General features: G+C 46.5%; 1 protein-coding gene across 4 annotated transcripts; it reads right to left on the reverse strand.

The window, feature by feature from the left end:
- Window positions 1-77,722: 77,722 nt before the first annotated feature.
- FAAP20 (FA core complex associated protein 20) lies at window positions 77,723-199,429 on the reverse strand. 4 transcript variants are annotated; one of them, XM_069610178.1, is made up of 4 exons: window positions 199,187-199,429; window positions 105,178-105,325; window positions 79,649-80,289; window positions 77,723-78,142 (listed from the first exon to the last, which is right to left on the reverse strand). In XM_069610178.1, the coding sequence occupies exons 1-4, from the start codon at window positions 199,315-199,317 to the stop codon at window positions 78,070-78,072; spliced, it is 993 nt and encodes a 330-aa protein (XP_069466279.1). In that variant the 5' UTR covers window positions 199,318-199,429; the 3' UTR covers window positions 77,723-78,069. The 4 variants fall into 4 exon arrangements, with proteins under 4 accessions (XP_069466279.1, XP_069466281.1, XP_069466280.1 ...); XM_069610180.1 differs by having other exon boundaries at window positions 105,022-105,325; window positions 199,187-199,342; XM_069610179.1 differs by lacking the exon at window positions 105,178-105,325 and having other exon boundaries at window positions 199,187-199,426.
- Between the last annotated feature and the right edge of the window lie 88,929 nt (window positions 199,430-288,358).

The raw sequence follows: 288,358 nt of genomic DNA on the forward strand, positions 1-288,358 counted from the left end.
GGTGCCAATGTCAAAAGTACTGTTGTTATTAAGAGATGTATGTTTTATACGAGACAAGGACAAGTTGATTGTGATATATAGTGATAATGTTGTTGACAAATTAACAGCCCACAAGCAATAGAGAGTGTGGGTTGCTTTTGCAGATAACGTGCAGGGAGCTGCACTACACATGACATGTTTTAAATGCACTGAAATAAGTGGTTATATTCTGGCAATGGTACAACAGAATGGAAAATCTGTGTGTGATAAGACAGCACAAAGATTTAGTGGGTTGCGGGTTCTTTTGAAAGATCGCACATTGCATTGGAGTGAGTTTGTGAAGCCAAACTACAAAGTCACCAGAAAGAAACATGATTTTACATGGGACATTGATCAGTTTAAACAGGCTAAAAGACGCTTTGCCGAATTACATCATACTGGGCCCCATGATGAAAACTGTTACTTTTGAACTGGAAATTGTTATCTAAAATGATGTTGCTGTGCAGAGCTTGTGGCTTGAAGATAACTTGCACTGTCTTGGGCGAGGTGCGCGAAAAAAAAAAACTGTTGGAGGAAGGCAGGAAATCAGAATGCCGCGCTCCTGTTCAATGAAATGGTGTTTACAGAAACTGGCAGATATGGGAGCTTTTCTGAGTTGCTGGAGCAGTGCAGAAAACAGTTAATCTGGGTGAACTGTCTGAAACGAGTGCCTTCCATTGAAGCCGCGCCAGCTTAAGAGTTATAGGTCTAAGAGCAAAGAGACAAGCTTGCTGCGTGTGTATGGCGCTGCCATGTGCACAGGAAAGATAAACAATGACATTCCTGCATTCCATCCCCTGTGAGAGACACCGTCAGTGTGAGCAAAGACTGAGGAGGGGGCGGGGTGCAAAGGCAGAATGCTGAAACAGAACTGAAGGCAATAATTGCTGTGAGTGAGAAGATGAAAAAGAGCGCAATCTACCTTACACATGATGATGTACGCATGCTTTCTGACACTGGCATGCAATAACAGAGCTGATCAGAAGCAAGGAATTCGCCCAGTATCAAATGGCAGACTGGGCGCATCATGCATCTTAACATTTGGGAAAACTGTGCATCTGTGAATGGGCTAAGAAAAGACAGCTGCCCATTTCAAGAGACATTGCTGTGCAAGCTGCATCCCAGTGCCCCATGTGATGTGGACTGAAGTAAAGCGCTGTGCACTGGAGAAGAAACCTCTAGGCGCTTTGAGAAGTGAAAATACACAGCTGGCAAAATGCAAGCTACATTGCCAGGGCTGGAGTAACTGATGAAGATATTATGGCGTTCCAGATGGCAGCAAAACTGCCAAAGGTAGCCGTTTTGCAAGAAACAACATGCAGAGAGGGGCTTTGGAGTATAACATGAACACTGCACATTAGCCATGATCCAGAAGCCTTACGGCTTAGTGCAAGAATGAATGATTTGTTGAAGCAACTAAAGGAACTAACTCAGACTATCGCTCTCAAAAGGGTGGCCCAAGAAATCAGCAGACACCCTTTGGGAAACTATTAAGTGGAAAATCAGAGGCTTGAAAGACACTAGCTGTATGGAGAAAAAGAAACAAAGCTGCTTGTGCAACTGCAGGCGGCATTGGACTAAAAGACTTTACCTATGGAAAATGGAGTGATGCCAGCAGGGCAACCTAAATCAAGATCATGAAACACTGGAAGCAAGTTGGCGCCTGGCGCCTGGCATTCGTGATCGCTTTGGTGACAAAGAAAAGCATTGATCCATTGAGACGTGCAACCTGGGTACTTATTATATGGTTATTGTAAAATCACAGATCAGTCTGAGGTACCATTGACCAACTATGATCGCATTGCACAAATGAGTTTGTGACTAGGCAGTTACACCCCGTATGGTTGAGTGCAAATAAGCCCCCAGTAACCTGTAGAAGGGTGACAAATAATTACAGTAGCAATGATATGATAAAGTGTGTAGTTCCTTGATGAGACTTCTGAAGGTGGGGGTGGTGTTGAGGGAAGGGGTGGACAACGCTGATATTGAAGTTTTGATGACATCCTAATGTGGATAACACTGATAGTGTACCTTTTGATGAAATCTTAACCTTTCTGTTTGTATTTTGCCTAGGCAAATAATCAAGAAAGTAGCGTGCCATGATTGGGGGGTAGACGTGTGCAATTGCCGGGTGACAGTGATCAGTCAAGCAGACGCATTCTCAGAGAAAGCGGGTCACTGCGAGATGATATGTGAACTTTGAACCTGTCCGGCACCGCACTCAATGCTACTAACGTACGTGAGGACATTTGTTCTACAACCTGCGAGAAGTGTCCAACAAAGTAATAACTTTTCCAGAACTGTCACGGTGCGGACTTGGCATATTGTCAAACATTTGATGCTGCATATTCAAATAATTGAGTAGACGGTTGTAATTACCTTATTAATATGTTTTGCCTTTCTTGTCTAAAGGACTGTGGACAATGGGTTGTGGACTGTGACATCATGCACCACAAACAGCTGTGTGAAACAGCACTTGAATGCCAACATGTTGAAACCTGGTTGTTAAATGCATTTTGAGATTAATGTGTGAACAAAAAAAATGAAATGTTTTGCTCTTCCTACTGAATTGCCTTAACCAGAGATGTTTTGCCTTTTCCAAAATGACTACATTGCATGTAGCCAGGAAAATGATTCATGAATTGTTGGGGCAGCAGGGTTGGGCGAGCAGGAGCATAATATATTTTGAGATAAAAGGAATGCGCACACCAAAGTTAGCTGTGCGTATGTTGAGGTCTTTGATTTGTAGTAATGCTGCCAAGTGTGTGAGCTCTAATTAGAGATGGTAGCATTTGAAACAGGATGGCTCTTTTCATGTGGTAACATTACATATACTTATATTCCAGCTAACATTTCTGGAGGTCCATGTGCTTTGACTCGATTAGGATTAATGATGTTTCCTTTACACTCAGTGATAACTCGAGGTAAAAGGTCAACCTTTGAATCTATGGGATTATCTCCTGACTATGATTCACATGTACATTGGGTATCAGAAGCTGAGGTTTTAGCATTAACCCTTTCCTTAGTAGGTGTTTGAGGTTTAGCTGCTGGGGGGTACAAATCTTTGATCAAATTAGCATGCTTAGTAGTAAAAGGACTCAATCATACTTCTCAAGCCTTAGAAGAGTTGTTCCTTGATAGTGAAGTTATTAGAAGAGCAACTTGGCAAAACAGGGCTGCCGTTGATTATCTATTGCTGAAGAATAATTTAGGTTGTAACGCAGTTGAAGGGATGTGTTGTTTCAATTTAAGTGACCATTCACGATCCATTGAAAGTCGTATTCGAGGTTTGAGAGATCTCATCTCTCAAGTATCCCAAGATCATACTGGAAATTGGTGGGATTGGTTATTTTCATGGGTTCCTGATATTGGAGGTACACTGCGGTATGCTTTTGCTTGTATTTGTATTATATTAGCTATCATAATAGCTTGTTGTTGTTGTATTCAATGTATTCCCAACTTGGTTCTAATATTCTGTCGGTTTCAAAGACTGCCTCCTTTGCCACTGGGCTATGGAAAGTAAATATCCAAGGGTGGATTGTGGTGTTTGAGCTAAAACATGGCGCTGGTGAGCAGTGCATTCTGGGGGCACTCAGAGCCATAATGGATATTTATCCATGACTCAGTGGAAAGCTGCACTTGCTTTGCGAAACAACTATTCGCTGATGGGTTTGGAATGCAGGCCTTCTCAGCCAAGGACACGGTGCTGGGAAAGCTAAGATCCGCACATGCCGGCTGCTACCCAATAACAAGGTTTGTTTTGGTTTGCTATGCCTGCGCCAAAGTTTTGAGATGAGTTATGGAGTTGTTTTCTGGGGCGCTTAGGAGAGGGAAGCGCTTTGCTCCTTGAGGTTACTGTCGGTTGACCCAGCTGGCAACCAACGGTCACCCATCAATGCGCAAGAGCATTGCCAGAAGGTTCGAGTAGTTGCCACCCCTTGTTGAGGAGGGCATATATGCGGAACCCCTCAATGGTCAGAAGGGATAAGCACAAAGACCTCAGTCGGAGGGGGGATGCTCCGGTCTGACATACCTGTGGGCTGTTGTGCTCTCGGCCTGGCTGTTATCGGGGTCTTTCAGCCGCTTCTGGCGAGATGAGGTTTTGTTAAGTTATGCCCACGGTGATGTATTCTTTCTTTGACTTCTTTATGTTTTCTGTGATCTATGTCCATGTTAGTTTTACGAGTTATTTCTATGTACCTGTAAGCTTTGAATAAATAGCTGTAAAGAGCAGATTATCTTCTAAAGCATGCATGGCTGTGAATTATTGTGTCTGTTTTTGGGTTGAAGTATTTGCTCTATAATTGCATTGGTGATTTATGGTAGTTCTGTGCACTTTTCAGAGGAGAGCAATACGTCTACCTGCGTTCAAAGTATTGGCTCTGCAACTGTACTGGTGATAAATTACTGTCCGTGCACTATTGGCGAGCAATACAATACCTTCCAAAAAGATTGATACCTTCCAAATTATCACCCAAATTCTTTGGTCCTTTTCAGGTACTTAAGGCCATCACGGTCTAGAATACATAATGTATTCCATGTCTCTCAGTTAAAAACTCATGTGCCAGACAGATTCCTTAGACAAGGAGTAGTCACTCCTTCTCCTATTGACACACCCGAAGGACCTGAATATGAGGTGTCGGCCATAGCTGATTCCAGGTATCCTAGGGGAACCTTACAGTATCTCCTCGAATGGATAGGATATGGACCTTCCGATAGAACCTGGGAACCAGCATCCGCGGTTCATGCTCCTACCTTGGTGGGCAGATTCCATAGGTTTCATCCTTGGAAACCTGGTCCTTCCACCCCACGGGGAGGGCATACTGTCAGAAGGACCCCTAGAAGCCTATGGAGTCAGTGGAAGATGCATCATCCTCGACATGTTCAGTGGAATCCAAGATGGTGCCTGCTCAACAACATTACCTCCAACTAGTATTGCAGGTCTAGTCTTCCATTCAATATGGAGGACACCAGATTCAACCCATTCATTCATACTTACTCACCAAAGATCAGACAGGTAACTGCGTTGCTACTCTTTCTCTACGCTTAGCATTGCTCCCTCCTTTATAGCATTATCCACTCGATCTTTGCTGATTTTTCCCTCCCATGTACTACGTCGGTCTCCCGACTACGTTCTTGTTGCCTCCCTTTCCTTCTCATCCCTTAGTCTGCCTTTTTCTTCTTAGGCTTTTGTTTTCTGCCGTTTTTACGGTTTACCTTCTTTCTCCTTTCCACCGTGTTGCTGCCTTCCTGCCTCATCAGCTTTCTGACAGAATTCTACGTCCGCTGCGCTCCTTTTTCTTCGGAGACTGCCTACCTGCGCCGCTCTCGGCTCCCTTTGCTTTCCGGCTCCTTGCCTTCCTGCACCGCTCTCGCGGCTCATTATTTTCCGGCGCCCGGTCTACCTGCGCCACGCTCAGTGCATCCCGGCGTTCTGCCTGCTTATCTTTTCCTTTTTTCTTTCCTGTTCATTCTACTTACCTTTCTGTGTTTTCATTCTTTACTTTTCCTTCTCTGCGAATTCCGCATTTGGAAATTACTCGCTGTTGGCTTCAGCTCCCGTGGAGTTCCATACATGTTACAAACCTACTTGCATTGGAATACCGATTCTCTACTGGAAATTCCGCAGACTGTTTCTTCGCATCATTGCTACAATCTGACCTTTGGATCACCTCTTCGTTGGACTTCCATACTTCAACAGATTCTGGGTTTTCTTCCCCACAAGGGTTTCCCAGGGGGTGGCCCCCTGGGTTGCACAGAGCCCAGTTTTCTGGCCTCTGGACTTCTGGGAGGGGGGACGCCCCTTACCTCCTCAGACCTAAGCTGTATAAACCGAAGACTCGTAAGTACCATCTTATTTGTAAGGCGAAAATTGTAAGAGAACCAGGATTTGAGATGTGCTGTGCTTTTGGCTTTCTTAGCTTTGAGTGGAGCTAGGCAGTTGATGGATGCACCTAGCAGAGAGTTGTAGATTCGAGAGGCTTTGTGGAGGGAGGGTAACATAACCCTGGACAAAGCGATTGAGGTTGCGAAGATCATGGAACACATGGAGACATGCATAAAGGAACTGGATGGGGACCGACCTCCATCGATACACGATAATGTGTATGCTCTGGAACGTATAGAAAAGTCAATGGGAACGAAGGAGGTGCCCAAATCAGTGGTGAAAAAGAAGAGTGACCAGAAGCCCAGGAAGGAAGACAGAACTTCAACAAGAAATGTTATCGCTGCAGGAGTGCTGATCGCCTTGCAAGTGATCAGGAGTGCTTTGCTTTTCACCTTGTGTGTCAATATTGTGGCAGGAAGGGGAACATTGCTAGATGCTGCAAGCATTGATCAGGTGGAGCTCGCGCGATTCATGAAGTAACGTTGTCACTGAGTGGACTAGGAGCAATATCGAGAGGTGAGGAGGAAGAAGTGAAGGTGGTCAATGCTGTTGGCTTGCATCCGAGACGGATGAAGCCACATTCCATGATCAGTGTGAATGGTGTTGGGGTCAAGATGCTAATTGACAGAGGGGCCGATTATACATTGTTGAGTGCAGACACACGCACGGAAGGTGAAGTTGGACTTCTGTGTTTTGCAGGAGAGCAATGTGGCTCTGCATGCAGATGAGGAAGCGCCAATAGACATTTTGGGAGAATTTGAGGCAACGTTGGGGTTTCATAATAGGACAGCAAAGGGGTGTGTCCAAGTCACCAGAAGAGAGGGGCGATTTGCTGTCATGGGATGCCCACGCAGGGGAACCCTGCCTGGGCATTCCATGACAGCAAATTCCCCCTCTACCTTGCCAATACCCTTATATGTCTCCGTTTGAGAGCCTGAGAAGAAGGAAACCCAATATTAGATTGTGCCCTGGCTGTTTGGATAGGGCAAGGTTGGTAAGAGTGGATGATGAGGAGAGTGGAAAGGAAAAGGGTTAGCGGCAAATGAGAAGTATGATTAATCGAATTGGGTGAAGGATGTTCCCATGGTGGCAGAGACTGAGTTTGGATAGGGAGTGGCGAAAGCTATATCGAGATTTTCTAGTGCCCTGGTGGTGAAGGAAGATTTGGGGAATGAGGTGAGGCTGGAGAATGAAAATGCGTGGAGTAAAGAGAGGGTTGCAAAGGTGCTAGTGGAACCGGGTAGAAGAATTTAATTTAAGGCTTTCTTATGGCAAATAAAATGATAAAAGGAAGGTGGTGTGCCACATCTTGCCAACATAAATGAACTGTACATATGTACAAGCATGGAGCAGCTAGAGAGAATGTAGTGAGCATGGAAGGATTCAACCTCGAGCATAGGTTGCTGGAACATGGAATGTTGGTATTTGAAAGAGGAGGGTGGAGAAGGGAGAGGGAGAGCTGTGGCTGCTGTAACATTTTATCTTTAATAAAACTGCATTTAAAACATGTATGTGTGCGGAGTGCAGCATGATAAATAGCCTCCACATTATATCTTTAAATAATCGTTCTCCACACTCCCTTGGCTAACTTAAGAGTTGTACTATATCTCCTCACCAAACTACTGAGATATACCAGTAGATAAGTACTCCCTTACGTCAGGGTCCTCGTAAGGCTACTGAATGTACACGTTGTTCCCTCTGCAAGGTTTACTGGTAGTGGAAAACACAGGCTCCCAATCTGTTAGGGCGAACCCAATGATCAGTCTCACATAGAACCTTTCAGCTCCGAGTTATTCTTCCCTGCTGTTACCGTTGTGTATTGTACACACTGTCTGGCCTCTTTCTGCAGGTAGAAATGTCAGCCTTCAGGCTCTCTAAACCCTTTGAAGGAGCTGGTAGTTGTCTGGGATGAAAAACTGGCAGTGTACTCCTGCACATATACTAACCCAATTCTTAGTTCATGATTTAACAACATTATCTGTTCAGTAGCAATTGTAAAACAATTCATAATGTGTGGTACAATTTATTGGCACTTATGGCCTATTGACAGTCATGCCAATATGTGTTTCAACTACTGTCTTCTTTAAAGCAATTTCATCAATAATGTACAAGTTTGTTTTGTGTTATATATTGCTCTACTGTACACACAAATAGTTGACAATTCAATTATCTAATATTGAAAGAGAGGCACATACTGCAGATGGATGTAGACCTTAAAGAATCCAGAGTTGAGAAATAAACTATTACACATACAAGAGCCCTAACACTGCGCACAGTTATGCCCCCGCTTCTTGATAACTATTTGCGTGTACAATAGAACAATCATTTAGCGTGAAAAAATACTGCTACATCCTGTCCCCTTTCCTCCATATTTAAGGGGTGTCCGTACTTGGGGATGGGACCAGAACTCTTTTAGCAAAGCATAAAAACACCTACTTTCCCTTTAAGGAAGGTTTGTGTTGCGCAGTAGGAGCTGCAGCGTTCCAGGAACATCTGTGGGTCTGCTTATGATGGGCAGAACAGGTTTCACAGCCTATGCTTCCTTTGGCAGGCATTATGTGGTAGCAGATTCTCACACACGCTGTTTGGAGTGCTTTATGCCCCGACCACAGATGAGTGGCCTGTACATTCTGTCACACATTTTCTCCCAGAGAACTACACAGGAGATTAGCTTGTTGGAGGGAAGGCTTCGCGGATCACCTCTGGGACACACCAAGCATTTAATTTCATCAATAGTCTCACGACATCAGGTACGTTTGGCAGCCCATTCAAGCGTGAGGGACGCAAGTCCTTCAGCAGCTAGCCATTGCATCATCGGGGTTCGCCTTGAGGTGCCACAAGGTTTTACCCATGTTTACACTGAGGGTCTGACACTGGTGCGCACTCCTGACTTCCAAGGATGTTACTGATGCATGTGCCGAGAGCTGCGTAGGGTCAGGGACCGGGTCTACTAGGCCCAAGGAAATGCCTCAGCTTTTGAAGTCTACCGAGTCCGAAAGGTCTAAGATTTTTTAGGGATCGCTCCAAGGGCTCCAGAAACATTACTGGGCATCACGCTGAGGGCCCCTACAGGCCTGTAAATCAATCTCTGTGCTGAGCAAGTCTCCTTGTGCCTCGATGCAAGTTCACAGCTCGGCTAAAAAAACTGACAAGGCTAGCACAACAACACACCAAGCTTCAGATTCGGGGCAGAAATCAATGGAGAAGCCAATTGCCTCAGAGAGGACTAAGGAACAACATCATAGCACCCACGAAATGGTGGGCAGAAGTAAAAAAAAAGAAAAAAGCCAAGAGAGCCATCTTGTTCTGTAGAAGCCATATCAGGAGAATCTTCACAGGAGTCGCACAACACTTTAGGCTCACATACGCATAAGATTCTGTTACCTTCAACTATCAGCAAGGGTAGATCCCCAGTCTCATCATGGCCAACATCTTCCCAATTCCCTCATCTTTTTTGGGGATTTGGGTGTCACGCTCGTCAGGCACCCTACATGGTACCCGGCCCACACATCAAGTTGTATGCCTTCCTCGTCGGCATCCTGGATTCTGACAGCATCGTCTTCATCGGAAGACAGATTTTTTTTTAAAGGTTCCAGTAAATTATGCATTCAGAACTCATGATAGGATACTTTAAGAGCCATATTAAGGAGGTCATTCTCCACTAAATTAGCTGGTTCAAGATGCCGCCTCCAGCGTTGACTCCTAGGGCTCTGAAGGTTTTACCTACGACTGTAGACATGGCTATAACTTCATCTGCCCCCATTTTGCCAATCAAACAGGATATATCCTCAGGTGCTTCACTGGTGCACTATATGTCTCTACCAGTATTTGAAGTTCCAAGAGGAGATACTGATGATGATGATGACAAAGAAGATAAAATCCCCTTTGTCGGCAAAGGAATTTCAGTCGCATTTGGGGAGACCAAGATTTCCTCAGTCTGCTGATACCAGAGGAGATTGTGACAAAACCTGGAGTTCTTTGAGGAGTTGTATCCCTAAAATAAAAATAATTTATTTATATAGTGCTTTTTTTAAATCTAAAGCACTTTGCATAGGACATATTTACATACACTATTAGTATTATAACCCAATCGAAATTGGTACTCACTTTATCGACCTTGGAAGGGTGAAAGTCTGCGTCGACCTTGCTGGGATTTGAACCTGCAGATCAAACACAGACTGAGAGCTTCACCCCCTGTGCCATCTTACTGGTTAAGGAAGATAGGACGGGGTTACCTATTCAAAAGGACGTGCTTGCTGAAGCACAAAAGCTGTGGAAGGCTCTGCAATGTACAATAGTGACTAGCAAGAAAATTGAAGCTAGATATCACCTTATACAAGCTGAAGCAACCATTCTAACTTACAATCCGCAAACCCAGTCCGCAGTGGCGACGGCTGCCACGCTTATTGCCAGGTCCTCAAAATCCACTTCTTTTGTGGGTAAATCTCCTCTTTCCAAAGAGGACAAGACACTGGAGGCCTATAGCAAGAACATATATTCACACTGGTTGTTACATTTGTGGCAAGCCAATGGAGATGCCCTTTTGACCAAGGTCAAGGAGTGTTTATGGCTGGACATTTCCAACAGTATCTCCCACTGGAGAGTGTGGCAGCTTTTAAAATCAGACTTGGCTGAGGCAAAACAAATAGCTCCGCTCCCAGTAGTGACTGCTAACCCGGCAGTAAAGTTGAGCAGTCTCCCCCACACAATCATGGGATTCATGGATAGATGAATATTCTCTCCCACCATGCTTGCAGGTACTTGTCAGACAGCCAATTCCACCCTCGTGCCATGGACCTTGTTTTGTTCTCTCTTCCAGGCGAATAGTGGAAACCCCCTGGTTGTAAGCTCCACAAGCTCCTTCTTTAACAACGAGTCTGTGGTTTATTGAGCTGAGCTCAAGCAGCCAATATCACCCTCAGTGGTCCATCTCTCAATGTAGTCAAGTGTTTCTCAAACATTGCCCAGTCTCTATCAACAAGGTTTACAGACTTACAGCACCTTCCTCCAGATAGTAGATTCCTGTCTAATAAAGTGACCTTGGAAGAGCACGTCTGCTGCTTCTGCATCTGTGGCACCTGCTGACTTTCCCCAGCCCTTTTTATGCTGATGGAGCAGTTGGAGTAGGCAATTTCTCTTGCAATTGGCTCTCCTAAGGCGACTTGCCTTTGGCAGTTGAATTAGTCAGGTCAGGTAAGTTTAATAATTGTATCCAATCCATCCAACAATTACTATGGGGTTTCTGTAATTAGTATTTACATAATTCAGCCTCATTGCCTTCCCTTGGAAGCATGCAAGTCTTTGTAGTTAACTGACGACATTGACGACATTGGCGCCATCTTGGAATAAGGCAATACGAGCGCTGTGGCTCAGTGACAGTTTGCAATTGCCAAAGGCTGCAGGTGAGGAAGTGAATCGTTTCCATCTCGCCACGAGGCAAGCGAGCGGTTCACTCTCTGCAGCTTTTCCCTTTCCCAACAAACGCTTGTACTGGAAGGTAAAAGTTCATTGTTCACGGGGCAGCTTCGGGGTCTGTTTGCTGCTCCACGGCCTTCCGAGAATTGTAATCTTTATCTGCACGATCGAGTGAAGTAACTAGGGAATCCGGCTTGACCCACCCTCCGAGGGCACTTCAGGTAGCATTCATGCTGCCCCAGTCCCCTGGAGTTCCGCTCCTTATTCAGGGATGACGAGTTGTTCCAACTCTCTACAGTAGTTAGTGATTCAAGCATACACCCCCACCCCTTTTTTTCAATTGTATTTGATTGAATTAAAGCTTGGGCTGAACCAATCCTTTACAACAACACCTATCAGAGTCAAGTTTTCATTACACTGAAAAAAGATAGGCAAAGCAACCAAAAAGCCACTTTTTGTTCAGGATGTCGACTTAAGAGCTCCCATTGGATCAATGCTCAGCCTATTAACAGCTATTAACCTTCCAACCTCTCGAGGCAGTTCACTTTATTGGAAAAACAACCAGTCACCTCTTAATCTTTTTGCATGCATACATTACATCAGTTCCCCCTCCTAACATTGATCTCGTATCTCGTCTAAATCCATGCCTCCCTGGGTCTACACCCATTAATCTACCTCACGTAGCTTCACAATCCCTTGTCTCCCCATCCCTTGGCCTCTCAGTCCTGGAATAGTCTAGAAGGGGAGCCATTCTGTATAACTGTATAAACATGTGAACGACACCCCAACAAAGTTGCTGTGCAGCTTTCCATTTCGTATATCTCATGTGCTTTTTGTAGCGATTCAGTTTTGGATGGGGGAAAGCGCCTTTTCCAAACGATCGTAAGACTAACCCATGCAGGTAGCAGCACATTTCTCGCCACTGCATAATCTTCTTCCTTTGTTTCCAACCCAAATACGATCAACAGGGGGGTCTGCTCCCTGCTCCCCGTCTGGATCCCGTAGTCCAACAAGACTCGCAAGGATTGAGAGGGAGTATCCGGCAATGAGAGGGCCATTGCTTTGTTTAAATTGATCCGAAAACCTGACAGCTCTCCATACTCTGTAATCGCCCCAATCAAGGATTGAACTGAGGTCTCTGGGTGTGTTACATATGCTAAAATGTCATCCACGAACACAGCAAGTTTGTATTCCCTTCCTAATTTCTGTAAGACCAGTATGTCCTTTTTCTCAAATAAACAGCCTCAGCCAAAGGTTCCAAAGTCAGAGCAAAGAGTAGTGAAGAAAGTGGGCACCCCTGTCTAGTACCACGTCTTAAAGTGAATACCGATGACGCCACCCCATTAACCAGCACTCTTGCCACTGTGTTTCTGTAAAGTGCTCGGGCCCATGCAATCCAACTCGAACCCAGGCCTGTCTTTTGCATGACAGTAGTTATAAAAGCCCACTCAACCCTGTCAAATACTTTCTCAGCATCAATTGAGATCAGGTTGGTGTCGGCATTGTTTCCGTTCACGCTAGCGATAAGATTTAAAGTTTTTCGTACATCTGCACCTTGACGTTCTTTTATATAACCAACCTGATCGTTATGGACGAGGGTGGGCAGGGCTGTACTAACGGGCTGATTCATGGAATAAATGTGCGCCGAAAAGGGGAGCGCAAGCGGGAAAATTGCAGCGCAAACGCGAAAATCGCAGCGCACGTGTGCCAAAGCCGCGTACATCGATCCATGGAATTAAGTGCGCATGTAAATCCTGGGATGTGGGCTAAAATCGTGGTTGGCGCACGCTGGCGCACACGTCATTAAATGGAGTGCGCTACGCGCACAGGGAAAGCGCACATAGCGCAGCGCACACAACAAAAGTGGGCGTAACATGGGGCGTAACACGCGGAATGGGGAACAACAAGCAAAAATGTGGTCGTTACGGGGGAAATACAGGAGGTAAATGCCTGCACGCCAACAACACGTATTCATGGATTCGAACAGGGGAAAGGCGTGCGCCAAAAAAGACACGCTTATCTGGAAACACGCACGCCAGCAGGAAGCAGGCGTAAGCGGGCCCGCGCAGCATAAAAGTGCACGCAAACAACAAACAAGCTCAGGTGCTGTGATGAATATACCGTTCCTCGCAGCAGTGGTCGCGGGACACCGCAGGAGTAGGAGGATAGCCGGGCTCTGCATTTTATTACCCAGGACCAGCCTTTTTGGGATGCATGATGGCCAGGTGTATGGGAGGTACAGGTTTCCACCACACATAATCCTAGAACTGGTCAGGGAGTGGGAGGATGACCTCACATCACCCACCTTGTGCTCCCAAGCACTGAGCTCCTTGGAAAAGGTGCTCAATGTACTGCACTTCTTGGCTACTGGGTCATTTCAGCGAACAAGTGCCATAGTGGGGGGTGTGTCACAGGCCACGCAGTCACGCTGCCTACACCAGTTGTTGGCCATCATGACTACACGCCCCTCAGTCCGCAGGCACGTATACATGCCCAGAACACCTGCATAAAGGCAGGCCGTGGTCCAGGACTTTTACGGGGTGGCACACTTCCCCAAAGTGCTAGGTGCCATTGATTGCACCCATGTGGCTCTACGTCCTCCCAGGGCCACTGGGCACATATATCAAAACCGCAAACACTGGCATTCAATCAATGTGCAGGTTGTATGTGATGCCAAGGGAATAATCACTTCAGTATATGCCAACTATCCAGGGTCAAGCCATGATGGTTTCATTTTCAGAATGTCACCCCTAAACCGGGACCTGGAAGCTGGCCGGCATGGCGACACATGGCTAATTGGTGAGTATAAATGCCTCTGCACATGCATGCATATCAGAAACAGAGAAAAGGGAAAACCCCACTAATGAGAACCATTATCACCTCCCCAGGGGACAGTGCCTACCCTCTGAGCACCTACATGATGACGCCAATTTGGAACCCCACCACACCACCCGAGGTAAGATACAACACAGCCCATATTGCAACCCTGGGCATAGTGGAGGGCACATTTGGAGTGCTCAAGTCACGCTTTCGCTTCCTGGACTGCTCTGGTGGGCAGCTGCTATACGCGCCCCCAGTAGTGTGCAGGATCATAGTGGCAGCATGTGTCCTGCACAACGTTGCAACACGCTGGGGCGTGCCGGTGGACATGGTGGTGCCCCCACATCCCCAACCACATGCACGGCCGCTGTACATGGGAGGTGAAGGGGCACGTGGTGAGGCAGCCCGTACCCAGCTTGTGGCAAATTACTTCACCTAAAATCACACCCCTGGGGAGTGCACACAGCCCTGGCACATACCAGCTGACAATCAATGATTTATTTATTTAATTTATTTATTTGCATTTGTTAAGCACACTTGCAGCCCATAAGGCATCGAGGTGCTGTTACAGAGGATATGCAGACTTAAGATTACAGAGAGGTGCCAGGAGGGCACTTAGTTACAGATTGGCAGGCATACATGCAGTGGATGATACAGATTCAAGTTAGACAAAGAGTCTTGTTTTGATAGCCTTACGAAAGGCTAGGTGGGACTCAATGAGTCTTAGGTGAGGTGGCAGAGCGTTCCAGTGCGTGGCTGCTTGGGTGGGGAAGCTGGAGCCACCAGCGCTCACTTTAGGTGTAGTAGGCGTGACAATTGAGTTGGCATAAAGGGATCTGAAAGGTCTCGTGGCCGTGTGCCTGGTAATTCTGTTAGTCAGGTAAGGAGGGGCAAGTTTGTGAAGGCATTTGTGGGTGAGAGCAAGAGTTTTAAAGACAATTCTCTCTTTGACAGGGAGCCAGTGTACTTGCCTTCTGATTTCGGAGATATGGTTTCTTCTTGCAGTGCCAGTGGCTGCCCTTAGTGCATTGTTTTGGGCTAGCTGCAGTTTGGCCAGGTTTTTGTTGGATGTCCCCACGAGAAGGGCATTACAGTAATCTAATCTTGATCCGATAATTGCCCTGGCAATCATGAGGCAACTTTGACGGGCCAAGAAGGGCCTGGCAGCGTTGAGGACTTTGGAGTAGTAGGCTGAGGAAGCAGCAATAGCATTGACCTGTCTATTCATCGACAGGTCGGAGTCAAGGTAGACTCCGAGTGTCTTAACATGGTTCGAGACCTTGATTGGAATGTTATCAATGGTCAAGGAGGCGTACTGATCTCCGAGGTTACCCAGAGTGAAGGGTAACCCAATGAGGAGGAGTTCGGTCTTTTCGCTATTGAGGCAAAGCCAATTCTCCGCCATCCAGGATTGGATGGTAGAGTAGATAGAGGTGAGGGCTTTGGAGTCTGCTAGGTAGTCGCCCGTGAGTGGGATAAGTACCTGCGTATCGTCCGCATAGTTGGTATATGAGATACCAACGGAGTCCAAGATGCTAAACAGGGGCCTAGTAAAGAGGTTGTAGAGTGTGGATGCAATGCAGGATCCCTGAGGGACACCGCAGGTGAGGAGGCTAGGGGTGGCGGCGGCAACTTCAGTAAAGACTTTCATGGCCCTTTCTTGGAGAAAGAAGGTGATCCACTGGCAGGCTTTAGGGGAGAAGATGGCTTGGGTGGCTAGATGGTGGCACAGGGTGTTGTGGTCAACCAAATCGAACACTGCGGATAGGTCCAGGAGCAGTAGGAGGGCAGGTTTGCCTGCATCTCCGAGATCATCCACTTGGTTCTTTAGGTCTAGGAGGGCCATATCAGTGCCATGTCGGGGGCGGAACCCAGATTGCCGCAGGCCGAGGAGACGGTTGTCCTCTAGGAACTTTTGGACTTGCAGGTAGGCTGCTTTGTCCAAAATTTTGACCAGGAATGGTACAGTCGTGATGGGCCTGTAGTTCCCCGGGACGGTTGGGTCGAGTGAGGGTTTCTTGAGGAGTGGGCGTACCCACGCTTCCTTGATTCCCGATGGGACATGGCCTGATTGGAAGGAGGAGTTGATAAAGGCAGTAAGGAAGGGGGCTAGGGTAGCGGCAGGGTCTTTGATGAGGCTGGCTGGGCAGGCATCACCTTTGCAATTAGAAGGTTTGATAGAGTTGAGCAGGGTGATGACCTCTTGCTCAGTGATGTCTTTGAATTCGAACATCGGGGATGATGTGGTCTTGATGGGTGGCTTGGCGTGCATGTTCGCTATAATGTGGGAGAGGGCTTTTTGGTGGTCACAAATTTTAGTTTGGAGGGTGTTGAGATTCTCTAGCATGGCAGATTGAATACTGTTACACCACTTGTCATCTTTGATGATGATGGCAAAAGGGACAGTCAACTGTCACAACCATACCAGCTTGAGATTGTTCACCTGGAAGTGTTACATTGTGTGCATCCCTACCTACTCAAAGACACCCAATGCTGTGTCACAAAAAGACACACATTGATGCAGCAGGAAAGATTACCCCTTGCAAAATACCACAACAAAATACTGCCATGTCACCCAACCCCTCCCCATCTCAGCTACCCAACACACCATGGCATGGCATGCAATGTGAAAGCAACTACATTAATGCACAACACATGACACAAGTGTCACAAAGTGCAAAGTTCCAAATGTAAACAGTCCACAGACAATATGCTCTCAGTAATCAATAAGAAACACCACACATGAACAAATACTTACCAGCAACACAATACATCAGTACAGGAAGAAAGCGTTGCAATATAAGACGGGAAAAAATCAAAGTAGTGCAAGTATCACAACCTGACCAAGGCAGCACATCGACCCCTTCCAACTGCAGAGTGTTGCTTCTCAGGCAAATGTGTCAGTGTACTGCATACAACATGAACTGCATCTGCAATGGAGACGGCCTTGTGAAGACATGAAGAACCTTCATGTAAATAAGGAGAAAGACATGGATGCACAAGAACACATCAATACACCATGCATTGTAGAATCCAACAATAATCCCCACTAAGGATGTACACACAGTTTTGACTACAGACTGCCCACACAACTCATGGGAGCCCAATGTCACTGTGTAAGTTACTGTCACTTGGTCACACCCTTTGCAAGCCCATGGAAAGGGGAAGCAGGAGGGGTGTGTGTGTCAGGAAACCAAGCATCTAACCCAAAGACAGGACAAGCCTGCATGTGCCCAGCTGGAATACACAGTGGATGCCACGGGACTAAACACAAAGCAACACACTGTTAAAAAAAAAATGTGAACAAAAAAAATAAAAATAAAAAATGGCCATGTGTGGACCAGGGGGATGGTGGGAGGCCACCCAGGAGGCACGAGGTACAGGGTGCATGCCAACACCCACATGCATGGATGTTGGAAAAGAAAATACCTCCATGGGCTCATGGCCTGCACGGCTACACTGCAGTGGGAGAACTGCCGTCGCTCTCTTCACCCTCTGCTGCTACATCAGGAGGTAGCAGTGATGTGGGAGGCAGCCCACGCAAAGCCCTGGTATGGTCCTCCATGGCAGCAAGCATGTGGGTCTGGAAGGTTTGGTTCTGCAGGATAATGGTATGGAGATCCCCATGCAGCATCTCACGGGTTGCCTGCATTTCTGAATGCATGGCTTCGCGTGATGCCCGGATCTCCGCACGGGTTGCCTGGAGCTCAGCTGAGAGTGAACGTGTGAGCTGCTCCACCTGCTGTTCTGACCTAAAATTCAGGAAAGCCTCAAGTTCACTCAGAGTATCTCTGAGGAACCTGTGTTCTAACCTCAGGGCTTCCCTGTGGGCCTGTGACTCTACAGATATGGCTTCGCGCAGAGCCTCCAGTCCACCCCTTCGGTCCCTGTTGGACGCCAACATGTCCTCCCTGTGTGAGTGGCAAATGGAGTCTGTTGGCTGCTGCTGGAGCTCCATCTGGCTTTCAGGGGGGAGAATGGAAGTGGCCACCCTATCCATTGCCTGAGCCATCATTTCACACAATGCTCCCTGTTGTGCTGCAATACTGTACATGGAGTTCTCCCACACTGTATTGCATGGTGGCGCACGGCCACCGCGTTGACGGGCACCACACCTGTTTGGGGCAAGGCGATCTGCACCTTGCTGTGATGGCACTGCCTGAGGCTGCAGGACTGCATTCCTCCTTTGATCTGCTGGCCCAGGAACAGGAGCAAACATTGTGGAGTGTGACCCTGCATCCGTAACCACCACAGGCGGACTTTCCAACACTGACATCTCATAGAGGGGTCTACCCCTGGTGCAGGTGGGTTGGACAGAACAGCATCCCTGCCAGAAACACTCACCTGCGATGGCACATATGTCTCACTGTCCGATTCAGCACCTGAATCATAGAGTTCTGCGGAGGTGTATCCAGAGACACCCGTGGACAGTAGGGTCTGCAGGAGGAATGGGTTTTCACCCACCACCACCCCACATCCTCCACTGGTGCCCGGTTGTGGCTGAGACCTGGGTCTGCACCCTCCTCTCCTCCTCAACAGCATCAAGTGCCTCATCACCTGCAAAAACATGACAGACAACAAATGGAAACAGGCATGAGCACCATAGCACACACATAGGCCTGACGAGACAGAGATCCAGTACATAAATCACACATGTCCCACATGAATATAACTCTGGCATGCATGCATGCACTGTCAATGAGTTGGAAGGGGAGGCAAAAAGCACACACTGAGGACTCCAAGATGGAAAAGCAACACATGTGCAGCATGCTGGATTGCACTGGCAGCACACATTAGCCTGTGAGTGGCATGTGCAATACACATACATGCCACATGCCATCACACAGATGTCACGTAGCATAGCCATGGTACATTTGACAACTACAGCCATATGTTGGTGAATGAGTACTGTCACCCATCCATGTGAGATGGACATAATGAGATGAAACATGAGAAATAGTGTGACAAAATATGCATGTGCCACACACTGCAACACATCCAGTGTTCAATTATACAGTGATGGCAGGCAGATGGATACATCAATGGTTGGTCACTTCAACATGATAGAAGACAACAGTCATGTTCTACATTCAAACAGGGCCCAAAAATGAATGTGAGCAGGCCATTACTCAATCAGCCTGAATGGGTAAATCATTCCCATAACAAGGTAATAAATGTGGGCCATTGTGGGGTATAATCTATGACAGAAGCATGTCACAAATGTGGTAGTAGGGCAAAAAATGCATCGTAAAAATGGCAAGGATTGAAACAATCAGGCTGAATGAACAGGAAAACATTATGAACAATATTGTTGGAAAATGACAGTTGAAGGGCGACTGCAGTAATCAGGTGCAAATTGGCTACTGTGGTCAGAAGGGATACTGTCATACCCAAACCCAAGTCCGGGGAATGGTTTGGAGGAAGCACATGGGTGACCCATACCAGTCATGACTACACACCCTCACCTGGCACTCAATCAGAACACACCACCCAAGCAACATACACATGGATTACACACACATGCATGGGCACTCACTGGACAATGCTTCAAGATCTGGCAGTTCTCTCATGCCTCGGATCTGTTCTTCTGTGACGAAGGTTCCAGCGACAGACTCATGTTCAGTGAGTTGGTCGTCCTCTGGTGGAGACCCACCGCCAGTCACCAGAGTAGAGGCATGATTGGAGGCCAGCTTGTTCTTTGCTTTGCGTTTCAGATCATTCCACCGCTTGTAGCAATCATCAGCTGTGTGCCTCACAAATCCAAGGGCAGTAATGTGGTCCGTGATGGTCTGCCAGTGGGCCCTACGTTGAGAAGGCGTAGTCTTGCACCCTGCAGTCACCACCATTTTGCGGCTATGTGCCAACACATAGGCCACAAGTGCATCTAGTTCGGCTTCATTAAAGCTAGGCTTCCTTGACGTGCCGGAGTGTGTAGCCGTGTCTGGGGTCCCAGCCTGTAGTGCAAGAGCACCCTTCTTCCCCTTGGAAGGTGGTGCGGATCCTGAGTGGCTTATGCCGCTCTGGTTGGTAGCGGCAGAAGGGCAGGTGGACTGGGTACTTGAAGTTTGCAAAGACACAATGACCAAAGGTCTCGGTGCAGGCATTGGCTGCAGGGTGAAGTTGGCCTGACCAACGTCGGTGTGATGGACTTGGACCGACACTGTCCCGGCTGGGAGACTCGGAGCTCGGGTGGATTGAGCTGCAGCTGCCCCTGCAGCCTCCTCACCCTGGCTATTCGGGGCAGCAGATGACATTGCTGCCCCAGATCCACGTGGCCTGGTGACAGCAACTTTCACAGCCCCACGTGGCATAGACTTGGTGACCTGGAAGTCAGCCTGGGAGTCATCCTGTGCCGGTTCAGTTGACAAAATGGGCCGGTTTAACAAGGGCTGAGCTGGGATGGTGTCAGCTACATTTCCCATAACCATTGGGGGGGGTGAGTATAGGTGACCCCGATTGGTCCTCCACACACTGGCCTCTTGGGGCACCCTGCACATTCTGGCCACGTCCCCTACTGCGGCCACCTTTGCCTCCCTTACTTCTTGGTCGCCTCCCAACCATGGCACTGATGTTGTGTGTATGGGAGTTGCAGTAAACAATTGTCCTGGGCAATTGGGGTGAAAGGGGTAGGGTACTAGATGGAATTCGTACCCTAGTGCTCTAGCAAGGCTGTCTGTGACCCTTGGGGGAATATGACGGGTCACGCAACGCACAGGCACCCCAAAAACAAAAGTAAATGTGCACGCAACCCCTGATAGACCACGTGTGTGGGAAAATGAACCCGCACTACGCTGTGGCACCCAGAAACACAAAAATAAGCGTACGCGTGTTACACGCTGTCCTACAATGAACTCTGAAAGGGGTACGCAACGCACAGGGGCAACCACAGTTGGTAAATATGTGCGCGACTCACCGTCTGCCCGGAATAAGAACGCGAAAAAGATGCACATGTGTGCGTTGGCAACACCCCCGCCAAAAGAAAAAATGAACGCAGTCTGAGGAAACAGGGAGTATGAACTGGAACCGCCAAGAAGTACAAGTATCACCCGCTCGCTCTCCACAAAAAGCACGTACAAGAAAATGGCATCCTACACGTACCTTTTAAGCCAGCCCACATGTGCAATGTCACTTAGGTGCCTACACGCTAAGGGCCTTTCCTCCAATCACACGCAGTGACACCCGGACGTGCACTTTTTTCACGTGTACAATAAACATGCACCCGTGTTGTGGGAAACGCCCGTGTGCGTAACATCACAGACAGGCTTAGGTCCTTTCCTCGATTTACACGCTGACGTGCACTTTTTTCACGTGCCAAATCACTCCGCCTCAAGTTGGCCACGCGACAACACACGGAAGATCACGTTCCTGCCCAAAAGGCCATTTTCCTGCCCCCCAGAGCTCCGAGCACGCTCCCACCTGCCATCTGCTGCTGCCTGCCTTCTGCCCACGTGCCCTGCTATTTGGTGCCTGCACGTCAGCCATCTGCAGGGGTGCAGTTGCTGTGACCACTCCTGCTGGAACAGAAGACTCCCGACTGGGATACCATCGCTCCACAGCCCAGCCCCAGGACCCAGTTGCCCACCCACACCTGCCTCTGGGGTTGCCATGTCGGACACAGCACCATCTGGCGCCACTGGCAACCCCCAGCCAGAGAGGCAGAGAGGCAGAGGGCTACCAGCTTCAGTGCCAGTGAAGTCGGTATCCTGGTGGAGCAAGTCCTGGAGCAGTATGATGCCCTCTTTGAAGTTCCCGCGTCGACAATGAAGGACGGAAGAGGATCTGGATGGACATCGTGACTGCCATCAACGAGGAGGGGTGGCAGTCCGTGACATTCTGCACATCTGGAAACGCTCGGATGACTTCAGGTCCAGGACCCTCAACAAGACCTGGCGCCTCTTGAAGGCAGCGGATGCCGAGGGGTGCCGGGTCCACCAAACTGACAACCAAATGAGGGTCCTGGAATGTATACGCCCAGCGCTCCACGTTAAGGTTCTTGAGAGGCAGACCCATCTGGAGTCGAGTGGTAAGTGTACAGGGTATTGATTTCACGCTGTGCGTGTTGTGGTGTGCCAGGAGTGTGCAGGTTGCACATATGTCTTTGTAGGGCCATTTATGGATGCGTATGTACAGGGACGTGTACCTGCCACATGTGATTCCTCTCATGTGTGAGACACATCAATGGTGTATGTGTTGGCAAGCATGATGGGCAAATGCATGTGTAGGTGCACACATGTAAAAGTTATATGTATGTACTGTGGCATGGTTGTGGTGTCACACATGGATGCTGGTTACTGCTGCATGTATCTGCACTATGAACATTTGTATGTATTTGACAAGTGTGCAACTGTGATGCAACATGGATGCATGTGACACTGACATGTAGTAGGCTGAATGCCAGATGTGACATGGATAGCGATGACATCACTGCGACAGGTGGTGGAGATGTACAGATGCATGTAAGTCTGGTGGCGTGTGTGCATGTGTTCTGCACTCCCCGTGTTGCATGTGACGTCAGGCTCACCTTCGGCTGCTCGTGCTGTTTGTGTATGGATGTGCTGCCTGGTGCAATATTCCTGTTGATTTGCTTATGTGTGTGAGTTGAAATGACATGTCTGAAGTTTGACACTGCCACTCATGTACAACTGTCATGTGTGTATCAGTCCATTGTACAGTGCCCTGATGCCTGTGTTCTATCTCTCCCTGTCTGCAGCGTCAACTGATGAAGAGGGCGGAGAGGGTGCTGTGGAGCAAAGCGGCAGGGATCGCACCGCCAGCCGGAGACGCAAGGCCCGGCTCAGGTTGTCATCTCGACGGGGAGTGAGGAGTCTGGCGCCGCATCCCAGGCTGCAGCTGCCGAGGGTAGGTCCAAGAGGCGCAGGTCAGAGGTGGACTCCTCGGCAGCAGAAGGGGCAGACCCGTTTTCAGGGAGGGGATGAGCGCACAACAACTGGCCTTCCTCTCCCTGTGGACGTGGCAATTCGGGACCGGGTTGAGCCTGTCCTGGCTGAGATAGCGTTGCGTCAATGGGACATGCGAGGTGACCTGCGGTGTTTTCGTGAAGACACTGCACGTCATCTTGGATGCCTCTTTGACAGCGTTGACCTTCTGGGACGGGTCACCAGTGCTGGATTCCTCTGTGTGCTGGACCTTCTTCCGACCCCCTCCTCACCTGAACCCCCTATGTGCCAGTCGCCCTCCATGCCATCTTCCCACCCATGTAACACCTGGGTACCCTGTGGAGCTGCCTCTGACCCAGTGGCGAGGCTGGTGGAGGACACATCCCTGCCACAGTCGGTAGTCGTACGTCCAGCAGGGATGGCCACCACAACAACTGCACCCCAGCCAGAGGAGGACGTGCAGGCAGCAAGAGCCAGGGCACAGGCACAGCAGCAGCAGCAACAAGGTGGGAGCTATGATGGTACGGGGCCATCAACATCCGAGGGGCAGGCATCGGCCAGAGGGCAGGAGGACCCAGGATTGGGAGTGTCTTCCGTGTGGCAGCGGTTGGGCCAGGCCATAGGTGTGGAGCGGCGGTGGGCGGAAGAGGCACGGCTCACAATGGTCAGGGCGGAGAACTCCATGGGGAGGGCGCTGAGGCGGGCCGAGTGCCTCGAGGCAATTCGCAGGGAGTTGGAGTTGAACATGGCATCGTCCCTGCGAACCCTCGGGGCCATGGAAGAGGGCTGCCTCCAGGACATAGAGCAGGAGTTCGATGATGCCCTGGCCCGGGAAATCAGAAAGTGAGCCGTCGGACTAGCCCACCACCATTGTATATAGTTTTTAGTGTTAGGTTTCATTTTCTTTTTGCTTTATTTTGGGGTGATTGGACTATGCCCCACACTTTTGTATGTAGTTATTTGTTAGGTAGTTTCTTTGATAGGTTTCATTTCTTTCGTTGTGCTCATGGACCCTTTGAAAATTTGTTGTACATAGTTGAACATTGGATTTTTGAGAACTTTTTTTTTGGAAATCACCATGGATCAATGGATTTTACATTTTACGTTTCCTTTGGATTTGCTTTGGTGGACGGAGAGTTTGGACGATTTTTCTTTTGGATTTCTTTGGATTGGTTCTATATTTCATTTTATTATTTTTTGGACATGCATTTCATTTCACGTTTGACATTTTCTTATGCTTTCATTTCATTACATTCATTTTGTTCATAATACATTTAGATATTTTACTTCCATGTGTGGGATTTGCTCATTGGATTCATGCATGTCAAAATTTGGGTTTACACATTTAATGCCACCCAGTGTGTGTGTTTGACAGACATGTGTTCATGTACATAGTTGACTTTTGGTTTGTGTCATGAGATAGGCATGTCAGTGTGGGGTGGATTGGGAAATTCATTGCGTCTCAAGACTGGGGTGGCGTGCTGTGGGATTTTGGTGGACATGAGGTCCATGATTGGGCATCTTTATGACGTGTTGGGGGGGGCATGAGTCAGGGCCTGCTGGCAGGTGCGCGTCAATGCTGGGGGGTGGGGGTACAGGGGGACATGAGTTGGGGCCTGCTGGCAGGTGCCCGTCAATGCTGGGTGGGTGGGGGTGCAGGGGGACATGAGTCGGGGCCTACTGGCAGGTGCCCGTCAATGCTGGGGGGGTGCGGGTGCAGAGGGACACGAGTTGGTCATCACTAGTGCAAGGTGACATGTGGACTGGCTGGGGGGCATGCCCATGGTGGATGGGCTGCCTGCGGGACATGACCAGGGGTGCAGGGTAGTCCCCTGTGGTGTGGGCTGCCTGCAGAGGCTATGGAGGGGATAGAGGGCACACCTGGGAGGACCCACACTGCCAATTCACGTGTGAAACACCCCGCGCACCCCACTGAATTTACGTACCCCGCTCTGCAAGTGAAATTGCGTGTGAAAGTACCTGCGCACCCCAGAAATACACGTGCCCCACTCGCCCAAGGCCTATCGCATGTGAGACTCCCTGCGTAGCCCACTGGATACACATACCCCGCACCCCCAGAATACTCGTTCCCTGCTCGCGCGATTGCAGTGTAGCAGCCCTGTTAGCTGGTCCAGGGTTAGCGCGGCCCTTTGCGCTGCATTGGGGATTTCAATGGTTTTTCCTTGTGCAAGGGGCGTTCTTGGGGGTGTAACTGGCACTGCGGGATGTCTATCGCGTGTGAGACTCCCCATGCACCCCACTGGATACACGTACCCCGCTCTGCAAGCAAAATCGCGTGTGAAAGTACCCGCGCACCCCTCAGAATACATGTACCCCGCTCTGCAAACGAAATCGCATGTGAAAGTACACGTGCACCCCTCAGAATACACGTACCCCGCTCTGCAAGTGAAATCGCATGTGAAAGTACCCACGCACCCCAGTAATACACGTGCCCCACTCGCCCAAGGCCTATCGCATGTGATACTCCCCGCGCACCCCACTGGATACACGTACCCCGCTTTGCAAGCGAAATTGCGTGTGAAAGTACCCGTGCACCCCTCAGAATACACGTTCCCCGCTCTGCAAGCGAAATTGAGTGTGAAAGTACCCACGCACCCCAGTAATACACGTGCCCCACTCGCCCAAGGCCTATCGCGTGTGAGACTCCCTGTGCAGCCCACTGGATACACATACCCCGGTCTGCAAGCGAAATCGCGTGTGAAAGTACCCGCGTACCCCCAGAATACTCGTTCCCTGCTCACGCGATTGTAGTGTAGCAGCCCTGTTAGCTGGTCCAGGGTTAGCGCAGCCCTTTGCGCTGCATTGGGGATTTCAATGGTTTTTCCTTGTGCAAGGGGCGTTCTTGGGGGTGTAACTGGCACTGCGGGATGTTCTCTGCGCCAGCTCTCAAAATGGCTTGCCAATTCCATGAATACGCAGTGCGCGAGAATGCTGTTTAGCGCACACGGCTGGCGCACACTGGCACACGCTCCCTCTCTGCGCTGCTCGCGTGCACTGCCTCTGCGCTGAAATCTATGAATTACCACGTAAGTCTCTCCACTAGCACACAGGCATACATCTTCGCATCTGCGTTTACAATGATATTGGGCGATTGGAGCCACATTCTGTTTTTATCTCTACTGTCTTTTGGGAGGACTATTATTCTAGCTTCTATAAACGTGTCTGGTGCTGCGCTCATGTCAAGGATGTTATTAAAGAGCTTTGTTAGGAAGGGAGCGAGCGCTACACTGTATACCATACAGAACGCTGAGGTAAAGCTATTTTGCCCCAGCGCCGACCCTGCCTTAAGCCTAGTTATGGCTGTAAGCACCTTGCCTATTTCTATGGAAGCATTTTGCAGTGGCTTTCCTCTCCGGTCAATGCACGTAGTGAATGTTTCTCTAAATATGTAGTTGCTGTTTGCATCGTGCGTCTGTTCAGTGGTGTAAAGCTTTGTGTAGAATCTGGCAAATTTTGGGAAATATCTGATGGGTTAGTCAGGGTGTCACCACCCTAATTTTTTATCTTATAGACCGTTCTGTCAGCCCTTTGACCTCTCAATCGTGTTGCCAGTAAGTATGGGCCTTGTCCCCTTTCTCATAAAATCTCATTTTTAAATAACAGAATTGAGCTAAAGCCCTCACCTCCTAAATATCATTACGTACATTCCTTAGTTCCTTGACCTCGGCTAACAAGTTTTCTTGTGAATCTTCACCCTCCAATAAGGTGGCTTCTCTTGCTTTGATTTTACACTTTGTCTGCTTCACGCAACCCTCTAACCCTCTTTTTCGCTGTACCCTCTGCGATTAGAACGCCCCGAAAGGTTACTTTGGCTGCCTCCCAGCTTGTATTGAGTGTGCCTTCCCCAGTCTCTGGAAGAAATCTTTATTTTCTGTAAGAAGCGCCTCTTTAAAGACTAAATCCTTATATAGAATATCATTGCAGATCCATCACTTATCGAGCGGTGTACGTGATTCCAGGTCTAACCGTAACCTGCACAAGTCATGATCTGACCAACCGACGATGTTTAGGCTTGCTTCTGTGGTTGCATTTTCCTGCTCTGCATCGATTAGAATGTAATCAATGCAGGAATATGTCTGGTATGGCAGTGAATGAAAGGCGAATGCCTTAGACCATGGATGTGTGGCCCTCCATGTATCCATTAGATAAAACTCTTGCAAGAGGTACATAAGATTCTCGTTGACACTGGTGGGGGATGCGCCCACCGTAAATGAGCCCCAGTCTAACATTGGATCCTGCACTATATTGAGATCTCCTCCACAAATGAGCACCCCCATTTCTGCATGTCTCTAGGAACGTGAAAACATTGCTGCAAAACGGAAGCTGCTGTTGGTTAGGTGCATACATCATGCATAGCATGACTGTAGTCAACCCTATTTTCCCATTTATTGCTACATATCGACCATCTGCACTTCTGTTTTTTTTTTTTTTTTGAAAGCTACAGTTTTAACATATAGAGAAAACTTTTGTTTCAAATGGTCACTTCGAAGATTGAGAAAAAACAAAACAACATCCCAAAGGTTCATCACAATTAGTTCAAGGTTCAAAGGTTCAGAAATTTCTTTGAGGTGATTCATTTTTGAATTTGCTAGAACTAAAGCTAGCACGATTCTTCATTCCTGAGTAGACTAAGGACGACAGAAGGAAGATACAAGGATAAAAAGCAGAATTCAAATGCAACATAAACAAGCTTTGTCTCAAACTGCCAACAGATCGGTTTCTGATCTATTAAAAGTCTAAGCACAAATGCTCTCAACAGATTCAAGTCAGAAAGTGACGAAGTCACACCACAAGCCCTCGTGGGGCATGCCTAACTTGCAAGCACAGTTAGCATGGAGACTGAAGCAATATATTTAAGTAATTTACAATGGCACATACGTGTTTAACGTTATTGCCACTGGAAATTAGTCGCCACCAAGCCTCCATATCTCCATCTAAAGGCGCAAATTGGCTCAGGTGCTTTGAGCGTAAATCGCAGGTGGCTGGACAATCAAGAATTAGATGTTTTAAGGTTTCAGTGGACCCTCGACAAAAACGGCATAAATTGTCCTTCAGCGAGGCATCCTTTCTTTGCCATAGAATTTCCTTTGTTCTCAAAATATTTAAACGAAATCTTAGGAATTGCTCGCGATAATGTCTCGAGTAGCAACGCAAAAGATAGGAAGATTGTACGTTTAATTTTTTGTGGTCAGGACTCAGCCATTTTGAAGAGGCCAATTTCTCGTGTGCTTCCAGGTTGATGGTCCATGCCCAGATATCAAATTTTCGTTTCGCATGTTGTGGTCGTTTGAACAGATCGTAATTGCCAATTTCCGCAACATCAGCCCAATGTTGGACTCTTGAACGCCAATGGTCTAGTAAGCAGGCCCTGGTGGAGTCGTCCTCACCTGAGAAGATACAGTAGGCCGCTGGTTTGCTGTTTTCTTTCATCTTTCGCATCAGTGCAATTGATTTCCAGATCATATGGCTATAAAGAGAGTTCAAGGACAGTTCATGTCTTAAAGTGATAACAGGGACACACTTCGGAAGGTTTAATGCACGTTTCCAGAAGCAAACTTCAAGCTGGTTCCAGGTGTTTTCATTCATGTGCCAGCTAGCTTCTGCACCAAAGGTCAGAATCGGTACCACCTTTTGTAGGTAGAACATTATGATCGGAGTTAGCGAAAATTTGCCGAAGTTTTTGTTTATTTTGGCCGCTTGAAGAGCCAGTCCTAGACATTTTACTTTCAGGGCGTCCACCCATGACTTTTCGCAGAGCGAATTATTGAACTGCACTCCAAGGTACCGTATTGAGTTTACTGATGACAAGCGCTGGCCACCGACCGCCCAGTTAAAGGCTTTATCTTTCTTGCTTCTCACATGGCCAATTGTCACGATTTTTGTTTTTTCAGTGTTTATTTGAAGCTCATTAGACGATAAGTAATCGTGCAGACAATGAAGTAGTCGCTGCAGTCCAACTTGTGTTCGATCCAGCAGCACCAGGTCATCAGCATAGGCGATGTATCGTACAGAAGTACTATGTAATTTCAGAGGGAAGCAGTGGGCTTGATCTAAGTGGGGCTGTAGATCTGCTAAAAATAATTTAAACAGATCAGCTGCCAATGGGCACCCTTGCTTTACACCTCTTGTTGTTGTGATTTTATCGGATAGTTCCCCAGCCTTATTTAGACGTACTCGAATTGAAGTATTAGAATGTAGGGCCATGATAGGATTGAGTATACCAGCTGGACATTTCCATCTTAATAATTTTAGCCACAGCAGATTACGATTTATACCATCAAAGGCTTGCTTCATATCAATGAAGGCCAGATGTAATTTGGTATTTGCTTTTAAGGCTTCTAATTTCAGGATGGTTAATATTGAGATGTTTACATCAACGCCAACGCCCTTTGAGAAACCAGTTTGACGGTCATCTAGAATGCCAACCTCACAAGCCCAGGTTGCCAATTTTGATCTCAGATTTGATCCGAAGATTTTACCGATCGAATCAAGTAGGGCGATCGGGCGATAGTTTTCAGGAGAATCCCAACGCCCCTTTTTGTGGATGGGAACAACAATTGCAGTTAACCAAGACTCAGGCAATGATTTATGTTTGGTGATATTCTTGAACAGACATTCAATGAAAGGCGCCCATTGCTGCATGTTTTTTTTTAGCATTACGTTACTGATCAAATCTGGGCCGGCTGCACGCAAGTTCTTTAGTAATTTAATAGGGTGGGTTATGTCTTCAAGCGACATTTCTGTGTTCCATGGCTCACCTTTGGACCTAGACTGTAGTTCCGGTTCAAAAGTTTGGCTGTTAAAAACTTTAGAGAAATGTTCGCACCAGACGTCAGCTGAAATGATGTTCTGTGTCGAATTCATGCTGTTTGCCTGGCCTATGTTTAAAATTTGCCATATATCGCGTGTGTTTTTTGTCAGCATATATTTCATCATTAATTCGACGCGGTCTTGCTCTATTATCATACGATTGGAAGTAACCCAATTTCTAAACAGCGTGCGTCTGTTTCTCACTTCCACTGATCATTTTTGCTTTGATATGTTTCTGTTTTTTTTTTTTAGACACCTCAAGTCTCTTCTTAGCTCTTGTTTTTTCTCATGCAAGAGCTTGCAGAATAGATGTTTATGACTTTTTTGTTGTGTTTTCGAACCATTAGGATCGGTTGTATGTATCGATAGAAGGGGTGTGTAATCTATCCCAATAGGCAATCTCATGAGCTTCTCAGTTAAGCAGCCAATCTGGTTAAGACTAATCCGCAGCCGATTTCCGCTCCTGTTTGTTTCGACGGGCAAGTTGTATAAATCTGTAGGAATGGCAGTTGACAAGAGACATTCAAGGTTTAATCGTCTATGGTTGCTATTGGACATGTGTTGGACATGCAGTGAGTTGATCTTTGGCTCAAACACTCTTGAAATCCAAAAATAATCGATGATACTATGTAGGTGCTCTCTATGCCAAGTTGGTTGTGCAGGATTATCACCTTTGACTGCACCATTAACCATTATACAATCACGTATTTTCATTGCCTTTGACCATTGTTGAGCTCTGACTCCAATCTGATCTTTGGGAATCAGATGGTAAGCTGATCCTTTGGAGCATATTTAAACCAGATGCAATTCAAGTCTCCGCAGCAAATAATTGTTAAATTGCTCTGTTTTAAAATTGCGTTATCCATTAGAGAGCATACAGCATCTATGAGTACCTTCGAGCTGATATTAGCCGCATTCCAGTAGCAGTTTATGATTAGAAGCGATGTCCTTATTAAGTCAGCATTGTCGCACATTGCGTGCATAAGTGTACCTTGAACAAAAGGATTGGGATTAAATGCTTCTGGTGTGGACCAATTTTGTGACAGGCGAACCATAGTTATAAGTCCTGCGCTTGGGCGCCCATGGGCATTTTTGATGGCTGGATTGATTAAGGTAGTAAAGCCATCTCTCAGGGGGGCCTCAGACAACCAAGTCTCCTGTAAACAGATGGCAAACACCTTTTCGATAGGAAATTCAAAGTCATTAAATAAGTGGCTAAACCCTCGAGTGTTCCAAGAGAGAATTGAATGAGGAGCCTCCGCTGTTGTCAATCATGGCTAAACTTGAGCATGTACTCTCGAACGGCTCACATAGTTCTTCTTTTGGAGCTTTATGTGGCCGTGGGTACCTACTGTAGTTAGATGCTTTCGGAAGTTTGCAACGTCTTCAACTTGTTTAGCGAGCAGTTGCTTGTCGGACTTCTTATCGGAATTATTTACGATGTCAGTCTCAGGTTCACTTGAAATTTCGAAGCCAAACATCAAGAGGTCGTCTGCAGCTTTCAATAGAGTATTACGAACTCCCCATGAAGCGATGTGTAACAGAACGGAATCAGAGCATTGCTCTGTTACATATTCAACTATTTGGATGTCCTCAGTGACAATCAGCCGCAGAGGAGGAATGTGTTTGAACAACCTTAGCACATTAGTCCGGTTCAAATTTAACTCGTTGTCATCACCCAGAATGTTTTGTAATCTCAATTTATGATTACTTTTTGATGTTTGCCGGGAACTTTTCTCAGCATCCTTGAAATTAGAAGTGAGCTGCAGTTTGCGCTGATTTAGCGTTAGTTTTGGGTTGAGACTGAGACTCGTTAGGGCAGAGTCGGCAGGCCCTCCTTCCGTCGCACACCGCCTTGAAGAGAGCTCAACATTTCGCCGATTGGATATAACACTCTTAGCCGGAAAAGACTTATGGCGTGAAGGCTGAGGCGAAGGCAAGCTTGCCTCGCCGCACAATTTAGACCTTTCGTCATCACCTGAGATCGAATAAGTTGACAAGTCACATAGGTCAATCGAAGGAGAATTAACTGATGCGGCAGAAGAACGGTCCTCCGAAATTATACGCCGCCGCTTCACTCCAAGTTTCAAGGAAGAGGGATGGCCAATGCGTTGTGTCTGTACATTTTCAGTGCAAGATTTCATGTTACGCTTAAATAGGCCTACTCTAGGTGGAGTGGATAAGTTCCTGATGAAGCTTTTGGTGGTTGAATGTATGCCTTGCTTTGGATTAGGGCATGATGTCATGGTTTTTCCCTTTCTCAAAGGGACTGTAGATTTTGCATTCTGCGTGCCAACATTCCTTTTTGGCACCACACCCAGATCACCTGTTTTGGCTGGACCTGAGAAAATGCCGAATGATGAAAATGGATTATTAAGTGGAGCTAATTGAAGCGCTGGAGGCTTTGAAGAGTCAATGTCCTTTAGAGGGGCTGCGTCAATAACTACAGATGACTCACTTTCTAGTAAAGGTTGACTTGCATCAAATGAAGGTTGTGGGATTACCTTTGCCAAGTCATTTGTGCTTGAATTTGCTGTACGTGCACTGGATATAGAAGTATTTGCTGCGTCTTTTGAGTCAGAGTTCTGTGAGTTTACAGCCAAAGAAGGAGGCATCAAATGAATATTCTTAGCCAATGAACAAGTGTGCTTACACACATTAGCTTTTCCGATTGTGGTAGGTGGTGATAGGCTATTGGCTATATCTGCAGTTAAATCCTTAAGATCTGTTAACAGGGTTTCATTCCTCTTTTGATTAGTTGAGATGACCTCGCTGATATGCGATTGCCAACAAACTCTCAAGCCTTCTTCAGCTTGCATTTGATCTTTTGAAAATGTGATGAAGTTATCAATTCTTTCAAGTTTTGACATTAGGTTCAATAGCATCGCTCCTTGATCGCGAATGGTTTCATTTATAGACTCATACAGTTTTACAAAAGGAATCATTGCTTGCGAGGAAGCAGCAAGCACGTTGTTGTGAATTTGAATTGCAGCGGCAACTGATAGACTGGATTTTGAGCTTGGAGTTTTGCAGGATTCATTGGCAAGGCTTGAGTCATGTGATAAGTCCTTGCTTGGAGTGTGGAGTGCAGGTAAAGACACAGGAGTCGTACTAGCACTCACTCTTTTTCTACTCAATTTCCCATCTAAACAGGTGCCCGCTTGTTGCGGTATATGAGATTTCTTTTGCTGACCCTTCTGAGGCGAAAACTGCGTCGACTGTCGTGCCAGAACTGAGAGTGCACTAATGTCAGGATCTAAGGGCTGACCACTCAGGTTCAGTGCTGGGATCCTCACTGTTAGACTGGGGGTGTCCTTCATCAGGGGAGCTTGCAGAGATGCATCGGAACTGTTGGTAGGAAAGGTTTTTGGAGGCACTTTAGGAGTCTGGCTTATATGAGGAGCATTGGGCCTCTCCGGGCACTCATATTGAGATGAGCGGGCAGAGCCAGAGCTGGCAGTGAATGAGTCTGCACAGTTAGAGTTTATCGAAATAATTGTGTCACGATGTGGATCTGGCTGTGGCATCCAGTGAATATTGGAGGCAGAAGCTTGTGAGAGCATTCTCGACTCTTGAGTTGAGTCGTCTTTTGCACGTGGACCTTCAAGGTGAAGAGCAGAATTCTGTGGACAGAGCGTGATGGAAGATGACGCTTCAATATCTTCTGCATGTTTTGTCGGAAGGATAACTTCGTTCGATTTCACAGCTCGAGACGGGGCAAGAAAAGGAGCAGTAGATGGTTGTTCCTGGACTAAAGTATCTGCACACATGATTTCCGCATCCGTTAAGTCGAAAGGGAAAAGGGGGATGTCGCAAGAAACAATTTGCATAGAGGGGAGTGCATCTTCCGGGCCTTCCTCCACAGGCGGGGCTGGATTTAAATTTGCGAGAGAGAGTTGCGGTGTTAGGCGTAATACCTTTTCTTGGATTGCATCACTGTGCGTATTACTCAGTGGGGTATCGGTAGTTGAGGGAATTGAATCACCGAGGACAGAGTCATGGTTTGCTGCAAGATGTACTTGAGCGGTTATATTGTGAGAAACAACAGGTGCAATTAGATCAACAACTTGCTTGCTTACCTTTGCACAAGTCTTAATTTTGCCTGGCATGGCAGTCCAGGGGTTCAACATTCGTCGCTGTTGTAATGTATGGAGTCTTGTCTGAGGGCCACGAGCCGGAGAGGGCGCCGCTACCTTTGGGATGTCGACCATGTTCCAGCGGCGTACCAGCGAACCAGCAAACAGCCAAACAGCTGCTGTAAAAATGCACTCGCCCTTCACACACGAGGGCTTAACGCCGCGAGGGCGCTTGGGTCTTGATTTTGTAGGTTTCCACCTGGAGGGGGCGGGGCTAGATCCACGCCGCACGCCGACTTGCTCCACGGCAACCAGGCAACCAGGAATGCAGAGCGTCGAGGAACAGCAGTGACTGGGAATTAGTCACGCAAACGCCAAACAGCCGCTGTAAAAATGCACTAGCCCTTCACACACGAGGGCTTAACGCCGCGAGGGCGCTTGGGTCTTGATTTTGTAGGTTTCCACCTGGAGGGGGCGGGGCTAGATCCACGCCGCACGCCGACTTGCTCCACGGCAACCAGGAATGCAGAGCGTCGAGGAACAGCAGTGACTGGGAATTAGTCACGCAAATGCCAAACAGCCGCTGTAAAAATGCACTCGCCCTTCACACACGAGGGCTTAACGCCGCGAGGGCGCTTGGGTCTTGATTTTGTAGGTTTCCACCTGGAGGGGGCGGGGCTAGATCCACGCCGCACGCCGACTTGCTCCACGGCAACCAGGCAACCAGGAATGCAGAGCGTCGAGGAACAGCAGTGACTGGGAATTAGTCACGCAAACGCCAAACAGCCGCTGTAAAAATGCACTCGCCCTTCACACACTTCTGTCAATTTGTGTGATCTCCAGACCCAATGATTCCAGATATAGTATTCCCACCCTTGCCTTCTTCGCGGAACCCGAGGCCCAGATGGCACCACCCAAGCTTGGGACGTATCTTTCCTTCGTTATGATGCCATCATAACGAAGGAAAGATATGTCCCACGTTTCCCAGTTGTTTAACACAGATTAGTACTAGACTTGTGTTCTTGGTCCAAGAATATTTGAATGCCAATCGACTTTGTTGGTCCACATATGATAATTGTGTTACATAAAAGTGCCTCTGATTTTTATATGTATAGATTTTGTGCTGTAGTGTGTTTGATTTTAGTTTTGTAATTATACACAATAAAGTAACTTTGTACAACATTTGTAATTTTTGAACAAGTCAATTTTTTCAAGACAGTTCGCTATTATCTACTTACTAACAGCGGGACCCTGCTAGACCAGTGATGCATCCAGTAGGAAAGATTAGATGCATCTTTCCTTCATTACGACGTCATGTGAATGGTTTCCCAAGCAGTAGGAAACATTAGATGCATCTTTCCTTCATTACGACGTCATGTGAATGGTTTCCCAGGCAGTAGGAAAGATTAGATGCATCTTTCCTTCATTACGACGTCATGTGAATGGTTTCCCAGGCAGTAGGAAACATTAGATGCATCTTTCCTTCATTACGACGTCATGTGAATGGTTTCCCAGGCAGTAGGAAAGATTAGATGCATCTTTCCTTCATTATGACGTCATGTGAATGGTTTCCCAGGCAGTAGGAAAGATTAGTCAACCCCACCCAACTCCTGGGTACACTGTTTTGATTGTCTCCACCCAGACTCCTCCATTTCAAAGCCCATTCTTCCGCATTTTTTAAATTTGGTTTCCTGGACAAACACCACCTCCAATCCCAACTGTTTAAATTATCTCAGAAGAATTGATCGCTTCTCTAGTGAGTTCAATCTCTTAACATTTAATGACCCAAACTAATTGTTGAGTTAGTCACAGCCATGGGATTACTGGTTTTTACTTTTTCCACAGACCTTTAAATGATCAGATAATGGGTTTGTATGCGCATCTTCATTCGTCCCCCTGCTGTATTTTCCTGTATGTTTCCCTGACCATCAATCAACTGCTTTAATCGTGCACCGTTCAGCCCACCCTATACATTCTCCCCCACCGCCGTGATTAAGGAAATGTTGTGTGCCATTTCCCCTCTGGTTAAAGATACCCTATGCACCTAGGGCCACATACAGGAGCCCTTTACCCCAATATGCAGATATGGTTCCTTAAAATGGGACTTTGCTCCATGTTTTAACCCCCAAACTTACACTCTTCAAACATATGAATTTTAACAACAATCTCTCCCCACATCCTCTTTCCCTTTACGCAAACAAAGCCAACTGGCACCATCCCTCCTTCATTCAAGGACACCTGCACAACTGGAACCTTCCCCCAGTGCAGTTTTCGTTGTTACAAAGTTTCAAAGCGCAGTAGCCGTGTTTACAGGGTGTTGAATCTGCAGAATTATTTGGACCCAAGGGGTCGACCTCTCCTGGGCTGGGGTTTGCCATTCTCTTCTGTCCTGTCCTGCATTTGGCATGCGACTCCAAGCTCTGCACTCTGATCTTCTGAAGTCAGGTGTTACCTTGGTTGCCTCCTGCCCCAATACAATTCTGTATTCTTCTCCTCGATGTTCAAAGTGCAGGGAGAAAGTGAACTCCCATCTATAGCGAATTACAGCCCTGTGGTTAATTAGCTGCAATCTTTCCAGTTCAACAAGGTGGTTGATGACAAATCTTGATAAATCCTAAAGCGTGACCCTGCCATACTACCCCCCCCAACCCCTGTCAAAAAACAAAGGTGCAACAGACCCAATCATCCAGAATTGGCACACTGGCTCCTGACAGGTTGGTGGGCGGGACACTGTGACATGATAGTCAGAGTGCTTTGCGTTTATGGCCGAATTACTTCAAGTCAACCTGCCACTTCACAGGTAGCTAGTACAGGGGCTTCAGTGCTGAGCTGATGTGATCCATACCCCCCAAAAAGAGCTTGCCTGTAAACGTTTGGATGATGTATTGTAGGCGTAGCATCATTTTAATGTGGAGCCTGTCATGAACCCTATCACAATAATTGACATGCTGTATAATTACTACCAAGGAGACCTTTTGTTTTTTGAGAGGGATGCAATTCCTAAATAATATCTGAAAAACGTATCATATTCATTGTGCACAGAGGATGAGTGGGTGACTTAGACTGAGTTGCCATTCTTAAAGGAATTATTGATGACCCCCCAAATGGGTGACAGCAATATTTCTTTTGTTATAAGTGTGCTTCAGTAAAAGACGTTTCACAAATATTAGTAAAATACGTACAATCCTTTAAAAATCATAAAACATTTTTCCTAAACCATTCTAAGACATTATCATGATTTCCACATATACATACAAATAAAAACTTTCGATCCGTGGTGTCACGAATCTGTCATATTAATTAAAATTAGCTGCAGTTACTCAAGAGTGTGATATACCTTTACTACTTCCCAAGTAAATTCGTGTGTCTTTTACGTCCTTAATCAACATCTCTACATTATACCAAACGTATGTCAGTGCAGCTGATAAAAATCATGGAAGAGCCCCCATACAATATACCCAACAGGCATCCTCCTCAATATTCTTAGCGTAACACACACATTTTGCATATCCCTTACAATAATATCCTTGGCGCACCAGGGCGAGCAGTCAATAAGTGGCTAATGGTTACTAACTCGAGATGGCATAACCTGCATTGCCTTCTCTCTCGGGATCCCATATCTCGCACCACTTGTAGCTAGAGCAGGTAACTGGCTCAATCGAAGGTGTATAATAAATCTACACAGATTAGAGTACGGGACCACGCTCAAATACCATTGTGTACCGTGCAGCACAAACACCTGCCTAGCACGTTGGCTGTACACGTTTTTAGACGACATATAGTCAGTGTTACATTGCCAATCCCATATATAAACTTTCCTCTTAAGATTTTTGATGATGTAAGCAGTGGTTGGTGCTTATGCCTGCAAAGACATTACAGAAATGGGAAAGACCATGTGCAAGTCAGGCTTGGTCCCACCCCAAAAGGGGCAGTCCAGCCCGAACTGCTAGGTCGCATCCCTTCTGCACGAGACCAGAACCATTTGCAGACATGTTTCGACCTCATTGGGACCAAGCCTGATTTGCATATGGTTTTTCCCCTTTCTGTAATTTCTTGGCATGCGAAGAATGATGGGGTCTGGAGGGTTGCCCAGAGCAATGCCAGACGTTAAGATTAAAAGAGGTGATGGCTGGAAGGTTTAGAATTAATTTGCTTTGGCAGCCTCAATGCCATGAAGAAAAATCTGTTTCAGATTTTACTCCTTGTGTCTCCTATGCGGCCAGTCGGATTTCTCAAGGCTTTTTTCCAAAAATTGGCAATGTCAGCAAGCCTGATTCCTATGGAGAGAGAATATTGGTATGATCTGAAGTAGGAAGTTGGAAAGGAGATGTGATTTAGTAGCTACTGGATGGCCGCCCAAATGATGGTTCTGGTCTACTAATTAAAACTTGGCCCCAGATAGCAACTGCCGGGTTCTGATGACAGGAGAACATGCAGTTAAAGACCCCCAATAAGATCTCACTGAAAGAATTTTTAGGCATTGTCCTTCCCTCCCTTTGAAAAATATGGCAGGACAATAGATACAGCTCAAAGCTTTCCTCGTGGTGATCCCCTGTGAGATAAATGTGGGCTTCTCCAATTCATGAGAAGGCTGCTGTTATGTTCTAAAGATAGCTGAATAGAGAGAGTTGAAAAGGTCGTCAGGAAAGAGCTTTACTGGTTACCAGTACAAGAAAGGATACAGTTTAAAAGGGGCCTACTGATGCACCACTCGTTATATGATAAGGCCCCGGAATATCTGAAAACATTGGTCATTCCATACACCCTGGCCAGAAATCTGCGATCATCCTCGCTTGTCCAGCTGCAGGGAATCAGAGTGAAGAGAGCCAGAGGGCTAGGTAGATCTTTCCGGGCAAATGCTCCCGCTTTTTGGAACTCTCTACCTCTGAAAATCAGAGCGACCGATAATCTGAGCCACTTAAAAAAACCGGAAAACATATCTTTTAAGCAACTTCCTCGGATGCCAGATCTTATCTCTTTTCGACCTCCATATTAGTAGGGTGCACAGGTGGTGCCTTATGCCCCGTGCGTATGTTGTCTCCTGTGTAATTGTTTGCACCCGATGCCCGCGGGCCTTGGGCGCATTATGAATAAATAAATAAATAAATAATAAACCAATATATTGACAGTTGAGCGGCCGTCAAATATTAATTTATTTAAAGGTGGAATATTCTATGTTGGGGTGTGGGGGGGCACTACAATCCAAAAGCATACATCAAGAAGGACTCTTTTCACATACTTCCTCACAGGTTACTCTGGTGCATAAACACCATGAAGCTCATGTTCTATGAGCACATAACGCAAATGAACGACATAAAAGCTTTGCGAGGCTTTTATGCCATTCATTTACATGACGGCTCATGTTCAATCATTTGTATGGCAGAGAGGAGGGGCGGAACAGAACTTGCATTTCCGCCGCCTCCCTTCCTCTCTGGCATACAAATGCTCCAGCATCTGCGCTGGCGTGGATTTTCATGCTGGTGCAGATGCTGCATATCCCCAGGCAGAGAGCCTGTACAATTAAACCCTCCCCCACCTCCCCGGCACGCAAGCATGTCAGGGAGGGTTTAATTGTATTTATGAACATTGCTGATCATGGAATGCTCATAGAGCATTTATTTGTAATTGTGAGCACCGTTGTGGCGTTCACAATCAAAAGTAAATGCTGCCTGGCCTCAGGGACGTCATTTAAGGGTCGCCAGGGTTCGCACTTGCTACCCCTGTGGTCTCCCTTGCTACCCCTGTGATCTCCCTTGCTATCCCTAAAAAAATATTGAATCTCCTGGGCTGTGGCCAATGCCATGTGGCTATTTGAGCTATCTGTCTTTCTGAAATTCCATACAGTAACAGCTAGACTCATTAAAGGTTTATTTCAGGCACACTTCGGGGGGGGTGAACCCCTGATTTAGTCTGTTCTTAAGCACCTCCCATTCACAATGCTGACAAAATCCTCCAAAAAGCATTTAGAGTAAAATAATCATCAATTTCGGCCTATGCATTTTGCTTTTCGCAAGTTGCAGTTATAGCATGTTTTTTTTTCTGTCAATACATGTGGTGAACCATTCCTGTATGAAATGTATATCATGTTATAGTGATATTGTTACCATATTCTTCACAGTGTACTTAGAAACAATGCTATGTGATGCCACTTCCCGTTTTGTCAAGGGGTAAAAAGTCGTGTTCCATCTCTTCCCATGATATCACTTCGGGTGGGGTCAAATTACATCACTTCCTATGATGTCATCAGAGGTCAAGGGTATTGTGATGTCACTTCCGCTACCCCTGGCATTTTGGTGAAAATACGTCCCTCCCTGGCCTTTTATTAACATGAGCTTCCCTGTGATATAAAGTATAGGCGTTTGGTGCAATACTTTTCATCACTCATGTAAAACAGTTCCTGTCCTTATCGTGTTGTTCTATATGATGATTTTGTGACTTTTGAATTCTTACCCAAACAGGTGTCTAACATTGGGATATATGTCCATTTACCTGAAGTTAATTGGTTATTTTAATATTTTGTTGTTGTTTTCATACATTAGTTATTGTTGGTTATGAAGGAATGCTACTAAAACGATATTAAAAAGTCAGGTGGAGGAGGGGGGAGAAAACAGGACTAATCACATGAGCCCAGTGAAACAAGGGCCACAAGGAGTCCATGTGGCCCAATTATTGCTGCATTACCACAAGCTGCGTGGATTAAAAAGGAAATCGTACGTTTTTTGAGGATGCAAGGACTGTGTTCTTAGACAGCGAGAGCGAACGAAGTGGGAAAAGGTGGAGTAGAAGGAGGTACAGCAAAAGGAGGAAAGGGACAGTCTGGCAAATGATGAGCAAAAAGCAGCAAGACAACATCACATGGAGCAAGAGGAAAGGGTGGAGTATGAGAGAGAGGAGGGCGAGTAAGCTTCAAGGACGGAAGAAGGTCATTTAGTATTGGTCGTTTAGAATAGGTATCTTGCACCTTGCACATAGTCTGCTATATCCCAACTTCTGGATGCAGCCAGAGAACACTAAGGGAGACAGCAAGCTCATGGGGGCTAGAAGCTAGAACATGGGGTTTGAAGTGAACTCTCTGGAAATTGTGAGCCTGTAATAGGCGCTTGTGATACAACATCTCCATTGGCTGGGGTGCCAGAGTAATGACTGCAGGCTGAAAGTCTACCCAAAACAAGTCAGAAGAAAAGCCTGCCCTCATACTCAACCAGGGAGGGCTGCGCATCATCCGAGGAGTGCCACTATGTCACCAGGAGTCTTAAAGCAGGGGGCATAAACCTTGTGGCTGTGCAAATAGACCTCTAGTTTTAATACAAAACTACTTTGTGGACTTTGCTAGAAAAGGAAACCTGGACCTATGATGTTTGGTCCTATTCAGATCGTGTGGTAAATTACTTTGTGATGGTTAAATAGTTAGGTATATATGTTAAGGGTTGTGGGGGGGGTAAGGGTGTGTGGGCGTCATAGAGGGTATAAGGGGATCCCCACATTCAAAGAAAACGCCACTAAGTAACTACCACCAAGTAAATCACCACACAGTGGTTTCCATTTCGATTAGTATGCCCTCAGTGTTTATTTGTAACCCCAAAGTACCCTTGCACGGTTGTGTTTAGATATGTTCCTGATATGTATTAGTTTCCTCTGAAAATACCCTTTAGAACTTCTTCCAACCCTGTACTTTACAAGAACAAAATAAGGTCAAACTGACACTCTGTGTCTCGAGTCCCCTGTTGATCCTTGCCACACAGTGGCAGGTTGCACAGTGATTTTGTGACTACCCCCTCGTTCGGCGGCGTACACGACCAGTAACAGCCCACCAGCACGTTGTGAGGGCTCAGAGCTGTTACCAGGGGTTATTTGCACTCTGGGTCTCCATCTAGGAAAGGGGGCCACGTGAAGGGGGTTTGGGTGATTGAGGATGGGGAAGTTGATAACTGTTTGCATTTGCATTGAAATGGGGACTGTTCATCCAATTCTAAAATGTAACCCACCAGAGTTGGTTGCTGACCTTAAATGTCTGTTGTGCATTGGTTGGATTGAGGTCGAAGTGAACAGTTAAATTGTCAACTATATTAACCAAGGCAGGTACGTAGGCATTGAATAGCAACGAGGATAAGGAAATCCCATGCAGGGTGCCACACTTAGCAAGAAATAACTTGCACAGCAAATTGCCCATTCCTATGTCGTGTGATCAATCATATGGGAAGGATTTGGCCCATTGAAGGTCTTGGTCATTGAGACCCTTGGTATTATGTTGCCTTTTGATAAGGACTCTGTAGTCAACTTTGTTGTAGGCTGCAAAAAAACCTGAAGGCAGTCCTGGACGACATGTCTATCCGTCTGGAATTTCCAATCCTTCCTCTCCTTACAGAGAAAAGGTGTTCAAACAGTTTAAGTACATGGGTTCCATGCCAGTGTGTGTGCCTAGCTATTCCAGTGTGTCAAATTTATCCTGCTGGCAATGAGTTGACTCCTCTTCCTGTAATAAAGCTGTTCCTGGTTTCTACAAAAACGAGTGCCTTCATTGTGTTGCCACTTTTCAGTGCAGCATGCGTGTTATTGCCAGATGGGGTTCCGGGGGGGAATCCAGTCCGTCGGCATACACAATGCACCCCCACGGGGGTCTTTTGACTCACTGGTCCAAAACCATGGCCCTGTCTGGGGTTTCCCCTCATGGCCTCCTGTCCTTTGGCCTGCCTCCCACTTCCACAGTTTTCTGGTGCCGTGACTCGGATACAGAATCTGGTCTAGGTCCTTGATCACCCAGATAGCACCTTAATATCTGCACCTTCTCGGAGTAAACTCACCCATGTTCTACGGCCTGCACTCCTCTCCTCTGTCCATTTTCCCTCTTTTGCAATCTGCAGACCAGTCTCGAGAAGAGGGATTCTTGCCCTGACAGCAGCCTGCTGTACCTGTGCATGGCTGTCGGACCAAGTAATAAGTTAAGAACTGGAGTATCAGTCACTTGCACTGACATTGCCAGCTTGTAGCTTGAGGGGAGGGGTCCTGGTCTCTAAGGGGGTGGAAACACTGATGGTAAGTCAGTGTACCCATCCAGTCAACCCAGGTCCCACTCCCACACAGACATGCCTCTATTTCGATGACTGGCTGGTACTACCCCCAAAGAAGGGCATTTCCATTCTTCCTGGAAGGACATAGATTCAGGATAAATTATCACTTCTTAGATTCCTGTACAATAGCTTCAATTCATTGAGCTCCTCTTAGATAGCTACCAGGGGCTGTCTTCCTTGCCAGAGATAAGCACTAGAAGATCCAACAACACCAGCAGGCTATTTAAGCTGCTACAGCAGCCCCAGTCAGATGGTTGCGACTACAAGGCAAGATGTCAGGATACACAGCCACTATTCTTTAAAATCTTGGTGAATCATTTGTTAATTTATTGCTTACAGTGCAAGACTAGCTTGAGAGCAAGGGAGCACTTTACAACAGGAGGGTGCCAGCTTTGATCTTGGCATGTTAACACTGTTGCTGGAGTGGGGATGGGATTTTTATTAGTCATGCAAGTATTGTTGAAAAAGCCACATAATTAGCATTTTGTGGAAATGGAAGTTGGTGGGAGTATTTTGAGCCTCTGCTGTGAGAAAGTTCCAGATGGTCTGGGCATAGCAGCAGACTGACTGCTTGCAAGCCTGCTCTTTACAGACTAGATAAGACTCCAACCGGTTACGATTCTTCTATAAGAGGCGCAAGAGCCTCCAGAGGTGTGGAATTTAGCCTCAAAATATGTAGCTGTTCCATTCGATACTGCTTTGTAGGTGATCCATGCAGTTTTGAATACGATCCTGGCAGTGAGGGGAACCAGTCAAGCTCATGAAGTTTCCGATTTTTGCTAACATCCAGAAATAAACAGCTAAAGACCCCCCCGAGGGTGTTAATTTCTTCCTCTGGGTAATCCGGAAAACACTGGTTTGTGAAGCTCTGTGTTGGAGTTCCATTGTTCTCCATTTCGGTGGTAGAACAAAGCCTATTGCAGGGGCAGCGTGCACATTAGAAGGCCAGCAGGGGGCATGACATTGTTGGTTGTCTGCATGTCTCTCTGGAAAGAGGGGCGCTGATGCACCTCCCTCCAATCAGGAACTGCAAAGGTCCACTTTGCCCACGAATCCTGTGCCCCATATAAGTGGCTGCAGCCCCACCTGGATTGTGCCGTCGTTTGTGCCCAGCCCTGCTTACTCAGACCAGCATTCCTCTAAGGTAAGTTCAGGCCATGGCGACCTGGTGCTGTAGCATGTGTATGGGAGGAAAGGTCTTTTAGGCCCCCTCCCCTCCATTCCTGCCCTCGCGTGCACGATGCTCGCCCCACGGCTGCCCATGCTCCTGTGGCCAGAGGTGCCGGACAGCCTCGGAAAGACACATACGGGTGCAACGTCCATAAGAGGGTTGAAGAGGGCCGATTACTGACTATTTTGTACTGAACCTCGACTCCATTTTGTATATACTAAAGCAGGCCACACAGCAAAGCCAGCCTGCAGCTCTCTGCTGCAGCCACGCACAGTTAGCTAGCTACTCCCCCTAGCTACTCCCCCAACCTACTCCCCTGTGGTGTCCCTGCAGCTGCCCTGTTCTCAGGGAAGACTGGACACGACTTGTTATAAACTAAACACTGTATCTCTCGCCTTCCTTCTTACCTCACTGCCCTGTGAATGACCTGGCTAGAGCCTATGCCTGGGAAAAACCATTAATCTCCATAAACATGCCTCCTTATTTGCAGTTGCTGCCCCAAAATATATATAACGTGTATAACCCACCAACCTCACCCCTTCTGATGTAGCAGATGCATGCCCCCCCGACTGTGTGCCACCCTGTTTCACCCACAACGCTAATCCCATCCAAGACCATAAATTCTTTCCTGTGTCAACGTGTAATGAAGCTGTCCCTATGATATGTAACAGAGTGATCAACAAATAGCCTATCTAAATTGATTACAATCAACGTGCTATTATGATCCACATGCGTGTGTTCTATGATACGGTTTACCTATCTTCCAGTACCAGATACGTTTGTAGATGTATTAGATGCTGGGCGACTCATGTGTTATGATATAAAATGTATGGTTCACATGCCTAATCCTTTTTCTTAGTACTGTGTATACTCGCAAAGGTGTTTAAATGTTCAGTGACTCATGTGTACAATATAAAAGGTGAAGCCGCAAGGCTAGTGTAAATAGAGCTAATTTGTAGCACGGTAACCACGATGTATGTGAAGACGCAACCCACAATATAATCAGAACTTGCTTATTACTTGTTGGAAATGAAGTGACAGTAAACAGGTCTTAACCCTATTCCAATGGTTTATGTATAATTCCACTAATTGAACTGGGCCAAACACGAGGAGCCACGGGGCCTTCTCTCCCCTCTCCAGCAGTGCCGCACACAAAGCACACTCAGCCCCCACCATTCTCCCCCTCATGATGGTACAATGGCCAAAGGCCCATGTCTCACTGATGCCTTAATGTAACAAATGTATTCTCTCACCCTTCCGATGAGCCCGCACAGAGTGTTCACCCCCATGCCCCCTGATACAAGGTGACTCCCATACCTGTTCCCCTCTCAGGGGCCCATGACAAATGTATGTGCGTATAACATGAGAAATATATGATTCTCCGCCCAACTGTCATGATGTCAATGGTTATATTTTATAAATGTCTTTTTATTACATGCTTTGAAGTAGTGTTTAGATTAGAGAGTTAGTATCCATCACCTTATCCGGAGTCACATAAACTTCACCTCACACTGACCAGTCCGGCTGAGGCACGTGATGTCCGCCAAGCAGCTAGCCAATCATCAAAAGGTGGCACCTATAAAAACCATACTGGACCTGCGGCGCATCTAATGAAATGTAATTTGTGTACCGTATGTGATATCATCTTTGATGCTGTAACCCTTTTAAAATTAATGTCAGGGTAACGTTGAGCAGAGCGCTCTCAGAGTTGCAGAGTTCTCTGCTTGCCCTAGTTTGGTTCTTAGACCAACTTTACCTTTAACTTCACCTGCACTTGGTCTTGGTCTCATTCCCTCCTGGGGTGTGTCCATTATTGAATCTCATTTGGGAGTTTGTATTGCATTTTGGGGGGTGGGGGGGACTGCTCACTTTCACATGCTATGCATAGATCAGTGGCAACTAGTTGCGTACGGTGGTGCAGATGGGGTGCCGCACAGATATGCATTCTGAGGCAGTATGCAGGCACACAGTCATTCAGTGCTAGAATCCAGTCATAATGGTCTGTCTTCCCTTGCTAGTAACTGCCTATTACATAGTTGTGCACGCTGTTCTCTCGTTGCCCACCTTGGACTTCCCAGTAGGAAGTACTACAGTTCGACCCTCTGTCTTCGCCTGGTTCTTAATGCTTGACCACTGGACTGGTGTACGGATTTGCTCCTGCCTTCCCCATAGGCTGTTTTTCTGATTATCTTGGACTCACCTGTCATGGGCTAAGACTGACCTAGATTGCCATTGGTTTTACATTTTGGTGTGCCAGGATCCCGTGTTCCACCACCTTTCTCTAGATTGCTCACATAACATTCACCGGCTAGCATTTCCCTGCAGGTGAGAGTCCATCTCTTACCCAGGACCTCTTGCATCTCCTTGCACTCGACCATACTTGGGCCCTCATTCTGCCTGGGAAAGCCCTTGCACCTTTTCACATGTTTATTCATCTTTGTTCCACCCTGGGTGGTTCTCCTGGTGTCTGTACTCCTTACTTCCACCGTGGTGTTTCCCCTGATAGTTCCAGGGAACTTATGGTTACGGAGGGAGGCAGGGGTGTCCATGTCTTACAATAGGCATTGACTTACCCCGTGTCCCCTATCTTTGCAGAAGTGAAGAGCGGCCTCGTCTGGCGTCCATCTTTTCCCCATTCTCCTCCTCGTCATCTGTCCCTTTCGGGCTCGGTTCTTCCGCCAGAAACGTTTCCCTGGCACACGTGTAATTCTGCTCTGTATTAGCACTAGGGAAAAAACGTTTTCTTTCAGGGCAAAATTCGCCCTTGAGTTATAATGGCACTAGAGCAAATATTGTCCTAGTGCAAAATTGCATTGAAAGAATATGTTGTTTGGACTAGGCCAGTGTTTGGCCCAGTGCTAATACCAAGATAGATTACACCTTCGCCAGGACACATTTCTGTAATCTGGGCCCTGATGCTGGTTTTATACAAAGGGAACAGAACCAGAAGGTCAGGCGGGAGCTTTAAAGTGATCAAATCAATGAACAAATTGACAGAAGAATAGTGAGTGAGGGGCGATTGTGAACAACGAAAAGGATATATGTATGCATGTAGATTTTCTGAATAGTGCTTAGTAGCATCTTCAGGCCATACCAAAGTGCTAGGGGGAAGGTGAAAAGGAGGGTGGAAGAGATATAGAGTTGGAGGTTACAGCAATGAAAAGCAGTCTATGCGTGTGATTTAGAAAGTTAGGAAGCGCAGGGAGAAGGGAACTAAATGGGGCATGCAGTTTTCTCTCCCTGCCCCCTACGGTGTCTGGTTTTAAGCCCCATCCTGTGCCATGACTGGTTCCCAAATGGAAATGTGAGCGGGGGCCACTGCCAAGTGTATGCCCAATATTATGGAGGGAAGGACTCTTCGTTTTGGGGCCGCCCCAGCACTCTGATTTTGTTTTCTTGCAATATTTAAATTGTTGTGTTTAAAAGGGGGGCACCTTTTACTTGCCAGCATAGTTATTGAAAATTCTCCTCGCTCTGATTATTTTTCCAGGTCGATTCATTTTTTTGAAAGGCAAATACTAATTTGTCTTGTGCACTTTCCTCTAAGGCAGGGGTCTGCAACATGCGGGTCTCCGATTGTTGTGGACTACAAATCCCAATAGTCAGTGCTGAGGGATCATGGGAGTCATAGTCCAAAACATCTAGTGAACCACAGGTTGCAGACCCCCTGTTCTAAGGGGAAAGGTAAATTGAACTACATTTGTATATTTCATTTTAACATGCGTCTACTTACTGAGGGACGTGAGGGAGCTGTACCCATCCAAGTCACACACATCATCACTGCTATAACACGATTGCCAAATCTGTCACCCGATACAAATGTAACCAGGTGGGCCATGAGGCTCATATGCAGGAACAACCATGTTAAGGCCATAGGACAGGTAGATGCAAGAATATATATGTATATATACATATATATTATACGTCGGCGATAGCCGCCCTATAGTTGAGGTGAGTTTGATGCACATAGGAACCCATCTAAATTCTATTGTTAATAACTTTTGATTTGAGTGCCCAATTTGACAGAAATTTCGTAAGTGATTAAAAGTCTGTGCACCCACCACTATAAAGATTCATTAAAAAAAAAATAAGAAAGTTATTAAGCATAAAAAAATATTTTTGCCAAAAGTGTGGTCTACTTCCCATTAATTTTCCCATAGACAAAAAAGGCACATTTTTGCCAAAGCACACAGCCCAAACAGCTGGGTGGATTTGGACTAGGTCTAAAACAACTTGGGCCCAAAGAGCTTCAAAATAGCGCTTTGCTTGGTTTGGGGTTATTCTGTGCAGTAGTTATTCAAATATTTGACGGAGAAGGGGGTGCCCCTTTCCCCCAAGAAAATAGAGATAGCTCCCATAGTGCATTGCAGGATCATGGTTTTCAGAAATGAAACCACCAGCTTGTTTTTGTCTCGATGTGAGAGATGTTTGTGGCTATAGCTGAGGATATGGGAAAATGAAATGCAGTAAAAAGCTATTTACAGGTCAAATAACATGGAAATGACATCAGGGTAAATGCTAGATGTGGGGGAAGGCTAGAGAGCACCAAGTAAAATTTTGAAGTTGAAGGGGTCTACGGACTGAGTTTGCAGCACGAAGCGTTCCGTACCCTCGGCTATAGTCGCAAATAGCCGACATCTGAAAGCAAACTACGTCACAGAATGAGTGTGTGTTGTGGGGGGAAGGGAGAGAGCAGGGCAGGTGAGGCCATAGGGGGAGTCGGGGGAGATGGCACAGATGAGGGGGACACTTGGTGAAGTTCTGGGGGAGCAGGAAAGCATTAAACCTTTATGCCTGTTTTGCCGATATTCGCAATTATATTCCAGGCTACAAAGAACTATGGATTAGCGTGGGTATGTGTAATTCAGTACCCACGGTTACATTTTTAAAAACATTTTGGGAATAGATATTTTTACAGCTAAACGCCATAGCCAGTGACTCGATTGCCATCCAGGACTCCCATCCATGCAGTAACCAGGACAGACTCTGCTTAGCTACGTAGTGAGGAAGGGCCAGCCTCCTCAGGCTTTGTTGCCAGATAAATGAGCCAAACTTAAAAGACCACTTAGAGGAATGGGCCAGCCCTTCCCTTGTTTTGAAGCTAAGCAGGGTCACCCCGCTTTGAAGCTAAGCAGGGTTAGTCCCTGTCACTACATTGATGGGCAACCAATGGGCATCTGAATTTTTTTTAAAACATTTCAAACTGTGCTACTGTCAGTCCTTGAAAGTTTTGCACTCAAGACAATCTTTTCACCTTTTGCTGAATTGCATTCTGGTATGTGTAGTCTCACCATGAAGATGGGGGGAGTTAATGCCACAAATGTGTACACTTTTGCCCCTAACATAGCTCTATAAGGATTTATATATTTCAGTTACACTATGGTAAGTGTACTTTTCAAGTTAGCTTTATAAAGCAGAGTATTGTTGAAAGCCAGACATGGGGGTGAGGATGGGAAATGATAAGAGGGGAAGTAAGTCATGAGTATTTGCCCACAATGTGGCAAAAGAGTTTGCAATCCTGGACACTGGTGCAGCTATTTTCTCTGGATTGTGGCTGCTTTTCAGGGCACCAGTAAAGGACACATCTGGGTGGACAGCGTAATTTATTTTCAGAGGGCGGATGTAACCACTTGTTTCTTTTTTTTTTTTTTTTAGATTGGTAAGCTTGCTCAAGTATTTGGATACCAGGATTTTACTTAGGTTGTCATGCTCCCAGTGCAGACACTTACCCACAAGACCACAAGCACTTGCTTCATATTGGGATTTCGTTTTCGATGGAATATTTCACTACAGATTATTGGGTTTAAAAGGTGAGCACCTTTTATACTTTGCCAGGATATTTATTGGAAGATCCTCTCCGGTTATTTTTCTGGTGCTCATTTAAAGTCCATTGCCATTTTGTCTTGCGCACTTTCTTCTAGAAGGTCAATGTAACTGGATTTGTATGATTCACTTTAAAATATATGGTCACTTACTGTGCGTATATTCATGGGTGCCAGCTTTTGATTTTTGCTATGGGTGTAGAAAGTATGTTGGTATATGTTCTTCTTGCAGCCAGTCATTTTTCCCCATTTCCGTGCTGCTCAAATGTGGTTAGTTGGGGTTGGTTGTGTGATGTATCAAACAGTCAACAAGAGACCGGCCATAAAACAAGGGGCTTGGAGCACGGGACAGGATATTTCAGCACGGGCAGTTAGGCGCATGCCGTTATGGCAAACTGTCGCCAGAGGTTCCGGTTTGGGCGCACCCAGTTAGATGCTGCCAGTTGGGCGCAGGGACCTCTCGGCACAGAGACGTTTTGGCGTTGGAGGTCGCAATTGGCACAGCATGAACCTGCAGGCACTTTGCATTTTGTACCTCTCTGCACAAAGATGTTTTGGCGCAAGAGGTCACAATTGGCGCAGCATGAACCTGCAAGCACTTCGCATTTTGTACCTCTCTGCACAAAGATGTTTTGGCACAAGAGGTCACAATTGGCGCAGGATGAACCTGCAGGCACTTTGCATTTTGTAATATGGATTAAACGTGAAAAACATTTACTGCAACATTATAAAACAAGTTTGGACATGTATTACACTGTCATTGCAGAATTGAACACGTACTAAACATGAAACATTTAATGCAACATAATAAAACAGAATGGAGCATTACACTGTCTCTGGGCAACATTATCAAACTGAAAAAACGAAATAAGAACACATTTATGCTGAACACTGCCTTCAACAACCCTGGCTTGCAAGAGTTCGAGACATAGCACTTAACCATTATGCTACAATGACATTATTGTTTGAATTCTCACAAGTTTCATACTTAGGCTACAATTTAATTTGTCCAATTTTAAAAGGTGAAGTATGAAATGTATGCACCTTGAAGCACAAGCCATTGTGGCATAGTGGTTGCATGCTGGTCCTTGAACTCTGGCAGACCAGATATCAAGACTTAAGTTTTTAAATGTAAAACAGCATATTTTGGAAAACACTCTGTATTCTGGACTATGTAGTCTTTCGGCATGGCTTTGATCCATGTGGTCTCCTTGGAAACGTTCACCCAATCACTGCAGGATTCTAAGAAGGTCTTTTGAGCTGCACTACCAATGCGTTAATAAAAGTTGCGCGTCTTCCATTGCACTTGAGCCAGCGCAGACAAGACCTTCTTTGCAGCTCAAGGGAGAGACTTGTCACACAGTTCCATTATTCCCTTAACATATTGCATTACTATTAGACTTTGAAAATGGCGGGGCAAGTAGACATCACTCCTCTGCAGCCCCTTATTCTCACTTTCCCAAGCTGAAAAAGAACTATTTACTCTCTTAACTGGTAACGTTCATTCGATGGGATGGTCCGACGATGCATTCCATATCTATGACAGTAATCACCACAGCTGTGCTGCTTCGGAAAATCTTTTGGTGTCTGCGTCCTGCGTCGATGACGTCGCTACGCTGTCCTCGAGGGCCTCCATTGAGCCGACGTCACCAGATGTTATAAGTAGGACGCAGGGCGCCCGTAGCCTCAGTTGTAGTTTTTTCCCCAGAACGTGTGGCACCAAACCACTTCCAGTATGACCACAGAAAGCCTTGCGTAAATGTAAACTGCAATCGCATAAGAAATTCTGTAGCGGGGCAGGTAGAGTGGGAACGATATGGAATACGTCATCGGACCATCCCATCGAAAGAACGTTAACGGGTAAGAGAGTAACTGGTTCTTCGAGGGGATTGGGTCCTCCCACATAGTCGATATCTATAACAGTCTCCCAAAGCAGTACCAACGCATGGAGGAGGGAAAAGAATTTAGAATATAGACATTTAGAATGCCCAATCAAATTGCAGAGTAAAGAACCGCCTTGCCAAAGGCCAGATCCTGCCCATGGATAGAATTGAGGGAGTAGTGACGTACAAAGTATGGACCGAAGCCCAAGTGGCTGCATCACAGATGTTACGAATAGGAACACCCCTCTGCAGGGCAGTAGAGGCAGCCATCCCCCTAGTATAATGGGGCCGTAAGCCTACCGGAGGGTCCTTACGCACCAAGCGGTAACATTAAAAAATTGGCAAGATAATCCATCTAGACAAAGTCTGCTTAATCACAGCTTGTCCCAAACGCCTTCCAGCGTAACCAATAAAGAGCTGATCGTCCACTCTGACCCGCGACATGCGAGAAATGTAGAAACTTAAAGCTCTGCTAGGATCCAACCTATGGAGCCTCTCCTCTTCCTTACCAGGATGTGGAGGAGGATAAAATAAGAATAACCTTCTGGCTCAAATGAAATTCCGACACCACCTTCGGAAGAAAGGAAGGACAAACTCTAAGGACAACCCTGTGCTTATGAAACACAGTGAAGGGTGGCTTAACTGAAAGCGCCTCCAACTCACTCTGCGAGCGGAAGTGACCGCAACTAAAAACACAGTTTTAAGGGTTAACATCCTGAAAGGACAAGAATGTAAAGGCTCAAACGGAGCACCCATAAGGAATTTCAGAACAAGGTTCAAATCCCAACCAGGCACCAGGAAAGGTGACGGCAGAAACACATAAGTAAGTTCTTTGAGAAACTGAGAAATGAACAGAATTTTGAAATAAGAACACTCCTCAGACGAGCGCTTAAACATAGACAGCACCGCCAACTAACCTTCAACTGTACCCACTTGCAGGCCAAAAAAAGCAAAAAAAAGACAGAACCACAGGAATGTCACATGAAAAAGGATCCACATTCTTAACCCTGCACCAGTCGCAGAACTTTCTCCAACGGCAACGGTACAGGGACTTTGTTGCCGGCCGTCTGGCTGAAAGCAACATCTCCATCACGTCTTCAGGGAGGTCCCAATCCTTATACCTCAACCTTTCAGAAACCAAGCGTGAAGGTTGAGGGATCTGACCTCTGGATGGAGAACCTGACCTCCATCCCGTGAGAGCAGGTCGTCTCGGTAGGGAAGACAACGTGGAGGGCAGATGGACAAGTCGAGAAGGTCCGGGTACCACGTCTTCCGAGCCCAAGCCGGAGCAATGAGGATCATCCAGGAACCGAACCTCCATAACCTCCGCAGCACTTGCGGGATGACGGGGACTGGAGGAAATGCGTACAACAGTGGGAAAGACCACTCCAACACAAACGTGTCTACTAAGACTCCTTTTGGAGGAATTCCCACGAGCAGAACCTTTCGCACTTCCGGTTGACACTGGAGGCGAAGATATCCACCTGAGGGGGGTCCACCAAAGGGCAAAGATCTCCAGGAGAATCTCCTGAGCCAGCTCCCACTCGTGAGAGATCACGCTCTGCCTGCTCAGAGTGTCCGCCGTCTCGTTTTCGTCTCCGGCCAGATGAACTGCCGAGATCGAAACTTCCTGCTGGATGGCCCAGAACCATAGCTGCATCAGCTCCCTGCACAGAGGAAGTGATCCTGCTCCCCCCTTTTGGTTGAGGTAGTGCATGACCACCGTGTTGTCCGTCAGAATCAGGAAATTCTTTCCTCGCACAGTCGGCAGAAAAGCCTTCAGGGCAAGCCTGACGGCCCTCAGCTCCAACAGATTGATATGGAGTCTGGACGGAGACCAACGACCGCTGACTGTCAACTCGTTGGCATGAGCTCCCCAACCCGTGAGGGATGTGTCCATCATGATCGTCACCTCCGGCCAGGGGAGCCAAAATGGAGCCCCCTTCATCAGATTGCCTTTGACAGCCCACCACAGAAGATCCTGGGCGACCGAGGGCGGCACCGAACGGGGTCGGACATCCTGCAGGAGGACTGTGACCACTGCATCTTGAGGGTCCACTGCATAGATCTCATCCGCAACCTGGCCTCCGGCACCAGAAGAATGCAGGATGCCATGAGGCCGAGCAACCTCAAGAACTAGAACGCCGGGAGACTCTGGGCGTGTTGAAACTTGTGCACCATCTGCTGAATGTGATGAGCCCTCACCTGGGGAGGAAAACACTGCCCCAGGGATGTGTCGAGCACTGCTTCGATGTACTGGAGCCGCTGGGTTGGCGTAAAATCGGACAGTTGAGGGAGAAGCCCAGCTTGTGAAGGGAGTGGCAGGTGACGGACAGATGATCAAGGACTTGCTCAGGAGAGCGCGCCCTGATCAACCAATCGTCCAGGTAGGGTTAGACTTGAATCCCCCCCTTCCTGAGATATGCTGCCACCACTACCATGAGCTTGGTGAAGACCCTCGGGCGGAGGTCAATCCGAACGGCAGGATCCGAAACTCAAAGTGCGAGTTGCCAACCGCGAACCTCAGTTATTTCTTGTGCTTCGGATGGACCGGCACATGAAAATAAGCGTCCTTGAGGTCGAGAGACACCAACCAGTTCTGAAGTTGAAGGGCCTGGAGGACTTGAGAAAGAGTAACCATCTTGAACTTGTCCTTCCTGAGGAGCTTGTTCAAACCGCGCAAGTCCATGATGGGTCTCAATCCCCCGTCTTTCTTAGAAATCAATAAATAAGGGGATTACTATCCCTTGTTCCTATCCGCTACAGGCACCAGTTCTATGGTGCCTGTCTCCAGCAGGGATTGAATTTCATCCGCAAGGAGCGGATCCGGACTCTTCAAAGAAAGATTCCCTGGTGGATTGTCGTGAGGCCTCTGCCGGAAAGGAAGACTGTAGCTGTGGGCTATGATCTCCAGAACCCACACATCTGAAGTAATGGCACGCCACTCTACAAGATGCTGCGCCAGCCTTCCCCCAACCGGCGAACCATGGGACATGGCCTCATGACTGAGCTGAAGCAGCAGTGCCTGAGGGCAAAGAGGCAACTGCCCGAGTGGCCTTGGCACCTCGAGTACCCTGTTTTCCACCTCTGGCACTCCTACGGTGGCCCCCTTTGACTTGCGGCACCTCTTGATTTACTAAAGGATGAGTAATATCGAAAGGAACCTCCCCTCCATTGCTGTCCCCTAGGATGAAAAGGCGGAGGTTGGCAAACTGCAGTGCTCAACGACTTCACTGCAGCTTTGGAGGTCTGCAACCTCTCAAGGCTCTCGTCAGCCTTGCTGCCAAAAAGATGTTCACCATCAAAGGGCATGTTGAGGAGCCAGGCCTGCACATCAGGAGCAAACCCCGACTTCCGCAACCATGCAAACCTGCGTATTACGGTGCTTGCCGCCATGGACCGGCTGACACAATCTGCCATGTCCAAACCCGACTGAACGGTTTCACACATGGCATCCTTGCCATCCTGTAAAATAGCAAGAAAACCATACCGTTCCTCCCCTTCGGGAATATGTTCAGCCGCCACGGAAATACAGTTCCGCAGAGTGTGCGTGAAACATGACCAGGCACACACTGAGTTGGCTGGCTGTAAAGCCACACCCCCTGAAGAAAATGCTTTCTTCGCCCAGCCATCAAAACGCTTGTCATCCCGATCAGGAGGGATGGTAGGGTACGACGCCTGCTTTGCTGGGGCCGTGGCTGCCTGCACCACCAAACTCTCTGGAGTGGGGTGCATGGTGAAGTAGCAGGGGTCACTACTGGCTGGACGGTATTTTCGCGGCAAAGACTTGCTCACTGCCGGAAGACTCTCCGGAGCAGTCCAAGCCGCAGCCACCCTTCTTTGCAACACCATATGGAAAGGCAGTACCGGGTCAGTTGGAGGACCTTGGTCGAGGATGTCTGTCAGATCATCCTGCAGAAAGTCCAGAGGTGGCGCAGACCACACCAAGTAGTGACCCTCGAAATAAGGCGCTGGTACGAGGACTCGGCATGGGTGCCAGGCTCAGGCGGACAGTACTCCACCTCCGGAGAGGTGTCCAGACCACTGGCGTCGTGTAGCAAATGATGCAGGTCTTCAATCTGGCTGTGACCAGACAAAATCTCGTCAGGCACCTCCTCAGGCACCAAATCCCCATCAGATCCCTCATCCCCCTCAGAAATATAATCCAGAGGTCGGAAAGAGGGCACAGAAAAAGGGACAAAGACATTCTTAGCCTTGGCCAGAGCCTTTCTGGGGGGTTCCACTGTGCCACGGGGTACCTCCGACAAAGCAGCCTCGAAAGGCGTCGACGGAATTGGTGTCGATGTTGAGCAAGGCGCCGACAACTTCAACGGCGTCGACACAGGCATCGAAGGCGGAGCCCCGAGCGTGTCCTTCGACAGCCTGGGCGCCGATGGTGTCACCGACTTCCTCGGAGGCGGAGCCTCGAGAGAGTGCCTCGACAACTTCGGCGCCGCAGGCGTTGAGGTCTTCCTCGAAGACTTCACAGGCTCACGCGGTCTCGAGGGCGTCGAGGACCGGGACCTGGAACGGGCATGTCTAGAGCGACCATCCTTGTCCGACTGGGACCTCGAAGGCTCCCGGTGGTCGCAACGACCACTTAAGCCCAAAGGCGGACGAGCGGTGTCTCTAGCATGGTCACGGCCGGCGTCCTTCGACGGCTTGGACGGTCCGGAGCCCTACGATTGAAAAATCACCATCATCTCCTTTCGGAAGGAATCCCATTCCTCAGGCGTGGAATGCTCGTTGGGACAAGCAACCCACTGACGGGCGGAGTCCTCAGAAGAGGACGGAAAAGGCGACCTGTGACAGCTCTTCCGTGAGTGCCTCGAAGAGGCAGAGGAATGGCGAGACCGACTCCCGGACCGAGACCCCCCAGACTCATGACAACGATGCGAAGAGTCGCCCCTCGAATGTCCAGTGGATCGCGACTTCTGGGGCTTGGCCACCTTGCCCACCGACAGCTGCTTCTTACGCTCCCGCAAGGCCTTCGATGTAAGCGACTGGCAGTCGACAGTCATCCGTATCGTGGTCCTCCCAGAGGCAAGCGTTATGCGTGTCCGTCAACGACATCTTGGACCCACACACCCGACACTTCTTAAAACCCAACCGCGGGGTGGAAGAAGCCGAAGACATCATTACCAAACACAAACGAACAGGTTCGAAGAACCGAAAGAAAAGGATTCAGTAGAACCAAGGCGCACTGAGATATCCGAAGTGAACACGTTCGCAGAAAAAACAGGACTGAGGCTACGGGCATCGTGCGTCCTACTTATAACATCCGGTGACGTCGGCTTGACTGAGGCCCTCGAGGACAGCGTATCGACGTCATCGACACAGGACGCCGAAACATTTTCTGAAGCAGCACAGCTGTGGCGATTACGGTCATAGATATGGAATACGTCGGAGGACCCAATCCTCTCGAAACATATTTACTTTTTTGCCCTCTCCTCCAATAACTTACAGATCCCCTACAGCCATTCAACCCAAACAAATACGAGAAGCAGGAGAAATCATGAATATAGCCAGGTTACATTTATTGTTATATGCATTGTTATATGCCACACGTCCCTGTTATTTATAAGATCATTCAGATTTCCTTTTTACTTTGCATTTTGGGACTTGCAGTACAGGAAACTCGATGGACAAAACAAAACTACAAGGCACAAAATGCAACAAAAAAAATGAAGAACTTGATGGGCATCTTACAAATTACATGGAGACACACACACCCTGACACTGAAAACTCACACTTGATGTGTCACAATGCTCACATACATACAAGGTGCACACGCTGTGCACACACCAACACTCGCCTTCATGGAGCAAATGCACACTACACGCACAAACACTTCACAATGTACACACACACATTGCACGCACACCCTCTCAGATGACACCCTCACACCACACATTCCTCCTTACACTGCACATATATTCAAAAAGAGGACTACACCGTCTCTGGGCAACATTATAAAAACAGAAAAAAAAACATTTATGCTGAAATCAGAGAACCCTGGCCTGAAGGAGTTTAATACGCAGCACTTAACCATTATGCTACAATGATGTTATTGTTTTGATTTTCACAAGTTTCACACCTAGCCTTTTATCATTGAACATATTAAATTGTCTGTCCTATGAATTACCAAGCCATTGTGGCCAGTGGTTGAATGCTAGGCCTTAAACTCTGGCAGACCAGGGTTCAAGGCTGTAGGTTTTATTTTTTTATTTAATTAAAAGAAAAGCCACACAAGTGGGAGGTGGCGAGGTTTGTTGCACTGCAGTCCTGTGATCTTATTTGGCATGAGGGCGTTTAGAGCTGGCTGCAATGTCAGCCACGTCTAAACATCCCTCGCAACAAAATAACAGTGCCAGAAAAGGGTGAACCAAAATTGGCACTACGGCGTAATGGCCACGCCAAATCAGCCACACCAAAATTATGGCACTGAAAAGGGGTATAGTGCTTGGAGCATGCTGCTTAACCAAAGTGTGTGCTCCATGGCAATAATTGAATCTTACTGTGCATTGCCTAAAGATATTGTGAGTTCTCAACGCCTGCAATCTGAAGGCCAGGGCTAGTGGTCTGGAAGTGTTTAAAAAAATAAAAAAATAAATAAGCAATTAAAAAAGCAATTGAATAATAAAACCCTTCAAATTCAAGGAAAACTTTAGTTCCAGGGACATAAAGGTGAGCAATACATTGTATACAAAGTATATTTGGCCATGCACACTGACCATGGGTGAAGGCCATGCGTAATGCCAGTTACTGTTGTAATGTAATTAGTGATGTGATCAGTGATGTCATCATTGCGGTCATAGGCTGCACAACAGGGGACGCGAAGGTAAGGTGGCTTTAGCTGAATTTCAGGGGTTTCATTGTGTTAAGTTCTCACCTTAACATCCCTGCAACCAAACTTTTTTCCTTGAAAACATATATATATATATATATATATATATATATACATACATACATACATACATACACACACACACACACGGTTTTAATGCTCTGCAAGCAGGGAAAACTATGTTTAGCCATGTAGATAGATATACTGGAACTCTTTATTACCTGCCAGTGTTAATGTGTTTTCCTTTGCAGAAAACAAAACTGGATTTGAGAATGTTGTCATCATCAAGCAATCAGAATAGTAGTCATTGGGGACTGATAGGCCAAACGCGAGACATTGGAATTCACCCAAGGTAAGTTTATATAGATTAGTATGTCTAGCCATGGTCACTTGGCCGAGCCCATGCCCTGCTTGCTGTGATATTATTTGTCATCTAATTTACTGCATGACAGCTTTTATCTAGCCACACAAGACGGTATCAAAATAGCTTACTTCAGTAGATTCCTGTGTCATCATCAGGAACCATTGTGTAGTTGGCTGGGGGTCAACTGAGTGAAGTTACCCTACCTTGTGATGTGATTGTTAGGATATCTTGGGGTGAAGGGGGGGCGGAAGAAGGGGAGAGTCAGATGGACATTTCTGGGAGCAGATGACAATGTAAGGATGTGGCATTAGGAATCCATACTTGGTCCAATTGAGTAATGGTGATGCGTGGGGGCACATGCTTATGTAGCCATCATTGAGCCATGTCTGCCCTTTGGCAAAGGATCGTTTAAAAAGACACTGCCTTTACCATGTGACATTATTTTGAGCGTTGGCTAGAATTCCCTGAATAGCTGCCCTTCCTCACCCATTGATGAAAGTGAAATTGATAGCTGGGGTTTAATGCTCTGGCGACAGGGAAAGTCTGTAGTCAGCCCAGTAGACTGGGACCGTTTACTGCCAGCCAGCGATGTTCTGTTAATGTCTTTTTTTTCCTTTGCAGCAATCAAATCAGATTTACCACTGCATTTGAGAAGGTTGCCATCAAGCAATCAGGATAGTAACTGGGACCGTTTACTGCCAGCCAGCGATGTTCTGTTAATGTCTTTTTTTTCCTTTGCAGCAATCAAATCTGATTTACCACTGCATTTGAGAAGGTTGCCATCAAGCAATCAGAATAGTACTCACTGGACTGAAGAAGCCAAACAGACAGCTGAATTCACCCTAGGTATGTTTACACATTAGTATGTCCAACCTTGTTCACTTGACCCAGCACGTGCCCCACTTGTTGTGTTATCTACATTATTGCATGGCAGCTCTTCTCTAGCCATAAAAGACAGGAGCAAAATTGCGTACTTTAGTGGATTCATGTCATCACTAGGTAACATTATTTAGTAAGCTGACTTTGAGCGATGTATTTTTTTTAATTCACAATTATTTATAGAAATCACAGGGAAATGGAAAGCAATGCACTTTTGGTACAAACATACTTACATAATTTAACAGAGCGGAGGACATAGCTCCTTGCCAATGGGGGGGGGGGAAAGAGTGTGACTTGAAGACCAGGCAGGGCAAGGTACTGGTACTGAATTTTAAGGACAAAGTTAGTTTCCGGTTTATTCAAAGTCTTCTTTTGTAATTGTTCCAAAAGGCTTCTCTGACTTTGAGCAATGCACCGCAAAATCAAGACCACTGAGGATTATGCGCGGGAACACAATGATTTTACAGTAGAAGAACACGATGGAAATGAATTGTTAATTTCCAAGGCTTTCAGAGTAACAATTTCATTAGTAAATGGAAAAACTTCAAGCCAAATTGCTGAGCATGTTTCTTCAAAGACCCACCTCAGGTTGAAATATTCCGTCAACATTTGAAAGGGGTCTGTGCCAAATGTCCACTATGGAGACACTGACTAGTTTTAAAACAAAACGTGATGAGGAAAATAAAGTGGCACATGAATTTGCACATGCCTTAGTGCAGGTTGCAACCAGCTTGCATCAGGCAGATGGCTCAATTGGTAATCTTTTCTGGCGATGGGCCCCAGCAGTCACAACATGGCCCAAATCCACTCAAATGTATGAGAAATACATAGCTGCGGTTTTTATGACAGACATTGGCCAAATCAGAGAGTTAGTACAAGGCAATGTAAAAATGTCAATCGCTGTCGATGAAACTCCCTGGATGCTGCATGGTGATCCAGCAGTGGCCGCTTCACTTTTTGTGACCCAAAAAGTGGATTGGTGCATCGTACTATCATGGCAGATTTAGAGGTGGTTGAAACTTGCATTGCAGGTTCAGTTGTGGCATTACTCCAGAAAGTCCTGAGCAAGTTTGGGAAGGATTGGAGTGATGTAGTGTGCTTTTGTAGTGATTCTCCAAGTAATATGAAAAAGTTATATGACGATCTTTCTAAGGGCAATGCCGATTTCAAGGCCTTCCCCAATGTGAGACCCTTGCCACTTACTTGATGGAGTTTTCAAAGCAGCTTTGAAGTCCTCAGATTTGATTAGAGCTGCAGTTGACTTTGTAGTCCATTCTGGTGCACCATTTAGATATGCAGGTGAACTGAAACGCAAATCCCAACATTTTGCTCTTTGTATGGCATGAAAGAAAAGGTGTAATCCATCGACCTTGGAAGGTTTGGAACCGATGGAAGTACACCTAACATGGATGCTGGAAACTTCGTGTAGCAGTCTATGCATTATCCAAGAGGGCCGCCAGCACGTATTTACGCACAACGCACCAGTGCTCCGATGCGTTGTATCTTAATACTCTCGTAGCTTTCCAGCACTGTGTTGCTGTATATTTCACTACCTGTTATTGCTTCCTATAGCTTTTCCTCTCTCTTCATTCATTATCTTTCACAGAGGTAAAGATACTATTTTTGGGTAGCTTATTTTTCTCCTAACGGTTTGATCCCTGTTAATCGCACTTTGAGGTTGTTCTTAACTCCTCAGTCCCTGTACTTTTCCTACCTGCTTACCTTGCTTATCTTTCTTTCTGACTTCCGTTTCATTTCTTTTCACTCCTTTTCTTTCGTCTGGAGTCTCTTATCTCTTGTTAAAGGCTTTCTAGTCTATTCATCAGTTTGTGGTATCGCTGCCTTGGCGTTCTTCTACCTTCCGACCAGTTTCCTGTTCTTCTATTGTGCCTCAGTACCTTCGGCATCACCGGCTCCTCGATCATCTTCACCGAAGAAGGAACGGGTCTCGATTCTACTCTTCTATCCAACCTGAAGAAGACCATTCACACAGGGTTTTTTCTGCCTATGGCTTTTTCCCTGGAACAGCGGGTTGGCTCCTGGGAGGCTCCTGGGATTTAGTTCCTATCCGGTCACGGTGGCATCTGGGGAGTCACCCCCGTACTTGCATCAAAGAAGGAGTAAAGAAATCAGAAAGTCACGAAAGAAAGAGAAGACGGAACTCCAAGAAGAATTCGACGGAGATTCAGGTGAGGAGGGAACCAGGGTTGCAAGTTTTGACAGTGTACAACGCCAAAAGACAAAGAAAATGGCTACTCCAGAACAGGTTCAAGAAATGTGTTACGCCATTCAAGCATTACGAGTTGATATGCAGAATTTACAGGATGAAAATCAAGCTCTTCGTCAGCAAGTAGCAACTCGAGATGAAGGAAGAGGTGAACTACCACCGATGCCCTTGTCCATTAACAAATATGATGGAGCTCCTAAGGGAATGAAGGAATTTCTCGACGCTTGTACCGTGTATTTCTCTTTCAGGAGGAGGAATTTTGAGTCTGGTAGATCACGTGTTGGATCCCTGATAGCTAACCTAACGGGTAGCGCATTGAAATGGGCAACACCTCTAGTTACCTCTGATGATCCTTCAGTAAATGATTACGACTTATTTGTTCGCAATTTCAAGACTAGGTTCGAAAGACTTGAGGTTCAGTATTCTACATACGAGGCCCTTATGGATGTAAAACAAGGGAACCAAGACGTACAGACATATATTTCTCATTTCCAAGGTTTGGAAAGCTTAGCAGGATGGCCAGACACTGCGCAACAGACCATATTTCGAAGAGGGTTGCACGAAGATATAAAGGATGAGTTGGCACGAGTCGAAAGGTCCGAGACGTTCTCCGATCTGGTTTCCTTGGTACTCCGGATAGATTTCAGGTTTCAGGAGAGACGCCAAGAGAAACGGAAGGGTTGAGGACTCCAATGGAACACCCAAGCTAGTGTACAATTTAAGGATCGTGTTTATACAGAGGAACCAATGCAGATTGGTGCAACCAGAGGACCCCTGTCTTCTAAGGAGAGAAGACGAAGGGGAGAACACAATTTGTGCATGTATTGTGGGTCTTCAGACCATCAGTTGAAGGACTGTACAGTGATTCCATCTCGGCGTTCGGGAAACGAGCAACCCCGAGTCTACGCAAGGCAGACTACGGGGAAGGTGGCACAAACCCTTGCAACACCACTAACACAGGAGAAGACAACCGACTGATGATATTTCAAGTACCATTGAACTCTACTAATGGAGTCTCGATTTCATTATTAGCCATGTTAGACTGCGGTGCTGCAGGGAACTTTATAGACTGCTCTTGGGCACAAGGCAAGGGTATTCTGCTCAGGCAGAAGAGGAAGCCCATCCCCGTGGAAGGTGTTGATGGACGACCCTTGTCGTCAGGACCTGTTACAATGGAAACAGTACCATTACAGATAACCATGAAGAATCATACCGAAGAGATAATCTTCGACACTATCAGGGCTGCTCATTTCCCAGTAATACTTGGCATTTCTTGGTTGAGACTTCACAACCCTTCGATTGACTGGAGTGCTAATCGACTGAGTTTTAACTCAGATTTCTGTGGAAGGAATTGCATCAAGGAGCAACGGGTTGAAGTCTCTGCATGCCCTATCAATCAGTCTACAGTTTCTATTTCTGCCATTCCCGTTCAGTATCAAGAATACAAAGAGGTTTTCGAAGATGTTGTTCCCAAACTCCTCCCACCTCACCGACCTGAAGACTGCAGGATAGACTTAAAAGAAGAAGTCTCACTACCTTTCGGTAGGATGTATCCGTTCTCCCAGCAGGAAAAGACGGTCTTGAAAGAATATCTCGAATCCAATCTTCAGAACGGTCTGATTCGGAAGTCAAGATCCTCCGGAGGTGCATCACTTTTCTTCGTTTCAAAGAAGGGAACAAAAGAATTACGTCCATGTATAGACTATCGAGAACTAAACCGAATTACTGTTCAGGATCGTTATCCCATGCCCTTGATAAGGGATATTCTTGAAGCTGTTAAGGACTCCAAGATCTTCACTAAGATCGATCTACGTGGGGCCTACCACCTACTCAGGATCCATGCAGGCGATGAATGGAAGACCGCGTTCTGAACACCGTTGGGGTTGTTCGAGTATTGCGTGATGCCGTTTGGATTAGTCAACGCCCCATCGGTGTTCCAGCGGTTCATCGACCACATTTTCGCTGTTATGCTAGGAACTTCCGTAGTAGTGTACTTAGATGACATTTTGATCTACTCTTCCACTCTAACTGAACATCGGACCCTGGTTAAGGAAGTACTGCATTTTGATCTACTCTTCCACTCTAACTGAACATCGGACCCTGGTTAAGGAAGTACTGCAGAGACTCAAGGACAATCGTCTGTACGCTAAGGTCGAGAAGTGTATATTTGAGGCTACCGAAGTACCTTACCTCGGCTTCATTTTATCCTCTAATGGAATACGGATGGATCCGGATAAGGTAAAGGCCATTCTCAGGTGGCCTGAACCATCTTCTCCTAAGGATATTCAAAGATTTCTTGGCCTGGCTAATGTCTACCGTCGATTCATTCCTCACTTCTCGGAGATGGTACTTCCTCTGACATGGCTTCTCAAGAAGGGAAGTGTTTTCGAATGGAATCCTTCTGCTCAATCAGCCTTTTCGGACCTCAAGAGACTATTTACCACAGCTCCGGTACTTATTCAACTGGATCAGTCAAAACCCTTTATAGTGGAAGCCAATGCTTCAGGCGGAGCCCTCCGAGCTGTATTGTTACAAGAAGATAATGAAGGAGTGGAACATCCCATCGCCTACTACTCACGAACTCTTACAGTCAGTGAACGAAACTATTCTGTACTTGAGCGAGAGCTTTTAGCGATGAGAAGAGCTTGCGAGGAGTGGAGACATTTATTACAAGGGGCCACACATCCATTTCTGATTCGCACTGACCACAGGAATCTGCGGGTTCTTCAGCAGATGGAATGCCGCAATTCCCGTCATGCGAGATGGGCATACTATTTCTCCAACTTTGATTTCCAGATTACATATATACCAGGCTCACAAAATGGAGTAGCTGACGCCCTTTCTAGAAGCTGGGTGGAAGATCAAGGTATGGAAGTTAAACCTACTGAGAAGGAAAGGATGTTGCCTACCACAAGATTTATAGCAGTGATCAACTGCTTTCTTCAGAAGGTTAGGAAGGAATACAGGACATGGACTAGACAGAACCTAATGTCTAAAGGTCTTCAAGAGAGAGATGGTTTATGGTTCCACAATTCGTCTCCATTTCTCCCTTCTTCACAACTTCAAGCCAAGGCGCTACATTTTTGTCATGATGTCCCATTAGCTGGTCATAGGGGACAAAAGGCCACCTACGAACTATTGGACAGAAACTTTTGGTGGCCTTCGATGAGAGCTGATGTTAAATCATATGTTAACTCCTGTTCGGTATGTGCTAGTGCAAAGGTTTCTAGACAGAGATCTTTAGGACTTCTCCAGCAAGCCGATTTACCTTCTCGACACTGGGAGAATCTATCTATGGACTTTATTGTAGATCTACCTCCTTCTCAGGGGAAGACAGCTATTATGGTTACGGTTGATTCTTTTTCCAAACAGGCTAATTTTTCCTCTTTAACAGGAGTGCCTTCCGCTTCTGAGACAGCTTCTGTGTTCTTACGAGACATAATAAGACTGCACGGATTTCCTCGAGTGATCATCTCGGACAGAGGAGTACAATTCACCTCTAAATTCTGGTCCATTCTGTGTAAGGAACTTGGTATCCAAAGAGCATGATCATCAGGATATCACCCTCAATCCAATGGACAAACAGAGAGACTAAATGCCACACTGGAGGAGTATCTGCGGTGTTTCTGTAACAAGGAACAAGACAATTGGGCATTATTGTTACCCATGGCAGAGTTCACGTATAACAACACGGTACATACAGCTATTGGAGTCCTTTTCAGTGTACCTATGGTTATCATCTGCATTTTCTACCCAGTACAGCAGGAAGTACCAAGGCTCCGGCTGTAGACGAGGCAGTGTTCAAAATACAACAGACCCATCAATTGGCTTTACAGACTCTAGAGAAGAGCAGAAGGAACTACAAGAGATTAGCCGATGCTAAGAGAAGACCCAATCCTCAATGGGGTCCTGGTTCTATGGTATGGCTATCCACCAGGTGGTACTTACCTCGCTGGACACGTATGGGCAAATTTTCTCCAAGATATATCGGTCCATACAAGATCGAGACTAAGATAAATCCTGTCGCCTACAAGTTGAAACTACCACCTCGATTCAAGAGAATACACCCAGTATTTCATACTTCCTTGCTAAAGGCTTATGTGGAAGATCCTTATCAGAGGAGTATTAAGAAGATGAGTGTAGTAGATCCCAAAGAAACCAAGGAGTACGAGGTGGACAGATTGGTTGATTCACGTTATAGACAGGGTGTCTTGCAGTACCTGGTACACTGGAAGGGGTATCCCAGATCAGAGAGAACCTGGGAGCCCAAAACCCATATAAGTGCTCCAAGACTTCTTCAGAAGTTTCACAGGTTGTTCCCGAGTAAACCAGGTGGTGTCCAACATCGAAGGGGGCATACTGTAATGAATCAACCTTGGAAGGTTTGGAACCGATGGACGTACATCTAACATGGATGCTGGAAAATTCGTGTAGCGGTCTACGCATTATCCAAGATGGCCGCCAGCACGTATTTACGCACAACGCACCACTGCTCCGATGCGTTGTATCTTAGTACTCTCGTACCTTTCCAGCGCTGTGTTGCTGTTTACTTCGCTACGTGTTATTGCTTCCTTTAGCTTTTCCTCTCTCTTCATTCATTATCTTTCACAGAGGTAAACGTACTATTTTTGGGTAGCCTATTTTTCTCTTAACGGTTTGATCCCTGTTAATCGCACTTTGAGGTTGTTCTCAACTCCTCAGTCCCTCTTCTTTTCCTACCTGCTTACCTTGCTTATCTTTCTTTCTGACTTCTGTTTCATTTCTTTTCACTCCTTTTCTGAAGCCTGGAGTCTCTTCTCTCTTGTTAAAGGCGTTCTAGTCTATTCATCAGTTCGTGGTATCGCTGCCTTGGCGTTCTTCTACCTTCCGACCAGTTTCCTGTGCTTCTATTGTGCCTCAGTACCTTCTGCACCACCGGCTCCTCGATCATCTTCACCGAAGAAGGAACGGGTCTCGATTCTACTCTTCTATCCAACCTGAAGACGACCATTCACACAGGGTTTTTTCTGCCTACGGTTTTTCCCCCTGGAACAGCGGGTTGGCTCCTGGGATTTGGTTCCTATCCGGTCACGGTGGCCTCTGGGGAGTAACGCCTGTACTTGCATCAAAGTAGGAGTAAAGAAATCAGAAAGTCACGAAAGAAAGAGAAGACGGAACTCTGAGAAGAATTAGACGGAGATTCAGGTGAGGAGGAGTTGGAAAAGGGAACCAGGGTTGCAAGTTTTGACAAAAGGTTATTCCAACTTTCTCCTTCAGCCGGTGGTTCTCTGTATTAGAAGCAGTGAACGCCATACTATTGATGTGGTGACCTTTTACTGATTTTCTCTTTAGTGATGATGCCTCAGGCAATGTGAGGATTGGAGGGCACATTGATAGTGAGGTGAAGAAAAGTATAGTCTACTTTGTTCTTAGATTTCTGCAAGAGAACACAATGGCTGTAGTTGATATATTAAAGAGGATGGAATTTGAACACACATTTACCAAGTGTGCAATGCAATTGATGTGGAGGTCAAAATTATTTGAAAGAAAGCTGGGTGACATTTTCAGTGTCTATGGCCCTGTAACATTTGCAATACTGGAATGCCTGCCGCTTGCAAACAAAGGACTGTTGAGGGAGAGTTTTCGGATACTCTACTCAAGAATGCATGAGACATGGCAAACAAGGTTGTGCAGAACCATCCCATCAGCCACCATGTCATTCGAAGTGAGTGAAGCCTCTTTGTGGCATGCTGTGCAAGTACTTGATCCCTTCCGTGAAAAAGAATTCAGTCCAGACTTTGAATATGCATTTAGCACCATTTTATTAACACAAAGACTGTGTGCACTCAGTTTAATGTCTATTTGGCTGAGCCTGTGCCTGAGAATCTGCGTCTCCAGGTACATGAGCATTGTGTGGGAAAGCACCAACAGTGGACAGATATCAGTTTGTGTGTTGGATATTTTGGCCTACCCCGTGTCAAGTGCCAACGTGGAAAGGCTTTTTTCAAATATCAGTCTCTATGGGAAGAAAAGAAAGGACAGGTATGGGCAGTGTGTCCCAGAAAAAGTATTGCATGATTAATTAAAATAATGTTGACTTATTGCAATGCTAGATATTACTGGATTAGCATGAAAGTATTTATAACATCTTGCGCTGAGAGCTATTACCCTACATATGCACGCAATGAAAGGATAACAACATTTCTGTGTTTACACTGAAACAAACAGTTATACACGGTTAGTTTAAAGGAGCACACAAGAAAACACTGATAAACACAGATTCCGAAAATGTTTGAAAACACTGGGTAAACACTCCAGGAAGTTAACAACAAATGGCCCCTAAAACAGGAACACCCCTGGAAGTGTAGGAGAGAGACAATCAAATTTGGGGGCGTCTGGAATGAAATGGGCTTTCTTGAGGGAGCTAAGTGCACAACTGGAAGCCAAGTAAGGTGGAAGTTGCCCCTGATGTGCAAGATCAGGAGGGCATGGACCATTGTGCAGAAACCACACAAGGATGAAGGATTTAATTTCCTCTTGCTGTATTTCTACAAAACATCACTAGACAGATGGCAACACTTAATACCAAACTCTCCGCCCTCACCCTGTGCCCCACAAAGGCCACTCCCGAACCCATTGCTTAAAACTACCGCAATCCCATCCTTCAACCCCACCTCGAGAGACTAATTCTTTGATCTACTATCCAGCAGCAGAACCTCCGGATCCCCCCCCTTGACGCCTGCCTTGCCTCTCATGAAAGAAATATTGTACTCGACTTGTTCAAGAGAACTAGCAAGATCCATACTAAATGACTCCCTCACCGCTGGGATCTTTCCCGAAGCATATCCTAGCCATCCCAGCCTCCAATTCAGCCAGGATTGAAGGGTCTGCCTTCTCAACTTTGGCTCTGACTCTGTGGAACTCACTCCCTCCACGTGTCTGACACACCTAAGACTACATGGCCTTTCCACAAAGCTCTATAAACGCTCCTCTTTCCGTAAACCGTGATTAGGTCCATGTAGGGCCAGTGAAACCCACCGAAATTATGATTCATGACTTCAACAACATTACACTGGAAAATACTACAGCCGACTGACAAATATCCATCCTGTCCTATAGCATCACTGCCTGAGTGTGACCACATCTGTCTGAGATATCTCCTTTCCAGCAACCAAATGTCCTCCCTAGATCGACCCTGCAACCCACCATAAACCACAACCAGAGACCCAAAAATGGGCTCCAAAGACTCAGTGCTGAGCCTATGAATAATGACCATCTGACTGAGGGAAACATAATTTACCACTGTCCTACCTGTGAATCTTCCTCAGTGACGCTACCGTGAAACCCGAGGGCAACCACTCCCAGCTCGTCCAGATCCAGAATGTAATCCAGGAACAATGGGCTCCTAACCTAAGAGTAAATCAGACAATCGCCTCTCCTACCCCTATGGTCACTCTTTACCTTAAAACACACAACAGAGCGCAGCTATACCCCTGATCTATTTCAGCCTAGCTGCACACATATGAACAATACTCCATGAGCACCTCGACATGCTGTTAGAACGCAGCTATACCCCACGAAGAAAATCAGTTTAGCTGCACGCAAACATCTTACACGGGCCTAATGCCACCAGAATGCAGTCTCGGAGACCAAAAACCTGACTGCACACATTCAACTTACCTCTCACTACCACCCCACCTAACATTAGGATGCAGCTAACATCAGGCAATCGCACTTGCTGCACTACTCCCTCGACTGACCTGGACTGCGGACCTCAAGGGCGTTCAACCCACAGGCGCTCTGAGATCAGACCAATCATATATAGGGCACTATATAAATGCTCAATAACAAGAATGTGGAGATCTGTAAGCACACAATGTGTGCCTTTTTAGCTATGTACTTCCTGAGGAAAAGGCTACTGGCCACAACAAAGCCAAGGGGTTTAGCAGAGTGACAGCTCTGGGGAGAATCTGTCAAGAAACAAGTCACCCAGCTGTTGTTTGAGGGGGGCTGTTGAGGACAAATTTGGTCTTGGTGGGATTCAGATTAAGGCAGGCATTGAACAACCATGTTTGGATAGTAGCCGTGCATCAAGGAAGCAAGCAATGTCTTGGGGCTACTGACGTTAAGGTGCAGCTGAGTGTTGCATCAGCGTGCGGATAAATGGCTATGTTTGGGTTGTTTAGGAGAGTTCCTAGGGTTCCATGTATTTATTGAAGATGATTGGGGAAAAGATGGCCGCTTGGGGGCTCCAACACATGATTGGGAGTCAGTTAGATCTAAATAAGCCTTTCTGTACAGCCTGGTGTGGTAACCAGTGATTACATAGTAGGAAAAAATAGAGACAAAGTGGTAAAAATAACAATACAAAAATTAAAAGGCTAAAAAACAGTGTCAAGATGGAAAAATATCTAAATTTTGACAATAATATATATTGCTGGTTTGGGTTTAAGTGGTGGAAAAATAGACTTCAGTTAAAAAAAAAAGTATGAAAGGGGTGGATGAAAAAGAGGAAAGAAAGGTATAAGTCGACCCCCATAAAGGGTATTGGCAGGCAAAAGTAGGCAGAAGGTAATTTGGTAAACGTGTAAACGACATTCAAAAAGCACAAAACCAGGATTGTAATCCTTAAAATGTCCACAAGATGGCAGTCACAGATTATAGAAACAGTAGATACATACATCTGCATGTAGATAATATGGGCGATGTAACAGGTATGTCATTTTTTAAATATATGTATTTAGATATTTTGTCTTTAATAAAATCACATATAACCACTGCTCTCTGCCAGATAGGTAGGATGCAAACCCCTCTAGGATGGTTCCAGAGAAGCCCATCCTGTCAGTGTGGCGGCTTAGGTGGTCGACTGTGCCAAAGGCATCTGAGAAGTCCAAGAGGGCTAGATGACATGAATCCCATGTCTGATTCACAGCCCATTGGCCACCAAATGGACGGTTGCATTCTTAGTACTTAATTACTGGTAATCGCAGAGGTGGCCACGCTGGTCGATTTTGAAAAGTAGTTTGGTCGCAACTACTTTCTTGATAAGCTTCCTGGTGAACAAGAGGCTTGTGATGGGTCCGTAGTTGGCTAGGTGCTCTGGGGTCAAGCAAGGTGTTTTTTCTTTTTTTTAAAGTGACCTGCCTCTAATGCCTCTGGGAACACACCTTGAGCCAGCATTCAAAATACTGAGTATTGCGTTCAGCGCTGGACCGGCGAGTTGTTTAATGAGGGAGGCTGGGAGGAAGTAATCCATGTAAGCGGTAGGTTTGCAGGAATCACGCATGTTTGCGCTCCTTAGGCGAGAAGGGGTTTTTTTGTCCAGGAGGGCAGTGCTCAGGGGGCAGGGAGCGGGATAGCAGGCTCCATCTGGTTTTGAGGCATTAATGAGACCTAATGAAGACGATATTGTGAAGCTGGCACCTCAGGGGCCGTTGTGGGCTTGGCACAGTGCTTCACTACTACGAATAAGGCTTTGCTCCTGTTAGAGGCTGCCTCAGTAGTCGAGATGTAGTAAGCCAACTTGCCTCGGATCATGTGTGCGTTGGGTGTGCAGGGATGAGATCCTCCGGTCTTAAGTCCTTGACACTCCACTTTTGAAGGAATCTAATTACGCGCTTATAGGTGGCGAGCTCGGTGCATACTAGGGTGAGGACGGCTCACCTTTTGCACCAGTAGGGTTTAGGGGTGAGTTTCGATCCACTAATTCTTTGGCAAGCCAATGTATACAGAAGTCTAGCGTCTGTACTTCTCCCCTGTATATGCCAAGGTCCAATCTGTCGCCAGTCTGTGGCGTCAATCAGGGAGAACAGAAAGTCATAGGTGCTTTGTTGGTTGGGACACACAGATGCTGAAGTCTCAAAGGGGGATATTATTAGACTATAGACCTTTGCTAAGTAGGGAAGGTCAGAGAGATCTTCAATGAAGTTACCACTCCCCTGAGGTGAACTGCAAATAAGGTGAAAGTCGCTTGAGGTGGGGAACCAGCGTGAGAGGGATTAGAAGAAACTGTGTGTGGGGATCTGGATTATCATGCAGGGCCAGTTGATCTTATAGGACTGCCACGCCACCTCCAGTTTTTCCCGTGCAGTCAGTATGTTGGATATTTTAGCAGTGGGTGTAGGATGACGTCAAAGGTTTAGGGGGAGGAGGTTGTAAAACAGGTTTCAGTAACAAAAAGAACATCGAGATTGTTGTTGGTTATGAGGTTAGCAATGGCAGCAGCATGTGCAACCGATGAGCAAGCGTTACACATAATGGGGCGGATGTGAATAGTAAGTAAGTCTTCTCTTCTACATTCGTCTCCCGAGTCACTGGTCACCTGCTTCAGAATTATGAGCAGCTATTACAAGAAATAATTATGCTCTACCCATGGTTCAACAATTGCATTGGTGGGGGAAGCACAGAAAACCTTCAGACGGGGCATTCCCTGGCAACAGTAAACCCAGTAGTCCTCATAAAAGAGGCCAGTTTGAAGGGGGAGGGGCCAACAGAACAAATAAGGGACACTGTTCAGGTAAGATGGTCCCACAGAGAGGACTGAAGCCTTGAAACACTTGTGTATAGGCGCGTTACAAATACCATATCATATCATATCATATCAAATTGGTGGACGCTCACGTCACTCTTCAGGGCCTTGGTTCACTTCCACAGCAAAGTATAGAACAAAAGGGTACTTGTCCATACAGACAATTGGGTGGAAAGGCACAGGCAGGACCTACAGAAAACCTACCATAGGTGATAGTGAACTCAGCAGACAGATGCAGTCAATTATAGGCATATCGGTGGGGTTCTGCCTATCCCAAACCACCTGTCAAATGATTTGTGGCAGATTGCCAAAAGGGTCCAGCTATGGCATCCCTCAAACAGGAGAGCACACTGTGTTCATCATTTCTGGCCCTCCTCCCTGGACCAGGAGTCCGATTGGTGGATGTTCTCTTTGGGCTACTCTTCACACTTCCCCCCCCCCCCACCCCTCCCTTTCCACTGGTGCTGTAGGTCCGCTGGAACATCTACAGAGAGGGAGTAAGCATAATGTTCATTTTCCAGTTGTGGTTTCCAATAGAAACGTTCCTGCTGTTGCTGAAGTTGGCGGTGCATCTTTCTTGGCATCTGCCAATCGACCTACCACCTCTGACATCTAGCGATCCGGAGGTCAACGCTGCACATATGACAGATTCAAAGTTCAATTAATGCGACTTCAAAAACAAACAAAAAAAGGATCTCAGAGGTAGCCAAGCAAATCCAAATGCCTCACTGGCCATCTAACCTACCAGCCTAAAACCAGTAGTTCTGAAGATGGTGAAAGGATCATGTTAGTTCCACCATTTCAGGAAAAAAATGGCAAACCTTGGATTTTCTGTCATGTGGTTTTAACGAAGGCCTTTCAATCTCAACCCATCGCATGAAGTGGCCAGCTAGTAAGGCACTTCAAACAATATCAACCGAAGCTGAGCAATTGGAGCCTTTTGTGACAGCTTCTCAAGGGCTTTTGTTTCAACGTCGTCCATCCAAACAACTTGTACCAACGCGGGATCTGTCTGTGTCCTTCTGGCTCTTCAATCAACGCCACTGTATCCCATCCTGGATGTAGACATGCATTAGATTTTGTAGAAGAATTTGTTCCTGGTAGCCATGGCCTCTGCCTGGCGCAACTAGGAGCCCACTTCATGACTGATCCCTACCTCTGCTTCCTTTGCAACAGGATAATACAAAAGTCGCCCAGATTTCATCTCCAAGATCTGTATGCAATTCTATTTCAGCCATGAGGTGGTTCTGAAAATGTTTCACCTAAATTTGTATTGTATTTATTAAGCTTATATAGCACCTTCACCAAAGCACCATACAGAATACAAACAGAACAAATGTTGAACTAATCGCAATGAACCAATTAGGAGAGAAAATATGTTCATAACACAGTGGAAAAAAAAAGGTAGTTCCAAGGTTTTGGAGCCAACAAGATCAACACAAGTAAAATTGGGCACAGGCTGGCCGCAGGACAGTTGAGGAAGTTTAGAATGAGACCTTTGGGAATGAGAACGAAAATGGAGCAAGATGAGGGAGGAAAGATACCTTTGACAACATTCTCCTAAACATCCTACCCCACAGGACTTGTTCACCTCCTTTCTCACTGACAGGCAACACTGTCTCCATATCCCCCATTGATCCAAACTCACCCCAGTCAAGTACGGGGTTCCCCAAGGATCCTGTCTGTCTCCCCCCTCCTCTTCAACTTTTATGCAGAATCCCTTGGACAGACGCTTAGTAAACAACGTCCATTCCACGAGTATGCAGATGACGTGCAAAATTACTTCCAAATCTCATCCACCGCCACAACCTCAGAAGTTGTTTCTCTACCACATCACCACCTGTATGGCAACCACTTCCTCCAACCCCAACCCCTACAAAACAGAATACCTCCTCATCTGCCCTCTCCAGCACAAACCGGACTTCATACTCTGGATCAAAAATCTTCAAGCGTACAACCCACACACATCCCTCTCCACACCTGTCAAATCTCTAGGCTTTACCATTGACCCTCACCCGACGATTACACATCACATGGCTACTGTCACAAAACATGCAAACTACAGCTACACCCCCTATGCAAGATAATACAAATCGCCCCACCCCACACACCCACAACTTCTGCACACAGTCCGAGCCCTAGTTCTATCCAATCTGATCCATGGAAATACTCTCACCAGCAGAACTGACACCCCCATGCAAGCCATACAGATCACAGCAGCAAGACCTATCCTGCACCTACCCAGCCACTCACACTTCAGCCTTTCCCTACTTGCTCATCAGGCCTCCTCTCATGTGGTCAGGGAAAGGCAGCTGCTACCTGATCCTGACCTTGGGGGTGGCATTATGTGGGAGGATCACATTGGAGGGGACTCATATCAGGGGGAGTTGGTGACCTGTTTACCTCCCGATTCCTATATTCTTGCTAAAGCATTGATGGCTTACTGTGAACAAATTGATGTTACCATAAAAACCAATATGGACTTCAGAACCCATAATGCCTGTGGTACTAGAATGAGGAAGAGGGACTCAGTTGATCAAGATTAAAAGTACCATTAAACATACTGAGTGGTCTAGTTGTTGTAGTGTGAAGTACACAAAATGAGTTACAGCTGAAAGAAGGAGTAGCAGACACAGTAGCAGAGGCGGCAGCAGCAGGTCTGAATGCGGGACGCACTGTGGAAGCGGGAGAAACACCAGCTGAAGTCAGTGTGGAAGAAGGCATGTGGCAGTGCAGAGAGAGCACATCTGCAAGCAGTATTGGGGAAAGCTCCGATGTGTTGGTGACTAGCTCCCAACATGCTGTGAACCTATCCGGTAAAGAAGCAGAAGCGCAGACCGCACACAGAGCTGTGAAAGCTCCACCGACAGACTGCGCTTAACACAGCAGTCATACCAGAGCGGGCAGCAGAGCAGCCAGACCCTAAAAGATCTGCCACAGTGGCAGCGAGCAAAACAAAGATGCAAGAGAAGACTGGTGAGTGGGCCCCGAGAGGCCAGGTGACCCTCGGGTGCCTCAAATAAGGCATTTAGCTGAAACTAATAATTGTGAACACCAAACAAGTGAAGCAAGACAAAGTCAGCAAGGGTGCAAACATCCTTATATGGGATACCAATTGGGGGACACCTGTAACCCGCATTGCCAACAGCCAAAGGGCTACAGAAGAAGAACAAAGAAACAAGGGTAGGCCGCCATTTTTTTAAGGATACCAACTTGGGGAGATCTGTAACCCACAATTGTAAAGAGTCAAGAGACTATAAAGAGAAGCAGTTGTTCAAACCTACTCACATAGGATACTGGTGTGGAGAATCTTGGAACAAGTAAACAAAATTATGGTTGGAGGAGTTTCATCCTAGCAGGTGAGTAAACCAGGAAAAGGACCAATAGTAGTTAGTCCTGGCAGGCAAGTATACCAGGAAAGAAGATGATGATTTGAAAGACTGTTTGTGGTAAAAGGTGTGTTGGGAAGAACTTGTTAAAGTTAACACATTTTGATGAACTGTTGCATTAATAAAAGTAGTTCCTGTGCCAGCCTGCCAAAAGTGTTTCCTTTGAAGAAGTGTGATATGCTAATAATTACTTAGCATTTTGAAGAGATCATTCACCTGGGTTTATGAACTTGTGTTTTGTGGGAGAGATTTACTTTTCAAGCAGAAAAGACTGCAGAAAAACTGTTTTGATTTATGACCAAGCATCTGGGAAAGAGACATTTATTTTGCTAAGTGGAAAGACACAGTTAATGGAAAAGACTTCATGTTACACTGAACAGAACATTAATGACTCTGGACTTTACTCAGGGTATTCCTGAATTGATCCAGGGGAAGGGAAGCCAACCCTGGCCACAAGGAGTACTCTCTATATTCATGGAGTTTCAATTGGTATATTGATTTGTTGAATTAAAGACAGCCATAAAACATTTCTTCTACAATGTTGTTGTGTGTATTAGTATGAGGGTCAGAGACTTTTTGGACGCTAGATCAATGTGTCTTTAGTTTTAGTTTGCTAGGCAAGGGCATCCTTCTTAGGTTAGGGAAAGATAGGCCTTCATCTCACCTTTTCTTTATTTAAAGAAATGGCAAATCTTGAGAAAACTATACCTTTGGGTCCGTCTCGCATTTCTGACCCCTCACAGTACTCTGCATTGTAAACAAAGCAATCCACCTCAAACCCCATGCTATGTCCACAACAAACAGAAACCCACACACACACTAGACAAGCTAGCCAACATCTGCTAGGCATACCACTCTGCAAAGAAACGTCCTACCACTCAACATTTGCACTGCACCCTCCATCAACACTTGCCGGAAAAGCCTAAAAATATAGGTCTTTCCACACACCTGATCCAGTCACCCCACTTTGCCAGCCATCACCATCTATCCCTTCTTCTCTGGTCCTGAAAAAAAGTAAATTTTGTTTCACCTCCTACCTTCTCAGCTTTTGAACCATGTAAGGCACTCTTCGTAAGGCCACCGCTGGACAAAAATGCAAATAAGATAAGGAGCAAGACCGTGGACACATTCAAATACAGTAAAGAGAAAGAGCAGTTAAGAATTGAAAGCAAGCAAATTTAGAGAAATCAGGGCATGAGACAGAATGTCACTAGGAGAAAGGCAAGTACCCAAATATCATAATTGTAAATAGACCGCAGTTGGGCCAGTTGATTGGGAGGAGGGTTGGGGGAAGTCCCAGAAAAAAAGCAGAACAATAGTCGAGGTGGGAGAAAATTAGGAATGTAGCAAGTAATTTAGTGGCATGGAATGAGAGAAAAGATTGCATTTCTTTTATATACTCCCTTTTGGGATTAGGGTAAAATTCTTAATTTTATAAAATTTTCTTGATTTTCTGTCTGGAAGGCGTGGGTCTTCATTAGTAAAGACTGATGAGACATGTGACCTAAGAGCAATGATGATTACCTAGTACAATCCGGCATTAACGATCAATTACTAATGTGGCCCATGGTGGTAAGCTCTGCTTTAGCTCTGCTTTAAACAATCAAATATCTCAAAAACTGATTCTTTATGGTATGTTTATTGACCACTCTTCCTTCTCCATATTTATGCAGAACAAGTCCTCCGTTCCATGCTCCAAATTAGGTATAATATAACCATTTCCCCCTTTTCAGATGCAAGAGCTTGTTTATCTTGAAGTATACATGATCTTTCAACGGTGGCACTGGTGTCAGTATTAATGAACAGTAAGACCCCGATATGACATGTCGGGGCTTACCCACTGAAACAGAACAGAACGATCTTTCCACTGAGTAGTCGTCTGCAGCCATTTCTATTTTTGACGGATTCAAACATTTAAGGCAAGCCAAGTTCAGTCAATGGCTTTTTGCATCTTCAGTCTAGAAAATTTACCACACAATGTCTTCAGTACTTTCAGACAAGCACTTAGCAAGATGACTATCAATGTCCAGTGGAGAGAACCTGCAAAAGAAGATACAGAAATGTTATCAGAGAACATGCATCGAAAAAATTAATTACAAAACTGATCAAGCTCATCAAGGATAGAACATGTCAATGATTATTATCTTAAGACTCCTCAACTACAGATTTAAAATGATGTAGCTGCTTCACAGCTTGTTAGCACAACCAGGGTCAGCCCCAGTAACACTAACCCTACAGTGGCTGGTGGTGGTGCAGTAAGTCAATTTTAAGAGTGTCCTAGAGGTTCTTTTTTAGTTTGGGCTATTAGGCGTTGCTTGCGCCCCTTATAAACCAAAACGATTTAATTAAAGTACAGACCAGGAGAAATGGCATACGAGGAGGGACACAGCCTGTAGGTGTTGTTTGATTATTTGCCCACCCATTTACTGACTATGCTAATCCCAATGGCCCTTCCCTGTCCAAAACCCCTCCTCATAGGATTTCTTTGAGCTGCTTAAATTAAGCCTAATCATCCAACTTTGCACTGAAAGTGCCTGCAAGTGATGTTTCAAGGCAGTATTCTTAGTTAATGGCTTAATTGGAGCGGTAAACCCGCTACTTGTGTAATCAAAATGTCTTCATCAGTTCTGCCTTCGGCCACTTGATTTATAAGAACTATGCATGTCCTTCATTGAGGTCCTATTAAAAACAAGCATTTTGGCTTCTCTATAAGTATTAGGCATTTGCAAGGCACTGCTAATGGGTGCCCGGTTTTAGCACCATTTTATAACGGCTACCATCAATGGCCAGTTAATACCACTACAGCAGTGCCTAGCAATTGTCTTTCTCATGCCTGTACAAAAGCCCAAACTGTTGGCATTGCCAATGCGTGTTGGATTATACACATGACTTCCCGAAAGGCATCTTAAGGGGATACAACCCAGTTGTATCTCATGGTTGATACATTAAGGATTAGGGTTTGGCAAATTACTTTTTCAATATAAGCTAACTCCATCATGTGGGAACTTTAGAGAAGTTGAAGCCCACCTGAAATGTATGAATGCCTGAATACATAGTCAATACCCAACAAAGTGAAAGAATCAACTATCTCTTCCCTTCAATTGACCCGCTGTGTTTTATCATTTGGGAGAATGTGCAGGCAAAGGTACTTCACAGATCTACATATGCAACGATTTTAAAAGGGAGTGGCCACTTTAATTCAGCAGCACGTTTTACAGATGTTTTTCCTTTCTCAAGTTCCCTTTTCTAACAAAATGATTTAAGACCCCCAAATATGAAAACGAACAACATAAATACGACCAGGAAGTGTATGTTTGCTGTGTTGTCTAGCCTTATGTAGTAATGACAATATAGGCAATAAGCAGAAAGTCCAAGAACTCAGATTATCTAGGAGGGCGTTTTAGGAGTACCTGAAGAAGTGGGTCAATTATCATAAGACCAGGAAAAGAAATATGCTCCTGAAGAGGTACCAAAGACCGAAAATGCTTCGATGTACAAAACATTCCACAACTCCCCACCACTGAAAGGATTATGAGAAAGACTCACTTTTGGTCAAACTGTAATAAACACATGGGACATGTCTGCAGAGGAGCCATTCCTTCATTAACCTTTTCAGTAGGTATATTAGGGACACAATGTGCGACTTCCACATATGAAATCTTTTCGTCGACAGCACTTGGATCATTTTGCTTTTCTCTGGATGTTTGTCCTTCAGTTTCATTCCTCTCACTTTGTGAGCTTGTTTTAAAGAGTCGTTCAAAACCGGCAGCTTTTCTTAGGTTTTGAGATGCTGCATGTTGCTGGGGACCGTGAACATCTGCAATATTCTTCACATTTCCCTTCTTCTGGGAGTTCAGTGTTGGGTTCTTGGATTTGGGATGCCTGGGCATTTCAGACTTTGCTTTCTTTGAAATTTTAAGAACATGTTCAGTGCTTTCTTCAGCTTTGTTGCCCGTTTGCCTGTGGATAGCTGGCTCGCTTCTTCCAGGTAACATGGCTACATGTTTGGGAGGCGGCACAATATTCTGTTGATCCGGTGGACTTGCAACCACCTGCTGTATGTCAGGGGCCAGCAATCCGAGGACGACTTCTTCTGGAGTAAAAGATGGAAATGGAGTCCACTCAAATTGTTTCGGTCCAACCTGAAAAACCTCAGTGTTTATGTCCTCCTTGTCATTTTCCGAACACTAGAAAACCAACAAAAAAAGTCAGTAGTAAGAAGGTGATTTAAGGTTGTAGCTTCACTAATATATATATATATATATATATATATCTTTGGCAGGAACCACACTACTGAGGAGCGAGAATGATATATGTTTGGTATCAAATAAGAGGGCTAGCTAAAATGGAGGCATGCTGTCTGAGAAGCTAGCAATACGATAGTTAATTCAGTGTAAGCTAAGTTGAATACAAAAGGTTTTTACGTTTAAGGTTGCATATATATATAAAGGGTTTTTTTGTAGTCCAAATGCTATAAATTAGAACACATCACCAATTGCTTCCTCCAAATCTGGAGAGAGAGAGAGAAATTTTGAGCTGCTTATGGAACTTCAGGTGGCCCAGCTGAAGTTTGAGAGGAGCAGGGATGCCATTGCAGAGGGATGCACCTGCAGAGGAAAGGGAGATCTACCCCCCTCTCACCTTGGAGACGGGTATAACTCTTAGAGAGTTGGAGGTAGCTGAGCGAAGTGCTCGAGAAGGAAGGTATTTTGTAAGAGAGCGTTGTATGTAGTGCGGGCCACAGAAAGCCTTATGGACAATGCAAAGGATCTTGAACCTGATCCTTGCAGCCAGCGGGAGCCAGTGTAGAGATTTGAGGGCCGGAGAGATACGGTCCCTGGGCTTGAGGCCAATTACAATACTGCAGTCCTGTTCGGGATTAGTTGCGGAGGGTAAAGGAAGGCAGATTGAGAAAAAGGCTAATGCAGTAGTTCAGCCTAGAGAGAACCAGGGCTCTGGAGACAGTGAGCTTCTGGGGGAAAGTGAGAAAAGGGAAGAGTAACTTTGAGGAGCTGCAGCTGGGTAGTGGGACTCCTAGGCGACATCCGAGATGTAAGGAGAGAAAGAGAGTGGAGTCGAAGATGACACCAAGGTTTTTTGGCCGCGAAGGTGGAGGGCACAAGGCGGGCGGCCAGAGTGTGAGAAGGAAAGCAGGGGCAGAGGTCCCAATGAGAAGGATCTCGGTCTTACTGGCATTATGGCAGAGATCGTTGGAGGCGCACCAATCCTGAATCATGGATAGACCGTCACGAATGAGCACGAGAGGAGGCTGAGGGGAGCCTGAAGGAAAGCCAAGTCATCCGTATAACACTGAAAGTTAGAGGAGCAGGTAGAGATCAGGTGGGTCAAATGGGCTAAGTAGAGGTTGAAAAACCTGGATGAGAGGATAGAGCCCTGGGGAACGCCACAGGTAGAGGGAGAGAGGTGGCAGAGAGACTGGACCAAGTTGGACCTGGTAGGGGCAGTTCAAGAGGCAGGTAGTCAGCCACTCCTGGGCCTGATGCATGTTGCCCAGGTTCTCACAGAATCGATTGATCAGGATAGCGTGGTTGACAATGTCGAAAGCAGAGGAAAGATCAAGGACGATGAGGACAGAAGGAATGCTAGAATCAACTTGAGAGCAGATCTTCACGGGTGTTCAGGAGAGAGGTTTCCATGCCTCTGGCGGATCTATAAGCAAGATTGATGGAGACCACCAACAGATTCAGTGTGGAGAGTAAGCTGGGAGATGGCCAGCTTTTCCTGGAGTTTGCCCAGGAAAGGGGTGATGGAGATTGGGCAATAGTTTGCCGGGCAGGTGGGATCAGCAGACGGCTTCTTGAGGTGGGGGTGCACAAGGGAGTGCTTAAGGGGAGAGGGGAAAGTTCCAGTGGCAAAAGAGTGATTACAGAAATCGGCCAAGGCTGGAGGGAGGGTGTCAATTTGGTCCTTGATGGTTCTGGAAGAGCAGGGTAGCACCTGTTTGGACAAAACTTTCACAGATTGGACTTGTCTAGAAACCTTGTCAGATGTTGCAGAGAGAAAGGAGGAGGAGAGGGAGAGATGGCCAAAGGGGGGCTGAGAGAGGAAGAGGAGATTGAGGACAGGATGCCCTGGGTTTTAGCAGTGAAGTGAGTGGCTAGAGCCATACAGAGGTCCTGGGAGGGATCAGGAGAGGTAGAGAGTGCAACAGGGTTAGCCAGTTCCTTGCAGATTTTAAAGTTTGGCTGTGTTGTTAGAGGCCGCACAGATGCAGGCTTGAATGCATGCCCTCATCTTGGACAAGACAGTGAGTCGGTATTGACTTTGGAACAGGCGGCAGGCCAGTTTGTCAGAAGATGCGCCTAAAGCCCTTCACTTTTTCTCAGCCACTCTGCACTTGCGTTTCAGGATGGTGAGGTCAGAATCATACCAAGAGTTTCACTTGGAGGTAGGCTTCAGCCGGATTCTCATGAAAGGCCAAGGACGTACAGGGTGTTGGAATTAGAAAGATGCCGATTACAATGGGCTGTGTCAGGGTGTGAGACAGCCGCAGGAGTAGGAGGAGCAGAGGCAAAGGCATCCATTGACACGCTTCAAGGGCAGAATGACCAAGGAGGAAGGTGGTAGTGCTGGGCGGGCCTTGCCTGAGGGACAGAGTTTCAGATGAGAGGAGAGTAGAAAAGGGTCAGTCCAAGAGAGGTGTGGTGAGAGCGGGATGTCTTGGGTGATGAACATCCAAAGTATGTCCTATAGCGGAGCAAACACAGACTTTTCACCATTAATTATCTCAAAGAGCACAGTCAGATGAATTAGGATTCCCAATATTAACATTGAACAGCATTCGGCAGAGGATTACTGAATCAAGTAAGCAAATATCAACCATCAAACAATACATTAAATGTCATATCGATCAGGCCTCCTTAAGCACCAAGCTTCAAAGAAAAAAAGCAAAACACATTTTCTGCACCCAATTGGCTAGATGCATTTCTCAAAGGGGTCTAAATGAGATTCTAAGAAAACAAATCTAAAGAGTAATAACACCAACAGCAGAATGTTTTAGCTCAGTTTCACCTCTGGTATTTGGTTATTTGGTTGCACCTTGATAACACACCCATTCAGGACCACATGAATATATACCGAAAAGGTTATCATTGGTGATAGAATAGCTGTTGCTACTATGGTACATTGCACATTCATGTATATTCTTATACAAAGTGTTCATATAATTCCCACAAAGGCTGGCTCTATCTGGCAAGCATAATTTCCTAAATGCTATTCTTTCAGCCTCAAGTTTGCAACAGAATTTTGACCTTGCTGGCCTCCTACATAGACACAGGAAGTTCACCAGATCCAACAATATCTTTAAATATCCTCACTAATTTAGTGGCCTAAGAATTTGAAAACTGCTTGAAGAAATCTAGATGGATGCTGTCTGAGCATCATTCAATTGTGTAGATCTCAGATGGCTGTTTACATTTCTCAGATTGCTGGTTACATTTTGTCTCTGGATACTAGGGAGTGCAGTCCCATCAGGTCCCCTTTGGGTATGTGTGGTTGATTGCTCCAAAGAAGGAGCCAAAATGAAATCAAGCCCTGCTCAGGGGTTTAATATATACATCTGTATAGAAAGCAGCAAACAGACTGTTAAATCAATCTGTATTAGTATGCATTTTAATGTCAAAACTCAGGATTTCACCTATCACTTTTAAACCCTGTTGACACTTAAAGAAGCATGAAAGGAGGCAAGATGGTTTATCCCGTTCAAAACGTTTTTGTTCACATTTAGCAAATATTTGTTCTACTTTACCGTTGAAAGCTCAGTTAGCTGAGTTTTTGCTTCACTTAATTTAGGAGGCAACGTTACAGACCCATTCTACTTATGGCGTTTCTCTAAATCTACCATCAAATAGAGGAGTTTGACATATTTAGGCCTACAGCATCTATATTTGTAACCCATTTGGATATGCATTACTCTCGTAAAACTGCTTTCATCGCATCCCAACTTTCCGCAGGAGTCACATCTGGGGTGTCATCATATAATTTCCAAACGTTCTCCATCACAAACTGCATAGAGTTCACAATATCTGGCTAGTTGCTAAATTCGACCTCTGCTGGGGAGGTGCAGGTAAAACATGCAAAAGTAGGATGATCATGGGGGAATAGGCCGACTGTGCAGAAATGAGAATCTTGTATTGTGCGATTCTATTAATGTTGCATTTGTGGGTGACCCAGAAGTCCAATCTCGAATATGATTTATGTGGATTGAAAAAGAGTGTTACCATGACGCTGCCGCCACACAAACCATGATATCGTCCTGATCCCTTAGGACAAAAGCAGACCGAGTGGGATTAAGAAGAAATGGAGGACACCCATCAATAGCAGGATTCAGAGTAACATTAAAATCATCACCCAATATAGTGAATCTACCAACGTATTGGGAACATATTAAAAATAAATGTGTATTCGTTTGGCCTACATTGCAGAAGTCCATATAGATATTATGAAGGGAATTAAACTTCCCCACGAATTGTGCCCCAAAGCAAGATACCTTGCTTTTGAATCTTGGAACATGGTCTAAAAAACCTGAACTAGTTTCGATTTTGATAGCAAGGCACACCTTGTTCCACTATTATTCACCAATGCGGATCTACGTGCCAATTTCCTCTACAATTTAGACTATTGCATCACATGCAAATGCATTTCTTGAAAAAAAACAATTTCAGTTTTTTCGTTCATGAAGAAGTTGTGAATTCTGTTTCCTAATGGGTCCATCCATGCCAAGTACATGGAGTATCATCAATCGAACAGTTGCCATATTGTGTCAGTATGTATTGTATCATAACATGAGACACTAGCGAGATCTGAACCATGGACTAATAGAAGTACAGTGCATAAAGGAAGATCCAACCTTCTAAGGCCTGCAATATGCCACATAAATGTAAACATCATTAATCTTATGAATACTGTTTGCTCTAGAAACCTTGAAGGTTTGTGTCATGCATTTTTAAAACCCACCATAACATTGAGGTAGTTTTCTAAACACACCCCAAATGCTTGAACCACAAGGTTATTAGACTACCATGATTGTTCCGATACATACGGTCTGTCAGGTACCTTGATCTGTTGACATTGCCATCTGCACGTTTGTTAGAGCCTGCAAAATTGTGCTTTAACTTTTTCATCTCATCAAGGATAGCCTGCAAGCATCTACAGGTTTTCTTTGGAATTGATTGTGTCTGAGGATCTCTAGTATACCTGTGATGTCCGTTGCCCCCCTCGAATAAGGGGAGCTAAGAGAGCATGTTAGAGTTGGGGGCTAGAGGAGTAAGGAACCTGTATGCCAGTCGGACCCAGATCAGGACAGAGCCGCATCAGGGGAGACTACGCAAGCCGAGCACATCAATTCAGGATAGAGACGCAAACTAACCAACCCTACTAACAATTTCCCTTTCTGCATACACCTCTCAAATTCCAAACCAAACACAACCAAAACCTACAGCAAAACAAACCGCACAAACTTCACTACGTCGCAACAACAAAACAAAAACACACATAGCCTTGCACAACAGTACACTACGACTACCGGCCGCAAACACCCCAGGCCCAGCCAACGGACCCACCGAGCTGAGGCCGCCAACAGCACATCACTCCTCTCTTGCACTTTTCCTGCTTCCTCCCACTAACTCAACCTCCTCTCCTCTTTCAGAGCTGCCAGAGCGCCAGGGGACCACTCCGGTGGTGATAGTGCGCGGTACAAATGTCCTTTAACATTAACCCTCCCCTTTGGTTTGCCTGTGATGTCCTTTGACCCCCCCAACCCTCCCCTCTGGTTGCCCGTGATGTCCGTCATGCCCCCCTCACATGCATGTATTGCCCGTTTTGCTTGATTTAGTCTATCCTGCTTTCCCTCCCTCCTTCAGTACTGCCCCCACCCCTACAGCCAACCACTGCAGGAGTTTGTCTTGATACATTATGGTTTTACCATCACTGTCTTGTTGCCATTGCTTGGATTTGACTTCTATGGACTCATTGACTCGTGGTGCTTCACCCCTCAATTCTCATGCTGGACTTCCCCTGCATCTCGTACTCATGGTGGTCCTGAATCATGTTGTGCCCATCTTCATGTTGAAACCTGGCTGCACTGCTGTTCTCTTGCAACATTATGTGTTATTACTGACTTCTGCAACTGTATTCGCTGTCCCCTCTTGCTTCTCCATTCTTCACTGTTTTAACTCTTTGTCTCTCCTCCTCGCCCTTTCTCTTCTCACTCACTCCTCCCCTCTCCACTTATTATTCTACGCACTTACCCTATCAGAATTGTCCTTGGACCTAGTATGATAGCAATAATGTTTGTCTGCTTTCCCCTCATTTTTTAACGGCCCCTCCACCCCCCTCCAGTAAAATCTGAAATGTCGTCAGGCCTACTACGATAGTCGCTTGTTTTGTCCCTCTCCTTCCTGCTCCTCCCCCCTCCCTCACCCTCACCGCTTGTAAATCTCATGATCTACAAGAAATGTCGTCAGGCCTAGTGCGGTGGTCACTTGTCTGTTGCCATTCCTTCCCACTCACCCCCTCCCTTATCTGTGTCTTAGCTCTTGGACTATCTGAAATGTCGCCAGGCCCAGTACTATAGTAATTTCACATGCTTACTGTTCATGGCCTGTAAGAATGTCATTGTATTTTCATTTGTTCCCTCCCTTGCCTTGAAGCGCTTTGAAACACATTGTGTTTTGGCGCTATATAAATAAACTATCATATCATATGTTCTCGGGTAAGATATTGTACAAGATATTCGAGGCACCACACATTACAAATATCGTATATGCTTGGATTAAGACAAGAAACAAGAAGTCATTATCCCCTAGGAGAAGAAATGCCTATAATGTCTCCATATGATCTCCTTCCTGAGAAGATGTAACACACAGTAGCAGCGGGGAAAGTTTTCAAGAATGTGGGTCTCAGGAAACACTGTGGTACAGCGATAACACAAGCAAAAGAAACAGAATGTTTGTTTTAAACTTTATTAAATACTGGCATTGACACATTGCGGGAAACATGTTCAGGAGGGGCGTTACAATTCACAGTTATAGCAAGATATATCTTTTGTAACTTTATACACAATGCATGGGGTGAAATTAGGAAATGAGAGGGGAGGGACGGGGCGGGAGAAGGGGGACACATCACAATGAGTCATACAGTTAGACTCGGTGCATTCTCAGTTCCTTCCTCCTCCTCTGCCACCAGTAAGTATGCCCTGAGGGGGGGCCCATAAGTCCTTGGGCCTAGACGTGGATTGGATCCCTCGTATATATTTCTCTTCACTTTCCTGTGTGTGGATTAGGTCAAGTAACCAACTTTTGTGAGTGGGGGGTTCTTTAGATTTCCATTTCCTAAGGATACTCCGTTTAGCCACAGCTCCCCCTACTGTGAATAGTCTGCGGGCTTTAACCGAAGCCTTGCTGATATCTCCCAGAAGGTATTTCAGCAGTGTGGGAGAAATGTTCATGTTTAATATGTCCTCCATGGTGTCTGCCACTTCTGTCCAGAATTGTTTAATTGGCGGGCATTCCCAGTACATATGGATGGCTGTTGCTGCTGTTGTGCTACATTTGGGGCATGTTTGTGGCTTGGTAGGGTCGAACTTGGAAATTTGTTTGGGTGTGATGTGTAGTTGGTTCAAAATCTTGAATTTAATAAGTCTGAAATTTGCACACAGGGATATGGTTTTTGTATGTTTGCAGTAATTTGTCCATTGTTGATCACCTATTTGAATGTTCAAGTATTTGAATGTTCAAGTCTCTTTCTCACTTGACTCATTTAGTTCTTGGATGGAGTGTTGGATTGAGCGATTCTGTATAGGTTTAACATGCTGCCTATAAAGCCATCCTCTGTCAGGATTTCTGCTAGAAATTTGTGGACTGGTGGTACGATAGGAAAGAACGGCCATTTCTTCTTGCAGGAGGCTTTTAATCTTTGATAATGTAGCATTGTAGTCAGGCTATTGCCTGCTCTGTTTTGGATCTGTGCCGCCATGAGAAATCGACCTTCCGGAAAGAGATTGCCAACTTTGGCTTGTTTTGTAGGGTCTCATAGTACTTGTATGGTGTGGTCTGTTGTTGGCTCAAGTCCTGGGTAGTGCCACAGGGGAAAGTGTGGCCAATATGGTATTTGACATCCCACTCTCTTGAGAATCTGTGCCCATGCTCTTACAGTGGATTCCATAGGATCAGCCAAGGTCTTTTCTCGTGGTACTTTAGCGAATATCATGCTTCGGAGGTCCAGCGGTGCTGCTGCAAACCTTTCTGCATGTATATGTGCAAATTGTACTGCGGTGTTTGTCCAATATTTTGTGAAGTGTGCTTGTGCCAAATAGTAATATAGTTGGAAGTCTGGGGCTGCCAGACCTCCCGTATCATAGTTCTCACACAGTTTGGACCAGCTTAGTCTGGGCTCCTTCCCTCCCCAAATAAAGCACGTGGCCAGATTTTGGAGTGTGTCGGAAAATCTCTTGCCAGGCCAGATCAGGATACCGTTAAAAAGGTACAGCGGTTTTGGGACTACCACCATTTTCAATAGTGATATACAACCGTACAGGGATAGTGGCAGTTTGGTCCAGGCGTTAAGCTTATGTTCAAGCTGTATTAGGTGTGGGGCATCATTATTTGCATATAGGGTTTGTCGGGTGCTATGATGATGCACAAATACCTTGCGGAAGTGGGGGACCAATGTAAATCATTCATTGTTGCGGTCTGGGTAGTGGACTCGGTCAGTGGAATTATTTCAGAGTTAGTTTGGTTAATTTTGTATCCGGAGTACTTGGTGAGTTTGGTAATGTCACGTAGCACCGGTGGCAGATGTGTGTCTGGGTTTCTGATGTACAGCATCGTATTGTCCGCGTAGAGGGAGATGAACTGTGGAGATCCCATAATATGGATCCCTCTCCAGACGTGGTTATGCCGTAAGTATGCTGCCATTCCCTTCCATTGTCAGAGCGAATATTAAACGGAGAGAGGGGGCAGCCTTGCCTGGTGCCTCTCTGTAATACGAAGCAGTGGACAAAGTTTGGTTGGTCCGTACTCTGGCGGAGGGGTTGCGTTCTAGCAGCTTTATGAAGCTGAGGAATCCTGGGCTAAACCCCATCTTTTCCAGTATTCCATTCATGTATTTCCACGAGATGGAGTCAAATGCCTTTTCCGCGTCTAAAGTGACTGCCACCGTTTGTGCCCGGTGGTGCTTTTGGGATGTGATGGCGAAGAAGCGCCTGAGGTTCAGGGCAGTGGAACGGCCAGGAATGAAGCCTGTTTGGTCCAGATGCACTAGTTTGGTCATGTATGGATTTAGTTTGGTTGTTATTGCTTTTGCAAAAATGTTTGCGTCGACGTTGGAGAGACAGCGGTCTATATGAGGATGGGGAGTGTGCAGGTTTATTGGGTTTTAGCAGCACGGCTATGATGGCTTCTCTCATTGTCGGTGGGAGCATTCCAGTTTCAAGGGCCTCCTCCCAAACCTCTAGGAGCCATGGGGCGAGTTAGTCTATGTACATTTTGTAGAGATCTGCGGGGAGGCCATCCGATCCCGGGGCTCTGCCCGCCCTGTGGTCCTTAATTGCTTCTTGTATGTCCTCTAGTGTTAGAGGTAGGTCTATCGTGCCGCTTTCTTCTCTGGAGAGTTTGGGGAGTTGGAAGGAGTCCAGATGTTTGTGGAGTTCTTCTGTTGTAACATGGTCAGCGTTTGAGTATAACCTGCTGTTGAAGTCTCGGAACACTGCGTTCCCCCTCACGTGGTCAACATGTACTGAACCTTGTTCATCCATTATACTGGTGATTTGCTTGTGTCCCTGCTCAGTCTTGATAAGGTTTGCTAGCATCTTGCCAGATGTATTGCCTTCACCGTATTTCCTGGCTTTGGTTGGTTGAGATATATACCAGACTGCTTATTCCGCTAGCGTCCTGAATTTGGTTCAGAGCATCAATCAGTCTGGATAATGTTACCGCCTCGGGGGTTTTGACGTATATCGTCTCTAATTCCTTGATGTGGGTTTCGATTTGGGTTAACTGAATGCGTATATCTTTCAAAGTGCCATGAATCTTGGATATCAGGTGTCCCCTGAGCCACACTTTAAAGGTTTCCCATACTATATGGCATGATTTCACTGAGTTTTGGTTGCGGTCGAAGAAGTCCTGTACATCGATCCGGAGTGGTTCGTGTACAGAGGTATCCCGTAGGAGGTCCGGAGGCATCCTCCATAGTTGACGTTCATGGTTGGACGATCCAATTTGGATTTCGAGTATTACTGGAGAGTGGTCCGAGTGTGTTCTGGGTAATATGGTGCATTCTTTCAGGTCGGGGATACGGTCTGTGGAGCAAAGCCAGTAGTTGGAGCAAAGCCAGTAGTTGATCCTAGAGCTTGATTCATGGACGTACGAGTGAAACGTATATTCTCTGGTGGTAGGATGAGATTCTCGCCAGGCATCTGCCAGTGGTAGGTCGGAAATAGCCTGTTTTATGGTGAGTGCTGCTTTGGAGTTTGTACGTTGGACCTGGGAAGTTCTGTCAAGTGCAGGATCTAGGATGGTGTTAAAGTCTCCTCCCCATATGATTGATGTGTTTTCTGCCAGGGTTATTAGATTTACGATCTGCTGGTAGAATTCAGGTGTGTCAATGTTTGGGCCGTAGGTATTTATGATTACTAGTTCCTGACCCTTCATTATGCTCCCGATAACTAATTTACTAAAGGCACTCCCTCCACTTGCAGGGCGGGTGGGAAAATTGATACATGCCTTTGAGAAAAACATAGCAGGGGTCCCCCCAGAAATTGGGGATATCAAAAGCCTCTTGGTATAGGCAGTGAGTGACCAAGCAGACGGTGTGTGGGTGAAGGCGGGGTTCCCGGCTGTGACAATGGGGAATGATCGACATGACGTGGCATCCTTTAATAACGTAAGAGCACAGGTGTGGGATGCACTGCGGCGGACCTTCCCCGACACGCCAGATTTGCACTCTGTAATGCAATGCACTATGGGTGATGAGGAGGAGGCTCTGCAGTTGCAGTTCATTCTTCGGATGCAGGATATGTGGCGTGCGGAGAGGGGTACAGCATGGGATCAATCCACCTCCCTGTTCTACTTCATTATCAAAAAAGGCCTCCCAAAAGGAGGTACAGAAGGCCCTCGATAAAATTGCTGGGATAGAAGCCAAAGGCTAGCCAGAAATTTAGAGTATCATAGTACACCACTCTAGAAGGATCAAAGAGAGAAAAAGAAATAGCACAAAGAAGATTAGCAGACGAGTACAGAGTACAGAGTACAGAGTACAGAGGAAGTTAGTAAAGGTCGCAGCGTTAGCTGCAGGCCCGCCCCACGAATGGCAGGCAGATTAAGGTGAGGGAGCGGTAGCATTAAAGGCCAGACTGGCATCTACATGGGCAGACAATGCCCAAGAGCAGTGGGAGGAGAGGAACAACACACCAGACCCCAGTGGCAGGGAAGGCCTGCAAGAGGAAGAGGTGAGTACAGAGGGCAGCGCGGAGGAGGGTACGGAGTGCAGGGACCGAGGGGAGGAGGGCAAGGTGCATGTTGGTCGTGCGGGAGGTGGGGCCACTTTGCTAGGGAATGTTGTACTCGTCCCATGGCCAATTATCTAAATAATCAGAGACACCAATATGGGCACCCACGCCAGGGGAGCCCCTATGGGTTGCATTTGGGGGGTATCCCCAGGACGAACAGAACGATAACAGGTACACAGTATCACCTAATGTACCCAGACAACCACTGCAAAATATACAGACACGTCTTACACACCAAAACCAAACGACACAAACTCACGCCAATCCCTTTGTTACCACTGCAAATGGTGCACCAGCCTCGTTCCGGGGAGCATGCCTGCTCGGCAACAATGCTTTCTCCTGCCCTGGAAATGACACTCACCCAGACTAGGACAGCCCACAGAGAGCCCTTGCGTGTCCAGTCCCATCAACTACCTTACGCCCAGACGAGGAACCGCTGGTGGGGGCATAGATAGGAAACAAGCAGTTCATCTTTATCGTGGACTCGGGGGGAGAGGGGCGGGAGGGGGGGCAGAGAAGACATGTCTATGTGAAGACAAGTTTCTGGTCTCTGGCAAAAATCTTGAAACGCAGGGATTCTCTGGTGCTGTGGTCACGGTTCCTTACACTAAAAATGTGGATGTCAAGATAGGGTCTAGGACAGTGAGAGCACCCATACTGTACCATGAAGACTCACCTGTAAACTTATCAGTAAGCTCAACATGACCATTGCATTCACAGAAAGGGGTGTGGTATGTTCTACACCCGGCATGTGCCCCCTAGGGGCGATGTTAATAATACAAACAATAGCCAATGAAACAATAGTGCAAGGAATTCCCACTAATGCAGATCTGTTCATATATGGCATACAGGTGTTGGCAAGAGTAGTGCCAGAAATAACACGAAAGAGAATACCTTCCGATATTGTTTTTCGCCCTGTAGCAACCCCTGACATACTACCTGGTACAGTGCTTTCACTAGACTTGCAGGGAGTGCAGGTGTCGGCAGAACATATTATGGCGATTGGACTGGACACGCACGGGTGTGAGTGGCGAACAGTGCTATGCATAGACCCAAATAAGGCTTTGCGCAAACTGACAGCTGTGGAATTGTTCACTGACAATGACCATGACGGAGAGATAATAATGGAAATATGCATGCCTTGTGACATAATGGTACAGAAGAGGCGAGTTACCAACCCCCTCATGGCTGCCGTCGATGCACCACCGTCATTCTGCAATACCGATTTACAGCAGGTGCGATCAAATTTAAGGACCACTAATCCCCATGATGTAGGGTTATTACAAGAATTGACCCCCATAAGAATAAAAATAAATCCGGGAGCAGTGTTACCTAGAGTACAACAGTACCCGTTATCGAGGGAAGCAGAACAGGGAATATGAGAAACAATACATGCACTACTGCAGCAAGGTATCATTGTACCCTCAACCTCCCCATGCAATACTGCAATTTATCCGATAAAAGAAAGTAAAGGGGGGGTCGTGGAGGATGGTGCAGGACCTGCACCCTCTTAATGATATTGTCCAGAAAGAGTTCCCTCTTGTCCTGAACCTGCCGTCCATCTTGTGCAGTGTCCCGGAAAAAGGCTACACACTTTACTGTGGTGGATTTGAAAAATGCCTCCTTCTCTGTACCCCTTGACTCACACTAGGTGGGGGGAGAAGGTACCAACATTGTAGATTGCCCCAGGGGTACTGTGAGAGTCTTAGCATCTTTAACAGAATACTGCAGGTAGACCTTTGCAACATTGGTGTGCAAAGCACAATAATTCAGTATGTGGATGATCTACTAATATGCAGTGAGGGAGAGGAGATGTGCAGGACGGATTCCGTCCACTTACCGTGTTGACCCACAAGGGATACAAGGTAAACAAAAACAAGCTCCAATATTGCCTCACAGAAGTATTATATCTAGGCCAATTGATCTCGAAAGATGGGAAAAGAATAATTCCTGATAGGGCTTCAACAGTTATAGTCACAGCAAGACCCCACACAGTGAAAGACATGTAAAAATTCCTCGGCATATGTAACTATTGCCGAGCATGGATATTGGATTACGCCGCCTATACAAGACCATTATTACAAGGGCTCAAAGAGGCACAGAACGAAAGCAAGACAATAACATGGACTCCCAGCTTTCACCACACTAAAAGATCTGATTTGCACGGCACCCGTTCTTGCAACACCAGATTATGATCGGGAATTCTACTTATTTTCACACTCAAATGGAACATTAATGACTGCTGTGCTGACACAGAAGACATCATTGGGACGCAAGCCACTAGCATACCACAGTGGCACTCTTGACTACGTGATGCAAGGGCACTTCGCTTGCGAACAAGCTCTTGCTGTAGCTCCCTTTGCTATTGAAAAAAGTTCCACCATCGTGATAGGATGTTCTGTCACCTCGTTTGTGGAACACTCCGTGTTCGCAATACTTGAACGATCAAAATCCACACTCGCAGCACAGAGAGCAACAGCATATGAGACAATAATCTAAAGCCCAAACATTCATGTCCTGCGTTGTAAAACAGTAAATCCAGCCACTTTCTTCACAGAACCATGTACAGTAGAAGACATGCAGAATCATGATTGTGCCACATGAGGGGGAAGGAGACGACTTTCCCAAAGCAAGTGAAAACGCTTTAGGTGGAGACGTGTATTTTGTAGATGGATCAGCTTCAATCTGTCCAGAAACAGGTGAAAAACATGTAGGAGCAGCAGTGGTCAGGTTGGAAGAGGGAGAATAAGGGATACTGGTACAAAAACGTTTGCCCATGCACTATTTAGCACAAGCTGCTGAGTTTGTAGCGCTAATAGAGGCACTCCATGCAGCTAAAGGTTGTGCCGTGCCGATTTACTCAGACTCAGAATATATAACCACTACGGTACATGCTGGGTTATCAAGGAGAAGGAGAAGGAGGTTCAGAAGAACAGATGGAGCCCCAGTACAAAACGCAGAACCTTTAAACAAACGAATAAAGGCGCTTGCAGAAACATCAGCAGTAGCATTAGGAAAATGCCAATCCCATACAAACAGTGACGAAATCTCACTAGGGAACGTGGCAGACACCGCAGCTAAAAAGGCAGCATACTTTTTTTTCTCGAAAACACTACCTACAGAATGCGTGCAGAAAAGTCAAATAGAGGAACCAAAAGAGGATGGGTACAATGCATTGTCAATAGCACAGGCGATAGAACTACGCAAAGAGCCCCACCAGAAGAACAGGATTCACGGTTAAAGAGACGTTGCACACAAATCGCCAGCAGACCTCTTTGGAGACAGAACGCAACAGGAAAAGCGGTAATGTCTGTCGAATTATTGCAATTAGCGTTTCAACAGTTACATTTCCCTGCGCACACAACAGAACAACACATAGCTGCAGATATTCAGGAGGATTGTTTTGTTCCAAACCTCCAAGAATACTTGACCAAAATGTCTATTGAATGGATAACGTGCCAAACATACAGTTCAGGAATGACTCTTCGCACATTGCGTGGAACATTACTGCGCCCCATTGGACCTTTCCGTGAACTACACATCGATTATGCAGACATGGGAGAAAGGTGCAATGGAGCACGATACGTGATAGTGGTGGTCTGTCCCTTTTTGCATTGGGTGGAGGCAAGACCTTGTACGCACCTAGACCCGAAATGCACAGCGAAAGCTTTGGTGAGAAGTGTTACCACGTTGGGGGATATGTGACGTCATTCGTTCCGACAACGGAACGCATTTTGTTAATGATCTATTCAAAGAAGTGACTGCATTATTAGGAATTAAACATAACATGTGTTTCGATTTATCACCCACAAGCTAACAAGGTTGTCGAGAGTCAACTGACTCCTTACGAGCAGATTGTAAAAATTGTGCCACACCCTCAAGAAAAAGTGGGTGTATTGCCTACCCTTGGCATTATTCCAACTCCGCACACAGTCTAGCAAAGAACACCACTTGTTGCTGCTCGAAATAGTGACAGGAAGACGCATGCAAATCCTCTTTCCCCAGTAAGGAGAATGTCAGATGCCCATAAGAAGGCAAGGATCCTAGGGGAAGAGTTCAAAGAATACGTCACACAGTTAACACAGGCATTAAGGAGCATTGCCAAGCAAATAGCCCCACCCTTCACACCGAATGAGGGGACAGACAACAACAGACAGTCATGCAACACAATTGATGCCAGGAGCTAGTATACGTTTGCAGTTTTGTCAGGGGATGGAATTCTCCAAGATTTCACAGGCCCTGATGAGGTAATATCGTGCAGCTTCAGCGGTGAAGGGCCTGAAGTATTGGATCCATCGGATGTTAGGCAAGCGCATGACAGTAGCACCACAAACAGTAGTGCCAGAGGAATGCTTAAGTGGCAATTCCCTAATTAAAGTAACACGACAGAAATAAACGAGTGCCACACATTAATATCAATCAGGGGTACTGTGCACTACTTTTTCATAAAATTATGGAAGAAAACTAAATGTCAAAATGAAAATGTACCATGTATAACTGCTCTCTCTCTCTTTCATAAAGTGCCTTAATGTATATGTAAAGTATAAAAACTGAATGTGTACTTAACCCACTTTTATTCCACTCTGTAGGGACGATAATGGCTGAGACGAGCCCTCTGAATACAGGGAGAAGAGTCAGAAAGCATTAAGGACAATGTTAGTGCCACTAGGGCTTATTCGTATAACTGCGGATTATATTTCGTAGCAATAGTATTTTCGATGATATTATTATGTTTGGGTTTCTACTGGAGTGTCTCTTTTATAATGGATAATATAAAAGAAGGGGGTAGGGGGGAAACTAATACAAGAAGGTACTAAGCTAATAAGGGATGGAGTAAAATTGATATGGGACCACAATGTTTCTGCAAATCTAACCACGTTATACAAAAACCGCACGATTACCCCTTTCCATCATGACTCTTCTTTAATTAATGCTAGTGACAATGTAATGTATATTTATGATAATGAACAACAGACACCACACATTCAATTACAGACAACCTTCAAACCTACCTCAACTGTTGAATTCAAGCACACCAAGCCCCATCCTATCACATCATCTACTCTTCCAATGGCGCAGTATCAGAAATATGATTATGAGGAACTGTTGAACAGAGGTATTTTTCCTATTTATTTGAAGAATGCTGTATATGCCCATAATGGCCTATGGGGGGAAAAAGAGAGGAGGAAAAGGGCCATACAACAACATAAGTAAGATGCTTTTCATGGTTTGGGATTAGATGCAATTGAAGACCTCCTCAGTCACCCAGAACAATCTAACAAGTGGTACTCCGATATGAGCACCACTGGCAAGCAGGCCACTAATGAGAGCTGCTAGGTTTGTTCGCCGATCGCTCACGCATCAGGAACACCGAACATGTTAGTTCCACAGGAAACCCCCATAGTGGAAGCCCAGTGTCTCCATCTTGCAATGTGTAGAATCCAAAGTACCGTCCAGGTACACACAGTAAAACCGCAGCTACAACCTCATGATGACAAAGTACGTAGGAAGAAACAACAAGGTGCAACATGTTTTAAGGAGCCATTTTTTTAAATAAAAGGAACTATGTTTACTGAAAGCAAATGGCACAATGCAACAGTGATGTGCAAGGCTGAAGCACTACGAGAGCAACCGGACGAGAGACTGAAATGGATGGAAGACACTTGTGCAGGAACATGGTCGAAACACATCGCAAAGCTCACTTGGATTATAGCTCTTGAGAAGCCAATAAAAATACAGCATGAACACACATTTGAACTTTGCTTTCATGGAGAAGGGAAGGTGGCCCTGGGATAAAACAAACATTGCAATAGAACACTTGTCATTCCTGATATGCGAAAAGGAACTGCTGCCTTGATGGACAATTATTGGGTATGCAGCAACCAGGCATATTTGCACCTCCCGCAATCATGGAGAGGCGATTGTGCTCTCGCACCGCTACATTCTGCCCTGATGGTGATCCGGGAAAGCCATGTTCAGGGGAAGAGGGTGCCCACCGGCCTGTCACCGGCACCCCAGTCAATGAAGGAAGAACCCCCCCAGTCTATAATGAACTAGCAGAAAACTAGCTGCAAGGTCAGGTATCGCGCAGAAAGAGAGCATCCAATTACATCTCTCGAAACTCTTCCGAACTCCTGGCGCAGATACCTGACCAATACAAACTCTTCAATTCAGCAGGGACATTTTTTACACCACTGATACCAAGCATCCAAGTTCGAGCAACTGCTAAATGGCTCCAGATAGTTAGATGGGAGCTGATGTAACGCTCACCTGGTATCCACGGGGATGCCACTCAGCCTGTCTGGACCTCGAACCCTTCGCCGGAATCTGTTTGGCTGGAGACTGGGCCTGAAACACAGCATTTCCGGATTTAAACTCCGTTGTCTCTGGATGCTTAACCCACTCTTCCCTCGGCGACCAAACCTTCCCCTATGTCCTCTTCTCACCTTGTTTTGTGGTGCTGTGTGCTCTCCGTCCTGCCCTTCGGTGCAGGGGTGCGTCGGTTGATGTGGGCGCTATGCAACCCATTTGCTTCCCTGGTGCGGGCCCAATTGGGTCTGACAAGGTAGGTTTGTTGATTCTTATTGAATTGTCCTTTTCTTAGCTCTTGCCCCCTTTATAACGTTCCTCTTCTCCCTTAGGTGTTGGCGAGGCCAGAGATGGTGTACTGCTGATTAAGGGAGCTGACCACTAAGCGGTGAGTGAAAGTGCGATGCGCTGCGCTGTTCGCTTTTTCTTGTCCTGATCAATGTCTGTCCCTCTGTCCACTACAGGCACTGCAATGTCCCAGCGTGGCTGCCGGCTGAGAGAATAAGGTGCGGTGAGCGATATGCGGCGCCTTCTTGTCCTTTACGTGCTAACCGTTTTTGTCTTTTCCCTTTGCAGGTTGATGGCGTGCTCCGGAGAAGAAGTTACCCCGAGCGGCCAGGTAAGCGTTTGACTCTTTTTGCTGTTTTTGACCGAACAGGGATACGAGTATGCTTCCTAATGTCTTTTCCTTTCGTTAGTTTCTTCCAGGATGCGGCGTGCCGAGATGGAGAAGACACCGCCGTAATGCTGCTCACAGAACTGGAGGAGCGATGGATGGAAGCAGGATACTCCCCAAGGTAAGCATTCAATTAACGCTGTTCTTGTTCTTGCAGGTGCACGGATGCGGGGGAAAAGGCGAAGGCCTACAGGAGACCGATTCGAACACGACGAGTGTCAAGCTGCAGGTGCAGAGTAACGCAAAGCGTGTTCCTCTGCCTGGGCGTGGTTTAAATAGCCTCCAGACATCCCAAGTATCCCTGGGTTGAACCACACCCAAAAAGCTAAACTGCATAGCTCAGTTCATAGAACTGTGTTATCTGGGGACAACCATATTGCCCACAGTACATTATAGTGTCCAATGCCAAGTTTTCCTCAGAGTTATGTATGAGCCTGGCGCCACAGGCGTCAGTCTGACTCCAAGTGGGTCTCAGATAAGACAGAGTGGTCCTTAAGGGCCATGTGGGTGATCGAGGCCTGGCTCCAGAATGTTGTCTCAGGGGGTTGGAGGCAGGGATCATGACAGCACTTGTCCGATCGAGGCCTAGAGGGCTCTCGATGGGGATCACGCTGTTTACTATGGCTCGAGGCCGTGCGAGCTTCCGGTCGAGACCGCTCCTTGCTGGCTTCCACAGAAGGCGCGGACAGAAACCTGCCCTGTTTCTCAAATATCTTAAGCATCGCCACATAGAAAGCTTCCCACTCCTCCGGTGTCGACTTTTTGGACGGGCAAGTCAACCTCTTAGGGTTGCCGCCTGTTCAAAAGTATGAGGTGTGCCACGTTTCACGAAGCAAACACATTTGCAGAAAAACAGAACTGAGGCCAACGGGTGCCGTGCGTGCTACTTATAACATCCAATGACGTCACCCTCGATGGAGGCCTCTGAAGGACATCGACTCAACGCCATCGATCGCACGGCGCACTCTGCCAAACAATTTCCAAAGCAGCCGAAGCTGGACATTACATGTCAAAGATGAGGAATATGTTGGAGGACACAATCCATTTGAAATGTCTTTAACCTAATGTTAGAAAAAGTGATCAAAAGTATCCGATCAACAAAAATGTTCTCCAAGGTACAGACCATTGGATCCAGAAGGTGGTCCGATTCTTAAACGGGATGGCAAAATGTCTCGTTAGCTAACAGTTACTTTGTGTCTTTACTGGACTCTGGATTTGTGTTCAGCCAAATATTTCTGTTGAAACGAAAAGTTCTGCAAATGTCTTTCTGTGAAAGGTATTGTATCTTTGCAGATTACCTGGTATACTCCCCTGCCAGGAATCTTTGTAAAATTTCAAATGCCTGGTTTACTTACCTGCCAGGACTTCTTCTGTGTTTCACAGCTCCTTGATGCCACTTCAGCATATACCACGTGGTGCTTGGTAGATCAGTCTATGGTAATATTTGCTTAAATGTACTTGCTCAAACCTCTCCCCCACATTGGCATCTGGGGTTTACTTTCATACTTTGCTTTGTCTGCATTCAAACATTCTTCTTATTGCATCTTGCGGTTGTACATTGCCTTGGCAGCATTCAAACAAACGTTGCCTAATATTTTCTGCATTAGCAATCTTGTATCATTCTATTACTTGTTGGTGTGCTTGTTGGAATGCCCTGGGGCCCCAAGCTTCTTTGGGCAGACTCACTGGTTTCTTCCAGCGTCTCTGATGCTGCTTGCACTTCTGCTTCTCTACCAGTCTTCCAGTTCGTAGTGTTAGGATGCTTCTCAGGCGTCCAGCACGGCTCCGATGTCACCGACCATGTTTCCCTCTGGGCGTAGGTGAAGACTGCTGTCCTGTTGAGCAGCCCGACCTCATAAGCTTCTGTGCTGCTCCCAGCGTCTCCACAGCCTTCCTTGCTCGCACGCACGCAGTGTCTCTCTCCCTGTTCCGGCGGCCTGCTCTGCCAGCTCTCTCGCGTTCAGGATCCTTAGTGTGGATGGCAATGTCTCCCTCTGCACTGCTTGCTGCACCCCTCTCCTCCTTAATGCAGTTGCCATTTTTAAAACGTCCTGCTCATTGCAGGTTTGGAAACACAACTAGTGCTCCCATTGTACTTTGAGCTCCTGTCACTTTGCATAAACTCCCTTGTTGTTCTCCTCGGCTCAGTACCAGAGTGGTTATGGGAGTTGAAGTCCATAACTTTATTTGGGCTTTTAACTCCTGGATGGTTTTTCTCATGGATTTCAGAAAAAGGCACATCAAGATCAAAGGAGGTTATGTGAGGGTGTTCGAGTGAAACGTGGGGGGCCTTACTAGAATGACAAAAGGCCATCAAGAACTCTGGTATCAGAGGGTCTTCCTCGTGGGGAAGGGGAACACAGACTCCTCCAATGATGTCATGACATCTCCCCCATAGCTGTCTCCTTCCATGTGATCTTCCCTTATATGACCGCCCCCAAGGTCAGGATCAGGTAGAGGCTGCCGTCCCAGCCATGTGGGAGGAGGTCAAAGCCAGGGAATCAGTGATGGCTCCATTGGATTCATCACAATATCCAAACAAGCAGCTGAGCATCTAGTGAAGAACAAATCGGGGAATACTAGTATTTTGTGGGGGTGCAACCAATAGTGTCAGGGAGATGGGAGTGGTTGTACCAAGAGTGTCCCGTTTGCGGCCAAAGCGGTAAAGAACAAGTTATACATCACATCTGAGGCATTAGCCACATCTATCTGGCCACAAGACCCCTCTCATAAATAAGTGAATCTCCAAAAACTCCATTATCCAGAATATCTGGCGGTGCACCATGTTGTAAGATTTTAAGCCATTTCCCAACCGTGCTCAAGTACTTGTAATTTAATATCCCAATGTGAGCACTAGAATGTGCTAGGAGCAGCATTCCAGGAATCACCATGTGCCACCGCCATTCCAGCATCAGATCTCTGGTGAGTCTGCTGGTGCAATGCAGGTTCTAATTTCCGGCAATACTCCAGACCATACTCCCATGGGCAAGAGCTTGACTTGACTGCACTTCAATCTGCAAATCGACACATTAGCTGCTCGTGACTGAGAAACTTCTAAGCCTGCAAAAACAGCCCCTAGGGTCCTCACCCTGGGCCCAGGGGTCAGCGCCAAGTGGAAAACTACATTGTTTTGAGTACTTGCTTTTTGAGAATAATGTTTTGTTATGTTAAGTCCACTTGTAAAGCGCGTGGTCACCCGTTGGGCATCATGGCGCTAGAGTGAGGAGAACTTAGCCAGTAGCCAGCAAGCCTAGAAAGGGAAGGTTTTGACAGCCTTTCTGAAGGCTAGGTAATTCGAAATTTTGATGGTCATTGAGAGTTTGTTCCACAACTCCGCAGCTGCCACAGAAAAGGCTCATCCTCCGATCCGGTCACATTTATTTATGGGGACCGCCATCATCTCAGCAGAGGCGGAGCACAATGACCATGGGGGGACATAGGGCGTGAATTTCGCTTGGAGGTACTCCGCCCCTTGGCCATGTAGAGCACGATGGACAATGCACAGTGCCTTGAAGTTAACTTGTTGAGTCACCGGGAGCCAATGAAGGGATTGAAGAACCAGGGATATATGGGCTGCATAAGGAGAGCCAGTGGCAACCCGGGCAGCCAGGTTTTGGAGACGTTGCAACCAGTGGATCACTCCCTTAGTCTGAGCTAAGTAAACAGAGTTACAATAATCCAGCCACGAGATCACCATAGCCACCACCACAAGGGGGCGTAGGGGTGCAATGATCATAGAAAGCACCTTCTTTAATGTTTTCAGTTGGAAATGACCGGCTTGGAACACAGATTTTACTTACTTGTCCATGGACAGGGAGGCTGGCAGTACTACCCCCAGGTTTTTAACCTTGTCCACCGGGATAGGGAGGGGGCCCAAAGAAGAAGGCCGGAAAGAAGACAACCAGAGTGAAGGGTCAGGAGGGCAACCTACCACCATCACCTCTGGCTTGTCTCCGTTCAATTTGAGCCAGTTATGGTCCATCCACTCTCCCACGCCCGCCAGGCACTGCAGGCGCAACGACTCCTCCGCCTGATTAAGATCTAAACGGATCAGGATCTGAGTGTTGTCCGCGGACTAGTAGCACCTGACGCCATGAGACACACAAGGGCCCAAATGTAGATGTTAAACAGAAACAGAGACAAGGAGGAGCCCTGCCGAACTCCACAGCTGAAGTGGCAGAAGAAAAGGGGGGCTTAGTGAGAGGCTGGGTATGGTCCGACAGGAAAGAGGTCAACCAGGTTAGTACCTGTCCAGATATTCCCATCTGGGCAAGGCGGGACAACAGGATGGAGTGGTCGAAAGTGTTGAAGAATAACCACAGCATTTCTTAGTAACCGAGGTAATGTATTGTTCTTTTGCAGCTACATCAGAGAACTACTAAAGACTTGTGCATTAAAGACTATTCACAAACAAGATTTGATAACTCTAGGCAGTGGCTTATGTCGGTAACACTATAAAGGAGGAACATGGTATGCATGAGTTAATGTGCATTTAAGGCTCTTATAAATGCATATTGGCAAATACCTGTTCTCTCACTATTAGTGCAAGATTTATTTTGTTAAACACCAGTTTTCATAATATGGTGTCTCTCAAGGAATCTAAACCAAACGCCTTTTGCGATTTACGAAACACCCCTTTACCTATCACCAACGTCTCATCCCCTCCCCATTGGCTGCCGAATAGTTACCTATACACTGAAAACAGGAACATGTGCCAACCAAGGTGGGAGGGTCGTGCTCTGGCGGCTCACGTAGTTAGGCTGCAGCTGTGCATACTGGCATCTGACATTCTCAGGGGTAGCCTCAGCATTAGAATCCTTGTCCCCACTCACCGATATCTGTATGAAGACCCACATACCTTAGGTGGTAAACACACACAAGTGCACTGCTCATATAATAAGCAAAATGAGGGCTTAGAGTTTGATACGAGAAAGAACCTGTTGGTAGGGTTACCTACTGTTGTATACAAAGAACTTCAAAAAGCAGCAATGAAGTAATCCAAATCACTTCATAGTCACATATCACCAACTTGAAGTCACTTTATATGTGGTGTAAATGGATGAACGTGATAAAAAATTATTTCCTGTTTGAGGGTAAAATATACCAATAGAGGCAAACCGGTATGGTGTGGGGGGCACTGGCCCACATTGTGGCTAAACTCCATGCAAACATGTTTGAGGAATCAAGTCACCTATGCCTCCAGTAACCCATGTCTAAAACCAACGGAATTATTGATAAGCTATATAGATGTTCTTTCAGAAGACACAGGAGAAGAAGCTAAGAAGTTCAGGACTATGAGTTAAAATTTGTTTTATTTGCCTAATTAACAAAATAATGGGATATCACAAGACAAAGCAGGAACACGCTCACTGATCACAATGCACTGTTGAGCTAGGACAGCCACAAACCATAAAATGTCTTACCTTTGGTCAATTTGTAAAATTTCACCAGATTATCAGCAGAAGACAGTTCAATAAGTAAGGGGCTTGGAAACTGGTGGCCACCCCAATAAAGTATTAAAAAGAGCTATGAAAAGGTGTAAAACAATTGAGAAGCCTTATTTGACCAATAACTCAAAGATATGGGGAGTACTAAATTTAGTCGTATTTTAATTCCGAAATTAGTCGATCTTAAGGTCAATTAAATATTTGTAAACAACTTGCACATCTTGAATTCTAAATATCCCACTGCTATTCGCCTATAAGAGAAGTCATAGCATTAGAAATACAATCTTTTGTAATAATGTAAAACTTTCTGATACAGGGTGACAACAAACTTTAAAACTGTAACAAGAGAGTTGGGACGGGGCGTGGGATCTTCCTTCTCATACGCATTTGGACTGGTGTAAAAAAAATGCTCTGAGAAAAAAGTTGAGGATGGATATCTGCATGGAAGCAGAAGACTCATAAATTGCAATACGAAGATATATATTTCGCTGATTTTAAGTTCACTTAAATGAAGATATGTTGGAGATAGAGCTAGAGCAGCCAAAACCAGAATAACGCAAACGTGTTAGGAACAAGATAATGACAGCAATGCTAGTGGAAGATTAATTAAATGAGACCATACAGCCGAAGACATTTGGTGGACAGTTCTATGAAAAGGTCTTGATGAAGAGCAGATATGATTCAACTTATTAAGCACAGAACTGAGATTTCTAACAGAGAATCGCACAGCACGACCCTGCAATTAAATTAAGGACACACTGAAAAGGAATAATCTTCGGGATATGCACATTTCTCAGACCTACAAGAATCAGCTCCTATTATGCAAGATGCATGGTAAAAGCAGAACAACATGATGGACTGTTCAATACATCAACAAAAAAAGAAAATCCCTTTTAACGACATCAAAAAGGATATGTTAGGATTACAATGAATTGCACGAATGCCTGGACAACAGAATTACCGCCTGCTCCAAAGAGTTAGGTCAAAACTCCAACTTCCATGAGTCGCAGGTAACAGAAGATCACTGTATCTAGGACCCATGATAAAGACAAGGGTTCTCAAACCCGTTCCCAAGCTGTTGAGCCAACCATTCCATTCATGCTCCCCTGGGCCGTACCTTTTCCGGAAATGGTGGTAAGTTGGGAATGGTTTCCCAGTTCGGGCTTTTCAGATCTAGGTATGCAGCATTCAGCACCTCCTTCCAAACCTTTTCAGATTCATTTAACCCTTCTCCCTCAAACCAGTAAGAGCTGGCGGTTAATCGTCTGAAATACAAAATTGTGAAGGTAGACCAACATTAACCGGATCGGCGCTCGAAATGCACAACTCATAATAAAAACTTTTTTCCTATTCAGATAGTTTCTAGTACTACAACCACCACATCTCATTAACATTCACAAAGCAAGAAATATATATGTATTTGTATTTATTATTATAGAACAGAATTAGCATTTTACTCAAAACTTACATAAGCAATCCACCAGGGAGTCGAACAATTTGCAGAGTGCTCTTCAATAATTGTTAGAGGTTAGTGAGCAGGGTGTGAACCAGGTAGATTGGGAGTTCTAGGGAGACGATATCTCAATGGGAACATAGAGTTCAGACATCAGAGATAGAGCACATTTACACAATATTTACTGTCATGTATTAGACCAGTTTGCTATCGGGTCTCAAAATTTGCACCCACGACTAGCAAGCTTTTATTGACTCTTGGCAGGTAAGAAATGGTGTGCTCTGTGTATTGATTGATTGATTGGGAAAGTGACTATTTTTTTTACGACTCACTAGTAGCTTGTAACGTGGACCCATGCGCTAGCTCAGATCACAGATACTGCCTGGATTCTACCACCGACTAATACAGGGATTGTAAAAAGTATTTGTTGAGCAGGAGGTAAAGCACATCTCCTCAGTGTCCAGCATCACCCAGAAAGCAGGAGCTACCACTGGGAAAGGAGGAGCTAGTACACAGCGAGTGGCAAATTTCACTACCAAATGAGATGCACACTATAACATTTTGCATGACTCGGTATGCTTTGAAAGTCTTGTACATGTGGCCTAATGCACATTACCAAATAGAGTTAAAGTCACATCGGTATGCTTGTATGACACCAGTTGGCCTGGGGAGCGAAAAGTAGCAGTTAGTGGTCAAGCTAAATAGGCACAAACAGGATCTAAATAGCTCCTGGCACCTTCAAACCCTGCACTACAATGTGCCTCGCAAGAATATCCATGTGCCTGCCCCATAAAATGGGATATTAGGTAGCATTGCTTGAAGTGTGCGATAGGAGTTAAGGAATAACATTTATATAATCCTTTAGTATACTTATGATTTGCTTTACTTCCGGATGGTTTTCTTTTTCTACTTCTGGTTACGACCAGGAATTGTTATATATATATATATTGTTCAGTAAAGTGGTGTGCATGATAATGGTCTCTTAGCGCCAATCAGAGATCTGATATGTTCTACGACCCGTAGTTTGCACATATAGCATCTTATAGCAGATCAAAGGACGCACTAGATCTGTACACAGAGGCCATGATGCGCAAATATTTGCTAAAACATTTCACCACACATGGGAACGGGCTTCCCGGTTACTGGTGTCCGAGTGTGTACTAAAGGGTTTTGAAAGGTAATCTAGTCCACAGAGCTCTCTTCTAAACACCTCTCGGTAACCCCAGTAGTGAAGGTATCGGGGTACCTAAGGGATACAGTTGCACCAGAGATTGTAGGTACTTACTGACCTCCACAAGCTTTTGTTAGTGTTTTAATTGCAGATGCAGAATCCAAAACTGAGAATAGGAGAGGCCCATTACTTTCCAAGGGCTGTTCTTTGTGTGCGTTCTGTGTGAAAATGTTGCCAGGAAAATGTAGTCATGTTTAAAAGTAGTCAGCAAAACGTAGGTATTATATTGACGTAATGTATCGTGTGAACATTTTCCCAGTAATACTGTCACCAGAAAAGGCAACATTTAAACACACAAAAGTAAAAAGTTGTAGCTCTAACAATTACCCAAACCGCTTTGTAAGACATGCAATCAGCAGCCCTTCAAAATCACCCTACCCTATCCATACCTCTTACCATAATTAACTACAACCCCTATTCTAGCCCTACTAATTAGGTCTTCCCCAATCCTAACCCTGCAGCGCACTAAAATATTATAGGTCTATGTGACTAGATAGAAAACACCACAAAATAATTAGAAAATTAACTAACCCTAGCTCAAACCCCATCACCAGCCCTCCCCTTCACAGCCTCGATAAACCTCATACCAACACAAAAACTTTTTCTAATGCTAACCTTTGCCTTACCGTAACTCTAACTCTTCTTACTGTACCCTAACCACTAGGTTTATCCTAAACCCAATGCTACTCCAGATTCACAAGCCTTCGCCTCCCCCAACCCCTTAATCTGTTAACTCTAGCCTTACTCTCGCCCATACCATAACACTTATTCTGACCATTAATCTACCCAAATCTCAAAGTCACCAGTCCTCCACAAACATCCTAACCCTTTCCCTAACAAACATCTTTACTCCAACCCCCAACCACTAGCCTTATCTAAACCAGTCAATCACAAGACCTTTACAACAGCCTGAACCCTCACTAAAAGCATTGCATTCTTAGTGTATTTTACCCTAATTCTAATCCAATGTTTACCTATTAGAATAAGCCTATCCCAACCCTAAAAGCCAATCACATGCACTACAAAACCTCCTAAACACCAGCAACGTTTCATTTTTTACTTTTTTAGCTGCATTATTGACTACTTGTTACTCGACTACTTTTTCATTGCAAACATTTTCACCACTATTTTTTCACTGACTAATTTTCTTTGGCATTATTTTAAATGCATACCTTTGTGCTGTGCAGACGTTTTCAGGAGCTCCTCCCTAGAATCTGCATTCCGCAAACCTAGATTCACAGTGCTTCCCCCGTGCTGATCACCACTGGGTCAGGCTTTGATCAAAAGACGAAATACTTTTTTAATAGGGAACTGGACAAAGCATCTCAGGGCTTTGCCAGTGACCCTAAGAAACACTTGTAACCTGTCCTGCAGAGTTGGCCCACCCACAGAAGTAGGAACCCCCAGCACTCGCACACCAGCAGCTCTCCTGAAGTGCTCGGTGTAATCCAGCTTGGAGTCCAAGATTGTCATGGCTTGTGTCACCCTATTTTAAAAAAGCCACAAGGTCCCATTTCAACTCTAGTATCCCGTGTCTTCACATCACTCTCTTGAAGACAAATCATCTAGTTATCACAGCTCCTTCTCAATACAGGATCCTAGACCTTAAAATATCTTTTAAATCGAAGAAGCAACCATCTCCACCATGTCAATGTCTGTGTGCATGGGCTTCATAGATACCATAATATGCTTCTGACCTTTAGTAAGGTCTTCTTATCCCGCAGGAAAGTCTCCCACTCTTCCAGATGCCTTTGCCACCCATTGCTGAGGCTTTAAAAAATAATCACGTTCGGCCTTGTGAGGCATCCTCCGGACCATTACTTCAGAGACCCCTCTCACTCCACTACAGGTTCTACGCAGACAGTTCAGGGACAGTTCTACAGTGGCTTTCCTCTCCAACAGAGAGCCCTCTACATTAGCTCAAATGAAAATGTGGTTTACATTTCACCCAGTCACAGCAATTCCCCTTTTCCACCTCAGCTGAAGATTTCTCTTCTTTAATTCTCGAGCACCATATTCCAATCAGAGGAGATGAGGTGAAGCACACACACACTCCAAAAAGCATTTCACAGGACTTGCATTGAGCCAGTCAGTCCTGCCGACACAACGGAACTTCTAGCAAAGGTGCAACACTTCCAAGTGCTGTCCACTATCCTTATCCAATTACTTTCATGTACAACTATATTTTTATAGTTGTAATTCGCTATTTAAAAATGCACCTTATACAGCACACATCCGTTTGAAAACTCTGGACCACGCTACAATATAATGAAAATGGCCTTCTGTCATTCAGATTGATTTCATTGTAAATCATTAATGGGATTGGTTGATGGAGGGCTAATGTGGTCAACTGAGTAAAGCAAACGTGTCTGCGTACTGACAGGATTTACCCACACCAGCCATATTGTAACTATGCATCCTGTGTATTTTAAAAGACATGAGCGCTTTCTATCGGTAGGTTTTAATGTACTTTGCATATGGGGATTTAAAATGCATGGTGGGTGTTATATGATGGCCCACTTTAATTAAGAGGAAGAATTATACCAACCTTGGGAGAGCCTTGTGTGGAAGGGGTGAAACACGTTGACATTGAGGATGGAGGACTTATGTAATTGCAGCCTTATGAGAGCGAGTTACCTCAGGTTTGATCCTTGCATTAAATTGTGTTCTGTAAATTCTACATACATTTTTCTAAGAAAAGAGCCATAACAAAAAAGTTAATCTGAGGACAATGGTTTGAATATATTGACTTTACGGTTTAGAACAATTTTACCTAACCCCAAAAGTTCCACTCCCAAATGATCGACCCCCAAATTCCCGCAGATATATTTGTGGGGGGGTAAAGTATATAAAATAATGTATTAGGAGTAAGGTGGGGGGCTCTCCCCCACATTTATATTTGCGGGAAATAAAAAATTAAAAAAAGACGAACTTTTGGGAAGTCGAACCTTTGGGTTCGGTAAAATCACTTAGATTCTGACTTTAATGATACGACAATGTATCTCATAGGATTGTATGAATTTGTCGCCTATGATTGCATGATTTTTTTTGTGATAAAACCATGAGGAGAGGGTAAGGAGGGCTGATGGGGACATTTTTCTTTTTTTTTTAAATGTATTTATAAGGCCCCAAAAGCCCACAGGCATCTGGGCACCGGGAAACACACTATCCAGCATATTCTTCACTTTTTCTACAATAGGTCAAGATTGCGCTTTATGAGGAGAAAATATACCGCCCAGGACAAATTACATGCATTGTATACCCAGTTATGTAAATTATATAGTGAGATGTACAGGGTACATTTAAATAGATCTTACAGCCTACTGAAATCCATACATGCTGTGGGGTTTAATAACAGCCCCAGAATGGCATGAACTGAAAGGCCAGGCTAGGCCTCTAATGCGAAAAACATTTCAAAATGCACATTGTGAATGACAAAGAGAAAGGGCAGCCTGTCAGTTCAGCTGCAACTTTAAAATACTGGAGGTGCGCAGCAAGGGAAAGGCACAGATCCAAAACGGCCTTGCATGTTAAGTGATAAGGCCAAGGACAATTAAAAGAATATTTCTATATGAAAATCGAGGTTTTGCAAACACTGAAATGTCTAAAGCAACATATTGCGACATGCAAAGTACAGAATTCTGGTCATTGGGGCTTGAACAAAGATTCAAATATACCTTCACCCATGACATGCAAGGATCTGCTGTTCAGTTGAAAGAACATTGCTTTGAAGCCAAAGCAGAAGGGTTTGGCTCCTGCATAAGAGGAAACTATGGCTTCCAGAACAACAACAGGGCCAGCCCTGGATGGGCGCAGCTCTGAAAAAAAATACAAAATTTAGATTTGAAACATGGTGGTGGACTCAAGATTGCAAGGATACATGACAGCAATGCCTCATGATGTTCAGGGGGGGAAGGGTTGAGCCATTTATGCTGATGGATAATCTCTCCAGCACCCATTATCCCTCAGAGAACAAAGGCTAATGCATTTACCCTAACCTTAAGTCAGTATTGGGCCCAGAGACAAACAGATGCCGTGGACTCCATGCAATTTAAATGGAGAAATGAAACTGAGCAAATCTACGTATAAATATATGGCCATAGGGTTACAATAGAAATTACATTTTACTCAGTAACCTTTGAACCGCAATACTTACAGGGTTTGGACATGTCATTTTAAAGCGGATTTCAAGCCATGGTGTTGATATAACATCTAAATTTGAGTTGCGGAAATTAAGTTATAATCAACCAAAAGCGTGTTTCAAGCTTCCTCGAAAGATTTAGGAATATTAAAGTTGGGGAGCTGATGGCTTATTAAATTAGCTATCTGGGTAGACTGAGGATTTCACATTCCTTAGTATGATAATGTTTGTGTAAAGGGCAAAAAACCATAGCCCACACATGCAAATAGCCTGCCAAAATGGGAGAACATTTGATTGATCTGTCTTGATAAGAGGAATGTAAATATCTATGTATTGTGGCGTTTAGTTGTAGTTAGTGCCTTGGAGTGTATGAGTCGGTAGATGGGTGATATCACTGAGCTTGTGGAGCGGTGCTTGTTGCGTGTTGTAGAATCTATCGGTTATGCTTGGGGCTGTGTTCTGTTGGGAAGAGGCAGTTGGATTTTATGAGCTTGCCGGGCGGACGTCCAGTGTATACTCCATACCATCGACGTAACTTCAATACACCCACTTGTAACTTACCTTCTTGTGGCGGTCTCTTTTATGGAAGGACGTTACATCACTGGCAACGAGGATGGGATCCTGCTGGGAGGGGGCAGCGCCTGAGTAACACTGCCCTCCAAGGTGACATCCGCCCTAGCCCTTCGCCCCAGTTTGGTTGGTCACAGCTTGCTGCGTTACCTGTGACTGGCAGGCCAGTGGTAGGGGGGCTTGGTCAATGCCAGCTCTGGCTCGACGGCAGTGAGGGTCCCGTACTGGAATCCAAGGGGTTGCCCTTTCTTTTCCTGTTTGCCGTTACCGCCAGTGAGTTCGCCGGCCGAGGGCATTTGGTGTTCATTGCTTTAACAACCTTGCGTTGTTACCTGGAGGGCACACAAGTTGCGGTCAGCGTTTTAACGGCATCCCAAGGGCCCATCAGTGACATTTCTTTGCGGTCTTTGCATTCGCTGGGCATGTCAGTGTCCGAGGCTGAAGTCATGGCGTTTTCAGATGGTGCCTCTACAAGAGGGGTTTTTCGGAGTGTGTCCCAGAACTGTTTGTGGTGGGGTTCCCAGGCCGCTGTCCTTGAAAACGTCCAAGTCTCCACTTCCAGGTCTGGTTCTTCGGAGTTGGAGGAGGACTTGCGGGGCGACATTGTCTTGTGAGGCGGTTCGGACATGCTGGATTGTCCGGGACAGTTGCAGGAGCTGGACGAGGTTGACGTTCCAATGGCATGCGTGGATGATCTTCCCGATTGTCACGTGGCTATGGATGCTGCTCAGCAAGGCGTTCTTTTGCAAGTTTGTCAAGCAGTCGCTCAAGGAACTTCAGAGTCGGCTTTGCATGACGCGTTTTCATCCATGTTGTGTAGAGCCGTGGGTACTGTTCCTAGAGCTCTGAAGAGAAACTTTCAGGATGCCATAGAGCATGACGACGGAACGTTGTTGGTACGTCGCAAGTGGACCTGCACATCCCTATGTGCGTTGTGTGATGCTGTGGACGGAGGCCTGCGGAACTGTTGCCAAGCATGTTGGCGATTTCTTCAGAAGGCCAAGGAGTTTGATCCTGATCTGGTGGATTTTCTGACCGATTTGGAGGGTCTTTCCTTGACGGAGATGTGACTGGTTATTGTTTCATGCTCTCAATGTGATTGGTGATGGTTTTGTTTTCTTTGTGCCGTCATGGGGCGGGGTATTGTAAATTACTTCAGCTTTGTTGCCTCATGGGGTGTGGTAACGTATGTGTTTGGGTTCTCAGTTCTCAATATGGGTTGATGACTGATTGATTGGTTGTGGTTACAAGCCATTTTTGGGTCGTGTGTGCGTGGTCCGTCTGTGCTGTGTGTACTGGATTTTGTTAACACTTTCTTTTGCAGGATTCTCCCATTGAAGTGCGGGAGGCGGCCGCTTTTGGGAGTCGTCGCATGTTCTAATAATGCAGGGTTTATTTAATTTTCTTTTACAGGTCACATTTTTGGACTTGTGGGCGGTGAGTTTTCTTGTGGTTCTAGGTACTGATATCCATTTTGCATTATTTCACAGGTTATGTGTTGGGCTTGCGGGTGGTGGTTTTACGATGGGGTGGCATTTCAAATGTGCGGTTAATACTGTATGGATTTAGTGCGTGTGTGTGCTAGGGTGGTTCCTCTTTGGGATACAAGCGTATGTGTTGATGTTTTATTGTTTAGGGCTTTATGGTTTGCGCTGTCTTATGAGGTTGTTGTTTTAACGTCAGTGGGTGCTGTCGTTGACTTAGTTTATTTGGGGGAGCAGTGAGGCGTCATTCCTCAGTTTCTGTGTTTTGTTTGAGCATGCAGTGAGGTGCTGTATGCGGTGGAGGCGTTTCCTCAGTTTCTGAGTTCTATTGTGCATGCAGTGAGGTGCTGTGTTGTGGTGAGGTATCGTTCCTCAGTTTCTTTTGCTCTGGTTCTTTACTAGAAGGTGCAATGAGGTGCTGTAATCCGGTTTTGTTATGAGTTTCTTCCTTTTATTTTTCTTTCACGTGCAGTTAGGTGCTGCGTTTCTAGCATTTTTTCCAAGTTGTTGTTTTCTGTTTACATTGGGTGCTGGTTTTGGGTTCTGGTGTTTTTTTGGTTCTCTAGGTTTTTTCTTTTTTTTTTCTTTTTTTAAAGAGTGATTTCTCCTATGTCGGTTTTCTCCGAAGTCCCTTTGAAGCGCATTTTCTAGAGTTTCATTAGATCTTATCGGTGGTGTTTCTTAGTTTGCTAGGGTTCAGTGTTTTAGTTTGCTAGGGTTCCGGTTGGGGTGTGTTTGGTTTCCCTGGTTTGGGAGTTTCTTTCTCGTGTTTTAGCATTGGATGGTTTTGCTTTGTGCGGTTTTGATTTGTGCATCAGCTAAGTGCTTAATGATGACGGGTTGTATGGTATGTGCATTTTAGCATTTTATTTGGTCCGGGAGGGAGGTGTGTTGTAGTTAGGGCCTTGGAGTGTATGAGTCGGGAGATGAGTGATGTCACTGACCTTGTGGAGCGATGCTTGCCGCGTGTTGTAGAATGTATCATTTATGCTTGGGGCTGTGTTCTGTTGGGAAGAGGCAGTTGGATTTTATGAGCTTGCTGGGCGGATGTCCCAGTGTATACTCCATACCATCGACGTAACTTCAATACACCCATTTGTAACTTACCTTCTTGTGGCGGTCTCTTTAATGGAAGGACGTTACATCACGTTTGTTGGTAAATTGAAAAGGTTTGCCCTGTAGGGACTTTTTGAGTGCAAAGGCTGACATGTAAAACAAATGTAAACTACATTAGGGGTGTACCTCTTCAGATCACTTCAATCATAACACTCCAAGGGCCTATCAGCAGAGAGGGGTTGAACCTTGGTGGTAGAAGAGCACTTTGAAGGTTCAATGAAAATTCAAGGTTAAAAAGTTAACACCACCTGATCTTAATATTTCAGGGGTGAGACTTATGGATTAAAAACTGGCTGCACCAGCCAGCGGGGAGACACCTGCCTACAAAACCATCTAACGGAGAGCTGTCAAAACATCTTGAAAGAGACTTGCCATAATATATCTGGTGAATCCTGACACAGCTGCCTGACATTACCTGGTTGGAGAGGCGTCAAATTGATGGAGACTTAATACTGCATGGAAGACAGAAACTGTGAAAGCCTAAAGCCCTAGGAGAGCCAAATGAGGGATGGATGCTGGTGACCATCTTTGATTGAGGTGTTTGCCCAGACCCCTGTGCTGTCCAAACAAGAGCCTTGTAGTCTTTCCCAAGTGCCAAAATCAGAGGTCCAATGTAAGTAGATTGATCCATCTGAAACCAAGTGTGGGGGGAGGGGGTGGGGGATCTGCCTGCCTTACTATTTTCCCATAATAGTGTGTGGGGGCAAATTGTGTAGACTCTTAGTATATGTGACTGAATATTAATTTAATTACCTCCCAAATAGAGTGACCCGGCAAGAGCTCGGACGAGTTTGAAATCTTGACACTCTATCCTAGCAGGAAGTTATAGTTACTTAAGGTAATTGGGGTGCATTTATTCTTCCCATCAACCCCAGACCTCTCTAGACAACACGAGTGGCCTTGTCCCAAAACGACATTTCTAACTGTCCCCACTCCCTAGACCTGGCCCTTCAAGAAGGGTGCTGCATATCATTTACAACTGGGTTTTTGGTGCTGGGGAGATTGCTTTGCCAAGTGAAACCTAGTGTAATTCTCCATTAAAACACATATACTCTTTCCTGAGAATGATAAATGACCCTGATAATATGAACGATTTTGTATTGTTTTTGGGTGAAAAAGAAAGAAGGGTGCTATCCATCAGAAGTATCCTAAAGAGCCTGGGTGATTTCAAAACAGTTAATATTAAGTGTGCAGGGAAATTAAACATACCTAGTACCACAGGTGAAATTGTTTTTATTTTTTTTTTGTCATTTGTAGAGTGCAAAAAACCAGGAGGCATCAAGGCGATGGTTACAGAAAGGGCAATTAGCTTTTGAACACAGAACCTGTGCATGTGTTATAAATCTAAACCTTACCAAGTAAGATCAATGCTATCATAATGTGCCAAGATATTGTTGAATTTCGACATAAAAAGAGTTTGTGGGACAAGAGGTTTGACCTGCTTATTTGCTGGTGTTCCCTGCATTTGCAACAAAAAGGAAAATGTACGTTTTGTTTTGAAGCTTTGTTTTGTGCCACAGAGAAGGTGGCGTGTGTAATCATCTATGGCAATTATTAATTGAACCATACTTTAAATAAATATATATTCTCTCTATAGCCCAGCCTGGTTCTTGGCTCATTGTTGGCACAGGGGAGGGATTTACGTGCTATACGAGTCAGACAGGACTAGCTGAACCAAAATAATGGGCGTGTTGTGGTCATCTTGATTGGGGGTGGGGGGTCAGAAGGGGACTCCCCGTGCTCAGTGTGGTCGTTCAATATATTGTTACAAAGCTATAGTTAGAAATTTCATATGGTGCATTACTATGACGTAGACAAACATATCAAAATGCATCTACTACATGGAAAGGAAAAAAACAGCGATATTGTAAAATTAATATTCTTATATGAACTGCAGTAAAACACATACTGTACATTAAAATAAGTATGATGTAGCCAAGCATGTTGAAATAGATACAATACATATTTTTCTTTATCTTTATATACTGTGTACGGAAAAGCATGTATGGTTCTGTGTTTTTACGGCACATTTTTTCACCACATGTTCTACTGTCAACTTTTTACTGTTTTGCAGCAGAATGTGTGAGAAGCCCACCACCATATGCTCCCTTTCACCCCCCTACCAATCCCATATTGCTTTATTCAAATACCCCCTTTTGCACACAAAAAAAGCACTAATGATATTACAGTGGTGAAAAACATGGAAAAAAGAGTGGTACCATTTGTAAATTGCACGGTGAAATGGTTTGCACATGAACACTTTCTTACACAGACACTTGAAAATATTACATGAATTGCAGTCCTGCCCGCTGGAGGAAGTGACTTCTTCAGTTTGTCAAAGGTTTTCAGGAATGTAGCCGTAAGCCCTTAGATAGAGCAGACTCCTGGAAAGTCAATCTCGTCCTGCCATTTTGCTAAAGGTTTGGCGCTTGGCAATACTAGGCCGGTTTGTGGCTCCCTTGTGATCTTTGTTGTGGTTTTTGAGGGAAATGGATATCTGCGTTGTCGATATTGCGACGTGGGCACTGGGTTGTTGTAGGTCTGATTTTCTAAGGACCAGAAGAGCTTTTTTGCCGTTATTGCGGTTGGATTATTTTTAGAGACAATAGAATTGGAATCATACAAAAATGTCGACCTGAGAATTGCGACGGCGGAAAATGCAGATTTCTTTTTTAACCCCCCCCTTACACCACATATATATGTGGGGGGGGTTTGGAGTATAATATTAATATTCGGGGAGAGGGGTCTCCCCCTGCATATATATGTGGGGTAAAGGGTTAAAAGAAAAGTTGGCATTTTCGGCCGTCGCAATAATCACATAGATCCAAAATATTTTCAGATGGAGTGAATAGAGTTTGTTAAAGGCCGGCTCCTGAAAAAGGTTATTCTGGTCCAACTAGTTGTAGTTAGTCCAGGCTTCAGCAAACATATACTTTTTAGGTGCGCATTTTTTCATTTAGTTTAGTTTAGTTTGGGAATTGACAGATCTCCCTGCCATAAGGGAGCCGTTTAGGCCAGTTGGATGAGCCCTGCGCCACAGTTGAGTGCAGGTTAGGCTCACTGGTGAGGTTTTACTCATCAGCACACCCAAGCAGTCACTACCTCAAGGCAATGCTGATTACGTTTATAATGTTGGAGTGGTACACAGAGCACCAGCGCAATAAAAATGAGATGCAGTAATCAGCAGAGCGTGTCCTGCTTTCACATCTAGAAACTCCATCAGGTAAGTCTTTTGGTCCAAGTCCAAGTGAAAGTGGGCTGTGAGAAATAAGGTGGGCCTGGAGAAGAATGATAAGGAAAATTGGAGAGGAAACTACACTGGCAAGAAGAGAAAGGAAGATGATGCATGGATGAAACAGAAGGAGAAATATGAGGAGTGGGGGAAAAACAGGAGAAAGCAGACTGTCGAGTGCAAAGATACTGGGATTTTAGAGGACAAACTAGTTGGAAGAGAAGTGAGACAAGTGTTATAAATAGGAAAAGAGGCAAGGAGTAGGTGATTGGGAGGAGGGAATGAAATAGGTTATAGGACAACAAAAGAGTATAGGTAAAGGGGAGAGAGGGTAGAACATACCTCAAGAAGTGAGGAGAAAGCAATTAGAAGCAAAGTGAGGGAGAGAAAAAGTAAAAAAGGAAATGAAGTGAGAAATCAATGGAAATAGGCAAAATTAACAGGGAGAGAAGAAGTGGACAGAAGTAAGCAATGACAGGAAGGCGAGATGGAAAAATTAGATGAAACCAAGGAGAGGGAAATGGGAAAATAATAGAAAATTTAGAAAGAGAGCCAGTATAGGGAGTGAATTGGGGAAGTGAAATGTGGTAACAGGGTTAGAGCGAAAAGACAGAAAATAGAAGCTAAACCTTAACCCACTCGGAGCTTTCGTCCCTATCAACTTCACCAATAAAGCCCAAAGTAGAAATGCAAAGGCCTTGCAAGTCTTCCTTGACTCAAGTCCTGCAAACGCTCTTCAATGGCCGAGCCACAGGAAACCTTGTTTGTTGAGACTTCCAGATGATGCATATGGGGTTACTGTGTTCAGTTCTTGAGGCTATTCTTTGGGAACTATGTCCATTTCTGCAGGTCATTTATGGGGCAATTTATCAGGTCCTGGATGCTTCGGTACTGTATGGAGCTCTGTAGACCACATCTACAGTATTGTGCCCAATTCTGGAGGCTACTATACAGTATTGTTTCAAGTCCTACATCCCACATCTGTACAACTACATCTAGTAAAGAGGCAATATCTTGTGTATCGTGCTCATGTCTGGTGGGCATAAATAGGATGGGCTTCGTAGTGAAGGTCTTATTAAGGTTGTGTCTAGACCAAGAGGCCAAACCTGTAATAGTGTCTGACTATCGGGCTACATCTGCATTACTGTGACCAGTCTCTGTGGTGACAATTAACGTGAAATATCCAGCTGCGAGGACCACATCTGCAATGTGTCTAGTTCTGGAGGCCACATCTGGCATAACTGCTCAACAAAATGAGGCTGAACACAGTGCCACTTGTGTTCTCCAGAACTGGTCAGAGTACCCAGCAATTGGCACATGGAACTGGGCACAGTAGCTGAGATGTGACCTCAAGAATTGAGCAAGGTATACCAGTTGTGGCCTCGAACTTCGATACAGCAACCTACATGTGAAATTCTAAAACGGACATGCTGATCTGTAATCATTTGTTTAATGCTGCACTACTAATTTTTGTCCAAATTCATTGAGCAGGTTCTATAAATGTGTTTTAGAAAATTGAAATCCTAAAACTGACGCACATACCTCATAGTTGGCATCCAGAATTGGGACGAGTATTCAAATTGAGAGCACAGAACTGAAAATGTTACAGACGAGACCTCAGAACTACACATTCAAGACTGAGCACAATACTGTAGATATGGTTTCCGGAACTTGACAATGCCAAATATGACATAGAAAATGGCCACGACTCCAGAGATGCAACCACCAGAAACATATAGAATATTCACTCTACGTCTGGACACAATACTTGAGAGGATGCTTCTGGAATGATTTATGTAACCCCACATACATTTGGGGTCACTAATGGCCTACGGTACTGTGGTCTGACCACAGGCTTAACTCCTTTGATATCCTGAGTACAGTTGGGCTGGCAAAAGCACCTCTGGCTACGTTCTGGAGACAGAACTGGCACACAGTTGACTATCGGCTGTTATCCTCCACAATTGTGGATAGCTGTAGGGCTGCAGCGGCTATTGACTTTTTGTGGACTCGATGAGCAGGCGTCTTTCAGCATCTCTCTAAAATGTATCACCATGACGTTTTGATAGCCAAATAAACTCATTTCACTGGTAAGGTTGAACAAGCTCTTAATCAATCTAAAGAACTTTTCTCTGTGGATAACTCTCTTTCTCTCTTCGGCTACCCGTTTCTCCCCCTCAGTGCCAGCCTCTTAAACACTTAGACTCTCTCCGAGACTTCTTTTATAGAAAGGTAGTGGATATTCGGAAAAATATATTTAATCTAGCAAGCAGGACACAGCTACGTGCTCGACCTGCAAAACCACTGCTACTGACAGCACGGGATGGAATAGGTTCCCCGAATTTTCAGCCAATGAGGTCCTGCAGGCAGTAGTGAGCCTTAAGTCTGCAGCCCCCTCTGACCCCATCCCACTGGCCACTAACAGTCATGACCATCATGATCCCCTGGGTCCTGGAGGCGGTGAATTCTACCTGTCGAGTGGGCATGATCTCTGCCGAACTGAAGCAGGCTACTGTGATTCCTCTCTTAAAGAAACCTTCCCTGGAGGCTTCTGTGGTTGGCCAACTTTCACCCCATTTCTCTTCTCCCTTTCTTTATGAAGTTGCTAGAGTTCCTGATAGCGCCCCTTCTTTCCTCTTTCCTGTAATCTTCATTATTCTTTGACACCTTTCAGTCTGGGTTTCGGCCGGCACGTGGCACCGAGTGAGTCCTGGTGTTGGTGGTTGATGACCTCACCATGGTGGTGGACTGGGGTGGGTGCCTGAATTCTGTTAGACCTGTGCGCAGCATTTCAGACTATCCTGGTAAAGGTGGTTATGAATTTAGGGATCCTCTTGTCATCCGATTTATCGATGACACCAATTCAGCATTGTGTGCAAGACTGGGCACTTTCTCCTCAGAGTGCTGTGGACAGTACTTCCCTTGAACACTTGTAATCTTTGGTAGTAGCTTCATTAATTACCAGTCGTACTGACTACTGTAAAACGCTCAGCCCCTGGGTTCAATAAACCGCCTACAATTGCTGCAAAATTTAGAAGCCAGGGTGGCAACCACCTCCCCCTATGGAGCCCATATAAGCTTCGGGCCCTTCATTGGCTCCCGGTTGCTGTGAGGATCAAATTTAAATCCCTGTGTTTGGTGCAACGGGCCTTGTACCGGTAGGGGGCAGAATATCTCCAGGACAAATTTCGCCCCTATATTCCTGGTCGGCCACATTGCTCAGGTAATGCCAACCTAGTGGAAATCCCAAAGGTTCGCCAGGCCCATGTGGGAGGGCGAGCATTCTCATATGCAGTCAGCAAACTATGGAATGGGTTACCATTTGCCCTCCGTGGCACTGTGAATCATCTACAGTTTAGGCGCGCGCTGAAAACCTTCCTGTTTTAGTGCCATTGTAGTGGGCGGTATCCTTGCATTTCGTCGTGCCAAGATGCCTTCGGGGGGAAAGTTTGCACTATAAATACATATAAACATAACATAGTGCGAGGCAGACATGGCATCACAAGAAGGTCAAGGACACAAAGGATACAAATCACCAATTTTATTTACTTCAAAAGGAGGTTGGAAGAACCGTCTTGCCCTAACGCTAAAGATGAGAGCACACACTACCATCTAAACAAAAAGAAAACTGTCCTAGTCCATCGTGAGTCCAAAAGAATAACAATTAAACAAGAACATCTGTTGCCTGCCCTCCCTCTAATACCATACAAGTGAAATAGGGAAATGTAATACGAACAGAAAATCAGTGGGAAACAAAAGGATGTAGCTGGCTTGGCCCTCCAGAGCCTGCTTGTCATTCCAGTCTCAAAGTTCAGAGTTTTGACCTCTCAGGAGTCCCTTTTCCCACAAGTCCAGGTCAATCCCCTGCATTTTGCAGCACCAACACAAAAGTTCCAATCTCTTCAGCACAAACACAAAATCTATAGGCCCCCCCCCTCAACCAGGCTTCAGCCTCACTTAAATTTCTTTACTTGGTTCCCCTCTTTCAGGCTCAAACCGTTTCACTTTACTTTCTTGGGGTTCGCTTTCCCTAGCTTTATTCTTTAGCGTTTGCTATGCCTTATGGTACTCATAGGCTTTTACACAGTTGAAATATTTGACACGATTCAACAATTCACACATTCTTCTCGGGCTCTCTTCAGCCTTAGCTTTAACAAAAGAATGTCTCTCTTTATGCACAATTTGTGGGTCTCCCTCGTTCGGGCCGGACCCCTTTCAAACACAATTTGTGGGTCTCCCTCGTTTGGGATTGGACCCATTTCAAACACAATTTCTGGGTCTCACTCGTTCAGCCTCCGACCCATTTGGTTCCCAAAAGGTGCTAACCGCTCAATTCCTTTAGGCTTCCCTCATTTGGGCTCGAGTCACAACACAGAGCACAGCCTTTCCAATGGGCGTACATTCTTTTTCGGCCAAACCATTCTTATTTTACAGTTCAATTTCACTTAATTTCCAACTCCATAAGGCCCTTCAGTGGCCTTTTTATTTCCTGCTTTCTTTCTCAAATTCAATGTTCAGGTTACCGCTCCAGCCACATACACACACACTCGCCCGGATTTCCTCTTGTCATGAGACTCACCCGGTTAGCGCGGCTCTGGCGAGCAACTTCTCTGGAGCCCTCTGGGTCGAGGTCAGGGTCTTCCCACCTGCCCCTCAGGTACCTGGGCTTCACTTCATAGGTCATGGGGAAACAAGTACTTCTATGGACAGAGTCAGCAGAATATAATCTGCCCTCTCTAGCTCTTGGAAGGCACAACTACTCAGCCCTGCTGCAGCCCAACAACACAGGATCAGTGTCTTGGCCCTCAGCTCCCTTCCAGGTTCTTTCAGCACGCTCCTCTGCTCTTCAGTTACTCTGGTCCACACTGCATTCCGAGCTCGCTCAAAGTGTGTCTCAGTACTCCACCTTTTATACTGACAGGGAGGGTTAATTGGAGTCAGGTGTGGGTGGTTGAAAAGGGAGGTCTGACCCTGCCTGTCCTCGTTAATGGGACATGATGGAGACTGCCCATGGGAATCCATGGTACATTGGTTCCTATGGGCAATATTCATAGCTGTTCCTCTTCTTCATCGTCCCAGTGGTTTTGAAAGAAGGCAATGGGCAGGAAGTATGGGAGTTGTAGTTTTCCCCTCGTGCTCTGAAACGCCCGTGTATGAGCGTGATATAAATAAAATATATCATATCAATGATAGAGAGAAACTTCTGTAAGTGTTTGTCAGGGTGAAGGGGGCAGATATGTGGTTGTAGGTAAATGGGTTTTAAATGTAAGTGTTTGACAGGGTGAAGGGGGCAGATATGTGGTTGTAGGTGAATGGGTTTTAAATGATAATGTCCAATAGTGACTGTGGGGATGTTGGATAGGGATAGATTTCTTCTCCTACGCCTCCCTTTAAGGTTAGTACCTGTTGGAATTGGGGAGGAGGCAATGAGACAGGATTCATAACAACCTATAAAAAGGTCGAGGAAGTTTCTGGTAAGGGTTTGTCAGTAAGGGGGGGGGGGAATACTGAGTCTCTCCCAAGGGCATTCCTCCAACTGTCCCCCAGGATCCCCAGCTCAGGTGATCCTCCCGCACTGGGTCTGGTTCCAAAGGCGATGGCCATGCCCTGGCCACCTGAACAAAGAATCCCAGAGCTCCAAAGGTTTCTCACAGTAGGGAGGAGCAACACATGTCCCAAGGGGTGGTGGATGGGCCAGGTTGACGGCAAAGGGAGTGGAACAGGTAAAATAAGGTTGTCTGTACTGTTGTTCATTAGTTTCCATTGGTCAGTCAGTTTGAACATTTATATATGCCCTGTGAAATCAATTACCTCCAATTACAAATCTGAACATGACTGGAACGTATACTTAACACCTACCTGAAAAACAGCTGCTTCAACACTGGCCTGCCACTAAAAAGAAAATTAAGGCCGTTATAAATATAATTTGGTAATTAATTAGAAAGCCTTCATTCCAAGGCTGAAAATCTCCTCTGGTCAGACAGAATCTGAGGGGATAAATAGCCTGTGGCTGTGAAGTATCCCACAGGAGTGTATTGGAGTAGTCCAAGTGACTAAGTCTTATACTAAAACTGCACACTTGTCCAGTGGCATGAAGGGGCAAATCCCATGTACCCACCCAATGTTAAAAGCAAATCCTGTGGAAATGGCCTGGACCTTTATCAACTGTAAAATCCAAGTAACCTGAGATGACAACTTGACAATTTTTCCAAAAATCAAGGGGAGATTGGTGTTGCGAGAGAACATTTCCAAATTTTATCAGAACCTTCTACAGCTTCGGATAGTCAAGATGAAGCCAGATTGAGTTCTTCTAGTCAACAATGCAATTCAGGCTTTGTGAACATGCAGTGAAACAGATTTCAGTTTAGCTGCAACTGCTGTAGGGTGGTTAAAGTAAGAGGTTTCAACAACCGTTCTAGAAAGGTAAAAATTGTTGTAAAAAGTAGTGGACTGTTGATGGTTAAAAAACTTTTTAAAAAAAGTAGTGGTACTCCACTCCCAATAGCTACCGCTTACTTTGACCACCGCCCTGCAGGCCCCCCATCTAGATTGCATTTACATTCGTACAAAAGTGGCCTCCAGCATTGGACACATTGGGCCTCATTACTTTACCAGCGCCACCGGAACATTACAAGTTGCGGCGGATCGTGAAGTCAGGTGCAGGATTGTGAAGACAAAAGCACTGGCACCATTCCCAACGGTGCTTCTGTGAAAACTCTGTGTGCGGGTGTCGTCAGGTCAGACCTGCTGGGTGCATTGTTCTGTGGCGGTCCAGAAAGGGTACCGGTATGGTGCAACCGGCACCCTTATTTCCGGACCACCACAGTTGTAATGAGGCCCATTATCTCAGATATGGTCTCCAGTATTAGATGCAATATACAAAGGAGGATCACATAATTAGACAGTAACACGCCCTTTCTCTACACTCCTGGTATTTCATGCTCTCTGCTCTTTTACCCTCTCGCCTTTCCCTATACTCTTGTACTGTCTCTCATCCGGTTTCATTCTCTCCCCCCCGCCCCCCATTAGTCTCCCAACTTGCCCGATTTCTTCTGCACTCTCTACATTCACCCATCGCTACATTCTGTCTCATTTCTCCACCTGGGTTTTTTCCATTCCACCTCCTCGCCCCTTTGCCCTCATGTTTCATCCACTCATTGATCTTTCTTTCTCTTCTCGCCCTTCTAGTTTCCTCAGTTTTCCCGATCAATCCTCTGCAGGCCCTTTAATTTTCTCCACACCCCCTGCCCCCTCTCACTTAGGCCAAAAGGCTTTACTGATGGAAGGTGCTAGGTTTGCTGAATTTGGATCTTAATGGGCCTGTGGTCCAACTATCCGCCAACTTGTCAGATGGTCCAAACCTCTGTTGCATGACCGTCAAATAGTGACTATTGAGGTCTTCCTCAGGAGCACAAAAAAGCATGCACTCTGCTGCAGCGCAGGGCTCAGACTGGCCTAATCATTCTCTCATGACAGGCAGCTGTAATCTAAGAGCCACTGACTCCTGAAAATCTACCATAATAATTCAGAACTTGGGCCCACCTCCCAATATAGACAATGTGAGAAACCAGAAGGTGTCTCACCCACTAGTCCCCAGAGATCTGTCATCCATGTGGCCAGGACACGGTAGTTGCTTTTGCATCCAGTTGCTGTGGGTGCACCAGTGCTGGAGGATCGCCTGGGTGAGTGGTCTTTGAGGAGTATTCCCCTCCCCTTTAACACCTACACCCCATCCTACCCGGTAGGATATTTAGGAACTCTACCCCTCTGCCCCCCTTTACAACACGGACACTTTCTCATGGACAGCCCGCTCTAAGGGAAAACAGACTAACACCCGAGCCGTGTACCTGACATGTCCCAATACTATAGTCAGGGGAGGTCAGGCTATTATCAAAAATCACCTCACACCTGAATTTGAGAGCAGCGAGGAAAAACACACTAGTAAACAGCAGTTCAAGATGCCAGTTTAACTAGAGAAGAAAGACGGCCAAACAGAAGGGGATCGTAAGGACGAAAGTTTCCTTGACCATTTCGACAAGGAACTCTTACTTTCATGAGTCCTCGAGTTTGGAAAGCCTAAGACCAGGAAAACAGGCTGAAGAATCCTACATTGTGTTTCGGAGATACCCGGGGCCCTCCCGCTTCAATAATCGTTGACAGGACACTCGGACATACGGAGGACTTCTTTGTATCAGGAGGGATTCATCCCTGTGAACTTCAGCACCTTTATGCATTATGCAGTGACTTATGAGCTATCTATATAGCCTGGATTCGATAAAGGCAGCTCTGCCGAAACACGTGTCATCCACAAAGGCTCTAACATCACAAAAATAAACAGGAATTGATTAATCATCACTACTTGCCATTCCATTATTTTTCGGCGCACTATCAAGGGATAGCTCAACACAACCATTATATATTGTCACAAACGGAGTGGAGGGACTCTAAGTCTCCGTAGTAGCTAAACCTGGTGCGACGCAAGATCTTTAACATCACCTCAACTCTCATGGACAAACCCTTTTAATTTAACGGGGCGCGTAGGTACTGCAGCAGGTGTCATCACAAACAGTCCCTCACCAAGAATGTAAGAAGAAAGGAACTTATGTTCATTATGTTGCATCAGGTCCTCTGAAAAAGAGACTTTGAATGGCAGAGACATTGGGACAGAAGACTATGATATTGAAGTTTTGAACTGCACCCTCCGGTTAGAGAAGCCAGAGATGGTGCTAAGCTAGAGTGTGCTGCCTTGTCCCATACTAAAAACACGGTGAAGAGAAGCCAACGGCTTGAATATCCTGACATCATTTCTTGAATGCTTTTCTTGTGCATAACATTGTTTTCCACACTATTTGTACTTAGAAGTAAGGATTCGCAATAGGTTTATTAGTATAGGCCCTTTTATTTTGACAAGACACCACTAGAACTGCATTTTTATTTGATGGTCGTAGCTTGCTCCCATTGTTAGGTTTAGGATTAGGAAGGCATTTTTCAAATCCAATTGAAGTTCAATAAACACCCCAACATATAATGTACCCATTTCAACACATAGGGCCTCATTACAAGGTAGGTGGTAAGGGATTACCGGCACCGGTAAGGACACTGGTGCCAGTAATCCCTTACCACCCTATTCCGAGGTCCCTTAGGGACTTCAGAGCTAAAAGCGGTACTGCAAATTGCGGTACCGTTATTAGCTCCATTCCCATTGAGCCCTATGGGGGCTCGAATGGGGAATGGTTCCCGGAATGGGGACTTACCGGGTTCTCCAAGGTTGGAATGACCCGGTAAGTCCCTATTTCGGGAACCCAGACCCGGAATGTGGTAAGGGGGTAGCCATGGTGCTAAAAGCACCATGGCTACCTCCTACCTCGTAATGAGGCCCATAGTATCTATATTTCAGTGTACAGCATACATATTTTAAACTACAAAATATGTGTTACTACATTGTTTTCATTTTACAGTACGCCTTAACCCCCCCCCCAACCTTAGACACATTTTAATATACCAATATGTCCGTACATACTATAAGCAATTTCTCATTGCATTGTGTATGCATTCAGTAAGCTGTAAATATAATTTATTTGAATGTACCAAAACCTAGCTTGGTATGCATTTTAATACAATATGCATCTCAGTATATGATGAATGTATCAGCATACAGTGTGTATATTTCAAAGAGTCATAATGTAAGCTACCTAATATATAAAGCAATTGCTGTGAAGTCATTGCATTCTTAGTTTTGAGCATGCTTCTATACATTTTGCGCATATTGTATATGCATATAGAGATTATTCATTCTGCAGGTATCGTGTATGCATATTCTGAGCGGGGTCTGTACTCACTTCTGTTTCTATGCATTTTGTAGATTTGTGTTATGCTTACTAATATTCCAAGAGTACTATATGTGCATGTTGGGCTCACTTGCATTCCAAGTGTGTGTGTGTGTGCACCATGAATGTATTGCTTGTGAAAATTGATCATATTTATATTTTATGTATATATGCCTATTTTCCATGCATTGTAGTGCGTGAAACAAACAAACATTGTAGCAGGTGTGTGTTGATGTGCAGGCCTAATCCGCAGACTCACATATTTCTGTACACAACGGAACCACGGTGCAGGTCCAAATTATAAAAAAAACAATTCAGATTTTTAAAACAAGGGACCCAAGTTTGGGCTAACCTATTGTTTTATGGTTTGCCAAGTACACCTGTTTCAGGTAAGGTCTAGCTGTATGGAGAACAATCTTCTGTTGAATATGTATGTTAGCTCTCGGGCCTGATCGGTGTAATATGGATTTCACTTTGTGATTTATGCAGACGGTGCTGGCAGCCCGCTTTCGAAATAACACTTCACGCTAGTCTTCAAAAATAGAGAGGCGGTCTCCTACTGCCAGTCGGAGGCCTGCTCTCAAGGTTTTTGGTCTAACTGAACGGGCAAGAGTCCTGCTCCACTCAATGTGGTGAAAAATCCTGGTGTAAAATGTGGGACCTGACTCAAGTACATGTGACCTCTGTGTGATTTTTTCACTGAGGCTTCTTCGCCACATTTTCCCCTTACGTTCGTTCCCCACTAAGGTGACAGTTGTTAATAGTTTTATTTCTAGTCACCTTGATTACTGTCATTAGTTTTGGGTTTATCGAAAACAGCCAACCACCAGCTTCAGCATGTCCAGAATGCTGCTGCCAGAATTATTTTTGGATTAAAACTAATTACTGCAAGGAAACAATTATTGCAATGGTCAACAGTAGATGCCCATATCAAATTTAATGCTCTCCGTCTTCTGTTCGGAACCCTAAAATTGCAGGGCCTTCCTTTTGTTCTGATACACAGTATAACCCAAGGCATCTGCTTTGTTCTGCCTTTTCCAATTGGGTAGTCTCATATTTTGGTGTTGTGTGGTGGGCGTTCTTTCTCAGTTCAATTAACTGTATTGTGGAATTTCCTTCCTTACACTATTTTAGGAAGGTACTAAAACCTGACTTTTCGCAGCTAAAAGTTGAATTGTCAAAATCACGTTTTGAAGACAAAGTGTTGTCATTGGTTCTCTATTAAGCCCTTTGTAGATCTGTCATGACAAGAATGACTGATGTTTTGCTTTATAAATTTAAACAATAGAATAGAACTAGAATATTAGAGGAAAACATGTTCCTGTATAAATAAGAGGCACACAACCTTAAATATAGTGTTTCCAGTGCAGCACTATATTAGCTAACGGCCTTGTAGCCCAAAGAATAGCTCACAGTGGTTGCTCCATTTTTCTAAATAGAAGTTTTTATTTTCTTCCTTAAATGCTGAGAAATAGAGGATACTGTAAAGCGCAAGCAGGAATTTTCTAAGCTGGTCTGTTTGATCTGCTCATGCCTATTCCATGTGCCTGCTCAAAGCGGATTGATCAGGTAGTACTCTGGGACAATATCTCTAGATGTGTAAACACTATCTCTCTTCCAGCATATGAATTGCATTTACTAGAGTTCCTTGTCTGCACAGGTTGCATCTTCACCAGCTTGTTCTTCGAAAAAAGCTAATTAAAAAAAGAGGTTGTGTGCCTTTCTTTTTTCTGGTTGTTAAAAACATGGTTCTAGGACATCATGTAGCATAATCCACCCCCACTGTGAGTGATCATCTACATACTGTGAACACAGTCTCAAAAAGTAAAACAAATACAGATCATATCATGTAGGGCCATATGGATCGACTAAAACATAGTTCTCATAGTGCACATTAACATTCCTTGATTCCACCAGCTAAGATGAACCATATTCCAGGTTTATCCACAAGTTGATCTACTATTGGCAAACCATTCTGGCCTATAAACATGCAAGTTTCTCCTATGTTTTAGGAATCGCAAGCAGAGACTATGCACCTTCCTCAATATCCACCTAACTGTTCTTGCAAAATGTGGTTCTTGTGGAACTAGAATGACTACATTGTGTACTGTAGGATCATTAGCAACGTATTCATAACACACATTACATAAGACAGTTATGACTACTTTGCATTACATTTTCAGTTGTGTGCGTGATAAAACAATGCTTATCAATTGTATCTATGGATTTTTATTTCATTTCACTCCCCTTTCCTTACCTCCCTCAGTTCTGAAATGCAACTCAGGAACTAACCATCTGCTCTTCCATTGCTAAGCAAAGTCTTAAAATAGTGCATGTCAGTCTAGCAGGATTGATTGATTACTATGCGTTTATACACAAGTTTTTAAAAGTGCAACCATGCATGGTAGCGAAAGACATAGGGACAATAAGACAAACGAGTTTACTAGGCATGGTACATTTAGATTATGCAGGTGAACACGAAAGGAAGTGCTTGGGGGGGGGGCAATAGGGACAAGTGCCCCCAGTCCCGTCAGAACATAGGTTAAGTGCAGTAGTAGTGCGGCAAGTGCAAGAGACTGGCAAGCTAAACTTTGGACCGGTGGGGGAGGGGGGGGAGAGAGAGAGAGAGAGAGGGGGGGAAAGAGAGAGAGAGAGAGAGAGAGAGAAAGGAGAGAGAGAAAGGAGAGAGAGAGAAAGGAGAGAGAGAGAAAGGAGAGAGAGAGAGACACTTAGGCAGCAGCACTGCAGCTTCCCTCTTTTCCATGCCTGCAATTCCACCTTCTCCTCCCGACGCCCAACACTTCGATCTTCTTTCCTCCTCCCTTTCACTTGCCTTCCCCAGTATCCTTCTTCGGGACCCCTCCCTTTTCTTCTGTGTTGGTGTTACTAAAGTTATATGGTATCTTAAAAACACAGACTACAATCAAGCCTTGCTATTTCAACTTCAACTCCATCAACCTACAGTGGAAAAGCTAAAATCTGATTAAAGCTTTGTGCACCTTGTTTTCCAGTCAACAGTTATCGGACTCTTCACTTCTTTCCAAAAAGGCCCCATATTTTACAAGGTATATGCTTGTGTATAGTGTACTATGTTGCAGAGAAATCACGCTAGCTGATCAGTAACACTAGCTGTCGCCTAGATCATGCAGCCACTTTACAGATAACCTGGATCTATACACTATCATTTACCCAGTTCGTCTGGCAAATTAGCATTGGTGTGCATTTATAATATCTTTGCTGCGACAAGAATTTAAATGCACCCTTTTGGGGTATTATTGTAGGGAATATGTTTAGCTTTCTTCACAAGTCTCTAGGTACCCCCCAGGCCATTTGCTGAAAGTCTCCTATTTTTTTTTAATGAGAAGCGGGAGCTCAGGTTTTAAGTCACACTGCATCCGTGGACCCAGTGTATTGTTGCTTTTTTCATTTCCTGCATGCCACCACAAGGTAATGATGCCCAGAAACACTGCTAAACATACCTTGCACCCAATGCAAGGCTCTGGCACTTTGGCTGTCCCGCTAGCCTGTATAGTGCTTGCAGATTCAGCATTGATAGAGACCTGCATGTCCAAATGCTAGTCCAATGTCCTAAATGATCTCTCGATCACGTGTTCCGAAACAATAGACGGGCTAGGAACAGAGTCAAGCACCAAGGCCTCCCACTGACTTGAAGGTGCTGTACCCAATATCTGAAAGTACCAGCAAGGCTCCTTGATACTGACTGGGCCTTTAGGTGGACCCGGCTCCCAAAACCTTCAGCAGCAGAGCATACTGTGCCAACCAGACCTATCACAGATGATGGTATCTGATCTAGGCAAGTGTTAGTGCCTTACATAGACCTGTATTTAATGAGGCCAACAGGTGATGATGCATCTTCAGAGGCATTGCATTAGATACGGTGCAAATTCCTACACCCAACTTGCAAAGCTTTGGGAATCAACTCAGGCATTCAAAGAATCTGCTGGTTCAGGCTGAGTATTTGTATGGATATTCCAATTAGAACTGTACAAAACAAAACAGAGTATAAAGTTTCATGTACATTAGAAAATACAAGCAAAGCAGTGGACATGTGAAGAACTCGTTTTACCACACTGTACTAGGAAGGGCGAGAGATGGGAGTAAATGAATATCATTTTTTACATCAGTCATTTCGTGGCAGTAAAATACATCACAGTATACACAATACACAAGTCCTTAAGATAAATGTCTACAATGTTTTCAATGAGAGAAACAATATCAAACCAAACCTTCACGAGGCCAAAGTAGAGGACTGGAAAAGGTGTGCTTATGGACTACTTTGGCCAGAATTTAGCACTATAAAAAGGACTTGGTCTTAGAATTCAACTGGTTCTTTGGACCGGGCACAGTGTTCCATTTGTTGTGTTTGTAACAGCTACCCTTCAGCCACCCCTAACACCCACCCACACGCATTTATAAACCTCTGTGATGGAGGTTAGTGAATACAACCAAATCTCTGCAGATTACTCTTCAAGGTTTGATCCATCCTTTGTGTCACTTCCTGTAGTGCCCAACAGTGCTGCTTTTTTCCATTAATTAGACTCCTGCAATCCTGGCAGAACTTTTGGCTTGATCAAGGTCAGTAGATACTGCTTTGGCGGCCTGTACTTCAGCTTTGTGCTCTGTTCTGAACTGCAATCCCCAAACTGCTTCCCCTCATCACCCCAGATCCTTTGGACATTGACATCCAGGAAGGCATACAGCAATTCTGGTGTTTGAGGTTTGACATTTCATTCATAGGTTTGAAGGAGGAAGCTTTCCCCTCCACCTTCTATAATGCAATTTCAAATGACTGCTCCTGTATGGAAATTCTCCTTGAGGAAGTCCGGCATCATGACAATTCAAGGTCCTGGCAGGTTTGTGAACCTTGCAAAGACTATTTCTGAGGCTTTACATGGTGAAGCCATATTACCATATTATGAATCCAACTTTGACTAGGACTGGCTTTCAACGGTGTAAGGGATCAAGAGTAAGACTCTGACACACTGACATGTTAAATGTTGGTTATAGACATTTGTCAAACGAAAAAGAAGGGGTTGGGAAAATTCCATCCATCTCCAACTCTACAATGGGTTTCCCTGCCTCAACAAAACTTAAGGAATGTTTTTCAGGATGTTAAATAAGTAAAGCGTCCTCAGCCGTGTGTCCAAAACCCTAAACTGGCCCTTCCAATACAAGGTGAAAAGGAGGATTTCTCTGAGCTATAAACTTAGAACTTTGTTCTAAACTTCACAAATAAGCTACAAGTGCAGATACAAAAAGGAATAATGTTCCACCAGGAAAGGGGTTTACCCCCTCCCCTAGACTTCATCTAGTGGCTTATATATTACAGTTTGTGTGTGAAAGGGGGAAGACTCTTCCCTTGAATCTTCTCAAAACACACAGTTCTCTTATATCACAACTATCATTAAAAGCATCTGGTTTCTCCCTTTTCCATTTATCACTGTTCCACGATTCCACAGAGGGGTTTTGACCACATAGCTTCTCTCCCTGGTATACTCTCCTGTCAGGGTATTGTAGTTTATCCTTAAAAAAGGGGTGTGGATCTTCCCTTTTGATTACTGTTTCATACTTCAGGTTTATTCAATTATCTTCTCCTCCCTGGTATACTCTCCTGCAGTGTATTGTAGCTTATGCTTACAACGGTGTATGGGCTCTCCCTTTGATCAATGTTCCACACTTTTAAGGTGGGGTTCTTAACCCCCTTTGTTTACAACTACTACTACTTACCCCCCGATTTACTCTCCTGCCAGTGCATCACAACTTTCTGCCAGGGCTTCTTTGCTATCTTGTCACGCTCTTGTATCCATGAAACAATACTTCTCCCAAGTATTGGGCCACCGACTCTCTCTTCACAGGTTTTGCACCTGTCTTGATTCAGGCGGTCAACAATATTCGTATCTATCAATTCTACTGCCTCCTCTTGGGCTTTTCACAATGTTCACATCAACTTCACTTAGGCTTTTCACAATGTTTGTATCTGTATCAATTCTGCTGGCTTTAAATACATAGGCTTTCCACAAGGTTCGTACCAGTTCTGCTGCCTTTACTTAGGTGTTCTACAATGTTCGTGTTAGCATCAATTATATCAATTCTTTCATTTTGGGCTCTCGCATTGTGTGCGGTACGCGGTATTCAGCCTGAAGCAGCCTCAGTAACCCATGTACTCTCCCTGGGTTTACCGGCGTCTCTTGGCATTCGTCCATCCTCTTTGGTTCTAACACACTGACTGGCAGTGCGTCCGACAAGTTGCTTTGTTCTTGCTTGGCCTCCTTCCGTGATCAGCAGCTCCAGCTGCCCGTAATAGGGAAGCAGCAAACTTCTCCCAGCTTGGCTATCGCTGCATGATGTATTCGTCAGCTACTGGTCTGCACTCTGCTCGCGTTCGGTGTCCCAAATAGCATCAGCACTAGTTGGATGCAGCGGCAGGCTCTCTCCCTCTGGTTGCTGTTGTGTGCATTTTAAATGTCCGGTCTCGCTTAGTTTCCAACTACTAGAACGCGACGTTGGTTTGCCACGTTTAGTCATCCTCATTACTCTGTCCCGCTACCTTGTCTCAGTATTCAGAAAGGATGGGGGAGGAGGGAAGAGGTGCATTCTATTGTTAACTAAGATAGACTGGAATTCAGCATCCACATTACAATAAGCCATACAGGAGTGTGGTATACATCTGTAGTTACCACTGAACACGTAATCACTGTGCTTTCTTGACCTTGGGGACAATTGAAACCCCTTTTGTCTCTCTTATGAGCATTTTTGATTTCTTCCCAAAAGTTGGAGTTTGCCTGCCAAATAGGCAGGATGACCCAGTTGTAAGGGTTTAAAAGTTAGGTAGCCTAATATAAAAAGAACGAGTGAGTGTAATGGAAACCAGTGTAGAGAATGTAAAATTGGTGAAACACTTTTGCTCCTACCACAAGTTTGGAGGCCGTGTGAAGGCTACTTTAAAAGATTTCATAGCCAACCCAGAGACAGATTTAAAAAAAGATTTTTCAATATAGAACTATAAAATAAAAATAAATTGGGAATACCCTGCCCATCATCTATAAGCAATAAAGTAAAGGTAAAAAATAGTTTATTCGAAGAGACAACTGGTAGGGCAATGCTTGTACTTTCTTAGCCACAGGGGGAATCAATGAAAGCTTGGAGTCAAGAACGCATCCTAAAGATTTGGCTGAGAGGTTTACTTTCGATATTGACAATAGGCAATAACGACATCCACGAGTGGACCAAGTTAAGAGTTTTACCAAGACCAAACCAAAGGAATGTGATTTCAGAATTGTTACATTTTCGGTGGACTGAGGGCATCCACTCCTCAATGTCTATTAGACAATGTTCCAAATATGGATGGTGAGGTCACGACTGGAAACTAAATGCCCCAGCGGTTCTACAAAAGGGATTGAAAAGAACCAGGGACAAGATCAATTGTGGTCGAACACCACATCTGTCCGGGAGAGTGGAGCAACTTGTGGTCCCAATCTGAATCCTCCGGTGTCTGCTGGAAAGAAAAGCATGGAGCCACTTTGGAACTACTCCTCTACACCCATGAACCATGAAAGGATGTTGAGAAGCACAGAGTGATCCACAGCATCGAAAGCCACTGAGAGATCAAGAAGTACCAGCAAATGGGTGTCACCCCCATCAGTTGTGTGGAAAATGTCATCCATTTCCTAGATGATAGCAGTCGCAATACAGTGAATGGCTCTAAAGCCCGAAAGATCATAAAACGAAACAATGGTGTTAGCGAAGCTGTTCTTTTGTAATTTTTCCCTGGAATAAAATCCTTAGAATAGTGGGTAGCTTTCAGAAAGGTCATTGCACTAGGAAACATGTCTAAGGCAGACATGGAAACATACTCCCAAATTAGATTGGAAGATTAGTTTTCCAATTTAGAATAATCACTGAAGTCATTGCATACAAGATCCATTTAAAATCAATGAAACTTATTAAACGTTTCAGCAAAAAACTAAATTCTACTGTTTTTACTGGATTAGCACATCTTTTAACAACTTCAAAAAGAGCTTTGGGTTTATTCTCAGCTGAAGAGATAACATGGAATATTATGATTTTGCAGCTTAATTATGTGCCTTCTATTACATCATGCAGATTTTATTTTTGTGAGACCACAGCAACCTTTCATACTTTACTTGTGATTGGTATATTTATTTCCATTTAACTTCAGAATGTGTACCAGTCACTATGCAATTTTATCTTGACCTTTTGGTATTTGATAAAAATCACATAATCGAGCGATTTTGAAAGCTTGTCATGGTACCTCTCCACCAATTCACCCGTTGGTAGATACAAATCCAAAAATGGTGCAGAAGAAGATTGGTTCCTCTAGTTTTTCCGAGAGGAGCAGCACAAACATTACTAGAACAAATCACTTGCCTTTTTGACAACCTTGGTAACGGGAAGAGAAAAAGAAATTAAATGGAATTTTAAAAGAACAGGATTGGGGAAGACCATTGCAATAGCAAGAATTGGCCATTATTAAATCCAATAAATGCTGACCTACATGCGTGAGGGAAGAAACATACTGTAATCAATTGTAAATTTACTAGGACTTCGGAAAATACATCTTATATGGACAGTGTAGCACACCATTTGATGGCAAAGATAATATCTCAAAATATGTTAAAAGCATGAATACACATTGCATTGTTGCAGCTGATGCTGGCTGCCTTCCTCTGCCAGAGGTCCAGGAAGGTATAGATGGCCTCGCACAACCTGTCAGGAGCAAAGAGGATAGAATATCCACCCTCAGGTCATGTGAAGAGATCACATGTACAATGCACTTGAGGCCCACCTAGCAGATGGGGGTAGCAGCTTTAGCCTTGGAGAATGGCAAAGCCGATTTGTCGTTCAACCTAGATGATAGATCCTACAAAGCACCAGAGGCTTCACCTCAAGACCAGATCATCAAGACAACAAAGTGGAATCTAAAGAAAATATTTGTTAGAAGCAAACCTTGCTCCCTCAGTAAATAATTAGGCAGAACATAGAGCTAAGTCTTTGCTTAAAGATTGCCGGGATCTTTTTGCAGTCATAGAGCAAGACACCAACTATTCTGAACTACTGAATGGGAAGTGGAATACTTGTCAGAGGTTTCTTCTGACTCAATTTCAGCTATTGATTTGGTAGCAGGCATATCGGTACTAGGTCGCCATCACAACTAAATATTTTAGAAGACGGCTCCATTAAAAATAAAAAACAAACATTTTTTTTAAAAGATGGAAGTTAGCCTTCTTAGCAGCAAGCTAAAAGGGATCAACTGGATGAGTTGTGACAATAACATTCAATATTCATATGTATGGCTTCTCATTACAGGCCATGTCACGGCTCCACATTCAGGTCCTTGACAGTTTCCTACCCCGTTATTATAGATGCATCAGCCTACTAGAGAGTGCTTTAGAGACTGGGTGGTGTGCAGTTCATGGCTTATTGCCTACATCCTCGCTCCACCCAACATCCCAGACTATGACACTCTCCTCTGTGCAATCCATTGCCAAAGGGGGAAGCATCAAGTTCTTCCTAGAAGAGTGTTAGGCCTCTGGTTTACACATTTGGGCTCCAAGTCTGGTAGGAATGGGATACACCATGAGCATACCATTGCCTATTTGTCACTGAACTATTCTCAGCCCATAGCCCTTACAATACGATCAGGACATTTCTTCTACAACAATTGCTACAGTACCAACCTGTGGACCAGAGACATAGCCTTCAACTCATTTCCATGGTGCAAAAATCTATGTAAGCTATTTATTAAGCACAAACCTTCATGGCAAGCAATAGGGCACTGTACATAGGGGGAGGCAATCTGGGACTTTACAAGTGTGATGCAGGGATAGCAAAGCAGCTGGGATGGTTGGGGGTGCAGGGGATGGTGGAATCTCCCGAGTGAGAATTAGGGTTCAATAATTGGAGCAATGTTATTTTTAGAGTTATGTCTTCGGGTCTTTCCTAAAGTATAGCATGAAAAGGGGCAGTCCTTGCATTGATAACTTGTTTCAGAGACAGGGCGTGTAGCAGGAAAAGACACATTTACTGCCGCCCCACCCCTCTTCCCCATCTTGCAGTTTTTTGTTTCAAGTCTAGCGATGTAGTGGCTTCTGGTGGTGCGCTGGCCTCCAGAGATGGCAAGTTAGTCCACAAGGTAGAGGTGCATTTTGGCTGAGATGGCTTCATAGGTGATTCAGGCTGTCTTGAACATAACGCATGCTTGAAGTGGTAGCGAGTGCAGCTTTTTGATGATGGTGGTGGTGATGTGGTTGAATTTTCATAGACTTAGCATGAGGTCTCCTGCAGCATGCTAGAAGGGGCCAAGATGGCATCTGGGACTACTGCAAGTAGAGGGTTGGCACCATCCAGGTGGGAGATAACCAGGGCTTGACCAACTGCACTGAAGCTTTGAGGCAGCACTGAGGCAGGTGTGAAAAGGTGGATTTTGCAGAGGAGTGCAATCTGGTACAATGTTGCTCGTCTCTTCTTGGTGATGTGCGTTTCAAATGAGAAGTCACAGTTTGTGGTAAAGATTGTGCGTTGGGTGAGAGTGGAAGCGTGAATCCGCTGAGCTTCATGCCAGTCAAACAATTCTAGACTTCACCCTGCTTGGCGTGGCCAGAAGAACATTAATTAGTTTTTTGTCAGATTCATCTTCAGGTAGGTGCTTGACATCCAGGCTTCAGATAGTGCTTGGGTCAATTGATGTTGATGCAATTGACCTTTAGATAAAAGTGTGTGTAATCTGCTTATTGGTATATCTGGGTGCTGGTGTTGGCAAGGAGTCCCCCAGAGGCTCCACATAGAGTTTGAGAATTACAGGGGACATGATAGAGCCTTATGAAACTCTGCAGGTTACTAGTCAGCAAGGAGATCTATTGGGGCGTATCTGGATGAGCTGGTCTCCATTGGAGAATAGGAAGAAAACTACTGTAGGACTGTTCCGTCAAAGCCTATGCAAATAGCACTGCCAGGATGTTGAGGAGGTATTCATTGTCATTTGTTTCAAAGGCAGCATATGCTCATGAAAGGTAGATGCCTGATGCAGTAATAGTTTTCCAGTTTATTGGAGTCGAAACCGGGTTTGTTTAGCAGGGGTGGATCTTTGCAGATTTTCAGTGCATTTGAGAAGGTCTCTTATGCAAGAGATTCATTGAGGAAAGGTGGAAGAGCTTCAATTGTGATGATATACACAATGAAGGAGCATCTTTGCAGCTTGTGGGTTTGAGGGCTGCAAGAGTGATGGTCAGGTCTTCTGCAGTATGTTCAGAATTCGTTCCATCTTGGCATGTTGCAAGCTAGTATGGGTAGCACATCTGTGGTGTGTATGAATCCGTCAATCTGGTCTGTGAAATAGTTGATGATGTGGACTGCGGTATTGCAGGGTTCAAATTTAAGATTGGATAAGCAAGAGCGAAAAGCAGCACCATGATATCTGGCATTAACCAGTGACCAGGAGCTACCACCTGGTAACGAGGAGCTAGTACAAAGCGTTCTAAAAATCTAACTCCTGCATAAGATGGAAACCTCATTTTGCCCGTTATTTGTGACCCCTTATGTTTCAAATGTTGTTTAGATGTCTTTGATTTATTTATAGATTGTCCCAAACGCGCAGTTAAATTTACATAGGTTCAGTAATTCGGCACCACTTGGCCCAGGGAGCCAAAAGTAGCTCTCGTTAGTTTTTGCCGTCAAGCAGACTAGGCTCTTACAGGGTACATGCAGGAGCTAAAAAGTTCTGAGCTGTCGTATATTTCGAACCCTGAGGGTGTTAATTCAGTGCATCACAGCTTGGACGCTTGCTCTTCTATTTTTGGATGCTTTCAGGATGGTTGTGGTGCATTAGTGAGCTTCTTTTCACACCAAATGCAAACAATATGCTGAACAGAGGTTTCTCAAGTTATACTTTTTCTTGTTGGGATTTTATCGTCAACTTGTCTGCGGATAGCATGCTTGCGATGAGTTCCTGTGTGTACCTATGTTCGGGGGAGAGGGGGGATTTTATTTGTGGAGTCAACGTTTCAGTGGTGCATGGGTGGGTGCTGTCACAGGTGGTTTAAAAAACATATATTCTTGGTAGCCAAGAGTATACATTTATTGTTCCACAGTAAAATTTTTAATTATAGGTTACAGTGGGGTACAGCCGTTCGCTGCACACAGGCATATTTCACATATAGGTCAATAACACCAGACAGTGGGAATAAAATTTAAACAATAGCATTTCCCTTCAATTACCACCTAATGCCTTTTTAGGTGGGATGTAATCGGGCCAGACACACCCGAAATTTACACCAAATGTCTTTGGGCTTGGGTGTACATGGCAATGTACCTGTAAACAGCTCTTCTCAACTTTCTGCCCACATCAAATCTGAAATCCATTCCTTATCCAGTGGCAGGCTCCCATCCTTCCACTTTTTCAATATACAGCACTTGGCAATGAGACATCCCATATTCAAAAAAGATTCTGAGCCACTGCTCTGGGACATCACACTACATTCCGAACAAAGCACTCATGGGGGAACATCCTGATGTACGGTTTACAACTTCAGCTAGAGTGTCAATCACATACTTCCAAAACCTTGTAGGTTGGCACAGCTCCAAAGCATGTGCAAGTGGCCAGCACTCTCAGCCTTAAATCTGAGGCATCTGTATCTGGGTAAATAATTTTGTGTCTGCTCGGCATGTAGTACAATCTGTTCAATGTCTTAAATTGAATAAGTTTGAATCTAGAATTCAGTCATACTGATTTAGAGAACACATCCGCTCCACTCCCCATCCGAAAGGTGGACCTCCAATTCATCCGTCCACCTAGCAGGGAACACCAGCGAGTCTGCATTATCCATAATCATCCTTTATAGTGAGGCCAACAATCTCTGACACCCATGGGAACTGGAGATCTATACCATGAACTCCTTGTGTTTATTTTATTTATTGGACATTTGTATGGCACCTATACATCAGTGTTTCCAGGCGCCACAAGACAAGATTTGGGGGCGAGGGGCATGGGAATCACAAAAGTAGAACAAAAACAGTTCTATTGGCCTTTTGACTGGGGGGTTCTTTTCGGTAGCACGGCCAGCATTTGGGCGCAGCAGCACGAATCCAGTAGAAATGGCATAAATTCTGTCTTAGTGTCCCTGGGGCTTTGCTTCCAACTCTGCATAGCTAGAAATCTCCCCTTCGGGAATAAGTCCTCTATTGCCCAATACCCCAGATCCTCCCAGTCCGTACATAGGGAGCCATCCCATGTAGGGTCTAGTCCCGAGAATTTCCATACAGGCAGCCATTTGTAATACGGGCGTTTCGTCCCTCTTCTCTGGAATATGGAACCCCACATAAACATGGTGGTGTATACAGGGTCATACAGGCACAATCATCCTTATACGTAGTGTTGAGTATGAGCGTTTTACTGTGCGTTTTGTCAGCAGCCAGGGGCTCCAACGTGCGGTGAGGTCCCCCTCATTCCCATACCAGTAGGATGCGAATTGCCCTTGGGCTGCCATCTCGTAGTACACAAAATGAGACGCAGCAAACCCTCTTGTCATAAGGCAATGTCAGTTCCAGCCACTTTTTCCGGACTGCACTGGTGTGCCACAGGAATTGGGAAAGGGCTCCGAGTGATCTGGTAAAATAATCTTTGCCAAGCCACAAAGGCACATTAGTAAACTGGGCTATAGGATCATTTTCACCAGAGCTAGCCTACCGGCCACAGACAGAGGAATATTCTTCAATTTATGTAGCTCAGAGATGTACGTTTCGTGTGAAGTGTCGTTTTGTGAGGGTAGTGAGCCCATATCCCTAGTAACCCAAACAACCAAATATTTCATACTCCTGTGTGACCACTTCACTGGATATGCTCCCTGCGGTCTAGCCATACTATTGGTAAGGGGAAATGCTTTGGATTTGGAGTAATTTATTGTGAAGCCCAAGTTTTCATCAAACGCTGATATCTCGCATGAATGGGTCATGGTTTAGTTGTGGATCCCCGATATACAGCAGAACGTCATCCGCGTTGAAGGTTACAATTTATGGGGTTCCAGACAGGCAGATCCCCCCTCTTCCTGTGACACTCCCTTATCATATTTACGATGGGCTCATTGGCCAATGCAAATAAGAGTGGCGAGAGGGGTCAGCCTTGCCGTGTACCTCTCTCTCTCGGAAGAAGGGTTCTGATAACTGAGTTTACCAGGACTCTAGCAATACAGCATCATTAAAGGAGTTTGATAAAGCCTAGCAAGTTCACACTTGCCTAGTATTGCAAACAGGTATTCCCATGATACCATGTCGAAGGTCTTCTGCGCATCAAGCGTGAAAGCCACAACAGAGACCTCAGGGGAGAGCCTAGCCAGAATGTTAAATAAGCGGATGTTTAGTGCCGTAGACCAGGCAGGATTCATCCCGGGAAGGCCGCTCTGGGCATGTGCAGCATTAGAGGGATCAATCTATTTGCTATGATGTTCGCGACTATCTTGCTATCAACATTGATGAGCGACAGGGGTCTATATAACCTGCATTCATAGGTGGGTTTGCCCAGCACAGTTATAGTAGCCTTGCAAATGGACTCGGGGAGAATAATATTTTCAAGCAGTGACTCCCACACCCAGAGCAGGTGGGGAGCCAGGATTGCACCATATGCTACATAGATTTCTGCAGTCAGCCCATCCAGGCCGGGCGCCTTACCTCTAGGGAGGCCTTCATTAATGTCTTTCACAGAGAATGGCAGGTTCATTTGCCCCTTGGTGGTTTTAGTCTTGATCTAGGGATATTCTCTAGTAGTGTATGGCGTGTAGGCCCTTGGGTGCGTCAGCATGATAGAGGGACCCATAAAAATGCCACAAAAACCCAAGTCTTTCTGTCCATGTGATCTTCCAAAATGTCATCCATTTGTGATGGGCACCTCTCCACCCATATCAGTCTAGCTTGTGACCTCCCTGGGCGATCACCTCCCCCCTATCTGCTAGTAGCCACAGGCTTAGCGAAGTACCTGACTTCCCTCTGTGCTTGCTCACGGAACTCCTCCGATGTGGATCATATGTCCGCCAATGTGGCCTGGTCTGATGTGGTGGCATAAGCATTTTCCAAGTCCTTGAGGCTGCTTTCACAGAGCGCTATAACCCACCTAATAGTTTTGAGAACCCCACATTCTTTTGATATTGCCATCCCTCTAATATACACTTTAAACACTTGCAACATTGTGACGTATGATGTGGCGTCAGAGTGTTCTCATCTGTCCAAAATACGGTCATGCAATGCCTCCGATTTAAACCTCTATGATGCCCGGCTAGGAGCATCCCTGAGCATTCACATGCTCATGGGAGAGTGATTGGATAGCGTATGCAGGAGAATGCTCGTAGAGAGCACCTTGCCCATAAGACGCAGTAAGGTCAATTTGAGGCGTCATATCATTTACTGAAGCGTAGAATGTGAACTGTTGCTCATGTGGATGCATTACTCTCCATACGTCTCGCAACTCAACTCAAGCCGAGGTGGAGGTCTTGGGGCTGTCCCAGTACGGTCCCATCTGTTGGTCCAGAATAGTATACGTGTCAACCATCCAAATGTCATGTTGCGCCAGATTTGTTTCAATAATAGAAAAAAATACAGGAAACTCCAGGACTCAGCGCCAGTGTAAAAATGGATTGTTTAATGACACAATCTGTTGCACATAGTTGTGTGCATACGACAGAAAAACGCCCTCTACTCGATAAAGCGTTTCGGCTCCTACGAGCCTTTATCAAATCAGGGCCAATAACAGAATTATTAAATCCGTACGACTGTTGTCTGAAAGACAATAATAGGGACAGATCCCAATGGTGGATAATTGTGCTGCTCTACAGTCCCTCGCGTCGGCTACTCGTCATTCGTTTTTCTGTCGTATGCACACAACTATGTGCAACAGATTGTGTCATTAAACAATCCATTTTCACACTACCGCCGAGTCCGGGAGTTTCCTGTATTTTTTCTGTTACCTTGTGGACGGTATGGGTTTAGTATCCGTCCAAATCCAGTGACCCGCGACTTTTGATGACAATATAGTGCAATCACTATTTTCCATCATTTGACTTCTATAAGGGATTGAGAGGAGTCGCCTGCTGGAGCAACTTCAAACTAAATAAGCCCCATTTTCTTGTTTCAATAATAGTCACCACCTTGTCATAAAAGTCAGGACAGTCGACATTAAGACCATCCATGTTAATTAAGAGCATTTAAACTCCTACAACAGAGTGCAGCACCACACATCTGCCCTCTGGGTCTACGCGGGCCCATTTCTGTGTCAATTTAAGAGATTGTGTACCAAGATCATAACTCCGCCCCTTAGATTGGGTGGAGGACGACATAAAAATCTGGTGTTGTCCCAGGATGCCGCTCCATTTTTGCTAACCACTGCTGTAGCATGGGTTTACTGCAGAAGAAGAAAGTTAACTTTATGCCTGTTAGTATACGCCATTACCTTCCTGGATTTTGCGTAGTTGCACAGCCCGTGGACATTCCAACTGGTATCTCGTCATTGCATCGAATGCAATACCATTGAATGCCTTACCATCAAAATAATTGCATCGAAAAAAAAGCATTGAATGCATTTTTTTTTTTAAAAGGTAAATGGTTTTGTTTAATTTAATGGGTTTTAAAGGTTAAAAAAAGAGCGTTGGTGAGTGGGACCCACCCCCATTATAATATTTTAAATGCATTCGATGCAATTTATTTAGATGCTTTTTTTTTGATGGCATGATATGTCCATGGTAGGAATTCAATGCAATGACTAGGAACCATTCCAACTCATTTGGTTAAGTAACAACATTGCATATTCGTAATAACTGTCGGTGCAAACACCCCCTGCACGAGTAGGAGCCAACCCACAGTCCCATGTCTGCCAGGACAACTTTTTATATCTTCTCACCCATAGTATGACAGCCAGCCTCCCCACCCTCATCCCCCTCCTAAACTGTGCGAGGTTTACCCTCCCATTCCCAAAAATAACAAACCCCACAACCAATTTGGCAGCTTTGCATAGGGGTTTGGGGGTCGGGCACAACAGTAAAGCTCCATTAGCTCGTGTTACAAGCTCCAACCCCTAACATTCAAAGGATAATAACCAGTGTGCATCACATGCCTCATGAATCAGCAGGAATTACATGACCAGATCCCAGCCATGACAAACCAGGCTCTCCCAGTCTCCTCCCTGTGGTCACATCTCATCCACCTTGTACCACCAACATTAGACATTCATCAATCCACATTTCGGACACGAACAGTATTATTGTCCCCTCTCTGCTCCGTCTCATGGGGGAGATGAATGATTGCTTGAATATACGCACGCAGTCGCCTCAGCATGAAGCGTGAAGAAGTGTGTCTTCCTTTCTTGTTGAAATCTCAGGTGAGCATGGAAGAGCATTGCGTTTTGGATCGCCCTATCTCGTAAGAGCTTTTTTATTCACAGGAAGGATTTGTGCTCCCACTGGACCGCTGTGGTAAAGTCTGGGTAGATGTGCACCTGTGAGGATTCAAAGCGGAGGATCCTTCTCCCTAGACATACGAAGTATCAGATCACAGCCTTGATAGTTCTTCAGGTGCACAATTGCTGGCTGGGGTGGAGAGTGGGAAGTTACAGGTATGGGACGCGTCGTTGTGGACCTGTGTTTCCACCACAAAGGAGGAAGAGAAGGCCAGATTGTCAAGGAGCTGCACGTAATGCCAATCTTCTCCAGTATACCAATGATGTGGCTATTGTTTCTCCTAAATCGTCGTACCTTTGTAGGGCAGGCCACACGTCCTTGGACATAGCAGTCGCTTGGGTTTTCAGTCCCACATTATCATCTTCAGTTGTACTGATACGGTTTACTGCCTCCGTGACTAGCACCTTCATATTCCATTTTAGCATTTAAAGTTGAAATGTTTGAGGTGATATCATCAGGTTTGTAACTTACTGCTGCAAAACCCAATGTCATGCTGTCCATTATCTGCTGTAGGTCTGGCATTGAAGTGGCAGGCTGCTCCGCTGCCTCCTCAGGGCCTTTTTCCACCACAGGCCTGGGTGCCTGCCTGGTGAAGGCCTCCATTTTGCTCTGCTTTTTATGGGCCCCGCCACCCTACGGCATGTCGGGATTCAAATCAACAAGGTGGCACTGAGACGTGTAGAGGCTCAAACCCACTCAGGCTATGTATTATATCCGTGCAATGGGTCTGCAGAGTGGCCTAAGTTTCTCAGCTTCGAAAGAGGAAGTAGAAAGAGTGCTGCAGGCTTCTAAAGGACCAGTTTAATGAGGCTTCATTATTAGACGTAATGTTCAGTGGCCACAGTTCAGAATGGCAAAGGTTCCTGGGAAACGAAGTCCAGCTAGATTCTATGTTATGGTTCATTGGTTTTTGTAAGAGTTTCCTTTGATCAGAGAATTTCAGCACCCAAGCAAGTTTTAAGAACTTCTGGAGCATTTTGCTTGGTTAACATCTTGCTGCTGTTTTATTTGTGTTAAAACTATAATAAAGTCGGATAAGCATGTTTTTCTCCATCATAACATTATAAAAATCATACTTGTATGGATGACTTACTTTTTAAAAGGTTCTTCTCTTCAAAAGGTTTTACCTGGATACGACCTCTAATTGCTGCTTTCTGCAAGCCCACAGGTTCTAAAAATCAAGGGAAGTCCAGCATGGCTCCTTTTAAGTCTGTCACATTTAAAAGGCAATTTTTAGGACCAATAGTGTTTCTGCAAGGGGACAAAGTACACAAGCTTATTTATCGTGATATTAGTGCCAGTTCTTCCGCTTAGATGGGAATAAAGGCAGCAATGGTTTTTCCTTCATGCGATGGCTCATCACCTATGTGCCACAGTCTGTATCGCTGGCAGCCCAATTCACATAACTAGAACATTCTTCTCACTGGTCAGGTCTCTGCTGGATCAGTTACAGTGGCGGATGGTCCAGCCCATTGTCTTAAGGGTGTTGCTTTGTCTACTTTCATACATCTACTTTATTACATCTATTATGGACAACTCATACCAACTGTCTGATGGGTTAAGGCCGCTTTCTCATTCTCATAGGGCAGGCATGGGGCGGGTGAACCAGTATTTCATTCAGCTTAAGTGTGCTGCAGACCATTTCTCATGTCCTTCAGTTATTTTCCTGCGATAAAGGGTGCAATTCTAGACCTTCACAGACACAAAAACTATGTCAATAAACGGGGGGATTCAGCTTCAGAGGTCTTGCAGCAGAAGTAAGCCTTGTGGGTTGGTCATTCACTTTTCCACAGTGTACTAGTCAATGAAAAACCTTTGGTTGGAATTTTTTGGCTTCCAAACACAATGCAAGGCTTTGCCTTCATTGTATCAGGGTGAGAGATGCTGACGCATTATGTTTGGACAACCCCTCCCACCAGTCAAGGGGTCTTCTTTATGTACTCCTATTTTCACCACTCCCCTGGTTAACGCTAGGGTTCTCATAATTTCTTTCTGGAACAGAATGAAAATCTCCTTCCGTCTAAGACTATTCTTGATGAAACTTCCGTCATCATCCACTTCACCAAGGCTGTGACCTCTTCCACAATTCCACATGCACGCGCAACTTCATATGGTCTCAAAATAAGCTTCCTCGTTTGGGTGCATGATCCTGGAGGTTTACTCCACCAACTCTCAAAGTCATCCAATTTCCACTTGCCTCCTTCAGCTCCTGGTATTCCATTAATGTGTCTGATTCTAAATAATGTGGTCCTTTATTGATCACCTAGTGTTTACAAGAAGGCATTGTGACAAAATGCCATAAGTTAGTGACCAAATGATATGTCGAGGACGCACACCTCAGTGACAGATTCTGTATTACAGATTTTTGTTTCTCATTAGAAATTCTTCTTAATATTTCACAGGTGTAGGGGAGAAAAGTGCGGCTCTGGCACTAAAGTTGCTAATATGTAATAACAGAAAATATAGTGTCCGTACTTGAAGGACACTTGTCCCCTACACTAACAGTAATGTCAGTCAATAATATGAGCGATTTAAGGTTATACATATGCTACACTTTGATGTAACAATCTTCATAAACCAATGCATTTGACCATATGTAACATTTTTTGTATTAAAAAAAAAATCAATATACCACATTCTCAATATATTCCAAAATTATAAATTAAACAGTATCACAGAAAAAAGAGCTCGACGCTTTTCGGGAAATACATTGCTTTCATCAGGAGCAAAATTCATCCATTCAGAAGTATGTGTCAATCTCCTAACTTCCACTCTCTTATGGCATCTACAAATGTAAATTAAACACTATTGGGTTTCGGATTTCACAAGTGTATACTTCAGGTAATTGTCTGTTAATATGGATGAAATCACCTGAACGATTCTCCCAAAGTACTGTTCTGTTCAAATGGGCAGATTCCTCTTCTTTATATAATTGGTAGTCTGTTCTTTGTCATGCAGCAATCCGCAAGATGGTATGAACATCCAATCAGTGTTGAACTATGGTATACCGGATTTAAGAGGAGCCTTCCTCTCAAAGATAATCAACATGTACTGGATGGTTTATGTAAATCGAACCGCTTCTTGATTCGTTAACGCTCTGGTTTCTTCAAAGGTAGATGCTTAACATATGTCCAAAATCCGATCCTCGAATAGGGCATCATCAGATGAAACTACATATTCTCCCTTCCCTTCCCTTTTAGGGGAAATCCGCTCCTTGACTTACTGTGATAGTTCCCACCAACCACCCACAACATTTACTGATAACACCTTGCAGTATGAGAAATCAAGAACTACCCATCATTTCCATATATATGGGAGTACTGGGACGAGAAGAATGAGTGTAGCAATGCAGATCACCAATGCCAAGAAGCTGGGGGCACGCTCCAGTGATCGTAAATATCTAGCAAGCACTGGGACATTTAAAAGGATTACATCTGGAGAATAGAGGAGAGTCTTGATTCCTGCCTCGTGTCGGGGAACCTGCAGGAAGCAGACGGTCACATTGGAGGAGGCAGCGTTTGTGGAAAGCCTGATGGGAGAGAGGTCCCCTGGAAGCGTTTGGAGCGGAAAAGCCCCTCTGATGCCACAAGAACCGTAGAGCAGGAGACAAAGCCTGCCCGTGACAGCCAGAGAGAGGAAGCAGTGAAGACAGCAAAGAACTCTAGAGCAGCTAAACGAAGCCGGTGAGCCTGTCGCAGGGAGCTGGGATGCTTCGCTCAGAACATCGCGTAGCAAAGCAAAGAACTAAGCAAGTGGAAGTGAGCCCACAGCAGGGATTTGGGACGGCGACGGTGTAAAACTAATAAGTTAAAAAAACGGGTAAGAGAAACCAATTTGACCACTTGAAGTAACAGAAAAAGGGTTGCAAGTCTAGCACCCGCATCAAAGAGTGAAAGAGAGATTTTATAAGAGAAAGTCCTGGCAGGAGGTTATACCAGGAAAGCCAAGTTTGCAAATGTATGAAGTGAACCACACGAAAAGCCCTGAGAGGAGAGTAGAAGAGGTAAAGTCAAGTTTGCAAATGCGGAAAGTGAAACATAAAGGAGGAAACCCTGACAGGAAGGTATACCCGGCAAGCATTAAGTGTAAAGAGAGAAGCCCAAGGAAGCCCATACCTTTAAGATGTTGAATTGTATTGAATGTGGAAGTCTGGCAGGAGAGCATACTAGGTGATCTACGAGTATGAGACTTGCATCCAAGATGCAAGACTGTGAAATGGGAATCACGAGGAAGAAGTCAATTATGAATTGTTTGAGCTGTTTATGTTGTCGAAAGAAACTTGGGCGAAGGGAGTCGTCCTCTGGAACTGTGAATTTTGAACCGTACCTATTTGGAACCTTTTCTTTTGGAGTTATCAATTTCCTTTGAACTGGAACATTTGTACACATTCAAGGCCAGCGACAATATCCTTAGCACATTATAGTTACTTTTTACAGTACGAGGGATAGGATAGGATTTCGGACACCATTCCTCCTAGAGTAGTGATGGTGAGGCCTTTTCCAACCCTTTTATTATTTCAATAAAGGTTTGTATCCATCAGTAGGAGTTCTCTGTGTCCACGTATCATTCCAAGTACATCACATAAGGAAACATGAGGCAGATGTGGGAGTGCGCTCTGGAAATGTATATATACTGTATCTGTTCTGTGGTGGTTCAGCGAGACTGGTTAGTTCAATCTCCAAGGAGTTGTGTAGCCACTCTCAGAGCAGACGTTGTGAAATAAACTTGGTTTAATGACAATGTGCATTCACTTCTAGAAAGGTGGGCTATTTTAGAGTGCAGAGATCTGAGGCCAGCCATCACACTCTCCAACACAAACACCCAATCTTTACCCTGCTCTCATGCACCTACCAACGCAGAGTTTCATCCTCACTACACCCTGCACTTTACCTACAAAATGGCCCCCCACATACCTCTCATGCTAATCAATGCATACTCTGCAGTACTACATGCATCAGATATTGCAAATCTCACCATGCTGAACCTAGACCCGCTGTTCATCAGAGACTTGGTTCCCTCCACACACATCCTGGATTTGTTCATCCCCACAGGCTACGGCATTAAAATAGATATAGGTGAGTGAGGGGAGGAGATATGAAGGGTCATTGAAGTAGTCTCCATCATATAGCGTGGAAGAGGTACATGAAAGTTCTGAGCTTGACTTATTGGTAACGGCTAAAGATGTTGGAATTATAACCAGGCAAAGGCCTTGTCAGACATGCTGAAACAGATTGCTAGACACTGAAGAAGCATCTTGTAGTCAACTGCACCATAGGCCGATAAGAATTAGGTTGAACAAAGGAGATTTAATTATTTCTAACCTATGCGCCATGCACGTGTTAAGTTAAATACTCAAAATTATACTCAATTAGAGTTGGAGGACATATAAAAACACCAATTTTAAGTTGTACATTAGATCTACTTTTCATTTATTTTCATCCTGAGGACATCGCCAACACGTGTTTCGACCTTTTAAACAATGGTCTTCATCAGGGCTTTAAATATCACAAAGCAGTTATGATTAAAAAAGTAAAATATTCATATACAGACCAGTAGCAGGCCAGCGATGTGCCAATGCAGGGAAGCGAAGAAAAAATTATATATAATAGATGGAAAGAAATAATAATACTCCTACGTCCCGTCCCCTTTCCTCCACACTTATGGGACATCTCTCCGTCCTGTGGGACGGGACTGGAGCACTTTGTAAAAAGCATCCCAAAAAATGTTTGCAAAAATGGGTCCTTCCTCTCTTTCTGCGCGGGGCCCGGCGAGTGCCCGTAACCCCGCCCACCTTGGCATCGCCCATCAGTCCTTTTCTCTGCTCGTTCGGGACTGGACGCACTTGCATCCTCTAAAGATTTTCTTCCCTTTTTCCTCTCTGGCTCTCGCTAGCGATCGTGTACTAGTCTGTCTATATTGTTCAAACTAGACTTTCCAGATTGTTCATCGTGTCACCGTCGATTCGCGAGGGCGGATCCCCATCCTCTTTGTTTAGAGTGCTTGGGTCCGGATCACTGTTGGGACTCCTGTTTTTACTGCGATTCCCTTTCGGTCCGGGCACTTCAACGTTGGTTGGAGCGGTGGGAGGAGGTGTTCCGACAAACTCCTCCTTCACATTTTCAGGCGTTCATCGATGAGAAGAAAAAACACCCAGTAAGTTCTTTACTTTTCAGAGCACCCCGGCCAGGGGTACCTTTCCAGGTTCCTCTCGGGCCGGGAGGACCGTTGATAGCTCTGTCACCGGGGTTCGCCCCGAGGTGCCTGTTGGGCCTAATAATTGTACCGAGTTTTCTCCGAGGGTCTCCGTAAGGGGCCTGTGGATACCCGAGCACGCTCCGAGGCCCCTCCTGTGGGGGCTGTTTGTTGACCCAGTTCTACTGAATCGTGGGATCCCGGAGGTCTCTTTGTTGGCTTCCCTCAAAAATAAGACCGGGGTGTGCTCCAAGGCCTTGGTGGGGCTTGCTGTTACCGAACGGATGTTGGAGGCCTGCGTGGATAAGGCCGTCACCGGACGTGGGTCCAGGGTCCCTCTTTTAGAGGCTAAAGTTACCAACATTTCTGAGAGGCCTGACAAGGCCTTACCGGTGAAGGCTGTTTCTCACCGTTCCCGCTCTTGCAGGGAACACCAGATCTGTTGAGGGGGCAAAGAAGGAAAGTTCTTCTTTTACCGGCAGTGCCGAGGTCTTTCCTGGGAAGGCTAATTTGGCGGTTGGTATGTCGCAGAAACATTCCAGGCCTCATAGTACCGGCACTGCCGAGGTTCCTTATGTTGAGGCTAAAGTTAAGACCCCCTGATCCATCGACGGGGACTCCTGCCTCACTTCCTCATGTGCCGCAATTCCCCTCAGGCGATGGCAAAATGGCGCCCGTTCCCGCCACGACCACGGCGGCCATTTTGGGTGCTACCCCTACAACTACGCCATCGGACTCGGGTGTAGGGCTTGGTTCCATATTCCCCCCTCCTTTCAGAAAGGTCCCTTGCCTCCAATGTGACAGTAGACGTTTACTTCAGCTATACGGAGCTGTCCGTACGCTACCTGTAACACAGACAGCTGCCGACTGCAGCGCTCTGAGCCTCGGTCCCACGGCAGCTCACTTCCGCATTCACGGGGCCGTTGCCAGGCGACCAAGACGCCGGCCCTACAGAGCTCTACTACGCATGCAACCCTGCAATGCCGCACAGCTCCTTCTCGGATGCCTGCAGGCAGCCGGAGCGCCGTATTTCTTACAGCTCCCGAACAAAAAGGTAAATCATTGTTCTTCTAGCCAGCCACTGTCTGGCCCTCTATCCGCCCTCCAGATCAGGCACAATTTATGCCGTTTTACTAATGTGACTGTTTCTCTGTTCAGGCAGACGCTTCCAGCTCTTTTCAGATCCAGCATGCTAGGCTCCTTCCAGCACGCCATTTTCAGCCCACACACTGCATAGCAGCAACAGATCACAATGGGGTTATTTTGCAGCACCATCTAAAGGTACATTTTTTACCTCCATTATTTACTCACTTCATGTATCTGACATCGGACAATGGAGGGGTAGTTGGGCAGAATTTGCACTAGGGCCCTTCCAGTGTACATCCACTCCTCCATCTAGTGTATTATGGCAACATGCCTTTTTCATTTTCAGGGGAGTATTTTATTTTATTACATTTCCACTAGCCTCTGGCATCTATCCAGAACCCAGGCCGATGTGAGGCCAGTCTCTGTCCACCAACACGAGTAAAACTAGACATGTTCTCTCTAGTTTTAATCATGGGGTCTTGTTTCTTTGTGACAGTGACATGTTTATGTACATGCCTTTTTAACCACTGTGCGTTTTCTACACTTTTGATATTTCACTTCAGTAACCCTAGCTCCCCTTGATCTTCCACAGGGGACTCCTTTCCTTGGCTCCATGAAGAAGGCCGTGACCCACTAAAGCCGAAACGTCCTGGGACTCCTTTACCCTAGCGGTGTGGCGGGGTCCCCCTTAAATCTTAGTAGAGATTTACTTCAGTGACGTCGATCAACTACTTTTTGGTCACCCTTTAGCCTAGCTTGGTTAGACCCATCCAAGGACTTTACTTTTGAGGATTATTTAGGTTTCACCAGTTACATGTTGCATTGGGTAAACCTGTTGGGTTAAATTGATCTACAATTAGAAAAACAGAATGTATCAGCAACAACAGGATGCCTTTATACTTCCGTCATGTTTTGTACTAGTGACAAAGCATGTGCATGTTTGACTTTGCTTTATTCTCTGCTACATGCCTTTCATCTGTATTGGTTTGTTTTTTGATGTGTGATTTGGGTGAAAAATGTACATCCCTGTATATTGTACTTACAACTCCTTCACAGAATGTAAAAGAATAAGGACAGCCACTTAATAAAAGCTGTTCTCTCGCAAACTAATGATCTAGCACATGTGGATTATTACGGTTTTTTCATGTACTGCTATCCTTGGTAATATATAAATTGTGGCACCCAAAGATAGCACATTGTCTTTAAACTTAGACTGCAATTAATAAGCTACAGTCGGCTTAGACTTCTCCAGTCAGGACACCCCCCCCCCCTTCTTGTACACATTTGTAAATGGCCCTCAGTCCCGAGTCTGGTTAGGGCTCTCCCTCCCGTATATATTGGTTCCTTGGGTGAACATAGAGTCCCTTGTGCGCATCCTTATCAGCCAGTTTATGATTGGAACGCCTGGATGCCCCTTCCGCTCAATGTTTCATTGCCTGCGGGGGTCGGCACCTTTGATTTATGTGGCTACGTCGGTGGAGGGGCCGGTGTGGCACTCTTCCCAGTTACGTCCCTGGAATTATCCTCCTCAGGTTCCAAAGCAGTCCCTGGAGGCCTTTTTCAGTAAATTTCAAATGCTCATGTGTACCGACCCCATGAGGGAGTGAGTATTTCAAAGGGCTTTTTAGGGAGATACGTCCGCCCGCGCCTCCGGCTCCACCCGTTCCTCCGGTGGTTCCGCCGGCGCCTCCCTTGCCTGCGGTGCCTCCCCCAACTCTTCCGCCTTTGCCTCCATTGTCCCCTGTGGACAAGGCAGCGCCTGACACGGTTCAGCAGGATCCTGACCTGTCGGATGACGCGCAGGGCGATCTGAACAACGAGGACCTGCCCTGCTCCATTAGAGCTTTTCATGACCGGGTACTGGACATGATGTGCTTCTTAGATGTTCCGGTGCCTGAGAGTGTGCTTTCTGGGGCGTTCACCCCATCTCCTACGTACCGGCCTGTTCTTGCAGAAGGACGTTTTGGCCGAGGTCTACAGGGTCTGGGAAAAGCCAAACTCTGGGCTTTTTGTCAATAAGAAAATTGACGCGAGATACAGGCTGCATTCTTCGGAAGAGGTGGCCCTGTCATCTTGTCCGACCCCCTCCTCCACAGTGGTGGCCGCGGCTACTTTACAATACAGTCCTGCAGCATCCTCTTCCACGACGGCTACTCAGGTTCTGGGAAAGGAGGACAAGCTCCATGACACCCTGGAGAGAAAAATCTTTGCCAACGAAGCTCAGGCAGGCCAACGCCAATTGGCGTTAGCGGGAGCCAATATGCGGATGTGGAAAGGGGGTTTATCCGACGCCAGGGTCTTGGCCCAGGATCTCCTGGAGGCTGCGGCTCATCACGTAGACACCTCGGCTCGGGGCCTTATGCTGGGGGTTGATGCCTCTCGGCAGGCGTGGTTGCAAGCAACTTAATTCTCAAAAGAAGTGCAGGACAAGGTGTTGGACCTTCCGTTCGATGGGAAGGAGCTCTTTCATTCTACAACAAATGTAGAGCTCACCAAGACGAAGGATAGCACTCAGACAGCTAAATCCTTGTCGGTCCTTGTTAAGACTCCTTTCAAAACCCAGAGATCGTTGTCGCAAAGTCGACCTTCCTCTGGCTTTAGGGGCTTCCTCGACCGAAAATCTCGCATAGTGGATACCTCTGCGGGGAACAACCGCCGTAGGAAACAACGGACGCGGCTTTTCTCCAGCTCCTCAGCCTCCTCCTCAGGTGGCAACACCACCGATAAACCTACTAAATGAGGGTTCTCCGCACTCGCACGAGTCCCCGGTGGGAGGACGCATTGCGTCTCATTGGGTGGCATGGCAGACCATCACAGAAGACAGATGGGTCTGGTTAGTCGCTCGGGCGGGCTTCAGCTTACCACTACCCCCTACCCCACCCGTCAACCTTCCTTTTCAGCTATCGGGCTCGCCCTCCCTCAAAGCCGAGGTTCAGAAACTTCTGGACCTCAGCTGTGGAACCCGTTCCTCTCGGGGAACGAGGGGAGGGCTTCTACTCCCGGCTGTTTACAGTGCCCAAACCCAACCAGGCTGGCCTGCGCACCATACCAGACCTCTCCCAGTTCAATCTTTTCCTACCCCAAGAGAAATTCAAGATGATCACGCCCAGCCAGAATTGGTCCTCCTTGCAGATGGGCGATTGGCTCAGTGTGGTGGATCTTCAGAATGCGTACATGCATATTCTGATTTGGAACCCACACAGGAGATATCTCCGTTTCTCTCTGGGAGAGGAACACTTCCAGTTTCGAGTGCTTCCTTTTGGCCTCAGCTTGGCGCCGCGTGTCTTCACGAAGATGTCGTCGGTGATTGCGGCCTTTCTTCGTCTCCAGGGTATGCAAATTTGGACGACTGGCTCTTACACAGCCCTGGTCCGCTGGTAGCAGCGGGCAATGTCAAGTCTCTCCTTCAGCTCCTGTTCCATCTTGGGCTGTCGGTGAACTGGCGGAAATCTTCCATGACGGTCTCGCAAGACCTGATTTTCCTGGGTTTTCGCTGGAACACGATCGACTGCAGAGTGTACCTGACCGGGGACAGAATGGCGGATCCGTTAGCCACATGTCAGATGTTTGCGCAGTCGGAGAGCATGTCAGCCTGGTGGTTCCAGAGGCTTCCGGGCCTCATGGACTCGTGTGTGCTGGCTCTTCCTCTTGCTCATCTCAAGATGAGACGGACCCAGATGGCTCTTCCGAGTTCTTGGCGTCAGGCTGTGGACCCGGATTCCAAGCTGATAAGGATTCCGGTTTCCATGAGAGTGGACCTGGAATGATGGTCATCTCTCAGCAACCTGTCGGTGGGTGCGGGGTTTCAGGACCCAGCTCCTATGGTGACGATCACGACGGACTCCTCTCTCCTGGGATGGGGTGCGACGTTAGATCTTCTACAGGTCTCAAACCTCTGGTCGCGTCAGGACAAGGTCCTTCACATAAATCATCTGGAGCTTCTGGCGATCTTTCTAGCGCTCAGGGCATTCAGACCGATCATTGCCAACAAGGTGGTTCACATACGCATGGACAATGTGGTGCCGATGTATTACATCAACAAGCAAGGGGGAACAAAGTCTCCCCCCCTTGTGGACCAGCCCATCCAGATTTGGGAGTGGGACGTGCTTCATGGTGTCTGCCTGCTTGCAGCGCACATCCCGGGCCAGCTGAATGTTACAGCGGATGCCCTGAGCCGGCGGACAGTGGTCAGCTACAAGTGGGAGTTGAAGGCGGAGGTACTCTCAGGGATCTTCTTGTGTTGGGGCACACCAGAGGTGGATTTCTTCGCTACGGCGGTGAACAAGAAGCTTCCTCGGTATGCCTCCAGAGGGGGGCTGGGAGCCTCCTCTCTGGGGGATGCTTTCGAGATTCCATGGCACAACAATGGATCTTATGCCTTCCCGCCGATGCCTCTAGTCCATCGAGCAATTTGGAAGCTGAAGAACTCGGTGAACTGTTCCCTTCTACTCATAGCCCCCTGGTGTCCGGCCAGGTTTTGGTTCTCAGAACTTCCAACACCTGTCGGTGTATCCGCCGATCAGGTTACCAGTGACCCCTGATGATCTTTATCAAGGGGAACAGCAGATGTGGCACCCCTCCCCACAATCACTCAGCTTGGCGGCATGGTGTCCGAGTTCATGTCTTTAGAGCATCTTAATTTGTCTACGGATAACATGTGTATTATCCAGGCAGCCAGGAAACCCTCGACCAGATCCCAATACAGGAGCAAATGGCTCAGGTTCTGTCATTGGTGTTTGGGAAAGCAGTTGGACCCCAAGGGTGGCTACGATTGACACTGTGCTGTCCTTCGTGTCCTCCCTAGCAGAGTCGGGCGTTCACGTTCTGTCATGCAGAACTTACCTTTCAGCGGTCTCCGCTTATCTTTCTACAGACCAATATTCCTACTCTCTGAGTAACCAGTGGTTAAGAGGCATTTTGCAGGCTTGACACGCCTCTACCCTCCAGTTCGTAGTCAGCACCCGCCGTGGGACCTAAATGTAGTCCTGACAACGCTGTGCCATAAGCCTTTTGAACCCATGGCCACGGTGGACTTCAAGTACCTATCCTGGAAAGTGTCCTTTCTGGTTGCCGTTACCTCAGCAAGGCAGGTGAGTGAGCTCCAGGCCTTGTCAGTGGAGCATCCCTTCTTGGTCTTTCACAAGGACAAGGTAGTCCTATGGACAAACCCTGCCTTTCTACCAAAGGTGGTAACTGAATTCCATCTGAATCAGTCGATCACCCTGACGGTCTTTTTTCCGAACCCTACCTCAGAGGCGGAAAGGGTTCTGCACTGTCGCGATGTCCGAAGGGCTCTTAAGTTCTACCTCGACAGGACTTCCGAGCTTAGGAGTTCTTCTCAACTTTTTGTAGAGCCACGCGCCGGGTCCCGCGCAGAAAGAGAGGAAGGACACATTTTTGAAAACTTTTTTTGGATGCTTTTTACAAAGTGCACCGGTCCCGTCCCATAGGACGGAGAGATGTCCCATAAGTATGGAGGAAAGGGGACTATGGACTTAGGAGTAAGGTGGTCACTGCAGTGAGTAACCTGGTTAATATATAATTGATGGGAAAAAAAAATACATTTCCACTATTAATCTTCAAATATTCAATCAATTATATTCCATATACACATTTAGGTGATTCAAGCATGCCCATACTAGTGTATGTTGACACCCTTTGATTCTTTTAACCTGAAACCACTCCAGTGTCCACCACCAACACTCAAGTGTATAATCTATTGAATAATGGTCTGGCCTCTTCCATTCCAAACAATTATCGTGACCCAAAAATAGCCTGTGTTTGAAACAATTTAAATTTTATATTAACCAATAATTACAGTTAGAACATCTTTCTTATGAAGGTTCCAATTCTTTCTTAGGATGTTTGTCTTCTTATATCACCTTGTGGCTGCAACTTCTAATTCTGTCATAAATTTAGAACATTCTTGCATTTTTCTGTTGTCACTAAACTGATCATTACAGATATTCTCAATGGTGCTTACCTACGACTTTCCAATAATAAACATGGTTGTGTATGTTTCAATATTCTTCACATGTGTTCCCACTTCTCGGAACCCATATCAAAAACATGCACAACCCCATGCCACAATTTATGTTACTCCTCTCATTCCTAATGGCTCAGCGCCTTTTCTCAAAAACGATTTCCTTAAGTCCCAATTTCGTTCACGATACGCTCCTTGCTCACCGGTCCTAGCAATCAATTCCTATGATCACTCAATTTGTTGACTTGTCCTGATCAACTCTAACACATTGTATTCACTATCAATTTCGGCCAATGGCTCAAAATAACCATCATTTGTCTTCAACTCTCCATGATTCCAATATTCTTAGTGGGCATCTTTCTCCCTCAGTCCTTAATAGCCTCAGCTCCACTGTATTGTAACTTCTGCTGCGATCAGTGCAGCGCGAGGGTCCCATTTTGTTCCAACCTTATTTTATAGTCTGCTGCATGGCTCGAATACGTGAACACGACTCTAATTTGCATATGTCAACACAATCGTTAATCCTAAAAACTCCTTTCATGTGACTGAAAAATACTTTTCCCTCGTTGTGACAAGTAACATAAATCGAAACAGCCGCCAAGCAGCAATCCAAAAAAGCGCTGTGGCGCCAATTCACAACTTCATGCCACACGGAACTCTTGGAACAAACCGTTCGTCTGTTTTTCATAAACTTAAGCACATTAGAAACCTTTTATTTGCTGTGCTGTTCTGCAATGTAACGGTAACTTGCCACTTAATACTGCCTTCAGTCACTAAGGACCCCAGGTTATAGGACAAGCATATAACTAAAAACCTCACATTGGTGATTTTAATCTTATTACTCGTGAATTATTTACCACATTGCAAACTATCTATTTACCGTCCTGTATCCTAGTGAAATGATAGATTAACACTTACTACCTTCCTCAATTACTAAAGGCCCCAAGGTTTGTCCATTGCATGGCCTGATGCAAACAGCATCGGCATAAACACCTAAAATTGTTGTTGGACACTGAAAATTCTCAGTACCTCTATTCTTAATCTCTCCACAACCTCCAAAACACCCGTACCAACATTTTTATAGATACATTCATATTGCCAAATATTAATTCAGTGTCTTAATACATACCAATGCAGGAGTACAGAAAAAAGCAAAATTGTTTAAGATTAAAAATGTATGACAATCATTTTTTGTAGATGAAATATGTGATACATCGCTGGCCTGCTACTGGTCTGTATATAAATATTTCAATTTATTTTATTTTCGTTTTTTAATCTTAATTGCTTTGTGATGTTTAAAGCCTTGATGAAGATCATGGTTTAAAAGGTCGAAACACGTTTGGCGATGTCCTCAGAAGGAATAGAAATTAAACAACTGCTAATGTACAATTTAAAATTGGTGTTTTTTTTGTTCTCAAACTCTAATTGAGTATAATTTCTGAGTATTTAACTTAACAGGTGCATTGCGCATAGGTTAGAAATAATGAATTCTTGTATTTGGGAGGCTTCTTTGGGATTGAAGCTTTTTTCTTTTCCTCTGCAGTCTAAATGTGCCAGGAATTAAAGTAGTTATTTGGCTATCATTGAACCAATTGATTGTAAAAGTGGTTAGCGCACTGGAGTGCAAGCCCACAGGTTAGATTTATTCTTCCAAGGGATGTTCCACCATTTACAAGCGTTCCGGTTCAGTGATATGTATGGATCTAAAACCAGATTGCTAGCACTTATGTTTTTGCGTGCTTTTAGGGAGCTGTTTAGTTGTTACACAGCAAGCTTCTCGTTAACTTTGTCTGCTCACTACTCAAGAAACCCTATCTAAATATGGTACGGGCTATCGCGTTTCAACCATATGCAAAAGCACTTTGTTGGAATGATTTGTGAATTAGGGAAGTGAGATCAAGTTCTAGAGCTTTGGCTAGAAGAATCAAGGAGGACACAGGTATGGTTCTGTAGGGTGATCCGGGGCAGCTAGTTTATTTAATGGTTTTCTGAAGGGGCTGAAATCAGTGTACCACTATTGGGGTAACAGGGCAGGAGATGTCTGGGCACGAGGGAGTAGGCACTTTTTCAATCTGGTTTTGGAATATGCACATTTTGGATATGATGGAGTCTAAGTTCATTACACAGGTCTTGTGAGAGATCGATGTGGTCGCTTCCTTTACAGCTTAGGCAATGGTGCACTTTAAACCTTTCGATTGTGTGGCGGGATGGAAGAAGGAAGCGGACGCTTTAAGGGAATTTTAATGAAATTAGAGAGATAAAACTTAACTTTCCCGATCACTTAAGGGTTCACCCTACCTATCTAAAAGAGCTAAGGGTGCTCATCAGACATCAGGTAGTCTTAAAATAAAAAGTTAAGAAACAACTCTGTGAGAAGCTACTTATTCTCTTGGGTTGGAGATTTCTGTAATAGTCTCTGGATGAAATGTCTGTGTCCTTGTTTTATAATCTTCAACAAAGCTTCTAAGTATCTTGCACACAAAAAGTATGTATAGTATCTCAAGTCACTGTTACATTACATTACATTACATTAGTTATGCGCACTATTGGCCCTCAGACATAAAGGCGCAGACTAGACAGACAATAAGGAAACAGGGAAAGAGACACAAAAGAACAAGAGAAAAAAAAGGAAACCCCGAGTAGTGTAAAACAAGGGTCCCCCGCAAAGCAAGCGAAAACAGGGCATCACATCATAAAACTGCTTTACTAAGAGTCAGGAAGGTATGATTCCCGATTCCTGGTGAAACCGGATCAAAGACAAGAAGGTATCAGGAAAAAAGGAGCGTTTTTCATTCTTTCTTGAAAGCTTGGAGGGAGATAAGGCTCCTTAATCTGACAGGCAATTTGAGGTCTTACATCTAGCCTGCATTATCAGATTTTGATTTCCTGATCTGAGAGTTTGATGATTACACTTCTCTTTTATATGGCTTTGTGGATAAGTGGGCATTACTTGTAGCCTGCATTTGAAAGTAATGACCAGCACTCTAATAGAGATCCGGGATTCAAGGAAGCTAGTGAAGAGAGTGCCTGGCCTCAGTTACGTGGCTGTGCCTAGGAGGTCTGAGAACTACTCTGACTGCCCAGTTCTGAGCTACCTGCAACCTGCGCTGTTCTTGCTGACTGATGCCCAACAGTAGACTGCAGCAATAATCCAGCTTTGCTCCAATTATTGCCCTGGCAATTGTCTCAGCACTTGAGAAATCATGGGCCTCAAGTGAGCCGATAGTTTAATGTAATACACTACTCCCGCTACTACTGTAGAGCTATGAGCCATCATGCTCAGTGTCGAGTCCAGAGTCACCCCCAAATTTTTTTTTTGTTTTAGGTAGAGGAGAGATGATGTCATCGCCCAGTTTAAAAGAGCTATAGGCTTGATTTAAACTGTTTAATGCTTTAAAACTATATACAATCAGCAACTCTGTCTTGCTTCAATTCAAGGCTAGGAAATGATCCAACATCCACCTTTCGATCAATGCAAAGATTCGATTAACCTCTAACTCAGTCTCATGATGTCCGGTTAATGAGATGACACATTGGGTGTCATCTGCGTAGTTTGAGAATACGACCCTCTCTTCCTCTAGCGTGAAGAAGAAGGGGGCCATAAACCGATTGTAAAGGCAGGGCGACATACTTGCCCCTTGTGGAACACCATACAGCACCGATAATGGAGTGGCTTCAGCGGAGGCCAAGCAAACTCTACTGCTTCTGTGCTCCAGAAATGATGCAACCCACTGGGCTGCCGAGTCAAGAGATTCGCTACCTCCTATAGTCTGGGAATAAGAATGGAGTGTTCAATTAAATTGAATGCCACAGATTGGTCTATTGAGATAATCAGAGACAAACCACTTCTGTCCATTTCTCCCAAAAATTTAGTTTTCAGTTCTAGAAGAGAGGTTTCTGTCCCATATTTCTTTTTTTAAAACCTGACTGGTTAGGATGGAGAATAGGATGTAGCTCCACATGCTCAGCCAACTGACCATAGGCTATCCTGTCCAAAATTTTAAGTAAAAAGGGTGCATTGGAGATGGGGTGAAAATGTAACGGATTATCCATTGCCAAGCCTGGCTTCTTAAGAATTGGGGGTAACCATTGTAGATTTTAGCTCATCTGGTACATTGTTTTCCTTCAGAGAGGCGTTTATGAAGGTACACACAGCTTCAATGAGACGCGGAGGGCATGTTTTTATGATCATAGAAGAACAGGCATCTCCTCTGCAGTGTGAGGGTTTCATATGCTCATTTCTTTTTACTTCTCTCTCTGTGATGGGATGAAAATTGAACTGAGGAATTGAGGGGTCATGACTGAACCCTTTGAGTCCTTACTAGAAGGAATGGAGGAGTTCTTTTTTCTAACATTGTCCGAATTTTATGTAGCTTATTGTGTAAACCTTACTGTATGAGTAGACACCAATTCTCATAATTTTTAACTTGAGTGTCAAGTGGAGCTGGAGTAATCTCCTGTTCCTTTAGTATCTTAAAAATGTTCCTTTTATTTGATTTTGCCGTGTTGATGCGTTCATTATTAAAGTCTCTCTTTGCCTCGAGAATGGACTTTTTATACTCAGCTACTACGTTTTTATACCTTGCAAGGAGTGCTGGGTTATGTTCCTTTTTCCACTCAAAGAAAGCTTTACTGACTTCCGATTTCTTGGATCTGAGATCCGCAGAGAACCATGCTTTGCTTTTAGGTTCAATATCCTTTATCTTTTTTAACTTGAGTGGCACCAACTTATCTGATATACAGCTCAGGTTGTTTATCAGGATTACAGCCATGTCCTGGAAAGACATTTCTGTTTGAGAGTTTAAGAGTTTATTATCTAACAGTGGGTCAGTGTTCTCAACCGTGATACGTTTAAGATTCTACAACCATAATTTGGGTTGCTTGATTGGTAGTTTGGTTAGAAAGGGTACATGCAGTGTAAAGTGCACACAAAAAAGATCAGACCAAGGACATGGATTGGCATCAACCTGGCTGCAATTAATATTAAGACTACCAAGCCAATCCAAGGTGTGACCGGATTCCTGGGTTGGGGTTGTCATAAATTGGGAGAAATCCAAATTATCTAGTGATTGTTTAAATTCTGTAGCCAAGAGATCAGTATCTACTCCCAACCAATAATTAAAATCACCAAGGATTAGAAATCTAGATGCTGATTTCAGATGAGGTAGTACATATGTATATAGTGCTTCTGCCAGATGTAGTTTAGAGGAAGGTGGCCACTATATTAGCAGGATATTGATAGTGGATTCGGCATTCATGCCAATTTTCAAGTGTACTGATTCAATACCTTCCAGTATTAATCCTGGCATTTCCAAGACTGTGAGGGTCCTTCACAATTATTGCTACTCCTGCCCCTCTGCCTTCTAATCTATCCCTCTGTATCATTGCATATCCTGCTGGTACAGCTAGAGTGAGAGATGGGGAGGATGCAATGGTGCCCCAGGTCTCTGTTGCCTCAATATAATTGGAGATCTCTGTAGAATGTTTGACTAATGATCTTGTATTAAGTAGTAAGCAACGTAACTCTGACACTGGATTGATCACTTGGGTCAGAGGTGTGGCACGCTGAGAAATATTTTCCTTAACTACAGATTGTTCTCCTCCTGAAGCTGGCAACAGAGGTTGCATAGGTTTGATATTAGCAACGTTTATACTCATGCTACTAAGAAGAGTGGTATTAGAGTTCCGGCTTTCAATTAGAGGTGGGGTATTGCTAATCATCCTCTTGTTCTTCTGGACACACTGGTTTACCGGTGAAAAGACTTTAAGTGGCATGGTAAGCATGTTACTATCCTTAGTTTCTAGTGGTTTGTGTACACAGTTGCACGACTCTTGCTGTACACTTACCTTGGTACCTTGATTAGATAACGTGGGACTTGGTCCCCTTGTATAATGTCTCTCTCCTGGGATCTTTCTTTAGTGCTTTCTCTTCTATTCTCATACTCTATTGGTACTGTGATACTATATTTCTTGAGACAAGGCTTTGGGTCATGTTTTCGCCAGTCTTCCTCTCTTGGCGTATGAGACAGTTTCCCTTCCTCCCAAGGTATTTGTCTGTATTCTCCCTCCATTACCCTTTTGGGTTTATTTGATATTCACTCTACTGGCTCTCAACATTGCCAGTTAAACAACTTCAGTTCTTGTGTCTCTTCATTGGGACTAGGACGAGTTACAATCTTCATGCACGTTATTCCCCTCACGTGGTTGCTGGTTGACTCTAGACACCTTTCACATTGGTAATTCAACAATTGTGTTCATTTTAACCCGTCTTTATGACTGGGTTGAGTTCTACTCTTCCTATGTTCATTACCCGGCTGCCTCCGCTTTTCTCGTGTTCCACAGTACCTTCAGGCGAGTAGGAGAACCTTACAGGCTCGGCACTCACTCGGGTATTCTTCTTGGTACTCCATTTCCTTCTGCTCTACTTTCGTTAGCATCTCGATCTTGGCTTCCCCTCGGCTGCTGCCCTCTTCGGGCGCGGACGATGGGAGCGAGCGAAGCTCCCAGCAGTGATGGTCTCGGCATAGTTGTGCCCACAGCAATTTGCTTGTGGTCACACCACAAACAGGTTCTGGATACCTCTTCTCTCTCAGGCGTGGTCTCGCTTTGGTGATGTTCGAAAGTCGCCAGCTCCACAGCTAGTATCGACTTTGCCCCTTCTTAGTGCGATCACGTCTGAGGGCTTTGGCTGCGTCCAATACTCTTTTTTCCTCTCCTCTACTTGTCCAAGTTAAGTGCAAGACTATTAAAAGGGGCATCTTTTACATTCTCTGATGGTTTTGCTTCAGCCAGCATTTCCTCAGCCAGATAGAAGGGTGTTGCATTCTTCCCCCTAGTAGGCATTCCCATATAAGCCGATAGTGTGGCTGATCCAGGGAGTTCCTCACAGGAATGCAAGTCCTTGTCCCCCGAGGGAGGAGGGCGGGAGTCACTCCCAGTGGGGTTCCACTTGCCCAGACCCCTAGAGAGGGTCTTGTGGAGCGGGCTCACCTCCCTAGCCTCAAAGGGGGTGGCTCCCCGTTGGGGAAAAGGGATGAATAGCATGGATTCATCACGGTTGTCAGAGGTAAGCTAATTTGTCATCTAGATTGGAGCTTTCTGCAGGGGTTTTGTAGCGTCAGAGAGCTTGGTGTTGGTGGCATGTTTCACCCAATCTTTGATTTTTTGGGGATCAGCTGTTTGAAAGCTTTACTAATGTGATATGCGAGCTTCATGTAGCTGAGCTGCTATGAGATCTTCACATGGAGATTTGATAGGTTTGGAGTTGTGAGCACAAGATTATTTGCACCAGGAATGGACAAAGGTTTAATCAAGTGATTAGCATCATATGCAGATGGTAAAAGGGGAAGGGAAATGAAGCGGCGTGCAAGAATATGAACTGCTGCCATGTACCTAAACCCAGCCTCCACAGAAAGGCTAGCACTGCTACCAAGGAGTATGCAATGCTCTGGGTTGGCATATCAGGCCCAATGACTCTAAACTGCCACCGGGCTTCCTTGTGCTGACAGTATTATCGCAACATGCCAACATCTAAACAGGAAGCGTTTCATTTGGATGGAAGTGGCGATTTGTTGGACAGAGACAGTATAGGGTTTTCGAAAATTCTGTGGAATGACTTGGGGAGTTTTCGGGTTTGGGCAATGCATGCATATTTTAAAGGTAGTGGTTTGGGCAATGCATGCATATTTTAAGGTAGTATCAGGAAAAAGTGGTGAAACGGCTGAAGCTATAACCATCCATTCACTAACAGGTTTCATCAGTTAAAGGGCAAGTATATGTGGAAAATGCCAGGGCTCACCAAGGTGGTGTTTAGGGATGCGTTAGGTGCACCAAAAGGGTTCCAACACAATATTAGGGTTTAAAGCGGTGCCACACTGGTGCAGCATCAGTTGCAGGAAATGCAAATTCGTTTAAAGAAAAGGAAACTAACGTTTTCCAAATAGGTCAGAGTAGTTCATTATTATACTCGCATAGAGCTCCATATTGAAATACCCAACCACTGTGGCAATACAAAAATAAAGAAATGAATAAATAAAAACTGCAGCAGCAAACTTGCTGCATATCACCCTCCAAGTCTGAATAAAAAGGTCCGGATTGACGGTCACCAGTTTGCATCTTTTCAGTATTGCTCACCTTAGTTTTGTAGGCAGCATTTTATTAGCAGGTTGTAAATGAAAGCAGCTAATTACCAAATAAAGCCGAATTAGTTGTTGAGAGCACCAAGAGCATTCATTATCCCCAGATGGTCCTTTTTAGTTAAGCTGCATGCTATTTGAACTTGCGACTGCCTCAGCAGTGTTTCAAGATCTAGTGCACCAATAATTTTGTGGCTTGTGAGCATTAGTTCATTTTTTTCCCATGACCAGATTTGTGTCATATACAGCACCACCGGGCGGTAACACCACTATGTTTTGCAGTGTGTGAATATTGGAGCACAAACGTTTAATCTTAAGTAGGGCAAGTATGGCTTTCTAAAAATGGAAGTTCAGAATGTAGGCCACGTAATCTCTGGTGATGGTTGTACAAATGAAAACAAATGTTACTTTGATTAATTATCTCCTGCACCAAATGACAGGGACCAGTTTATTTGGTCAACGAATATCTCAATATTTGTTTTACAGATAATTCCAGTTTCAAACTTGTTATTCAAGAAGGAAGGCACATTTTCATGGGATTTAAACAAGGGGGGTCCTGCGAGTCCCTCTTCCAGACGTTAGTCCTGGTTATGAGACTTATCCAGCGTCTTTAGCTCACTATCTTTCACAGAGAAGAAATATCCCAAACATATCAGTCTTTGTCCTGTCTGGCAGAGGGACTCCCAGGACCCTCCTTGTTAATTTGCATATTTAAGTAACTTTGGGTCTCACCCCAAGTTACTAGGGGAATCCAGACGTGGACCCATTGCTCACTATTCTTAGAAAGGCACGAGACCGAAACACGTGTCTGGGGATGCTTTGGTACTCTTGTTCAGAGGAGAATTGCCTAGCATTTCGGTGCTGGACTTCCCCAGGGCAGGACAAGGACTGATATGTTTGGGATATTTCTTCCATGTGAAAAATAGTGAGCTAAAGATTCTGGGCAGGTCTCTTATAACCAGGACGAATGTCTGGCAGAGGGACTTCCAGGACCCCCCCCCCCCCTTGTTAATTTACATGTTCATGGGATGACACCAAAAATGGTTTTTGATAAGATATGCTAGCTCATGCAGGTTGCAAAAATGGTCCTCACCAGCAGCCATTGCCTAGTGATATTTGCCTCCTGGAGAGTAAGACATGGTGTGGTGTGTGTATGTTTATAATTGAGGCAGTGATTTTTTTTATTTTTTTTTTTAGAGTCTGGCTCGTACCTTGCACCCTGCAAACACAGGTGGCCAACGACTTGTTATGCTAACCAGTTGAGGAATTGGGCTGTAACAAAAAAGCGGAGGCCAAGGCCCAGACCCCATGGGCTAATCCAGTCTCCATTTAGTAGCACTTCACAGGGCTAGTGAGGGGGCTACTGAGGTCACATTTTGCTAGAGCTTCAGGCGATTTGAAGTTAGCAGGGGAACTGCACAAATAATTCACGAACTCCGTGTGAAACAGCTCAAGCCTCACATATATAACTAAGCACTGTGCAGTGTTTTACGGTTTACAAACATGTTTCTGTTAATGGGAGTACTGTGACAATGTATAGAACAGAGCCCAGGTTGCACTACTTGCTCAGAAAGGTTTAATGCTTGAATCACTACCACAGATATCGTTCAAATATAAACCTCTGTGGTTGATCCCAAAATGCTCTTTGCCGTTATGCAAATTGCCAGGACTCACCCCCCTCCCCACCTCCCACCCTCTGCAGGTGCTCCCCAGCTGCACTTGATACTTCCTCATGGAGATCAACTGCTGCTAGGCTCTGCGCCTCAGACCCACCCTCATCACTCAGACAGCTCGGCCTCATGCAGACATATTCTGTACATGACATTGAGGGCGAGTTCCCAGTGTACATTTTGTCCATGTCGAGCACCGATACACACTTATTTGAAAAGGGGCAGACTGTGGCATTTCATTTACCACCTTTCCCTCTGGCAGAAAAACATAACTCGGTCATTAAGCCAGAGACGTTAGCATGCCTCTGGAAAGTGGACCATTTCAAAGGATTGAGCCAAAACGTGCTTTTGCTTTATACTCAGACTATTAGTCTCTACATGAGGAGAATTCAAACCTATAGAATTATGGCAGGAAGTTTAATAGATTAAAGTCAAAGCGAGAGCAAAGAGTTTACTCACAATAACCAAGTCTTCTTCCATAAGACATGGAGAGGCACAGTCTCGATGGCTTAGGGTGAAGATCGAAATAACAACAGGAAAGGTTGATTAAGCAAATCCTTGCACCCAGAAGCAGATTCCTCAGGTGGGCAGACAACCAGCGTGGAAAGGAACACCTATGAAGCAAAGCCACTCAAGAAGTGGCGAGTGTGATGCTGGAAATGTATTAGAGGGACAGGGCCTCCCTGTAGTCCTTTTTCTTTTTGTGTTGGTATTGTTTTCTGCCCAGGAGTCCATGTGGGACTCCCGGCAGTGCAGCTCTTCCTATTTTTGGTTTTGTGTACAGACCCATGGGATACCCTTATGGCACCCATTGGTGGGGGGTACAACCCTGTGCCCCTAATGTATGTTTTTGGGTACCTTTGTGTGGCCCACAGAGCAGGGTATGGGCTGGTGGCAGCTCCATGCTGAATATGACAGGTGCTCCGAGTAGCCTCCATTTTGGGGTACCCAGACCCTGCCATTGGAATCAGTCGATTCCCAATAGGAAACAAGATGGCCCCTGTGACCTCTTGCTTTCTATTGCCCGTTACCTTTTTTTCCTAAAGACATGGGAAGCCCTGACTCTGTCCCTTCCCCTTGACGGGCTGTTGGGTGGAAGTTCCATATATGGTATTGTAGTGAAGTCCAGGCCAGACTGGCTCGAGCCTTCCCAGTAACTGCATGTTGTGGGTACACCCTGTGGGTGGGACCTGGGTGAATGGAGTGTGTGACCAATATGCACTTCTTGTTGTGGATGTCTGGTTTCTGGTATGAAACACAATGACTGAGACAGCCCTGCCGAAACTGGTATGAATGCAGTGTGTAGTGTTGAATGCCTGGGTACTTGTCCCAATACCCATTACTTGTTGTGAGTGTCAGAGAGAGGAGAATGCCTGAATGCACTGTATGTCCGATTGGCTGATTGAATGCTGAATGCCCTTCTGAGTGATTGGTTGCCTGGTGTGACCCAGCAGAATGAATGAGAGATAAACAGTATATCTGGGGGCCTCACACTGCTAGAATTCGTTCAGAAGCTGAAGTTGATACTTGAAGCTTATCCTTGAAGCCCAGCTGGAAGAAGAAGACTTGCTGCTGCATTTGATTCGACCTGATCCAAAAGCTGTCGAGTTCATCGAGGACTGATCCGAGAGAGGACCAGGTTAGGTGCCCTCTTCCTGAGCTCCGAGGGACCATCGAGCACCGCTAACCTTCGCCGGATCTCCCTGGAAGTCAGACCCTAGAAAGGGTGCCGACCAGAGATGGGGACTGCCGAGGAGAACGAAGAGAAGCACCAGACATTCCGTCCACCGTCGTCGACCAGGGTTCGCAGGTTTGCTATAACCGCTGGAGGCCCGTCGGAGCAGAGTTGCCCAGTGTCAGGTACTGTCAGGTTGGAGTGACATATTCTTTACATACAGTATCATATACTCATTTACATTGGGTCAGGGGAGACACATATTTAGTATAGAAAGGTTTTAGGAAGTTATTATGGGTTATATTTTTAAAACAGCCAATTTTGCCCTTAACCTTCATTGCAGTCTATGGAGATTGCCCCAAGCCAAGATGGAGGTTCTCAGTCTAAATTCTGATTGGCTGAAGATTGTTTATAGGGAGGACAATGAACATTCTAAACTGCCTTTCATCGTCCTTGCCCAGCTGAGAGGTTGTGTGCCTTGTAGCTCCTGCTTAACTTTGTCAAGGGTGACAAGTTTCTAGCAGTTGAGCGGAAGATCTGAAAGTACAACAGGAGTCGTGTTTGGATTTTGGTGGAGACACAGGACAGGAGTCAGAAAACTTCCAATTTTCTGAGAAAAGAAGTTTAAGTCTCATTCACAAGATAAGTGACTTTCCAGTTTTGTTGAACTTTGTTAAAAGGTTATATTTATCTAAGGGATTGAAATCGCAAATCTGTAACTAAAAAGATTGAAGCGCGTACGTTTGTTTTTATCGCTACATGTCAATTCAAACTAGCGCGTGAGTTTTTTCCCCGTTACTTTGAGCCCGCACGTGTGTCTCTGCGCGTGAGAGTGAAGCGCGAGCGTGAACTTTGGACTCGCGTTTACTGTTCGTTTACGCGAGGGTTTTTTCTGCGTGATAAAATAAGCGTGTGTTTTTTCTCACGATTTGGTTTTTTGCGCGTGTGCGTATTTATTCGTGAGTTGGACTTTAGCGCGTGTAATTTTTATCGCGTCTTGGACTTTAGCGCAAGTGCGTTTTACCCGCGAATTGGATTGTCAGCGCGTGTGCGTATTTCCCGCGACTTGGAGAAAAGCGCGTGTAACTTTTTATCGCGTCTTGGAATTTAGCGCAAGTGCGTTTTACCCGCAAATTGGATTGTCAGCGCGTGTGCGAATTTCCGGCGACTTGGAGAAAAGCGCGTGTGATTTTTTCCCACGGTTTTGGATTTTAGCGCGTGTGCTAGCTTTCCACGTGAAGATTCCATCGCAAGTTAAATTCGTTCCTGAGAAAAAGACACTCTACAAAGAAAATATTAAAAACAAATACAAGAACTTAAAAGAACTTCTTTAAACTTACTTGAAGACCTTGTTCAAGAATCTTCGGGTTGAGTAGACTAACTACAAAGTTAAATTACATTCATGGACCTACTGAGAAGGCTGAATGATCTATAAGATTCTGGTCCACAAATAAGGAAGTCTTGTCTGCTTATCACTTCTCTGGGCATTCTGTATAGAAGTACCAGGTATGGTTTTTAAACTATTTTGGTAAAGGATTTAGAGTTTAAGGTTAGTATAGTAACCCATGAGTAATGAGGTATATTGCATGTTTATGTTTTAACTACAGGTGAAGAACCAGCGAGTTGATAGCTTCCAGCCTGGTGTTTGTTTCTTTGTCCCTTCCCCCGTTCCCCTGAAAGTGAGGTAAACTGAGCAGTTATATATATGTCAGCTCAGAGTGCCACATTTTGGGTGGATTGTCGGGTGTTCAGCAGCTTCTGCAGACACTAGGTTCTCAGCATGACACCCAGAAGTGGGGACTGCTTAACGCCGTGCCATCGACGACTGGAGCCGCAACGCTCCATTGATTAAGACATTCGAATCGAAGGAATCTCTCGACTGCCCCACCGACTGCTTTGTCCAGCCGGAGAAAGTTGAGGCCGCCGACATGCCGAGGAGAATCCGCCAGTGGGTTTCCCGCCACCTAAAGACCGTAGAGCTGCCGTACGACTCTTGCTGGACCAAAGTTCTTCACAAACTCTTTGTGGTCTTGAACTATCGACGTCGAGGTGCTCTGCACGCCTCATACTTACAGGACGTCTTCGACTCGTCGTAGACGAGCACCGGCAGGACCAAAATTGCTGCCTCAACGCCATCAAACCTTTCATTGACACCAAGTTAACCTTCTTCGAGGCCCATCGACGATCCATGGCTCCTGCTTTCAAGGGGGTCACTCAAGAAGGATCCATCAACGCCTCCCCGAGGAACTTTGCTATTCCAGGTACATTGTGGTGGTAGAAACATTTTAGAAGGGATTAAGACCCATTGAACAATATTTGGACTGGGCTTGTAGTATATCTTTATTTTACAGGTTGCCCAGGTTGGGGGGATGGGGGGGAGGGGGACTCCACACATTACTGTGTCTAGGTAAACGGGGCCAGTATTCTGCCAATTGTTCCAACCAACTGCTTTCCTCCTATGTCTATTGTTGATTATCTTTATAAATTGATTTGTGTGACATTTGACCAGAGTAGAGTTGATGCACTTTAATGAAATCTGATAATAATTGTGGTAACACTTAGAACTGTATATATTTGCCATTTTAGAATAACTGAGCACAAAGTGAGTTATTGTGATTGTGTATATAACCTTGAACCTTAATTATATAAAGACTGTTTTCACCAATACAGTGTGTGGACATTCCTTTGTGGGTACTTGGTGACTACACTGTACTTCAGAACCAGCCTGCATCACCTCCTGAGAAGCTAGGCCTTGATTGCTCAACCATAGCTACCGAATAGAGAATCTTGGCTGGGGTCCTCTGTGCCTCTCCTCTACCATATAGAGAGGAGGAGTACAGACACCCCCCTCCAGTCTTTACAGTGAGGACCCCACTGAGATTATATACACTGGAGCAAGCAAACCCACGATTCACAATAGTGCAAGGAAAAATTGGTTTCTATCGGGTAAGACCTATTCCATCTAACTCACTTTGTAGATGGAAAGAGGTCTGGGACTAGTTTGTCCCATGGGTTTTTTGATCTTTTTAAAGTAAGCGTTGGAATTGCTTCATTCAGAAGACTCAGCCCGACTATGAGCCAATATTATTTAATGTTCAGTGGCAACATGTCAATCTGTTAATTTGGTCTTCTTTGGCCGTAGGGATAGTCAGAGCTTCCCTATGAATGGAGCTGGCTCTCTTATGGGAGGGACGGATACTTTTTTGGGGTATCCCCACGGTGCTAGTCGAATGTCAACTATTTTAGCGTTGGACTGGAAGTCCACTAGGGAGGTACAATTCCTCTTTATCCTTAAGTAATGGACAAAAGTGAGACAATCTCAGAGGAGTCCATGTATGCATTTCCGTACACTGTTCTAGAATAAAGTGTAAAACCTTAAACGCACCACTGGTCCAACACTTTGTGGAGCTTCATCACACCAACGATATATGTTCGTGAGTTTTGGATACTGCTGCTTTGAGTTCCAATCCACAGCTTCCGTTACATGAGGAGGCTCAAGGAATCCATCGTATGCAGACTCACATTTCTGGTCTTAATCAAGATCTTCTACCTCCACTATAATTTTGTATAATTTCTCACATGAATTTAGAAGATTCTACGTATTGAAAATACAGAACATTGCTGTTTGGTTACGTACTTGATACCATAAATACTGAGGCACGTATTATGTTATCTGACCGTATTATGGTTTGGAAACATTCATAACAAATGTTTTAAAATGCATGTTTGACATCTTGATCTACACCGGATAAGTGTTTTTTCGCCCTCCTTTTTTCAAGCACTTATGCTGCGCCATTCCATTAAATTGTATGCTTCATGTTAAAATGGTGACACACGCGGTGATGTCATGACGTCATTATGTGAGCACTAATGTCATGACATCATGCGGTCACAAGCCTGCGATTTTCACAGCAAATCAATTTCAACATTCAGAACCTGGAAATACTGCTTTCACATCCTGAACCAGCTGTCTTTGAGCCATAAATATGCACATACAATATAATTTAAATACTTTATTAGTGCAGGTATGTACATTTATGCGATTTGAAGCATAACAGATTTGGTATCATCTGTAGTATATTACAGATGTGATAAGATGAGATACGTTCCGTCTACCAGAATTAAGTCCACTTGTCAAGAACTCCCTTTAATTGGGACATCCGGCTGGTGTGCCTTTCCTTTCCTTTATATGGTAACCATTAGAATAATCTTTTTTACTCTCTACTTAAAATACACAGGGCCACTTTGAATCACTTGCTGAATTAATATGCATTTTCTTCAAACACTATGAATTTTAGTCGCTAGTAGCATGACATATGGATGGAATCCGATGTTACACATATGAATGTATAACATCTTCAAGAAAACTGATTTTTTTTTTAAACAAAGACTTCCTTTGCAACATCTTTTGCTTCCCAATTTTCCTTTGTTTTACACTGTAATTGTGTTTTTCTTGTCTATGACATACACATTTGATGTGTCCTTGTTTTAGCCATGCGTTTCTTGCATTTTGGACTTTTTAAACTAAAAGGAACACTAAATTGTGCAGGATGTTACCAGAAAGAATATGGTTCACTGCAAACTGATGCAAAACTAAATTAATGAGTAATCCAGCTCAAGTAAAGACATTGTAGAGAAACTAGAATATTTATTTGTGCTGTGGTCGGACCAAAAACAGAAATGTCCCATAACTGTGGCTGGCGATTTTAATTTTAATTTTACATGCCCTTGCTTAGGGCCGTCTTTTGGTGACTTGGAGGGAAGAGGTGAATGTGGCATTAAATTAGAGCAAGGGAGCAGGTTTAAGAATTTGAAACAGTATTGTTGTACAAGCGCCTTATATATATAACCTATAAATGAAATAAAGAAGAATGGAAGCTTGATATGGGCAACATTTTTGGCGAGGTGGGTCTTTCTGCAGCTCAATGGTATTGTTGGACATACGTTAATACAGGCCACATGTTTTGGACCGATTTCAAACTCCACATGGATTACATTTTTGTTATGTCGATGAGAAAGATATTCTCTCTGAGGGGGGAGAAAACACCACATCATGCTTTGCTAACTGGCGATTGATGGAATATATAGGTGCAGAAGGGGTTCAAGGTCTACCTGCATTAATGCAATTGTTAATTCCACAGCTATTAGGCAATCACGATTTTGTAGAAATGTTGGGGAAATTTATAGGCATATTGCTAGGCGTTGGTATAAGGGTTTGGTGAAAGAAAAGATGCATATGGCCTCTCCTGCTCGTTTTTCCTCCTTCAAAACAATTGCAAGTTGAATATATGCCCGGAAGCTAAGTGGAAGCAGAAACCGTTTCGAATCGATTATGAAATTCGACCGTATTATTAATAATAGGAAGCGATTAATGCATGCAGAAATTCGAATGTTTAGGAAAAAACTTGTTATGGAGAAGAAAGATTAGACGAATTCTCTAAAAACATAAGAACTGGCTCAAGTTTTATAAAATTCAAGCACACGTTACTGAGAACCAAGATCTTATGGCCGATATTGTTAGCAAAGATGCAAGAGGAATTTGGTGCAGGCTAAATAATGGTGGGAAAGGGCAAAACAGCATGCAATCTAATGTTTTAACAGGTGCTGCTTGGATGGAATATTTTTCTACATTGTACGGGAGTAAGGAGGTACATATTAACCTGTTGCATTTTAAGAATAGATGTATCATACAAAGGGTTTATCAACTTTGATGGGGATGATATGATAAAGGCTATTGGAAAATTGAAAAGGTCCAGAGCGTTTGGTCCAGATGGTATATCGAATTCCCTGTTAAAGAGAACCGTGAATTATGGGCGGATATCCTGCACAGTTTATTTGTACAAGTAGTGTGCACTGTAATAATCCCAGAAGCATGGAAGTAAGCCATTAATGCCAGAAGCATGGAAGTAAGCCAGTATCGTCCACATCTATAAAAAAAAGGCTGTAGTGAGAGCCAAGAAGCTTTAGACCATGTCTCTTTCACATTTTGCAAACCAGTTATAGACAAGGGATAGGGACACCAGTAAGTGGATTTGCCTCTTCAGCATGTATAGCTCTTACTGATAGGGGCATGGGTCGGTCTATTTTTGTGGCAAGTCTAGATCTGTATCTGTCCTCCACATATGATAAGGTGGATAGGGGAAGACTGATGATATGGAGGATAGATCCGGGCTTGTCATGTTGCCGTTACTCCACATGAATGAGACAAGAGTTTGTTTGGACTCAGCAGGACTTGTATTTGACGTGGTGCAGGTTGGAAGGGGTCTGTGTCAGGGCTGCGTTCCGTCACTGACCCTTTTCAACCTGCATCTCTACGACTTGTGTAGTGAATGTGAGATGTGGAGAGTGTGTCCTCCGAAATTGGGTAATCGGAGGGCAACCTGTATCACCTATATGGGTGATCCAATCCTTCTTGACATCACACAGGTTCGCTTACAGCACTCCGTGATTGAGTGGCGGTTTTCTTAAATGAGAATACATTGGTCATTAATGCAGATAAATCAAAGGTCATGCCTGTTTTTGATAAGAAAGAAACCAACAAATATATATGGATAATAAATAATGTAAGGATTAGGCAGGTGGACGAAATTATATATCTTGGTTTATTGTTCACCAATCAAAAGCGATTTGAAAAAGAAAAATGATGAATTAGGTTTTGAAATGTAGTTCACTTATTAAAGCGGTACATGACAGACTCTGTGCCATTTCGTTAATTCCATTGGGTGAGTTCTAGCGATTGAAGGTCACAGCGATGGTCTGTATGGGGTCAAGTTAGTTGCATTTGCCAACCCGAAAGGGAAAGCATGGAGAGCGGTTATGAACCTTCCATTTTCAGTGCCAATCAGTGGGATCGGGCTAGAATTGGAGCTACAATCATGGTGATCTATATGTGAAGAAGGAAGCATAGGTCTGTATAGAAGATGGATGAATGGGAGGAGTTCAACTTTGTGCTTTGAATCGGGCAGGATGAGAACTAAGAAAATTAAATATATGCAGAAGTTCAGTGAAGGGTATTTGCTCGATTTGGGGATCAGTTCAACCGACGTGGTAATTGCGAATCAATAAAATGGATGATGGCGCTAAGTTACTTAGATTATTATATAAAGGCACTTACTGGTGCACGACGAGCAATGAAATGAGAATATATTTAAGGGCATGCCCTTCCCACTGGACTAGAATGTGGTATAGGAAATTTCAAAATAATGGTCTGCCCACATTCGAGTAATTGGACCCGGTTTGATTATTACAAAGGATAAGAGAGTATGTAGACCGTCTGAATTAAATTGTTTGAAACCACATACCATGTGGTGATGGAATGTCCTGCAATGGCTATACAGATGACAATTCATGTTGGGAGATTTGTCCGCTCCTTGCCATCTTTGATTACTTCAAGTGTGTGGGAGAGGTTAGTGAATGGTATACAAGTCTCCTTAATTATTTCATTGGTAGCCTTTTAAAAGTTATGTTCTGACACTAGGACGTGTAGTATGCCAATAAGCAATATAAACATGGGAATTTTGTTACTAATGGTATGCATGGAGGAAATGGTCTCAACGTGCCTTTGGATGTATAAGGGTCATTTGCTATAGTATATAGAATTTCACGGTTTTTAGTTTGTGCTACTAAATGGACTTTGAGGGAAAAGTACTTTGAGTCTTTCATATAGATATTTGATCATTTATTTTAGAGATTTTTGATATAATTTTGATGACCTTTTCTTTGTTTTCCCCCTCTTATGAAATGTTTGATGTAATTGTATTGTCTTAATGTGTGTAATGTGTGTAATGTATGTTTATACTAAAAACACAAAAAGCAGAGCATGTGTTTATTTGAAAAGGTAGCCACCCACTAATGCATCTTATTCCACATCAACGGTGGTAGAGGCTGCTGACGGAGCCAAAAGGCGGCTGTCTACTCTTGGCTTAATATAGGCTCATGAAAATGGGTGAGCAGGCCATTAACGAATATAGATAAGCCCGAAGTCAGCCATATCCACGCTAACCATACTTGAACAGCAACAACTTGCATATCCATTTTGAGGCTCAACATTTGTTTATTCATCTGCCCCCGCCCCTGCCACTTCCCCAGGGTATTGTGGCCACAACAGCCAGAAATACCATAGGCACTGGGCTAAATGCAGCCGTCCTTCCGCAGCCTCTCACTGCTGATCTGTCTGGTCAAGAGTGTATAAAGAGCCCATGCCAGATGTCTGCGTCAACGTTGCATTGTCCTCATCACTTGTATTCTCTCTATGGCGCAGTACCTCCAATGAAAGTTCAGCTAACGTCCGCTCTGGGTCTGCAGTCCCCACAAATTAACCTGTAATAGTAGATCTGGTGCTTGCTGCTGAACACTGCTACAAAGCAGATGGTCACTATGGCTCACTGGAGGGCCTGGCGGGTGCCACCTGGACTGCCGACTGTGGCTGTGTCAAACCCACCAGCCCTCTGTAAGCCACAGTGACCATCTCAGTTCTGTAGTAGTCTTCAGGCTTCAGCAGCAAGCACCAGATCTATCACCACAGGTTAATTGTGGTGACTGGAGAGACAGAGCGGACGCTAGCTGAACTCATTGAAGGTACTAGAGAGAATAGAAAGAATCTGAGAAAGTAGTAAGGACAATGCAAAGTTGACAAAGACTCAGACATATGGGCTCTTTCTTAGTACATTCTTGACAGGACAGATCAGACGTGAGAGGCTGCAGAAAAGGGACTGCTGCATTGAAGCCCTATATAAGGACTTTCTGTGCCAAGTCTCATTGACCGCTCCTCTGTGATTCTTCTTTAAAAAAAATGCAGAAGCTGGCCGACCCTGAGGCCGGGCAACGCCTCTGTTCTCAGCACATATCTATCACAGAGCTGTTGCAGAGCACACCCTCTCGGAGAGCCTTAACCAACAGACTTCAAGGGCAGGAATACCAAAAATGGATTTCAGGGTAATTGGGATTAAACGGGTGCACTACTGCCATCCAGAGTGCAGCTGAGGGGAATAAAATGAGTGCATACAAATATTTCAGAAGGGACATTCGGACCCTTAAAAAGTAGCTGACAATACTGGAGGATGAGTGAATTTCCCCATGTCCAATTAACCTGCATTACACGTCAGGATTATTTAGTAGGTGGAGCAGTTTTACACAGTATTTGGGGCTATATATATATATATATATATATACACATACATACATATATATTAGTAATAAAAATTACGTGATGTTAATCCATCAGCAACCTGCAGGAGTCACAACATGGGTTCAAACTAATGAGGGGAAGCATAATGAACTCGCCCATCGGCGAGAAAGTGACAAAAAACCCCTGACACCAACACCAAGTGCACTCATCCTTCAAAATACCTCAGAAGCTTTCCACATTATTAGCCAAACTTATCCTGCTCAAATGATTTGTGGTCATCTGACTTCAGGGAATCACAATACATTGGATGCTGTCATTTCACTTCAACAGATTGTGGTCCACCAACACCTCACCCTTCAAATCAGCACCCTTGCCACCCGCAATGTCACCTGTGGATCCAGCCTCTATCCACTACTCTGCAATATGAACTTGATCCCACTTCTAAAACTAAATCATCAACTCCAGTCAGAGCGAAGGGAAGGGATAGTGTGGGTGATACTCTAATTATTCACGAACATACACAAGCCTCAACTCTAAATAAATCAGACATTAGTAATTGCAACTCGCTGATAGATCCATGAATGGCAAACTAAGTGACTAAAAAACTAAGCCGATCTAAAACTGAACTCATGACCAAAACAACCTACCAGCAAACATTTCTTGTCCATAAAAAAATGGGAACCTGCCCCAGCCGCCGACGACAGTTAAAAACCTTGGATTTCTCATGAACAAATGTCTCACCTTTGTCACTAAAGTTAAAGGTATGCGAGAATAGGCTTCCTATAACTAGAATCCATGCATTGCATTCTGCCACACCAGATTTTTCCACACAAATCTTGTACAGAAGAGGCACGAACTTGCAGTTGGAGTTGTCCTGCACCTTCTGGTGGGCGGAACGGGGGGGGGGGGGGAAATCATGCCAGGTTCGCTGTGGTCTTTCGACTTCTGTAATGGCAAGGCAGAATGAAAAATAGTGGTCTGGACAGTTGACTAAAACAATGCCATAGGTTTTGTCAATTTAAAACCTTCCAGCCATCTTCTTTCGGTTTTGTCCACATTGATCCATGGCTGCCATCACCCCAATAATCTCCAAACTGGAATTGGACAACAGCCTTTACCTAGGTCTCCCAAAATACTTGATAAACTATTTACAAAGAGCATGAAACCCAGCAGCACGACTCCCACTAGGACTAGAAAGATGGAAGCAAATCACTATGGCCTTCCGGAAAATGCACAGTCTCCCCAGTCAAGCCAACTCAAAATGATGTGTACTGCCCACAGCGCCTTCCATTGCACGGGCTTAACATCTACAAACGAAGAGGTTTATCCCAAATTAACCTGTCAGAATGCTTTCATCCAGCAACACGGCTCAGGTAACAGTCTCATCCTTCAACCGGAATTTCCAGCAAGTGTCCTCTTTTTCACTCCTGGTACTAACCTAAGTAACACCGGGGACATCTGCACATTGGAGAGCCACCCGACGTTCAGAAGGTCTCTTATAAACATGTCTTCACAACAGACTACAACAAACTATTGTGGCTATGCATGCCCCAAGCCAAACACATTTGGGTCAGTATGACTCACTATTAGTCCCGGACCTTCAAGCCCTTACCTGAGCACATTAGCACAAACACAAGTGGGCTGAAGACCTATACCAATTGCGTGCTTCTTGCCGACGCGTCCTCCATATCAGACGTAAAGCTCCAATACCAATGCTCGGGCCCAGGCCAGGGCTCATACAACATTGCACAAAGACCTCTGCAGTCGATGCAGCCTGGGTTAAGTGCCATTCACGTGAGACAAAGGATCTGAAGTCTTCTTTTATGCTACATCGCTGTTATGCTTGCCCAGTTCTCCAAACCTTAATGGGTGGGTCTCGCCCATCAACCACAGACATAGGACTTAGTGAAGTAGCACTCCCAACCCATCATAGCCAATTCATTAGCATAGTTAACAAAACTAAAGACAGCGAGTACTCCCATGGACGTTTTTTTTTTTTTAATAGTCAGTCCAGAAACACCCTCTAACCTTTTCCCCATCACAACATACAAGCATTCCCAAGCACACTGCAGCCAAGTACTTGCTAGCAACCCCAGTACCACAGTGCACGACTCAGTAACATTTCTACCCTCCTAACCGATACACCCCTCCCAACCCCCCCACAAAAAATCTTCCACACTAGCAGCTCTCAGTGGTAGTAAACGATTTTGATTTCTCCCATATGGATAGACAAATACCAAAGTGTTCCCACTAAAACCGTGTAGAAACATACCAGCCCATAGTTATCCGTACTTCTGGCCTGCACCCACCAAAAAACGCCTCATTAATCACAAATGCCTCTCCTAATACTAGCCCTCCCTCCCATAGCTGTGTAAGCCTAATTTATCACGTGACCTTCTCGATCACAAAAGAAATCTGCTCCAAACAACTTTCCAATTTTTTTTTTAAAAAAGCATCACCATTTTTTGGCTAGTTGTGTGCACAAACGTGACAATGTTCTTGGCACACAGAAGGGTGACGATTGTGCTTCTTTGGCCTAACAATCAATGACAGAGGTCATCCCCCCGTTTGACAAAAAAGGGGATACAATTCATTTTTTAGAAGAAAATATTGAAAGTGGCCTAGATTATCGATTTTAATTAATCCAATATTTTAGTGGTTACTACAGTAAAATCTACTTGTGTAGTCAAAAGGCGAGTGATAATGTATAGTCATCAAACTGCTTTGCAACCATAATATTGCAGCCTCAACTCCATTCCATTTTGCGCACACACCCCGACACCTTAACTACAAGCATTTAATCCCAACCTGACTTTCCAACCATACACTAATAAAACGCCTTTCCCCGACATCAATCTCTATGTGCAACATGGAATGAAAGCACAGATTACTTTCTCCAAAATTATGTTTTTGCCCATGCACTGTGCTGTCCATCCCAGATCTGCCACTGTACAGCCAAGTCTTCAGAATAGGTATGTCCTACCACAAAGCCATCTTGGGTCATAGTGTCAAAAAGGTTTAGACGTCAATCCTGCAGGTTTTTTTTTCTCCTAGTGACTGCCTATACGTTTTGCATCCCAGTATGCTACTTTGAAATATGTATCCCGTGGACAGTTATACATGTGACCAAAGTCCACCATAAATTACGACCACCAGAAACTAACAGAAAAGCTAACATCAAGCGAACGCACGTAATGCCACCATTTAACTGGGATAAACAGGATCTGTCCAGGAGACAGAATACACTCTTGGTATGTGGCTCTTTCAATGAGAGGAAAATTCTTCACGTCTGGATTTTCCACATCCACTTGACTAGTGTTGTGTAGGATGGCGGTCTCGTGTGGATACACATTTTCAGATTCATGAGGAGAATACAAGCGGATATATTTTCTTCCTACTACTTGGGCCAGAAAATTCTGTTGAGGGTCATGATGGAGGGGAGAGACTGTTCCTTCGGGGCCAAACCAAGCATTCATTGTGATGTCCTCTTCATCCCCTTCTCCCAGACAGCAGTAATCTGGGATGCAAATGTCCTTCTTTAGTTCAGGTACCTGGTCAAAAAGTTGATGCTGTGCCAGGTATCCAATACTGCTATGCTGATTCACTATATATTTATCAACAAAGTCATCAACAGTCATAAGGGTCTGTGACCAAGCTTCATCGGTATACCTAGAACCTATCTCAACAGGCACCGTCCGACAACCAGCTACTTCACATATATAATCACAACTCCACTTCTTCAGGCATGGCCAATGGTCGATAACCCCATTCAATATGACAGGCTTCTGAGGCATAAGGTAATTATCTCTGAAATACTGCAGGGAAGGACACAGAAGTTGTGGAATGGCAGTTTCCAATTGCATTACTGGATAAAACAGGCAAGAACTGCCCTTGATTTTCTTTCGAGTACAGTCTATATTTCCATCCTCAGAAGATCTTTTAGCAATCGTAAAATGTTTCTGAAGAATGTTTATTACCTGGATAAGAATATTGTCCAAAATGGATGCACCCATTAACAACCCCATATCACAGACCTTAATTGCTTCTTTGAGCGAATGGTCCTGGGTGCATAGACCCAAAGCCTTAAAAAGGGAGCCGTACGAGTAGACTCTTCTCCATTCCTTGTCCACATCTTTCCATGTTCCAGTGTTTAACTTCTCCCAGGCATAGTCTAGTATTATTTTACTTGTCTGCACACATTTGTCCTTTTCCTTACTATACAACTGAGCTCCCGCTTGCTTAAGTAGAAATACAATACTTGTATCTACTTTCTCCGAGAAGTGGAGATTCAGTTCTTCTTTGGAATCAGGCATGGTGGCCTCGAGTTCAGCCCACAGTGAACTCATTTCCTTCGCTGCCTCCATATTTTTTGGTCTAGTGGTTACCTATGTGGTTATACCAAGCTAAATTCATAATTCCAGAGTCTTCTCCATTTAAGAGGATAGTATAAATCTTTTTTGGAATGCCAACTTCTTTTCATGCACATAACATAAGTATGGATGAATACGTTTATCTATGGGGGTCTGATAAACATAGTGACTTAAGAAAATAGATGTACATGTCATATCAGAGCAGGGTTCATATTAGATCTTCGTCATCACATTTCAATTCTTTGCTGGGATGGTTGCCTTAGCAATTCCGAAGACATCAATTCCATTCTGCCCTAGGGAGCTTGAAGATGGTCAGTCCATTTTAAAGACAGTATGGGTTCCACCTATGCAAAATGACACAAATGAGGTTACGATTATGCTTACTTCTTGGAACAGCAGCTTTACATACAAAGTTATTCAAATTAAACGTCTTGCCACTAAACTGCAATGTCGTCAAGACATGTGACTACTCTAAAAAGGGCACAGATTAGGAGTTTAGGAACCCTTTCTAAAAACAATGCATACATACCGATAGCATGATCCAAGCATATAATTACAGGAGGTAAATTAGAGGCAAAGAGAGGTGGCAATCGATAGGTATGTACAGAGGGGAGAGAACAAATGAAAGCAATATCCCCAGAAGGTTGCATGGACATAAGTAATGTAAACAATGTTGGTGGGGCACTTATGCAAGACTGCCTTACACAACTGGCATAACAATCCTTCTAGTTATAGTCCACAGTGATCAATAAAGATTTTCCATAATAACTTACTAGAAAGTCTTAATTCTATTAAAGACACAGAGGAAAGCATTATGCTTCTCTTTCTTTACTTTAACATGTAAAGAAAGCTCAGCAGCAAGAGATTTTTTCAGTGCACCCGAGTGCCATAGATCATATGCATAGGGAATAGGTGCATTAGAAAATATAACAAATATATACAACAAAGTAGTAACATCTGATAATATCCGGTCAAGTGGCACAGCGAGTAGAGCGCTCGCTTTGGCATTGTGCAGAGCTTGGTAATGCAGGTTCGAATCCCGGCAGGGCCAAACTCAGCCTTTCATCCTTCCGAAGTCAATAAATGAGCACCACACACTGTGGGTCATAATAATCAGCGCTCAGATACCTCAGGGTTTGTAGCGCTATATAAATGCCAAATTATTTATTTATATGTCCATAAGCCCTTGAGAAAATAATAAACTCCATTTCCCAGAAGGCTTTGCTGAACGTTCATCCCAAAGTAACCAACATGTGACCTGGCAACCAACATGTGACCTGTGTCCTCCAATGGGTGTCTGAGTCCCCCTCATAAACAGTCTTGAACATGATGCAACTTCCTCTTTCGAGGCTAAGAACTTGGCCGATAGAAAAATTGCAACTGAAGCCATCTCGTAGCAGAAGATAGAAACGTGCTGCGGATTAGGGGGACTTGTATATTGGCGCTGTCAAGAGAGAGATAAATTACTTCATGTATATTACAACCCTAGTTCCCATAGAGGGGTGGGAGAGAAATTATTTTGTTATTTTGAGGAACATACATTCAAAATGATCAATTGTTCTTAGCAATGTATATACTAATTATCAAGCGTGATGCATGCTTCATTTCTCGCCGGGTGTCTAGTAAGTTATTATGGAAAATCTTTATTCTATGTCAAGACCGGAGGCTCACATTATGCTCGTTTAAAGCTTGCTTACCAGAATGGATGCCGGCTATTCTACCGGTTTCAGGTAGAATTGCTTGAATATAGATTCACCTGCCCAGTCCGCCATCCTCCTCATGATATCTTCCAGTCTGACTCCGACCTGAAAGGCCTTGGAAGCCATGGCTCCTCTCATGGAGTGGGCTCCGAAGTACAAAGTATCTATTCCTGCTTGGGTTAAAGTCCACCGCACCCTGCGTGCTAAGGTTGGAGCGGAAACTGCTTTATGGGGCTTGCGCAGAGCTATCAATAGCTGCCCATTAGGAGAGGCCCTAAGAGTAGCCATAACCTCTTCGTAGGCCTTCAGGCATCTGACTAAGCAGAGCTTGGGCTGGTCCCTAAAAGCAGGGTAAGAAATCACCCCGGAGTTGCATTTTGTTATATGTATATGGAACACGATGCCATCAGGGGAAAAGGTTCTGCCCGCTAGGTCGAGGGCTCTGACGTCAGAAACTCTCCTACAGGAGACAAGGCAGAGCAGTGTAGTGAGCTTGCCGGATGAAGCAGTGCGGGATAATTCCTCATTATCTGGCCAAGATAGGAAAAAGATTTAGCACTTTGTTAATGTCCCAAATCTTATCGTAGCGGGAAGGAGGCGGGACTGTAAGTCTGACACCCTTGAGCAGTCTGCAAACAAGGTGATGCTCTCCTGCTGGGATCCCTTGGATGAGGTTGTGGCCTGCCAAAATGGCAGAGCAGTAGGCGTTAACTGTCCTGTAGGCCAGACCTCTTTCGCCTAGGGATGCTAGGAAATTTAGAATTTTCTCTATAGGTGTTGAAACTGGATGTAATCCTTTGTCTCGGCACCAGGTCCTCCAGGTGCTCCAGGAGTTGGAGTGTCTTTTGAAAGTAGCGGGAGTCCAACTCTCCTCAATGAGGCTGACCGCCATGTGTGACATGCCGGGAACTCTCCATCTTGACCTGAAATCCTCCGGGCTGCTAGGATGAGGGATCTGTTGAGGAGTAGGGGGTGACGCTGCCCCGATGGATCCAATAGGAGATCAGTCATGATGCCTAACCCTGGGCATCCGGATCGAGTCCATCAGCCCCGGGAGCAGGCATCCAGATACTCATTAAAACCCCAACAGCCCCGGCTGGGGGCTGCTTGGATTCAGTCCTGGCACCTTAGGCGCCAGGCTCATCATAGAAATCAGTCCTGGCGCCATAGGCGCCAGGCTCATAGACTTTACTTACCTTATGCAGACCATGCTGCAAATGAGCCCAAGCCAACGTGAGGCCTGGATGGGACTATTTTATTACAGGGACTATTTTTCACTCAGGTGTGGTTCTGGGGATCTTCTTACCTGGGACTACTTTGCAGGCTATTTAAACCACGCCCAAACAGCAGCTCATGCTTCGCGTTATTCTGCATCCAGCAGCGTAACGCTCACCGTGTCTGCAAGTCAGCATCCAGTCTTCTGCCACGCCCGCCTCGAATCCGGAGCTCCTAGACAAAAGGAAAAGAAAGGAGAAGAGGTTAGAACACGGACATTATTTGATTCTTTACCCGATTCCGGACCCAGCACATCTCGGAGCCTGGAAAGGACATTATTTCAGCACGCGTCGCTTCGCCAGCAGCAGCAGCGCGTTATATTCACCAGTCCACTGCATCTTTCAACTCGGCGCTGCCTCCATCATTTTCTTCGTCGAAACCCAGCACCTGGGGGGGAAAACAAAAGGAATAACAAGGTGAGCCGAGAAAACCGACAAAGACACCTCTTTGCCACCAGAGGTATTATCCTTTAATTCGCTGCATCTTTTTATGCCGCACCTATAAAGGGAGAGAAAACAGCAAGTTAAACTCATGCAACTTTTACCGGACAGTGTTTGGTAATGCAGACTTTTACCTGAACGCCATCACCTGAACGCCATCAGCTGCCTCCAGGCAATATTCCTTTTGACCCAGCTGCAACCTAACGAGGGAATGGAACAAGAGTGAACATCGGACATATTGAACTCTTTGAACTTTATGGACAGTGGAGTCAATATTCCTCCGGAACTCCTCCAGTACCTTCAAACCAGTGAAGTAACTGGTATCTACGCGCCCCTGCATGCCATGCAGGATGGTGAGCTCATCATTTAAAAACATAAGGTGAGGTAACCAAGAGGGGATATCAGAGGTGATTAGTGGGGAGAACGAGAACAGTTGGGGGGGGCCATCACTAAAGTCCACGGGTGGCTAAATCCCTTTCTCCACTTGAAGGAGAATACTTCTACGAGTCCAGCAGACAAGATTAGGTGGGCCAGTCCAGACTGTCATCTCTTCACTACGCATGATGTTGGTGGAGACCACAGCTGTCCAGGTCCGATCGACGCCCCTGTGGGAACCAGGTGAGCGTAACAAGATCGGGAAATCGGGGTAGAAGGATTGAAGAATCCGAAGAAAGTTCCAGAAGAACTGGATACCTGGTCTGAGAGGTCCAGACCGGGTCTACGAGGACCAATTCTGTTTGTTTCTGACGGGTCCTCGCAATCATGTTGAAGGGGGCGGGGGAAAGGCATTGTGTACCCCTTTGGTACAATGTTGCAGGAAAGCATCTGTCGCAGTCGCTGCTGAATCTGGTTTCAAGCTGAAAAGCACTGGTAACTGGGTGTTGAGGCGTGAGGCAAACAGGTCTTTGGACACGCGATCCCAAGCCTGCTGAAGGCGAAGGAAGATTTCTCTGTCAAGCCTCCAGTCGCTGTAATCGACTGTATGCCGGGAGTACCAATCTGCCACTACATTCGTGAGGCCTGGGAGATACTGCGCTGTGACCGGAATACGGTGCTCTAGACAGAAATGGCAAAAGTCTTTGGCTAGTTCCGCTAGCGGCCGGGATTTGAGGATTGATCCATTTTACTGCTGAAATCCATCTTCAGAAAAATACAACAACTCGCTCTGCCTCTGGCAAAGGAGCGTACTGCGAAAGAGCCGGCGAGGAGCTCTAGACAGTTTATATGCATCTCGAGTTCCTGAGTGGACCATGTTCCTCCTGTGGCCACCGGGCCACATCTCGCTCCCCAGCCGGAGTGGCTGGCATCCGACTATCACTATATCTGGATCAGACCCGAAGATTGCTCTGCCGTTCCAGGCTTCCATGTGTGTGAGCCACCAGTTGAGCTCCTTCCTTGCTTCTGGTGAGACCATTAGTCGCTGGGAGTAAGAGAGACTGTCTTAAGTGCTGGCCATTTAGTCTCTGCAATTCCCGGTAGTGAAGAGGCCCAGGAAATATAGCTTGGATAGAAGAGGAGAGAAGTCCTATTACCCTCGCTAGCTTTCGAAGAGATATGCAGTCCTTTTGTAGGAGTCTGCGAATCTCTCGTCTGGTGGAGTGAATTTTGGCTGTTGGGAGACGGAGCTGAGCAGCTTCGGTGTCTACTACAAATCTTAGAAACTACAAGTTCCTGGATGAGCGAAGGATCGATTTCTCCCAATTTATGAGGAAATTGGGAGACTGGTAGCAGGTCTATGGCCAGCCTGGTCTGTTCTACCAGAGCTTGAGATTGTGCCAGGAAAATAATATTGTCCAGGTATACTATCAGCCAGATGCCTTGTTCCCTTAAATGCGCTATACTGGCCTCAGGAGCTTGGTGAAAGCCCAAGGTGCTGAGGGGAGTCCGAATGGCAAACTCGTGAACTCCCAGTCTCGGTCTCTCCAAGAGAACCTCAGATAGTTTGCATGGTCCTGATGTATGGGCACCGCGAGGTATGCATCTTTCAGATCCAGACGCATAAGCCAGTCGTTCGGTCTCAGGATATCCCCGAGCATGTGAATCTCTTCCATTGTGAAATGGCGGTAAATAATGAAGTCATTGAGAGCCCTTAGGTTTATTACTGGGCGCACTTCCTGCTTTCTGCGTACTAGAAATATGGGGCTGAAGAAACCGCCTTGGCTTGGGCTGGGTGAAGCTTGTTTTGAAGCTAAGCTGTGCATTTCCTTGTCCAGCGCTTCCTCGTCCGCTATGGACATCGTAATTGGGTCAGGGCGACCTACTTGAAAGGGTTGTGCAAAGAATTCTAGGCGCATACCGCGAACTGTGTCTCTGACCCATGCGTCCACTTATAAGGAATCCCATGCACGTGCAAAAAGAGCTAGCCTCCCTCCTATAGGCGTTTTCGAAGCTGGCGCCGCTATAAGCAGACTGACCCGTGGTTTGTTGCTGGGCTGTGTATCGTGCGGCTCTCCTCCAACCGCAACCTCTTCCTCGCCCTCTTGAAGGGAAGAAGGTATCTGAGCGATCCTGCCTGGCGTTGTGTTGAACCCTGGATTGTTGAGGTCTTCGATCAAAAAAGTATCGGCCGGAAGAGAGACCTCTACCTCGTCCGGCCCTGGAGAAAATTTTAGATGAGAAAACTTTTGATGGAGGCTTGAGCTTTGTCTAGAGCTATGAAGGTGCCGACAAATTTGGACATTTCCTTCATGAAGGTATCGCCGAAGAGCAGACCTTGGACTGCGGCCCCTCTTTCGGCGCTAGGTCACTTAGTTTGGCGTCAATCTTGTAAAGGATAGCTTTGCGGCGTTCTGCTGATATGGCACAGCTGGCATTACCCAGCAAACAGATGGCTCTTTGGGCCCAACCCGAGAGGATTACTGGATCGATAGGGTCGCCTGTAGCTATAGCTGCTTCGGCTAGGTCCATCATCTTCGCTAGAGGACCAGTGACGTCCAATACCCTGTCCTGACAGGACCTCCAGGCACGATCTATGCCCTTTCGTGGGTCTTTGACATTTGAAAGGGCAGCAGTGGTTGGTTCTGGCTGGCTCGCGGTGGCAGTCGTCGAGTTTTTACTCAAGCAAGCCAGAATACATCCCCCATCTGAAAGGTGCTTTCTCTTTTGAGTCTTTTTTCTTGGTAGGGAGTTCTCTTGTAGGTGCTCTTCCATTTTGTCCAGGTGCTGCTGAATAGGCAGGAGCATTTCTGATCCAGCTCTTTTGATACTGGTCTACACTGTAAAACCCAGCACCTTTTCCAAGCTGTTTGCCATTGGCACTTAGTCTATTTGGTAAGTATCTTCCTCATATTTAGACCAAACCTGGCCATCATGAGGGAAGTACTGGGCTGCCATTCTTACAATTGTATTGCACCTTTCTGTTCTCCCTTTTTATTTTCTTTTTAAGTCTGTGGGCACAGAACACCTCTCAAGCCCACTGTATAAATATGGAGAGCTTCAGTATAGCCCTTGACTCAATGGGCTATGCTGTCTTCTTTGTCTCTCCCCCTTTTTTTAAATAAAATATTGCCAAAGTAAACTATTGTATGTTCCCTCAGCTTCTGACGCTTGCGATTGCAAAATCTGTTATGGAAACGTAACGGATAGGTGCTCGCGTGCGCCAGAATGCCGAGTAAGGCACCTCCAGAGCAGGAGCTCCCTCTGGTTATCGCGGGCAGCGCTGCAGTCACACAGGAGTTAAAGCTGCTTCCCCTGGCTCTGGCAACTCGAGCTGAGTCGGGGAAGCGAACGAGTGACATGTGCAAGGGTTCGCAGAAGCGCACCCTTGCATTCCACGTGTACACGGCTTGATAAAGCCAAAATAATAATGTTACACGTGCGCAGTATCCTCCGGCACTAGCAGAAGCAGCTGGCGTCAGAGAAAGGGAGAAACACGGAAGCCGAGAGGACGCGTAATGCATTCCTCAGAAGTACATGACAACAAGTATTTAACTACATGGAAAGTGTGTGGCCATAATTAATAATACATGCAGTAAATAACGTATCTGTTCTAGAACATGATGCACTTATCTCTTGATGTGAGCAGCAAAAAAAGGAGGAAGCTGCATCATGTTCAGGACTGTTTATGAGGGGGACACAGACACCCATTGGAGGACACAGGTCACATGTTGGTGGCCTCGGGATGAACTTTCAGCAACGCCTTCCGGGAAATGGAGTTTATTATTTTCTCAAGGGCTTATGGACATATTATCAGATGTTACTACTTTGTTGTATATATTTGTTATATTTTCTAGTGCACCTTTTCTCTATGCATATGATCTATGGCACTCAGGTGCACTGAAAAAATATCTTGCTGCTGAGCTTTCTTTACATGTTAAAATAAAGAAAGAAGCATAATGTGAGCCTCTGGTCGTGACATAGAATCTCATTACCAACGCAGCTATGAAATTCAGGATCTCCCATTTTGCTGGTACATATCTCATCAGAAAACATAAGCATATGGATGTATGTCCACCTTTAAACAATGAAGACCACATTCTGTACAGCTCGGTAACAATCAACAAAATAGCTAAGAATGTCACGCTTAACCAGTAGGTGTGATCCTATCACAGATCTTGAAGCAAGGGCTTGCTATCTTTCTCATATTAAATCAACATTGATTTTTGTGTATGGCACATGTAGTGGTTCTTTAGTGGCAGCTTTTGGACAAAACAATGCTAGTCCTAGTCCCACATCCTGATTTGAGCACCACTTGCTTGTCCTAGTCCTACTCATAATCAGTCTCACAGTCATGGTCTTCCTCTCATACCCCATGCAAGTAATGGTTCATGTACCTTTTCCCCTGTGTCCCTCTAAATCGTTTTTTGCCATGGATGATTGAAAATGTTAGAAGTATGTAAGCAGACACAGGAGAATAGGGAAAGGAATACTGTAGTCCTTGGAAATCTTGTAGTCCTTTTGTGTTTATACAGAAGTTTGGGAAAGGTTTTAACAGTGCGGTTTTCATCATACTGGGCATTGTTGTTTGGGTTACACGCCAGCTGTGGAAGTTGAAAGAAGTACACTTATGGTGCTGATATGTGTTCTTGAAGAGTGAGCTCTGCTGGGAGTGCCCCATTTGGGGACTGAAATTGAGTAAGAAGACATCCTGAAAAGGGTTGCCGAATCCTGATTGTGTGGAACATTAAGTCCTTCCACGTGAAGTAGTACTCAGAGGCCATTTGGAGGTCCTGAGGAAATTGTTTTCCCATGAATTAGGATGGTTGAATTAACTCTTCAAAATACGGATGTTACCATGCCCGAGGAGCAGAAAGTGTTCTTAATGTTAAAAACAACACCCACTACACAAGAATCAAAGAATCAACCAAAGATTTACAGATGAGCCTCTGATGAATGTTCAACCAATGTGATTTTAGGGACAGGAACAGGTCAGGCCTATTAGTGTGGATACACGAATTGGATCAAGTGCAATTAAGCTGTGTGTCCTTTTGTGGCTGTGTATGATGTTTTAATATGAGTGTACCTTGGGTAATGTGTACGTGTATGTTGATGGTTTGATTTGTTGTTCTGTCATTGACCTAGTGGGTGGTATTTAAATGAAATTATTTTACAGAAATATTTTCTATTTGTAGGATGTTGTATTTTGATATGAAAATGTAATAAAATGAATGATATTTTTTATATTTTTGGCTATGAGGTCCATTTTTTCAAGACTGAGCAGCGGGAAGGAATAGGAGTTAGTCATTGAAAGTGGCAAACTTGTTTTGTTCCCATTTCTTTTTTTATACGTGTATATATAGAAGTATGTTAGCACCGAGAATAAGCAAACGGCTTGTGTAATAATAGTCATGTAATGACCACCCCTTCAGCATGCATATTCTTTAAGCTGGAACAAATGCAAAAAACAAACTATTGGCTGTGCCAATGACTATTTTGAGTACTTCAACGTTACCACTACAGCCGCTGCAAGGTGCGGGACAAGCTGAATGTGTCCGTTATTATTTTGACAAGCAGTAATTTCCACCTGTGTGATGGCAATATTTCACAAGAAGGAAATGCTCCTTTGTCTTGATCTGTGACCTGCTGCACTATGTCACAGTGCCAAGGAACTGTTTTTCTCCCAAATATTGTATGTGAAGAATTTGTCATTTTACCAAAAACAGCAAACACATGCCAGTTTCAAGCCCAATACAAGTCTGCAGGGATTTTCAAACACTATGCTGCGTACAAAGATGCACTTCGGAAACTGAGGTTGAGCTACCACAGTGATCTAAATAAAGATTTATTAAGCATCTGGCTCCTGGCCGACACAGAATAAGCAGGCGCTACCTCGGATGAAGGAATGGCTAGTACACAGTGTGCCACAAATCTAACATCCACAGGAGATGCAAACTATTATACTTTATTTTCAATTATGTATGTGGTAATATACATTAAAATGTCTTGTGCCGTAACACTCATTTGTATACATTCCCCAAAAAAAATGAATGTGAGATTGGTAGGTTTCAATATAACCAGTTGGCCAGGAGAATGAAAAAGTAGCCCCTGGCAGCTGTTTTGAGACCCCTCACCTTTTCCTAACACCTTGCTGTTTAAGCCCCTCTATTTTGCACCTGCCTTTTGCTAAGCCCTTAACCTAATTTCTTATTCCTAATAATTAATCCGGCCCGGGGCCCCCTTAATGTTTCCTAAACCACTGCTGTCCAAATTCCCCCTCACGTCTGTGCCGAGCACTCTCTTTAGTAAGCTACATGCGGTCACGAGCATCCGTTCTATTCCTGTATGCTACCCCACCCCACTCCCTTTCCCTAGCTTCCTGTAGTCCCGATCTCCCAGCCAGAGTTGGGCTGGGGCAAAAATGTAATAGTTCTGGGCACCCCCAAAATTAAGTGGCCTTTCACGTTTTGCAGCAAATTATTGACCTGAAGTGATTCTTTGTGTAGCAAATTATAAAATCCAACTAAATAAAAGAAAGCATTTTGTGGAAATATGCCGTAAATATTGCATTTTAAAGGTCATTGGCCAGTACCATTGGTCAAAAGGACTAGCCATAGAGTGTACAAACACATGGCCTCGTTACAAGTTAGGTGGTGTGGTAAAATAAGTGGCGACTATCCCGTCACCACCACTTTTTTGGTAACAATGGAAAACTGCTCACTACAAAGCCAAATTCAGAGTTTGGCAGTGAGGATTCAACTTCAGCAAAAAAGCTGAAAGTAAATCCTCCACTTTACCTTCACAATCGTCAGATTGAACGCCCTGTATAAGAGTTTACAGAAAATCAACCAAAAATCCCTATGGACTCCAAAAATGGGGATTTACCACTATTTGCAATCCTGTACTAATGCCACTGTACCAATAGGCGGTAACAGTAGACGAGTTTGGCAGTAAATCAGCAGATTTATCTTCAAAATAGTAATACAGTCCTCAAATAAAAACAAGATAAAATCCTTGTGCAGGGAAGTGATTCTATCCTTGCTGAAGAAATTGCCCAGTTTCTACCTTCTTAACACACATGACACAGAATTTGTCTGATTTCCAAACCATGCCTTTGTAGCCGAAGTAGGCCTATCAGCAAGGGAAGGGTTCGAGGCAATATTGGGGGCTCCAAATGAATTAGGAAAAACAAGACCACCTAGTTACTACTTCACAGCCAGAGGGCTGCACAAGGCCATCTGTAGTAGCACAAAAATGGACCTCTAGAGTAGGGTTTGAAGAGACGTCCAGGTTGAATCCTAAGACCCCACCGAAAAGGTTATAAGTGTCGGGGAAACATCCACAAGACAACTCTTTATCTTTGCTACCAGAAATATTGACAGAGGTCCTTCAAAGACTCGGAGTGGGTCAGAAGCCTCTAACTGTCCAGGTTTAGATGTGTTCTGCTGGAACAAGCGGGGTCCAAACACTTTCACCTCCAAGAATATGAAAGAACACCTTTTTAGAAAGGGCGATGTCTTGATGTTACAAGAAACCTGGCTAGTTAATCAAATTGCTGTGGAAGGATACTCAATATTCACCCAGCCAGCCCTTCAAAGAGCCAAAGGCAGACCCAGTGGAGGGCTGCTGTTGGCAGTTAAAAATTCTATGTTTAAAGACATTGTTTTGATTTCAGATAACATCATGGGAATTCAAGCCTGTAAAGCACATCTAAGACAACAAGGTCCCCTCTGGGAGGTGATATTTGTTAACATCTATTGGAACCCTGCCTGTTCAACCCAGCAGGGTTTTCTGGACGATTTATCAACATTGCTAGAAAAATTAAGAGTTATGTTTGGGGGTGGGGGGCCTTTAATAATCTTGGGAGGTGATCTAAATTCACAATGTATTCAAATCTCAAAAGAAATAACAAAACAGACCACATATAGAATATCTGAGAAGGGCCAAACCTGGGTAGAGTTCCTCAGAGATTGGGGGTTGGAAATGACAAACTGAAAACTACTGGGGTATATCCCAGCCAACCCAACTAGATGTCAGGGATCAGCTATCTCCACAATAGACTATCTATTCATGTCGGCAGATCTTTTTGAGCAAAAGGTTACTTTGAATGTTGCACAAGGAGGGGGCAGGGATCACTTGGAATTACGCTTTCCAGAATTCCTGCTCGATTCGCAAGAGACACAAAGTCTTTCGAGGGTAGGAAAGGAAGATTACGCTTCCTGAAACATAAATGGGAAGGGAGGAGGCTCACTGATAGACTTATGGGACACTAGAGAATACTCATTTTCAGAGCCGTCAGCCAGACAGTTTCATCAAATGTGTGTGGTCTATATGTCCACCGTCGGTGAAGTAGGGGGGGGGGGAAACAGATACACCGCCACTCATTCGATGAGAAAACCATACTGAGGAAAATAAATATGAATAAAATGCTCAGAAGGGTAGAAAAAAAGCTGGCATGAGTGAAGAGGTTATTAAAAAAGAATCTAGATCCCTTTTGCAGAATTATATAGCCTGGTCAGTGGATATGATGATATGGAGGCTCCAGCAGGATGGTGAATCCATGTTGAAATTAATTGGGAAGAGAGCCTCAAGAGAGTTTTGGTCAGTTATTCACCAACTGGAGGGAAAGTCGGAAAACAGACAGTGCAATCCGGTCTGTGAAAAAGACTGGAATAAGCACTTAACAGAAGTGTTTAGGAAGCCACAAAAAACCATCTTGCAGAATAATAAGGAAGTGGCCTGGAACCTTTCCTATGATGAACAATACATCATTGATTTAATTGGGAATAGCTCGACCTCTAAAGCAGCAGGACCAAATGGCCTGACGTACCAGGTGCTGAAAAACAATCCCCCTCTATGGGCCAGATTGTTGAATTGGCTCTTTAGGGCGATCTTGTTAAGAAAGGAATTCCCCATCTCATAGAAGTAATACCTTTGTTCAAGTGGGGCGATCAGTCGGCAGCGGTCAACTACCGTCCGATCGCCCTCCTGGACATAGAAAGCAAACTTTTCTTGAGAATTCTGTTGGGTGAGTTGGAATCTTGGGAAAAGAGAGTGAAGATGTTATCGAAATGTCAAACGGGTTTTCGGAGGGGTCTATCCACAGCTCTAAATGGTGTAGTATTAAACTTTATGAGAAAAAAAATACAGGCAAGAAAGGGGAGCAACAGCTTTTTGGGGCATGGGAAGACTTCTCCAAAGCCTTTGACCAGGTGGACAGAAGTAGACTCTGGTCAAAGCTTAGAGCAAGGGGTATCCTAGAAGGAATTCTGGGTATGCCAATTGAACTTCATATGTACACCACAGTCAGAGAGGAAGATCATCTATCAGAGTCAGTGGGTGTTGAATGGGGGGTCCGTCGGGGATGTTTGGGGACACCCCTTTTCTTTAATCTCTACCTGGCCGATCTAGGGGGGGGGGTTGAGTACCTGGCTTCGTCGGCCTTGGCAAGTCTAGTGCTAAAAGGGGTTAAGATGTTAAGATCCACTTGCTTACCTATGCTGACGATGTTGTTTTACCTGACAAGACAGCAATCGTCGGGCTGCAGCGCCTCCTAAACAAATTGCATTGCTACGTGGAGGAAAACAGATTAGCTCCGAATCCCAATAAATCCAAGATAATGGTTTTTAGGCACAGAAATAAAAAAGTTGTTTTTCAACAGTGGACGATGGTAGGACAACACATTCCAAGGGTAGAGGAACTGCTGTATTTGGGGTATAAAATGTATTCCTCTCCGGCTGTATGCAAAGTAGAGCAGGATATCCTTATGAAAATAAAACAACTGTCTGCCCAGATGAAAAAAGTATACTGTAGATTCTCCCTCTTACCATTAATTAAATGTTATCAGGCCAAAGTAATTCCAATTGTTCTGTATGGAGTGGAAGCAAAGCCCCGCGTATGGAATGGGATGCGGCAAAAATTGGAGGGATTGATTTGGAAAAATGTTCTTGGCCTGCCAATGTGTCTCCCCATTTCAAACATTAGGTTCGAACCGGGCCCAAGATCATTAAAAGCCCAATTAGGATGGAAGTTAGTCTCCCTCTACCGTTTTATAATAGCACAACAAGAAGGAACACTATATCTGGACATAAAGGCTGACCTGGAAAATAAAAGATACAAAATGTAATCAAATTTAGATATCCAGGTAAAAGACTGGTGGGAGAAGGCCGACATCGATATCCAAACTGTAATTGAGAACCCGATGAAAGCAAAAAAATGATGGGATGAGATGGATTGGATGAATACCATTGAGGAAGTGCGATCCGTGGCTAATTCAAATCCACTGCTGAAAGCCGACAAAAAAATTGGGGTATCTTAATAAATATCTGGTGAAATTCCTGCACTGGAGGATCAGAAAAAAGTTCCTGAGATTGCACTTAAATGTAATACACACAGGGAAGGTCCTTGCGAAAAGGCCTTGGAGACTCTGCTATCCAACTGTGCAAGGTCTGTAAAAAAACAGAAGACCAATCCATTAGACATTTATTAATGGACTGTGAAGGTACATGGCATGCAAGAACTCTCCTTTTTTAAAGATTTGGATCATCACACTACATACCAGAAATGTTCTGGGACAGAAAGATTTCTGGTTACTCAGAAGGAATGACAATAACTGTGATTCAGATGCTAGAAAGATGTAATATTGCATTCTGAATCGTCAGGGGCATAACTCTCTGAAGGGGAGATTGGAGTGGTTAGAAATCTGGTTAACTACGTAGCCGAACAAGTGTGTGGGTTATGAAGAGGAATAGACAGTTATGATGATTTGAATGATTTTAGTATGGAAAAGTTTTTTCTTTCTCTTTGGAAAAAAGGAAACTCCTTTAATTGTGCTTGGAAAATGAATTGGAGTTTGTGTATTTGTATATGTTATGTTGATGTGTTTTGTAAAAGGTTTTTTTAAACCAAATACAATAAAAAAAATGTTTTTTAAAAAAAAAGTAATATGGTCAATTAAACTGACCCATATTGCGTGCAGAGCTACCTTACCTTTGTTATTGGTTCCGAGACTTGGGTTTACCAGCATTTCTCCAAGTTCCCACTGAAGAGAGGAAGACCCAGGGCTTTAAGTGGGCCGGGGCTAGCTGGGGCCAAACCCGGCAGACTGCAGAAAGAGCTCCCGAGCCGGTGCCCAGCGCCAACTAGCCCCAGCCACGCTGACTCCTCGGGCAGCCTGTGTAACAGAAGCATGGCATGGTTGCATGGGCTGCCTGCAGGGGCCAGCACTTCGGATTAGAAGAAACAATACATTTTTAAAAAAGACATGGCCTTTTCTTTTTTCAAACCGACAGTACTGACCACTCTATACAGCCCATGTAACTGTGGCTTTGGCTTCACAGGCTTCCCGATGACTCTTTGCTCGAAAGCAGGAGGAGAGCACTCTGAGCAAAGAGTCATCAGCAGCAGACAGACCTGTCACCCAAGGAGCCCATGGCTTTGAACCACATGGCTCCTTGAATGAATGCCTGCTGCATCGAGAGCTGGGGTGTACTGGTGTCAGACCTATGGTGCGCCTAGCCCTTCATTTTGTGGGATGGGGCATCAAAAGGTAATAATGCCAGTGCGCCTAAATTCCCTTAGACCATACACCTAACGAAAAACCCCCCTCGCCTAAAGGGCGGAGGGAGGGCTGGTGTAAGCAGAAGCAGGGGAACGTAGGCGCACTAGCAGTATTACCTTTTGATGCCCCCATCCCACAAAAGGAAGGGCTAGGCGCACCATAGGTGTGACACCAGTGCATCCCAGCTCTGGAGGCAGCCCTTTCAAGTAAACACGTACGTAGGCCACGGCCATTAACGAGAACCCCCCTCAATTTAGTATCCCACTTAAAGCACAGAGAAGACTATGTCGCACGCAGCTGTCTGTGATGGGGAGGGGGGAGGGAAACAGGCTGTTCATCCTCTAAGGATTTGAAGTTGTGCCCTGCACGGTGTCGTGAAGATCATTTAACGCACTGGGCTATTTCACAAGCAGAGCATGCACTGTTTTAGGTCTGCTGACTTGACACTTTAGTATCCCTGGCCGACACCCTGCACATCGTTGGCATATAAAATCAGGAAAGTAGAGAAGCTTCGGCCATAGTATGTAACGTAAACAAGGGGGGGTGGGGCTACAACTACACTATTAGTGAGTTACCCATTTCTTAAAAGGGTTTATCAGTTTGGCGAATTAAGTTTTGTATACTTTTCAAGTAATCTCTTTAAATCGGAGTATTCGTATAGAAAAATGTTGCATTACCATCAGTGTCAAATGTCACCACCATGCCCCCACAATGTTCATGGAAAAATATTGGACCCACTAGGATTTTCTGGTGAAGGAGCAAGTACCATAACCCGAATGCAGTCACAAATTTATAACCCATGGGATCGTTGATACAACAAATAACCTACGGCCTCTAGGGTCGTCCTCTCTCTGTCATATTCCGCACATGTCCCTATTGCAGACACTCATATGTGCTGCCCTAACCCCACTCTTGTCTCCCCATCAGTGACTTTTTACCACTGGCAATACAGCCTCGCAGCTCATGCATCTTGAAAGACTCCCAGACAGCTCTCTTTCAGAAGGACTCACTTTCCGGGCTGCGGAATCAAATCGGCTAGCCCCTCACCGCGCAAGACAGCAGGCAACACGTCTGACCGCCCGCTCTTCGCCGGCAATTTTTTCCGTTTCAACTGAAACTTGGCCACTCTTTCGTCAGCCATGAAGCAGAGTAGTGAGTAGGTAGCGACTAGTTCCCATCCGAGAAAAGGACCATAACAACGGCCTGCCCACTCTTCCTCACGTGACCTCTGATGTCATCCGGTGATTTCCGCTGGAGCAATGAAGCGGTTCCGGGGCACTTTCAGTGCTCGGGATGTAACGGATTTGGGATGCGGAAACCGGAAGTCTGCGACTCTGCGGCTGCCGGTGCAAGGGCACTGAATGCCTTTGGCTTGTTGGGGTGGGCATTTTATCTTGAATACCGGGAACGTTTCTACGATATCCTGGAGCGTCGGACTTCGTCTTGTCTGGGCAAGGCTCTAGCTAGCTGCTGGAGCAGCTGCAATCCGTGTGCTCTTGGTCTTGGCTGGCTGCAAATACAATTAGAATTTTCTTCCGAGATACCGTGACCGTTCCTGCAAACCACCAGATTTACACAGGGAAGTGGGAAATTACATTCATTTTAAAAATCACGTTCAGCTATTCATCATGACAGATATGGAGGGTTAAGAAAGGGAACAGGGACAGTGGATGACGGTGTTTAACTGATCAAATGGGGCTAATAGAGTAATTTAATCTTTCATGAGGGTGTGTTTAGGATGGGTGGTTTTAGAGGGGTCGACTCGGCTGAGCATCTGTTGCAAGGGGAAGGGGCATCTTGCTATGGAGGCAGGATGGGGCATTATGGTATTGGACTAGAGGGAGGGATGGGACATCTTGGTGGGGCCTGAATGGTTGGATAGGGCACGCTGGTATAGGTCTGGTGGGATGGGGCACATTGGTGTGGTTCTGGAGGAAGGGGGCACATTGGTGTGGGTCTGGAGTGAGGGATAGGAACATAGTGGTGTGGATCTGGGGGGAGGGATAGGGACAGTGGTATGGGTTTGCAGGGAGGGTTGGGGTACATTGGTGTGGGTCTGGGGAGGGATGGGGGACATGGGTGTGGGTCTGCAGGGTGGCATGGGCCATCTAGGTGTGGGTTGGGAGGGTAGGATGGTCCATCTTGGTGTGGCTCTGGAGGGAGGTGGTGGGGGCACATTGGTGTGGGTTTGATGGGAGGGATGTGGCACATTGGTGTCGGTTTAGGGGAGGGATGTGGCACATAGGTGTGTTTCCGGAGGGAGAGATGGGGCTCAGTGGGTCTGGAGGGTGGCATGGGTCATTAGGTGTGGGTTGGGAGGGTGGCATGGGGCATCTTGGTGTGGCTTTGGATGGGGGCACATTGTGGGACGAGGGGTGGTTCATCTAGGTGTAGGTCTGGAGGGCAGGATGGGGGCATCTTGCTGTGTGAATGGAGGGATGGTGGCATCTTGGGGGGGGGGGTCTACAATGCATAGGGGCACATTGGTGTTGATCTGGTGGCACATTGGTGTGGGTTTGATGTGGGGGCTGGGCACATTGGTTTGGGTTTGATGGGAGGGACAGGGACATTGGTCTGGGGAGGGATGGCGGGCCGCATATTGGTGTGGGTGTGGAAGGAGAGGATGGGGCACATTGGTGTGGGTCTGGGGCATACTAGGATGGGTGGTTTTAGAGGGGGTTGGCTGGGGCTATCTGCGTGTGATTCAGGATCGGCACATGGGCATCTGTTGCAAGGGGAAGGGGCGTCTTGCTATGTGGAGGGAGGATGGGGCATTATGGTATTTGTATAGAGGGATGGATGGGGCACCTTGGTGGGGTCTGAATGGATAGGGGCATGTTGGTGTGGGTCTGGCAGGAAGCGGCACATTGGTGTGGGTGTGGTAGAAGGGGCACATGGTGTAGGGATAGGAACATGGTGTGGGTTAGAGCGGAGGGATAGGGACAATAGTGTGGGTTTGGGGTACATTGGTGTGGGTCTGGGGAGGGATGGGGGACATGGGTGTGGGTCTGGAGGGAGAGCTGGGGCTCAGTGTGTCTGGAGGGTGTCATGGGTCATCTAGGTTTGGGTTGGGAGGGTGGGATGGGGCATCTTGGTGTGGCTGTGGAGGGAGGGTGTGGGGGCACATTGGTGTGGGTTTAGGGGAGGGATGGGGGACATGGGTGTGGGGCTGGAGGGATAAATGGGGCACAGTTTGTCTTGAGGGTGGCATGGGTCATCTAGGTGTGGGTAGGATGGGGCATATTGGTGTGGCTCTGGAGGCCGGGGGTGGGACCACATTGGTGTGGGTCCAGGGGAGGGATGGGGCACATGGGTGTGTTTCCGGAGGGAGAGATGGGGCACAGTGGGTCTGGAGGGTGGCATGGGTCACCTATGTGTGGGGTGGGACGGGGCATCTTGGTGTGGCTTTCGGGGGAGGTGATGGGGCACATTGTGGGGCTGGGGAAGGGATGGTTCACCTAGGTGTGGGTCTGGAGGGCCGGGATGGGGGCATTTTGCTGTATGGATGGAGAGATGGTGGCATCTTGGTGGGGTCTGCAATGCATAGGGGCACATTGGTGTTGGTTTGAGGGCACATTGGTGTGGTTTGATATGGGGGCGGGGCACGTTGGTGTGGGTTTGATGGGAGGGATGAGGCACATTGGTGTGAGTCTCGGGGAAGGATGGTTCATCTAGGTGTGGGTCTGGAGGGCGGAATGTGTGCATCTTGCTGTATGGATGGAGGGATGGTGGCATCTTGGTGTGGGTCTGGGGGAGGGATGTGGCACATGGGTGTTTCTGGAGGGATAGATGGGGCACAGTGGGTCTGGATGGTGGCATGGGTCATCTTGGTGAGGGTTGGGAGGGTGGCATGGGGCATCTTGGTGTGGCTCTGGAGGGATGGGGTGGGGGCACACTTGTATGGGTTTGATGGGAGGGATGGGGCACATTGGTGTGGGTCTGGGGGGAGGGATTGAGAACATGGGCGTGTTTCCGGAGGGAGAGGTGGGGCACAGTGGGTCTGGATGGTGGCATGGGTCATGTTGGGAGGGTGGGAAGGGGCATCTTGGTGTGGCTCTGGAGGGAGGGGATGGGGCACATTGGTGTGGGTTTAGGGGGAGGGATGTGGCACATGGGTGTGTTTTCTGAGGGAGAGATGGGGCACAGTGGGTCTGGAGGGTGGAATGGGTCATCTAGGTGTGGGTTGGGAGGGTGGGTTGGGGCATCTTGGTGTGGCTCTGGAGGGAGGGGGTGGGACCACATTGGTGTGGGTTTGATGGGAGGGATGTGGCACATGGGTGTGTTTCCGGAGGGAGAGATGGGGCGCAGTGGGTCTGGAGGGTGGCATGGGTCATCTAGGTGTGGGTTGGGAGGGTGGGATGGGTCATCTTGGTGTGGCTCTGGAGGGAGGGGGCGGGGCACATTGGTGTGGGTTTAGGGGAGGGATGTGGCACATGGGTGTGTTTTCTGAGGGAGAGATGGGGCACAGTGGGTCTGGAGGGTGGCATGGGTCATCTAGGTGTGGGTTGAGAGGGTAGGTTGGGGCATCTTGGTGTGGCACTGGAGGGAGGGGCAGGACTACATTGGTGTGGGTTTGATGGGAGGGACGGGGACATTGGTCTTATTGGTGTGGGTCTGGAAGGAGGGGATGTGGCACATTGGTGTGGATCTGGTGGTTGGGGCATACTAGGGTGGGTGGTTTTAGAGAGGGTTGACTGGGGCTATCTGCGTGTGATTCAGGATCGGCACACGGGCATCTGTTGCAAGGAGATGGGGCATCTTGCTATGTGGAGGGAGGATGGAGCATTGTGGTATTGGTCTAGAGGGAGGGATGGGGCACATTGGTGTGGGTCTGGAGGAAGGGGCACATTGGTGTGGGTCTGGAGGAAGGGGCACATTGGTTTGGGTCTGGAGGACTGGAACATAGTGGTGTGGGTCCGGGCGGAGGGATAGGGACAGTGGTGTCGGTTTGGGGTACATTGGTGTGGGTCTGGGAGAGGGATGGGCACAGTGGGTCTGGAGGGTGGCATGGGTCATCTAGGTTTGGGTTGGGAGGGTAGGATAGCATATTGGTGTGGCTCTGGAGGGAAGGGTTGGGAGCACATTTGTGGGGGTTTGATTGGAGGGACGGGGCACAGTGGGACTGGACGGTGGCATGGGTCATCTAGGTGTGGGTTGGGATGGCATATTGGTGTGGCTGGAGGGAGATGGTGGGGTCACATTGGTTTGGTTTTGATGGGAGGGATGGCGCACAGTGGGTCTGGAGGGAGAGATAGGGACACAGTGGTGCATGTCTGGAGCGAGGGATAGGGACACAGTGGTGCATGTCTGGGGGAGGCATAGGGACAGTGGTGTGGGTCTGGAGAGAGGCATAGGGACACAGTGGTGTGGGTCTGGAGAGAGGCATAGGAACACGGTGGTGTGGGTCTGGAGCGAGGGACAGGAACACAGTGGTTTGTGTCTGGAGGGAGGGGTTGGTACACAGTGATGCGGGCCTGGAGGGAGGGGTAGGAACACAGTGGTGTGGGTCTGGAGGGAGGGTGGCATACAGTGTTGTGTGTCTAGAGGGAGGGTTGGCATACAGTGGTGTGGGTCTGGAGGGAACGATTGCGACAGAGTGGCATGGGTCTGGAGGGGAGGGATAGGGACACAGTGGTGCGAGTCTGGAGGGAAGGAAGGGGCGTAGTGATGCGGGTCTGGAGGGAGGGATAGGGACACAGTGGTGCAGGTCTGGAGGGAGGGATAGGGACATGGTGTGTATCTGGAGGGAGGGATGGGGCATATGGGTGTGGTTCGTGAGGGATGAGGACATTGTTGTGGGTGTGATGGGCGGCATAGGACACATTGGTGTGGGTCTAGAGGGAGGGATGGGTGCTCATTGGTCAGGGGAGGGATGGGGCATCTTGCTGTGAGGAGGGAGGTTGAGGGATCATTGTATGGGTCTTGAAGGGATTGGGTATCTTGGTGGAGTCTGGATCAGAAGGGGGCATTGTTGATCTGGAATGGCGGGACAGGGCATATGATGGGGGCATGTCAGGGAATGATGGAGCATTTGGGTCTGAGTGAGGGCTGGAGCACTCCGTTGGGAAGGAAGGGGGGCATCTGGGTTTGAATGGAGGGATGGGGTATGTATGTCTAGATTGAAGGATGTTGGTTTATGGGAGGGGTGGGAGCATGTGTATGTTGAAGGGATGGGGTAATCGGGTGTGGGTATAGAGAGAGGGTGGATGGTGCCATCTGAGTGTGAGTCTGGAGGTAGAGGGTGAAGCATATGGGTGTGGCTCTGAAATGTGGAGCTTCTTGGTGTAGGTATGGAGGGACGGATGTTGGTGTCTGTGTGGGTTCGTAGGGAGGGATGGTGGCATGTGGGTAAGGAGGGAGGTGTCATTTGAATCTTGAAAATGTGTTTGGAAGGAGAAATGGGGCATTTGAGTGTGAATTGGGACATGTAGGGATGGGACATGTAGGGCTGGAGTATCTGCTTGTGAGTGGGAGCATGAACAGCGGAGCAGCCGGAGGGAGAGCCGCTGCCCGACCTCGGTTGCATCCCAGACGTGCACTCACACAGCCCGGGGCACCTCTCGCAGAAAGGTCCGGGGTGCGTGGGCAACCAGGCACCGGCGAGCGGGGATTCCCTTCCACCATTGGGGGCACCGCAACCCAGCAGATGGATGGGGACACCTGGCAGGGTTGGGTTAACCTGCTGGGGATGTCCCCAACCATGCACCAGAAAGGAAGCCCTGTGTGGCCCCCTCTCGTCACCGAGCAGGCTGCTGCGGTGGCCGGGGCCATGCACTCCACTTTCTGACCCACCAGTGGGTGGGCATTGGTGGGCGCACCCCGGTCAGCAGGGAAGCTCTGAATGGGGGCAGCCGGGAGCCAAGGCAAACCTGACTTCTCTCGAAGGGTGCTTCCCCAGGCAGACAGGGGCCCAGCACGCCGGGCACGAGCCGTGAGCCATGGCGCAGCAGGCTTACACAACAGGCATCGAGGTTAAACCACAATGGTCTCGGCTGAGCTGGACAGGGCGCTGGGCTGTCTCGCCACAGACTGCCTCTCCTGCACCTGGCCATGCTGTGTGTGGCTGTCTTTGGTGTCCAGCAACTACCGGCGCAGGATGGCCATGGAGCATGGGCCTTGCGACCATGTGGGCTTTGGCCACAGGTCGGGACAGCGCACACTCTGCTGCGCCAGAGGCACAGGGCTGGGGAATACCCCCCCCCCCCCCCGTAAATCCTGAGGCCAGCTGTCCTGAGCTTTGTGCTCCCCCTGACTACGGTCTCAGATCAGATGTGGTGACCCGTTGAATTTATTACTAAGCGGAGGACAAGAAGCTAACCAGGATTCCCTCAGTAACGGCCAGTGAAAAGGGAAGAGCCCAGCGCCCAATCCCCGTTCAACGGCAGGTGTCGGAAATGTGGCGTACAGACGATCGACTCCCCGGCATTGCTCAGGGGACTCAAGTCCTACTGATCGAGTCTCACCCCGCGGATTGTGTTAGGCCGGTAGCTGACTTTGGCATGCCGGGATCAGGTCTTTTTGGAGTCAGGTTGCTTGGGAATGCATCACAAAGCCTGTGGTAAACGCCATCTAAGGCTAAACACGTGCGCAAGACAGATGGTTAACAAGTACCTTAAGGGAAAGTTGATAAGAACTTTGAAGAGAGAGTTCAAGAGTGCGTGAAACCGTAGAGGGGTTACCCTGTGGGGTCTGTGCAGTCCACCCACAGGATTCAACATGGCAGGCAGGTTGGTCGCCATTGCGGGACTGTGGCCCGGGCTGACCCGGCCCCTGCAGAGCGCATTTCCTCTGTGGCGGTGCACCGCGACGAGCTGGGAAGGCCCCAGGGGGCAGTGCCTCTCTGCTCCGGCAGAGAGTGTTACAGCCCCCTGACAGCAGTTTTGCTGTGTCTGCTGGGCCGAGGGAGATTGACCTCTGCCGTGCCCTTCTCCGGCAACCGTCCTGGCCCCTCTTGGGGGTCGCTGGTGCGGCGATGGGAGACAGGGCTCCCGATGCGACTGTGGTGGACTGTCCTCAGTGCGCCCCGACCACGTTGTGCCACTGGGTGAGGAGCCCCACAAAGGGTGCCAGGGGTCTGAGGAGTCTTAACATGTGCACAAGTTGGAGCGCCGATTGAAACCCTGTAGTCCAAAGAAGGTGATGGCTAGTGCGTGCCGATTGCAGTGGGATCCTGTCACGGTGGGTGCACCACTGACCCGCCTCGCCCACTCTCAGGGAGATGGAGCATGAGCGTCTGTGATAGGACCCGAAAGATGGTGATCTAGGCCTGGTGGGGGTCTGTAGCGGTCCTGATGTGTAAATCAGTCGTCTGACCTGGGTATAGGGGCAAAAGACTAATCGAACCATCTAGTAGCTGGTTCCCTCTGGAGTTTCCCCTCAGGATAGCTGGCACACGGAAACCACAGTTTTATCTGGTAAAGGGAATGATTAGAGCTCTTGGGGCAAAAATGATTGCAACCTAATTTGTACGAAGCCCGTCTCGCTGGTATGGAGCCAGGCATTGAATGCAAGTGCCCAGTGGGCAACATTGTTAAGCAGAACTGGCGCTGCAGGATATACCGAGTTAAGGCGCCCGATGCCGATGCTCATCAGACCCCAGTAAAGGTGTTGTTTGATATATGGAAGTCGGAATCTGCGAAGGGGGGTTCTCTTTTCTTTGTGAAGCGCAGGGCACCCTGGAATGGGTTCGCCCTATGAGGGGGGTACCCGAGCCTTGGAAAAGCATCACGGTTCCAGCGCGTGCGGTGGGTTCTCGCTGGTCCTTGAAAATCCAGGGGAGATGGTGTAAATCTCGTGCTGGGCCGTACCCATATCCGCAGCAGGTCTCAATGATGAACAACCTCTGGCATGTTGGAACAATGTAGGTAAGGGAATTCGGCAATCGGATCTGTAACTTCGGGATAATGATTGGCTCTGAGGGATAGGTCGGTTGGGCTAGGTAGCGGGACAGGCCGTGCGCCGCGGCTGGAGGAGGCATCTCATTCCCCTCCCCCTGGGGGCGACGCCGACTCTGGTTGCGAGCCAGGCCTTGCCTGTGGATTGCCACAGCTGCAGTGGTCGCCTCTCTCCGTTCCCCTCCCAGGGTTCGTGCCTGACGTTCTGCCTAGGCTGATGCCTAGCAGCTGACTTGGAACTGGTGTGGACCAGGAGAATCTGACTGTTTATATAAAAAGAAGCATTGCGAAGGCCTGAGCTGGGTGTTGACGCAATGTGATGTCTACCCAGTGCTCTGAATGTCAAAGTGAAGAAATTCAATGAAGCGCAGGTTTAGGCGAGAGTAACTATGACTCTCTTAAGGTAGCCAAATGCCTTGCCATCTAATAAGTGACACGCATGAATGGATGAACTAGATTCCCACTGTCCCTACCTAGAAACCACAGCCAAGGGTCAAGTCCAAGACGGGGTGCCTTTCCTCCATGTTGGGGTAAATGCACTCACAATTGCTGGCCTTGAGTTCCAAAGAGTTTGTGGGTTAGTCCCGGAGGGAAAGGCTCTAATGTGGTGGGAGAAGCTCAAAGGGGGGGGGCCTGGCCAGAGCTCCAGGAGAGTGCTGCCCCCCCGACCTTGGGCGCCTGTCTCACGTGTGGGTCGACTGTCCCTCACTGGAGGGATAAGCTCCAAGGCGGGCGAGAAACCTCTTATGTGGAGGTGGGGGGGAAGCTCTAAGGTGTCCTGGCCAGACCTCGAGGATGACCATTGGTGCTGGCCCATGCCCTTGGGGACCTGCCGATCCATTGTCAGGCGGGGGGGCCAAAGGCCCTTTCCATCCAGACCCATTGGAATGCATTGCCCTACCAGATGGCCGCTCTCCTAGCAAGGCCATCTGGTCGTTGGCAATAGAAATGACTGCAAGGACAAGAGTGCCGGGCTGCTCTGGAAGTCCTGATGGAGGTCAATTTAAAAATGTTCTCCAGTTGGGTCTATAAGGAGCCCGGACGCTTTTGCTGAGAGGTCCCACTCTGTGAATCTGGGTACACAGATTACACACCTTCCTCCAGATTACTAATAGACTGGGTGTGGGGGACCTGTCTGTGCTCCTCTTCGTTCTCGCAGCCCGACCCGGGGTCTGTGGGGAAACTACCGCACCTCCAGCAGAGACTGTCCTGCTGGGGGCACTCTTCTGAGGACTCCATGGGATCGATTTTGCACACTTGGTCCGTCTAGGGTTGGACTGCTTGGCCAGTGGTATGCCCCCCTCATGGAGGGCCCCCTCGTGTGGGCGGCTCTCCCCACTGAGCAGAGCAAAGGCCGAGCAGCCCGGCAGCTCCCCAGTGATCAGAGCAGCCTGGCATCTCTCAAGTGGTCAGATCAGAGTGGATGGGGTCCCCCTGCAAGCCACGACACGGCCCCTCCGCCACCAAGCATGTTTCTCCAGCAGTTCAGAACGCACCTTCCGTGGGGTGCTGACCCCTTCTGTCGCCAAACCCCCTACCGCTTCAAGTTGTGCCTGAGCCTAGCCTCCTCCCTCCCACCCACCACATGGCAGAGCAGGCTGTGCCGCCAGCGCCCGTGTGACTGACCTGTCCAACTGAGCCGCACACGTTGGGGGACGCTCCTTGACGCTCTGGTCCTGCATATAGACCCAGAGGGTGCGAAGGTCGGCTCTGAGGCGGGCGTGCGGCCCCCCCATTGCCACTCTCCAGCAGGTGCGGCTACCTGGTTAATCCTGCCAGTATCATATGCTTGTCTCAAAGATTAAGCCATGCACGTGTAAGCACACACGGCTGGTACAGTGAAACTGCGAATGGCTCATTAAATCAGTTATGGTTCCTTTAATCGCCCCATCTGTTACTTGGATAACTGTAGTAATTCTAAAGCTAATACATGCCGACGAGCGCAGACCTTCCAGGATGCGTGCATTTATCAAACCGGCTCGCCAGCCCCTTTGGTGAAGCTAGATAACCTTGGGCTGATCGCAGGTCCCCATGACGACGACGATGCATTCGGATGTGTGCCCTGTGAACTTACAATGGTAATTCTGTGCCTACCATGGTGACCACGGGTAATGGGGAATTAGTGTTCGATTCTGGAGAGGGAGCCTGAGAAACGGAAGGCAGCAGTCACGCAAATTACTGACTCATGACTCCAGGAGGTAGTGACGAAAAATAACAATGCAGGACTCTTTCAAGGCACTGTAATTGGAATGAGTACACTTTAAATCCTTTAACGAGTACCCACTGGAGGGCAAGTTTGATGCCAGCAGCCATGGTAATTCCAGCTCCAATAGCGTATATTAAAGTTGCTGCAGTTAAAAAACTCATAGTTGGATCTTGGGATCCAGCTGGCGGTCTGCCGCAAGGTGAGCTACCACCTGTCCCAGCCCCTGCCCCTTGGCGCCCCCATGAAGCTCTTGCCTGAGTGTCCTCGGGATTCCGAAGCGTTTACTTTGAAATAATGTGAGTGTTCAAAGCAGGCTGGTCGCCTGAATACTTCAGCTATGAATAATGGAATAGGACTCTGGTTCTATTTTGTTGGTTTTCAGAACTGGGGCCGTGAGGCAGCCGGGGGCACTCGTATTGTGCCACTACAGGTGAAATTCTTGGACCGGCGCAAGACGAACCAAAGCAAAAGCATTAGGCAAGAATGTTTTCATTAATCAAGAACGAAAGTCTGAGGTTCGAAGATCCATTGTAGCTCCGACCATAAACTATGCAGACTAGCGAACTGGCTGCATTTGCCCATGACCCGCTGAGCAGCTTCTTTGGGTTCCGGGCGAGTTTGGTTTCAAAGCTGAAACTTAAAGGAATTGACGAAAGGGCACCACCAGGAAACCTCACTCGGCCCTGACATGGAAAGGATTGACAGATTGATAGTTCTTTCTCGATTCTGTGGGTGGTGGTGCATGGCCGTTCTTAGTTGGTGGAGCGATTTGTCTGGTTTATTCCGATAACGAATGAGACTCCTCCCTGTTAACTAGTTATGCGACCCCCCCCCCCTCCAATCTCCCCAGCGGTCAGCGTTCAAGTTCTTAGAGGGACTAGTGGCGTTTCACACTAGATTGATCTATAACAGGTTTGTGATGATCTTATATGTCCGGGGCTGCACGTGCGCCACACTGAACCGATCATCGTTTGTCTACCCTTCGCAGACAGGTACAGCTAACCCGCTGAACCCCGTTTGTGATAGGGATTGGAGACTGAAATGATTTCCCATGAACAAGGAATTTCCAGTAAGTGCGGGTCATAAACTTGTGTTGATTAAGTCCCTGCCCTTTGTACACACTGCCCGTCGCTACTACCGATTGGATGGTTTAGTGAGGTCCTTGGATCGACCCGCCGGGGTCGGCAACGGCCCTGGCGCAGCGGCGAGAAGACTATCGAATTTGACTATCTAGAGGAAGTAAAAGTCGTATGGGTTGGGTTAGCCTGCCGGGGACATCCCCCCCACCGGAGAGAGGCAGTCCTTAGCGGCTCCTCACCGAGCTGGCCAATGAGCCGCAGTGCCAGGAAGGGGCATGCTCCCCCATCCTGAAACGCCAGCAGGCGGGCGTTGGTGAGCGCATCCCGGTCAGCAGCCAAGTCACAAGCGGGAGCAGAGGGAAGCCCGGCCGTCCTCAAGGGATGCCACCCCAGGTGGAAGGGCCCGGCACGCCGAGCGAGCCCTGAGCCATGGTGCATGTGGGCGTTGAGGTTCCGTCCCCCATGTTCGTGGGCGAGCAATGGCCAGGCCCGCCAGCACAGCAGATGACCTTCCCTGTTGCCCAGGTACCTGGAGATCAGTCACATGCGGCTGGGCTGAGATTTGAAGACTATAGCGATTCCCACCCCCCCACCCTGCATGTGCTGTCTCTGCCCCGCCTCTCTGTACGGCCCCTGAAAGGGGAGTGGCGGAGGGGGTCGGGGAAGGATGAACGGGATCGGGCCGGGTGGCCTGGTGGTTGTGCTGTCTGCCTCTGTCCCCATGGGAAGCCGTGCTGCTGCAGGCGGCGGGCAGGCTTCCCGGGCTGAGATCTTGGATTTATTTATTTATTTTTTTCAAAACCCTGATAGTCTCGGCCGACTCCCAAGTGGGAAAGCTGGACGGGGCGCGGAGCTGTCTCGCCCCGGGAGGACAGGCGACACTGCCTCCTCCCTGGCCTCTTGTCCTAGCAAATTTTCATCCGATTTTGCTTCCTCAATTTCAAATGAAGCTTTTTTTTACATTATTTGTATTGCCATTTTAAAGTTATAACATTAACAAACCCCTTCCCGGCGACCTCCCTGTCCCCATCTCCCCCTCTCCCTCTAGATCACTGCGCTGCATATCTTCTGAGGTGAATGTACAGGGTATAACGGGCCATAGTCTATTGTATATCTAATAGTCTTACTCTCTGAGGACACCATTGTTCACGGTAGTCTTTGTGCAGGAAGTTCAGGACAGTGTCCCACTCGTTCTTGAATTTAGCGTAATCCCCCTTTCTAGTGTATGTTACCCATTCCAGTGAAGTGTAATGTCACATTTTTGCTATCCATTCCTGTTCACTGGGGATCGTGGTTTGTTTCCACTTTTGCACAATTAGGGAGGGGGCCACCACGCTAGGACCATATGCTTACCTCTGTGGTTTAGTCAGGAGTGTGTTCAGCACGTCACTCGGGCTCAGCATAGCTTCTCCATGTTCTCTCCGTATTTGGGGACCAAAGATGACTTTCATTTCTTTGTTGACCACTTGACAGAACAGTTTAAGGATGGGGCAGGACCATCGGAGATGCAGCCACGCCAACACATCTGTGATACTGAGGGGTATATTTTATGTAGCTTGTTTGGTATTAGGTGCCACTGCACCAGTATCCTGGTCTACATTTCACTGATCTGCATCGCTCTCATCAATTTGGGGATTCGCTGCCACACTTCCCACCACTGTTCTTCAGAGATCGGGCGTGTCTGCCCATTGTTTCATATAGGACCACTGGACCTGTGCCTCTGGCATTGTGAATAATTTGTACATTTTACTAATCATTTGTCTATCACCAAAATGTGTTAGCAAGTACCTTTCTAGCAGAGTGAATTCTCTGGTAGTGGATTGTTTCATATCTCGAGAAGAGAGCCAGTGCCGCAGTTCAGCATATCAGTCCCTATTCTCCCGCAAACACATGGTTTGTTTGCAGAGCTGGAATGACTTAACCTCCTGTCCCTCCATCATGTCCCTTGCCGAATGCTGCCTGCTTTTTCCCACCTGGCATATGATCCTTTCACTACCCCTGGGGAAAACTGTGGGTTGCGGAATAGGAGAGTGAACGGAGATGGGTAGGACATGATCTTTGCTTTTTTAACCATCGCAGCCTATGTATCCCCACCAGGGCTGTAATTCGGCTTCTGTACATGTTGGGGGGGCATGTCCGCTCTTGGGCACCACAGGACCTCATCTAGGGGCCTTTCCCACCACTGCCCCATCCATCCTTCGCCAGATGCTGTCGGGATTCCCATTGAACCAGTTGTGGATGACCCTCAATTGAGCTGCCCGTTGGTAGTCCATTTGAAAGTTCGGAACTCCCATTTCCCATGCCCCCGTGGGAGTGACCATGACCCTCAAGGCCACCCTCTGTCTTTTCTCTTGCCAGATGTAGTTGCGTACTAGTTTATTCAGGGTTTTGAAGATTTTTTGGGGGGACTGTCAGGGGGGAGAGCCTGAAAGTAATATAGAGCTCTAGGGAAAATTATCATTTTAATGACATGCGGCCCATACATGATATGTTAAGGAGCCTCCTCTCTCCCAGCCAGGTCTTGATAGTTTCCAACAGGTGTGGATAGTTTGCTTGGTACATATCCTCTAGGGTACTGGTTATTGTCACCCCCAGGTATCGAAGGGATCCCTCTGCTCGTGCAAATTGCCCTGTTTCTGATGGCGTGCCTTCTTGTAGCACCATTAGTTCAGATTTTTGGTTGTTGGTCTTCAGGTCTGCCACTCTGCCAAATTCCCCTAGGAGTGCCGTTAACCTCCGGAGGGAAGTGTCCATGTCTGTTAGCACGACCAGGAGGTTGTCGGCAAAGGCCATTGCCTTATGTTCTTCCCCACCAAACGTAATCCCTTTTATTCCCTCTCCTGTCTAATTCTAGCTAGGAAGGGTTTGAGAACGTTTGCGTACAGGAATGGTGACATGGACAGCCCTGCTTAGTACCCCTAGTGACCCTTATCGCCTGGGAGACATGCCCATTGATAGCTAGCCTGATAAGTGGTGCTCCATAGTTGGCTTTGACCAGGTGGAGAAGGCCCGGGCCAAACCCCATAACCTCCATGGTAGCAAACAAAATTGACCATTTGACTTGGTCGAATGCCTTCTAGCACTAACACCCCCGCCCTCCGGACTGCTTTGTTTGACTACTCTATCGGGTGGGATATTCGCCTAACGATGTCAAACGTTTGTCTCCCCTTGACAAAGCCTGCCTGATCTGGGTGGATCAGCTCGGGGATTACTTTATCCATTCTAGATCTTAGAATTTTTGTAAAGATTTTGGCATCAAGGTTTATTAGGGCGGTAGGAGCTACAGAGGGTTTGTTTCGTGTTTGGTTTAGGGACGATGATTGCCTTGGCCTCCTCCATGGACTGGGAGATGCGGCCTGTATTGGAGAAGGAGTTGAACAGGGATGTCAATAACGAGACTAATGTGGTATGGAATGCTTTATAGAATGTGGCGGGGTACCCGTCCGGGCCTGGGGCTTTATTTGGTTGTAGCGATTGGATCGCTGCGCGCACCTCGTCTTAATCGTCCCTTCTAAAGCGTCACACTGGCTCTGTTCTAATCTTTTTAGCCAGCAAGATTTTAAGATGGCCTTTTGGAGGTCATTCTCCGGTGCCTCCGTAGAGTAGAGGCTCGTATATAATTCTGTGAACGCCTGCAGGATCTCTTCCTCCACCATCTGAATGTGGCGTATTGTACCTGCCACCTCCTTCTGTTTAACCTACCTGGCTAAGAGGCGGCCTGTCTTGTTTGCCTGGAGTTAATACTTCTGCCTCAAGAATAGGAACGATTGTTACTGCTTGTTTAACTAGAAGGATATTGATTTGCCCTTTGATGTGCCTATACTCCCTCCTGATCATTACCCCTGTATCGGTCTCCATTCTTTCCATTACCCCTTTTAAGCGCTGTTCTAGGTCCACCTGGAGGAACTTCTGTTTGGCTCGAGATGCCTGCTTTGCTCGAGCATCCCCAGCATGGTTGCATTAAAGGCGTCCCATACTACATGTTCCTGCACGTCCAGTGTTTTATTTTCCCCCAAAGAAGTTGCGGATGTACTTGTGCATCTCATCGCAAATGACTTCATCTCTCAGCAGATAGCAGGGGAACCGCCACTTCCAAAGACCCACACCCCCCCCTTCTCCCATTGGATTCCTGCAGGGGAGTGTGGTCGGGCATGGCTATGGGTTCGTTTTCTATGATCCGTACTTGGCCCAGCAGTGTCACCGAAACCCATATGTAATCAATTCTTGAGAATGATCGGTGCACATGTGAGTAGTAAGTATACCCCTTCAAGTCCACTTTTAGTTCATGCCATGTATCCGCGAATGCCATTCTGTTATTGTAGCCTGTAGTTTACTAGATGGGCCTTTAGATGTGGGTGTCCTGTCCATGCTTCTGTCCGTGGATGGGCGCCACGCCAAGTTTAAAATCCCCTGTCGGTATTATCTGGCCCGTTGTTAACTGGTCTAGCATCTCCAAACCCCCTGCAAGTATCTGTCCTGCCCTGAGTTGGGGACGTACACTGTGGTGATTGTGAGAGCCCCCCCCCATTGTAGCTGGACGAAGAGGATTCTACCTTCCTTGTCGGCTTTTGTGCCTATTATTTCGATGTCAGGTAGGTTTCTAAATGCTATGAGGACCCCTCAAGCTTTGCTCTTGTCGTTGGCCTGCAGAACCTGGGTGTACCCTCTCAATTTCATTCTGTGTCTGTCTTGCTTACTGATATGGGTCTCCTGGAGCGTCACAATGTCGGGCTTGGTATCCTGGAGGAGGTTCTTCAGTTTCCGTCTCTTTAGTCGGCGTGTTTAGTCCTCTAACATTGAGCTTTAGTATTTGGATCCCTTTTCCCGCTACCCATACCCCATTGGGCCCTGAGAGTAACCATGTCGAAGCAATCCCCCCTCGATTTAAGCCCCCCGCCCCACTCTGCCTTCCCTCTCGCCCCCTCCGGCTGGACTCGGCTCAACTTCCCCAGGGTGTAACATCGCCCCCTCCGGCTGGACTCAGCTCAACTTCCCCAGGCTGTAACATCGCCCCCTCCAGCTGGACTCGGCTCAACTTCCCCAGGCTGTAACGTCGTCCTAGGTTGCCGGATCTCATTCCCATCCCGGAGAATAACTGTGGGAAGAGCCATTCCTCTGCTCTCCCCTGTTTCCGAGATCCGTCGCCCCCAGTCTCCTGGAGCCGACACTTAGGCTGACATTCCCCTTGTAACCCCATTGGGTCTTAGCCCACGGCTGCTGTTATGTGGACAGTCTATTCAGCCTGGGGCTTCGCTTGCTGCCCACCTGGGCCCCGCAATTGTTTGCGTCTTGTCTTTGACCTCTCTACTCTCCTCCACTTCCATGGCTTCTCCTGGTGGCCTTCATGTTCTGGCCTCCTATTATGTCCTCCCCCTGCATCCCCTTCTTCAATATTCAAGAACTTGGGTCCCTCAACCAACGTGGTGATGTGGTGTTGGCACCCTTCCCACTTCAAGACCATTCCAAAGTGGAATGTCCACCTGGATCTTATCTGGGCTTTGGTAAGGGCTTTGGTCACTGGGCCCATTTGCCTCCTTGTTGTTAGTATGGATTTAGCTAGGTCCTGGAAAAGTTCTGTGACGGCGCTGTTCACCTTTATCAGGGTTGCTTTCCTTGCTGCTTGGAGGATCAATTCATTTTGGTCGTATTGCTGTAAAGCCATCACCACTTCTCTTGGCCTGGCCCCGGTTTCTTCTCGCTGCGGACCCACGCAGTGAATTCTATCTATGAGAATGTCTCCCCCAGCCATGTCCAGCAGATCTTTGAACATGTGCTGCATTGTTTCCCTGAGGTCGGCATTGCTCACACTTTCTGGCAGCCCCTTCACCTTGATGTTGGACCTTCGCAAGTGGTTCTCCAAGTCCCTGGCTTGGAGTTCCAGGTTGTATGTCGCTACCGCCTGCTGCTACGCTAATACATCTATCTTCCGGGTGTTTGAGTTCTTGAATGGCGTTTTCATTTGTATCAATTCAACTATCGCCTTCGATTTCCTGCAGGGATTGTGCAAGTTCTGTGTGTATTAGGCTTAATTGTGTCTGAGGGATAGCCATAATTTTGTCACTGAATGCCTTAAAGCACTGTTGTAGCACCTTGCTCGTGACGTCTTGCCCCTGTGGCAGCGTGAGGGGTTCCTCTGTCTGGTGCCTCCCTGTCACCGCTGGATCCTCTTCCTCCAAGGCTTTTCTCCATAGCTTTTGGAGGATCCCTTCCTGTTTTCTTGAGATCTTGGCCCTTGAGGGGCCCTTTTTGGCCTCCTTGGGTTTGTTGTGCAACATTGCCTGGTAATGGCGAGTGCCTGCCTGCACCTTACTGTAGGGGGCTTCTTCCCAGGCCTCTGAGGTTCCTCTTGACAGCGGGTTATTGGCCAGTTGTTACGTATGAAGGGGATGCTTCTCTCTCCCTCCTGTGTGCAGTGGGGGTCCAGCTCCCCTTTAGAGCCTGGGGTGGTTAAGGTCGCGGTGTCACACTGGGCAAGAATCCCAGGAGCGTCTTGAATTTCTTCCTGGGGTGGCCCCGGGCTCCCACCGCTCCTTAGCCTCAAAGTATACTCTTGCCCCCCTGGAGGTTCCTTCTTGGTTAATCTGGCATGGCAGGGCTAGTTTTCATAAGGGTGGGCGGAGGTTCTGCGAAGCAGCGCTCTCCTACAGAGTCAAATGCTGGGGGTTGGGAACATGCGCCGCCCACCCCTCCCCAGGGTTCCTTCCATGCCCGTTAGCAGGGGGCTGCTGCTGGAGACATAGTGCTGTCACCCTTCTATTACTGAAGTTTGCCTCTGATGTTGCTGAATGGTATAATAATAATAATAATAATAAGGCTTGGGCCTTTGCCTGGGTCCCGGTATGCTGCCGGTCTCCTGCCATAGGGGGTCCCCTTCCAAGTGTAGGTTATGGTGAGCTGGGGCAGATGCTTTCATAAACCTCCATGTCCGTTGTTTGGGAGGGGAGCGTCTTGCGTGTGCCTGCTTCATTGCTGCCAACTCCCTTAATTATGCCTGCTTACCCTCCGCCAGTTGGGGCGCACCACAGTCATGGCGGGCCTGTGCCGTGTGGAGCCGAGCTTGCTATATGGGGCAGAGGCAGGCACAGGATTTCAGAGGAATACTAACCGCTCCCTCGCATTTGTAGCTGGGTGTCCATGTCGCGCCGGCTCTGTTAGATTTCCGCACTGCGGTACTTGCGCTATTGCGTCCCGGTGGGCGCACTGGTCCGGCAGCTTTGTCTCCCCCAGGTCGGCTGCTGGGGATCCGCGGTGGTCCGCTCACACTCCGTCTCTCCTATGTTGCTGTGTCTGAATGGGCACCCTGCGTCTTCTGCACCACCCACGTGGGTTCTCTCTGATCTCCTCTGACTCGACTGCCAGTCCCCACACAGGCATCGCTTCTGGCAGCCTCAGGCCCGCTCACTCTGCCCCCAAACGCTCCAGTTTTCTTGGGGACCACTCGGATCACGGGTCGTCCCCGTTGCTTTTGCTGCCATGGGGTCTTGTTTTTAGCGCTGCTAATTGCTCCTTTTTCGGGTGGCCGGGGAGGAGCGCGCTCCTCATGGTGGAGTGGTCACGGGGGCCATCTTGGAATCTTCTTATGAAGCTTTTGAAGCCTTTGTCTGCCCTTTCTTGAGTAATCTTTCTTCTTCCTCACTTCTCATTCAATTTTTCATCCAGGACATGGCACAGAGGGGGTGCTGGTCACCAACGTTGACGATGTGGCTTGGCTGCACGACTTGGGCAGCGTCGGTGCTTATTACTTGACTTATCTGCCGCCTTTGATGCTGTTGACCATGGTCATCTGGGCCGGCCTTTCTGGTGCTGTTCTTTCCTGGTTTTCTTTGTTTCTCTCTAACCGAACAGTCGATTTCCATCCCCCCTTTTCACTGTGTGCTGTCTGCCTTGAGATGTGGAGTCACTCAGGTTTCCTCCATCTTCCAGGTTCTGTTTAACATGTACATGAAACCTCTTACCAAGCTTATCTGCTGTCATGGCTTCCAGTGTTATTCTTAACAGATGACACAGATCCTGGTCCATTTAGATCTCTCTTGTCACGACAGGAACCAGGTTTAGGGCCTGTCTCGAAGTTGTGGGTGCATGGATGTGTAATAGCTGGTTCAGGGGAAACAATTGAGGTATTGGTGTTGGTCCCTCCTTCCTATGCCTTTTGGACCTCCTCTTTTTGGCCATCTTTAGGGGTAAATATATTGTCTTTTCTGTCTGAGGAATCTCTGATAAGTCCAGTATGTCAAAGGGGCTATCTTCAACTGAAAACCCCATAGTAAGGTTCTTTGTTTACTCCTTTCTCAGTTATGGGCCCCCTGTGGTGTTCCTACTTGTTATGTCCTCCATGGATCAATGCAACTCCCTATTTCTGGCACAAACCGTCTACTTCTTATGGCACCTTCAGGTCCTGCAGAACTCTGCAGCCAGAGTTGCCACTTACACACCAAGTTGTGCTCACATTACTCCATTTGTGTACCAACTGCATTGGCTACCCATGGCCATGCCCACACATTTCGGTCAAGGCCTAATGTCTAGTTCATCATGCCTTTTATGGAACGGGGGCAGAATATCTATAGGCCAAATTCTGTTTGTACAATCCTGCTCGGCCACTCCGCTTGGTAAATGCCTGATGTTAAATACTGACAAAACTGCCTTGTACATATAAATCCATTACACATCCATATAAAAGTGTTGTGTGCAAATGCATCATAAAGTCAAAGCAGAACCATATTACTTCAAGGCAAATCGTAACTGTTGGAAATGCCAGACTAAAGTGCAAAGAGTATAACGGATTCAAAAAGTGCCAGTTGTGCTTGAGAAAAGTGTCAAGTGTTTCTGAGTTCATTCCAGTCTAATTGCATTTTTAATTTTAGGCATTGCAAGTTGCTTTTCATGTTATTTTAACTCACTGTCCTATTCCATATTTTTAGTGACATTGTTAGCTTGGAAATGTTCTTTCTGAGATCTTTAGTTATCTATAGTTTACCTGTACTTGTTCACACTACTGCACCATTATGAAAAGCAAATAATGTATAGATCGATAATTGCGTCACAAACCTCCGGCACTGTGTATCGGCATGCCCCTGCTGAAGGTGTGAAGTCGTGATATCTGTTGAGCCCTTACAGGAAATATTGTGACAAAAGATTGTGAACATTTGCAATAATGAAGTTTACTTTTTCTGTTATCCAATTCTTGCATGTGCAGTTATGAGAACTGTTTTTCCATAAATGTTTCACAGTTCCGTTTTTTTTTTCTTCCAATCCCCCCAGGTAAAGCAGGTTCACTCCATATGGCTCCACCAATTTGATCTTTGGTTTACATATGTATATGTATTATTTGTTGCTATATAGTGTAAGCACTTGGCAAAATAAAAACACTTCAATTACCCAATTTTCTATTTCTTTAAGCTAATGTAGTTTGTTTTTAACCCCTTAACTGCCAATGCCCCCCATGTCAAAGCCCTTTTTTGGTGGTTTCATTATGTTGCTATTCAATTCCTTGTAACCTTTTATTTTACATGTGATATCTCACCCATGTTTGGCCCCCTTTCTTCCCACATGTAGGTGGTCATAACGCCAACTAGGGATCCTAGTTTGCTGTATGGGGGTGAGAGAAAATAACCAAAAATGGAGCAAATGTGTTTTTTCAGAAAATTCCAATAAAATGATGTACAAAGAAGCCTGTGGTTGTTTCCTTGTAAGAGCTAGGAAGACATGGTTTGCTGTGCAGAATTTGCCATTTTCCATGCTTTCAAGAACAGGTTGAGTGGAAACAAAAAAAAAACATTTTTATAAAGTTACCATCTGAGAGCTATGCGAGTTTACCCCTTTTACCCTTTACCCCTCCCCCCCAATAGTCCATGCGTGGACGGAATGGAAGAGGAGGGTAGGAAAGCTGAAAGGGAAGACCAAGGCATACATTTCTGAAAAGTAGACCAAATTCCAAGTTTAGGAAAAGGTGGTTTGTGCAGGTCAGGCTACACCTATGTAGGGAAAATGCCCATAGTTTGGGGAAAGATTTAAAAACTAACAGTTAAAAAAAGGTATGTACTGGACATGGTTGGACCTGTAAGGTAATGGCTTCTGTGAATATTGAGGAAAGCAATGCCCTGCTACATTCCCCTGACTTTTCCAGTTAGGAAATCGCATATTTTTTTGTATTGTTTAACAAAACAAGCCATACTACAAGCCTCAAACTGAGCCATAGTACGCAGGAATGTTATGCTGCCTAAACAGACATACTTAGCATGTGTAAATAAGGAAAAGTGAGGAAAGGCAAGAATACAATTTTTGATAGAGCACAGGCAGACTTTATGAAGGGTAGGTGACTTGAGCAGGTTACAAAAGCATACAGTGCCTAACTCAGCAAAAACATGTAGTTAACATTTGGGAAATTAAAGGGTTGTCTAACAAAGTGCAGTAGCAAATGTATGAAAATGTTATGAAAACCAAGCGAAAACAACAAATGTCCTACATTCTCACATGTGTCCCGATGAAAACTGTACCTAATGTGTGGGTGCACCTACCTGGGTGCAAATGGAAAAGACTAAATCATTGGTAACCCAAGTGTTCCAGGAGAGGAGACTCCCATAGGAACCCACAGAAGTCTGACTTGCGCACATAGCCCTAGAGTTTATTACCCAAAAGCCTGACAAAGTCTGAAATTTAGGGGGAAAAAACAACATTTTCAGACATTTCCAACCTGGAAACTACTGAAACATACTGCCAACAACACATGTCCTACCTTCCCACAGGTGTTTGGATGAAAACAGTACCTCATGTGTGGGTGTACTTACCTGGGTGAAAAAGAAAGTGTTGACCGTCCCCAAGACCAACGGCAGTCTCAAGGAGCACCAGCAGGGTCTCCATCTGTTCCCTGAGGGGGAATTATGTAATGCCGCCTAGTCAGAGCTCCAGGATGGTCGGGGGTGATTGGCCTTGGACGACTCCACCATGTGGATCCACCATCCCCAAGCGCAGCTGCACTCCCAGGGAGCCCCAGTAGGGTCCCTGACCTTTCCCAGAGGAGAAGCTGTAACAGGCCAGCCAGAGCTCCAGGATAGTTGGGAGTAATGTTCCTGGCCTTGGGCAGCTGTCTCCCATATGGAGTGACCATCTTCAAAGTGCAGCGGCTGTCCCAGGGAGCCCTGAAAAGGTCCCCTTCCCTAAGGGAGTGGGACTCTTCCTGGAACCGCTGCTGAACTGCGGGATGTTCAACCCACATGGGAGACAGCTGCCCAAGGTTGGGGACATCACCTCCAACCATTTTGGAGCTCAGGCTGGCCTCTGTTACAGCTTTCCCCCACCAGGGAGCCCGGGCAGTGCGCCAATACCTCCTTGAAGGGAAAAGCTGTATGCAGCCCAGCCAAAACTCCAGGACGGCTGGAGGCGATGTCCCCGGCCTTCGGCATCTGTCTCCCATGTGAGACCACCACCCCCAAGTGCAGTGGCAGCCGAAGGGGGCCCTGCAGGGTCCTTTTCACTGAGAGAAATTGTATAATGCAGGTCAACCCATAGCTCCAGGATGGTTAGGGGTGCTGTCCCTCGTGTGGTTTGACTGTCCACAAACCCAGCAGGGGTTTCAGGGAGCCTTGACAGGGTCCGCGTCCTTCCCAGAGGGTGAAGCTGTAACGAAACCCAGCCAGAGCTCCAGCACGGTTGGGGGTGCTGTCCCTGGCCTTAGGCATTCGTTTCCCATGTGGGTCTACTGTCCTCGAGCTCAGCGGCTGTCCCAGGGAGCCCTGGCAGGTTCCCTTTCCTTACCCGGAAGGAGAAGCTGTAATGCAGGCCAGCCAGAGCTCCAGGAAGGCGGGGGTGAGGCTCCTGGCCTTGGATGGCTGTCTCCCATGTGGGTTGACTGTCCCAAAGTCCAGCTGTTGTTCTGGGGAGCCCTGGCAGGGTCTCCACTCTTCCCCAGAGGCGAAATCTGTAACGCAGCACAGCCAGAGGTGCAGCCTGGGCTTGCAGACAGTCAACCTACATGGGAGACAGCCGCTCCCAGGGAAACACCAATGTTTTGCTATAATGGGGGGAATTTGTGGCCTGACCCTGCATTTGTGTCCCAGCCCACCAAAATACCTCCCAGACTTCCCAATCCCGTAGAATAAAAAAACTACTCGCATAACGTTGGAGCTCCTTGCATAAAGAAACCTTCAAACAAAACAAAAAACATTAATTAGCTATGTTCAGCCCAGCAAAAACAAATAACTATCACGTTCTGATCACCGCCCCCTTTCAAACCATCCCTGGTGGTCTAGTGACCCTCACGCCCCAGTAAAAATACATTCACCCCTTCCTAGGGGCCGATTATTATTAAGACTATTAGTGACCATTACACAATTTAACTGTATAATTATAAGTTTATGGATTTTGGTCGACTGTCCCCCACACCGCCTCCCAACTGGTTGAAAATCCCCTGCCCCTTCCCCTCATTTTCTTTACATTTTTTAAACCACCAAAGGTAGATGGTGGGTTGGGGTCAGGCCATATTGGATTGTGTAAAATGGTGACGGGGCGACCTACCCCAAAATCTGACATTAAAAAAACTTCTAGTACAAAACATTTGGAAAAAATTCAACTAGTTCAGGTTCAATTTGAATACAGATCCATAATTATGCCAACGGCTATGATCACTTTGGTCCAATTAAATGGCTATAATAAATCTTAAACCATGAACTGATAACTCTAGTAATATAATAAATGAAAATAAGGCCTACTTTAACAATATAAATACTTTCATGGAATATACATGACTGAAAATTTGAAACTCAATGAAAAGAATTACATATTGAGTACAACAATGAGCTGAGTGACGGCATAAAAAAAGGAGAGAACTTTGACCATGTTTCTAGGTGGATACATAGGAATGGAGCTACGAGACCGTGGGAGTGCGGGGGGGCTGTACCTTCAGAAAGATAATAGCCAGCATATAAGGTATTCCCAAGGTGTCTACCCTATCCACTTTATCCTTTGTCAAGTACCAGTCTGTAATTCAAGACCTGGTAGAGTTTTGAAGAATGAACAACTCTGCATTAGAAGGCCAAAAGATCTGAGGGTGTTGTCTTTGATCCCACTAAAAGTACATCTGAATACACAGTCTGCAGGATGGACTGTGGAAAAGACCTATTTGAGCATGGGTATGCAATGAAGTTGGCAGATGAGGTTCAAGGTTGGCAGAGTTATTGTGCAGCTGCCTGCAGGAGGCACCATGGTGGGGGTCAGGCAGCTACCATGACGGCGCTGCTTGACTTCAAGTTGGCAGCTGACAATTTATAACATATACAAATCGCTAGATCTGAAGATGGTGAGTTACTCAGAAGAGCCAATCACTTTGTCACCTACACACAAGGACCTGGGCACATTCATTAACACCCTTCCTTTTCCAGTATCAAAATGGGCAGGACTATGCAGGGAGGCTTTGGTAGAAGGCCTAGTATGGGAGTTTGCAAACAAGTGTTGCAGTAAAGAGGGGAGTAAAAGAGGACGAAGGGGGTGGAAGGAGAGTAAGACTTGAGGTGGATGGGAGAGGATGGTGAAGATGCGTCAAAAGAAGGGAAAGGGGAGAGCAGTGTGAAGAGGGGAAAACTAGCAAGGGGGAAAAGGAGAGATGGAAGGTGAGACACAAGAGAAAGGAGGAAATTACTTGAAGAACAGTTTAAAAGGTACAGACAAAATCAGTGTAGGAAGATGAGGGCCACCGATGGAGGGACATTTTGGGAGAGGTACGGAGGAAGAAAAGGAAGGTGGAGGAAGGAAGAAGTGCAGAAGGTGGACCCTGAAAATAAGGTAAATACTGTGGAAGAAGGCCTGTGCCCATTAAGAAGTATGCTGGCTGGCACCCGGTTGTACATCTTAACCTAATAACTAGCCCATCAAAAGTAGAGAGGGTAGTGGAAAGACTAGGACGAGTGCAGTACCCTGGGTAAACCAACTTGACCATGGTTTAACTCTCAACACCAAGCTGAGTGGGCCTCTCTTTGGTTTCTGGCCCTGCCAATGCATCACATCATCAGTTTCTGGCCCCTGGAAGGGCCTATCTTTTGTCTTCAAGCCCAGGACAGACAAATGGTCTTTCTGGCAAGGAGAGCAAACAAATCTTCATTCCTAATAGGGCCAATGCATCATTAAGCCTAGGAGGGTCGACCCATGCTCATATAGAGCACTATAGGGGGACTAACCGAACTATTCACACTTGGCAATACAACACTAGTTGAGTAATATTACAATATGGAAAGTGGCCATGGGAATAAAGTCCTCTAGAAGAAATGGGGACTCCTTACGGTGTTAGGAATGTCAGGAGAGGGAATGTTATGGGTGTGGAATGCAAACCGAGAACACTAGTAGAGAATGCAAGGCAAGTTGTACGGGGGTTGGTGTAAGGGTGAGGACAGAGAGAGTTGTTACAGCATAAAGATGAACTTAAAAGAAATTAAGTCACACATACTGGCTGTGTTCTGGTTCACTTCCTTAACCAGTGATGAGTTGCAGCAATGACAAAGAGCCTGCACTTCAGAGAAAAAACTCCAAACACAATCAGGCGCTCCACATTAGATATTTTATTAGTCTTGTTTTTGTGGAAAAGTTATTCAAAAAGAAAAAAGTTATTGCCCTCAACACGTGTTTCCTCACTTTATTTCAGTGGTTCTTCAGGAGGTAAGCATGTCTACTTATCTAGTGTGAACAAGAAAAAGAAAAGAAAAAAGAAAGGGAAAGCAATTCAATGTTTAGAAAAATTGTTGATACTTGTTATTAAACACATGATCACTGGTATATCACAATAAAGCTCATGGAGAGATGGACACACTTCAAACAATGTGAATGCATTTATATGAAAACCGCACATTCCTTATTGGTATAAGAACAGACAAAGCATCTAAGATTAGATGCATCTTATTAAAGTATTTTGGTAATGGCTGTATACTGGTTTGGAATTAATTGGTAAAGTTGAACACCTAGTAAGTAATTTGTAATGAAAATTCTAACCGTACATAATTGGGATAGCTAAAAGAGACCTTACTTTTCTGATCTGATTTCTTGTGCCTCTTGCTTGCTGTTATAGTTGTGGGTTGCTTGTATTATGCTGAAATAGTTACTTCCAATGCATATTGGGGCAGTCCTTACTGGGTGATAAAGAAGAGAGGAGAACTCTATTTGTTAAAGAGCTGAGAGTTGTTACTCAAGGGGTTCAAGAAATTACCTTAATGAAGGTATGATAAAGGTATAAGGGGTTGATTTTTACCTTTAAGTTGTTCCTTGGATTTCTCCCAAGACGCGATTTTGTTGGATTGCATTCGATGCTTGGAGCTGCTCGAATTAGTCTGGCTAAGATGGCCGCTATTTAAACGCATTGGGTGATGTAGCGCCGTCATCCGCGAAATCACGTGATATACGTGTTCACGTTTACGACGCCATTTTGGAGTAGTTAAATGCGCCGTCAATAGCGTTGCCTATAAGTATTGGAACATAGGGATATCTTATTAAGCTGAAATCAATTGTCAAATACCAGAGCCTTATGGGGCGAAAATTATCCATGCATATTCTTGATTGAGTAAAATCAGCTTTTTGAACGTCAATCGCTTTATCTTGAAATAAAGGCAAAATGGCATTATAACGTCTGTAATAATGATTAAGTTCACATGACCGTTGCCATTTGTGGGGTATCAGAAAGTATACCACAGTATCTTTGAAATCGCTAAATCTTGCCTGTGATAATGATGACCGCCTGTACATTATTGGTAAGCTATTGATAATATTGTGTCATTTATTAAGGGACCACATTTTGAAAATGCACATGTTTTGCACATGCTTGATACAGTACGCTTCTACATTTAAGTAATTTATTTAGGGACCATATTTAGAAAAAGCGCATGATTTGCTCATGCTTGATACAGTGCGGTTCAACATTTAAGTATTAAATTATATAAGGAAAGTATGCAGAACCTACATGATTGGATTAAGTTAAGCATCTCTACTTGCGGGTATAATGGTATACATTGCCAATGTAGTGTTCTGCATTTTGAATATTGTAAAATGTAAGAGAAAAATTGCAAAACGTGCATGATAGAAGGATATCTGGAAGAGAAACTGTGTTATTATAGAAAGTGATGGAAATCATGGTCTGCGTTTAGACCAGTTTTGGTGCTGTCCATCCAGAAAATCCAAGGGGGTTCCATTTTGCGCAATAGTTTGTCTCTGTTTGCCCCTCTGTTGGAGAGGGTTGCTTGTTGAATGCCGAAAAATCTTATCATGGTTATATCTTCTGGTCTGTGATTTTCAAGAAAATGTTTGCTGAGGGGATAGTGTGTGTCCCGTAGTTTAATTGTCCTGATGTGTTCATATAGCCTTGTCTTGAGAGGTCTGATGGTACTTCCGATGTAGGTTTTAGCACATATGCATTTTATGGCATAAACTGTAAATTTGGAATTGCAATTAAGGAAATCTCTGATTTTAAAGATTGAGTTGTCTGCTTTAAGGCATTCCTTAAATCTGTTAGTAGCAAAGTTGCACATCTTACATGCACTGCATTTGTAGAAACCAACCAGGTTTTCTGTTGTCCATAGTTGGTGTTGCCTTTTGGTTTGTTTGTGTTCTACAAAGTGAGATGGACACACAATGTTTTTTAAATTCGGTGCCTTTCTGTAAGTGAGACAGGGGATTCAGTTACATGGGCCTCATTCTGGGTTTGGAGCTAACCATGGACTAATTAGCTCCATGGTTGCCTCCGAAACCGTCACAAATCCGGCATGGTGAATGGAGCAATTACCGGTCCATTCCAGGGTGGGAGGGACTGGTAATTCCCCATTCACCTTTTCCCCTTCCCCATTCCCATTTCTGCCCCATAGGTCTCAATGTGAATGGGGAAGGAGGTAATTACGGCACCGCAAATTACGGTACTGTAATTACCTCCAAGGTACCTTTGCGGGTCCCGTACTTAACTCCTGCTAAAAGAAGGAGGTAAGGAAGGACCCGCAAAGGGAACACGGAATATGGAGGTAAGGGATTACCGGCATCGGCACCCTTACCGGTGCCGGTAATCCCTTACCTCCAACCTCGTAATGACCCCCATAAGGTCTAAGGTCTTGATCCATGGTTAGAATGTTCCAATGTTTATTAAGAATTTTTCTCAGAGAGGTTGCCTCTGAATTGTAGGTAGTGATGAATCTTAAGTTTTGTCTATTTTTTCCGTCTTTTTTTGTTTATGGGTTTTATAGCTCAAGAGGTCCATTCTGTTGAATTCTTTGCTTTTGTTTTCCGCCATAATAAGGAGATCATTTGTGTACCCTCTTGCCAAGAATTTCTTTTTAGCTACTTGGTAATGTTTCTCCCTTTCTCGGTTTTCTGTGCAATTCCGCTTTATTCTCAAAAATTCCCCATAGGGGATGTTGTTTTTAATGTGGGGTGTATGGTGACTTTTTGTGTGCAGGATACTGTTGCCTGCTGTTGGTTTTGTGTATAAACTTGTGCTGTTCTTATTGTTGCAGATATATATTTCCAAATCCAGGAAGTGGATTTTGTTTTGACTTTCTTCCATTGTTAATTTTAAGTTATATTTATTGTTGTTAATAAAATGGTGGTATTCACTTAATGATTGTTCGTCACCTTTCCATATAACTAGGATGTCTATGAATCTGCTCCAATAGACTATCTGATTAAGATCGCTGAAGGAGGGATGCTGCCAAGCATGGTGTAATTCAAACGCACCCGTGTATAAGTTCGCATATGCTGGTGCAAATTTTGCCCCCATGGCTGTTCCTCTTTTTTGTTTGTAAATGTCTCCATTAAATGTAAAGATGTTATTGGTTAATGTGAAATTTAACATTTCTAGAATCATTTCATTTTGGTTTTTGTATGAAATCGATCTTGTGTCTAAAAATTCTTTTGTTGCTTCAATTCCTTTTTGATGAAGAATACTGGTGTACAAACTGGCCACATCAAAAGTTACTAATCTGAAATTCTCTTCCCAATCTATTGATTCCATTTGGTTAATAACATCTGTTGTGTCTTTGATAAAGGAGGCCAGATTTGCTGCCAGGGGTTGTAGGTGTTTGTCAATATATGATGAAATGGGTTCCGTTAGGGATCCAATACTGTTGATTATTGGTCTACTAGATGGGAGATGATATTCTTTGTGGATTTTGGGTAAAAAATAAATACTTGCTAATATTGGGTGCTGATTGTTCATGTAGTTGTGTTCATCTTCCGTTAGGAGTTGTTCTTCCAGATAGTGACTGTTGAGTAAATGCCATTCCGTGATGATGGTAGGTAGAGGATTATGAGTAAGTTTCTCGTATGTTTGTTTGTCATTTAAATGTTTGGCAGCCATTTTGATTTAGTCTGTTGTGTAAAGCAGTACAATTTTTCCCCCTTTGTTTGCTTGTTTTACGACTACTGTTTCGTCTTTTTGTAATTCAAGAAGGGATTCTCTTTCCTTGGTTGTAAGATTGTAATGGATATTGATGGATGTAGATGCTTTGAGGTACAAAGCTCTTAGATCCTCTGCTACTGCTTGTTCAAATAGGTCTATGAGAGCCTGCACTTGCCATAGATTGTGGTTGCCCTGGATGAGCAGGTACAGGGTTAGTTGCACAGTTGAATAGTGGCTCACTCTTCAGGAATGTATTGGGGAGTATCTGGGCTGTGCGTGAGCCTATGAAGACACATGAAGCACCCTAGCAGCATAGCCGTGCATGCACACGACAGAACACGTGATCCAAGGACGCATTGTCCGGTGTTGCAAGTTGTTACCTGGTAATTTTAGACTTGATAAGGAGTTGACATGTCTGTTGCTTAGCTATGTAACAAGCTGAAGGCCTTCACTGCGGGCCCTGTGCTTCATGCTGTGCCCGTCCCACATTCAGTGTAGTGACTGAAAGAATTACTTGCACACACAAAGACGGGAGAATGCAGTCGCACAATTGGCTGTTACTCTGAAAGGTTTTTTTTCATGGCACCTTAAAAGGGCGATTACAGACATTTGTCCCTGTGAACAAGGTGACAAATACCAAGAGCAAGAAAATAGGGAAGCAACAGAAACTAATTTAAAGATTATGGCAAATATACCAGGTACTGGGCTATTCCTAGGTTATTAAATGGAAAGAAAGATTCCAGAAGTATATGTTGGCAGTATATGGTCCTAATTATTTGAGTAAAAAGAAATAGGCACTGTTTCATTGTCGAGGTCGGGCTGGACAACAATTTCTTAAAACTAGCTGAATGCATCAAGATGGGCTACCAGTTTTATATATGCATGGCCAAGATGGACAAGCATTACGAGGTGAAGGGGAATAACATTTTTGCTTGTTATGAATTTGCCAACAGACAACAGAAATATTGTGAGACCACTGAGGAGTTTGTTACAGCACTGTGAGAGTTGGCTATAAAGTGTTGTTTTGAACATTATCAGAAAGAGTACATTCTGCACAAGTTGATGATCTCCAGGCCGGAGGGCCGTTTCTCTAATGGGAAATAGCTGCTTCAGTGTGAACGGGCTAGTTCCCATTAGAGGAGAGGACCTTTGTGCCTCTGCAGGTCAGAGGGCCGTTTCTCTAATGGGAAATAGCTGCTTCAGTGTGAATGGGCTAGTTCCCATTAGACGAGAGGACCTTTCTGCCTCTGCAGTTCGGGACGCTGTTTCTCTAATGGGAAATAGCTGCTTCAGTGTGAACGGGCTAGTTCCAATTAGACGAGAGGACCCTTGTGCCTCTGCAGGTCAGAGGGCCGTTTCTCTAATGGGAAATAGCTGCTTCAGTGTGAATGGGCTAGTTCCCATTAGACGAGAGGACCTTTGGGCCTCTGCAGTTCAGAGGGCCGTTTCTCTAATGCGAAATAGCTGCTTCAGTGTGAACGGGCTAGTTCCCATTAGACGAGAGGACCTTTGTGCCTCTGCAGGTCGGAGGGCTGTTTCTCTAATGGTAAATAGCTGCTTTAGTGTGAATGGGCTAGTTCCCATTAGACGAGAGGACCTGTTTCTCTAATGGGAAATAGCTGCTTCAGTGTGAACGGGCTAGTTCCCGTTAGACGAGAGGACCTTTCTGCCTCTGCAGTTCAGAGGGCCGTTTCTCTAATGGGAAATAGCTGCTTTAGTGTGAACGGGCTAGTTCCCATTAGACAAGAGGACCTTTCTGCCTCTGCAGGTCAGAGGGCCGTTTCTCTAATGGGAAATAGCTGCTTCAGTGTGAACGGGCTAGTTCCCATTAGATGAGAGGACCTTTTGTGCCTCTGCAGGTCAGAGGGCCGTTTCTCTAATAGGAAATGGCTGCTTCAGTGTGAACGGGTTAGTTCCCATTAGACGAGAGGAACTTTGTGTCTCTGCAGGTCAGAGGGCCGTTTCTCTAATGAGAAATAGCTGCTTCAGTGTGAATGGGTTAGTTCCCATTAGACGAGAGGACCTTTCTGCCTCTGCAGGTCAGAGGGCCGTTTCTCTAATGGGAACTAGCCTTCTCAGTTTGAGTAGGCTAGTTCCCATTATTATGCAGGAATATGCCACTAGGGGCAAAAAGGGCCATTGCTCTAATGAGAACTTGCCTTCTCAGTTTGAGTGGGCTAGTTCCCATTACCTCCACGTCCACTCTTCCTCGTCCCAGTACTTCCTTCATGAGGCCTCCGACACAGGACCTTCTTCTATTTCTTTAAATTCCTATAACTCCTCCCCCACATCCACATCACTCAGTTTAATTTTTCCTGCCTCTGGCAGGTTGGACTTTTTCTTCCCGATGCGGGGCACTGGGGAGCACCGATTGCTGGCCCCCTGGGGGGGCTGTGTGGTGGGGCCCTCGGCTCCCTCAGGTGCGGCGCTGCTCCTGGGCCACCTGCGGGGCTTGGGGTCACAGTTGAGCGGGATTGCTTGCTCGGTTCTTTGCTGGGCTCCGGACCGCAGCGTGAGCATTGTGTCCCGGGTCCTGCATGGCCCGGGGAAGGTAAGGAGAGGGGAGGAATGGCCTTGATGTTTTTTCCCCTCTCCTCCTCTTTTGGCCATCTTGATTCGACAGGCCTTTTTCTCGTGCTCTGTGTACACATCTTTATTGGAAATGATGGCAAGTACTTGGCAGTATGGGCTAGCCTTCCCTTTTGTTATGTGGCCTCTCTGCTTCTTGTCATGGGGTGACAGTGGCAGAGAGTCTTTGAAAGTGCGGGGGCTCTGTTCTGTCGCAGACATGTCACATACCACCCGCTCCTCAGACACACACAGCACAGGATGCACCGGATGTTAGCTGCATTCTCTGGTGGAAGGTCAGGAGAGGGGAAGACTGCGCTTGATATTTTTTCCCCTCTCCTACTGGTATGGCCATCTTGACTCCTTCAACATGCCATTTCCTCGTGCTCTGTGTACACGTTTTTATTGGAAATAATGGCAAGCAATTGGCAATATGGCCTAGCCTTCCCTTTTTGTTGTGAGGCCTCTCTGCTTCTTGCCGTGGGGTGACAGTGGCAGAGAGTCTTTGAAAGTGCGGGGGCTCTGTTCTGTCACAGGCATGTCACATACCACCCGCTCCTCAGACACACGCAGCCCAGGATGCACCGGATGTTGGCTGCATTCTTTGCGTGCAGCCTGTGAAAACGGCGCAGATTTGGACGCGTCTGCAAGCGGCCGGAAGGGTACCGGCCTGGCATAGTCTACACTTCGGGTTCGAGTCTCTGCAGTGCTGGCTCAGCCCTTCATCCTTCCTAGACCAATGCATTGGAACGATTTAGTGCTTGGGGCTACCAGCTACTGGATACAGGGCTCAAGCCACCTCTCAGCAATGTGGCGAGTTAGTGGTGTTTTTGGGTCTGTGCTAGCTATGGACGCAGACTCCTTGTCCTGTCCTCTTCCTCTGAACTGCACGAGGGAAGGTCAAAGGAGATGATTTTCTTTTCCCTTGTCCGGCATGGAATTATAGAAAATGCATCATGGAAGTAATGGCCATTCAGAGGGTTCCCAGTGTCTCTTCTTTTAGGGCCTAGGTCCTCTGGTGCCGACGTGTTGCTTTCACACCTCCTCACAGACTTGTGGGAAGTGATATGGCACATGGTGGCACATGTCTGTGCTTAGAGGGGTTCTCAGGGCCCCTGGTGTCGGTGGAGGGGGATGTTACTTCAGTGGGTTTTTCCAGTGTAGGAATACCCAGGTGGGGGGTTGCCTTTCATGTCTGCTATCCGGGATGGATTGCTTTGCCCCGCTTTGTGACAGTACTCTGCCCTTTTGACGCCAGCCTGGTGGCTCCTCTGTCGGCTGGGGGGAGCCATGGTCTGCTGGACTTCTGGGCTGTCCTGTATCTTCCTTTTGATAAGTGGGATCTTTTTGTGAGCTGATAAGCATGCTGTTATATTGTGGCGCAGGCATGCTTCAACGTCATGTGATTTTCCTCTGGTGCAAGTGCAGTGACTGGCGGTTTTCCCTGGCTCCTCGTCTCTATCTTCTCGGAGGTATATGGGACCGGTGGGGTTCGGCTTCCTGGGTAATGGGCTCCTTCCGGAGGGGGGGTATCAGTTGCAGTTCCTGTCTCCTCCTGTCCAGGTTTGCATGGTTAGGACTTTGGTACCCAGCTCACGGTCCAAGTAGTTGGCCATGGGATCAGTTCTCTCCGAACGATTGTTGTGGGTTACCGTCTTGCCCATTCCTCTCCCTGTTCAGGGTCAAGTTTTCTACTTGCGGGTGTTCCTGGTCCCTATGCCTTCTAGGATGTGTCAACTGCTTATGGGTCTCAAGACCCTGCACTGCTTGTCCGGACGTCTGGGGAGAGCGTACCCTGGATGTTGTGCAGGGGGGCGCTTGCTGGCTGGTTTGGGCTGGGTTCTCAGAAGGCAGTGTGTCTCGGCTCGCCTGTTGCTGAAGTTACGGGGCACGTGGCGTCTTGCGTGTTTTCCGGTTCCTCGAGCCTATCTTCTTTACGTCCCCTGGTGTCTTATATTCTCTTCCACTGGCTTTCCACGTCTCGGCTTTCGTAGTTGTGTTTTCAGTGTCCCCAGCGCTGCAAGTCTCCCTGCTGTGGTGGCGGGGGGTTTCAGGTCTACATGCTGAGGTGTGCATGGTCCATCCTCCTGTGGCATCTCTTACTACTGACGCCGGCAGAAAGTGTCTACATTGGGGGTCCTCTCAGCTCAAGGGTTGTGGGATCTGGGGAGAGTCGGGGGACATCCAATTGGCAAGAGTTGTGCCATTGTCCAAGCTCTGATGTACTACAAAGAGTTGCTGGACGGTTGGCAGTTTTGATCCGATCGGACAATACGACGGCCTTGGCATATGTCAACTGCAAAAGGGGTTCCGGCCGCTCCTTGAATGCTCTGGCAGCACTGACAGGCACCTGGGAGAAATCTCATCTGGTGTCTCTGGTGGCCTCACGTATCGGAAGGGTGGACAATGTTCAAGCGGATCTTCTCAGACGCCGGTTTTCACTCCTCGGCGGAACTGGTCCTGTTGGCCCAGGTCTTTGCGGTGACCTGTGTCAGATTAGGGTCCCCGGTTCTAGACCTGTTTGCATCCCCGGCCTCAGCAGAAGTTCCCCTCTTCTGTTCTCGGTTTCAGGCCGGGGGATTGGGGGATGGACACCCTCTCCGTACAGTGGCCTTGGGGTTTTCCTTTATGCCTTTCCACCTATTGCCCTTCTGCCCCGGGTGGTTTGGCGCATCAGTGTGTCCAGGGTGATTGTGTTGTTGTTAGCTCAGTTCTGTTCCCGCCGGAGTTGGTTCCCCTCTCTGTTGGAGCTTCAGCCCTAGGAACCTTGGCTGGTTCCGAGGTGGCCGTGACCCTTCAAGGGGATCTGCAGTTGGAATTACACTGGATGCAATGGGCAGTGTGGCTATTGCTCGGTCTAGGTTGATATCTCGGGGGTGCTCAGATCCTGTAGTTGAGTACACGATGGATGCTCTTAGACCCTCCACTCTGAAGGTGTTCGGCAGGCATTGGGGCCATTTCCGAGACTGTTATGGGCGGTTTGGGATCCCTCCCCTGCGTTCTGGCCTCTGCTATCCTTCCATTCCTCCAGAAGGGCTTTTGACAGGCCTGGCAGTTTTTTTTCCCAGGCTTCACTCTCAGTGGGCCTCCATGAAATTGATTTTGGGGGACTCTGATAGTCACTTGGATGGGGAGGTGTTGGTGGGGAAGTTGCTCCAGGCTTTTTCTTTTTCCCGTCCTTGTGCTGATAAAGGGCTTCCCCCTTGGGATCTCCCTCTTGTATTACGGTTCCTTCAAGGGCCTCCTTTTGAGCCCTTTTCCGAGATTGATATCAAACATCTGCTTTTCTTATTGCCCTCGCTTCTGCCCGTAGGCTTGGGGAGATTGGGGCTCTCTTATGTCACCCTTATTTCCTGAGGGTGCTGCCAGACTCGGTGCTGCTGAGTTGTGGTCCGAAGTTCCTCCCTTAAATTGTATCTCGGTTTTCACACCTCTCAGGATCTGGTTCTCCCTGACTTCTTTCATGATCCGAGAATGCATGAGGAGGTGGCTTGGCTTAACATTATGTCCGGCGGGACGTGTTGGAGTATTTGACTAGGTTTGCTTTTTTTCCCCAATCTGATAGTCTTCTGATTGCTTGCGGTCCGGCTGGGGCTGGGCGTAACACATCTGTGGTTTCCATTTTCCGATGGTTCCGGGTTGTGATCTCTAGGGCCTATGTGGCTTTTGGCTTGAATGTGCCTGCGCACGATCAGGTGCGGGGCCTGCCAGGGGTTTGGCGGCTTCCTGGGCCGATGCAAGAAGTGTTTTCTCTGCAAGAGATTTGTATGGCTGCCGCCTTGGCTGGTCTAGGGATTTTCATCAACCGCTATGGGTTGAGTTTCTCCCACTCGGGGGGGTTGGTTCCTTCGTGGTTGGAGTTTTATCTGTGGGGATATGAATTAAGAGTTATTGTGGGTGTGTTTGCTGCACTGTCTTTAGCTCTGTGTCTCATTGGGACCTTTTCCCCGTTGCTGCTTTGGTATACCTCATGAAGTAAGTACTGGGACGTGGAAGAGTGGACATGGAGGTAATGCTCTGATTACTTACCGGTAAATCCATTACTCCTAGTCCTACTCTTCCTCGTCACAGTACTGATGACCCTCCTCACCCTCCCTGCAGGAAAGGCCCCATGCTCTGGCTTGGTAATATGAAACTGAGTGACGTGGATGTGGGGGAGGAGTTATAGGAATTTAAAGAAATAGAAGAAGGTCCTGTGTCGGAGGCAGGGGCCTCATGAAGTAAGTACTGTGACGAGGAAGAGTAGGACCAGGAGTAATGAAGATTACCGGTAAGTAATCAGAGCATTATTATGCAGGACTTGGCCACTAGGTGAGCAATAAGGGCCATTTATCTAATGGGAACTAGCCTTTTCTGTGTGAGTGGGCTAATTCCCATGATTATATAGGACCTGGCCACTAGGGGCAAAAAGGGCCATTTATCTAATGGGAAATAGCATGACTTTGCCACTAGGGGCAAAAAGGGCCATTTCTCTAATGGGAACTAGCCTTCTCAATGTGAGTAGGCTAGTTCCCATTATTATGCAGGACTTGGCCACTAGGGGAGCAAAAAGGGCCATTTCTCTAATGGAAACTAGCCATCTCGGTTTGAGTAGGCTAGTTCCCATTATTATGCAGGACTTGGCCACTAGGGGTAAAAAGGGCCAATTCTCTAACGGAAACTAGCCCGCTCACACTGAAACAGCTATTTCCCACCTGAGAAATGGCCCTAGCAACCAATGGTCCGTTTCTCGGATGGGAGCTAGTATCAACCAGCAGAGTAGTGTCTACTTCCCATCTGAAAAACCGACCACAGCAATGCCACGCCTACTTTTCTTCTTCACGAGACTTTGGGCACGTTGCGTTCCCTACCGTTAACCTAGCACCCAATGTCCTCTTTTTCCTAATCAAGAGCGGGAACGTGGAAGGCTCTGGCTGTCAGGATGCAATTTTAGTCTGATTGCACGTCGTCTTGTCCCTCATCGTGAGCTGGAACTAGGAAGGCTACGAGTGCAAGCGCACCCTGTGCGCAGTGGCGTCGGTGGGGCCCCCTCTGAAATCCTGTGCCCCCTTTTGCCCCCCTACCTAAGGCGAGCAGTGACTGTGTTCTCTGTTCATGGTGTTATTTGTGACACTCACTAAGGCAATGTCTGCATATCACAAAGCAAATACTCTCCTTTTGTCTCAAAGCTAGCAGTGATCTTGGCATTAACATGGGCAAGAGCCACTTCTCAGGTATTCCTGCCCTTCTGCACAGCGACCACCATAGTGTGCAGAGCAACTTGCAGCCCCTCCCATCAGAATATAGCACACCAAACTGCTAATGATGGGCCATTTGTCACTGAATGATTCACACTGAAGCAGCTATTTCCCATTAGAGAAACGGCCCTCCGACCTGGAGAGGCAGAAATGTCCTCTTGTTTAATGGGAACTAGCCCACTCACACTGAAGCAGCTATTTCCCATTGGAGAAACTGTCCTCCAACCTAGAGAGGCAGAAAGGTCCCCTTGTCTAATGGGATCTAGCCCACTCACACTGAAGCAGCAATTTCCCATTAGAGAAACGGCCCTCGGACCTGGAGAAGCAGAAAGGTCTCCTCGTCTAATGGGAACTAGCCCACTCACACTGAAGCAGCTATTTCCCATTAACGAAACGGCCCTCCATCCTGGAGAGGCAGAAACGTCCTCTCATCTAATGGCAACAATCCCACTCACACTGAAGCAGCTATTTCCCATTAGAGAAATGGCCCTCCAACCAGGAGAAGCAGAAAGGTCCTTTCGTCTAATGGGAACTAGCCCACTCACACTGAGCAGCTATTTGCCATTAGAGAAACGGCCCTCTGACCTGGAAAGGCGGAAAGGTCCATTCGTCTAATGGGAACTAGCCCACTCACACTGAAGCAGATATTTCCCTTTAGAGAAGCAGCTGTCCGGCCTGGAGAGACAGGTCCTTTTGTCTAATGGGAACTAGCCCACTCACACTGAAGCAGCATTTCCCATTAGAGAAACGGCCCTGCGACCTGGAATGACAGAAAGGTCCCCTTGTCTAATGGGAACTAGCTCACTCACACTGAAGCAGCTAATTCCCATTAGAGGATCGCCCCTCCGACCTCAAGAGGCGGAAAGGTCCTTTCGTCTAATGGGAACTAGCCCACTCACACTGAAGCAGCTATTTCCCATTAGAGAAACGGCCCTCTGACCTGGAGAGGCAGAAAGGACCATTTCTCTAATGGGAACTAGCCTTCTCAGTATGAGCAGGATAGTTTCCATTATTATGCAGGACTTGGCCACTAGGGGCAAAAGGGGTCAATTCTCTAGCCCACTTACACTGAAACAGTGTCAATTCTCTAGCCCACTTACACTGAAACAGCTATTTCCAATCTGAGAAATGGCCCTAGCAACCAATGGTCCTTTTCTCGGATGGGAACTAGTATCAACCAGCAGAGTAGTGTCTACTTCCCATCCGAAAAACCACCACCGCCTACTTTTCTTCTTTACGAGACTTTGGGCATGTTGCATTCCCTACCGTTTACCTAGCGCCCAATGTCATCTTTTCCCTATTCAAGAGCGGGAACGTGGAAGGCTCCGGCTGTCGGGATACAATTTTGGTCTGATTGCGCATCGTCTTGTCCTTCATTGTGAGCTGGAACTAGGAAGGCTACGGGTGCAAGCGCACCCTGTGTGCAGTGGCGTCGCTGGGAACCCTCTGAAATCCTCTGCTACCTTGTGCCCCCCTACCTAAGGAGCAGTGACTGTGTTCTCTGTTTGTGGTGTTATTTGTGACACTCACTAACGCAAATGTCTGCATATCACACCACAAATACTCTCCTTTTGTCTCAAAGCTAGCAGTGATCTTGGCATGAACATGAGCACAAGCCACTTCTCAGGTATTCCTGCCCTTTTGCACAGCGACTTCCACAGTGTGCAGAGCAACTTGCAGCCCCGCCAATCAGAATGTAGCACACAAAACTGCTAATGATGGGCCATTGGTCACTGAATGGTTTTGTGCATGCATTCCGATGGCAGGGGGGTGCAGTGGGGGTGGGTGGGAAGTTGGTGTGCACAAAAGCCTCTCTGCAGGAGTGCTTGTGACGTCACGCATTACCTTTCATAGGGGCACCCTACTTTTGTCTTTGGCCCCCTCTGTGCCCCTCCTAAATTTGGTTCCTAGCGACTCCTTAGTGAGTGCTAGTCCTTTCATGTTGTTGGCTGTCCCAGTTCTTTGTCTTACAAATCTGGTCACACTAAGGGAAGCCAAGTAATGAACAGTGCATGGGACAAAGGATGGTGGTGTTTAACTGATCAGAGGGGGCTAATAAAACAGGATCATTTAGAGAAGTGATTTAAAGGGGAATTTAATGTTGAGTAATGAAGAGCATGTGTTTGGGTTAACAAATAGTGGGTAGGATGGGGTGATAGAGGGAGTTGGCTAGGGCCACCTGGGAGTGGTTCGGGGGGCACATGGGCATCTTGGTGTTGGTCTGCAAGGGGGATGTAGCTGGTGTTGGTCTAGAGGGTGGGATGTGGTATCTTGGGTGTGGAGAGGGATGGGGCAGCTTCGTGTGGGTCTGGGAGGCAGGGTGGGGGAATCTTGCTATGTAGAGGCAGGATGGGGCATCATTATATGGGTCTAGAGGGAGGGATGGGGCATCTTGCTGTGGGTCTAGTAGGACAGGGGCACATTGATCTGGAGGGAGGTATGTGGGCATCTTGGTGTGAGTCTGAAGGGTGGTATGGGCATCTTGGTGTGTGGAGAGGGATGGTGCATTTTGGTGTAGGTCTGCAGGGCAGGATGGGGACGTCTTGCTATGTGGACGGAGGGATGGAGCATCTTGGTGAGACCTGGAGGGAGGGATGTGGGTATCGTGGTGTGGTTATGAAGGGTGGCATGGGGCATCTTGGTGTGTGAAGAGGGATGGGGCATCTTGCTGTGGGTCTGGAGGGAGAGATGTGGACATCTTGGTGTGGTTCTGAAGGGTGGCATGGAGTATCTTATTGTGTGAAGAGTGATGGGGCATCTTGCTGTGGGTCTGGAGGGAGGGAAGTGGGCTTCTTGGTGTGGGTCTGAAGGGTGGCATGGGGCATCTTGCTGTGTGGAGAGGGATGGTGTATCTTGGTCTGGGTCTGGAATGCAGGATGGGGCATCTTGCTTTGTGGAGGGAGGGATAGGGCATCTTGGTGGGGTCTGGAGGGAGGGATGTGGGCATCTTGGTGTGGTTCTGAAGGGTGGCATGGGGCATCTTGGTGGGCTTTGGAATGGTTGGATCGGGGTATCTTGGTGTGAGTCTGGAGGGAGGGAAGGGGGCATATTGGTATGAGTCTGGAGAGAGGGATGGGGGCATCTTGGTGTGGGTCTGAACAGTGGCATGTAGCATCTTGGTATATGGAGAGGGATGGGGCATCTTGGTGTGTTGAGGGAGGATGAGGCATCATGGGATGGAGCATCTTGGTGGGGTCTGGAGGGAGGGATGTGGGCATCTTGGTGTGGTTCTGAAGGGTGGCATGGGGCATCTTGGTGGGCTCTGGAATGGTTGGATCGGGGTATCTTGGTGTGAGTCTGGAGGGAGGGAAGGGGGCATATTGGTGTGAGTCTGGAGAGAGGAATGGGGGCATCTTGGTGTGGGTCTGAACGGTGGCATGGGGCATCTTGCTGTGTGGAGAGGGATGGTGTATCTTGGTCTGGGTCTGGAGTGCAGGATGGGGCATCTTGCTTTGTGGAGGAAGGGATAGGGCATTTTGGTGGGGTCTGGAGAGAGGGATGGGGGCATCTTGGTGTGGGTCTGAACAGTGGCATGTAGCATCTTGGTATATGGAGAGGGATGGGGCATCTTGGTGTGTTGAGGGAGATGAGGCATCATGGGATGGAGCATCTTGGTGGGGTCTGGAGGGAGGGATGTGGGCATCTTGGTGTGGTTCTGAAGGGTGGCATGGGGCATCTTGGTGGGCTCTGGAATGGTTGGATCGGGGTATCTTGGTGTGAGTCTGGAGGGAGGGAAGGGGGCATATTGGTGTGAGTCTGGAGAGAGGAATGGGGGCATCTTGGTGTGGGTCTGAACGGTGGCATGGGGCATCTTGCTGTGTGGAGAGGGATGGTGTATCTTGGTCTGGGTCTGGAGTGCAGGATGGGGCATCTTGCTTTGTGGAGGAAGGGATAGGGCATTTTGGTGGGGTCTGGAGAGAGGGATGGGGGCATCTTGGTGTGGGTCTGAACAGTGGCATGTAGCATTTTGGTATATGGAGAGGGATGGGGCATCTTGGTGTGTTGAGGGAGGATGAGGCATCATGGGATGGAGCTTCTTGGTGGGGTCTGGATTGGACGGAGGATCTTGGTGGGCTTTAGAATGGAGGGATGGGGCATTCTGGTGTCGATCTGTAGGTCAGGATGGGAGTATCTTGGTGTTTGGAAAAAGGGATGTAGCATAATAGTATGGGTCTAGAGGGAGGGATGGGATATCTTGGTGGGGTTTTGAATGGAGAGGTGTGTGCATCTTGGTGTGGATCTGAAGGGAGGGATGGGGTACATTGGAGTGGGTCTGGAGGGCGGGATGGTATATATTGTGTTCTGGAGGGTAGCATGGGCATCTTGGTGTGGGAAGAGGGATCGGCCATCTTGGTGTGGGTCTGGAGGGCAGGATAGGGACAACTTGCTGTGGAGGGAGGATGGGCATCCTGGTATGAGTCTAGAGGGAGGGATGGGGCATCTTAGTGAGGTCTGGCTTGGAGGCATCTTGGTGGGGTGAGGAATGGAGGCACCTTGGGTCTGGAACAGAGGGAAGGCGCATCTTGTTGGTGCTGGAACAGACGGATGGGGCATTTTAGTGGGGTCTGTAATGGCAGGATGGGGCATCTTGGTGTGGGTCTGGAGGGAGGGATAGGGACATCTTGGTGTGGTCTGAAAGGTGGCATGAGGCATCTTGATCTGTGGAGAGGGATAGGACATCTTGGTTTGGGTCTGGAGAGCAGGATGAGGGCATTGGAGGATGGGGCATCATTGTATGGGTCTAGAGGGAGGGATGGGGCATCTTACTGGGACTGGATCGGAGGGGGGCATCTTGGTGGGGTCTGAAATGGAGGGATGGGGCCATCTGTGTGTTGGTGTGGTGGATGGCATGGAGCATCTCTGTGCCGTATGGAAGGTCGGATGGGTCATCTAGGTGTGGGTCGGGAGGGTGGGATGGGGCATCTTGCTGGGCCTGTTTCGGAGGGAGGGGGGCATCTTGGAGGGTTCTGGAATGGAAGGATGGAGTAATCTGCGTGTTGTCTGGAGGGTGGCATGCAGCATCTTGTGTGTCAGTCTGGAAGGTCGGATGGTTCACCTTGGTGTGGGTCGGAAGGGTGGGATAGGACATCTTGGTGTGGCTCTGGAGGGCAGGATGGGGACATCTTACTGTGTGCAGGGAAGATGGGCATCATGGTATGGGTCTAGAGGGAGGGTTGGTGGCATCTTGGTGGGATCCGGAATGCAGGGATGGTAGCAAGTTGGTGTGGGTCTGCAGGGATAACATTGGTTGGGAGGGATGGGGGCATCTTGGCGTGGGTCTGAAGGGTAGCATGTGGCATCCTTGTGTGTGGAGAGGGAGGAGGCATCTTGGTGAATTCTGGAGGGCATGATGCGGGAATCAGAGGTTGGGGCATCATTGTATGGGTCTAGAGGGAGGGATGGGGCATCTTGCTGGGTCTGGATCAGAGAGGGGTCATCGTGGTGGGGTCTGAAATGGAGGGATGGGGCCATCTGTGTGTTGGTGTGGTGGATGGCATGGAGCATCTCTGTGTCGTATGGAAGTTCGGATGGGTCATCTAGGTGTGGTTCTGGAGGGTGGGATGGGGCATCTGCGTTTGGGACTGGAGGGTGTAATGGGGTCATCTTGGTTTGCCAAAGGGTGGATGGGGCACCATGGTATGGGTCTAGAGGGAGGGATGGTGGCATCTTGGTGGGGTCTGGCTAGGAGGGTTGGTGGCATCTTGGTGGGGTCTGTAATGGAGGGATGCAGAATCTTGGTAAGGTGTTGATTGGAGGTTTGGTGGCATCTTGGTGGGACCTGCATTGGAGAGATAGAGGCATCTTGGTTTGGGTCTGAAGGAATAACATTGGTCTGGATCTGGCGGGAGGGATAGTGGCACATTGGTTTGGGTCTGGAGGGAGAGATGGGGAATCTTGGTGTGGTCTGAATGGAGTCATGGGTCATCTTGGTGTGTGGAGAGGGATGGGACATCTTGGTGTGGGTTTAGAGGGTAGGATGGGGCATGTTGGTGTGTGTAGGGAGGGATAGGGTGTCATGGAATGGGTCTAGAGGGTGGGACGGTGCAGCTTGGTGGGGTCTGGATTGGAGGGCTGGCATCTTAGCATGGATTGATGGGGCACATTGGGGTCGGTCTGGAACAGAGCGATGGGGCATCTGTTGATCTGGAGGCTAGCATGGGACATCTGTGTGGGACTGGAGGGTCGGATGAGTCATCTTGGTGTGGAGGGTGGGATGGTGCATCTTGGTGTGGGACTGGAGGGTAGGATGGAACATCTGGGTCTGAATGGTGGCATGGGGCATGTTGGTGTGGAAAGGAATGGGGCATTTTGGTGTGGTCTGGAGGGCAGGATGGGGCATATTGCTGTGTGGAGGGAGGATGGGCATCATGGTATGGGTCTAGACAGAGGGATGGGGGCATCTCAGTGGGGTCTGTCTTGGAGGCATCTTGGGGTTGGCAATGGAAGGCTGGGGCATCTTGGTGTGGGTCTGGAATGGTGGGATGGGAGCATCTTGGTGTGGGTCTAGAGGGAGGTATAGGGTGCATTGGTCTGGGGGGAAGGAAGGATGGGGCTCCCTGGGGTCTGAAGGGTGACTTGGGACAACTTTGGGTGGACGGAGAATGGGCATCATGGTGTGGGTCTAGAGAGCGGGATGGGGCATCTTGTTGGGGTCTGGCTTGGAGGGTTGGTGGCATCTTGGTGGGGTATGGAATGGAGCAATGGGGGCATCTTGGTGTGGGTCTAAAGGGAGGTATGGGAGTTCATTGGTGTGGGTCTGGAGGGCAGGATGGGGGCATCTTGGTGTGTGGAGTGAGGGATGTGGCATCATAGTATGGGCCTAGAGCAGTGGTCTTCAAACTGTTTAGGTCTGGGCCCCCCACGGGTAAAATGTGGGCAGGCCGGGCCCCCCAGAAAATGCCAAATGGACACTAAGTCCAAATGGCTATTTGGCTATGAACTATTGTGCGCCGTCCCCGCACCCTATTCCCAGCATAGTCCCTGTGCTCCCCCACCTGCTCCCATCACATTATTTGGGCTCCTTCATCCCACTCCTACCCAGTCCCTGGGCTCTTTCCACCCCACCACAGACTCTGGGCTCCCCCCACTCTATTTCCCCCACTATGCCATGGTTCCCGCCCATCCTGCTCCCACCACAGTCCCAGGGCCAGTGGCGGGTGGTTAATTTTTTGAGTGGAGGGGCTTAAATATTTCCCCTAGATATGCCATAATGCCATAGTGACCGAGCATAGTGAGGGAGCCCGAACCAATCAAGGGGGATATAGGGACCCCCCCCGGAAATTCTTCTAAATAACCGGTTAAAATGTTGCATTTTAGAGCATGCTTTTAAAAAATTGGCTAAAAAGCCTAACAGTTTGCAATTGGCGCTGGGGGGCACAGAGGGCAGGCATGATATTTTTTTATGGACATCTATGATAGATGTCCAGTAAAAATATACCATCCCTGGGCCCCACCGTGCCTAACACAATCAACATGATTATGTGTGTATACAAGGTGCTGGGGCCCAGGAGGAAAGCATGGTATTTTTGACTGGACATCTTTGATAGATGCCCAGTAAAGAAAATACCAACCCGGTACCCTGGGCTCCACAGCGCCACCGGACACCTGATTTTGGCAGGTGGGTAGGGGGATTCTGCAACAAAGGATTTTTTAAATGCCTTTGTTGTATAACGCCCCCCCCTCCCAGCCCCCACTCACCAACATCGCTCAATGGACCAGAACAAACACCCTCCCCACAAACACACACACGCATTCCCACAGCAATCACTCTATCATTCACACAAGCACCCATCAACATACACTCACTCATAACTCGGGCATACACGCATCCATGCACATATTTAAAAAATAAATGAACTTCATGTTACATTTTGCCCCAGTCCTGAAGATTCCTCCCCTTGCACTCCAGCATCATGAACAGGAATCGGAAAGCAAGAGCTTCCTGGTTCCTGCACGTGCGTGCAGGGGCCTGCGCATGGGTGCTGAAACACCCTTCTCTAGGTTGCTCTGTCCGTATGTGCGAGGAGGCGCAGGAGCTCCCCCCTCGCGCATACAGACATGTAGTTCCCCAGCCAGCATTTGCAATGAGCTATGCAAGCTTGGCAAAGCAAAACGCCCCCAGCCTTGCATGGCTCAGTGGGGATGTGCGGCTGTGGAACAGAAATGTAAAAGATTGACAGTTCAGCCAGCCAAGGAGCACTCCCTCCGCTGGCGAAAGCTGCTTCAGGAGTGCTCTGTGTTTTACTGGGTTGGCTCCCTGGTTGAGGGTCCACTGGGACAATGCCCCCTCGCCCATTACGGATGAGCCGCCAGGCTCGGACTGGCCTATATGGCAATACACGAACCAAAAATGCAAAATGCTAGTGTGGGCACGTTTTTTTGGGGTCAAAATGGGCCACTTCTTTGGCCAATGTGGGCCAGTTTGATGAGTTACGTCACTATGCAGCTAGTAGTTTTGAACATTGTTGCTTAATAAATATTCTTTAAATATCACAATTTGCTTGCATTTTAACAAAATACAACCCCTTGTGTACTATTCAAACAATCTGTCACTAAAGGAATGAATTGCCATTTACAACTGTGGGCCACTTTTTCGTTGGTGCCCCCAGACAGTTATATGCTCCATTCCGACCCAGTGAGCCTCCCCTGCCCATTTCCACCATTTATAAATAGTTCAGACTGGGTTCTCGCAGCCCCATTTCTCCCCCGGGAATGCAGTCGTACCCCACAGTTTTAAGACCCCTGGTTTCTAGGGACAGCTGGGGCATCTTGTTGGGGTCTGGAATGCAGAGATGGGGGTGGGTGATATCTTGCTGTGGGTCTGGAGGGCAGGATGGGGGCATCTAGGTTTGTGGAGGGAGGGGGCATCATAGTATGGGCGTAGAGGGTGGGATGGGGGCACATTTGTGTAGGTCTCGAGGGAGGGTTGGGGGCACATTAGAGTGGGTCTGGAATGGAGGGTTGGTGACATCTTGGTGGGGTCTGGAATGGATGGATGGATGGGGCACATTGGTGTCAGTCTGGAACAGATGGATGGGGCATCTCTGTACTGGTCTGGGGGGTTGGATGGATCCTCTAGGTGTGGCTTGGGAGGGTGGGATAGTGCATTGTTATGGGTCTGAGGGTGTTATGGGGTATCTTGCTGTGGGTCTGGAGGGTAGGATGGGGCATCTTGGTGGGCTCCGAAATGGAGGGATGGGGGCATCTTGGTGTGGGTCTGGAGGGAGGGATCGGGGCACAGTGGTCTTGGTCTGGAGGGATGGATCTGGGCATCTTGCTGTGGGTATGATGGGAGGAATGGGGGCACATTGGACCAGAGAGAGTGATGGGGGCATATTGGTCTGGGTCTGAGCGGTGGCATGGGGCATCTTGGTGTGTGGCGAGGGATGGTGCATCTTGGTCTAAGTCTGGAGGGCAGGATGGGGGCAACTTGCTTTGTGGAGGGATGACTGATTATTTATATACCGCCTATGCACAATGTGTTTCAAAGTGCTTCTAGGCAGGGAGGGAACAAGGGAAAAATACAGTGACATTCTTACAGTCCTTGATACATTCAGAATGTGAAAATTAACTATCATAATCAACCTGGTGACATTTCAGATAGTGCAAGTGCTATAGACAAAGATGAGGAAGGGATTGGGGGTGGGAGGGAAAATGAGACAGACACATTACTATGCCTGGCAACAACTGAGGTAGTGCTGGAATATAACAAGAGTTAGGGGGCCGGGGGGATGGTAAAGGGGGTTGGAGTAAGGGACAAGGAGAAGAACAAAACAAGTGACTATCATTATAGGCCTGACGACATTTCAGATAGTGCAGGGGGGGGGGGGAGAAAACAAAAGGGGGTTGGGGGAGACGAACAGGATGCTATCAAACAGGTCAGGAGACAAAGTCATAGAGTAAGAGCTATTGACCATGATAAGTAGGGCAGGAGAATGAGACAGACAGGTGGCTACATTACTATGTCTGATGACAATTGAGGTAGTACCAGAATTGAACATGAGGTAGGGGAAGCGGGGGCAGGGGAGAGAACAAGGGGAAGGAGAAGAACAAAACAAGCGACTAACGTACTAGGCCTGATGACATTTCTGATAGTGCTGGAGAGGGAGAGGTAGGAGAAACAAATGAGGGGGGCAGGAGAGACAAAACAAACAGCTATCATACAGCCAGGCGACATATCTGAAAGCATAAGTGTTAAGGATACAGTGAGGGGAGGAGGGGAGAGACGCGGGACATTAGGAGAGAAATGTAGGTAGGCAAATCTCTCAAGCTAAGGGGGACCAGGGAGTAGGAGGTGTGGAGCACAAGGATATCACAGGGGACCAGAGGAGTGGGTGGAGAGGAATATAGAAACAAGAGGGGAGAGTGAAAAAAACAGTTGCATGAGTAAGAAATCACACATTAGGTTGCAAGAGAACACTAAAGTACATACCAGGATCTAGATGGGTCTAGAGAGAGGGATGGGGTATCTCTGTGGGGTCTGGCTTGAAGGGTTGGTGGCATTTTTGGGGTCTGGAATGGAGGCATGGGGTCATCTTGGTGTGTCTGAAGGGTGGCATGGGACATTGTGGTGTGTGGAGAGGGGTGGTGCATTTTAGTGTGGGTCTGGAGGTCAGGATGGGGGCATCCTGGTTCGTGGAGGGAGGGCTGGAGCATCATGGTATTGGTCTAGGGGAAGGGATGGAGCATATTGGTGGGGGTCTGGATTGGAGGGTTGGTGGCATCTTGGTGGGGTCTGGAATGAATGGATGGGGGCACATTGGTGTCGGTCTGGAACAGATGCTTGGGGCATTGGTATGTGAGGAGTGGTATGGGGCATTTTGTTATGTGGAGAGGGATACGGCATCTTGGTCGGGTCTGGGCGGCAGCATGGGGGCATCTTGCTGTTTGGAGGGAGGATGGGCATCATGGTGTGGGTCTAGAGGGAGGGATGGGGCATCTTGGTGGAGTCTGGATGAAGGGGTTTTGGCATCTTGGTAGGGTCTGGAATGGAGTGATGGGGTCATCTTGGTGTGGGTCTGGAGGGAAAACATTGGTCTAGAGGGAGGGATAGGGGCAGATTGGACTGGGTCTGGAGGGAGGGATGGGACATCTTGGTGTGTGTGGGTTTGGAGGGAGCAATAGGGTTCAACATTGAGGGGAGCTGGGAACTATTTAGCTCCTGCTTGTAGCCTACAAGAGCCTTGTTAACCTGATGCCAACAAATACCAGGAGCTACTTTTGGCTCACCAGGTCAACTGATGCCAAACAGACACATCTATGTGAATTTAACTCTGTGCATTTGGGACAATTTATAAATACACATTAGTACACATCTATACAACATTTAATGCATAAGGGGCATACATAATAGTCAAAATGTTAGTTTGCATCTTATGTGTGCGCTAGACTTGTGGCACTATCTCCTCGTTCCCCATTAATAGCTCCTGGTCATTGGCTAATGCTGGAGACACAGGAGCTGCTTTCAACTCCTGCTTTTGCAATCTTAATTTCGACTCCTGGATAGGGGCACATTGGTCTGGAGGGAGTGATGAGGGCATATTGGGCTGGGTCCGAATGGTGTCATGGAGCATCTTGGTGTGTGGAGAGGGGTGGGTATCTTGGTCTGGACGGCAGGATGGGGGCATCTTGCTGTGTGGATGGAGGATGAGCATTACAGTATGGGTGTATAGGGAGGGATGGGGGATCTTGGTGTGGTCCAGCTTGGCGGGTGGGTGGCATGTTGGTGTGGTCTAGAATGGAGGGATGGGGCCATCTGGGCGTGGACCTGGAGTGAGGGATGGGGGCATCTTGGTGTGGGTCTGAAGGGTGGCATGGGGCATCTTGGTGTGTGGAGCGGGATGAGGCAACTTGGTGTGGGTCTAGAGGCAGGGATGGGGTATCTTGGTGGGGTCTTGCTTGGAGGGTTGGTAGCATCTTGGTGGGGGTCTGGAATGGGGGATCTTGTTGTGGGGCTGGAGGGAGAACATTGGTCTGGAGGGAAGGATAGGGGTGCATTGGTCTGCATCTAGGAAGGGGGCTGGGGCATCTTGGTGTGGTCTGAATGGTGGCATGGGGCATCCTGTTGTCTGGCGAGGGATGGGGTATCTTGGTGTGTGTCTGGAGGGCAGGATGGGGACATCTTGGTGGGTGGAGGGAGGGATGACGCATCATGGTATGGGTCTAGAGGGAGGGATGAGGCGTCTTGGTGGGGTCTGGATTGGAGGGTTGGTGGCATCTTGTCGGGATCTGGAATGGATGGAGAGGGCACATTGGGGTTATTCTAGAACAGAGGGATGGGGCATCTGTTGGACTGGAGGGTGGCATGGGTTTGAATGAAGAGATGAGGGCATCTCCGTATGGATGGGCGGGGTGGGGAAGAATACGAAATGTAAGTGAATGTGGAATGGACATCTGGGTGTGAATGTGGGATTGGGCATCTAGGTGTGGATAGGGCGATGGGGACATGAATGTCTGGAGGGATGGGGCATGTGAATCTGGACTACCTCTCTGGAGCAAGGGATGGAGGCATTTGCATCTGAATCGTGGGAGGAGGGCATCTATGTTAATGGAAGCATGGTGGCATGTAGGTCTGGAGGAAAGGAGGTGGCATCTGGGTGTGAATGGAGGAATTGAAAATGCCGGGCTGGGGTCATCTGCGTGTGGAAGGAGGGCTGGGAACCTGGGCCCTGCAAGGAGGGCTGGAGCACCTCTTAATGGGTCTGAAGGGAAGGGAAGGGTGGGGCATCTGGGTATGAATGTAAGGGTGGGGCATGTGAGCCTAGAAGACAGAGGGCGAGGGCTGTGCATCTAGAGAGTTCGATCGGGGCTTCTGGGTGTGAGGACCCAAAAATAGTTGGTAATCAACTAAGTTCTCCCTCCCTCCCTCTACTCCACTCATGGATGGCTTTCAAACAAAACTATTCTCTTCTCTGCACTTTAGATGCAAGGTCTAAGCCCCATGCGGTGGCCTGCCATCACTCACAGTGCATGCCCGCTGGCTCAATGATGAGTAAGGTTCAGGCTCCCGATATGCAGGAACAAACACTTAATTTTGCACTTCATAATTGCTGGCATAAGAGAGCCCTGGCATCCCCAACCTCCTATCCAACAGTAGTACTTGTCAATAACCGGGTCTCGCTTTGACTGCTTATTTGTCTCATGTCTTCGGTCCGTCGTGTCGTTTTTAGGGGCTGTTCCCGAAGTAAGCAGGCATCATGGGAAGCTAGGACAGCAGCCCCAAGAACATGGGTACTTGATTATACCGGACCGACTCTCTGCACCACTTGGTTGCTTCCCCTGATTACCATGATGCACGGACAGTGCAAAACACTGACCAGGGAAGAAGAATGTTTTTGCCAGAAGATGCGGGTGGAGGCTCTAAAGGATTGTAGCAGGAATCGAACTGAAGCAGCAGCAGAAAGGCAGCAGGATGTGGGAAGGAGCCAGTACCAACAGGAAGTTGGGGAAAGATCCAGGACAAGGAAGGGGCAAGATCCAAGTGCGAGCAGGGTGCCAGGAGAGGGGGGAATGGGAGGAGACAAGGAGGGAATAGATGAAAAAGGGAGACTGGTCAAGGCAAATGGGGGAAAGGTAAAAGGAAGGCTGGAATTCACAAAGGAGAAGTCAGGACACTGCAGGCAGGGAACATGCAGAGTGCATTAAAACCTCCCTCTATATAAACGAGGCCTGCAGCATGGCATTTCGCAATGGAGACCCCAAGGTTGGCATGCACCGCGCGTGCACGGACCCGGGTGAAATGATCATGGCAGCGCCCAGGAGGGATCTGTTTCCGTGGGCAGCCAACCTCCTCTGACTTGCTGGGTCCAGATGCCAGCGAGGAGAGAGAGACACCTGGGTGGGCACCACAGGTAGTATCAATTGAAGGTATCTATGCTCGTGCTAGTACGACTGCAGGTGCATGTAGATCTGAATGGAGTTGCCTGGGAGTGTGTGAGAATACTGCCCTTCTGCTGCCTCCCTACATCACATGGTAATCGCATACAGAGCTTCGGGACCCAATGGCTACCTTGCAGTACCTTTGAGTCAACCACCACTTCTGGTAACTTCATTGTCAGTCAAATAGTCTATCCAGGAGTAAATCAGAGTTACTACATATGTGTGAATCAGCTCCTATGACTTTATTGAATACTATGTAAACAAAAGTTATATACGCATGTCATAAACATAACACTCAACATCTCTTCCAGATGTACAGTTGGATATTTAATTCAGAGTTTATTGGGTGAAAAAACAAACGTTTATCATGATGCACCCATTCTTTTAAGTAGTGATCTATGTGTTTGTTGGTTGCAAATGGCTCAATTGCCATTTAGTAGAGGCGGCCTACCATAAATAACCCCTCCAACGCTGTCAGACAGTCCAGTGGTGTTTATTGATGATTTGTACAACGAATACCTGGTTGAGGGTTCTTAAAAATGGTCTTTAGGGTCTATCAGGTTTTTAGGGGATGTTTGGCACTAATGCCGACCCTTTCTCTCTATTGCCTCCACGGCCTTCTCTCCACCCCCATAACCCAAGCGTCCTTAAGTGGATGTTTGTTGCTGGCAAAAGGTGGCCCCCATCTGTCTGATGTTCTGACTAAGGCTGATGGCTGACTGACTCCCTAGGGGCCTTCTAGTCTTCCCCTGGCCTTTTGGGGAGATAGGGATGGTGTCTTTTTCTGCTCAGTGCCTCTTGCTCTCCTTGCACACATGGTCTCACCTGACCCCCTCTGCTCTGGGTGCCACAATGTCCTCCTCCCACCATGTTCCAATCCCTCTGATCTCTCGTTCTCCCTTTCCACCTCCAACCTTTGTTATCTTGCTTCTCTTCTTACTCCTGTTCTTCTATCAATCTTACCTCAAACTACCACTCTACATCTACCTCTGCTGTTATATCCTCTTCCCTCCTTCCTCTCACTCTACTTCCTTGCCTCTTGCTATTCTTCTGTTATAATCTCTCTCTCTGCTCCTGCCACCATGTCTATTCTCCACTCCCTGTCGATCTTACTAGTCTCCTTCTACTACTATTCCTACTCATTTATTTACACTATCACTCTACCACTCGTCTTCTCTTTAGTCTTATTCCTCACGGCCGTTACAACTACCATCTCCACTCCGAACCACTACTAACTCCCTCTACCAATATCTTTTACTCCATCACTATTCCACACACTCCTTACTCTCTGTGGTGGGCCAGAAGGACGCGGACACGATGCTGATATTTCCACAGAATGTTGTATTAAATGATAAGAATAATGCCCATATCCCTATTGCTATGAGGGTGTTCTCTGCCTTTATAAATAACTAAGGTGCTAGTCTTTTGTCAGCAACTCTCCAAACAAAACAAATAGTCCTAAAATATATAAAAGATATAAATAAAATATATCATATCCTCTGTCCAAAAAAACGAATTCTATCTGGCCCTACAACCATGGGTGTAATTATAGGGGGGGACATGGGGTTTTGTCCCCCCAACTTCTGTGGCATGCCTTTTTGTCCCCCGCCCCATCTTTTGGAGGGAGGGCAGGGGGGCTGCAATCATCAATTATGTAATTGGACAGTGCAAGCCTGGCTGGGGTGCCCAGCAAGTCTTGCGCTGTCTCATTACATAATGCTGAGATGCCTGGCAGCCACACTGCAGCACATTCAGGGCGCGTGCCACATTTGGACAATGTGAGCAGAGCTTACAGTACACATTAAGGCCCCAGCTATGAAGACACACTAGCAATATCAAATGGTGTATTCTCTGTGGCAAGCCACGGCTCTGCAACGCCTCTAAAATTAGTCTTGCCACTTTTCAGATGCTACTAAAGCACCACCATCCTAATTTCAAAATGAAGTTGGTGGAAGGTGTGCCTGTGGAAAGAGTCAAGCTGAGAAAACCTGTGACCCAAAACTGTCATACTCTGCAGATTCTGTGAAATGAAGCTGAGTGCTATACGCCTTCCAAAAATGGTGAACATTTGTTAAGCAGTTTTTGCTCTAGGTGCACAGAAGGAACCATATGGGATTTTGTGTTAAAAGCACACTTTTAGGAGCCCTGTATAACTTTCCCCCTTCCGCCAAAAATAATCTTCACCAAACTGGCAAATAGTATTTCCAGTTTTGCAGACACTTCTTCAGGACGGTTTGGTGTAAATTAGTAAACGGGTGTCATGGTTCAGGCCACCAAAAACTGATTCACTTACCAAACTAAGCAGGGGGGTATCCAGCATTGTAAGAGTGTGTGTGTGTGGGGGGTTGAGGGGAGAGATGGGTGAGCAACGAAATGCAGTGTGTGGAATTCCACATGGTCTCATTGGCGCCCCCAAACCGCCCACCCCTGCCCCAATCTACTTTTTTGGTAACATTAGTGGAAGATGCCATTCGAACACACAACAAAAAGAAAAAAAACTGCAGGATCATTCCAGATGCAGGAAACTCACCTATTAGAGCTCTTTCCAAGCCCTCTGAGGCAAAATACATGCATACTTCCTAATTATTATATGGATTGCACCAACAGAAGTGACTTCGCAGAAAAGGACATTGCAAGGCACATCATCAGTCTTTGATACTTGGAGGCACCATGGAAGTGACTTTAGAATAAGTTGCCATAAATAAGCCAAGTGTCAACTTTGTGGTGCAAAATACCTAAATTGCACTATTGCTATATGTGGAGCAACTCTATAGTCATTAGGCTTTTCCATTATAATACCGTGATACATAAACATAAGCTTTGAAGTGAAACAGAGTCACTTGCAGAGCTGCAGATAAGGCACAATGTGATTACATGATTTGCTCAGGATCACACACTTTGTGAAATGGTGAAAGTGGGATGTGCACAATTTAAGCGACCGCACACATCTTTCCAGGTTTAGTTGATAAAGATTTTTATTAAGGTTTTGCTTTACATTTCATTTGCTTAAATAATTATTTATAGCAATGCCTTGGAAGTAAACCACATTACATAATAAACTAGCCTTTCATAGTAAACACCATACACTATACACATTGTCATTGAAATATGTTGAGCAATGGGAGTATGGCTTTAGTTGTATTCTCCCCATTCTGTATGCAAAGTCAAAATAGCATCATGTAGATTAATGTGAGCCTAACAAATCCCCCTTGGGTTTTAAAGCCATAGTCATTACTTCATAAAGCATGGAACATTATGCACCCTTCTCACTTCTGATCACTCCCTCACATTCGCATTTCTAAAGGGACAAAAGTCTCTGCTAACAGTAGCCTCCTCCCTCCCATCAGTACCTAATGGCTCACATTGTAATGCTACATTGATACAGAACAGCGTGAGGACCCTCTGCTGCCCGGAGCTTCTTGGGACATTGTCCTGGCAGCGGGACACCTCTACCATTCGGAACAGGTAGGGCGCCCTGCTGCCAGGACAATGTGCATGCTGAGCAGCAATTGCTCAACACACATTGTCCAGCGGGACACCTTTGCCGTTGGGCGCCCTCTTTGATGTGCTGAACAGGAGAGGTTTCCCAATGACAAATGCCCCTGTCTGGTTCTTAAAAGAGCCATGGGGGGCAGCATGCCCCCACCTACTTCTCCCGGCTTGGTACTCCATTGCTTGGAGACATTTAAACACAGGAAAACATACCTTAATTTTAATCAGTCAGAATCTTGTACAAAAATCTATCAGCACGTACACGTATAAGGTGCTGCGCAGAACCCAAGTTTGGAGATATATGGCATTTAAAAATTGATACCAAGTATACTTGGCCACCCAATGCACTGCATTTACCAATGGCTTCTGCCTTCGGATGAAAGGAAAAATCAGGGGAATTGCTGCATTCCAGTGAATATATTCCTTTTTGGCCATGGCTTTATAGTTCATCTAGGTCAAGTCAACTTAGCCCAAAATTTCAGGGATCAGGGGGTGATAAAGTCTGGTCTGCTCAATGGATGCTGTGCCACTGTTTCCAAGGTGTTGTTATATATGTACATATAAATGTTGTGTGCACACAGTGTATGTCAATGGAGGTGCTGGGTGCATTTGTGTGAGAGTGTATGCAAGCATATGTGTGTTGACTTTTGTGTCTGAATGAATAATAAATAATGCATTGTTTTTTTGTTCTATTGGAATTAACTTTGTGAATGTTATGTTGTGTCACTGGGTGCGTGGCAGGCCAGCTGAAAATGTGTGGGGACCCAATTGAATTTTAAAGATAGGACACCAGTCTTATGAAGGTTATAACAGAGTGTCAGCAATGGACTCTTGTGGTGAAGTAGTCTAGTGTTATCCCTCAGGGATTTAGGTTGTTTGACCGAGGTACAAAATGACAGCGCAATTGATGGTAGTCATTTTCGCTGCGAATACGTTTTTACCTCGGTACAAAAAACCAAACCCATGTCCCCCCAAACCGCCAGTACACCATAAACCTCCCCCCTACTTACCTTTTCTCCATCAGTCGCCTCTCCTGTACCCTGCAGCATGAGATCCATCCATCTAACATGGGTCGGATCTGACGCTGCAGGGTCCCTTTTTCTTCTTTTTTTGCTGGGTCCCCTGCCACCAATGCTGAGCTCAGGCCTTGTCACATAGAGCGCAAAGGATTGGTGAAGAAAGGGAAAAATGCAGACCACAGAGAAATTAAACATGTAAGTATTTTGAATAATTACTGATGAAGCAAATGTTTTGAAGAATAGAATTTATTGTGTTTAGTAGACTGTGCTATTGTGACTGTCAGTCATTTTTGTGGTTTGCTAAAATATTTTTTCAATGCATATTAGCAATCAATCTTTGCTCGCTTTTGCTTTTTTTTTAAAAAAACAATTTTCTTTTTTTCTGTATAACCATTGCAACTTACAGACTTGTATAAACATATACGGAGCATTACATTTCAATTCATGGCCGCCTGCGCCCCTCTTCCCCACAAATACCCCCTCCCTTACCCCGGCATATGTCGCACCAAATAATTCTACCACCTCCCTCCTTTATCATTCATCGTCGCCCTGGTAACAGCACCCTCTTGTACTGGAATATTCTCTGAGTCTTTAGTGCTCTGTGTAGAGATGGCCAAATCCCCAATCAACTGCCTCCAAGCATCCACCCCACCTCCTCTTGTTCTGTGTCCTAACCCACTGCTTTACTGCTTTACTTTATTGCCATACCACAGTTCTGTAACGCTCACCTGGCTCCCACGGAGGCACTGGTCTGGTCTGGGTTGCTGTGGCCTCTTCAAGCGTGATGCGCAGAATTCGGACCACCGATTGAACAGGACCCCCAAATCTTGCTTGTCTGGCCCGTAGGAATATCCTTCTGCAGATGAGAAAGGGGATTAACTGTCTGCTGAATAATGTGCTTGCTCTCCCCTTTCCCCCTTATGGTTTGGAAGGATGAACTCTCCATCCTGCTTCTGGTGCAGGGGCGCGCGTTCGTCCTGTTACTTCACTGGTTTTCAGAATGGCGCTAGCAAATCCACTTGACTTTACGGAGCGATACGCCGTAAGTATGAAGATGCAAAAGTTCAAGTGTGAGCCTCCTTTTATGTTGGCTTTTTCTGTCCTTTATTTCAGGTGCAGAACAAAGGCAATGCGTTGAGGGGTTGCGCAAATTGCGGCACCGTACTTAGCAACAAAGTTCCTTTGCGGCACCCTACTTTAACGCCTGCTAAAAGTAGGCGTTAAGGTCGGGTCCCGGAAATGGAACTCGTAAACAGGCGTTAAGGGTTTAACGGCTCCGACACCTTTTACGGCGTCGTTAAACCCTTAACGCCAGGGTCGTAATGAGGCCCAAACGCCTTGACTGCATCTACTGATGCCACTACAAAATATTGTTTATCTCCTCTGGTCAAATCTATCAGGTTGTGCAATCTTCGCAGGTGATTGGTAATAGTCCTATGTGGGACATATCCTGTCTTGTCCGGTTGTATAAGCTTGGCTATAACCGGTTTAAGCTTTTGTGCCATTACTGCTGTGAGAATCTTGGTTCAATAATGAGAGGGGCCTATACGAGCCGCAGTCTGTATCTGGCTTATTTGGTTTAAGAAGGGGTACAATTATCGACTCCCTCAAGGATCCGGGCAATCTGCCAGTGTCCAGTGCTTCATTAAGCATTGCTAGTAGTGGAGCCATGATTTCCGTCCTGTATTCTTTATAGAATTCACTGGGAAGCCCATCCGCTCCTGGGACTTTGCCCGTCGGTAGTTCTTTGAGCACATACTCTAATTCTTCTATCGTGATGGGGACTTTCAGCCTGTCTCTCTCCTCCTTATTTAGCTTGTGTAGGCTAATCTCAATGTACCTCTGACATATCGCACTCCAAGGATTCCTTATACAATCGCTTATAATAATCACAAAAACATTTATTCACCCCTTCTTGTGTCTCACACAACTCTCCGTCGGTTCCCACAATTGCTCTAACTGTCTCCCATTTACTCTTGCTTTTATAAAGCCAGGCTAACAATCGCCCTGGCTTGTCCCCTTCTGCATGTTGTCTCTCAATATTTTTCCTGTAGCTTAAGTTGCTTAACCTATCCCAGTGTCTCCGACATTCTTGTTGTAGGTGAGGCACCTCCTGTGCCTCTTCTAGGGACCTCTCTCCTGCCTGTGCTATAGCTTCCAGCCTACCTTCCGCTTTTCGTAAATCCCGCAAAATGACATCTTGCATCCCTTTCGACTTCGGTATGGCCGCTCCTCTCACCACTACTTTAAAGGCCTCCCACAGTGTACCTGCAGATTTCAAACTGCCAGTGTTATACTCCAGATATTCCTTCACCTCCTCTCTCAGATGTTCCCGGAACCCTGTGTCTCTGAATGCTTCAACCCTAAGTCTCCATGTTGGAATCCTAGCCCGGGGGGAAAGATCTGCCACGTGACTACCAGAGGAGCATGTCCCGAGAGGACTCTAGCTTTATGTTCAGCCCTTATGAACTCTTCCCTGATTTTCTTCCCCCACAAACACGTAATCTAGTCTCGTGCACAGGGTTGTAGTGAGAGTATACTCTGTCCCGACATCGTTCTCCATACATCAGCCAACTTGAATGCATGTAACAACGTGTTTAAAGCCTTTGCTGAGGGGACTGGATGAGCGAATTTACCAAACGATCTATTTGTTGCCGGGTCCAGCATACAATTAAAATCTCCTCCCCATACCAGCGCACGATATAGGGATCTGAAATAGGCTGCTGTGTCATGATTTGGGGCATACCTGTTAATGACACACATTTCCTTATTTTCCACCTCTCCTCATACTATTATCATCCTACCATCTGTGTCAAGGAAGGTCTGGAGGACCTTGAACGGGACTGTTGGTGCCACGCATATTAGGACCCCTCTGGCATATGCTGAGTATGTCGAACCTACGGTCACCCCTCCCCATTTTCGTGCTAAGGTGTCTTGTCTGTCTTTAGTTAGATGGGTTTCCTGCAGGAGGGCTATGTCTATTTTTTGGCGTCTAAAATATGCCATCACCCGGTTCCTCTTAATGTAGCTATTCAGGCCTATAACATTCCAGGTGGCTATTTTAAGTTTCCCCATCTTCTCTCATGGTTCCCGCTCTCATTTCTTCCATGTTGCATTTGCTATCCAATCTCTGTGCGCATCTGTAGGCCAACTCCCCTCTAACTACCCCAACTCCCTTCTCTCCCCCATTCTCAACAGCCCCAACACCCTCACCCAGACCCCCCCAAGCAGTAATCAAGCTCAATGTCTTGTGCTCAGACCTACCCTCTTCTCGCCCTTGCCCCTGGATCCTGTCCTGGTGCATAAGGCGCGCTGGGCAGATACGTAACTGCTAGTATCTGTGGAGTCTGGTGCAATTTTGGGTGTAGGACATGCCTATGTAGTGCGATCTGAAGAAAGCACCACATTTTAGCTCCTGAATTTAGCAACTGTGTCTTGAGGTTCGTAATAACTCTCGATAGTGGTCACATAATAGTTCCTGCCTGTGGTTATTCCTGACTACTTGGTTCGGTGCCGTCTCCCATTGTGAGGTTCTGCATATCCATCCATTGCTGTGCTTCCTCAGGGGTCTGGAAAAAGATTGCACGGCCCTGATAACTTTCAACTTAGCTGGGTACAGCAGCATGTACTTTTGGTTAGCCACTCGCAATCTCCTCTTGACCGCTATGGAGCTCATTCGTTGTTTCTGGACCTGCATAGTCCGGATATGCCGTTATCATGGCCGACGCTCATTGTATTGTCCCACCTTTGCGAAAATGCTCAAGGACCTTTTCCCTGTTGCGATAGTTCAAAATCCGGGCTATTATCGGCCTTGGTAGATCTCCTGGCGGCGGCTTCCTCACCAGTGTCCTGTGCGCCCTCTCCACCGTGAAACCCTGACTAAGGGCCCAGGGCCAATTTTTTGCTGCAACAGGGTTTCTATGTACTCCGTCAGGTTAGTCCTTCTTCGCCTTCCGGGAGCCCGATGATGCGTGCATTATTACGTCTGGCCCTGCCGTCCGCATCTTCTGCTCTGCCCTCAAGGTTCTGCACTTGTTTGCGCAGTACCCTGACTTCCTCTGTGGTGTCCTTGAGGCCACTTGTGTTCTCCATCACTGATTTTTCCAGCATACCTGTATGTTCCACGAGGACCCTCGCATCCTGTCTCAGCAAATTCACATCAATACTGACTGCTTCTATTGTGGCCCCCAAAGATGCTATGGCCGCGAGGATCTGTTGGTCTCCATCAGGTAGCCTCTGTTCCTTTAAAGGTGTTGATGTTGCTTGGGGAGGACTCTCCATCAAGAGCACGGTTTTGGTGCATGCCTCCAAGTTGAACTGTTTCCGTTAGCCTTTTTCTGGTTTTTGGACGCCATGTTTTTTCTCTGCCTTGTCTTTCCACCCTTTTGACAAAGTTAAAATAACCCTGGCTTTGCAATGTCGCCTCTTGCCAGTCTCTCAGTGTGGGCGAGTCACGTCGCGCCCACCTAGATTCCTTCTAGAAGTGTCTGATGTGTCAGCCAGATGTTGCTTGTCCCACTTGATGGGTTCCCTTGGAGTTCCCTCCTCCGCATTATAGTTATTGGCCGGGTAGCAGCCTTCTTCTGAGCACCGGCCGGCCAGTGCGCTTAGCGTCTATTAACTATTCCGTTGTGGGCCCACCTCCGTGTGGGGCTGCACTTCACTAAACTTTGCTTCGAGCTGTGATAGCTGCGCTAATTCAGAGTCACAGTTCACCAATGGCTTTCCGTTTTGGGCCACCTTGGCTTCCTATGTGTCCCTGGGTACACAGAATGGTTAGGCAGTACTAGCTTCAGGCCTTCCAGGTGTTACCCTTTGTACCACAGCCTGCCGTGTTCTTCACAGCGGAGCTATCATTGTGTCCTGCTTTTGTGGCGGACCTTGTTGGAAGCACAGCGACCGCCAATACGCTCAGCCGCCTCACTCACTCTTAGGTCTCCGCTTCGCTCGCGCACCTGAGTACGCTCTCCTTCCAGTCACTGCACCAGCACTGTGCTTACTTCGTTCTGCTCAAAGAAGACATACGTGCTTCTATCATGTCATGTGCCTGTGACGCCGATGGTAATCCCTGTGGCAGGAGATCATTCAGCCCCCCAGGCGCAGCACTCCCAGATGCACTCTTCGTGCTCGCAACCCACTAGACACGCTTGGGTGCTCTTACCTTGACCACGGGCAGGCACACAATGTACAATGCCCGGCCAACATTCGCCTCTCTGCCTTCTTTTCGGGCACCGCAGCTTCCAGACAAAGCCCCTTGTACAGCTCAGTTTATCAGTCCCCAGCAGCATGCTTATTGACAGCTATCCACTATGTACTTCTGGTAGCTCAGCCTCCATGTGTGTCAGGTCCCCAGATGCTTCTCTCACAGCTTTGTTTTCACCAGACAAGGTTATAGGCCCTGTCCTTCTCACACCTTCTACGTCCGGGCCTCGTGCTTCCACATTACACACTGTGCTCGTGTCCCGGATCTCTGCCAGCTGATTTCGCTTTTCAGTCACGTTGCCGTTCTTGCTTCCTATGGTCCTGCACGGCTGCTTTGGGTTTGCCTCACTGTATTGCTTACTGAACAATGGCTCTGGAAAGTTCTGCTGAGTGTGTCTCACAGCACCCAACAACGCTGTTAGCCTCAGGCCATGTCCTCCTCATTTGTAGCTGCCAGGGTTGCGTTTACATCTGAGGATGCACTCCACTCCTGAAATAATGAGTGTGCTTCAGCTGATTCGCACTATAAACTTTCAGTCGCCCCACGGGGAGGTCTCCGCGCAACCGCCCTTACTTTGCTTGATCTGCAGCTGCGGCCCGAATTCTGCGTCATCTGTACTCGTACCTTTACGAGACTGTCTCTGCTCCTTTGGACTTCAGGGTCCTCCGCTCGCCCACTGCCATCTTTCAAACCGACCAATTGGCATCCGTTAGACTCTGCTCAACTGTTTGTATTCGCAAATCCTTTTCGCATAAGCCTTTGTCCTCGGCTGCACATTATATCATGGAGCGATCTTTGGGTGGCTCCCCTCAGCTGGCTGGTTCTCCTCCTCTGCATGGGTGCTGTTGTCCCTCTGCCTGGGTGCTATGGAAAGCCATTGGTGAACTGTGACTCTGAATTAGCGCAGCTATCACAGGTCGAAGTAAAGTTTAGCGAAGTGCAGCCCCACTCGGAGGTGGGCCCACAACGGAATAGTTCATAGACGCTGAGCGCACTGGCTGGCCGGTGCTCAGAAGAAGGCTGCTGCCCGGCCAATAACTATAATGCGGAGGAGGGAACTCCAAGGGAACCCATCAAGTGAGACAGCCACTCCCGGTGCGTGCCCCTCCACACTGCCTCACTCCACTCTCCAGCCTGCGATCCACAGTCATGCTCCTCAGGGGACGTTGCCAGTGTGTCCCCGCCTCTCTTGTGCTGCTCCTCGTCTTTCTGCTTCACTATACCGGACTTTCCAATGCTCCCTGTGAGAATGCCATCCTTGAATGCAGTATCTTGTGTAATCAAAAACAAGATGGTGTTAATGCAGGGCTCGATATTGAAGGGGGCTGGGAGCTATTTAGCCCCTGCGTGTAGCCTAGAACAGTTGGGTTAGCTTGGCACCAACAACTTCCAGGAAGATACGTATCTAATATATCTACGTGACATCTATAAATGAGCATTAAGACACATCTACATGAAATTTAAAGCATAAGTGGTCACAAATCGTGAACCAAATGCTAAGCTTGCAGCTTAAGTGGAAGTGAGATTTACGGAACAGTATGTACAAGCTCCTTATTTCCCAGTGGGAGCTCCTGTCTACTGGTTAATGCTGGAAACGGGGGAGCTGCTTTTAGCTTCTGCTTATCCAATCTTAATTTTGATCCGCGCAAAGATTGTGGTTACTTTGCCATTGCCAATGCAGTCTCAATTGCCAGGCATACAAACCCAGACAGACCTCGATACATTGTGACAAGTGGAATACATTGGTATAATTTTGAATGGGTTGTGTGAAAACCCTACTGAAATTCTCCTTTCAGGTGGCCAGGAAAAGGCAGAGGCTTCCTGATTCTGACCCTGGGGGCGATGTTAGCCGGGAGGATCACCTTGGAGGAGAAGGGTCCCAGGGAAACAGAAAGACTCCATGGGATGAGACGCAGTATTTGTCTTCCTCCAGTAAAGGGATATCATTAATGCCAGTACATGTAATGGTATGTTGCCAAAGAGACCAGGTGTCCCCTAAAGTTAATTATAATAATATGAGTGAAGACAATTCCAACCGCTCATGTACTGAGGGTAAGAAAGGCTCTTACCAAAGTTTTAACGCTCCCAGAAATAGGAAATTCTATGAGTTTCAGGAAAAATCTGCAGATAGGTGTTTTAAAACAACCAATCTGAAACTGGAAATAAAAAATAAATCCTCTGTGAAACCAAATATACCTTTTTATCCTTGTGACACTCTAGGGATATGCTTGAGGAGATGAAAAGGAACTTGGTGGGGAAAATCTCATTAAAAGAACCAACTTTTGTGATCGCAACTTCAAGTCCCAGAATTCCCAGAGTACTGGGACGAAGAAGAGGTCTACAGAGGCACAGGGTTGCAGGGGGCAGCCCATTGGGATTAATGACCACACTTGGAGGATGGCTGAGAGACGTAAAAGGACCCCTCAGGTGCAGGCCATTAGATTAAGAACAATATCGAGGTCAAAGTAGAAGAAGGCCAAGGGGGCTGAAGCCGCAGCAGGAGAGCAGTAGTCGGTAGAGGGGTTTTATACTCTCCGCAAAGCAGCAGAGGAAATCGTGGAAGAACTAGGACGCCAGGACCAGAGTGGCAAGAGAAGCTGATGCCGGTCCTGAGAGAAGCATGTGGTTTACAGATTTCAGTTGCAGAGGCCATGCAGCGGAAAGCGCACCTGCTTCTAACTTTCCCCAACGAACAGCATTCAGTGGTGGCCGGCGAGCACCAGAACACTGTGGAAGCCACAAGGGCTCTCAGACGCGGGAGGCTGTGCAGAAAAGATTGCCGGGCCGCGTCGGGGAAGAGAATGACATTGGCTGGGAGTGGCGAAGTACACAGACGCGCACTCCAACTGTGGAGTTGAACCCAGAGCGTCTTGTGGTTACTCGTTGCATGATCCCAGACTCATTATTTAATGTAAAACTGATTACTGACTTTAACAACTACCAAGCTGATATAAACAAAAGCAGATGGCAGACAGAAACCACAATGATTCCATCAGAATGCAGTGATTGCAAAATAGCGGGTGATAAGAACAAGCAACTACAGAGGAAGAAGAGTTGTAATCAGCATTTGGTTAAACATACAAAGGTGGAGCAAGATTGGCAGGAGGGCTGCCCTTCTGGTACTCGAGATTCAGGAGGAAGGAAGCATAGCCTGTATTGCGTGTGGAAAACACTTAGGTGTGATAAATAGCACCAGTGTGATTCTTGTGTCCCCTGAAGAGAATTCTAAATCTAAAGTTGTGAAGCAGAAGTAGACGACATTGTTAAAACCTTTGCAGTAGTAGTTTGGCCTGGCAAGGGAGTATACCAGGTCTTGGAACTTTGTGCGAATTGGTTGTGTGTCGTGTGGGTGGTCAGAAACGTGAGGCGGACAACTAGTTTTCAACTTTAGTAATTTTATTAAGAAAAAAGATAAATGCCTCACTATCCCTACCCTGACGAGGATTTCCCTACCTAAAAGAAACTAAAGGAAACACTCTAGCGAAAGGATATCTGTCTCTCACACTTGTACAACCAATAAAGCAATAAGGAAATATATGGCAACAGTGATACATAACAAGTTTAGTTTCACATATCTCTTCTTTATAACCTGGGTGAATTTCCCTTCCCCAGATCTAACAAGGGTTTTATCCACAGTTCAAGAGTAACAAGGAAATCCGGATATGAACAAGTGAAAGACTTGTGCTTGAGCACATTAAGTTAGGTTGTTACAACAAGATATCAAACATTATAGTAAGTTCCAACTCCTCTTGGACCAAGAACTGTCTCACATTTGTCTTCTCCAACTAACCAATAGAAATAGTCTTGGCCAGGATAATGTATTATGACTTTCGTTCTCAAAAGGAAATAATCTATTCCAATTCCTCCTAGAGTAAGAACAGGGTTCACCTGGATTAGAAGAGCAGCAACAAATGTCTTTGTCAGGATGGTTCACCACAGCTTGGCTTCAAGAATGTCAGTTGTTTCTGTTAGAACCACAGTTCAGCACTTGCATCCGCTACTACCTGGTTTAGTCCTTTGTCAGGCCCTTTTAAGCAATACCTTCTTGCCATATGGGTCTACTCGCCTGCATGTCTACTTCTTCATTGAAGAGAACAGAAAAGTGCTTCAGTGGTAATTTCCATCTTACAGTAGCAAAACCTTCATCAACCTTCTTAAAAATCAAAACAAGTTATGGGGAACAAGGAACCACATTGGTGCTCTTCAAAACCTCTTGGCAATTATGCTCCTCGTCCTCTGAATAACCTTCTCCAGAAGGGTAGCCTGTTTGCCACTTTTCTTTCCCCTTTTTGCCAACAACCAAACACTTATTAAAAGACATTCTCGCTTTTCTTCTGTGTTGGCATTAGCAATGATGTTTGTATCAACTACAGGTGTATGTCTCCCAGAATCTGAGCAGTAGTCTTTACAGCCCTTGGGCTTTTCAAAATCCCTCTCTGGTCTTTGGCAAGATTTGATGGAACTAGTTTCCTAGTTGCCTGGTTTTCCACCCCCTTTGGCTTGGGTATTGCACATCTGGGATTTCAATAGGGATTCTCAACCGGGTTGTAGGCGTTCCTCACAACTGTTGTACTCCTTTCTATAGTCTTTTGGTTTCAACGAATACCATCTGTGTTGGCTTCGGGATTTGTAACATTCATCTGCACGGTCCTCGCTCACTCGCGAGTGATACTGTCTGCACGACACACACGGCCAGCATCGGAGTGCCCCTGAGTCATTCATGCGATGCAGACTCACCGGGTAAGTCACTCCCCTTTTGCTCTGTTCGGTGCTTGCAGGACCGCTGTACCCGTGACTTCTCCCGGTCAGGCAAACTCTTTCCTGTGGCTCGCCTTTGTGTCCACCACATTGAATTGGAGCCCCTTTGGCTCCTGGGAGTTACCGGTGTTGGGATGAAAATTAGTCTATCCCACCCTCCTAGGTTTAAGGTGAGGCGAATCCCATATGAGATTGTGTAGTGTACAAAGGGGGGGAAAACCGCACTATGAAACTTGGCGCGGATGTAATATAACGGGAATTAATACATGTATAACCTTAGAAGGCGCATAGAAGGAAACACCATTTTGTAATTAGGGCTGGGGCACAGGCTTGCATGGCCGCGCTGCACCAGTCTAGCTCCATGGAAGGATTTGACTAGGCCCAGAACATTAAGGCAGAATTAGTCTGCACCACCAGTTCTCACGGAAGCTCACTTCACCCTTGTCCCTTCACTGTTGTAAATACTTAGTATCATTGGGAGGAATGTGCCTTTGAAGACCGTGAGACAACACCAAGCTCCTTGCAGTGGCCATTCATCACAACCAAGCTGCCAGTAGGCCTCTAAACCCCTACCGAGCAAACCCAGAGCCAGAGCCCACACCACTGACCCAACCCCAAACCCCTGCATTCCATGATAGTGAGCGACCCCCAGCCCCTAACATAAACCATGTGGCCATAAAAGATCTAAGCATGTGCAACTGTTTCACCCCTCAGCATGAAATCCTTTATAACAGAGGTACAGGGAGGGATACATTATAGATCAAAATGAGGGTGGAAGCCTTGAGTGCAAGAGGAGCAGTATCAACAAAGCCTAGAATGTGTGGGTCAGTGTGACTGTATTTCTTCCTCTCTTCTCCCTGGCACCAGTCTCCGAGCCTCCCAGGTGCATGCCATGATGTAGTACTAGGCTTAGCATAATATTATAGTTTTCACAATGTAATTTATGGGAGACGAGATGTGACCTTCACTCCATGGAGAGATAAGCACAGCTGACCCACGTGGGAATCGACAGACGGGTGAAGAAACATATCAATTGTAGCCTTGCATCCCCTATGGAGCAGGATCATGTGTAATGACTTACCAATAATCTGTGTGGGTGTTATACCTGATATGCAATTCAAGGATTTAACAGATAGCCACTAACCTGGATCAGATGAACCAAATGCTGCGCTTAAGAATGACCCCGAAACTCCTGAGTCTCCCCCGCTGATAGAGAGAGACGGGCTGCCCAGGTGCCTCAGGGAAACCCTCTGGGGAAGAAAACCCTGGGACACTGATGTCTTCTTGGTGGTGTTGCGGGTAGTCTGGTTCCGGTGGATTCAGGTCGTGAAACAATAATCGCCTAGAGAGTATAAGAAAGGTAATCAGAAGACTGCAAATGACTCAAGTAGAAAATGGTGGAATAGCAAAGGGAGATTACCCAGTGAACTAAAGTAGACCTCTATTGGGAGGTAGATAGCGGAAGGATCCGGAATGAGGAATCCTGTATAGTAAGTATAGAGGTTGAACAGCTGCTGAAAAGTGAAGGAAGAAAATGTATTCCGTGTAAAGCCTACCTGGAAAGAACCCGAAAAGTACTCAAGCTGCGTGTTCCCCCTGGGAAGTCTGTGCAGGTCTGTGAAGGGTTTGTACGTGCAAGGCTCTAAAAGGCAAAGGTAGATTCAGAACCAGTCATGAAAGAACTACGTATAATGCCTTGTGTTGCTACACGCTTTACCGTTGCTATGTGAGGAGTTCTCTTTTCAGTGGGGATCAAGATTGTCGTGGTCTAGGAAAAAGGATTAATGCTGGTGCGCGATGATCGCTAAAGGCAAAAGACAGTATTAAGCAAGTTTGTTAAGAATGGGCACACTCCTGCTCGAAGGACAATATAAAGTCGTACTGATGCGAGGCTCGTTGCAAAGCAACGTATTAGCATTCTAAGCCGCAAGGATTCAATGGCTGCCGAGTGGAATCGGTTGTGCAGTGGGTGGAGGTGAAACTGTAAAAGGAAGGCAGAAGTTAGATTCAGGAGGATTTAGGATACACAAGGGAAAAACACAGATCAGTAGTAAGAGAAACAGCAGCGAAATCACGGAGCGTTCACATGAGAGAGTAGTGACGTGATGAAGGCAGGCCCGGAGAGCCTCATAACTCTTCCCCTGCAGCACAGGGGGCAGAGCCCACACAGACCGTACTGAAGAGACTAGAATGGTGCCTGCAATCATGGGAGCCATGTTGGAAGGCACTAATCTAACAGCAGCAATTCTCGACCAGCGCCTCCAAAGGGACCAACGGAACCCACGAGGCATAACAGTATGCACCCTCCGAAGGGGAAGACCCCCCCGGTTTGCCAGGATGCAATCGATGGACATTGCATGGACATCAGTAGCCGATTCCCAGGAGCGATCGGCCGGGGAATAACCCTTCCAATCTACTAGATCCTGAAGTCTGTGATGATAGTAACGTGATCGCAGCTCCCAGAGACTTCAAATTCAGGACCGGAATCTGTAAGCACAGGCGGGGGTAAGGCCCCGGAATGACAACCAAAATGATCAGGAACGTCTGGCTTCAGCTGGGAAACATGGAAGACTGGATGAATCCGACACCAGGAATCAGGGAGACGTAGCAGAACTGTTGCAGGGCCTCTCTGCCGCAAGATCTTGAAAGGACCAAAGTAGCGAGGAGCCAGCTTAGAAGGTACCAGACATTTTGGCAAATAACAAGAAGCTAGCCATACCTTGTCATTGGGTACAAACAAGGGAGTCGGAATGCGACGGCGGTCTGCGAAATACTTGACTCTATCCTGGGCCTCCAGTAAGGAAGAGTGCCAGACGGTGTCCGCCTTGAACCTGATGAATCATCTTGTCCACATCTGGAAATCGAGATGATGCAGGAGCCACAGAAGAAAAAAGGGTTGGATGGAATCCGTAAGTGCAAAAGAAAGGACTTGATTTCAAGGCCGCATGGGAGGCGTTGTTATAAGTGAACTCTGCCAAAGGCAGTAAATCGACCCAGTTGTCTTGCGCTGCAGAGATAAAACACCTCCAGTAACCTTCAAGAGTCTGATTTAGCCTCTCCGTCTGCCCATTGGTTTGCGGGTGGAGTCCCGAGCTTAGTGCCCGTTTGATGCCCAATATGGAACACATTTGCTGCCAATATCGGGAGGTGTACTGCGATCCTCTATCAGAAATGATGGTGTCCAGTAATTCCTGATAGGAAAAAATACGATCGATGAAAATCTGTGCCATCTGAGCGGCAGTAGGTACTCCATTCAAGGGTACAAAATGTGCCAGTTTTGTAAATGAATCAATCATCACCATGACTAAAGTAAATCCAGCTGAGGGCAAAAGATCAACAATAAAATCTGTGGAAAAAATCGGCCAGGGACGGTCAGTTGCTTGCATCTTTACCAGACTGCCTAAAGAGGTTGGTGAGGGATTTTGGACTGGAGGCAGGTCACACACGAGGACACATAAGCCCGGGTGTCCACAGACAAGGAGGGCCACCAGAAATGTCTTAGTATCAAATCCATGGTATTCCAAATGCCCCAGTGACCAGCTGCCTTTGTGTTGTGACACATACGCAAAACCTCCGTTCGGAGATTTTCAGAGGGCACATAGACACGGCCATCATGGAAGTATAAATCGCCATCCTCGTGGAGATGGTGCTTGGTAATTAACGATTGGATGTCATTCTCATGGAGTTTGGTGGCAGTCGTAAACTGTTGCAACAGATTAAGTACGGCATTGATGAAAACTGCCTTTGAAAACAGATGTTCTGAGGAGAATTGCGAGGGACTCCTGGGTTCCTTCTGGGATAAAGCATCGGCCCTCAAGTTGGTTTTCCCTGGGATAGACAAAAAAACAATGTTGTATGGAGAAAAGAAATTAGCCCATCTAGCCTGACAACTATTACGGATTTGTGCATATTGCAGAGCCTTAAGATTGTGGTGGTCCGTCCGTATTTCTACAGGGAAGTCCGCCCCTAACAATAAGTGTCTCCATTTTTCGAGAGCCCTTTTTATAGCCAGAAGCTCCTTTTCCAGTACAGAATGATTCCATTCTGAGACATTCAAGGTTTTTGATAAATAGGCTACTGGACATTCGTCCCCGTAATCTGTCTCTTGCAAGAGTACTGCCCCTAAACTGTAATGCGAGGCATCTGTTTCCACAATAAACCGACAGCCTTGATCTGGAGTAATCAAGATTGGAGCCTTTAGTAAATAGAATTTTTAAAGCCTCAAAGGCGTTCTGCATCTCCTGAAGCCACCGAAAAGGTATACCCTTCTTTAACAGGTAGGTAAGAGGTCTGATCAAGTCAGAAAATCCAGGAATGAATTTTCTATAAAAATGTGTGAAACCCAGGAATCGCTGTATCTCTTTGACTGATGTGGGGGCAGGCCAATCCACCACTGCAACGATTTTGGCTGGATCCATGGACAGTCCTTGAGGTGAAAGAATGTATCCTAAGTACTGTACTTTGCTCTGATAAAATTCACATTTCTCTAATTTACAGAAGCGATGTTTGCGTTGTATTCGCCCCAGTACTTCCCGGACATGACCGATGTGTTCGGTTTCAGAAGGGGAAAATATGAAGATATCATCTAAGTAGACGATTACGAAATGGAGCAGTATATCAGAAGAAATGTGGTCCATGAAGCGTTGAAATATGGCACGGGCATTTGATAACCCAAACGGCATATCTCTATATTCAAAATGGCCAAAGGGCGTGCGAAAAGCCATCTTCCACTCGTCGCCTGCTTTTATTCGAATTAGATGATACGCTGGGGCATATCCAATTTTGTATAGATCTTTGAGCCTTTGACTGCCTCAAGGATGTCTGGTATCAGCGGCATAGGGTATCGATCAGGTAAGGTAATCTTATTAAGACCTCGAAAGTCTATGCAAGGGCGTAGTTCTGTCGTGCTCTTCTTTGGAATAAAAAATAATGAAGCTACTGCAGGAGAGGTAGATTCTGTGATGAGTCAATTCTGGAGGTTCATGTGTAGATACTCTTTCAGTACCTCCTTTTCTCTGGCTGATAAAATGTACATTCTACCAAAGGGAATAGGCTGATCAGATTGTAGGGTAATCGAACAATCATCTCTATGATGTGGTGGAAGCTCGGACTAGAGGGTTTTGGAGAACACTTGCTGAAATTGGACATAAGGTTCAGGAATTCCCAGAACATGATTGAGTTTAATAGGCTCTCTGTTGGAGTAACTGCAGCCGAGACCGAGGAGGTAGGAAACTCTACCGACCTATCAGCTAAACAGTGGGATAAACAATGTTCAGACCCCAGAAAGAATGTTCCTGCAGTCAGGTTCATGAAGGGGATGTGCAATTGGCGCCAGGGGAGACCCAAAATGATCATTTAGTGCGTTGTCCTAATAATGTCAAATGTCAGAGATTCAGAATGAGAGGCTATCATCATACGAATGGGTGTGGTTTGTTCCTTGATGGGACCAGAGATCAGAGGGCTCCCGTCCACACTTTCCACTGGAATAGAGATCTCTTTGGTGACCCGAGGAAGCCTTCTATTAATGGCTCAATGATCGTCTACAAAGTTCCCAGCTGCCCCGCTATCAACCAAGGCTGGTACATTACTGATTTCATTGGATCCTATCAAAAAGGAAACTAACAAAACTACCATGGGAGTTTCAGGAACGAGGGGTCTAGGAGCTGTGATGTCTTGGGGAACCAGAAGTGTTGTCCCGAATCGTGGTTCCCCCTACAATTGGGTTATGGAGTTACCCGACCTGTGCGGGGGAGCAATAGGACAGGCATTAACGAGATGATCCTTGGATCCACAATACATACATAGCCTGTTAGAACGTCGGCAAGCTCGTTCCTCCGGGGTAAAAGGACCTCGAGCAGTCCCCAACTGCATGGGTTCCTCACAGGGAACCGTTTTAGTAGGAGTAGGAATGGTATCCAAGAGCGGCCGATGACTTCTCGTTCTTCGTCGCTCGCAAAGTCTTTCTTGTAATCGGTAGTCTAACTGCATCACCACGGCTACCATCTCGGCCAAACTTGCAGACCGAGGGACGCGGGAGACTTCGTCCTTTAGTTGTTCCGAAAGGCCTCTCCTGAATAATGTAATGAGGGCATCATCAGGCAAGGCAGTGTCTGCAGCTAACGGCTTGAAGCGAGTAATATATGCTAACAAGTCTTGTGAACCCTGTAGAATATCCAAGAGCTCCGCCTGAGAAGACACTGTAATTTCTTGTCTCCCAAACATGGTTTTCAGACTATTTGTAAAGGCGGGATAAGAATCCAGAATAGGATTGTTGGTTGTGACTAATTGGGTAGCCCATGCTAAAGCTGCTCTGGAGAGCTGGGAAATCATGTGCCCCACTTTGTCACGGTCAGTAGGTAAGAATTATCCCTTAAAGGCGAATTGCACTGTGCAAGAGTCAAGAAATTCTTTCAGTTTGTGCGGGTTACCTTTGAATTTACCTCCTGGCAAGGGACTTGGGGAAGTTCTGGACTCTGAGGAGCTTGAACCATCTGTTGCCAGAGGACTGCATTCTCTTGTTTAAGACTCTGCATCTTTAAGGTTAAAGACTGGACTGCAGCAACAAGTTGTTGCATCTGATCCATGGTAGCAGCCAATATTTATTTATTTGGGTGTCATTAACTGTTATACTTGATATGCAATGCAAGGATTAAACAGATAGTCACTAACCTGGATCAGATTAACCAAATGCTGCGCTTAAGAATTATTTTTCTCCCGGCTTGCAATGCTGCCCCCACCCCCTCTCGCATCTCCTTCCCGCCTGACCTTGCTCCCTCACCCAAGGTTCACAATTTTGTGGTCCTCTTTGATAGCAACCTATGACTGCAACAATTCACCACTACCTCTACCTCTGCTGCTCGTAGTAACCTTGTCAACATTTGGAATATTCGTCTGGAATATTCGTCCTTTTCTTACTAACCATTCAACAAAAATGAATCTCCACTCTCGTGATCAGCAAACCTTACTACTACTCAAGCCTACTCCTTGGCCTTCCTCTCCACTCCTTCCCCTGTCTAGAGAAAGCCCATAGGTTTGCTACCCACACTCTCTACAACCTACCCAGATCCTCCTCCATGTTTACCTACTGACAACATGCTGGTTGGGTCTTCATGCATCTGCTTTCTTTTCAAGTTCCTTCTAGTCTACAAGGCCATAAATGGTCTTGCTCAATACCTATCTGTTTACTCACCATCTCATTCCCCCTGATTCTCCTCTACATTGAACATCACAGTCCCATGCCCTCACTGAGCCTCCTCTTGCTTCCACTCTTTAACCATACTTACTGTTCTTCACCGAATCCCATGACCCATAACAATCAAAGCCAGCCCAACTGTGGATCTCTTCAAAGCTTGGCTTAAACTTAATTTGCTTGCTAAAGAGGGAGGTCCCCCTGTCCTCTCCCCCTCACCCCCATGCTCACTAACTGACCCCACCACTGCCTCCAGTGATGCTTAATAATTTGATTGCGTGTATTTTTCATCAGCAACAAAGATTTTTTTCGGATTCAACATAGAAACATTTAAAGAAATACACAATATCACATATTAAAAATGTCCAGTGAAACCTATAAATAATAAAACTATCTAGAGATAATTAAAAACAGACTTTAGTATCAAAATCAGCCAGCTTAAAGATACCATGTGGCCTATCCTGAATCTTTTAAGTATCAACGAAGACAGCATTCCATGGAAATAAAACAAAAATGGGATAGAGGGACCTCAATCATCTGTTCATAAATGTCTTCCTCCTATACAAAGCAGTCATTAAATAGGATATGATATGATTGGTTATTTATAACTCGCTTAATACCCAGCGGTTTGTAAGTGCGGACCCGGGGATCAAACTTGTATTGCTCCGTGTCGTCTTGGTTCCAAGACGAGCACGTTACCTGTGCTGCTCTGTGGCGTCTTGCTTCCAAGGCGAGCATGTTGCCCCTGAGCTATCCTCCTGAGACTGATATGGCATAAAGCATCAAAGGTGTTGGGCTCAATTTCATCAGTTTGAGAGCTTGGCTCCTAAATCTTAACTCATTTCGAATAGAAACAGGCTTTAGCCACTTGTCTCTAGGGGCATCATATAGAGGACACACAAATAAAACATATATTTCATGTTCGTCTTGTTGTTTACACAAAGGACACTTAGTTGTGCTGCTCATTCCCCAATGGGTAGTAAACGAAGCAAGGGGCAAAACACCAAGTCAGAATTTCACACATAATATTTTCGCTTGTTGGAAAGTTGAAAAATCAAGGTACGGTTTAACTGCAGAATGTGTTTTAACTAATATATATTTTGACGACAAGGGTCGAGAAAGATATAAATTTAGTTTGTATTTTAAGACCCAATTGTAAAAAAATAAAATAAATGCTTAGAGTATTTTTGTACTGTTGTACAGGAGGGCGGGAAATTCACCGACGGGCCCATAGGTCAGTGCTCACCCTCTAGTACTTGTAAGACAGGATAGCTGCACCATGTGAGGGATGGGGGTGCAGGATTCACTTACTCCAAAATGACTCAATAATGAGGACTCAGTAGTTTGGCAAAGGGAAGTCTGTTTAATGACAAGTACATCAAACAGGGAAACAAATGGGAATCGGTATCGTTGCGATCACCTGTCTCGCTCCAACTTCCACAAACTTCAGTTGAACAGCAATTCTTATAGGCAATATCCGTCATCATTGACGTCTAATTCTACAAAACTCGTCATGCAATATAATTGGTTAGGAAAGGTAACTTAAGTATAGGTGCTATATCTGTATATGATAATAGAGCATGCGGATTGGATAATTCTTATCGGGGGGCGTCTACGCCCCACCCTCTACATCACACGTGATAGACGTCACTGCAAGTACGACGTCTCATTGGTTCTACGATATATAGGACCCCAGATAACTTGGTCCATTGTGATTGGGCAGGTTACACTCCTAGACATACATTTCCACTTTTAATTAGCAGCATGCAGAATGGACACCCAGGTGCCTAGTGTCCCAAGTTTCACCCTGCCTCCCTTCCATCAATCAGTATCTTGGGCTATGTGTCAATTAGTTGGCTGGGTATGGCCTCGAAACTGTAGCCTCTTATCAGGAAAAGTTATGGCATCCTCGGGCTCTGGGTGTCATCAGGCGGTGGTACATCCTCGCGCCTGGCTGATCACGTGCTATTTCACCATGAATCTGCTTCAGTTTCCAGCTTTTAGTGTATTTAATTCTGTTTCGGCCTCGCCACCTGCATGGCCCCCCTTATCTTGACCTTTATGGGGCAGGTTGGTATGCTCTGAAGTCTGTGTCTTGTTAGCTGACGCTCTCCTCCCCTTTTCTGAATGACCTCGATTTCCTAGGCATGAGCCGCTCTTTGTTGAGTTTCGATTCCGCTCCTTCTCTTGCCTCTTGCTGGGTTACGAAAGTTGGCCTGTCAGGCCTCTGGCAACCTGGGTACATTTCTGCTTTTACAAAATGGAGTCGCACTTGTATAATGTGTCTTATTGAGGTAGATATATGGTTGGCGCTTGCCGCTCTAATCTACAAAGCATTGCAAGCAGTATCATTTTCTTTAGCTTCTTGCGTTCCAAGCCTATTTAAACACGTTTAACTGGTCGGTTGCTTCCATCTTGTCGCGTAGCAACGTTTCCCCACGTTTTAACATCGTCTCTTCTCTGTGTCCATTACATTTATTTTCCTAGCTACTCACACTGGCGTGCTATCTTCGATGGCTGTTTTTGTACATTCAAGGGTCTGTCCAGGCCCTTGTGTCATTTCCACTGACCTTCCATTAAGGCTCTTTGGGTCTCTTCGTGGACCGTCTGTATGTACTCTGTATGTGTTTTGTATCAGCGGCTGGTATGGCTGTCTGATAGGGTACCGTGCTGCCGAAGGTTGTCTGGTTATGGGCGCTTCAACAGGTATGGATCTTCTGATGTACACTGGGCAGAGCCCCAGTGCAGCTCTTTGTTGGTTCATTTGTTCCTCCTACGTCACATACCTTGGTGAGTACTCTCCTGGTACCTCGAAATGAGGGGGAGGGGTGCAGGCCATGTCTCGGACCTCCCCTACACTCCCCCCTCTGGTCGGTTCATCGACCACTTCTGCAATCTCCTTTGCATTTATTTCCTTTGATTCTTCGGTGTTATGTTCATCGTCTTCAGGGTTTGTACATGATGGTGTGAATGTGTGAGACTTTGGAGTCCATATTTTTATCACTCCTTTCAAACTCCCTGCTGCTTTCACATGCTCATCTTTGTTCAAGGTCATTAGCTGACATTGTCCATTTGGGCTGCAGTAGATCCATTTTCCTTCATACCTTCTTCTTTCTTAGGATATGTGAACTTCGTTCCTTCTGGTGCAAATTTGCTGGCCTTCACAAAGTCTCTTATTTCTTCATCAGTCAGGTCTCTGGGCTTCCATCCTGGTTCGACATCAACCATTATTTTCATCACTATGCCTTTCTTTGCAGTTTTCTGGTACTGTGTAATGATTATCTTGATAACACAGAATCCTAGCAGTACCATTGCTAGTAAAGCTCCCAGAAACTTGAGTATATCTGCCATCCATTGTGGGACCCACGAGAATAGGTCTCCAAACCAGCTGTCATCGTCCACTTCATTACTTTCATCGATCATCTGGTTTTTCAAGTTTGTCAACATATTATGGCTTCTGTTAAGGTTCCGTTTTCTTCATGTGCAACATGATTCTCCGATTTTTGCACAGACACCTCCATCCATTGCTGTGATCATGTCAAGCACATATCTGTTCTGGAGGGTCATCAGTCTGATTGCTCTCAGCTCTCCTTTGATCGCGTTAAATCCTTGTGGTATTGATGGTCTGCAATAGCTCCCATCTGGTTATCTGCAACCATTTAGCATTCACTCCAATTTGGATGTGTGGCAAGAGCATCATGGTGAATACTGTTGAGGTGAGGCTGAACAGCTTGTGTTCGTATGGGATTGCATGGAATTCCTCTTCTGATTTGGTAGAAAAGTAATTTTCTCTCTTCATTCTGGATGCCAATTCCACAGATCTCCTTCTCCTTAGATGAGCATCTGTTTCGGGAAACTGTCCAACTTCAGGTCATTCTTAGGGATCACTAGTGCAGGAACGTGGACGTTCACCAGTGTGCATATGCCTCCCCAGTTTTTCGGCAGCCTTATGTATGCCTTGGATCCACACGCCCAGTAATGGTCCATAATAACTGCGGTTCCTTGTGTCATTCCTGGGGCTTCAAAGATTCCTCCGCAGTTTACATTCTCTCCCATCTTCCTCGTGCCATTATTTCAGGAGCATAGTTTTGGGCTTTCCAGTGTACTATCTGCAGGAGTCCTCCTCTGTCTTCGACCCATGTTAGCAGCTTTACCAGTTTTGGCCATAGAGGTTTGCACAACCTCTGCGAATTCTCTATTGCTTCTCGGCAGGCTCCAAAGACAATCCAAGCTCGGCAGATAACCACACATTCTTCCCATCCATCTGGGTAGACCACAGTTTCCAGAATCTGCATTTGGCCTCTGTTCTTCCAGGTCTGCGCCTCTTTTGCAGTTTTTCCTTGAACGTTCAATCTTGGGTGTATTACCCAATGTGTTCCTGATCCTTTGACGCCTGGATTCTCGTATCTGATCACGTGATTCCTTGTCTGCACCCTGTTTCTTGTCTTAATGTCCTGGACGTAGCCATCTTCATTCGGGTAATCCTTTTCGTTGGCCCATATCAACGAGGCGTCTCTTCCCAGAAATTGTCCTCTGGTATTGCACATTGCTACATGTGATATACAGTGTGCTGTGGGTACATCAATTTCTACAGCCACGAAGATCTTGGATTTTCCCATACTATATGGTAGGAGTGCACAGACGAAGCATTCTCCTTCTGACTGTCTTCGTCCTACTTCCTTCATGTGCTCGCACCATATGTTGTTTCCGAGGTGGGCTATGCTGTCCAGGTAATCATTGAGTTCATTGTTGTCTTCATGTGGGTTTCTCTTAATCCTCAATGTCCTTTTGTAGTTAGCTATAACCACGTCTCTAAATGCGTCCATATGACTCTTTCTTGTTGGAGGATTCTTGGGCATGCTTGTTAGCGGAGCGGGTATCATTACCTGTATCGCTGTGGTAGGAGAAGGTTTTGCATTTCTTTTCCTTTCCTTTTGTAAATTTTCATTTAGGTTCTCTAACCGCCGTTGGCTCACCATCTCCCCAATGCTTGGCTGTGTCATACGTCTGGTGCTTGTTCCTTGCGTCTGAGCTGGTGTGCTTATTGTTCTAGTCTCTGCAGTTCTATTTTATAGCTCCTCGTGCAGTTTCCTTGCTTTGAATATGAATGAGAACAAATAGTCTATCAGTGTTTGTGTTTTCTCTGTGAGTTCCTTTGTGACTACTTCTGTTCTTTTGAGGGATTGTGCTGTGCCCTCTTTCATTGGTTTCTCACTTGGTTCTCCTCGGTCGCTTCCGCTATTTTCTGGAACTGATTGTTCGGCAGGCAGTCTCCCCTTCTCTGCTGCCTTCGTTGGAGGCCCTGTAGCCATAGACACTTGCCCTTGTCTGTGTGCATTCTGTGTGTGCGTGCGTGCAGTGGTCAGTGCTGCGTTTTCATTCATTCCGTGCTGACCCTGTCTCCAGCCTTTTTCTTCATTCATTACCTCAAGTGTGTATGATTCACTGCCAATTACATTTAGTTTTATCTCGTTTGTTTTACCATCAGCTTTTCTGGGAACTGGGATCACTATATAGGGTCTGGGTGCTTTCGTAGGCCCCAGACGTTCATTATCTGGTGGGTGCACTGGAGATTGGGCCACTTCGTGCACCAATAAAGAAAGCAGTTCTCATAGTCAACAATAGAAAGACAATGATAATGACTACGCATATACACATAATAGACTTGTAGGACATCTGGCAGCATTTCATTCCGAGGAAGCGAAGGCGCCCCTGTGCTGGTGGTAAAACCAAGTTACTGTTCTGTGCCCCCATTTCAAACAAGTCCATAGTCAGTTAGTTATTTATTCCTCTTCTTGCTCTGATCTCGTAGTTCAAGAGTTAATTGCTACTAAAGTGATGAGTGCTTTTTCATGTGTCCCCCCTCTTGCGGGTGCTGTCAGTTATCTCTGGGTAGGCAGTACAGTTCCTGTGGTAGACTATGGAAAAAGGGTTAGGCTAGCAACTTTGGTATATCACATTCATAATGCATATTTATAGGATATGCTGGAACCTGTTCAATGCGAAGGAATGAAAAGGTGGAACTGCTAAAAATCACACAAAAATAAAACGTAGTAAAAATAAAAATAAAAATTAAAGTGAACATGAAAAAATAAAAGAAATTTAAAAAAGGAAAAATAGAGGAAAAAGCAAAACGAAAAAATAGGATGGTGTAGTTCTTGTCTCTGCTCTTGTAACGCTCACCTGGTATCCACAGGGACGTCACTCAGCCTGTTCTGACCTCTTACGACCTCAAACCCTTCCTTGTAGTCTACTCGACTGGAGACTGGGCCTGAAACACAGGATTTGTAGAGTTTAACTCCCTATTGTCTCTGTGTGCTTGAACCCCTTCTTCCCCGGGGTCCAACCCTTCCCTTTGATCCACAGCTCACCTTGTTTTCTTGGAAAGTGTGCTCTCCGTCCTGCTTTCAGCGCAGGGGCGTGTTGATTGATGCGGGCTCGTTGCTGCCTAGTTACTTCACTGGCAAGAGTCCGACAGGTAAGTATAATGAGTCTTTTGAACAGTTCTCTAACTTCGTTCCTTTCCTTCCTTAGATGATGGCCGGCGTCCGGGGATGGCGACGTGCTGCTGAGATGAGTATCACTGAAGGTGAGTGAGAGCGCGATGCGCGATGCGACCCTTTCATATTTGTATTGAACTGAGTTCTTTTTCTGTGTCTTTTAGGTGCCGCGACGTTTTCACCGTGGATGCCGGTTATGAAGAAGAAATGCGGTGAGTAAGCGCGCTATGCGGCACCTCTAGATGTTTCCACACTAACCTGGAGTGTCATTTCCCTCTTGCAGATGGATGAGAAGTTCCGGAGAAAGAGTTCCCCCAGAGCGGCTGGGATTCAGGTAAGCATTTGAAGCTCATACAGTCTTTAAAAATAAGCGAAGATTTGCTGAATGCTTACTAATGCCTTTTTTTCTGTTCTTTTCCCTTTTCCTTAGGAAGCGGCGTGCCAGGATGGGAATGACACCGCCGAAGATGCCCGCAGAACAGAAGAAGCGATGAATGATGGGCAGAAGCGCCGCAAGGTAAGGCTGTTCCTAACAGTTTTCTTGTTCTTGCAGGAGCTGAGCGCAGAAGAAAGATGCAGGCCTACTGGAGACCGATCCGAACACGGTGAGTGTCACGCTGCAGGTGCAGAAAACACAAAGCATGTTTCTCAGCCTGGGTGTGGCTTAAATAGTCTCTGGGTATCCCAGGTGTCTCTGGGCTGAACCACACCCAAAAGACTAGACTGCGCATGCAGTTCTGGGAACCGAAATATGTGGGGGCATCCATCTTGTCCCCATCAATGCACTACAAGTCCAATCCCCAATGTTATCCTATGGGAGTGAGTGAGTCTGGTGCCACAAGCGCCAAGTCTGACTCCAAGTGGGTCTTTGGAGGGATGGAGAGGCCCTTGAGGGCCATGTAGGTGATCGTGGCCTGGCTCCAGTCTGACATCTTGGAGGGCTGGGGACATGAAGGGCAGGAATCATGACTGCACTCCCCCCCAAGGCCCCTCTCAAGGTGGCTCTTCTGGCTGGTCCTGGTTTGTTTGGATGGTTTTGATGAAATCGTCTAAGCAAGAGAGGTGCATGGATGTACTCACAAGGCTCCAGTGTCCTGTCTTGTGGACCATACCCCTTCCAGTCTACGAAGTAGTGTAATTTGGATCTGACATACTTTGAATCCAGGATTTCCTTGACTTCGAATTCTGGCTCCCCGCCGACTACTACTGGCTGCGGTGGCATTGCTACCCGGGTCCCAGGTTGAACAGGTTTAAGGAGAGACACGTGGAACACAGGATGAATCTGCATGTTTGACGGCAAAGCTAGTCTGACCGCCACAGGATTTATCACGGAGGTGACGGTGAATGGACCCAGGTATCTTGGACGGAAAGTTCAGGTTCCTTTAATGGACACGTGTTTAGACGCCAGCCAGACTTTGTCTCCCACTTGGCAGTTGGGGTTCTTTGCTCAGTGTTGATCAGCAAACTTCTTTTGGCGATTCTTAGCTTGAAGTAGGTGTTCAGCTGCCCTTTTAAAGGTTTGAGAAATGGTTGTGTGCAAGGTTTTGACTGATGGCATTTACAGGGTTGTAGGAACGTCCAACTCAGAAGTAAGTGGGTGCCTGCCATACATGGTATAAAAGTGTGTCTGCCCAGTGCTGGTGTGTAGGGAATTATAAGCATATCCATAATAGGTCGAACCAGCTTCCTTCAGCTTGGTGTAACATGCAACGCAGATACTGCTCGAGCGTCTGATTTGTCCTCTCAGTTTGACCATCCGTTTGGGGATGGTGACTGGTGGATAGCCGGATGTCGATCTGGGCCATAGAGCAGCATTTTCTCCAGAAGTTAGATATGAATTGAGTACCTTGGTCTGAGACTAAAACTGAAGGAAACCCATGGAGCCGTATGATGCCTTCAAGAAATACCTTTGCCAGAGTGGAAGCATTTGGAAGCCCCTTAAAAGGAATGAAATGTGCCATTTTTGAAAATAGGTCCACAACCACTAGAATAGTGTTAAACCCTTGACTGGGTGGTAAATCAGTAATAAAATCGAGGGACAACGTGTGCCAGGGTACTGGTGGGATTTCCAATGGTTGTAATAGCCCAGCCGGTTTCTGCTTGGATGACTTGTTTTGAGCACACACTCCACAAGATAGCACAAATCGGATAATGTCTTTACGCCACGTGGGCCACCAATAATTTTGTTTTACCTTGGCTAGGGTTTTAGCGATTCCAGGATGTCCCTCGATCAAGGAATCATGATAACCAGACATGACTTGGTCTCGTAGTTCTTGGTTTGGTAAGAATAAACGATTCCTGAAGTAGGGAAACTGATCTTTTATCATGTAATGTTCTCCTTGTGCACTCCACGCTTGTAATCGCTCCGGACTCATCAGGTTTTGGATTTCTTCATGTAATTCTTTCTGAGTTATGGTTGCTGTGATTCCTAGGAGCTTGTCACTCGGGATGATTGCTATTGGGTCAGGGGTCTGATACCCTTGCTCTTCCACCCCCATACGGGAAAGGGCATCAGCCTTCCCGTTTTTCACCCCTGGTCGAAATGTAATCACGCAGTCATATTCAGCAAAAAAAGAGCCCAACGTAGTTGTTGTGAGGATTGGCCCTTTGCCGTTTTTAGGTACTGGTGGTTCCGGTGGTCAGTTATTATGGTGAGTTTGTGTCTGGCGCCCAAGCGGTAGTGCCGCCATGCCTTAAAGGCTCACTTAATGGCCAGGAGTTCTTTGTCTGTGATGGCGTAATTGAGTTCAGGGGGTGTGAATTTACGCGACCAGAAGGCAACAGGGTGTAACTGGCCCGTTTCGGGGTCCTTTTTTGAGAGGATGGGTCCCATAGCCATGCTTGAGGTGTCCGTTTCAAACAGGTATGGGAGATCAGGGTGAGGGTGGCGTAAGTTTGGGGCAGATGTGAATCTTGCTTTGAGTTCCTGGAAAGCTTCCTCAGCTTCTGTTGTCCACTGGAACTTTTTGTTGCTTTTCCTTAGCAATGACGTGATGGGATGCACGATTTGTGAAAATCCTGGGATGAACCGGCGGTAGAAGTATAAAAAACCCAGCATACTTGGAACCCCCTTGAATGAATTTGGGGATGGCCAGTTCAGGATAGCATCTACCTTGTGTACATCCATTCAGATTCCATTCGGGCTGAGAATAAAGCCCAGGAATTCCACCTCGGAGACGTGGAATGAGCGCTTTTCGAGCTTGGCATAGAGCTGGTGTTGACAGAGTTTCTCCAATACGGATCAGACGTGTTTAACGTGGTCCTGCTTTGATGCGGAATATACTAGAATATCGTCGATGTCCACTAGAGCACAGACATCAATCAATTCCAGTAGGACATCGTTCATGAAGTATTGAAATGCTGCAGGAGCGTTGCAAAGGCCAAAGGGCAATACTTGATATTCGTACAAGCCATATTTGGTGCGAAAATCGGTTTTCCATTCGTCCCCCTGTTTTACACGAACAAGGTGATATGCCCCCCTCAGGTCTAGTTGTGTGTAGATTTGGGCATCTTTGACTTGATCAAGCAATTCAGGGATCAGTGGCAAGGGGTTGCGTTTTTTTACGGTAATCTGGTTCACTGCGCGATAGTCGATGCACGTTCTCAAGTCCCCCTCCTTTTTTGGTACGAAGAATAGAGGACTGGCTGCTGGAGACTTCGAGGGACGGATGAACCCGTTGGCCAGGTATTGGTCAAGATAGGCATTCAGGTGCTAGTTTTCTGGTTCCATGAGTGCGTGAGTGCGTAAATTCGCCCACAAGGGATTTGTGCACCAGGTATCAGGTTGATTTGGCAATCGTATGGTTTATGCGGTGGCAGGGTATTAGCCTGTTCTTTCTGAAAGACATCTTGAAAGTCCTGGTATTCACTTGATAGGGTGCCGATTGCCACAGTCGCAAGCGTGGAGGTTCTGGTGTCTATTGGTTGTTTCTCTTGGCGATAACATGTGTGGGCGCAAGTCTCGGGAAAGGCCAATTCTTTTGCTCGCCAATCGATTCGCGGATTGTGAGCTACCAACCATGGCATTCCCAAAATCAACTGGAACTGTGGTACCTTAATGAGGTCGAAAACGGTAGATTCTTGGTGTCCATCCTGGCACAGAAGGGTTAAAGCTGCAGTGCATTGGGATACTGGACCAGAAGCTATTTCCATGCCGTCGACAGTGGTAACAGTGTCGGTGGTTGATTTAGGGCGTAACAGAAGCCCCATCTTTGCCGCAAGATCCTGGTCGATGTAATTCCCAACAGCTCCACTGTCAATGTGCACTCTTACTGCGTGCATCCGAGATGGTTGTTGGTGATTGATCAAGACCACAGATAGTACAAAATGGGAGGTCTGTAGTTCACTTTCTTCGCTCGACAAGTGGACCCCTACACTTGCCAGGCTGGGGAGTTTTCCGATTCCTTGATGGTATCTTCCTTGTCCGTGGCCCCTACCGTCCTCCTCAGTGGCTTCGCAGGGCACTCTTTAAGGAAATGACCTGACCTTCCACAGTACAGACATAACTGCTGCTGTCTCCTTTTATCCCTTTCCGCTTTAGTCAAGGGGGATCTGACCCCCCCCGATTTGCATTGGTTCTCCTGAACCTTCCGTTGTGCGGGCAATATTGTCCTTTGAACGCACATACATAGGGTGAAGGTCCAGTCTGGTTTGATCTGCTCTTCGGTCCTGCAACCTATGATCCAGTTGAACAACAAGGTCAATGAATTCTGAGCAGTCTTTCGGGGGGGTTCACTACTTGTGCGAGAACATCCTTGCACTCCCCCCGCAACTCCCGATGAAATAACGTGGTTCTCTTCTCCATTGGCCATTCTGCTTCAACTACGTGTCTATTGAACGTAGTTATGTATGTTAAAGGGTCTTGGTTCCCTTGGCGTAGGGACAGAAGTTCGCTGTCTAATGCCTGCCCATGAGTACGACGGGCAAACAGCTTTTCCATCTCCTACTGAAAGCCCCTGAAGTCATGCAGCAAAGGATCGTCTTGGGCCACAAAGGGTACAGACCAGTCCACAACGCTACCACTCAGGTAGGATAGCACAAAAGAGACCCGTGATTGGTCATTCGGAAAGGCCCATGGTCTACAAAGGAAGTGCAGGCGGCACTGGGTCATGAACGTTGCAAACCTCTTGGGATCCCCCGTAAATCGTTCAGGTAGGGCCAAGGGAACTGCCCCAGGAAGGGTTATCTGAACGGGATTGGCTGATGGTGCTGGCATCGAGGGCACACTTCCGGCAATGGTGCATGCCCTGCTTATGACTGGAGAAGATGCCGGCTTAAATCATCAGTGCGTTCTTTGGCTACTATCAGCTCTCTCCTCGGGGTGTTGGTCCCTGCCTGGCTGCACGTACTTCGGAACGTAGCTGCCTCAACATGTGGGCTAACTGGTCGGTTTCTGACATTTCCATGATGCCCAGGTGGATTTTGATGTGAGGCTTTGTGTTCTGTAACGCTCACCTGGTATCCACGGGGACGTCACTCAGCCTGTTCCGACCTCTTATGACCTCGAAACCTTCCCTGAAGTCTACTCGACTGGAGACTGGGCCTGAAACACAGGATTGGTAGAGTTTAACTCCCTATTGTCTCTGTGTGCTTGAACCCTTCTTCCCCGGGGTCCAACCCTTCCCTTTGATCCACAGCTCACATTTTTTTCTTGGAAAATGTGCTCTCCGTCCTGCTTTCAGCGCAGGGGCGCGTTAATTGATGCAGGCTCATTGCTGCCTAGTTACTTCACTGACAAGAGTCCGACAGATAAGTATAATGAGTCTTTTGAACAGTTCTCTAACTTCGTTCCTTTCCTTCCTTAGATGATGGCCGGCGTCCAGGGATGGCGACGTGCTTCTGAGATGAGTAGTGCTGAAGGTGAGTGAGAACGCAATGCGACCCTTTCGTATTTGTATTGAACTGAGTTCTTTTTCTGTGTCTTTTAGGTGCCGCGACGTTTTCAGGGTGGATGCCGGTTATGAAGAAGAAATGCGGTGAGTAAGCACGGTATGCAGCGCCTCTAGATGTTTCCACGCTAACCTGGAGTGTCTTTTCCCTCTTGCAGAAGGATGAGAAGTTCCAGAGACAGAGTTCCCCAGAGCGGCTGGGATTCAGGTAAGCGTTTGAAGCTCGTACAGTCTTTAAAAATAAGCGATGATTTGCTGAATGCCTTTTTTCTGTTCTTTTCCCTTTTCCTTAGGAAGCGGCGTGCCGGGATGGGAATGACACCGCCGAAGATGCCCACAGAACAGAAGAAACAATGAATGATGGGCAGACGCGCTGCAAGGTAAGGCTGTTCCTAACGGCGTTCTTGTTCTTGCAGGAGCTGAGCGCAGAAGAAAGATGCAGGCCTACTGGAGACCGATCCTTTACCCTGCAACTAGGATGCACAGAGTGTTCGTTTTATGTCCTTTATCATCTTTCACTGGTTTGAGAAAATGTCTTGTTTAAAAGTCACAAATTGAAACAGAGTTCTTTTGTCATTGTTTTTCTGCTCATGCGTCCTTCTTCTTCACCATGGATCTTGTCTGCACATGCTGAGGTTCTTCCCTGTTGTTTGTAGTTTCTTCGTGATTGGATGCAGCTGGAGGGCTCTCTCCTATATAAGGTTTAATGTCATTCAGGAAGAGCCATGCCCTTCTGCCCTGGACCTTGACATCTGAAGGTGTGCAGTCCTCCACTATGAAAGGACCATTGAATCGTGGCTCATCCCACTTCTTCCTTTTAAAGTTACTTATGAGGACAGCATCTCCAGGGAAGACGGGTGGCACACATAGGCTTTGCGCTGTGTCTGTTCCAGCACTTCCTGTTGTGTATTGTGCTGCGCTGCACCCTTTTCTATGTCGCTGCAGCTGGCCTGAAATGACAGAGATGCTGGATGTCATACAATTCAAGTACTCCTGCATCTCTGTCCCCAGGACCTCACTGGTTGGCTGGGCATCACATCTAGCTCTATCTCGGGCGGTAAGAGGGCTCCTCATCCTCCTGCCAGTGACTATCTCGTGTGGCGTGAGATGATGGTCGGAGCCTGGTTGATTCCAAAGTGCATACAATGCCAGTGGTAGACAGTGCAACCATCACTTTTTTAATGTGAGCTTCAACTTGGCTATCCTCTCCTTTAACAGGCCGTTGAGCCACTCACATATACCATTCCCCTCTGGATGATACGCCGACAAGAACTTGTGCTTTATACCAAGCAACAAGCTGATCTGTTAGAAAACTGCATTAACAAAGTGAGCCCTGTTGTCTGATCTCATTACCTCGCACACCCCCCATCTTGGGAACACTTCCCTCACTAGAAATTTGGCAGCTCAGGTAGAGTCTGGGTGTGCACAGGGACCTGCTTCTATCCATCTAGAGAATGGACACACCACCACAATTAAATACCTGTACCCGTTGCACACTTGAATCATGTTGACATAGTCGATATGCAAGTGCTGGAATGGTCCATTTGGCCGGGGGATAACTTCTCTCACTACTTTTAACATGTGCCCAGCGTTTAACCGTTGGCAGATAATGCAGTTCACTGCTGAAAATGCAACTTGCTCTGCTAAATTTGGTGTAAACCAGTCTTCTGCGAGTGTTGCAGCGAGATTATCTTTTGTCATATGTATAGGGTAATGTAACTGCTCCAATGCTACCTTCAGTAGGGGGACAGGCATTACTGGTTTACCAGTGTTGTCTTGCCTCCATAACCCATCAGAGGGGTTTAAGGAACACCCTTGACGGTTCCACGAATTTTCCTTCCCTTGTAGCTCCATTAGCTGAGTCTGCCCCATGTTGCTATAAGCTTTGGGTGTGGCTCGTGCTACCATCATACGCTCATGGGTACGTGCCACCTCCACGTCTATGATTGTTTCGTTTTTGGATGCCATACGCTTGGCTTCTGTGTCCACTTCATGATTTCCATGTGACACGAAATCCGTCCCCTTGGTATGAGCAGCGCATTTCACGACCGCTATGCCCACTGGGAGCTGTAGTGCTTTTATCAACCTGTCCAATAAGGCTGCATGGTGCACTGGCGTACCATCTGCTCGGAGGTAGCCCCTCCTTTTCAGCGCGCTGGACCTGCATGCACTGTGGACGTCACATAGGCAGAGTCACTGTACACCGTTACTTCCTGGTCTGCATAGTTCTCAATGGCGAATATCAGCACCAATAGTTCTGCAGCCTGTGCCAAATAATGAGATGGTATTCGTGCACTGACAAGTACTCGAAACTCTCCATTCGCTAGGTGTTTTACCACGGCCACCCCTGTATATCTTTGTCCGTCTTCTTGATCGATTCTTGAGGAACCGTCAATGAACACGATTTCACCACTTGCCAGGGCATTTTCCTTTACCCTGGGGATTTCCTCATAGAATTCCTCATAATTTGCGCAGTCATGTACGGGTTCTCCCTCTGAGACCGGCTCAGCTATGAACGTAGCTGGATTCACAGTTTTACACCGCACTATTTTGATCGATGGGTTAGAAATAATCACTTTATAAGCGGATGCTCTTTGAGATGTCAGCGTGCCCTTTGGCTTCTCTAGTATGGCGAACAACGAGTGCTCGACATACAATGTCATGGAGCATCCCATTACAATGGATGACGCCTTTTCAATGGCGAACACGGCAGCAGCTAGATTTTGTTCGCATGGGAAGTAGCCCTTCATGACCGGGTCCAGACTCCCGCTGTAATATGCTAGGGGCTTGTACCCCAGTGAGGTTCGCTGCGCAAGCACTGCCGTCTTAAAATTACCATTGGTGTGTGAGAACAGGTAGAATTCCTCTGCATAATTAGGAATCCTGAGAACTGGGGCCTTACAAATGGCCCCCTTGAGTTCTGCAAACCCCTTTTCCATTGCCTCAGTCTATTTGATGTTTTCCCTTGTTGCCTGGGCCTTCTTTAGGGCCTGAAGCAAGGGCTTGGTATACGAGATGTAGTCGAAGACCCATGCTCTGACATAATTGCACAGGCCCAAGAAGCTTTGCATTGCTTTTATCGTGAGCGGTTTAGCCGTGTTCATGATAGCTTCAGCCCTTTTTGGGGTTACCTTTTTCCCTTCGTGTGAGATTAGCTGTCCTATGTACAGCACCTCTCGCTGACAGTATTGCAGCTTTTCCTTGTCCACTTTATATCCTTTCTCAGCCAAGATAGTCAATAGCTGGACAGAGTCGCGCTTGCATTGTTCCTCAGTGATGCTGCAGATCAGAATGTCATCCAGATACTGCAAAACAACACTGTCTACTGCAATATTGCTTAGGTCCATCTGCAGGACTCTGTTGAAAATGGATGGAGACTCACAGTATCCATGTGGCAGCCTCGTGCTCTTCAGGCGCATTTGCTTGAAAGTGAATGACATCAGGTCTTGTGAGTCACGGTGCAACGGGATTGAGAAAAACGCATCACCGTGAAATATTTTGCCTCAGCGGGTATGTTGCATAGAATTGTGGATGGATTCGAGACTAGAGGGAACTCGGCTTCAACTATATTGTTTAATGCTCTTAAATCTTGAATTAAACGGCAAGACCCTCCTTTTGATTTCTTGACAGGGTAAATCACTGTGTTGCAAGGTGATTCTGACGTCACTAGGATGCCCTGCTCCATCATGGTGGAAATTGTCTTCGCGATCCCTTCATCTGCCTCTCTGGACATAGGATATTGTCGTGCTCTTGGTAAAATTGCTGCCGGTTTCAGCTTAATTTTCACTTCGCCTGCCCCCTTCAGGAGGCCTACATCATATGTCCCTGTAGTCCATACCGCGGCAGGCATTGGGCCATGTCGTCGTCAAAGTATTCTGGACGTATCAGTGCCAACATCATTCTCTGTGGCACCTCCTGT

Source organism: Ambystoma mexicanum, chromosome 8 (assembly GCF_040938575.1).
Source record: "Ambystoma mexicanum isolate Mex_15411 chromosome 8, UKY_AmexF1_1, whole genome shotgun sequence".
NCBI classification, from domain to species: Eukaryota; Metazoa; Chordata; class Amphibia; order Caudata; family Ambystomatidae; genus Ambystoma; species Ambystoma mexicanum.

Bases quoted from the DNA above. Each gene is read 5' to 3' on its own strand.
- FAAP20 (XM_069610177.1), bottom strand. From the start codon at position 182,820: ATGGAGGCAGCGAAGGAAATGAGTTCACTGTGGGCTGAACTCGAGGCC.